At 60.0% G+C, this 271615-nt stretch overlaps 17 protein-coding genes and 2 long non-coding RNA genes across 50 annotated transcripts in view; 9 read left to right on the plus strand and 10 right to left on the minus strand.

The window, feature by feature from the left end:
* Positions 1–7111: 7111 nt before the first annotated feature.
* Positions 7112–11446, minus strand: MISP (mitotic spindle positioning). The gene is made up of 4 exons (XM_060146781.1): positions 9751–11446; positions 9061–9191; positions 7948–7986; positions 7112–7339 (listed from the first exon to the last, which is right to left on the minus strand). The coding sequence occupies exons 1-4, from the start codon at positions 11429–11431 to the stop codon at positions 7250–7252; spliced, it is 1941 nt and encodes a 646-aa protein (XP_060002764.1). The 5' UTR covers positions 11432–11446; the 3' UTR covers positions 7112–7249.
* A 5249-nt stretch (positions 11447–16695) lies between these two features.
* Positions 16696–43172, minus strand: PALM (paralemmin). The gene is given in 10 exon segments (XM_060145871.1): positions 16696–18807; positions 22122–22253; positions 24684–24743; positions 26169–26190; positions 27827–27989; positions 29544–29674; positions 29873–29953; positions 30425–30476; positions 42791–43077; positions 43080–43172. Coding segments are annotated over 10 exon segments (1536 nt in total). The 5' UTR covers positions 43158–43172; the 3' UTR covers positions 16696–18277.
* A 7106-nt stretch (positions 43173–50278) lies between these two features.
* Positions 50279–53941, plus strand: PRSS57 (serine protease 57). The gene is made up of 5 exons (XM_060145872.1): positions 50279–50335; positions 50581–50734; positions 51682–51826; positions 52205–52459; positions 53586–53941. Exons 2-5 carry the CDS (start codon positions 50640–50642, stop codon positions 53796–53798), a joined length of 708 nt encoding a protein of 235 aa, XP_060001855.1. The 5' UTR covers positions 50279–50335; positions 50581–50639; the 3' UTR covers positions 53799–53941.
* An 849-nt stretch (positions 53942–54790) lies between these two features.
* Positions 54791–61041, minus strand: FSTL3 (follistatin like 3). Of its 3 annotated transcripts, XM_060145873.1 has the most exons (6): positions 60862–61041; positions 59314–59499; positions 57912–58065; positions 56925–57140; positions 56113–56340; positions 54791–56022 (listed from the first exon to the last, which is right to left on the minus strand). In XM_060145873.1, exons 1-6 carry the CDS (start codon positions 60962–60964, stop codon positions 55998–56000), a joined length of 912 nt encoding a protein of 303 aa, XP_060001856.1. In that variant the 5' UTR covers positions 60965–61041; the 3' UTR covers positions 54791–55997. The 3 variants fall into 3 exon arrangements, with proteins under 3 accessions (XP_060001856.1, XP_060001859.1, XP_060001857.1); XM_060145876.1 differs by lacking the exon at positions 57912–58065; XM_060145874.1 differs by lacking the exon at positions 57912–58065 and having other exon boundaries at positions 54791–56340.
* A 9041-nt stretch (positions 61042–70082) lies between these two features.
* On the plus strand, positions 70083–79823 carry RNF126 (ring finger protein 126). 17 transcript variants are annotated; one of them, XM_060145880.1, is made up of 10 exons: positions 71463–72319; positions 73730–73801; positions 76560–76618; positions 76864–76934; positions 77082–77174; positions 78043–78111; positions 78186–78255; positions 78711–78804; positions 78931–79046; positions 79127–79823. In XM_060145880.1, the coding sequence occupies exons 1-10, from the start codon at positions 72130–72132 to the stop codon at positions 79271–79273; spliced, it is 981 nt and encodes a 326-aa protein (XP_060001863.1). In that variant the 5' UTR covers positions 71463–72129; the 3' UTR covers positions 79274–79823. The 17 variants fall into 17 exon arrangements, 16 of the variants coding, with proteins under 16 accessions (XP_060001864.1, XP_060001867.1, XP_060001870.1 ...); XM_060145878.1 differs by having other exon boundaries at positions 71467–72319; positions 77082–77255; XM_060145882.1 differs by lacking the exons at positions 71463–72319; positions 73730–73801 and adding an exon at positions 70091–70247 and having other exon boundaries at positions 76864–76927; positions 77011–77255.
* Positions 79538–83987, minus strand: FGF22 (fibroblast growth factor 22). Its single transcript, XM_060146439.1, is given in 4 exon segments — positions 79538–81237; positions 81326–81432; positions 83494–83519; positions 83521–83987. Coding segments are annotated over 4 exon segments (783 nt in total). The 3' UTR covers positions 79538–81054.
* A 6375-nt stretch (positions 83988–90362) lies between these two features.
* On the plus strand, positions 90363–111082 carry POLRMT (RNA polymerase mitochondrial). Of its 8 annotated transcripts, XR_009539838.1 has the most exons (23): positions 90363–90496; positions 90998–91096; positions 93225–93844; positions 96068–96198; positions 96299–96491; positions 97713–97865; positions 98068–98232; positions 98323–98478; positions 98705–98929; positions 99132–99938; positions 100277–100399; positions 100735–100857; positions 101120–101299; positions 101535–101621; positions 101705–101818; positions 101915–101967; positions 102066–102164; positions 102907–102979; positions 103128–103219; positions 103305–103366; positions 103454–103543; positions 109864–110137; positions 110235–111082. XR_009539838.1 is itself a non-coding variant. In XM_060145897.1 (22 exons), exons 1-21 carry the CDS (start codon positions 90409–90411, stop codon positions 103501–103503), a joined length of 3693 nt encoding a protein of 1230 aa, XP_060001880.1. In that variant the 5' UTR covers positions 90363–90408; the 3' UTR covers positions 103504–103543; positions 109864–111082. The 8 variants fall into 8 exon arrangements, 5 of the variants coding, with proteins under 5 accessions (XP_060001880.1, XP_060001881.1, XP_060001882.1 ...); XM_060145897.1 differs by having other exon boundaries at positions 109864–111082; XM_060145898.1 differs by having other exon boundaries at positions 97716–97865; positions 109864–111082.
* Positions 103628–124695, minus strand: HCN2 (hyperpolarization activated cyclic nucleotide gated potassium and sodium channel 2). The gene is made up of 8 exons (XM_060145903.1): positions 124037–124695; positions 114489–114912; positions 113247–113408; positions 112012–112230; positions 110464–110610; positions 106695–106935; positions 106342–106506; positions 103628–104989 (listed from the first exon to the last, which is right to left on the minus strand). The coding sequence occupies exons 1-8, from the start codon at positions 124693–124695 to the stop codon at positions 104265–104267; spliced, it is 2742 nt and encodes a 913-aa protein (XP_060001886.1). The 3' UTR covers positions 103628–104264.
* A 5370-nt stretch (positions 124696–130065) lies between these two features.
* Positions 130066–137386, minus strand: BSG (basigin (Ok blood group)). Its single transcript, XM_060145909.1, has 7 exons — positions 137308–137386; positions 132538–132694; positions 131990–132072; positions 131463–131876; positions 130885–130909; positions 130731–130797; positions 130066–130256 (listed from the first exon to the last, which is right to left on the minus strand). The coding sequence occupies exons 1-6, from the start codon at positions 137369–137371 to the stop codon at positions 130734–130736; spliced, it is 807 nt and encodes a 268-aa protein (XP_060001892.1). The 5' UTR covers positions 137372–137386; the 3' UTR covers positions 130066–130256; positions 130731–130733.
* A 9712-nt stretch (positions 137387–147098) lies between these two features.
* GZMM (granzyme M) lies at positions 147099–154972 on the minus strand. Of its 2 annotated transcripts, none has more exons than XM_060146784.1 (5): positions 154684–154972; positions 149403–149562; positions 148247–148382; positions 147802–148065; positions 147099–147368 (listed from the first exon to the last, which is right to left on the minus strand). In XM_060146784.1, exons 2-5 carry the CDS (start codon positions 149495–149497, stop codon positions 147216–147218), a joined length of 648 nt encoding a protein of 215 aa, XP_060002767.1. In that variant the 5' UTR covers positions 149498–149562; positions 154684–154972; the 3' UTR covers positions 147099–147215. The 2 variants fall into 2 exon arrangements, with proteins under 2 accessions (XP_060002767.1, XP_060002766.1); XM_060146783.1 differs by lacking the exon at positions 154684–154972 and adding an exon at positions 152635–152784.
* Positions 154973–155837: 865 nt separating this feature from the next.
* Positions 155838–161760, minus strand: CDC34 (cell division cycle 34, ubiqiutin conjugating enzyme). Its single transcript, XM_060145896.1, has 5 exons — positions 161466–161760; positions 158592–158678; positions 158408–158505; positions 157722–157856; positions 155838–156082 (listed from the first exon to the last, which is right to left on the minus strand). The coding sequence occupies exons 1-5, from the start codon at positions 161640–161642 to the stop codon at positions 155872–155874; spliced, it is 708 nt and encodes a 235-aa protein (XP_060001879.1). The 5' UTR covers positions 161643–161760; the 3' UTR covers positions 155838–155871.
* A 32-nt stretch (positions 161761–161792) lies between these two features.
* LOC132517860 (uncharacterized) lies at positions 161793–171365 on the plus strand. The gene is made up of 2 exons (XR_009539837.1): positions 161793–162591; positions 162891–171365. It is a non-coding gene; the product is annotated as an uncharacterized LOC132517860 (long non-coding RNA).
* On the minus strand, positions 166741–173427 carry TPGS1 (tubulin polyglutamylase complex subunit 1). Its single transcript, XM_060145894.1, has 2 exons — positions 173067–173427; positions 166741–167507 (listed from the first exon to the last, which is right to left on the minus strand). The coding sequence occupies exons 1-2, from the start codon at positions 173402–173404 to the stop codon at positions 166973–166975; spliced, it is 873 nt and encodes a 290-aa protein (XP_060001877.1). The 5' UTR covers positions 173405–173427; the 3' UTR covers positions 166741–166972.
* Positions 173428–174533: 1106 nt separating this feature from the next.
* On the minus strand, positions 174534–179338 carry MADCAM1 (mucosal vascular addressin cell adhesion molecule 1). Of its 2 annotated transcripts, none has more exons than XM_060146785.1 (5): positions 179212–179338; positions 178826–179098; positions 178146–178466; positions 175748–176183; positions 174534–174884 (listed from the first exon to the last, which is right to left on the minus strand). In XM_060146785.1, the coding sequence occupies exons 1-5, from the start codon at positions 179270–179272 to the stop codon at positions 174674–174676; spliced, it is 1302 nt and encodes a 433-aa protein (XP_060002768.1). In that variant the 5' UTR covers positions 179273–179338; the 3' UTR covers positions 174534–174673. The 2 variants fall into 2 exon arrangements, with proteins under 2 accessions (XP_060002768.1, XP_060002769.1); XM_060146786.1 differs by having other exon boundaries at positions 175728–176183.
* A 5700-nt stretch (positions 179339–185038) lies between these two features.
* LOC132517865 (uncharacterized) lies at positions 185039–187744 on the plus strand. Its single transcript, XR_009539841.1, has 3 exons — positions 185039–185193; positions 186823–187007; positions 187430–187744. It is a non-coding gene; the product is annotated as an uncharacterized LOC132517865 (long non-coding RNA).
* Positions 187745–191031: 3287 nt separating this feature from the next.
* On the plus strand, positions 191032–196564 carry CIMAP1D (CIMAP1 family member D). The gene is made up of 4 exons (XM_060146440.1): positions 191032–191158; positions 192060–192167; positions 194737–194850; positions 196080–196564. The coding sequence occupies exons 1-4, from the start codon at positions 191032–191034 to the stop codon at positions 196562–196564; spliced, it is 834 nt and encodes a 277-aa protein (XP_060002423.1).
* Positions 196565–199189: 2625 nt separating this feature from the next.
* Positions 199190–229189, plus strand: SHC2 (SHC adaptor protein 2). 5 transcript variants are annotated; one of them, XM_060145904.1, is made up of 13 exons: positions 199190–199663; positions 213918–213988; positions 215771–215831; positions 215946–216065; positions 216589–216642; positions 216771–216822; positions 216907–217033; positions 218232–218388; positions 219037–219094; positions 221985–222128; positions 223946–224256; positions 227156–227289; positions 228479–229189. In XM_060145904.1, the coding sequence occupies exons 1-12, from the start codon at positions 199190–199192 to the stop codon at positions 227282–227284; spliced, it is 1758 nt and encodes a 585-aa protein (XP_060001887.1). In that variant the 3' UTR covers positions 227285–227289; positions 228479–229189. The 5 variants fall into 5 exon arrangements, with proteins under 5 accessions (XP_060001887.1, XP_060001888.1, XP_060001889.1 ...); XM_060145906.1 differs by having other exon boundaries at positions 199530–199663; positions 216553–216642; XM_060145908.1 differs by lacking the exon at positions 199190–199663 and adding an exon at positions 200129–200147 and having other exon boundaries at positions 216553–216642.
* Positions 229190–235422: 6233 nt separating this feature from the next.
* Positions 235423–236685, plus strand: C2CD4C (C2 calcium dependent domain containing 4C). The gene has a single exon (XM_060146787.1). The coding sequence runs from the start codon at positions 235423–235425 to the stop codon at positions 236683–236685; it is 1263 nt and encodes a 420-aa protein (XP_060002770.1).
* A 12528-nt stretch (positions 236686–249213) lies between these two features.
* SPMAP2 (sperm microtubule associated protein 2) overlaps positions 249214–271615 on the plus strand; it is a 30073-nt gene continuing 7671 nt past the window's right edge. Inside the window, 9 exon segments of the mRNA XM_060146441.1 lie at positions 249214–249224; positions 258629–258755; positions 264387–264550; positions 265427–265543; positions 265667–265738; positions 266239–266300; positions 266915–266984; positions 268674–268791; positions 271220–271379. Of these exon segments, the coding sequence (XP_060002424.1) occupies positions 249214–249224; positions 258629–258755; positions 264387–264550; positions 265427–265543; positions 265667–265738; positions 266239–266300; positions 266915–266984; positions 268674–268791; positions 271220–271379 (901 nt within the window).

Here is a 271615-nt window from a genome sequence, read left to right on the forward strand (position 1 = left end):
GGGGGAAGGTGGGGGAAGCGGTGGAGGATGCGGGGTGGGGGATGGTAGGGGATGGGGGAGGGGTGCTGGAATCCAGCCTGGGTGGGGGTCGCGGAGGGCGAGCAGTGGGTGGGTTCTATTTCCGAGGCCTAAAGACCGCGATGATTTAGAACGGTTTCCCTAAGCGCACACAAAGGTGGGCTGCTGTGATTTCCTGCCGCTGGTCTGACCAGCACTTGGAGACTTGAATGAATGAATGAGCGAATGGCTTGGAGACTGTGCCGTCTGTGGACTTTGGCCTTCGGCCACGTGGAGCCCCAGCAGGTTGTGGAGGGAGAGAGGAGTGCATGGGGTCTCTCTCAGAAGCCCCTGGGCCCCACCCCACCCTGCCTTGCTCCGAATCCCACCTGACAACGTGCCCATAGTGGGGACCTGGCCAACGAGCCCCCCCAATATTACCTCCACGTCTCTAGAGTTCTCTCGAGATGCCAGAGGCTCTTTGCTATCCAGACACTCAGCTGGTCCCAAGCAGGAAACCAAGGCAGGAAACACCGTTTGCAGGGACAGGACTGTGGACAAAAGCATAAATTCTGTTTGGAATATAAATAAAATGTACGTATTTAAGCCTCAAATAACGCCGTTTCAATATGCCCACTTTTCAGTTTTTCGACTTTGTTCAACTAGTGTTCCAGGAAAAAAATAAATAAAAGATTTTTAAATACATAGAAACACATATAGAAGGCAACTCTTTTCCTCTAATAGGGCTCCGTGCTGCTTTGCCCACACCCCTCTTTCTTACCTCCACCAGCTCAGGTCGTTCTCTGGGTTGGGGGCTGCGTTTTCTCCAACCTGGGCCCTCGGGGATTCTGGGAAAACGCCAGCCAATTAGAGGAGTGGGAAGCAGGTTTCTCGTGCTGGGTGAAAGCTACTGCTGCGTTGTTGGTGTTTTTCCGCCCTCTGGTGGCAGCGTGCATTTGCTCCCCTAGGCCTTGATAACAAGAAGTTGCACCTGAGTCCCTGATTATCTGGCGAGGATTCCTTTACTTGGTCCATAAAGCAACAAGAGCTAACATTTATGCAGCCCTGACTGTGTGCCAGGCGCCTGGTAACCCTCATAACCACCCACCTTGGGAGGGGTCACTGAGACTACCTCTCCTTACAGATGAGGAAACTGAGGCCGGCAGAGCTGGGACTTGAACCTGGGGCTCTCAACAGTGAAGAGGGACCCAAATACCCTGTTTGGGGGCTGGAACCAGCTGAGCCGGAAGCTGTCCTACTTTGACTGTTCACTTACACGAACCAGTAGATCCCAGTATTACCAAAGCCAATTTGAGTTGACTTTGCTTCAGCCTTTTTTTTTTCTTGCAATCCAAAGACCTTTAGTCAATCGACCCAATCCCCAGGTGAGGTCACATTCTGAGCTTTCACTGAACATGAATTTGGCGGGGGGACCTTATTTAACCCACAACAGCAACTGCCTTTGAAAAGTGGGGTGCTGGGGCCCTGCAAACAGCCTCAGAGCTCAGACCCCGTTTCTACCCCGAAATTCAATCCCGCTGGAAGGCACTGCCTGGAAATTTGCCGCTGGGTATAGGCATAGCCCTGTGTGAGAGGCAGATGGAGTGGGGGAGCGTGGCAGGGACTGGAAAGTTAAAAAAGATGTAAAGGAGGATTTATTTTTAAAGAAACTTCTCTCAGCAAGGCCCTCGCTAATTTTTATCCAATTATAGTTTCTTCTCTTGTGGAAGAGGGATGTGGTGAAACACAGTGGGAGGGGTTCTCCCCACAGGATCTGCTTGTAGCTGCCCATCCACAGCCATGCACAGCTTTCTCAAGAAAAGCAAGAAATCCAGATCTTTATTAAAATTTCCTGATTTTTAAAAAAATATATTATTTTTTTAAAATTTATTTACTTTTGGCTGCGTTGGGTCTTCGTTGCTGTGCGTGGGCTTCCTCTAGTTGCGGTGAGCAGGGGCCTTTCTTGTTGTGGAGCGCGAGCTCAGTAGTTGTGGCATACGAGCTCAGTAGTTGTGGTGCACGGGCTTAGCCGCTCTGTGGCATGTGGGATCCTCCCTGGCCAGGGCTTGAACCCGTGTCCCCTGCATTGGCAGGCGGCTTCTTAACCACTGCGCCACCAGGGAAGCCCTCCTGATTTTTAAACATTGCAAATTCTTTAAAAGAGAAAAAAAAATTTTAATGTTGATGGCCAAGAGAGGCCTGTGTTCTGAATCCAGCCCCCTGCCGCCCGTTTGAGATGTCGAGGGCGAAGAGGAGGAACTGGGGATGAGGTTCAGACCCAACTTCTCCCACCAGAGCCCACGCCCTAAACCCCATGCTAGGTCCCCCCAAAATGGCCCGAATTCTGAATTGTCCTCGTGTACACACCGTGCGCAACCCCCTTGAGTGTGGGTGAGACATTATTTGGTAAAGGTGAAGGGCTTTTTCAGAGGCAATCAAGGTCCCCAAATCAGCTGACTTTGAGTTGATTGAAAGAGAGATCTTCCTGGGTGGGCCTGGCCTAATCAGGTGAGGCGTTCATAAAAGTCTGGGGAGCAGCAAACAGCCATGTGCTGAACCGCTGGTGGAGGGGGCCGTGTGGCAGGGACCTGGGGTGGCCAGCAAGGAAACTGGACCTTAGTCCTACAAATGTAGAAAAGTAATTCTGCCAACACCCGAAGGGGCCTGGAAGCAGATGCTTACAGATGAGAACGCAACCCAGCCAACGTCTTGATCACAGCCCGGTGGGACCCTGAGAAGAGGACCCAGCCACCCTGTGCTGGCCTTCTGACCCTCAGAAACTGTGGGGAAATACATAACTGTTTTTAAAGCAGCTAAGTCGGTTCGTTTGTTCCACAGCAAATGCTAAGTAATACAGCCAATCTGCCCAAAGTCCCTTTTCTGCAGTAATCAATACCCAGTCTCTAAGCTACCCACTCACACAGCCTAGTGATTGAAAATTAAATTTTCAGGCAAGGCCAAAGAGCCCCTTTCGTCCTTCCCTGCATGCCAGCTCACTGCTGTGCTGACTCACGTGTGCTATTTTTATTTATTTTATTTTATTTTTGGCTGCGCTGGGTCTTCGTTGCTGCACGCGGGCTTTCTCTAGTTGCGGCGAGCGGGGGCTACTCTTCGTTGCGGTGCGCGGGCTTCTCACTGCGGTGGCTTCTCTTGTTGCGGAGCACGGGCTCTAGGCGCGCAGGCTTCAGTAGTTGTGGCTCGCGGGCTCAGTAGTTGTGGCTCATGGGCTTAGTTGCTCCGCGGCATGTGGGATCTTCCCAGACCAGGGCTCGAACCCGTGTCCCCTGCATTGCCAGGCAGATTCTTAACCACTGTGCCACCAGGGAAGTCCACGTGTGCTATTTTTGACCTGCCTTTATGAACGTGGGCACATCTGTGACCTAAGACAGTAGGGGGGATTCTCTGTGACTTTTGCCTTGGACATTGTCCCCTCAACAATCAGGGCCTTTGATGGATTCCCCCTATACTAGGGCAGGACCTGCCTCTTTCCCGGGAGGGCACTGGGTGCCCCATACTCTGTGAGGACACTTCCGCTGGATGTCAGGCACGGAGGCGCTGCCGCTTTCTCCCTCATACACGAGCCTGCTTGTCCAGGAGCACCGTTGGGGCCCCAAGTGTCACAGCTGGCCCTGTAGCCGCTAAGTGGGTGTCTGCACATCTTCCAGCCCAGTACGTACAGCCCGTCACCTCCAAGGGGCAGCGTGACTGACGTAGGGTCCACCTGCCCCTCCAGGTGGAGGAGGTGCCCGTTGCCACCCAGCCTTGCAGTCCCCATCTGTCCTGACTCAGGGCTGGTCACACCCGTGGCGTCGCCAGAGGGACAGCGGCCAGTGTGACACAAGCATCGCGGTAACGCTGGTGCTTTGGAACCTGCCTCTCCTGCTGTGCCCGGGGCTCCCGTGAGCACCTTGGGGATGAGCCCGCCAGTCTGACCGAGATCCGGCCGTGGCGCCCTGTCCAGGGCGGCCAGATTCAGCCAATACAAACCCAGGACGTCCACTTACATTTGACCTTCAAAGAGACAATGAGTGGTTTTTATTTAGCATAAATATGTCCCAAATATTGCACGGGATATACTTATACTGGAAAAGTCATTCATCATTGGCCTGATTTTCAAATGCAACCCGGTGTCTGAATGTTATCTCCCATCCCTCCCCCTGCCACCCTGGCCGAGAGACGTGTGGGTGAGCGTTCCCTCAGACCAGGCAGCACCTCCATAGCTGACCACAGGATCATGAGCTCGTAGCAGCTGCTGTTGGAGCGCTGAGGGCTGGGATGGTTGTCACACAGCGAAGTTGACGGATACACACGGGGAGTGAGCCCCAGAGCCCGGAGTGGCAGCCCGGCTCCTGGACCCTGATCCCCACGTGGTCCCACAGGAGTTAACTAAATAAGAGCGATGCTGCCAGAGAAGGTGAAAAACGCTGAGAGTGAGCAAGGGTTCTGGCTTTTCAGTTGGAAACTCGGCTTGTGTTTCAGCCTTTCTAATGGCCTTTGAGAAAACTCCCTCCCTCCCCGGCTCATATACCCCAAGCTGGGAGGAAACCAGGAAAGACTGAACGGCCGCGGGACCCGCAGACCCAGGCTTTGTCCCCACTTCGGCCCCCATCCAGACAGAACCCCCCCCCTTGGGAATTGCGCTAAGACTTCATTTAAACCTCTCGCCCAGAGCCTTGTGGGACGGCAGCCTGGCAGGTGGATAGAATTCTCTCTTCGTTCCTTAAGGGCAGAGGCCGGTGAGAAGAATTAAACGAAAAGTGAATCATCAAAACAAGACCTTCCCACCAGCCTCATCGAATCAAGAACTTCAAGGACGCTGCACTTTTCAGGACACTCCTCATCTTTTTAAGCCAGTAACTGGATCATTCCTGGATTGTTCCCAAGGGGCTTCTGAGGTCTTCAAGCGAGAGAATACTTTTCTCTCTCTTTTCAAAAACTTGTGGTGAAATACACAGAACATAAAATTCACCATCTTCACCATTTTTAAGCGCACAGCTCGGTGGCATTAAGCACACTCACATTGTTGTGCAACCATCCCACCATCACCTCTAGAACTTTCTCATCTTCCCAAACTGAAGCTCTGTCCCCATGAAACCCTGACTCCCCACCCCTCCCCCGGCCCCTGGCCCCCCACCATCTACTTCCTGTCTCTGTGGATCTGACTCCCCCAGGGCCCCCCTGTGAGTGGAACCACACACTGTGTGTCCTTCTGTGTCTGGTCAGCAGAATAACGGCCCCATGACGTCCCCGTCCTGGTCCCGGGAACTGCAGACGTGTCATGGGGCAGAGGAGACTTTGCAGGTGGGATTGAGTAAAGACCCCTGAGATGGGGAGGACCCTGAATGCCCCGAGGGGCCCAGCGTCATCCCAGGGTCCTTATAAGAGGGAGGCAGGATGGTCAGAGGCAGAGAGAGACGGGAGATGCTGCGCTGCTGGCTGTGAGGATGGAGGATGGGCCGCGAGCCAGGGATGCGGCGCCTCTAGAAGCTGGAAAAGGCAGAACCGATGCTGCCCTGGAGCCTCCGGAAGGACCAGCCCTGCCCACGCCTGGATTTAGCCCCGTGAGACCCGAGTCGGACTCCTGACCCCCAGGACTGTCAGAGAACCAATCTGTGCTGGTTTAAGCCCCCTGTTCACGATGACTTGTTCCAGTCACCCCAGGAGACTCACATCCTCAGAGCAGGGGGACCAGGGGGACCGACCCATGGACACCAGGGTGAGGATGTGCTGGGACATGGGGGAGGACCTGGCGAGACTCAGGCAGGTTGTATCTAAAGCCCCAAAATGCTTTCCTGAAAGGCGGGGGCCCACATTTGGTTCCTGGGGCTGGAACCCCAGAGAAGAGCTGACCTTGGCCACCGAGGAGCACGCCGCCGGGCCCAGGCGCTCCCCCTGAGGACAGATGCCCTCCTGCCTCAGATGGCCTGGTCTGCCCGAAGCAGCCCCCCTCGACCTCAGCTACCCCTGCCCCGGGCACCCTTGGAGACCCGCAGCCTCAGCTATTTCAGGCCACAGAGCCTCCCTGGCCCGCGTGGGCTGCTTTCAAGATGCCGCTCTTAGAATAGCTGTGGCCGTTTTCCCTGCGGCGACTGCAGGGGAAGGAGTTTTAAGGAGGAGAGGGGCCGGGGGCAGCAGGAGGGGACAGGCCCTGCTGGCTGGTTGCCACCAGTTGCTCCTAGCCTCTGGAGGCCCAGGCCGGTGGGAGGAGGGGGCTGCCATCGGGGTCATTCTGGGGTCAAGGCCAGGGGGTCCCATCACCATCCCCATGGGTGGGGGCGGGAAACAGAGGCAGGGCAGGTGGAGGGGCCCCTTGGCCACACAGAGGGGCAGCAGAGCCAGGTTTGAGTCCGCTGCCCATGGCCTTGCCCACGATGATCTTCTCTGCGGGGGTTGTGCCCCCGGTACACACGCGGAGCCTAACTAAAGACCCCTCCAACTTCCCCTGAAGCCAGAAGGGCTGGGGACTCCGCAAGCGCTTAATAAGTGCTCCGAGCATGACTGACGGGGCCACGTGGGAGAACTGAGACGGTCACTTGCTCACTGAACAAGCACTGCTTGAGCACCTTCTGTATACTACACTCAGGGATGTGGGGGACAGCCCGGGTGGGGTAGGGGCAGAGGCAGGAAGCAGCAGCCCTGGGGGCAGTGACATCACCCAGAGAAGTGAAGCAGGCAGAGGGGGAGGGAGAGGTCCAGGGCGGCCGACCACACCAGGCGGGGGACGGCCCCGCAGCTGCTTTATTTCATGGGGGGACAGAAGGACCCCCTTCAGACCCCACGTCGAGCCCTTTTCTCTGTCTGGGGCTGGCCCTCAGACTGGAGGTTTCCCAGGGCTGGAGCAGGGCAGGTCTCCCCTGTTAGATTGGGATGTCCCAGAAGAAGGAGCTGAGCGTCTCCCCTCTCAGACTAGCGGGAACAATTACATCTGGAGGTGGGGGATTTGGTCTCCTTCTTCCCCGGACCCAAGAGCGTTTGGCAACATCATAGGGGCAGAAGGAGTCATCCCCACCCAGCTTTTGACCCAGAAAGCACAACGATTTCTGCAGGCAAAGAAAAGCGGAAAAGAAAAACCTCAAGCCCAAAAGTGCGTCCACCCCTGGGCTTGGCAGCATGAGATTTGAGGTTCTTGGATCTGGATTTAAAGAGGAACCTATGTCCTAAGGCGGGGGCTCAGGACGGTCCGCAGTTCCCAGGGCCCAGGGCCCAGGGCCCAGGGCAGGGCAGGGCAGGGGGTGGGCGCCCGGCCCCAGGCTCAATCCTCATCCTCGCTGGCATAGATCTGGGCTTCCCAGCGCTCCGCCATGGCGTTCTTGTGGCGGGTTACCAGTGTGGCCTCCAAGACCTGCAAGAGGAGGCACGAAGTCCCCATCGGGGTCCTAACGCCCCCAAAAGGGGGTCCCAAAAGGTCCTAGCTCCCCTCGCTGCTAACCCATAGGAGAGGTCTAGAGCAGGGGTAAAGCAGGACCATCCCCTCCTCTGTTCCAGACCCTCTACTCCTGGTAATAGTGCCAAGGAATGTGTTAACTCATGCTGAGCTCCACGGTAGGGAAATGCCCGGGTCTGGCATTTTGGACTCAGCTCAAAGAGGGTCACAAATGTATTCCACAAATCCACTGAGGTAGCTGGCCTTCTACGCATCTCAGATGAAATGCCTCCCTTAAAGGAAATGCCTCCCTTAAAGTAAATGCCCCTGTCTTGGGCCAAGTCAGCCCCAAAACCATCTGGTAAAGAGGCGGCACATGGAACCTCTTTCCACAATCTATGCTCATGACAGGCATCAAAAGCAGGTCACAGAAAAATCCACCTCAGGCAGACACTATCAATCAAGAAGATATCCAGGGAAGTCCCCACACCCAGAAGAAGGGCTTCTGAGGGCCCTGACGCAATAGGGCAGGGGGCACAGATGTGGGAGGGAAAGGCTCAGGTCCTCGCCCCCAGGAGCACACTCACCTCCAAGTTGACTTGGTCAGTGGGGTTGAGGCCGGCATACTACAGGAAAGGAACATATGTCAGCCCCCAGGGCCCTCTAGCCCTGCCCACCCCAGAGCCCCCCTGGACTCAATGCACAGCCCCCTCAGTCACCACTTGGGGCAGAAGGGAAGGTCTTCCCTGCCCACCGTGGTCCCCCCAATCACCCCAAACTCAAAGCCATCCACCATGCTGCTCTCCTCAGTGAAGCCTTGGTCCGTCATTTGCAACTGTTTTCTCTTTGTAAACGTCATCGTAATAAAGACAGTTGACATTTATGGAGCTCTTGCCGTGGCCAGGCCCTACTCTAAGGCTGGAAGGGCGCTGTTCTTATTATCATGCTCATTTTACAGAGGAGGAGACTGAGGGTCAGAGAGGAGTAGGGTCTTGCCCATCACACCGCTGGCAAGCTGCAGGGCTGGGCCTTGAACCCAGGCCCCTGGGCTCCACTCTGCCCCAAACCTCTGGGCCAGTCTCTGAGCACCAGATTGGCGAGGCTGGAGTTGGTGTTATTCTCCATGGTGTCCACAGTACCCGCCCAGGGAGGAGAGGGCCTCACGGTTAGGAATGTGGGGTTTGGAGTCAGGCCTGGGTTCAAGTCCTGGCTTGGGAGCTCAGACTGTATGACCCTGGGCATAGGCGACTACGGCTTTCTCCAGAGAGTGGGCCACAGAACATGCCTCCAGGGTGTTAAAAGCACAGTGCGTGCAGAGCTCTGAGACATCCCTCATGAGGTGTGGATAATAATCAGAAATAACAATGATGGTAATAAACACATGAAAATAATAAGGGTGATTTTGATAGATTGCCACAGCTCTCCTCCTCCAAGCGGAGCTGCCTCTCAGCCTTTGGCTCAGGGGGACAACCTCATGGTGGGGACCCTGCTTATGTGGCCCAGACATGAAGAGAGGCCCAGTTTACCCATCGTGCACCACACGTGTGGGGGACACAGGCGCACAGTCACGGGCAGGGCAGTGAGGGAGGCAGGTGTCAAACCCAGCTCACGCTTGAGCCTTGCCTGACCTTCCCTGGCCCTAATGGGGGGCGTCAGACCTTGTCCAGGCCTCCAAGTGCACGGCAGGGCTCGAGACTCACCCACTGCTCATTCTTCTTTCTCTGCCTGGGGGCATCCTCAGCTGAGGCCTCTGCCGTCCACACCAGGCCGGAGTGCAGGTGGATGGGGGTGAAAAAGTGTGACTCAGACACCGAGTAGCTGTCCGTGATGCCTGGGGTAGGGAAGGAAAGAAAGGGCATCAGGGAGGATCCCGGGGTCTCCTGAGGGCAGAAAATTCGTCAGACCCCAGCCCAAGGGACACAGAGTCTGGCTAAGAGGCTGGACCAGTTAAGGAGATGGGTGAATGGACAGACAGAGCAGACAGCAGGTTGCAAAAACTGATAGACAGAGTGACCAACATAGCCAGTTAGGAGAAACTGGATCGACAGATGAGCCGACCACACAAGGAGAAAAACATTAAAAGTCACACGGTGGGTATTTTGCCTTGACAGAAAAGGAGCAATTGACCAAGAGGCTAGGACATCTGTAAACCTTTATGCACCTAACAACAAAGTGTCCAGATGCATAAAGAAAAAGCCCAAGGCCAAGTTGTTTCTCCAAAAGCTACTGCTTAAGCAGACAGACCAGCCAACCGGGGTAGTAGACGAAGTCCCCCAGATGCCCCCCAACCCCCAGCCTCTCCTGGCACCCTCACGCTCCTCATACCACCCTCCTCTGCTCCAATCTTTGAGACTCTGAGCAAAGCAGCCCTTCCCAGGACCCTGCCTCACCAGATGCGCGGGAGGAGCTCCTGGAATCTTGGTCACCGCACTCGTCCGGAGGCAGGGAGAAGACCTCAGGGTACAGAGCGCTCCGCCGCTCGTCAGCCACCTCCCGCTCCCGCCGCAGGACGCTCTCCACCTCCCTCTCCAGCAGCTCCGATGACTGGGACTTCTGTAGCCTCAGTGCCGGGGCCCCAGCCACCTCCCAGCCCCAAACTCGGGGGGCCTCAGCTTTCTCAGGCTCATCCGGGACCCCGAACCTCAAGGGACGCAGGCGGAAGTACTCCCATCGCACGACACCCCTGTTGGCACACAGGGGTCCCCGGGGAGGCTCCTGCTTTGTGCTTGCAGGCCTTGCAGAGGACCCCGAGGGATGCCTCTGAGACCCTGCGGCCTTTGGAGAGCCCACAGGCCTGGCCTCATCGGCAGAGAGACCGCTGGGCTTGCGGTAGGTGTGGAAGGCTGGGGGTTCTCCCGGGGGCGTCCGGGGGCTCAGGAATGGCTGGTAGGCATCAGGTGGGATGCGGTTCACCTTCCTCACCTCTGGTGTGGGGCTGGCTGCGCTGGCATCTGGGGTCGCGCTGAGGATGGAGTCTGCGCTGTGGACTCTCCTGAGGATGGGCTGGGGGCCTTCGGAGAACCAGTCGGATGTGGACACCCGGCCCACCTGCAGGCCCTCGCGCCGGTGGTCCTCCTCGCGCTGCGACCCCTGAGCGATGTCCCGCTGCACGTAGAGCGACGGGCGCCCCCTGTGCGGCCGCGGGGCCGTGGCCGGGCTCGCCCTGCTCAGCAGCGGCCTGGCCGGGATCTCCAGCAGCTCCTGCTGGCTGGCCGCCCGTTGCAGCCCCCGCTGCTCCCGGAGGTCTGCCTCCCGCTGCTGGGCCAGCCGGATCTCCCGCTCAATGGGCGTCTCCTTGGTGGGTTCCGGGGACCCCTCTTGGGACCAGGAACCAGGGTCATCCGAGGCTTGGGCACCAGAGCTGGCGGGTAAACCGTGGACCCTCTTCTCCTCCGTGACCACCTCCTTCTCCTGAGGCTTGACTGGGACGACATACCCATTGACCAGGGGTGGCCCGTTCAGGGCCTTGGAGGCCTGGCTGGCCCCAGGTGGTGGGATCCGAGGAACCCCCGCACGGGCGTGGGCCGCCCCGGGTGGAGCGCTCCTCTGCTCCAGGCTCAGGAACTGCCGCCTGGCTGCCAGGAAGTCGATCTGCTCTGTGTCAATCATGTTCTCCTCCAGGGGCGTGGACTGCGGGCGGCCGGGGCTCCTGGGCTCCCTGTGGTCAGAGGTGCCATGGAGCATGGCCACCGTGCCGCTCTTCCTGACCGCCTGGTCCTGAATGACCGCCCGGCGTTCCCACTCCAGGTCACGTGGCCGCCAGGGCGGGGTGTCCCTAGCCTCCAGGTGGTAGGCCTTCACCTCCGTCTCATCGTCCTCCGGGCAGGGCAGCTGTGGGGCCAGCCGGCCGGGGAAGACATGCAGGCTGAGGGGTGTCCCCGTCTGCACCATTTCCAGAGAGGCCTCGTGGTCAGCAGGCCAGGCCACTGGCTCATCCTGGCCCCAGCCTCTGGCCACGGACCTCACGTCCACCAGCTCAAACGAGTAGCTGGTGTCGCCTTTGAAGGCCATGCCGGCCACACGGGGTGAGTGGGGGATGCTGAAGATGGGGTATCTGGTCACTCGGTCCATGTTCTTGGGGTCTCTGCCCACCAGAGGATCCCAGGGTGGACAAGATCTGGGCTCACTGAGGGAAGAGAAAGACATGTCAGCCACCAGGTCAGAGCACCTGGGGGGAGGTGCAATCCCACTCCCTTCAAGGGCAAAGGCCTGGCCAAGTGGCCTCTGTGACTGGCCCAGGGAAGGGTAGGTGACCCAGCCCTGCCAATCAGAACATTCCACCCTTTGGCCTCTGCGATTGCTTCAGGGATGGACATGTGACGCAACCTGGCCAATGACGTGAAATTCTGGGACTTTGCAATTAACGTGGAAAATTGGACCCTCTTCCCACTGGGCTTATTAGGCTGGTTGGATGAGGCCGAGAGCTGTTGGGGGGCCATATGTGTCCTCCTGTGGACGCACCTTGCTTAAGAGCACCCCCAATCCCAACACAGCATCCTAAAAACTTTGTTTGAGCTCCTGGATCCAGCCACACCTGAATCCCTAGGTGCCCCTGTACTGACCCAACGATTCGGCCCCTGTGTGTCTAACATTTGCAGGTACCCCTCCCACCTCCTCTGCCAGACACTGCACACCCTGCAGGGTAAGCCTTCCACCCAGTTCACCGCTTCCAGACCCAGGGCCACCCCTAGACAGCCTCTCTCCCAGGGCACACACACCCTGAGGTTCCTTCTGTGATTTTTTCCATCTGACCTTTACAGATGAGCCCAGTGGGCCTGCCCCTCTCTTGGGGATGTCAAGTGGGGAAACTGAGACCCAGAGAGGGGTGGTGACGAGCAGACTCCCACACCCTCGTTCTCTCTCCTGCACCTGTCCAGCAGGACACCTTGTCCCATCCCAGACAATCCTTCTCAGCACCATAAAGCCAGGTTGGGCTAAGGAGCGCCTTGGACCTTGTCCCGCTGGGCCGGGCGACACCCTGACCCAGTGCTCCAGGGGGCCCAGCCCCCCTCCCAAGAGTCCCGGCTCCCTCTGAGCACAGCTCCAGGAGCCATCGTGAAGACCCGGCACTTGCTCTCACACCTCTGTGACTCCTGGCGTCCTCACACCCTGCCCAGGGCTCTCAAGACCGCCATCCGGCCTCAGGCCAAACCCCCAAAACTCTGCAGGCACCAGACCCCAAGGTCGACCCTCTTCCTCCTCCCTGTACCAGAACGACCCTTATTTCTGTTCCTCCACAGCCTTCTTAGCTACAGCCTACAGGACACCTCCTCCAGGGAGCCCCCCGCCCGCCAGATTGTCCCCACCCTCAGAACCTGTGGCCTGATCATCCTGCGTGTACCCAGCCCGGCACAGTGCGGAGCCACCGTTTTACAGCTGAGGAGAGGAACTCAACTCCTCAAGCAACCATGGTCTCCCGGTCTTGGCCCACCGGTGCCACCAGAGCTATTGGGTCCATCGCTGCATTTTTACACCAACTTGCTTGTAAAAGCTAAACATGGTTTTAAAAAGAAAAATGCAGACCCTCCCTGAACATGAAGTCGATCACGGGGAACCATGTTACACCTAACGCAGTGTCATGCAATCTTTCAAATATTGAGACTATAATTAAGAAAACAATATTAAAAAACAAGCAGGCTTGGGTAATAAATTCCAGCCAAGCGGGCAGAGCCTCTGTCCCAATGATGAACGTGGCTGGGGGTGCACATCTCTTTGAAGGGAGAGGGTTCTATTTGAGGCCTGTCACCTCCCACCTGAAGCCATCAGCCAGGACCCTCTCTCCCTCCCAGTGGGCCAGGTGAGCACCCCCTCCCTCAGCCCGGAGTCTGGTACACAGCAGGTACACAGTGGCTGACTCTCACTCTGGGTGCTCAGGGCCCAGGGTTTGGGCTCATTCTAGCCCAGACCCGGATGCCCCTCCAAAACAACCCCTCCAGCCCCAGCCCACCCTGGACGGCAGGTCTGGTGCCCGCGCCCTGCAGCTCCCCTCGGAGGGCAGGTGTGGCAGGACTGACTCAGAACCATTTGCCTAGTGCGGGGCCAGAGGCTCACCCGGCAGGATTTATAAGTCACATTCCGGGAAAAAGAACCGCACGCCCAGAGGGTGTCAAGTCTGCCTGTGGGTGGGGCAGTGTGGGGGACTGCTCCTTCCTCAGCCCATTCCTTCTGGGTGATTCACTGAGGTCAGTGGGGTGGGGTCCCCCTCGCCTGCATCCTTGGGCAAGTCTCCCTTCCGACCTCAGTGTCCACACCTGGACAGTAGGTAGAGTCCAGAGCACGTAGCTGCCACCACGAAGGGCTGCCGTGAAGACTCGGCACCCTGTCCCTGGTATACAGTAGGCGCTCGATAAATGCTTTCACGGCGGTGGCTGACGTTATTATTTATACCCTGGATCCACCACCGATCTCGAAGTGACCTTGGGGCAGGCATTCCCTCTCAAAAAGCCTCAGTCTCCCTGTCTGTAAAGTGGGACGTTGCTGACCCCACTGCCGGGTGTGGGGAGGATCAAGGAGGCCTGAGTGGGTGCCTGGCGCAGAGAAACCCTCGGGGAGAAACGCCCTCCTGGAGGCTTCGTGGACTCTGTGCAAATGAGTAGTAATAGCGCTCAGAGCCTCCCAGCTCCTGGTGGGGGTCCTCGTAATTGGGCATCTCACACCGGCAGCTTTTTTGCCTCTCATAAGAGCCTGTGACGAGGGGAACCATTCTTCTCCCCAACATGTAGCAGAGGAAACCGAGGCCCAGAGAGGGGTCACACCAGGGAGCGACAGAGCAACAGGTTCTGAAGCCAGGGAGTCGCCACCTCCTCCTCCAGGAAGTCCCCCTGGATGGCTCCTCCCCAGCCCCAACTTTGTACCCTGTTGATACCAAAACTGAAACTGGGTTTATGGTCCCTGGTGCCACACACCTGCTTCCTCATCACCGCGACTGGCCTCCTGCCCTTGGGCAAAGGCCTGCTGGAGGGGCCTGGGGCTCAGCAGGGATGGGCTCCTGGGCTTCTTCTGTCCCTCGGGGCTACGGTCTCCTGGACCCTGGCTGGCAGAGGCCCAACCCCTGGACACACCTGGACACTGGGCCAAGTCTCTGAACCGGCCCCACAGGATCCCAGCTGCCCTCCCAGAGGCTGGACACCTCCCCACGCTGACTGCCCCATCCCCCTCCTAGGAGCCCTCCGATACCACGGGAGGGTTGTAGGCTGTTCAAGGCCTCCCCAAGCAGGGCGCTGGCTGGGGCTAAGCATCTCCCCAGAAAGCTCCAGAATTCCCAGAACCAGTGGGGGGCCCTGTGCCTCTGGCCCTGGGGGTGCCGGTCAGGCCCCTCACTTAGAGGGTCAGAGATCAAGGCCCCTTGGATTTGGGGTCCTGAAGCCCGGGGTGGAGACGGGGGACCTGGCAAAGTTCAGGGATGGGGCTCTGCTCCCCTGGGCGGGTGCAGCGTGGGAAGGGCACAGACCTGGCCTCAGAGCCAGCCAGCGGGTACAGAGCGAGGGGAGGCCCCCGCCAGCCCCTGGGACCCCACTGAGTCTGGAGGGGGCTGAGGGTGGGGCTGGGGGCTCCCTCCCTGTACCCTGAAGGCCCCGCCGGTGAGCAGATGGTGCCGCTGGTACACAAGTGCCCATGCCGAAAGAAAAGCCCACCCCACTCAGGACCCCCGCCCGCCCAAGCCGTGCGTCCATCCCGCCCCCCCCCTTTCCCCAGACTCACCTCTCAGCTCTGAGCCGCAGCAGCCTCCAAGCCTGGCTCTGACTCTGTGGACGGCACAGGGGCCTCCCAGCCCCGCCCTGCCCCAGGTTGCCAGGGGACAGAGCCCCGCCCCGTGAAGCAGGTGCACCCCCTCCTCCCAGGCCCCACCTGGGCTCAAGAAACAAAGTCCAGAGGAGGAGGAGAAAGACGACACCACAGAGTAGAGGGCAGGCACCGCGCCCATGGTGCACGGCCCCTCGGGCCCCAGGGGCCCCCAGCCCACAAAGTTGCAGCCAGAACTCACCCAGAAACCTTCCAGCTGCCGTCTGGCTTTCCCATCACCTCTCAGCATAGCTCAGAGAGACGCTGTCCCTTGCCCGGGGTCACATGGCTGGTCCACGAACCAGCTGCTGTTTCTCGGGGTGGGGGGTGGGGGTCCAAGTCCAAACCCCCACTGTGCCACCTGGCTTAACCCACCCTTTGGGGCCATTTCCCCAGAGAGCTCCTTTCTGGGACCAGCCCAGCTTCCTAGTCTCTGGGGGCGTTAAGCTGGGCCTGGGTTCAAATCCCACTTAACCATTCTGAGCCTCTGTTTCCTCCTCCGGGAAATGGGGACATCACAGGGCTGGGAGATGCCCCCAGCCCACTTCTACATAAAGGGCCAAATGAGGACATAAAGGCACCAGAAAGCGTTGGGATGGGCAGGGCCCGGGCCCCACTGACAGAGGGAGGCACGGAGGCTCGAAGAGGGTGGTGGGTGTCCCAGGTGCTTGGCTGTCCTGATTCTTGGTCGAGGTGCAGAGGACCTGCCAGAGCCACGGAACCCAGTGTCTGCGGGAAAGTCAGGCCACCGGGCACAGTGGTCAGTCAACGGGGGAGGGGACACAGTGGATGGGGCTTCTGTCCCCCGGGCTAGGGCTCTGTCCTGACCTGCCCCTTGGCTGACTGTGGGACCCCTCTGAACCTCAGTCTCTTCTTCCATCCAATGGGCCCCCAGCTCCAAATCTGGCAGGGCTGCTCATGGGGGGAAAGGGCAGACTGGGTCATCCAGCATGTTGAGGGGCACATGTTGAGAGGTGAGGACTCACTCTCCTGCTCCCAGACTGGGGTGGCCTCCCCCTCAGGGTTCACACAGCCGACTGTACAGGTAGGCAAACCGAGGCCCAGAGGGAGCAGCCACTCCTCCCACCCAGATCACATAGTGAGATAGAAGCAGGGGTGGCAGCCCCCATAAATGCTTCCTCCCCGTGTCCCCACCCATTTCCCAGGGACTGACTTCTCGGCAGAGCTTAGGGGTGTCTGTCTCCCGGGGGCTGTGAGCCCAGCAAGGGGCAGCCTCAAAGCCAAAGGATGGAGTGGACCAGGTGTGGAACCCAAGGACTCCACAGGAAACAGAAAGGAAGGCCTGCCACCGGAAGCTGCCCCCTTACCTCCAGGCCTTACCTGCCCAGGTGCAGCTCAGATGCCCACAGGTGCAGGTGGGGACTCCACCAACTCCCTCACCCACAGCACTGGGGCGAGTCTGAGGGATGCGTGGGCCGCAGACAGGAGGAACCAGCTCCCTGGGCTCTGTGAGCCTTACACCTGCGGCGCCCTACCCGCTGGCCTGGCCGTACCCTCCCCAGCAGGTGAAATCCAAGAACTCCAGGCCCTGGGGCTGTTCACACTGTTTATTTGCGTCTCTGGGAAAGTCAAGAACATTGGGGCCTCATCACACATTGAAAGCAGAGCGGGCAGCAAGGGCACTTCAGCGGAGGCTCACAGCTCGAGGACTCAGGTGGAGTCGAGGAGGAAGAGGGGGTTCCATGGCCACTGCTCAGGGTCACCTCAGAGAGGGCCTCTCATCCCAGCCACCCAGGGGCAGAGCCGAGATGGGGACCCAGGCTGCGGTCCAGGGCGGCCCCTGCACCCACCCTGCTGAGGTGGGGGGGCGGCCTGGGCCCTGGGCACCAGGCTGCAGGTCCCTAGGGGAGGGGCCGAGATGGGGCCTGGTTATCCACAGCCCACACGAGAGGGCCTGTGAGCATGTGCACTGATGTGCCTCTGGGGACGAGTGTGGCTGCAACCAGGGAGATGTGTCTGTACCTCTAGGTGTCAGCTGCCCCCAGGAGGGGAGCCCCTCGCCCCTCACCGCTTCCAGTGAGAGGGGGGCAGGCGCACATCAGGCTGGGAAGCAAATGGGGGTCTCCAGCTGCAACCCAGGGGAAGCTCCCTGTCCCAGGTGGTGTGCCCCCCTCCACTGCCCAGAATGAGCCAAGCCCAGCAGAGCTGGCGGTGGGCCTGATCTCTGGGGTACGGGTGGGGAGACCCAGGACCCCGGTCCAAGCAGGCTGGAGAAGGGGCCAGGCCAGGGGCAGTCCCCCAGGGTCCCTGAATTAGCACCAGGAGGAAGGAGGGCCCAGAGGGGGTGGGAGCTCAGGACATAAAGGGGCTCACGTGGCCCTGCCTTGTTCAGGAGGCAGCTCAAAGACCCCCGGCCCAGCCCGGCCAGAAGACAGCACAGCGGTCACGCCCCTCCTGAGTGGGTGGCATATCCTCAGGGCTCCCCCTTCCCAGGTTGCATCGTCCACTGGCTGCGCCCACATAGAGCATCGGGGGGAGGGGCACATCAGGCTGGGGTGTCCAGCGGGGCCCGTACTCCATTCCCAGACCTCGAGCTTGGGCTCCCCAAAGAGGCACAGCCTCAGCCCAACTGCCCGAGATCTGGACCCAGCGCCTTGGCCAGGGAACGCCCCCCCACTTCCAGAGGCTGAGTGGAGACAGAGCGGGTCCCCAGAGCCCCTGGCTCCCGGGACCCCTCTCCGGCAGGGTGTCCCCTCAGGGACCTCATTGGAGGTGGCAGGAAGGCACAGGCAGGAGGCCCAGAGGGAGGTGGGCTGGCCTGGGGCTGCTTTGAGGCTCCAGGTCACACCAGCCAGGACCGCTGTGGGCAAGAGCCGCATCTGTGGAGCTGCCGTGACATGGGGTGCCCTCGTTTGGGGAGAAGCGGGCGTGTCCGTGTCTCTCCTACCAGGCGTGGGTACACGGCTCAGTGGTTTAGGGTGTGTGTGGGGGTGACGGGAGGGGGGAACCCCTGTCCCTCTCTTTCCGGTGAAAGAAAACTCAGAAGGAACGTGTGAAGACACAGCATGTCCTGGGCCCGTGACTGTGGGTGGAGGGTGGACGGGCGCCAGGAGGGCCGGGCCGTGTGGGTGTCTGGTGTGGAGGGCGGGGCCGGGGTCTGGGGGTCCGGGTGGGTCACATAACGGAGCAGCATTTGCAGCGCTGCTTCTTCATGTCGAGGTCCTGGGGGTCGCTGGCAGGGGCCTCGAGCCCCACCTGGTTCTCTTCCCTGGAGCCCTCGGTGGCAGGGGGCTCGGCCGCACTGCCGTTGGGCGGGGCGGGCTCCTTGGGCTCGGCCGCGTCCTCAATGACCACCAGCTCTGCGGTGATGGTGTCCTGCAAGCCCAGCACCTTCTGGGTCTCGGCCTCATCCTCCACATTCTGGTAGCCCATGAAGATCATGGTGACCGGGGGCTCCTGGCCCGGCTGGATGCCAGGAGGGCCTGACGTGGCCTCGCCGGGCTGGGCCTGAACTCCAGTGATCTCCCGCCTGGACGGCGTGGTCCGGACTGCCTCCTCCGACGGCCCCCGGGGCTCTGCTGACCCGGCCGCAGACCCTGCCTCGCTCAGCGTGACCTCGTCCGCCTTGTGGATGAGTTCGTCCACCTCAGAGGAGCTCAGCGGGTGAATCCCATTCTCCGCCGTGCCGTCCACGGCGTGGACCACTGGCATGTGGGGGGAGAGAAGGAGAGAGTGAGCTGGTTCCCAGACAGGAGGGGCTGGCAAGGCTAAGAGCCACCTCTAGGCTCAAGGGGAATCATAAACTAAATTACACCTTTGGAACCAATGGACAATGAAAGCTCCTACGGGAATCTGTGGGCACAGGCAAATTGGTGCACAGAGGAAAATGTATAGGCACAAAAGCATGTGTGAGAAACCAAGAAAGAATAAATGAATTGGGATTTTATTGTCTCGCAGTTTGAAGCATTTCCATATTCCCCAGTCAACTTGCTCCCAGGTGATTCCCTTGCAAAGTAGGTCTGTTTTTTTCCATCGCAAAGACGGAGAAAATGGAGTTCAGAGAAGGGTAGTTAACGAGCCCCACGTCACACGGCCGGCTGCGGCCGGCCCCTGCTCTTTCTACCGGTCTAGGCATTCCTTTCATGAGGACTTGTGGGGATTCTGATTTCCTCCTTCCTTGAGCTCATGTGGACGATCTTGAATTAACGTTTAGTTCATTCACCCATCTTTCTTGTTTTCTAGTCAATGCCCCAAAGGCTATACATTTTCCTCTGGGCTCTGTTTCGGCTGCAGTTCATGGATTACTTTATGTCATTCTGTTTCAAGTGTAAATATCTTATCATTTCCATTTTGACTGACTGCCTCTTTAAGCCAAGATTTATTTAGAAGAGTGTTTTTCAATTTGGGGGAGCGGGGGACTGTGGTCCAGGAAAACAGAGTGTAAGACACAACCTTGTAACAGGACATGGTCACTTTCCGAAAATGCTCCACCCTTGTTTGAAAAGAATGTGTCTTCTCCACTGGGCAGAGTTTTATGTGTGCAGTCAAGCTTGCTAAGTGTATTCTCCAATCTCTCCGGCTTTTGTCACCCGTGTCCCGCTGATGTGTCATTTTCTAACCTGTGTTACAGTCTCTGAGGACCGGACTTCGGCACCCGGGAGGAGTCCCAGCTGTGGTCTGATGCCAGCCTCAGATCACAGCCCTTCTAGAAACACAGCTGCCCAGCTGCTCAGCATGGAGGGAGGGACACACTGGACACCCCGGGGACTCGCCTCCTCCCAGGCCAAGGTGCAGGCTTGGCCAGTCTCTGGCTTCTGGCCAGAAGGAAAGTGCTTTCCACGCTCAGTTTCCAAATCCCTGGGGAGGGGCGTCCATGCATCAAGGCCTTGCAGTGACTTTGGGCTCGAGGCCCAGAGGGTGGGGTGTGCCCAGGTCACACAGACCCGAGCTAGGTATTTCCCACTGGCCACTGCCCCAGGGTAGGAATCCGAGCCCTTGGTTGCCATGGAAACGGATCGCCTTCCCATTGCTAAGCAACCAGAGTCCAGTCTGGCGGGTCCTGAATCCCCAGGGGTTGGGCCAGGCAGGGCTCAGCGGCCAAGGTGAGGACCTTCTGTGAGCACAGACATCTCTGCTCCTTGGCCCTGCGCGGTCTCACCCTTGTCCAGGAAATGGGGCAGCTGGGACGTGCCCGGGAACCACACAGCCCGTGAGAACTGGAGCTGGGATTCTACTTGGGTCGATGCCCCCAAATTACAGCAGAGCTGGGCTGTGACAAGACCCCTTTGATAGCATCCTGGATATCCCAGAGGCCTGAAGCTCTAAGAACACGGGGCTTTGGGAATCAAAACCACAGTGAGATACCACTTCACACCCACTAGGATGGCAATAATAATAATAACAATTTAAAAATGGTCAATGATGAGGGTTGTTGAGGATGTGGAGAAATTGGAACCCTAACGCACGGCTGGTGGGAAAGTAAAATGGTGCAGCCACTGTGGGAAACACCCCAGCAGTTCCTCAGATGGTTAAACCTAGAGTCCCCACGTGACCCAGCAGTTCCGTGCCTAGGTATCACCCGAGAGAAGCGAAGACATACGCCCCCACGAAAACTTGTACAGCATAAAACCAAAAGGTGGAAACATTCCAAACATCCATCAGCTGATGACTCGATAAACAAAATGGGGTCCATCCATACGCTGGAATATTACTCGGCCATAAAATATAAACATGGATGAACCCTGAAAACGTAATGCTCAGTAAGAGTGGCCAGACATAAAAGGCCACACGGTGTGTGATTCCATAGACGGCAAAGGTCCGGAACAGGCAAATCCACGGATGGAGAGTGGATTCGTGGTTGCCGTGGTGGGGATGGGGCAGGGGTGGGGCTTCTATCTGGGGAACAGAAATGTTCTGGGATCAGCTCGCGAGGGTGTACAACATGGTGAATATTCCAAAACCCACTGAGCTGTATACTGAATTGTATGGGTGTCCTGCATCCTCTCTCTCCAAATTCCATAGTCTCACGAGGGCAGCATGTACAGACTCACTAATGGACCCTGAGGCTGCGCTGTGCTAATTTTATACTTGACTCAAGGGACCAGCTCTGGGGACCCCATGTCCTGAAGAAAGCAAATGTCTGCCTTGACTTCAAATGTACTTTTAACATCTTCTTAAAATGTTATCTTTACTAAGGTAGGTTTGCCTCTATCCCTGGCATCACAGCAAACGTTGCCCCAAATTTCCCCTCCCCGGTCAGGTCATGCCGAAAGTAAACAAAAGTTTAAGTGCCAAGATGTTTACGAGATGGCTGTCTAAATTCTGACAGATTTCACAGTTTAAAGGAAAGTTCTCCTTAGTTAAAAAAAAAAAAAAAGTGAATTTTACGTTCTGTGAATTATATAGAGAGAGGCAGGCACTCAGGAGCTTCTGCAGAAGGCTGCCCTCTCCTGCCGTTCCCAGCTTCCTTGTGGGTATTTCCCACAGCCTGCTCCCCTCCCAGCCGCTAGAGGGAACCCTAAAAACCAAACCAGATCTCAGCACCGTGGCCCCTGCCACCCCCGCCAAGGCTCACCATCCCCCTCCACACTCCGCATCAGCCGCATGGGCTCCTCTCGATTCCCCAGCCCAGCAAACTCCATCCCACCTCAGGGCCTTTGCACATGCTGTGTCCTCACCAGGCGCACTGCTCCCCCACGCCCACTGTGTCCCTTCTCACCTCCTCTGCCCCCTCCCCGCACTGCTGGACCCTCACTCGGCCCCCTCCGCACCTCTGGGCTTTTTTTTTTTTTGTAGCCTTTACTACAACAGTAACTATTTAAATGAGTTATCTGCGAAATCGGGGTTGAAGGGCTGGGCCCTCTGGCCGGGAAGCACCCAGGACAGCAGGCGCCACTCAGGATGGGCCTCCCCAGCCCAGCCTGGCGCTGGCCACGCCTCCAGGTGGGTTCTCGGATGGAGGGAGGACTGGGCCTCAGGCTCTGGCGGGGCAGTGGCGGGGCGGGGGAGGGGCGCGTACCTTTGGTCTCGTCCTCGTAGACCTTGATGCCCTGAGGGAGGCGCTCCCGGGGGAGCACGGTGGTGCTGGACAGCACCCGGGTCTCCCCTGTCACCTTGTCCTTCTCCACCGTGATCTCCACCGAGTACATGGCTGGCACGAGAGGCACGGGTCACGCTGCGGCCCACCTGCCCATGTGCCCCCCGCCGGGCTGCAGCCAAGCCAGGAAGGGGAGCCGGCAGCGCACAGCCAAGCAGCAGGAGCCCTCGACGCGGCCCGCCCCCCAGCTCAGCGTCCTTCCCTAGCTCCCCAGTCCCGTGGGCGAGGGGTCTGAATTCCTGTGCTGGGGATCCGAGGACACCCCGGCCACCCCGCCCCGTCTGCAAAGTCTTGAACTGTCCCAGTGACTCAGGGGCGTCCCTGGCCCACTCCAGCCAGGACTGGGACGCGGGTGAGCAAGCTCGCGCCCCACAATGTTCTGGACTGCCGCGTTCTCTGTGCTGCACGTCTAAGTCGACTACTGATATATCGATATTCTCATCTGCTCCACTGTGCAGAGGGGATGATTCCCTCTGGACGCGAATGCAGTCACAACCCGTTAAGGCCATCGCTCAACAGCCAGCATCTGACCCCGTTGTGCAGACATCGTCTGCCTGGGGTCCCCAGCCCTCCTCCATGAAGGGGCCCACATCACCGCGGCCAAGACCCCTCCCAACCTGCCCCTCCCAGGTCCTCCCATTTCTCACAAGGACACCTCCGTTCTCCCTCCTCCCTCTCTCACCACTCCCACACCCCCTCCTCGGTCCATCTGCAAATTCCTGGGTGCTGCCTTGAGGACTCCCAGAACCCGCCCACTTTTCGTGCCTCCGCAGCCCCTGCGCGGGGGGGGGGGGGGAGAGAAGAGCTGCATCCGCCCCCACCATTCCCCAGCCCTCCCCCATCTCCCCACTGTCCCCCACAGTCCTCCTGGACCATCTGCCCCACCATTTCCTCCTTCATCCCTTCCCTTCATCCCCCCACCATCCTTCCCCCTCCCCGCCATCCCTACCACTTCCCCCCACCATCCCTCGCCATCATCCCCCCATCCCCCACACAATAACCCGCCATCCTCCACCATTTACGCCCCACCTTCACGCTCCCCCACCCCTCCCGGACCCCCGCCGTCCCCTCCGCCCTGTCTCCCGCCGCCGCCCACGGCCTGTTCTCCCCGAAGCCGCCAGGAGGCGCCTGTGAGAACGCAGCGGGGCGCGTCCCTGCTCTGCCAGCCGCCCGGAGGGCTCACACGCCACCCCCCACCCCCACCCCTGGCCCAGCATGGCCTGACCCGCCCGGTCCCCTCCTCGCCCTCATCTCCTCCCCCTCCCCGCCTCACTCAGGCTGCTCCAACCAGCACTGGCCTCCGCGCGGTCCTTCCCACCCGCCAGGCGCAGTGCTGTCCCAGAGCCTTTGCACTGGCGGTGCGCCCTCCTGGTGTGACCTCCGCCCCACCTGCATGCCTCGCGCCCTCACTTCGAGTCCTTGTTCAAATGTCACCTCCTAAGTTAGGCCTCCCCTGAGCCCTTTAATTCAAATGGTCCCCTCTCCAGCTCCCCGTGCTCTGCTGTATCCTCTCTGTAAGTTAACCATACAGGCTCTCACTCCCGTCAGAACCCCTGCTCTCCTGGCTGCGTCTCTCCTGCCTGGCTCACAGCAGGTGCTCAGCAAGCATCATAGAATGAATAGGTGGGTGAAGGATGCTCTGTAATCCCACAGCCCTCTGAAGCCTGACACCCCACCATCAGACATACAGTTGGGCAGGTTGTGCACTGCTCAAGGTCACCGGCTGGGGGCCTCTGGCTTTGCTCTTGGGCAGGGCTGCTCTAACTGGCATACCCCCTTCTGTCGGCCACCCCCGGTGTCGTCACGCCCTGGTCTTCGCTGCCTCCCTTGGTTCTGTGCCTCCAAACTAACTTCGGGGACAGCAGCAACAAGGTTCTGCCGTTCGTCCTGACTTCTGCTCACTCTCGTTACTGGGTTTGTGCTGGGCCCTGGGCACGAGGTCACTACAATCCCCCCCCCAACCCGGTGCCAGCCGTCATGTGATCAAGCAGGGATGTGAACCTGACCTTGTAGAGCGCTGAGCACTAATTCGGACTGCCCTGCTTGGTTACTTCCAGGGACAGGGTGCTCACTCCCTCTCCCAAGGTGGGCCGACGATGATGAAGGAGGGAAGGTTTGCAGTGAGCGTGCGAGCCTGTGCCCGCCTCCCTCCTCCCGGGCCCCAGGAGCGAGCGGCGAGGTTGGCGGATGGAAGCCAGGAGGGGCATCAGGTTAGAAACGCCATGCGAGAGGGCCCATCTTCTCGGGGAAGCTGAGCTGGCTTGTGACGGATGTGCCAAAGCAGAGGGGGCGCCCGGCCCCACCCAGGCTCAGAGCTGCGGCCTTGGCCCAGCCACCCACCCATAACCACAGCCCCCACCAGGTACTGCTGAGGGCGCGTCTGCATCCGACCTGGCCCCCTGACCTGGACCCCCAGGCCCCCCAGGGCTGACACTCAGCCCAGGACAGTGGCTGGACATGGGTCTGAGCCTGGGGCCAACCCACCGGCCTTCATCATGGTGGAGCCTTCAACCGTCCTCAGGGGGGTGTTGGAGATTCGCTTCTCTGCTCGGGGGGGCAAAAGGGAGAGAGAAGAGACAGATTCAGATGAGGAAACACACACATTTCCCCCCGTGCAAGACATGTGGACACCCCCCCGGATACATGGACTCCCCCCAGGCACGTGGTAATCCCCCCAGGCACATGGACACACCCCAGACACGTGGACACGCTCAGGCATGTGGAGACACCCCCAGACACTGAGACCACCCTCCCACACACTCACCCAGATACCTGGATCCTCCCCCTAACACGTGCATACAGCTGGACCCCTCCGCACATGTGTGCATGCCCAGAACCCCCGAACACACATGGGATCGCTCCCCCCAAAGAAAACACACTTCAGCCCCACAGTCCGTTGCCCATCTCTTTGACCCAAATGATTTTCACAAAATCCCTGAGAAGCCTGCATGGATTTTTTTTTTTAAATTATTAATTTTTAATTCCACAGTAAGACAAGGAGACATTCTCTCCTCATGAATAATTAACTCATGACAAATCAGGCCAAAGACACTTCTGGCTACCACCTCCAGTCCTGGCTGGTGGCGCTCTTTCCATGCCTTTACACACAGAAATAGAGATGCTCAATATATATTTTAAAATATAACATGTTAAAGAAATTTAATATACTTAGTAATATAGTTAATAAACTGTTACAGCTAACTGTATGTATTTAAATGTCATGTGAACATGTGAAGTGTTTGTAGATGCGTACACTATATACCTGTAATAAATCGGGGGGGGGCTTTTTTCTTTGTTTCCTGGACGGCAGTCTTCTGCATCTGTGTGTGTGGGACCATTGTCTTTTTATTTTATTTTACATTTTGTTTTATTTATTTTTTAAGGCTGTGCCACGCAGCTTGCAGGGTCTTAGTTCCCTGACCAGGGACTGAACCCGGGCTCCATCAGTGAAAGTGCTGAGTCCTAAACACTGGACCACCAGGGAAGTCCCAGGACCCTAGCGCACTATCTCCAGGACAGCCAGGACCCTGATGTCTCAGCCCCACCAATCCAGTTTTACAGATGCGAAAACTGAAGCCCACCCACCTGCCCTGGAGCCCAGAGCAAGGGGGTGTGGAACAGGGGCAGGGCCGGCCAAGGCCAGGCACTCCGCGTGGACAGGATGGACCCACCCCAGGGCTAAGACCTCAGCCAGACACGCCCCGGCAAAGCCAGTTTCCTCACCTGTAACACAGGTGCTGCAGCAGCCCCACCCAGGGATGTTGTGAAAATTCGATGAAATGATATTAAGGGGCACTGGGCCGGCTCAGAGTCGGGGCTCGCTGAGAACAATGACAATGCGAGTCATTGTGCTATTATTTTTACTTTTTAGCAACAATAGCACCTTAAAGTCACCCTCCCCTGCCTGCCATCCCCCATCTGGCCAGCAGAGGGCGCCGGGGCTCGGCCCGCCCCTTCCCGAAGACGTACCTTTGGGCGTGCCCACCGGGGCCTGCAAAAAAGAACGGAGAGGTCAGGGGTGCCGGCGCCCCCTCCCACATGACCAGTGTCCCACCTGCCGAGGCCGGAGCCTGGGGAGGGCCTGGCTGAGAGGTGACCCCATCACAGGGGCTGTCTCCTCCTGGACCGATCCCCCAGACAGCCAGAAAGGTCCCAGCCTGCTCAGAAGCCTCCCGGGGCTCCCAGAGCTCCCAGAACAAAGTCCAACCCTTCCTGGTGAGCCCCAGGGCTTGTGCAAGCGGAGACCTACCCACCGGCCTCTCCTGCCTCCTCCTATCCCTGGCCAGCGCCCCTGGTCTCCTCGCTGTTACATGAGCAGTGTCCCTCCGCTTCGAAGGCCCTTCCTGGATTTCCACTTGGCTGGCTGCTCGCTCAGCCCCCTGACCACCCAACCTAAAGGTGGCTCCCCGACCCCATCCTGGACTGTCCCTCAGGTTACCATGTTACTTACCTAGCCAGGAGGTGGGCATCGTGAGGGCAGAGACCACTCCAGCACGCAGTCTGTGCCCAATCAACCTCACGGAAAACCCCCTCTCGAGTCCGAGCCTGGAGAACTCCTACTCAACCTTCAGAACCCATCTCTGGGAAGCCTGCCCAGCCCTCCCATGAATCAGACACCTCACTGGGGACTCCACAGCACCCCATGCTCCCCCACAATAGGTCCGACCACCTTCCTGTGCTTGCAGTTGCCTGATCATGCCCGTCTGCCCACTCAGCAACAGCTCAGGGAGGCCAGGGCCTGGGTCTACGTCCTCTTGGTCTGCCCCAACCAAGCCTTGGGAAACAGTGAGGGTAGGTCTGTAGGCTCCAGACTGAAGCTATCAGAGCAGCAGCTGGAGAAGGACTGGGGCACACAGCAGGGATGTCTCCCCAGCTGCAGCTCATCTGGGGTGGGGGTAACAAGGGTGGATGGGGGCAGAGGAGGCGTGTCCCACAGCCCCGAGTCCTGAAGACAACAAAGGTGGTTGGGAGACTTCTACATTTGCCTTAACACACTGTGGCAACCACGAGCTCGGGGTCCAGAGTTCCAGGGTCCGGTTTCACCTGAACCTGGTTGGATGTCACACCCGGGAATCAATGGCTGAGCCCAGGAAAGACCACTCCTCAGCTGTGCGGCCTTGAGCCAGTCTCGCAACCCCTCTGGGCCTCAGTCTTTCATTTTTTTATTTTATTTTTTCTGGCTGCACTACGTGGCATGCGGGATCTTAGTTCCCTGACCAGGGATCAAACCCGTGCCCCCTGCAGTGGAAGCGCTGCACTGGACCGCCAGGGAATTCCCCGGGCCTCAGTCTTTGCCTTCCATCTAATGGGGACGCTGCTCGCACCTGAAAGGGCTGTTGTGGGGATTAGACAGGTGATGCCTGCTGTGCTCACGAACGTGAGAAAGATGCCAAGCAGGGAAAGACCCTTTACCCGTGAAATGCTGGTTTTCCACTGACTCACTGACCCCCCCAGGACGCCCCCGCACGGCAGGGAAACCGAGGCCCAGGGAGGCAAAGCAAAGCATGCTGGTCATGCAGCTGGGAAGTGGCCAGGCTGGGATCTGGATGCGCCACTGGCCACAGCCCCAGAGGCGGCGAGGGCGTCTGGATCTGGGCCAGCAGGGCGGCGCCCCGGGAACCTCTTACCTGCTGAGAATTCAGCACAGCCTCGGCCCTCTGGTCCTCCTGGGCGGGGCGTGGGGCCGGGGCGGGGGCGGGGGTACGGGCAGGGCTCGGGGCTGCCGGGCTCTCCTTGGCGGCAGCCGGCAGCGCATCCGCGTTCTCCAGCTCCTCGATCTCCTGCTCCAGCCTGGGGAGGGCGCACGAGGTGAACACCCTGCCGGGCACTTACGGTGCCTAGCACCGCCGGGCACATCCCAGAAGGGCTTCCTTAACTTGGATGTTTTCTAACGACCTTGAGAGGTGTTCTCCTTCCCGCGCATGGCAGGGGAAATGGAGTCCTGGAGCAGCGCCAGCAGGCCTCAGAGCGGGGACCCGAACCCAGGGGCCGGCTGGTCCCTGGATCCCTGCACCGCCCGTGCCACTGGTTACTCCTGTTTTTGCTTCCAACAGACTCTCCTTTTTCCCACTCAAATACATTTGTTTTTACAGGAATCTTCATCTCTCCAGGGAAACTGGAAAAACCATGTTACTTTCCAAGTATTAGAAGATAATGGTGCACATAAACCCAGTGAAAACAAGACAGGCATATTCAATCCCGCCTGAAGTGTCACCTGCCTGAGCCTTTGGGCTGCAGACGTTAAAGGCACTCAGCACCCGGGGTCACGTTCTCCTTGAAGACTCAGGACAGACCGCGGGTAAGTCTGCAGCCCCCTAACAAAGTGAGCCCAGGCTGGCAGGCTGGACACAGCTGGGGTCAGCCTGGAGGGCTTCCAGGAGGAGGTGTCCAGTGGGGACACTGAGCAGGCAAAATGCAGGTGATGGAACCACCCGAGGAGTGGGTTGCCCTGTCAGGAAGAAAACCAAGGCCCCCGAAAGCCAGCCACACAGTAGGGCTCAAGGGCAGGCCCTCCCCGGCACAGGGCTGTACCCAGCAGGGTGGGAGGGGCAGGAGACCACCTGGCCCAGCCCCCGGTGGCCGGTGATTCCCATCCACCTTCCATCCCACCCGCAAGAGCCTTCGGCCTGCTCAGTCCCTACCGTCTCTCCCGGGCCCATTTCAGCCCCGCCTCCATCTGGGCACACAGGTCACAGGTGGGAAAACTGAGGCTCGGGGAAGGGAATCCCAGCCAATACTCTCCTACTTTCTTCCAGAGGAAACACATCCAGACAGGATCCCAAGGTCCCCACTGCGGGGCCCGCCTCAGCGTCCGCTGGCTTGCGGGCTGGCCCATGCCTCTAGGGCCTTCCCTGGCCCAGCGGACACTGGAATTTTGGCTGTCACTTCCCTCCGCATGACCCCGCTGCCCCGGGAGCTGAGCCTGGGCCGCCGGCCTGCCTGCCCGGAAACTCCTCCGGGCCTTTTGTCCCAGCCCAGGGCGATGGTCACTTTCCCCGGCCTGCCCCCTCCCCCGGCTTCCTGCAGGCCCAGCTGCAGTGCCTCCACGGCTCCATCAGCGCCGGGAAGAGCCAGCTGGGCTGGCGCCAGGAAGCCCAGGGGGAGGCCGCATCTCCCACGCTCAGAGATGCACCGCTCAGAGATGCACCGTCGCCCTGCCTCCTCACGCCCCGCTGCGGGGTGGAGAGGAGGAGGGGTCACACACGCAGCACACCCCCCTTCCCCGAGCCTGGGTGGGAGGCTCCTCCCACAGCGCCCCCTCCACCCAGGCACAGGGGCCCGCGGGTGGATCCCACTCCTTGGGCATCTCACCGAGCCCTCCGCGGCTGCCGCGGCCCCACCCACCTGGAGATGGATTCTTCCAGCAGTCGCGCCTTCTGCTCGTCCTCCTGCATCTGTCTCCTCATGTCCTCGTCCCCCTCCGAGGCTGAGGACGGCGTCCCCGCCAGCAGCCAGCGTTCCCGCAGCGCCTTGGACTGGGACAGTGGGGACCAAGGTCAAAGTCAGGGTCGGGGCTGGGGTCAGGTTGAGGTGGCGGTCAGGGTCAGGTTAGGGTCTGAGTCAGGACTGGGATCAGAATAGGGGTCACCTCAGCCTTCCTGCCCCCCTGCTCCGGCCAAGGCCGGGGTCCCTGGACGCTGCCGCCCCCTCCCTGGCCGAGGCTCCGCCCGGACCTTCAGGTGCTGCAGCTGCCGCCGGTCGTCCTCCAGCTGCCGGCGCCTGTTCTCGATCTCCGCCTGCCTCCGCCGCTTCTCCTGCCAGACGGACCACGCGGTCAGGGAGGGCGTGGGGCGCGGAGACCCCACAAACGCCCAGTCTTTGCCCACACGGATCCTGCTTTTTCTGTAAATGGCATCCCACTGGCCCCCCACCTATGCCCCAGACTGTGCCATCTACCTGCCCCCCTCCTGTCCCCCTCCACCTCCCCGCAGCTTGTCCCCCCACCTTCCCCCCCACCCCACATGCCAGCACAGTCTCTCCCCTGCAGGTGGGCTGCCCAGGGGCTCTGAGAGGGCTCTCGGCCTAAGAGTCCACATTCTGAGGACTAAGGGGATCTCCACATTTTCATTTTGTGGGGAAGTACCAGCAGGCACTCAAGTTTCCCACTCCACACTGGGGTTCTGCGTCCTGGAGCCCCAGGCTGGGTGTGGGGAGCCCCTGAGACCCCAGGTCCCCCCAGCCTGCCCCCACTGGCCACACCATCCTCGGGACCAGGAAAAACTCACTGCAATGGCCTGGAGCCGCTCCTGCTGGGACGTGGTCTCTGCCACCAGGACCCTGGGGGGACAGAAAAGGTCAAGTGAGGTAGGGGGTCCACCCCAACCCTGCTTTTGGCAGATCCAGTTCCAATCCCCACCCTGTGTCTTCCTGCTGGGTGAGCCGGAGTTTCCCATCCGCGGCATAGGGCCATTACCCACCCCCCTCAGAGGCGCCAGCCTCCTCTCCCTGCAGCCTTTTTTTTTTTTTTTTTAAGTCTTTATTGAATTTGTTACAATATTGCTTCTGTTTTACGTTTTGGTTTTTTGGCCAGGAGGTAAGTGGGATCTTAGTTCCCCAACCAGGGATGGAACCCTCACCCCCTGCATCGTGTTGACTTAAAAATATATATATGCACAATGTGAGAGTTGCGAGTTTTGGTTTTTTTTTTTTTCTTCCCGGACCGGGGCACGAACCTGTGTTCCCTGCATCGGCAGGCGGACTCTCAACCACTGCGCCACCAGGGAAGCCCATGAATTAAATTTTATTGGGGGCAAAATGAGGACTGCAGCCCGGGAGACAGAGCTTCAGATAACTCTGAGAAACGGCTCCGAGGAGGCGAGGGGGGAAGCCAGGACATCTAGTTTTGCAACAAGGGCAGGTAGTCGGGAACGTCAAAAGATTATAGTTAATTACAAAAAACCAGGACTTCCCTGGTGACACAGTGGTTAAGAACCCACCTGCCAATGCAAGGGTCACGGGTTCAAGCCCTGGTCCAGGAAGATCCCACCTGCTGCGGAGCAACTCAGCCTGTGCACCGCAACTACTGAGCCCGCGCACCTAGAGCCCGTGCTCCGCAACAAGAGAAGCCACCGCAATGAGAAGCCCGCGCACCGCGATGAAGAGTAGCTGCTCCCGCAACTAGAGAAAGCCTGAGCGCAGCAACGAAGACCCAACGCAGCCAAAGATAAATTTTAAAAAAACCTACGTGTCATAAAATAACCTTTAAAAAAATAAGATAAAGAAAATCAGATATCTCAAGTTAAGGAGTTTAGCGCTTCTCCGTGTATGGGAAGATGCAACAGTCTGGGCTCACTGAAACCATTCCTTTGATGTGCACCTCAGCTCTCTGGGGCCAGTATCCTGCCACATCCTGAGTTTCCTCAGGGCTCACCGCAGGGAGCGGCTGCAGTCTGAGGCTGCTAGATGGCAGGTATTCTTTTTAGCCCTGAGTTTCCTGAGGGCTCACCGGCTCACGCTGGAGGGCTGCAATCGTTGATGACTGTGACATCCTTTGTTTATTGATATGGGAGGAAATATTCCATTTATACATATTCCATTCCATTTATAAATATTCCACTTATCAATTGGAAGAGGAAGTCCCAACCACCGGACCACCAGGGAAGTCCCCTCCAAGCAGCCTTATTCCCGCATTAATTCCTCCCAACAAACCCTCCTGCCACCCCTCGGGGCAGGGCCAAGGGACATGAGGAGTGAGGCCCAGTCTAGAGACCTAGGAAGGGCATTGAAGCTGGGCTTCTGAGGATTCATAGGAGTTCCCTGGGAATCAAAGCCTGGAGAAGAGTGTCTCAGGAAGAGCAGTATCACCTTTCCGCTCAGACGGAGAGCCTGACCGAGACCGCCCCCTCCTCAGCCTCAGCATTCTCCAGCCCTGGGAGGGACACTTGGGGGAGGAAGGACCCTGAAGCCCCACCCCACAACCTTTGGCCGGCAAAGTCCTCGATGCTGTCCTGGGATTTCTGGCGCTTCTCACACTCGCCTCACCTGGAGTCTCCCAGGACTCCAAAAGGCCCAGAGACAGCTGTGAGCCTCCCAAAAACACACAGCAAAAAAGAAGCAAAGCTGAAATTCAACCCCAGGCTCCCTTCTCATCCCATCCACGTTTTGTTCGTTTGATTTTTTTGCTGCGCCGCACAGCTCGCGGGACCTTAGCTCCCTGACCATGAATTGAACCTGGATCCTGGCAGTGAAAGTGCTGAGTCCTAACCACCGGACCACCGGGGAATTGCCCCATCCATGTGCAGTTTTAGCCTTAAACTGGTATGCAGTAGGAGCTGGATAAATGTCAGGTGCCCTTAAAGGGACAGGACCTCACGCTGTTGAGGCTCTGGGGCCTTCTGGGGGGGGCACGGGGCCAGCAGGAGGCCCAGGACCTGGAGGATGAGTCATCCCTGCTCTCCTGCATCCCCCCTCCCCACCTGGTGGGGGAAGAGGAGCTTTCAGAACCTGACACTTCCCTTCCCAGTCTCCGGTCTGGAAGCTGCACACAGTAGGTGCAGTGAAATGACTGGACCCCTGAAGCCCAGAACATCCTCTCCAACGGGGCTCAGAATCACCTCACGCGTCCGGGGCCGCTGTGACAATGCAAAAGGGGGGTGGGGGGCGGAGGGTCTCGAGCCCAAGCGAGGGGCTTTGGGACCGTCCGCCTCAAATCCCCAGTGACCACAGGGCCACTCTTGGAGGCCCCGTCTCATGGGCGAGGGCCTGGCGGGCACGAAGGGGTTCTGAGCAGTGGGAGCCGCAACCCCCCACCTGTCCCCCCACTTGCCCCGAGCCCCTTATCTTCACGGGCACGGCAGGCACTGAAATTACAGACCGTGTTTGGGCCCCACCCACTCCTTGGCCTGGTATCAGGGCCACCCCGAGGCCTCCACAGACCCTGTGCGTCTGGCCTCGGTTTCTCCATCAGCACACCCCAGCTCCGGACGCTCCTGTATGTCTCCCGCCCGCTGTGGCTCGGAAGGGAAACAGGCCCCAAGTCGCAGAGCGCTAGGGGTCTACCCCGACCCAAGCCCCCGCCCCCGCCCTCCCCCCCCACCCCCCGCCGGGCGGCTGCCAGGTGGACATCCATCCCGGGCTGCAGTGCCCCAGCCGCCCGCCCCACTAGGGTTCGGTGGTTTCCTGGCCTTGCTGAGACCGGTGAAGTCATCAGGCTCCCACGCCCCAGCCAGGTGACCCCACCCAGCTCCTCCCTCCCGAAGAGGCACCTCCTCCCCTCCCAGGGGCCCAGCAGCACCAGCTGCACCCTCTGCAGTTTCCCCCGTCCTTCCTCAGGGAGGCTGGGTTCAGCTGGGTGGAGTTCAAGAAAGGCTTGATCCAGCTATCTGACTCAGTTGCCCTTCCTGAAGGGCCAGGCCAGCTGGATTTCTGGGTCTGCCCCTTCACCCTGTGTGATGCCGGCAGGGTGCCACCCCCTGAGCTCCCCACATAGGCCTGTTTCCTCAATTCTTGCAGACGCCACACTTCCCACCCCAGCCCAGGCCTCCACCATCACCTGCCACCTCCCTGCCCCCCTGACAGCCCACAGCCAGAGGCAGCTTCTCCAAACGAGAATCCAAACCGGTCGCTCTCCTGCTCTCAAGCCCCCCAGGCTCCCACCACCCTTTGCAAAACACCACAAGGCCCAGCCCGCACCCACTTCCCTGCCCTGGCGCCCTCCACTCTCCCTCCCGCTCCCTCTGTTCCAGCCACCAGGACCTGCTGGCTGTGCCTGCCCTGCACCAAGTTCATCCCTACCTCAGGGCCTTTGCACTTGACGTTCCCTCTGCCTGCTATACGCTTCCCATAGCTGGAAACTGAGGCCCACAGAGGGCGAGTCACTTGCCCAAAGTCACACAGCTAGGAAGTGAGAGCTGGGATTCAAACTACAACTGTCCAGCTCCAGGCCACACCACAGGGCTTCCCCGTTCCTAGCCCCAGCGCGGCCTCCAGGGACCCACTCAAGCAGGAGGCAGAGTTGGGGGAGGGGGCATAGCAGCTGAGACCCTAGTGCAAATAGGGCCATGGCGGGCAGAGTTACCAAGCCGCCTAATGCCGGGTCCCCACCCTGACAGGCAGGTGGCCATTCGGGCCAGACACAGGGACACAGGGATGGCTGTGAGGTCAGCTTTCCAGGTTGGAGACAAGGCGGGCAGTGTCCTCGCTAGGGCGGCCAGTCCCTGCCGGGCCAAGCGAGGGCAGGGGAAGGTCAGGCGGACACACGAAGGAGAGGCGCCGGACCAGGCAGAGAATTTCTATCCCTCCCCATCCGCCTGGCTGTCTCAGCCCAGACAGCCCGAGGGGCGCAGGCTGTGAGCCCCACTCAGGTGCCCTTCCCCAGGCCTGGGGGCGCCAGAGCCGCCCCGGGCGCGGCCGCCGCCTCTGGTGATGGATGGCTGGGCCCACGGGAGGCGGTCGCCCTGGCAACCGCGCCATCCCCATGGCAACGCCGAGGCCTGCAGGCGCGCGGGGGTGGGGCCGGCGCCAAGCATCTCCAGTCCCCAGCCCTGCGCTGGGGGCCTGAGGGGCTTCCGGCCTCGGGCGTCAGAGGCTGCCTAAACAGGGTGGGACTTGGATGGATAACAGGGTCTCCCCGACCCCTGCTGCAGCGCGGAGGGCTCCCCGTTCTGGTTTTAGGTGCGTCTGCCCAGGGAGGGGCTTCTACTCGGGAAGGGTCTGAACCCGCCCTCGGTGTGAGGCAGCCAAGGTCAAGCGAAGATAATGTTCAGCATCATAAATCCGAAAAACAAAACAAAATAGGACGATGGAACCCTAATAAAACAGCAATACAATAGGAACACCTTCCCCAGCGCTAACCATCTTCCGCGGGCGGGTCTCAGCCCCACTTTACAGAAGGGAAAACTGAGTCTGGGGAGGAGCGGGGTCTGTACACATTTGCTAAGCGTCCAATCTCCTGAAGATCCTGTGAGGCACGTGGGATAATTATGGCTGTTTTATCAATGAATGGACTAAAGCATCTAAATGGTGAAGTGGGGACCTGGACCCAGGCAGGGTCGGGCACACGGAGCGCAGGGTCTCCCTGAGGTCTGGCGCGGGTAGGGGTGGTCAGTGGGATGGTTGAGATGCTCACTTGGGCTCAGTGAGGGAAGCAGAGGCCAGATTACAAAAGATTTTACAAGCTGGGCGCAGAAGCTGAATTTTGGCTAAAACGCATGGGGAGGGTTTAGCGCAGCATGGCGGCTGCCTCCGCTGGCTGTGTGACCCGGGGCAAGCCACGAGCGTCTCTGAGCCTGCACCGGCTCCTCTGGGCAATGGGCCGCAGCTCGCAGCTGCTGGTGGAGGGACATGCCCTCCGTCAGGACGCCCACCATCAGCACGCGCAGGTGTCTGGTCCTTGCGCGATTATTTTTATGGCGCATGGAGAAAATTCTGGGCTCGAGCAGCCTTGTGGGCGGCTCAGGACTCGGCGAGGGCGTCGGCTGGGAGCGCGTGAGATAATCCTGCTCCAGGAGATGAGCTAATGAGACCCAAACCCAGCGAGCCAGGCAGAGGCCTCAGCGTTTCGGGCGTTTATTTTTTAAAGGCCCAGAGAGGTTACACAACCGGCTCAAGGTCACCCAGCGGGCAGGAGGGACCGGGGTGGGGGGGGGGGTGGGGGGGTGGGGGGGGGAGGTGGGAGGCCGGTGTGTGTGTGGGTGACACTTGTCTTTCCAGAGCCCACTCCTGGGCAGCTCCAGCAGGAATGAGGGGGTCCCAGCCCAGACAGGCGAGGAGCCCAGCGCTGGAACATTCCTGTGCTGATTGAAAGGAAACAGCTGACAACGACCTTGGCCACAGGTGGGGGGGGTGGGGGAGAGGCAGAGTCACGCGGTGCCGGGTGTAGGGGGTGAGAGGGAGCCCAGCGGCCCCTTCCCCCATTGGGTGGGGGATGGAGTGGGGGGAGGCTGGTTCCCAGCCCCAGACTGGGTTCCTCCTAAGCGCCAGCACCTTCCTCGCTCCAGACCCTCCCGCAGTCCTGTCACCCTGAGTGAACCTCAGCCTCTCAGCATGCAGTTCAAGCCCCTGTGTTTGTCCCTCACCCTTCCCCAGTTCCCTGCCTTCCCCTTTCTCTCCTCCACCTCCAATCTCAGCTCAAACACAGCTGCCTCTTTCAGGAAGCCTTCCTAGGTCTCTCCCCTCATCAGGAAGGAATCCCCCTTCTCGAAGCCCCTCAGCACTCAGCACGAGTGGGCCCCCGGGAACACGGCTGTCATTGGTGAGGTGAACAGCCCATGAGGCATGGCTTTCTAGAAGCTTCAAGGCAGAGAGACATCTCCACCCCCATGGTGGGGACCAAGGTTGGAGCAGGTCCCAGACCCAGGGGAGCAAATCTGTTGCCTATTAACCTGGGATGGGGAGGGGTGAGCTGGACCCTACCCTGGGCCCTCACAACAGGATGGGGCAGCAGGGAATGAATGCGGGCCCTTCTCCGGCTTCAGGCAAATCCAGCAGCAGAGACCAGCCCCAAAGTCCCAAGGTCCCTCCCACCCCTCACTTGGCTGCTCCCACCACCTCAAACATTCCAGGCACGATCCCACCTCAGGGCCTTTGCACTGACCGTGTCCCCGGGCCTGGGGCACTTCTCTGCCAGGTCTCCAAGGGGCTCACTGACTCCCTCGGACCTGTCTTCAGATGTCACCTCCTCACTCAGGCCTCCTCTGACCCTAATTAACCCCAGCACCTCCCAACACCGCCCCCTAGCCCTCACCATCAGGAAACACCTAATAATTTAACTTATTTTGTTGATTTCTCCACAATGACAGTGACTGTCTCTTTTTGTCCCTGCCGTGTCCCCAACAGTTGGTACACAGCAAGTACTCAATAAATGTCCACTGGGCCAGCACATCAATTAGGGTCCTTCCATTTCCAGTGGAGGAACCCACCTAAGGGTTCCCCACCCTTGTCACATTCCTGCCACCCCCAGGGACCATCTGTACTGTGATCACTTCCTTTTTTTAAAGAAACTCACTGTCACATCTTACATTTATCTAAAACAGGACCTGGGCGCCTCACATCCAAGAAAGGACAGAGGACATGCCCCAACCACCTCGGACGTGACTTACAAATTAATATATAAAGCGATCCAAATGCCCATCAACGGATGATGGATAAACACAATGTGGTCCCTCCAAACATGGGAGCACCACTCAGCCCTGAAAACGGGCAAAGCCCTGACACTCGCTACAACGTGATGGACCCTGAGAACACGATGCTCAGTGAGAGAAGCCAGACACAGAAGGACACACAGGGTGTGATTCCATTGATGGGAAACGTCCAGAACAGGCCAGTCCACAGACACAGAGTGGATTCGTGGTTGTCAGGGGCTGGGGAGGGGGTGGGGAGTGACTGCTGACGGGGACGGGGTTTTCTGGGGCTGATGGAACGTTCTGGAATTAGCAGTGATGGCTGTACAACTCTGAATGTGCTGAAAAACACTGAATTGTACACTTTAAATAGGTGAATTGTGTGGTGTGTGAATGATATCTCAAAAAAGCTGGTAAGAATAAAGATATACATAGATACAGCAGAAATGCTGGCCCTCTCACCAAGGGCCTTGCTGGGGCCAGAGCTGGGGTCCTGCCCACCCCACGGGGCATTGTAAGGCCCTGCCAGCCATGCCCCGAGGCTCTCCAGGGTCAGAAGGATCTGAAGACAAACTGACCTGGTCATCACCTGCCCGCTCCCTGACAAGTGTTACCAGAAGCCTCCCGCCAAGCCAGCTGCCCTCCCCCCACCGCCCAGGCTGGGCTCCCAGGCCTGCCCTCACTCTGGTCCTCGTGTGTCTTGCCCACCACGGGGCTTGGCTTGGGCTTCGCCTCCCAGTACCTGTCCCAGTCCAGACTGGTCCAGTGATGGGCTCTGACTTGCCCTGAGTTTCTGCTTGAAACCTGTCTGGCAGGAGACAGACGCCACAGCCCAGTTCTCCACTCCTCAGGCACCATGACCTCCACCCAGCCATCTCGTGCCGCATGGAGACCCCTCTGAAGCATGGCCAGGGTGCACTCTAGCCTCCCAGCACATGCAGGGGCTGGGCCATCTTGCCCTGACCAGGACACCGTCCCTGTGGGCAGCTCTGACCACCACAAAGTTCTGAAGTCAGCGGACGCCGACCCAGACATCAGGTCCTGCCGCCCCTCCCCCGGCTCTCGCTTTTCTCCCCAAGTTGCTCACACTGTCCCTGTCCAGGCTGAGGTCTGACTTGCTTCTCCCTGCTCTGGACCCTCTGCTGCCAGAACCTCTTTCTGGTGCCTGGGTAAGAACCTCACTCCTCCCCTGCTCAGATACCATCCATGGCTCCCTGGGGCTCCCCAGCTGGGCACTGTAGGCCCAGAAGGACCTGGCCCCAAGAGCACAAACCAAAGAACACTGCCTTCTCCCAACACATTTCCCACCTCTGGTCCTTTGCACAGACCAGTCTCTCCACCAGGAACACCCTTCTGCCTGCCTGGGTAAGCCCTTAAATATATTTCTCAGAAAAGGTCCATGACAGAATGGACAGGAAACCTTCCCCACACCTCAGAGAAGACCCTCCATGGGCTCCTCCAGACCCAGACCCCTCTGATCCTGCACAGGACTAGGGTGATCAGCAGGGTCTGTTTCTTTTCTTTTCTTTTTTTTTTTTTTTTTGCAGTACGCGGGCCTCTCACCGCTGCGGCCTCTCCCGTTGCGGAGCCCAGGCTCCGGACGCGCAGGCTCAGCGGCCGTGGCTCACGGGCCCAGCCGCTCCGCGGCACGGGGGATCTTCCCGGACCGGGGCACGAACCTGTGTCCCCTGCATCGGCAGGCGGACTCTCAACCACTGCGCCACCAGGGAAGCCCAGGGAGTGTTTCTTAAAGGAACAGAGGAGGAAATTCCCTTGTGGGACAGTGGTTAGGACTCGGCCCTTTCACTGCTGGGCCCCAGGTTTGATCCCTGGTCGAGGAACTAAGATCCTGCAAGCTGTACGTTGTGGCCAAAACCAACCAACCAAACAAACAAACAAACAAAAACCCAAAACAGATGACAGGCTTCCTGGGTAGAGACAGGATGGAGGGAATAGGGTCCCAGACTTGGAAAAAGGTGACGTGATACTCTTTAAGAAAATCAACCCATTTTCCTGCATCAAAGCCCGAAGCCCTTGAAGATGGGCCCTCCCCATGGGGCTGGGACAGAGCTGTGAGTGGTCCTTACAGGGCCCGATCCCTACAGCACCCACCCTCCCCTAGCTGCACCCCACCCAGGAGGGGCCTGGGTGGGCTCGTGTCTCCATTCACCAGATGAGAAAAGTGAGGCCCAGAGAAGGGGGGTGGTATGACCGAGGCCCATGGGGGGTGAGAAACCCCCTCTCCATGCCCCACTCCAAAGTCAGCAGTCACAGAAGGGGTCCCTGGGGTGGATGCAAGGGCAGATGGCCCCTGGAGCCCAGACCACAACAAAGGCCACCTTCTGTGTAGCCCAGCCAGCCAACCAGGCTGAAAAGCCGATGTCAGGATACCTGGGAGCCCCACAGCCCACAGCCCCCGGATACAGGAATGTGCAAAGACCCCCTCCCCAGCCTTCCCTGGCACCTAAGAGGATGGCCCAGGAGCAAATGCCAACATCACCCCTTTCTGGCTGTGTGGCCTCAGGCATGTCGCGTCACCGCTCTGTGCCTCAGTTTCCCCACCTCACAGGGCTGCTATAAGGACCAAGTACGTCCCCGTGGACAAAGCGCTCAGAACAGGGCCTGGTATACAGCAAGCGCTCAATGACTGTTAAGTAAAGAAATCACACCTGCACGTCTCAGACCACCTTCCCGCATTCCTGCCACCACCTCTAGTATCAGCTGCCTGTCCCTTCCCTTCAAATCCACTCACTGTTTAAATCCAACCCCTTTGTTTTCAAAGGAAATAAAGTTACATCGTTACCCAGACTGAGAAAACCAGAAGCCACTGCCACACACATCAGAGTAAAAACATAAAAAAAAAAAAAATACATACACGATGAAAAGAAAAACTTGTGATTAAGTTCAATTATCACTGGGTACTGCTGCCTTTTAACTGGTTCTGCTTCTCATTAAAGGGAGATTCGCAAGTGTGAAAGCAGCGTTAAGAACCCACTTAGCACCCAATGGAGACGTTCTCCTTGAAACTGTCCAGGCCTCAGGGCGGTCAGGGCTCTGGGAAGGTCCCGACGCAACTCTGCTCTCCTGCTCTGCTCTCCTGCTGCGTCCCGGGGTCTGAGCCTTCCCCTCACCCGGGAGAGGGGTTTGGACACCTGAGGTGGCTGCTCCCAGCTAAAATATCTTTATTTACCAGCCGGGGCCTGAGGGTCCCAGAGGAGAAGCACCTCACCCTCACGTGGGCCACACAGCAAATCCTCCCCATAGCACATGCACCCAGCTCCGGATCCCCCACCCAGGCCCCACCCTTGTCCCACCTTCAGAGCACCACCCAGCGCCCACGCGGCCTGCCTCGTAAGAATCCTTTCATTCTTAAGTTAATGAAAATTCGTTTAGGGCTTCCCTGGTGGCGCAGTGGTTGAGAGTCCGCCTGCCGATGCAGGGGATACGGGTTCGTGCCCCAGGTCTGGGAAGATCCCACATGCCGCGGAGCGCCTAGGCCCGTGAGCCATGGTCGCTGAGCCTGGGCGTCCAGAGCCTGTGCTCCGCAATGGGAGAGGCCACAACAGTGAGAGGCCCACGTACCGCAAAAAAAAAAAAAAAAAAAAAAAAAATTCGTTTAATCCTTAAATTAACGAAAAATTGTCAGAGTCGTAAACGTCTCTTTAAAAGAAACTTTCCAGCACCACCATAAGCCGCCACCATCTCCCGCGATGGCAAAATCCATGGAAACGGAAGGAGGTGGACGATTGCGTCCTAGCGGCTGCTGCCTCCGCGCCTGGAGCCTGCTCTGCCCTCGTGGAGAAGGACGGAGAGCCTGGGCAGGTGTTCATGTAGGGCGGCACCAGATGGAGCCTCTCCCCACCCATCGTCACCCCTGAGTGCTGGGGATCTCGCACGGCTATTTAGGCGGTTAACGCCAAGTCCTGTCCCACGCCTGCACCCAGAAAAGCCAGCGACCTGCCTAACGGTGGACCCACAGCACCATATCTGACCCATGATCAAGAAGGCCTGGGGGCAGGGCAGCAAGCACCCGGGGGCCCTCCGTGTGCTGTGTGACCATGGGCCAGCAGCTGCCCCTCTCTGGGCCTCCATAACCTCATCGAGAATGAGAGGGGGGCTGGAAAGGAAACAATGGGGTCCATCCGGAATATCTCACTCCTCTGCTCTGAGTGGGCGTTTCCTCCCTCTTCACCCCTCCTCCCCCAGGCAGCCCCCTCCCCGGGGCCACACCCTGCCTAGGGCCTGCTGTGGGCAGGCCCACAGGCTCCCCTTGGGCCCCAAGAGCAGATAAACAAGTGAGGGGAACGCAGCAGACTGGTCTGGGCCCCGGCTCCCCTGAGCCCCTGGCTGGGCTCCCGGGGCCGGGCTGGGCCTTTGTCTGGGTTTTCAAAAGCAGAGGACATAGGGTGTCGCCTTCCTGGGAGGGGGGCAGGCAGGAGGCAGCGGCTCCCACCCAGCTGAGGGTGTGGCGGGTCACGGGTGAATCCCTGGAGGAAAGTTGCAGGCTCAGAAAACACACCCAGTGGGAAGGGCAGAGGAGCCGGGCCGGGTGGGCTGGCTGGACCTCCATGTCCGGCCCCAGGCAGGGTGGGGACCCGGCCCACAGTGGGGCAGCTGCTGGCCCTGGGACAGGGTAGGTGGGCTGCGGGACACCAGACACCCCCTTCCCAGCCCCCTGCCCACGTAAACGCACCCCACAACCTCCCTGCATCCACCTGTGGGAGTGGGGGTGTGGGGGGATGCCCTGACGCCAGGAAGAGAGGACCTGCGTGGGAAGCGACCAGGCACACTCACTGGGCACCTCCTGGTGCAGGACCGGCTGCCCGGCAGCTCCTCACCCAAGCCCCCAGACCCAGGCTGCCCACCGCATTCGCACGGGGGCCAGCGGGCTCTTGGCTACATCATTTGGGGCCCCACCTCGGGGGACACTTTCCCCAGGAAGACATGAGACCCAAGCTCCCCTGCTGGAAAGCACCTGGTCCTCTGGTCTCACACACATCCCAGACCCGGAAGCCTGGAGAAAAGCCCCCTACAAGCCGGGACTTCGGGCGGGTGGATCCCCGCCTTAGCAGGGGCTCCGGACAGCACTTGAGGCCCTTGGGGAGGGCAGCCAGGCGAGGGAGGACCGGCCGGTGCGCATCCAGGGTGCAGGGCACGGCGAGCTCAGGCTGGGGGTGGGGGAGTGAGCTCACGGCCGGCCGGGGCAGTGGGGAGGGTCGCCCCATCGCCCCAAGTGGACGAGGGCCTGCCCCGGGGGCGCGGGCCGAGCGCGGGCGGAGACACAGCGCATCCCCTCCCCACCCGCGCGCGCGTCCCGGGCCGCCCCCAGCCGCTGCCGCCCGAGTCCCCAGGAACCCGTGGGCCGCCGGGGCCGAATCGTGGGGAGGCCTGGGTCGGGCACGACCCAGCCCGAGTCCCTCCCGGGCTGAGCGGGGATCCCGGAAGCCCCGTGTCACCTCCCTGCCCGCGCGGTGGCGGCGGGAGTGGGGGCCTCAGCCTCCCCGGCGCCCCCGGCCCGAGCGCGTTACTCACTCCATCTCCCCGCCGAGGTCCGTGGGTCCGCGAGGCCGGGCGGCGGGGGCGCGCGGGGAGTACCGGCGGGCCGGCGGGCTAAGGCCTGGCGGCCTGGGCAGAACGGCGCGGGGGCGGCTGCACCGGCGCGGGCATCGCCCCGCGCGCGGCTGTTTATTGTCCGCGCGGCGGCGGGCGCGGGGGGTGGGCTGGGCGCGCGCGCCGCCGCCGCCGCGTTTCGCTCGCGCCCCCTCCCGCCGGCTCCCGCCTCCCGCCGCCGCCCGCCTGCGCCTCCTGCCGGCCGCCGCCGCCGCCGCCGCCGCGCCCCGGTCGCCAGGCGTCTGCCCGCCCGGCCCGCCGGAACCTCCGGCCGCTCCGACCCATTCATTCCATCTCGGCGCGGGGCTGATTCTCCGGCCGAGCCAGTCCGGAGTCGGCCTGGGACGCAGCCTGGCCGCCATCCAGCCCACCCCTGCCCGGCTCCTGGTCCGGAGGGTGAGCGAATGGGGACAAATAGCCCGGGGGAAGTCCAGGAGGCCGCTCCGAGGACCACGGCCCTACTGCGGGCGGAAGGACCCGCAGACTGCCTGCGGGAGTAACTGGGGAAGAGCATCAGGGTAGCGGGCACTGCAAGCGCAAAAGGCCGGCGGTGGGACCGAGCCAGGCCCGTTTGAGGAGAAATAATCATAATAGAGCAATTGCTGGTCTTCTGAGCAGTGGCTGGGCTCTGGGGACGGCCCTACAGTTGGATGAGGGTTAAGGAATTGAATCTGCTCCCACGGGGCAAACAGGCCTGCGTGCTCAGAGTGAGAGGGGTCCGTAGAGGGGGCAGGGAGAACTTAGACTTTGTCTTGAGGGCACTGGGGAGCCACAGCAGAGTTTAGAGCAGGAGAGGGGTCACCCCGGCTTATGTTTGTGAAGGCCGCTCGAGCTGCCAGGTGGGGAGTGGATGAAAAGGGGCTAAGGGGGCGGGGGGGGGGGCTTGGGGGCCAGAAAAGGCTGAACTGGGGCCGCCAGGGACATGGCAGAGGCTGGACCAGCGTGAGAACCAGGTGGATTCTGCATGGATCTTGAAGGGGGAGGCTGCAGGATTGCTACGGGATGGGATGAGGGATGACAGGCATCAGGGTTCCCCTCTCCAGCCTGAGCTCCTAGAAGGACATGCGGACATGAACGGGGCCTGGGAGATGACAAAGGGGCCTTGGTCGGGCAGCTGGATGCCCAGGTTGGAGTTTGGGGTCAGGCCCAGCCTGAGCTAGACGGGGGGCTCCCCAGGGTGGGGAGCAGGTTCAGGCAGCAGAAAGAGCCGACTCGCTCCCCTGCCATCCCCTCGATTCCCTGTAGTCCATCTTGGATCCTTCATCTGTGCAGACCCCACAGAGCAGGAGGGAGGCAGGAGCTGTCCCCACCAACGTGTTCTTAGAAGGACACTAGCCACCGGGCCCCGAACACACTTATTCCATGGGGTGGGGGAGGGGGGGTGCAGAGAGGGAGGTTCTTCCAAAGCCCTTAGGGTTTCTGTAAAACTGTTCTGCTCAGCTGGTGCTCAGTAAATGGGTGTGTAAAGGGAAAGAGGCTTGGATGAGCTCTGGAGAAAAATGGGGCACGATGCACCCCAGACGGGGGAGGGCATGGCTGCCTTTCCTCTCACAGGCCTTTGCACCCTCCTTTTACAATGAACATGTACCCATTTAGCAGGAAAACAATGAGATAAATTAGCAAACAGAACAAAGAAAAAGAGTCAGAAACATCAGGGGGCCTGGGTTCCAGTTCCAGCTCAGCTCTGTAGGTGCTGTGTGATGCTGGGTCTGTTTCTTAACCTCTCTGAGCCTCACTTCCCTACCTCTTAGGGCTGCTGGAAGGGTTGATGGAGCAAACATACACGAAGGACTTGAAACAGGGCCCAGCATACACTCGCTCAGGGGTTGGCAAACGTCTTCTGTAAAGGGCCAGGTGGTAAACATTTTCAACATCGCGGGCCGGCCGCTCTCTGTGGCAAGGGCTCAGCTCTGCCATTGCGGTGCAAAAGTGGCCGGAGGCAGTACATGGCCACATCGTGTGGCCATGTGCCAATAAAACTTTAGTTATAGGGACTTCCCTGGTTGGCGCAGTGGTTAAGAATCCGCCTGCCAATGTAGGAGACACTGGTTCAATCCCTGGTGTAGGAAGATCCCACATGCCGCGGACCAACTAAGCCCGTGCGCCGGAACTCCTGAGCCTGCGCTCTAGAGCCCACGAGCTGCAACTACTGAGCCCGCGTGCTGCAACCACGGAAGCCCGCGTGCCTAGAGCTCGTGCTCTGCAACAAGAGAAGCCACCGCAATGAGGAGCCCGCGTACCGCAACGAGGACTAGCCCCTGCTCGCTGCAACTAGAGAAAAGCCCGCGCGCAGCAACCAAGACCCAACGCAGTGAAAAATAAATATAAAAGAAATAAATAAAATTTATTTAAAAAAAAAAACAAAAAAAACTTTATTTACAGCAGGTCCGGCTGCTCCCAGACATCCTCTGGGCACTTGGACTCCAGGGGGGTCTGACACTGGGCTCTGTGTGGGCCCCAAGAGCCCACTCCTCCCCTGTCCCTGAGTCGCAAACCCCCTCACCTCTCCCAGCCCTGACTCTAGCTCAGGCCTTGTGTCCCCCACTCCAGCTCAACCACAGCCTCCCCGTCTCCCCACCTCCTCTCTCCTCTCCACTCTCACCAGAGGATCTGCCCCCACCTGCCCTGCTCAAGCACCTTCTATGGCTCCCCAGTGCCCTGCAGTCTGGCTCTCGAGGCCCAGGTGAACACTGAAAGCACCCTTCCTTCCCCTGCCCCTGCCGCCCACCCCGCTGGGCTGTCCAGACACCTTCTCCGCACCCACCCTGGGCTCCTCCTGGATTCCCCTCCTCACTCTACCAGGGTTACTGGGTTTCCTTCTTGCCCTAAAATCCTACCCCCTCCGTATGCTTCTTGCCGACTCCGGTCACTCCTTCCCCACTTAATTCTGCTGCAGACGATGTCAATTCACTGTCTCTCCACCAGGGCAGGGGTCTGTGTCTTCCTGCTGCTGTGTCCCCTGCCCCCCCTTGCACTCATGCAGTGCCCGCACACTGCACTCATGCAGTGCCCGCACACTGCACTCATGCAGTGCCCGCACACAGCCCGCACACAGCAGGCACTCAATAAACACTCATGGAATGAAGGGCTGCATACCTCTCTCCATCTCCTTTGACATTCCCCGCAGAAAGAGTGGCGCTGGTGTCCAGTTTGCAGACGAGGGGCGCCCAGGTCACCCAGCCCCCTGCTGAGATCTCGCCACACCCTCAGAGATGCTCTGGGGTCACCTGTTTCCCAGAGGAGGAGACCGAGGCCCAGACAACAGTGGCCAAGCCGCATCCCCACACCCATCCTCCCCCTGTGGAAATCCTGGAGGCTGCAAGGGCAGACGAGGTGGACAGCAGTGGTGACGCTCTGCCCGCCACCTCAGTTCACCCATCCGTGGAATGGGCTTGCTCAGGGCCCCCACATGCCAGCCACTCACACCTACTTGTCGCTTCCTCCGTTCTCTGCCAGGCCTTTGGATGCGGGTCCAGGAGAAAGTCTGTGAAGGGCACTGGTGTCTGTCACCACACCACACTGGTCAGGGCTGGCATCCAGAGGAAACCTGGCTGGGATGCAGGATGCAGGATTGGGCTGTTTATTCTGTTTTTTTAGAGATTTATTTGCTTCCTTTGTTTTTTTTTTTTTTTGGTTTGTTTTTTTTAATTTTTGGCTGCGTTGGGTCTTCGTGGCTGCACCTGAGCTTTCTCTAGTTGTGGCAAGTGGGGCTACTCTTTGTTGCGGTGCGTGGGTTTCCCATTGCAGTGGCTTCTCTTGTTGCAGAGCACGGGCTCTAGGCACACAGGCTCAGTAGTTGTGGCGCACGGGCTTAGTTGCTCTGCGACATATGGGATCTTCCTGCACCAGAGATCAAACCCGTGTTCCCTGCATTGGCAGGTGGATTCTTTTTTTTTTTTTTTAACATCTTTATTGGAGTATAATTGCTTTACAATGTTGTGTTAGTTTCTGCTGTATAACAAAGTGAATCAGCTATACGTATGGCAGGCGGATTCTTAACGACTATGCCACCAGGGAAGTCCTGGACTGTTTACTTTTAAGGCAGTGCCGTCCACTCAAGAAATAAGAAGCTGGGACTTCCCTGGCGGTCCAGTGGTTAAGACTCTGTGCTTCCATTGCAGGGGGCACGGGTTTGATACCTGGTGGAGGAACTAAGATCACACATGCTGTGCAGCGCAGCCAAAAAATAATAAAAAATAAAAAGGAAGAAAGAAAGAAAGAAGAAGTGATTTCCTTGGAATGTGAGTTAACGAGGTTAAAAAGTAAAGTGTGGGGTGTAAGGGAAAGCGTCACCAGCTGACACCTGCCGGGCCTATGCCCCATTCCAAGGACCAACCCTATTCACAGATGAGGACACTGAGACACACAGGGGCCAAGTGGGGTGGGGTGGGGTCCCTGGGCTCCAACACTGAGGCCGGGGGGTTTCCTGGGAAGATTTTGAGCTTTTCTCAAATTCTCAGGGGCTCCTGACCAAGCCCCATAACCTCTCCTGACTTCTTGAAACTCTGCTGCTGCTTTGGGCTAGGGGAGAGGCTGTGCACTTTCTGAGCACCGACTGCATGCCCCACTCAGGGCTGGGTGATGAGCACCGACTGCATGCATACCCCACTCAGATGCTCAGGAGCTGACTGTGAGCTAATCTCCTCAATATGTAAAGAGCTCTAACAAATCAATAACAAAAGTAAGAGTTCAGTAAAGGGAGCTATTATTATCATCGTCATCAGAAGCAACATTATTATTGTTGAGTTGCTCTGACTTGGAAAGCCACCCAAATCCTCCATGGAAAGACCCTTCAAGGATGACAGTCCCGGAGTTCTGGGTTCAAGACCGTCTGCTGTGCAGCCCCAGACCAGCCAAGCTCCACTCTCTGGGCTTCAGTTTGGGATGTGGAAACACTGAGCTCCACACAGTCCGTTCCTCAGAACTTGGTTACTTGGATCCTTGAAGGACAGTTGCTGGTTTCACAACTGCTTGCCAGACAAGAAGGAAAATACAACGGGCTGTGGGAAGAATCGGCCCTCGGCAGAGGCAACAGGAGCTGGCCTGAGGCTGCAACCCTGGCCCCATTTCCCCCTCGCTGTGCAGCCTTAGTCAAGGTACTTAAACTTTCTGTGCCTCTGTTTCCCCATGGGGACAGAAACAGTACCGACAGCCTTGGTTTGCTCTAGGACTGCATGAGTTCCACACATCTGCAGCTTCGGGTAATACCAACCCCCAGGGGCATGTGGCTGGGGGAAGTGACTGAGGCCTTGGGGCACAGACGAGACAGGACAGCCCCAGGGAGCCAGAGTGGACAGGAGCCACCAAAGTCTCCCGAAGAATCATCTGCTACCGCCTGCATTGACTTCCGAGGGAAATGCGGGGTCCAGCTCTGGCCGAGACCCCGGAAACGACTTTCGCATGGACGTTTCCCACTTTCCTCCATGTTCAGGGCCTGATGGTTTCCCACAGCTGCAGTAATACATCACTGCAAACTTAGTGGCTTAGAATGACCTTCTCTTACCTGATCAGTGGGCCCATCCGGGCTGAGATCTAGGAGTCTTCATGCCAGCACAGCCGGTTCCTTCCGAACCAGCTGGTTCTACCCCCACCCTGCAGCTTTCAAGGCTGTGCCTCAGTTTCCTTGTCTGTGAAATGGGTGTGATAACAACATAGCAAACTAATTAACACAGGGGGCTGAGGTTGGCTAAATACGGCCCCACAGCCTCCGCATCCTGGTCCTGGGACCTGTGGGTATGTCACCTGATGGGGCAGAAGGGACCTTGCAGGTGGGATTGAGTTAAGAGAGATGGGGACGACTCTGGATTCCCAGGGGCCCAGCGTCATCACAGCGTCCTTATAAGAGGGAGGCGGGAGGGTCAGACGCAGAGAGAGACGGGAGATGCTGCGCTGCTGGCTGTGAGGATGCAGGAGGGGCCGCGAGCCAGGGATGCGGCGCCTCTGGAAGCTGGAAAAGGTGGGAACCGATGCTCCCCTGGAGGCTCCGGAAGGACCAGCCCTGCCCACACCTGGATTTAGCCCCATGAGACCCATGTTGGAGTCCTGTCCTGCCTCTATCTCTCTGTCTCCCTCTGTCTCTGTGTCTATCTCTCTGTCTCTGCCTCTCTTCCATGTCTCTGCCACTGGGTCTCTCCCACCTCCAGCTCCACCTCACCTTCTCCATCCATCCCACGCCCTCACACCCTTGTCGCAATGCTGAGTGATGGGCTGGGAGGACCACCCTCCCCCGCCCCGGCACTGATGGAGCCCACCCTGGTCCTCCGGGCTGGGCACTGCGTTCTGGCGAGGTACCCTCTGTGCCTCCGAGGCGTGTGTGGGGTGAGCCTACTGTGAGCAGTGGCCACTGAGCCTCCGTTCCCCTTCCTGTGACACTGGCCCCCTCTCTGCACAGGGCTACCCCTAGCCCCAGTCGCTCTCCTCCATGCTGCGCGGGGTCCCCTGCCTCCCAGATGTCCCTCTGCGTCTCCACTTTAGTGACTGATGGCGGACGGGCACGGGGTTCTCAGCAAAGCCTCCGCAAGGCAGCACAGGGCCTCTGACCTGTGTGTCCCCTGTGTGTGGCCCCTCACCAAGGCCCTGCTGCCCCTTCCCTGCCCTGAAGCCTCCATGGCTCCCCGGTACCCACAGGAGAAGCCCCCGCCTTCAAGGCCCTGAACTGACCTGACAAGCTCGCTGTTCTCTGGCCACCAGAGCCCGTGCTTCAGCCGTGAAGCCAGATCACCTCATCTGTACCCACAACCCCGAGAAACGCCAGCACCGCGAGGGTGGGTGCCTTTGTCACATTGGGCTCCACCTCCAGCACTTACCGGAGGCTGGTAATGCCGTAGGCACTCAATACCTCAATACATGCAACCAAGGCTTTCTGGAGGCTGGGGTTGCAGATGGGGAAACTGAGGTTTGAGGCAGTGACGGGCAGGGCTGGACCCGGACCCCCTTCAGCTGGAGAGCTGGTCCCCAGCCCTGAGGGGCAGCGAGGGCTGTTGTGCTGCCGGCTGCGTACCTGGGAGATGCTGGGTAAACGGGGGCATGGCACGCATTAGGGACCTCTGGGGTCACATGTCTGGGCAGAGCCGGGAGCCCCCCAGAGCCCCCGTGCCCACTCCACTGCCCTGGCTCCTGGCTTCCCGTGCCATTACGATTATCATCAACGACCCCGATGCAGGAGAATCATCAGGCTTTCCGAAGCACGGGCTCAGAACTGGGCTGGTGGGGCCCCTGACCACAGGCCACAGCCCAGTTCCCCATTTCCGGGCCGTTGGGCGGTGGGTGGACCATGGCCTGCAGAGCTCTCCAGGGAGAGGCTGACCTGCAGCAGCCATGAGGCCCGGGGAGGGGAGCTGGGCCTGCCTGCTGCTGACTCTGACCGCCTTGCAGATGCTGCCCATGAGGCCCCCAGGTGAGGACCCCCGAGTAGCCCAACCAAGCCCATCAGAGCCCCGTACAGGGGCCCCACCCAGGAAGCTCCAGGTAGCACCACGTGGTCAGTTACTCAGCCCCCTGCATGGCTGTTCCTCTCGGGTCTCAGCTGGGAGGCGGGCATGAGGCCCAGCTGGGGTCTCGGCCAGGCCCGGACCCAGCTTTTCGTGCACCCGGCCCCTCTCCCGGCAAACTCCACGGCCTTCTCTGGGCATCTCTGTGTCTGTCTATCCCGCCCAGCCTGACCCCTACCCCACACTGCCCCGTCCCTGACTCGCTGCCCACCCTGCCTGCAGGCTCCTGGGCGTCCCGAATCATCGGGGGCCACAAGGTGACCCCCCATTCCCGGCCCTACATGGCGTCCGTGAGTTTCCAGGGCCAGCACTACTGCGGGGGCTTCCTGCTGCGGACCCGATGGGTTGTGTCGGCCGCCCACTGCTTCAGAGACAGGTGAGCCAGGATGAGGGGGTGCCCTGGTGTGGGTGGGGTGAGGGCTCGTGCAGACAGGCCTCTCAGCTGGGGGGCTTATCAGGGGTGGGGGGCGGCAGGAGAAGTAGGGAACGAGCAGCCGCCGTGACCATAAGCCGATGTTATAACCGTTACGCTTGTCCTGAGCATATTGTTATAACGATGACTAACCTTCATATTGAAATTATTGGAGGCAATACTATAATCGAGGTGGGAATTAGAATAAATATAATGAGTATTATATTCATTCTAAGTATAATTTTATAAGTATTAAAATTAATATTGCAGGGGCTTCCCTGGTGGCGCAGTGGTTAAGAATCCGCCTGCCAATGCAGGGAACACGGGTTCAAGCCCTGGTCCGGGAAGATCCCACAGGCCGCGGAGCAACTAAGCCCGGGCACCACAACTACGGAGCCTGCGCTCTAGAACCCACGAGCCACAACTACTGAGCCCGCATGCCTAGAGCCCGTGCTCCGCAACAAGAGAAGCCACCGCAATGAGAAGCCCACGGGCACCCCAACGAAGTGTAGCCCCCTGCTCGCTGAAACTAGAGAAAGCCTGAGCGCAGCAACGAAGACCCAATGCAGCCAAAAATTAATTAATTAATTAATTTTTTTTTTTTTTAAAGTACTGCAGTGGGAATTCCCTGGTGGTCCAGTCGTTAGGACTTCATGGTCTCTCTGCAGGGGGAACGAGTTCAATCCCTGGACGGGGAACTAGGATTCTGCAGGTCACGCGGCGTGGCCAAAAAAAAAACTAAATTCAATTCATATTGCTGCGATCGGAGTTAATACCATAATTGAGGTGGAACGGTAATAAACGTGACGCTTATTATCACTGGCTGGCGTGAGGATGACATGGATTTGCTTGGCCCGTGCCGGGTGGCCCTCACCCCAGCCTCGCTCACAACCACCCTCCCCACCCCGCAGAGACCCCCAAACGGGCCTGGTGGTGCTAGGGGCCCACGACCTGCACACCGCAGAGGCCGCGCAGCAGGTGTTCAGCATCTCGGCTGTCTTCACGCACCCCGACTACCATCCGGCCACCCACACCAGTGACATCTGTCTGCTGCGGGTGAGACGCTGCGTGGGGGACGAGGGCCAGACGCGGGTCCCAGCCCCCCCCCCCCCACGATGGCCTGATTTGTTTAAAATCAGCTGTTGGGATCCTGTGAGCACCCGTGCTCAGAGCAGGGAAGGATGAGGCTCGTTAGAAAGACCCTTTGGGCAGCTGAGGGGTTGAGACTCGAGGCCTGGAGGCTGGGGAAGACCAGAGTCCAGAGGCAGTTGAGGCCTGACGGGCGGTGGCGCGCGGTGGCCTTCCGACAGCCTAATGACGGCTGCCACTGACTTCTCTCCACGAGGCCAAGAAGAAACCCAGAAAGGTAAACAGGCAGGAGCAGTGGTGGGCGGCTGCGGTGGCGGGGGCCTAACCTCAGTGCTCCCCCTGCAGCTGAACAGCTCTGCCATCCTGGGTCCTGCAGTGGGGCTGCTGGGGCTGCCACGGAGGCCACCCAGGGCCGGGGCACGGTGCCAGGTGGCCGGCTGGGGCTCCGTGTCTGACTTCGAGGAGCTGCCGCCTGTGTTGATGGAGGCCGAGGTCCGCGTGCTGGGCCTGGACATCTGCAACAGCTCCTGGAAGGGGCGGCTGAGCCCTGCCATGCTCTGCACCCGCAGTGGGGACCGCCGGCGACGTGGCTTCTGCTCGGTGAGACACTCAGTCTCTGTCCTGCCTGCTTACTGCGTGGGGAAACTGAGGCCCACCGAGAGGGTCAGAGCTGGGCAGAGCCTTGGGAACTAAGTCCCAGCTCACCTTTGACCAGATGGGCCTCACCTAAGGCCCTGGAAGGGCACGGAGTTGCCCAGGGTCACAGGGATGCCATGTATGGCTCTGCAGGTTGCGCACTGCACAAACAGCTACAGATTTGTGTCTTTAAAAGCAGTGTCAAAAAAAAGCAAGGTCCAGATCTCAAGGAAGAAGCTCCTGCTCCTAAGCCCTTGTATGGATTAATGGCAAATTTGGCCCCGGTGCCAAGGAAGAAACTCAGCCCAGGTGTGGGGTGGGGGTGGGGGGCGGTGTCTTTTGTTCCAGCCACGAGAGTGCAGTGGTTCAGATTCTGGAGCCCAACTGCCTGGGTCCAGGTCCAGACTGAGCCACTCCCCAGATGTGTGGTCTTAGAAAAGTCACCTCACTTCTCGGGACCTCACTTTCTCCATCTGTAAAACTGTCACACAAATAGGACCTACTTCTTAGGGTCAGAGCTGATTCCAGGTGACAATTAGGGTGATAGGTGCGGGGAGGTGAAGGGAGAGGAGGAAGCAGGAGTTTTACGGTGAGTGTTCCGGGAGGTCTCTCTGAGGAAAGTACTTTTGAGAGTTGGAGGGGCCTTGAGAAGATCTGAGGGGAGGCATGCCAGGCAGAGAGACCAGTCACAGAGCTGCTGTGTACAGCTGCGCAAGTTGTGCACTGCACAAGGTGCTGCCGACTTGTGTATTTATACAAGCAGTGTCCAGCAGGGGGCAGTAACGGGTCTCAAGAATATGCAAAAGCCTAGAGGTTGGAGCTTGCTTTGCTGCAGGAAGAGCAAGGTAGGCTGGCATGGCTGGAACCAAGCAAGTCGGGGGAGAGGAGGGCAGACAGGTGGGTGGGGGCTGGATCCTCTAGGCCTTAAAGGCTGAGGTGAGGAGCTTAGTCTTTGCTGTAAAAGCTCTAGGGAGCCATGGTAGGATTTTGAGGCAGGGAGGGTCCTTCTCAGATTCACCCGTATGAGCTCCTTTAAGGAAAGTGAGGCCCAGAGAGGGACCCCTGGCCTCACCTTTGCCTCCATCTCCAGGCAGACTCTGGGGGGCCCCTGGTTTGCAGAAATCGGGCCCATGGCGTCATCTCCTTCTCCGGCCTCTGGTGCGGCGACCCCAAGACCCCCGACGTGTACACACTGGTGTCCGCCTTCGTGACCTGGATCTGGGACGTGGTTCGGCGGGGCCCGCACGGCCCCCAGCCCAGCCCCCCACCCAGGACCACTGTGGGCCCAGCAGGAGTTGCCTGAACCACAGCAGCGCACAAGATGAGGTTAGCTCCGGCCTGGAAAATTCCGTGGCTGGGGCAGAGGGTCCATGGGCCCCCAAACCCCAGGAAGCCTGGTGTGTGTGGGATGGCAGGTGGGATAGGGGGGAATCAGTTCCAAACAAAAAGGGCAAAATAACACAATAAAGTGTTAACTGGCTCACCAGACACGATGGTCTGCCTCCAGGGTCCACGCACGTCTTTGAGCTTCTCCTTGGCCTCAGCGTGGCCGAGGGTCCGGTTCCACCACTCCCTCCCGGAAGGACCTTGAGCCATAGGACCTGGGCCCCTCTCCACCCTCCCACACCCTCCCCGCGCTGACCCCTCTGGAGTTTCCCACCCTGCCTCACAGCCCGAGCTTGGGACGGCCTCCCCGCCTTGGTCCCTACCTGGACCGCCACTCCTCTGCCCTCCAGCCAACCCCACACGGGGAAACCGAGGCCGGGAGAGGGTAGGGTCTCTGGTCCTCAGGGTGGGGTCTCAGGTTGGCCTGGCTCACCCTCTGAAAAGCGCTTTGAGTGAATGGTGCCCGGCTGGCGGCAAGGCTGGGCGAGTCCCAGCTGGTACTTTGACTAATCGTGTTAGTGTCACTATGGTACCTCCAACCCTTCCAGGCCAGGCCTCCGTTTCTGGACCCTAAACCAGGTGGCCTCTTGGGGCTGCCCTAAGCCATCTTGGCCCCCCTCTTCCCCTCCCCTGCCCCATAAAGGCCAAGACTCTCCCACCCACCCTCACCCCACCTGCCCCAGTTCTACCTCGGCTGCCGCCCACCGCCTGAAGGTGGGCACTGAGGCCCCGAGTCGGGCAGTGGCCGCCCCAAGGACGTACACCTGTGTTTCTGCGCTGGATGCTTCCAGAACACACTATGCACCAGCATCACAGCACCCCAGGACCCAGGCTGGTAACCCCCTACCAAAGTGGGCGGCGCAGAGGCTCAGAGAGGTGGCGGGCAAACCGAGGCCTGGACATCCAAAGTGGCTTTTTCAGTGTTTATTTCTTTGGCAGGCGAGGCAGGACCCCAGGGCGGGGGAGGTTGCCTTGTCGGGGGCTCGGGTGAACCCACTGCTCAAGGGCACTTTTCCAGGTGTCACAGGTAAGGCACTTCCTGGAGGCTGGGAAGGACACGGACGAGCCCCACTGCCCTGTGCTCCTCGCTCCAAACTCGGGGAGCTGGGCTCCTGCCCCGCTGGGCCCCCACCCTGGTCTGAACCTCCAGTCTACACACAGGCACAGGGAGGTGACAAAGAGCAACAGCCCAGGAAGATGGAGGGAACCCGGCTGGCAGGCAGGGGGGGCTCAGCTGGGAACAGGGCTTAGAGGCGTGGCCAGGGCAGGATGCGGGGGACAGAGGGTCCCGGGTCTGGACCTCACTTGTGCACGGGGCAGCAGGCACTGGGGTGCCCCTCAGACACACGGCTCCAGGATGCCAGGTGTGCAGTGGGTCTTGGTGTCTATTCTCCGTCCTGGGCCAGTGGGTGAGCAGGGACCCCACCGGGTCCCACCCTAAGTGGGCCGGGTACCACCAGACATGGTGCCCTGTTCTGGGCAGATACAGCCTCTCCATGCCCAAGTCCTGTGTCCAGAGGCCCAGATGGCACCCTGTCCCTGGGGACAAGCTGGGCTTTTCTCAGGGGCCTTCACAGAACACACTGGGAGCTGGAGGGAGAGGGAAGGTAAGCCCCTTGGTTACCCTGGGGCTGGTGGGGGACAGTGGTTGCTTCCTTGGCCTGTCTGGGGTCTGGGCATGTTCTGAGGCTCATCTCTACACACCCAGGCCGTGGACCCCCTCTCACCCCATGGTCCCTGTTCTATCAATAGAGGCCAGGGTGCCTCTTCATTAGTTGCTGGCAGGAAGTCCCCAGCCCTCTCGGTGGCAGCGACAATGAATAGAGTTATCCCCGAGGAAGGAGAAGCGTGGGGTCCTCCTGGGCAGTAGGGTACCTAGGTCTGGGGTGGCACCCCACCCACCAGCCCTGCTCCCAGGCCTCCTTCCCCCAGTCCTTCCAAGGTATCGTCGGGGGGCAACAGGGCTCCCAAAATGGTCCCGGTCCAGGCTCTGAGGAGTGTCCGTGGGACATAAATTAGACTCTGCTGTGGCAATAAATAAAACGGGGCTGCCTTGAACGCCAGGCCCAGGCCGGTCCCTCAGGCTCACACAAAGTTCTCCTCGTCCTCCTCCGACTCAGCATCTAGCGGCTCGGGGGTGCCTGCAGAGTGGGAGGGACCAAAAGAGAAATGCGGGCGCGGAGAGGGGCTGGGGGCTAGACCCCACCGCTGCTCCCCGCCCCTCGCCGCACCTGCACAACTGCCCGGGTGGCGCACGCCGATGGAGCGGCCCAGGAAGCAGGTGGCCTGGCGGAGGTGGCACGAGGACATGTAGGTGACGTTGTTGTTGCCACAGAGCTCCTGGCCGGGGCTGGAGGGCGCGGGGCAGGGCGCCGCGCGGCACACCACGCAGTGCGCGCTGCCGGTCTGGTCCACCACGCACGACTGCGGCCGCAGGCACACAACGTGCGCGCACGATTCTGCCGGTGGGGCGTCGGGGAGGGTCAGGGGCGCTCCTCCTAACCTGGGCCACAGGCCCCGCCCCCGCCGCGAACCCGCCCTCAGGGTCCCACCCTCAGACGCGGCCCCCTTGTTGCACCAGAAGCCACACCCCTTCCACGAACCGCGCCCACACTCCAGATCCACCCTCAATCCCTCCCCCCTTTGATTGCACCAGTAAGCTTCTCTGACACACACTCGTATCTCTCACCCCATATGAGCCCCAGAACCCCCTTTCCAAACCTGCACCCAACTCTTTCTCATTCATAACCCCACAAAAGACCTAATCCAGTGACACTCTCGCGGGACAATAGACTCCCTCCGCTAGGCCCCGCCCACGAGCTCCCATCTAAGCCCCGCCTAGCACAAGGCCTGGGAGCAGGGCTGGTGGGTGGGGTGCCACCCCGCCTAGCCCGCCCAAATCCGTAAGACATAATAGGACACCCTGGATTTCAGACCCCGCCCCTTCCTGCCAAGACCCCGCCCCCACGCGTTGCGGCAGCGGCCTTACAGGATGCTCAGGCCCGGTGGCCCCGCCCCTCCCCCAGGCCCCGCCCCTACGTACTGCGGCAGCGGCCCCGGTACATGACGCGCAGGTCTGGGTGGCCGCGGCAGCGCGCGGCGCGCAATTCGCACTCGTCGCGGTAGGTGGCGCCGTCCGAGCCGCAGACCTGAAGGCGCGCTGGGAGCCCCGAGCAGTCGGGCGCGCACTCGCAGCGCGGACGGCCCCCCAGCATGCGGCAGGCCTTGCCTGGGCCGCACGCCACGCCCTCGCACGAATCTGTGGACAGAGGACACACACGTGTGGGCTGGGGCGCGTGGCCGAGGCCGGAGGTCCTCAGAGCCCCCCCGCGCCCTCGCCCCCTCCCTGTTCCGAGGGATAGAGGCCGGGCCGGAGTCGGGGCCCACAGGGGAGGAGACTGATTTGGGGGTCTGGGGGCGGGACCGTTAGGGACGAGATTCAGCCACGGCCCGGGTGGACACGGACTCGACGCTGCTCCTGGGGCGGGCTTCTGTCGGGGGGCGGGGCTCAGTGTGGGCGGGAGGGGGGGTGTCTCTGCCCGGAATCTGGGGGTCCGGGAGGAACGGGCTTCCGCCCCCGGTCCACCTCTCGCTCCGCAGCTGGGCCACCCGCTCGGGCTGACGTCTGTTCCCTGATTTACGCGCGTTTCTGGGAAGGCCGGCGGGGGATCGGCTGCGTCAGCCCGCGGGGGGAGCGGGGGGCTCCACCCCGTCCAGGCGCGGGTATGGGGAGGACGGGCAGCGTCTGTTCCCCGTGCCTGCCAGGACCTCCCCGGAGGAGGTGTCAGGGAGGGCGGGGCGTCGGCCTGGTCTGAGCCTCATTTCCTGAGGAGGGGGCCTCCCACAGCCCGAGCCCTCCGAACCAGGGGTTACCGCCCCCCGCAGCCCCATTTCTCAGGTAGGGAGACAAGTCTCTCTCTGAGATCCCCGCCCCCACTCGGGCCCGGCTAACGGCTGCTTCTGGCCTCCCAGGCCCAGTGCAGCCTCCCATCTACCCCCACAAGGTGGTGCCGTTTTGTCGTCATTTTACAAAAGGGGGAAACGGTCACAGCTGTGAGTTGGAGACAGCCAGGGCACTTCGGCGTGAGAACTCCAGGCCGGACCCGATGGACCCCCCAGCTCTGTGGCTTGTGGGTCTGGAGGGCCGTCTCTGAGCTCGAGTTGATGTTTCAGCTTCAGTTTCCCTGTGTGTAAAGTGGGGCTGATGGGGAAACCCACCTTACAGGGTGAGCAGAAAATGATGGATGCTCCTAAGAGACTAGCTGGCGTGCCCCACGTCCCTGTGCCAGGGCATGTGGGCTGCACCTGGGCGCCTCCCATGCTGCCCGCCCACACGCACATCTGGAAACGCTCTCCCGGGTGGCTTCACGCAAGCAAGAACAGAAGTGGCAGGGCTGAGTTCCTGTCCCCAAGGCCAGACAAGGTTGGGGGGCGGGGGGGAGGGGGTCCTGGACCGTCTCATGCCCAGGCCAGGCACTTTTTGAAGTCTGTCCTCCTCCCAGAAGCCAGAGGGGCTTCTGGAGGGAGCCAGGGCACATGGCAGTTGAGTCTGGGACCACCCAGCCAGGCTGATCTGGGATTAATCACACCCCAGCGGCCAGTCAGGCTCCTCAGTTTGGCCTGCAGGTCTGCAGCCCTCAGCTCCAGCCTCCTCCCTGTGCCCCTGTCCTGACTCCACCCACCAGGGTCTGATCCCAGGCCATGGTCTCTGCTGATGCTCTCCCCCATGCTTTCTCCAGCTGGCGAACTCCTAATCATCCGCCAGCACCCTGGCTCTAGAGCCCACCTCCTTCAAGTCATGCCCCCCTGCGCCCTCTGGGTCCTTGCAGGTTCAGCCTTGCACAGGGGGCTGGGAAAGTCCCCAACCCCTTCTCCAGGGCAGAGACGATGTCTTGACTTAGTCATTTACTCATCCTGCCTTCAGAGAGCCCCTAGTCTGATGGGGGAGGCAGCATTTCGCAGAGCATGGTGCAGAGGCACACGCTTGTTTAACATGCAGCTGTTTAACCACAGCTAAGCCCAACCCCAGACCCTGGACTCTGCGGGGTCAAGGGCAGATAAGTGTCTGGGAACACTGAGTGTGGGGTCATGAACCCTAATGGCCAGTCGGGGAAAATCCACCTTCCTAGGAGCTAGGTGTGAGCACATCCACCAGGTGCAGGGCAAGTGGGAAAGGCCACCCTGGCAGAGGGCTCCTCGTGAGCAAGGGCCTAGAGGCTGGAATCCAAACTGGGGACTCCTTGGAGCTTCCTGAACCCTCACCTGCAGGTGGCTAAGCTGGGAGCCTGAAGGCCCGCAACCCCTCTCTGAGCCTGGGATCCCCGTGCCGGCAGCCTCAAGCTTCTGCCTGCCCCCAAGACGGGGGGCTCACTCTCGGCTGTCCCGCCTCTGACCCTGTGACCCTGGCCTGCGGCCGACACCCAGGGTCTCACCTTTGCAGGGGAGGCAGTGGACGAGGCCCAGGAAGCCCAGGAGGCTGATCTTGTTCCCCGGGTGCGTGAAGTTGGACCAGGCGGTGTCGATGTTACCAGACGCACAGCACTCAGCCTGGCTCACGTCCGTCCTCAGCACCAGGCTGCAGGTGGCCTCTCGGCCCTGCTGGAGCCAGCAGACACCACCTGCGGACGAGCGGGCCAGTCCCCCACGTGGCCAGAGGCGCCCTCCGGTGCCCCCCCCCATACCCAGGCCTTGGCCTTCCAGCCAGCTGCCGGCCCATGGCGATGCATACAGTTGGTGCTCAGTAATGATGGAGGGGATAATCTGCCCCTGACCTGGGAAGGAGGGGCAGAGAACCGCACAGGTGTCCCCACCCTGGCTGCAGATTCTTTGGGGACCCTTCCTCTCTGGGCTCCAGCCCCAACACTGCTCCAGCACCCACCCCACCCCCTCCTGGGAACCTCTCCCCCCACCCCCACCCCCCCGGTCCAGGCCCCCAGCCCGGGCCTGGCATCCTGCCCGAGCAGGCAAACGCCCGGAGCTGGACGTGTCAGGGTCAGCGGGCCCTGGAGCCGCCTCTCCCGCCTCTGCCCTCTGTCTAGACAGCGCCCGAGGGCACGCGGAGCCCCCTCGCCCAGCAGCCCCCCCTCGCCTGGCCCGCCTCTTACTCACTCCAACTCGGGAACATTCCCCTCGCATGAGCTCACTGTCTCCCCGGGGATGCGGCCTTCGGGGAGGGGGCTTGGCTCTCCCCTCACTGCGGGGCTGGGGTGGGGCTGCAGGGTGGGGTGGGGGGCAGATGGCTCTCGGTTTCTGCACCGTTAAGTGGGGGCGGGGGTGGCCACGGCCCCCATTCCATGGAGCTCCCAGGCTCTGTGCTGAGCGCCTCCCAGGGACCAGCTCTGGGCAGCCCAGCACATTGGCACCCCGTATAAAAGGGGAAACTGAGGCCAGGTGTGGGGAATGTGACTTCCCCGGCACCTCCGCAAGTGGCAGGTGTGAGATTCCAATGACCTGTCTGCCTGAACCAGACCCAGGGAAAATCTGAGACCCCAGCTGGAGGTCCTGAGTCCAGCCACCCAGCCCTGCCTTTCTGGAGTATTGGGACCCGGATGGTCGAGGTTCAAATCCCCGCTTTGCCACTTACAAGCTGTGTGACCCTGTGCCTCAGTTTCCCCACCTGGAAACCGGGCAGAAGAGTGCCCACACTACTGGGCTGTTGCGTGGATTCCAGGACGGAAGAGGCAGACACTAGGCGCCCAATAATTGTCAGCAGCTCTTGTGACTAGATTCTTGATAAATAAATTGTGAAGGAGTCACATCTGCTCTCCTGACCTCCTGGTGACCCTCCTTTGGGCCTTTTGGGGCTGGGGGAGGGGAGGCTCAAGCCCTCCCAGATTCAACCTGCAGCGGCCACGGGTCACCACGGGTCACCGCTCTCTGCCACCGCCGCCGCGCCCCCCGACCTCGCCCCCAGGCCCGCATTCCGGGCAGGCCCACGTGGGTGGCCCGCCCCGCCCGCCCCTTCCGGCCGCCCCACTCACCGGGCGCGGGGTCCCCAGAGCCCACGGAGCCAACGAAGCCCACGGCCCACGCCAGGGCCCCCCAGGGCAGCGGCCACAGTGGCCCCGGCGCCCCGGGACGCATGGCGGACGCAGACACGGCGGCGGCCCCCGCGTCGGACGCGCGGGCGGCAGGCGGGCGGGCGGGCTGCAGGGAGGGCGGCGGCGGCACCACTTCCAGCGCGCGGCCGGCGCGCCCTATAAAGGTCCCGCGGGCTGCGGGCGGGGCGGGGCGGGGCGGGCCGGCCGGGGCGGGGCGCGGGGACGGCGGGGCGCGGGGCAGTGTCGCGCGCGATGTGGGCGGCAGCTGGTCGGGGGCGGGGGCACGACCCGGGAGCCGGGCTCGTGGCTGTGAGTTCGAGGTGTCGCCGTGCGTTTGGGGGACTGGCCGGTGAACCAAGGGGAGCGCGTCTGCGGATCCGTGCGCGTCGTGTTCTGCATGTGGTCGCTGGGGTGGCCCCAGTGTGCTCTGGACTCCTGGCCTGTCCTCCCCGTCCCTACACGCCCCAGGGACCTCAGCCCCAGCCAGTTCCCTAATCACACATCCCCGGCCATCCGCCTGGCCACTTGGCCCCTGGAGCCGGTGGGCACGGCTGGGTGTGAGCGCGTGGAGGCATGGGGAGGCTGGTGGGGTGGGAAACAGAGGCAGAGAGGTGTGGCAGAGAGATACCCCAGAGACACGATGGTCCTGACAACATCGCTGACAGCAATAATCATACCACAAGAGTTACACTGTGGTAAAGTGCCCACTGTGCCTGGCCTTTGCCCCTCACAGCTGAGGTTGCACCAAACACCCCAGGCCTTTGCAAACCGTGCCCCCAGGCCACATCAACAACCTGCTGACTTCTCTCCTCCAACGGTCAGTGCTCCCTGTCCTGGGACACCCTGGAATCCTGGGTTTTCCACAATTTATGATGGCCACATCAGCGTGGGCCTGGGAAGCACTGAGTCCGCTGGGGCCTCAGTGCAGCGGGATGCTTTTCCTTTTTTTTTTTTTTTTTTTTTTTGCGGTACGCGGGCCTCTCACTGTTGTGGCCTCTCCCGTTGCGGAGCACAGGCTCCGGACGCACAGGCTCAGCGGCCATGGCTCACGGGCCCAGCCGCTCTGCGGCATGTGGGATCTTCCCGGACCGGGGCACGAACCCGTGTCCCCTGCATCAGCAGGCGGACTCTCAACCACTGTGCCACAAGGGAAGCCCCTGCTTTTCCTATTTTGGAGCTGATCTCTTCAATCTTGGGGGCCTCCCAAATTGTTAGGGCACCCCAACAGGCTCATGGGTCCTGTGCAGCCCCTCTGTGTTTGTGCTTCTGGGAAATAATTAGTGTCAATCTTCTGGTAGCAGGGACCTTTGGGGGATGCTGGAGCCTCAGGTTGACCAAGGCAGACCCAGTCCCGTCCTCGCTGAGCTCATGGTTTGTCAGAGTCATAGACAAGACAATACATAGAAAAACAAACTAATGTATAACTTTTAAGAGTGCAAAATGCTTTTAGGAAAAAACAAAAATGATTGAGGGCAATTGGTCATCTCCCAGGGCCACCTATGCCTCATCGCCCCCCATCCCTGCATCTGCCCCCACCCCGGGTGTAGAAACAGGATCCCTGAAGGCACAGCCCTTCCTCTGCATGCACGAGATCTGCTGCTGGCCGACACCATGCCCAGACCACTTACTCCACCTTAGCTGCCCAGCCTGACCCGTGTCCCCAGGGCAGTGCCAAGGGCCGCATTACTTCCTAGCAGCACTGAGGGAGGGCACCCAGCTGTCTCTACCTGGCCTTGGCCTCTGACAGTCCAAGGAGATTCTCCCCTGTTGGGAAATGGGGCAGGAATGAGACCCTGTGTTCTCAGCTAGGGTGTGCGGGGGCTGAACAGGGTAACCTTGGCCGAGACCTGACCCTACCATGGCTCAGCCACCCCGTCCTGAGCTGTGCAAATAAAAGGGCCATTGTCGGCCTGGCGTGGGTTCGAAACTGAGGCCAGCGGCCAGTGGCCTCCTGCTCCCCAGCCTGGCGTGTCTCCCCAGCCCAGAGGCTCTGCACTGGGTGACCTCAAAAAAGTCATGGCCCTCTTTGGGGAGCCCTCTTCTGAGTATCTCCCATTTGTGCCCTCCTCACCACCCCGACCCAGCCTGCAGCCTGCTTCCTACCCCAGGCGCCTGCCATAACGTTCCTCCCTAGCCCATACCCATCATGACTCCCCAAAGTCCCTGCTCACCACCCCAGGGAAACCGACAGTGACAGTCCAACATAAACAGAGCTGTGATGGAGGATGCTGGACCTGACCCAGCCTGGGGAGATCAAGGCAGACTTCTCAGAAGAGGAGGACATTTACATTGTTAGATTGAACAGTGGGGGAGGGAAGGAGGGATGGGAAAAGAAGTCATGGGATGTGTGTGCTACAAGTAAGAGAAAGCCCGAATACAGCCCCCTGAGACATGTGGGTCCCTGGACCCTGTGAATATGTCACCTCCCACGGCAAAAGGACTTTGCAGATAGGATTAAGTTGAGGCCCTTGGGATGGGAGATGATCCTGGGCTATCCAGGTGGGCCCAGTGTCATCACAGGATCCTTGAAAGTGGAGAGCTTTCCCCACTGTGTTTGGAGAGATGCAACATGAGAAGGACTTGATCTGCTGTTTTTGGCTTTAAAGAGGGAGGAGGGGGCCTCCGGCCAAGGAATGTGGGCAGCCTCTAGAAGCTGGAAAAGGCAAGGAACAGATTCTCCCCTGGAGTCTCCAGAAAGGAATGCAGCTCTGTCAGTACCTTGATTTTAGCTCAGAGAAACCCACGTTGGACTTCTGACCTCCAGAACTAGAAGAGAAAAATTTGTGTTGTTTTAAGGCCCCAAGTTTGTGTCGATTTGTGACAGCAGCTAATACAAAGGGGTTCAGTGTCGCAGTGATATGGTCCCTGCCTGGCTGGAGACAAACGAGGGAGTGAGCCCTGGTGGAAAACGGTCGCAGGACAGAGACCCTAGGAGCAGGAAGGTTTCCAAGGAGGTGACTGAGGCCTGGAGGGAGAAGGAGGCATCTGGTGGAAGCCCAGTCCAGTTTGTGCCACCCTGGCCAAGCCACATGTGACATCTCCATGCCTCCATTCTCTCATCTGTAAAATGGGCACAGATCCTAGTACTGCAGATTTCAGCCAGAACACCAGGGACAATGCCTGGTGCAAGGTAGGGGCATGACATGGTGCAGAGATTCTTATTAATTAAGAATGGGTAAGTATTTTGCCGTTCCCCACAATGCTGTAAGGCAGGCATCCATTTTACAGAAGGGGGAAACTGAGGCTGGAGGAAGGAAAGTGACTTTCGGGTGGATGCGTTACAAAGCCCCACAAGGTCGGGAATGGAGCCAATACCAGGTAAGCAAGGTTCCAGGACCCATGTGCTGAGCCCCGAGCAATCAGGGTGAGCCCCCAGGTTGTGGCTGGCATCCCTGCTCCGGTTCCAGCACCAGATTTTCCTTTGGGAGATCATCTCCTGCAATCCCACCTCAAATGTCCCCAAGAGTGGGCACCAACCAAGGCCCAACCACTTAGAATCATCGGACATTCAGCAAACCAGGAAGAGTCAGCTCTGAGACTTTTGCTGGGAAAGGGACACCCACTTCTTGCCTGAGCTAGAGGGGTGTGAGCCTGGAGCTGCAGGTGGCTCCTGCCAATGGCCAGGGAGAGGCCGGCGCAGTGGGACACTGAGCCAAGAGAGGCAGCAGCAATGCCCTGTGCTGTTCTTGGAGGTCCTGGATCCAGCTGTGCCTGAACTCCGCCTCCCCAATTAGATAAAGCTGGTTTAAGAGGCGTTTCTATCACTTGCTGTGGACAAAACCAGCTTACAATAAGCCCGTTTACATTTTATTCAAGCGGAGCCTTTAGAATCCAGAGCAGCGGGTTCTGCAGGGGCTGTAGGAATCACACACACCCTGATGTGCCACTGCGTCCAGGACGCAGGTCATGCGTGGCCTGGTCCGGAACGCTCAGGGTCACCCGATCCCATATTACTCAAGCCAGAAGAATGCTTGTGATAGACTCCACATGAACTTAGCATCTGCAGCCCTTGGACTAGACGTGAAACGCTCCAGGCTGTGGGAAGCAAGGCCTTGCTTGTTCCCTAATGGGGCATATGATGATAACCAAGGCAGCACTGAAGACTCGGCCACGGTAGATAGCATGGGAGATCTCTGAACAGAGCTGGGCATTATAACGCCCCCATCGTACGTACGGTCCCTGCTCCAAACGCCACCCATGGCTCCCCATAGCCCCTGGATGGAGTCCAGGCTTGCCGGCCTGGGTTTGAAGCCCTTGCTTCTGAGCCTGCTCACTTCATGCCCCTTCCCGCAGCTACTTTACCACGTTACCCCCGAATGTCCCCACCCCATCCCCTTCCCTACAGCAGATAACGGGATTTTACGCAGGAATCTGGCGGCCACGTTTGCGGCAGAAGGTAGGGCCCGCCCTCAGCCCAGAGGTGAATTCTGATTGGTTGAACAGAGTTGACGGGCTGTCAGGCACAACCATGTGATACAGCACTGGCCAATGGCCTGTTGGGGGTGGGGTTTCAAGGAAAGTCACAAATGCCCAGGCGGACTGTGTCTGGAGGTGACCCAGTATAGCTTGACGTATGAGTTTCCTGTTTGCTGCTTTAACAAAGTGCCGTAAATTTAGCTGCTGAAAATAGCACACATTTATTACTTCTGGAGATCAGGAGTCCGACAGGAGCTGAAATCAGACGTATTTGGGGGCCTTTATTCTGCGCATCACGGCGCTCAGTATTGTTGAGAGCGTGGCTAGTTTCACAGACATTTGTTGCTGCATCCCGGTTGTGTTCTTGCTCCTGGCTCACAGTCGATCCTCCACCAGCATCTTGATTGAGGGATTGCATGGTGGTCTCTGTCCCTGCCAGGCTGAGAGGTGGAGGGGCCCCACCCCCTTTTCCGGGGGTGGGGGTGGGTGTGGGGCAGCCTTGGTAAAGCCCTGAAAGCTGATTACCCAATTTGGTAAACGTGCTACTGTTTCAGGTAAGAGAGAGGCCTGCTTTTGGAAGTACGCCTGGTCGTGTTTGGGATAAAGGGGCGTGGGGGCAGTAACGTTGCCTGAAATTCCACACAGACACCGAGAGAGAGCAAAAAATGTCAACCACTGGGGCGTCTGGGTCAGGGACGCCCGGGTCAATAATACCCTTTGTATTATTCTTGAAACTTTTCTGCAAGTTAGAAATTGTTTAAAGTAACAACTTTTGAGCAGCGCTCAAGGGACATTCATCAGGAGAGAGAGAATGGAGGCATCCATCTTCCCCACTGGCTTCCCCGTCCCTGTTCTGACGGCTTATTCCTGAAAGATTCTTTGAGCAGCTAGAAATGAAGGAAGTTTGATCTAACATGATGGTGACTACCCTCCTGGGGAATAGCTTGGGGAATATCGGAGGTTCTGGGGCTGCAGGGTCCTGGGTCCTGGTCTGGGTATGGGTGACTCAGGGGTCCACGTCAGGCCATTTGAACAGAACTCTGAGGAATTACTGTGTGTGTTTATATCTCCAAACCAACAAATAAAAAACAGTTAAAAAACAAACCCATTCCACAAACTAAAACATATGAATTAAAAAGTGGGGCTTCCCTGGTGGCGCAGTGGTTGAGAGTCCGCCTGCCGATGCAGGGGATGCGGGTTCATGCCCTGGTCCGGGAGGATCCCACATGCCGCGGAGCGGCTGGGCCCGTGAGCCATGGCCGGTGAGCCTGCGCGTCCGGAGCCTGTGCTCCGCAACGGGAGAGGCCACAGCAGTGAGAGGCCCGCGTACCGCAAAAAAAACCCCAAAAAAGTGAAAAAAAGGAAAAAGCACAACTCAAAAAGTATCAACAGAAATCAAAATCAAACAAACAAAAAAGCAAATGGGGCTTCCCTGGTGGCGCAGTGGTTAAGAATCTGCCTGCCAATGCAGGGAACACAGGTTCGCACCCTGGCCCGGGAAGATCCCACATGCCGCGGACCAACTAAGCCCGTGCGCTTGCACTCTAGAGCCTGCGAGCCACAACTACTGAAGCCCGCGCACCTAGAGCCTGTGCTCCGCAACAAGAGAAGCCACCGCAATGAGAGGCCTGCGCACCACAACAGAGTAGCCTCCGCTCGCCGCAACTAGAGAAAGCCCGCGTGCAGCAACGAACACCGAATGCAGCCAAAAATAAATTAATTTTTAAAAAGCAAATGAAAAATAGAAATAAAAAACACAAATCAACAAATATAAAGAAAAAAAGGACATAAGAAAATATTTAAATAAAAGAATAGAAAGCAAACCCCCAAATGCATGAGCAGATAGCAGTGTACTCATACCTGTTGAAATAATGCTCGGTGGAGCGGTGGCCTGCCTGCAAGGTGGGTAACAGCACTGCTTTCTCCAGCTCCAAAGCCTCCAAAGGTCCCTCCCAGAGGCTTGATTTGAACCCAAGTCAGTGACTTGGGCAGGGGGTGTGTGTGACATGGTTCTGTCCTGAGGGGTTACCTCATAATCCACTTTCAAAGACTTTTCAAGAAAATGCTGAGAACCCATCAGGAGGCACCTGTGTCTCGCTACACCCCGCAATCAGAGAGCCCTGGGGTGGCCAGGGCACCCCTCACAAGTCTGTCCCATCAGTGGCAGCAGCAAGGTGGCCACCAGTCACAAATGGATGCCTGAGGCCCAAGAACCTCAGGAACACTGGATCACATGCAGACAGTGGCCCGATTTCTTGAATTCAAATGCCCCAGTCCCAGGGTGACCAGCAGGGCAAGTAGCCCAGACCCAGAGGTCCAATGGTGGAGTCTGCTATATGACCATGTTTGAGCCTCAGTCTCCTCATCTGTAAAATGGGAGTCTTCATTTTTCCCACATCATGGTGCTTGTGTGAGGATTAAACTTCAGGCCTGGCACATCCTGAGCTCTTAGTTTTATTATATACAAAACCCCATATTCTTGTTCCCACTGTATCCCCAGCAGCCTGTGCAGGCCTGGCGCTGAGGTGCTTTTGAGCACCTACTATATGCAGGGTATTGGCTTCACATATTGGGAGACACCACTGATAACTCCTGGATCCAGGAGTGGCCGTGGCAGGGGGAGAGGGAAGAAGGCACTGGGCGGCCGGGTGCAGCAGGAGATGTGGGCTCCCCCAGGATAGGGCAGGGGCAGCCTCATGAGAAGCAGGTAAAGAGAAGGGAAGGTAGGAATGGCACTCCCAGCAGAGGGCATGACCAGGCAAATGCCCTGAGGTGGGATACAGATTGGCCTACCCATGGGGGCCAATGAGACTGGGCTGGGGAGGGGTGGGAGAGGGGCAGATAAACTCAGGGCAGGCAGCAGGGCCCAGTGAGGAGGTGTTTTGGGTACCCACAGGTGCCCCAAGCCTAATCCAATCTCACAACCCTGAGAGGCAGTTTCTGCCGCCTGCCCAGAGAGGTTAAGCGAGTTGCCCAGGACCACAGAGCCAGTGTGACTTGGTGGGATTTGAACGCATGCCCGCTAACTCCAAGGCCTCTTGGGCAGTACCTCATAAACTTCTGCAGGATGGGGAATGCCCTGGCAGTCTAGTGGTTAGGACTATGTGCTCTCACTGCCGAGGGCCCAGGGTTCAATCCCTGGTTGGGGAGTTAAGACTCCACAAGCTGCGCGGCAAAACAAACAAACAAACAAACAAACAAGAAAACCCACACTAAAAAAACAAACTTCTTTAGGATGAATGAATGAATATATGTCTTCGGTGCGAAAAAAGCCCAGGGCTAGGCATTAACAGCCTGAGGCAAAAGGCCCATCCTGGGGGGCGGGGCAGGGGTGGGTGGGTGTTGCCTGGTTTCCCAGCAACAGGGTTGGGGCGCTCTCTGGTGGTCAGAGCAGGAATGGCTTGGAATCACTGAGCCTTGAGGGGTACAAAATGGTGGCTGGCAGACAAGTCCCTGTTCCTAGTCTCTTGACATTCAAAATCGTTTATACACAGGCTCCAATTTGTAATTCCTTGACACTCGTGCTCCAATGCTCCCTTCAGCAGGAAGCGCAACTCCAGCCAACTCCTATTCGTTCTTCAAAGCCCTGGCTCCAATGTCCTCTCCCCTGGGAAGTCCTGTCTGTCTCCCCAGGCTGAACCAAGTCTACTCTAGGGACTCATCCTCCGGCTCAACCTCACGGGGCTGGAGGGTATCTGCAACCAGCTCTGTCTCCTCCAGACATGGAGTACTTCAGAAAACCGCTTTTATTGCCTGTTGAGTCTGTGATTGCCCCTGCTGTGTCCTTGCACCCAGCAAAGGGTCTGGCATACTACAGGAGCTCAATGAAAGTTTGTCGAGTGGATAAAGAAATAAGTGCATGATTGGCCTAGAACTAACCTCAGAAATGACCCTGGCCTGCTGATTAATTTTTTGGGGGGTTTAGGTTTTCTGCCCTCTTCTCACCCGAAGACATCATGGAAACAAGACCATACCTGGCAGGCCTCAGACTCTCTTATCCCATGTGCCACACTGAGACATGGGAGGGCAGCCCTCCTTGATTCAGGAATGGGTCTCCTGTCTGTATGCATTCAACGAATGTTTATGGATTGCCTGTGTGCCAGGCACTGTTCTGAGACCAGCTGGGAACAAGATACAAAAATCCCTTCTGTTGTGGAGCTGACCCTACAGTTTATCAGGCGGAAATGAGTGCTATTGCGGAGGGCGCCTCCATAGATGGACATTTGAGCAAAGACTTGAAGCGTGTGGGTTAGGAAGCCACGCAGGTGTCTTGGGAACGGTGCACCGGGTAGGGGCACAGCCAGTGCAAAGGCCCGGAGGTGAGAGCGCTCAAGAGCGTCCCAGGTACAGTGAGGACAGAAAGGTAAGAGAAAGGTGGGACTTGGCAATAAGAGCAATAATGAGGGAAGCGGGGACCTTTGCAGATTTGTAGAAGAGGAGGGGCTCGGACCCGCCCAAGACCCGCCTTCGGCCTTTCCCGCAGCCTTCGGCCCCGCCCCCAACCCCACCCCGGGCCCTGATCCAGGTTTGCCAGGGGTACTCGGCCTCGCCCCCTCAGGACCCGCCCCCCTGCCATCCCCACAGCCTGGCCCCGCCCCGGCCCTGCGCCCGCTCCTAGTTTGCCCCTCGGCAGCCACCGTCGCCCGGGCCACCGCCCGCCGCGTGCGCCGCCTGCTCCGCTTCCGCCGCCCTTCCCTGTCTCACGCCGTGCGTGCCCTGCGTGCCTTGCGTGAGCGTGCGCGGGAGCGTCGGCCGGCGAGGGAGCAGCAAACGGCCGGCGGCGGGCGGCGAGTGCCGCGCGGGGGGCGGGCGGCGCGGAGGAGGCGGCGGTGGCCATGGCCGAGGCGTCACCGCAGCCCGGACGGTACTTCTGTCACTGCTGCTCGGTCGAGATCGTGCCGCGCCTGCCGGTGAGGCCCAGGCCAGGCGGGCGGGGGCCTTTGCCTCAGCCTGAGGCGAGCTGGCTCGGACGGGGAAACTGAGGTCCCCGCGGAGGGCCCGGAAGCGGGCGGCCCTGGTGGCGCAGCTGGGCCGGCGGCCGGGAGGGAACGGGGCCGGCCCCGAGCGCGGTCGGCGCCGCGGCCGCCTCGTGGGAGGGAGTCGCCGCTCTCCCGGGCCCGACGGCGGCCCAATCCTGCGTTCTTCTGCCTCCCGGGGGTGGGGGCCTGCACCCAGGTGGGCCCTGCGCCCTCGCCCGGGTGGAGGCCGCGGGAGGGCTGCTCGTGAAAGGCTCGGTTTCCAGACCTCTCAGCCCGGAAGTTCCGAGTCGGTAGGTCCAGGATGGGATCAGTGCCCCAGCTCCCGGCCGACCCTCCCCCGCTGCACGGGTGGAAGACTGAAGGCACGGCGGCCCCGCTCCCGGCATTTGCCGCTCGGCTAGCTCCCGGGGAGCAAGAAGCGGGCGGTGCGGTTGACCAGGGGAAGGAGCTGCAGGTGGCAACGATTGATAGAGTACCAGCTCTCCTTGGTCACCTGGTTGATTTTAGAGCCAGGCTCTTAGTCCTGCCTTTGCAGCTGTGGGCTTTCCTGGGGGAGGCAGGAGGAGTTGGTGGACATAATCCCAGCTTCAGAGGAGACTGAGCTAGAGTCAGGGTTTGGAGGGGAGAGGAGTGCCTGGGCCCAGGAGGAGAGAAAGGGTAGAGGTGGTGTGGCTTCCAGAGGCAAGGGGCTTGGTGGGGGTGCATAAATCGAAACCCTGGGTGCATGAGCAGACTTGAGGAGCTGAGACTTGCCCCACTCCCCCACTCCAGCGTCCCGGAAGAAGTCCTCCTTCTGCGTCTTCCGGCTCCCTGCACGCCCCAGCAATGGGTCTGGTTTCCTCGACTGGCAGGAAGGGGCTGGTCGCAGGACAGTCCCCAACCTGGAGGAGCTGCACGCAGCCCCTCGCAGCTGTTGTGAGCCCTGGACAGGCCCTGGGTCTCAGGCTTACCCCAGAGTGGCCTGTCCAGAGCCATCGGAAGCCTGGGGCCGAGCAGTCTGTGTTGCTAGCTGTTTTGGCCTCCCCTCCTGGGGCCAGCCTGGGGCCCGGGTCCTGGCCCCCAAGGACCCTGATCTTTTCCGACTGTCACTGGGCTAGCGAGGTTTTTCCTAGTCACAGGATCCAGTGGTGACAAGGTAGCCATGACCTTTGCCCTCCCAGTTTATAGGGAGCCAACGCTGAACAAGCGATTGGCAAATATTTGATCGGGAACTTGGTAAATTCTGTTAAGCGCAAATAATGGCAGGGAGGGGACCGGCGTGGAGTTTGGGACGGGATTGGAAGAGGCCCAGTAGAGTGGGTGTCTGTTTATGAGTAAGGGGCGCACTTGGTGTTCTCGGGGGCAGGAAGGTGGGCTCTTAACGTGGTGACGTTGGAAGTGCCCCACCAGCAATTGCGCTCCCCGCCACCACCACCACCACCCCTGCCCCCCAGCCCCGGCCGCCCGCCAGCACGGACCTCTGTTCACGGGAAACCGGCCCGAGGTTGGTGTGCAGAGAGACGCTGGCTGGTGTTGAGCTGCTCCTCCTGACCTGCTGTCGCGGCCCTCTGCCCGCAGGCTTCCTCCCAGCAGCCCAGACGCCCTGGGCCTCGGTCTCCTCGCCTGTCAGACGGGTTGGCGAGGGCACCCCTGTGCTTGACGGGCACGCGTGGGCAGGGGGGGCCCGGGAAGCCGGGGAGGGGCTGGTGCCTGCCTGGAGCGGGCGTGTGGGAGCAGGAACCGGACCGGCTGGCCAATCCGGAGGCCTCTGCGCAGGTGCGCAGGCCCAGACTCGATTCCCCCAGGAAACGGGAGCACCAGGGACGAGGTGGACATGGGGCGTCCGCGGGCGGGCCCCGCGGGTGGGCGGACCAGGTGGTGTTTGGGGTTTGGCCCACCACCACGGGTGGCCTTGTTGAGGCCTGCTGTCCTGTGGATGACCCCTGTCTTCCTCTCAGAAGTGTCCCTGAGCAGGGTCGGAGGACGGGGACAGGACCTGGCAGCTGCCTCGGAGGGCCATCAGGGTGAGGAGAGAAGGCCCGTGTGTGTCCCCAGCCTTGTGCACCCGCACCTTGTCCTCCACACAGAGCCGCTGGGGAGCAGGCTGGGCCCCCACCCACCCGGCGTGCTGTGCTGCTGCCGAGGGCGCCCATTTCCCCCGCTGCTGCCGAGGCCCAGGGAGGCTCAGCCCTGCGCCTGGAGTTGAGACCCAGGGGCCCAGAGATGAGGGCTGCCCCACAGGGCGGGAGTCTGGGGGTGCAGCAGGGGGCTGAGCCCCGGAGGGGCGGCTGGACGAGGGGTGCCAGACAGAGCCACACTGTGGGGCTCCCCGGCTGCACCTCCAAGCCTCCCGGCGCCGTTGGAGGCTGAAGTGAGGCGCACCCCCGGCAGGGTGGGCCCATGTGTCACGTGGATGGGCGCTTGCCGGCACTTAGCGGGCCCCGGGTGATGCGAGGCCCCGGGACGGTGCTGCACCCCGGCATTCAGCAGCATGCGTGGGGCTCACAGACGCTGGGGAGGACAGAGGGGCATGAATGCGCTTTGTGTGGCAGCTGCTAAGACGCAGAAGAGAGTGCTGCGGGGCAGGGGCACTGGCCCACGGGTCTGGTGGGCCCAGTGGCATCTGAGGAGGGTTGCCCCTGGGGTCTGCGGGCTGGTGAGGTCAGGCTGGGAGCACGAGGGGCTGCAGGGGCGTGGGGAGTCTCGTCAGGTCTGTATCTGGACCTGAGCTCACATACCCCCCGCAGCTCTGCGCCCCAACCTTTTCTGGGGGCCCTGGGCCCGCCGAGGCCAGCATCTCTCCAGCTCCCACCTCAGCGTCCCCGGCTTCACCACACACGCCTGGCTGGGGACCCTGGGTCTGCACGTGGTGTGAAAGGGCGCGTGAAGGGTGAGGCCTGTCTCTGAGGGCCCCAGCTGGCCGAGCACAGGGAGCAAACGCTCAGTAAACGTAGCACTGTAGCACTCGTCTGCCGGTCGGCGGCTGTTGCCGTGGTGATGATGACTGGATGGCCCTCTTGCCGGCCATCTCCTCAAGATGAGGAGTCTTCGGCTAGGAACAGGTGCTCACGAGCTAGGGTTCTGCGAGGGAGACAGGCCCTGCCCTGTGGGGGGCGAGCACTCCATCCCAGGGTTTCCACCGCTTTTATTACACAGTGATGTAATAAAAATCTCAGGGACACGCCCTTGGAGGAGAGCATTGGAAGATCAGGGTCTGGGCCTTCCCCACCGCCTGCGAGCAGAGCCCGGGGCCCTGCCTGAATCCCTGGGTGCGGGGCGAGCACTGCTCAGCCAGGCCACTCAGTCTCAGGGCGTGAGGCTCTCCAAGGATGGAGGGCGCAGAGCAGGGCCTGACCACAGCCAGCACTGAGCTGCAGGACAGCCGCGGCTGCCGGATTCCAGAGCCTGGGGTTGAGGCCACCCTCCATTTGCAGATGGGGAGACCGAGGCTTGCAGCCGGGAGGTGATGTTTGAGCAGACCCAGCTTCCAAGAGGGAGCAAGCCAGGTAGATATCTGCTCGGATCGAGGGGACACAGGGGACAGGGGATGGCAGAGGCCCAGAGATGGGCGGAGCTGGGAGTGGGCGTGGCCGGGCTGGGTTGTTCTGGGGCTGCAAGGTGAGGTGGGGAGCACTTGGGCTCAGGGAGACACAGAGACTCCAGAGAATGGCGAGGTGACAGGCTCTCAGGCACCCAGGAGCAGTGGCGAGCCTCAAGAGTGGAAGAGGGGGTGCCCGATCTCCAGCAGGGTGTGGCGCCGGCCCCGCCCTGGCTCTTCCAGGCTCACCCTGGGGCAGGGTGCGGGCCTGGGGCAGGCAGGGTCCCCAGGAGAGAGAGAGAGATGCTTCTCACGGGGGTTCTGCCAGGCTCCAGTGAGGTTCTGGACCTGCCTGCTGACCTAGATCAGACCCTGGTGGTGTGGGCAGGCCAGAGTCCTAGCTTGCCTGTGAGCTTGTGTTCAGGGGCCGTCTGGTTCCCAGCTTCCTAACCTCGGTCACCACAGACTCACCTGCAGCCACGTTTGCCTGTGTCCATTGCCCTCCCCCCGGGGGCTGGGCAGAGGGGGTGAGAACCCTGGTCACCCATCACAAAGCCTCCTGTGGCCACGTTTTGCACCCTGTGAAACGTTGAAATAAACAACAGGTTGAGGGCTGGCTGGGGGGCCTTAGGAGGAGCCCCTGAGTGATGTCCCCGCCGGCCCTGGAAATCCCACGCCAGTGACTACTGTCATGGCCACTCACTGTGTAGGGGAGCCTCCCCTGGGCCCCTCGCCCCTGCTCAGGAGGGCAGAGCACTGCCATCCCTGTTGTTTCTGGCTCAGCATTATTGCGATACACCACCCACTTAAAGCATACACGTTGGTGTGTTCAGTCCACTCAGAGTCCTGAAGCCAGCAGTCACCTCTGTCCAAGTCCAGAACATTCCATCACCCCAAACAGAAGCCCTGTGCCCATCAGCTGTCACCACGGCCCCTGACAACCACTAGTCCACTCTCTGTGTCTGTGGATTGGCCTGTTCTGGACGTTTCCCATCAATGGATCACACACTGTGTGTCCTTCTGTGTCTGGCTTCTCTCACTGAGCATCCTGTTGTCAGGGTCCATCCACGTGGTAGTGAGTGTCGAGGCTTCACCCCTTTACGTGGCCGAGTGATGCTCCCGTGTGTGGAGGGACCATGTGGTGTTTGTCCGTCGTCCGCTGGTGGACACTTAGGTTGTGTCCACCTTTGGCTGCTGTGGACGTGCGTCTCCGTTGCCTCTGGTGGGCACCTGGCTGTGGAATCAGGGTCGTGGGGTGACTGTGGCTGTTTTCCGAGGACGCTGCCCCGTTTCACGCCCCCACCGGCCATGTAGGGGCTCCGATTCCTCCAGCTCCTCCCCGCACTGGTCCCTGCTGGCTTTGTGGGTCCAGCCGTCCAGGGCGGGTGTGAAGTGTGTCCTGCTGGTTTCGGGTTGCGTTTCCCTGTTGCCTGTGTTGTGTGTCTGTTCTTGGCTTGTTGCCACTTGTCTATCTTGGGAGAAACGTCTGTTCTGATCCTCTGTCCGGTTTTTGTATTTGTTTTGAATTTTATTTTTATTTTTTTATGCAGCAGGTTCCTATCAGTTATCCATTTTATACATGTTAGTGTACGTATGTCAATCCCGATCTTCCAGTTCATCACACTGCCATTCTGTCTGGCCGTTTTTTAACCAGGGTGTTTGTCTTTTCGTTGTTGAATTGTGAGAGTTCTGTAGGTATTCTGGATACAAGTCCCCATCACCTGTGCAGCTCCAGCCGCCCTCCCCGTGGCTCAGACAGCGTCCTCTGATCCTCGACCTTCCTTTGCTTTCTGGAGCGGGGCACGTGGGGGGACACGGTATGCACCGTGATGGTCCCGCCGTCCGCAGGGTGGGCCGTGCCCGCTGCACCCCGGCGTCGCTCCCCGCAGAGGGTGGCAAGGCCAGCGGTGCCCTCTGCCCCCAGGAACCGCGCCTCTCCCCGTGGGTACGCGGCTGGCCTCGGGTGGAAGGACCTCACGCTCGCGGCTCAGCGCCCTGTTTGCGTGGCTTTGGGACACGTGTGGCCTGGGCCCAGTTCTGGGCCAGAGTGGCGGCTTTGGTGCTCAGACGTCTTGCCGTCCCTGGGGCAGGTCCCCCTCTCCGCTGCCTTGGAACATCATGGTCTCTGCCCGCTGGCTGTCCGGCCTGGGGAAAGCAAGGGCTGGGAGGGCAGGTGGCCGGTGTGGATGGAGTCGAGCTCCAGCCTGGTGTCATGGGCTGCATGCTGGGGCTGCCAGAATGTTCCGCAGGCCGGTCCCTCTGCCTGGGTGGTGCCTCCCGCCCTTGGTGGCCACCTTCCTGGGAGCAGATCTGCTCCGAGGCCCAGATAGTCCTGGAGCCCCGCTAGTCACTCTCCCCGCACTCCTTTTTGTGCGAGTGTGGGTGAGGGTGTCACAGAACACTCTCGTGTCCCCCAAGTTGGGAGAGTTTGCTGAACCCACGTCAACTAGCTTGTTGATGGATGCGGCTGACTGAAGGCCCTGAAACTGTGACTTCTGTCACTGTGGGGAGCACCGGCTGATGGACTCGGGGACATGGGAGGTCGAGGAGGCCACCTGCGAGGGGAGCATCGGAGGCCGTAGCCAAGGGCAAGGGCGTCTGTGCGCCAGCCCTGCCCGGGGCAGCCCGGCCGGACCTGGCGGGTTCACACCCAGGGCCTTGAGATGACGCCCATGCTGGCCCTACCACAGCCCAGAGATCACGCTCGCTGCCCTCTCCTCCTGCAGGATTACATCTGCCCAAGATGCGAGTCTGGCTTTATCGAGGAGCTTCCAGAAGAGACCAGGTAAGGCTGCCCCCGGCACAGACCCCTGGCCCGAGGGTGCGCTGGCCGAACCTGGTAGGGGGGACGGGGGGGCCGTGACGAGGGCCAGCGGCTGGACCTGGGTGGGGGTTGGGCTGGACCTCCGCCCTTAGGTTCCTCAGCCTCCTGCCTCGGGCCCTGGGCAGGGGCTGTGGAAGGCGGCCTGAGGCCCATGGGTAGGGGGGGTCCTGCTTTTGTCCCACTGCTGACGGCGCCTGTCCTCCCAGGAGTGCAGAGAATGGCTCGGCCCCCTCCACAGCCCCCGCGGACCAGAGCCGGCAGCCGTTCGAGGTGAGCGGTGAGCAGTGGCCTCTCTCCCTGCCCCCGCCCCCTCCGCGCCCCCATCCACGCGGTCACGGCCCTCCTCTCCGCAGAACGTGGACCAGCCCCTGTTCACGCTGCCGCAGGGCTACGGGCACTTTGCTTTCGGCATCTTTGATGACAGCTTCGAGATTCCCACCTTCCCCCCCGGGGCACAGGCCGACGACGGCAGGGACCCCGAGAGCCGGCGGGAGAGAGAGCAGCACTCCCGGCACCGGTACGGCGCCCGGCAGCCCCGCGCCCGCCTCACCGCGAGGCGGACCACCGGCCGGCACGAAGGCGTCCCCACGCTGGAAGGGTGAGGGGGCCCGGGGGCGGCCGCGGGCGGGATGCTCGGGGCTTCGAGCCCGCCCCACCCCGCTCAGGCAGAGCAGCCAGCTATCCTTCCAGGAGGTTCTGTGGGCACGGAGGTGTGGGTGCTGGCTCAGGGGCTGTCCCCTGGGCAGGGCAGTTCCCCGGTGGGTCCGGCTGGCCTGAGGAGCTGTGTGCCCACTGCCTGCCTGCCCTCCCCCACCGCCCCCGCCCCCAATCGTCCTTCTCAGAGGGGCCTCCGCCCCATGGGCATCTTCATCTGCTGAGATGCGCTGGTCCACGCCCAGACGAGCCGTCCCGGGTGCAGGCGAGCAGTGGTATGCGGTGTCCGGTGTCCCTGCCCCTCCCGCGTGCGGGGTCATGAGGACAGGAGGACCTAGTAGGCCCGTCCCAGCCCTGCAGGAGTCGGGGCTGAGCTTTCGTGGGTCTTTGTAGACGGAACTTGACTGCAGGTAGGCCGAGGCCTGTCCAGCTCAGGACACAGCCTTGGCTCACTGTGACCTCAGCCGGCACGTTTCAGGGCCGCCGCGAACAGCCGGGCTGATCCCACGGTTCCTCAAGCCCCTGGGATCCCCCACGGTGCTTTCCCCAGGTTGCAAAATGAGAGTTGGATGCAGTCGTGCATTGACAGGTGCCATGCAGCCCTCAAGGAGACACTGCCTTTGGGCGCCTTTCGTGTTTGGTTCTTATTATTACCAGTTGAAAAGCCAGCCCCTTGACGCCGGCCCCTCCCTGGGAGGGCGCTAACCTTGGGCCTGGCTGCTCTGTTCCAGGATCATCCAGCAGCTGGTCAACGGCATCATCACCCCGGCCACCATCCCCAACCTGGGCCTGGGCCCCTGGTGAGTAGGTGGGGGGGTCCCCCTGTGCCCTGTCCGGCCCCTCTGCCACTTGAACCCCAGACTTCTTTGCCCAGGGGCGTCCTGCATTCAAACCCAATGGACTACGCCTGGGGGGCCAACGGCCTGGATGCGATCATCACGCAGGTACAGGGGCCTCCCTGGGGCTGGCACTGGGCACGACGACTTTATAGGCCCGTGCTCCCTGGAGGACGGGGTGTCGTCTCCCACGTCCGCGTCCCTGGTGGCACTTGTGAGGTGGGGACGTGACCACCTTGGGGCCTTCCACTGAGCATTTTTGTCACTGGCGCCTGGTCCCCTGGTTGTAGCCGCGCGAGGATTTGGGGAGGTGCCTCGGCCGTGGGAGGTGCCTGCCGGCCCCGGCTGTGAAGTGACGCTCACTAGATGAGAAGAGTGGGCAGAAGCCCGGGGCTGGGCCTCCTGGGGGCAGCAGACCTCTGACCCCTGAGGGGGTCGGGCCAGGACAAACGGGGCCTCGGTGCTTTTGCAGGTAACCCAGCCTTGCATTTCAGAGCCCCGTGGGGCGAGGGCCCTGCCCACCCGCCAACAAGCTCCCGGCACTCTGGCCTCTTGTGTTTCAGCTCCTCAATCAGTTTGAAAACACGGGTCCCCCACCCGCAGACAAAGAGAAAATCCAGGCCCTCCCCACCATCCCCGTGACCGAGGAGCACGTAGGTACGCGCCTGTGCCCAGCCTTCTCAGTGGTCCGGAGGCCAGTGTGCCCTCCATCCCCTGGGACACCTCTGGCGGGGGCTGCAGAGAAGCCCCCCTGAGAGCCCCATGGCCTGCCCGCTCCCACAGGCTCCGGGCTGGAGTGCCCCGTGTGCAAGGACGACTACGGGTTGGGCGAGCGCGTGCGGCAGCTGCCCTGCAACCACCTCTTCCACGACGGCTGCATCGTGCCCTGGCTGGAGCAGGTGAGCGGCGGGCCGGCCCGGGACCCTCCCCGCCCCGCCCACCTCTGAACAGCTCCCCTCTCCCCTCTGTTCCCACAAAGCACGACAGCTGTCCCGTCTGCCGAAAGAGCCTCACAGGACAGAACACGGCCACCGACCCCCCGGGCCTGGCGGGCGTGAGCTTCTCCTCCTCCTCGTCATCCTCCTCCAGCTCGCCCGGTAACGAGAACCCAGCCAGCAGCTCCTGAGCGTCCCAGCCGACCCCCAGGGCGAGCACCGGGCTGCGGGTCGGGACTGCGGATGCCGCGGACTCCCGCACCCCTCGCGCCCACGGACTGCGGTGCCGCCGGGGGCCCCCCCCCCCCCCCGCGGCACAGGCTTGGAGGACCCGCCCCTCCCGGCTGCTGAGGGAGCCCGGCCTCCCCAGGGCCGGGCGGGCCAGGCTAGGCACATGCCGCCTGGGGCGTCTGACTCCCTTCCTGTTTGTCTCTGACCTCACCCTCTACGTGTTCGACGGCAGAAAGGTTTTTATAATTTTAAATTATTACTGCTTTGAAATAAATGGACGTTTGAGCTCACTCGCGGCCCTGCATGATCTGTGGAGAGACAGGGTGGAGTCGCTCGGCTGGGGTCCCAACCGCGTGGACAGGCCGTTGCGCCCCACTCCAAGCTCGGGGCCCCGGGACCACCAGGATGACCAGCAAAACAAGGACGAAACTGCTCTGACAGACGTTTTTTAAAGGAGAAAATATGTGTATCTTGAAAGCTATTTAAAAATACATCTACTTAGAAAGAAAAGCAGGTGGTTGGCGTGTTACTTGTGTGCGTCGGGGGGCGCAGCCCCGGGCCGGGGAGGTGAGCCGGCCGAGCCCCCGCAGCTGGCGTGTCATCCACAGGCTGTCCCCCATCAGGGTCACACGGCTGCCTCGGCCGGTGAGTGTCCAGCCTGCGCCCTGGGAAGTGCCCCCCATATTGGTTTTCTGTCTCTGAAGTGGAAGCTGGCTGCTGGGAGGGGTGGGAGCCTCCCCTGCACCCTCTTGGCTCCACCCCTGCAACTCGGAGGAAGATCAACCCCCAGGAGGCTGATCACGCCCCACCCCCACCCCAGCCTGTACACCCTGCCGGATCTGAGGGGCTCTGAGGACACCGTGTTCGCGTCTCCAAGGGCAGCTGTGACAACTCACCAAAACTTGGTGACTTAAAACAACACGCTTATCATATCAGTCCTGGGGTCACAATTTACATCTTAGGGGCTAAATGCAGGCGTGGGCAGGGCTGGTTCCTCCAGAGGCTCCAGGGCAGCATCGGTTCCGCCTTTTCCAGCTTCTAGAGGCGCCGCACCCCTGGCTCGCGGCCCCTCCTGCATCCTCACAGCCAGCAGCGCAGCATCTCCCGTCTCTCTCTGCCTCTGACCCTCCAGCCAGCCTCCCTCTAATAAGGACCCTGGGATGATGCTGGGCCCCTCAGGGAATCCAGGGTCGTCCCCGTCTCAGGGGCCTTAACTTAATCCCACCTGCGAAGTCCCCTCTGCCTCATGAGGTGACACGTGCTCGGTGGCCCAGGACCAGGCCCTGCCAGTCTGTGGCGGGTCGGTGTTCCCCAGGCTCCCTCACCTCCTCGCTGCCCCAGGCACCCCAATGAGTTCCCAGGTCCGAGCCTTTGCTTGGCTGTGCCCAGCCTGGAGTGCCCTCCCAGACCCGGCCCCCGCGTGGCCGAGTCCCCGTCTCCCGCCTGGCAGGTGCTTTTGTCGAAGCCTCCCTGACCCCAGCTTGTGACTGGACTCCTATGGCCCCTGCTCAGCTCAGTGTCCCCTCAGACTCAGGGGCTCCCTGAGGGCCGGCCGCGTCTGTGGGGTCCGGCGGTGTCCCCAGTGCCCAGCACAGCAGGCGCTCAACGCATGTGAAACCACTGAGTAACCAGACACGGGCTCGCCCGGATCGGGCCTTCCCCGGCCACGGTCTTCAGCTGCCCGCCCGGCTCGCGCGCCTCCTGGAATCTCGGTCCAGCCGTCACTCATGGATCCTGGGCCTCAGGAGACCAGGACGGGCAGGAAGTGCGTGGACGGGTGGTGTCGCTGCGTGCGGACCCCGCGCCCCGGGGCCCCCCGCCCGTCCAACGCCAGGAACATGGGCCGGCCGCGGTGGCGCCAGGGCACGGACTCGTAGGTGTAGCCCTTCTCCTCTATGCGCTCCCGGAACTTAGCGCAGACCCGCTCACAGCGGCCCTGGCCACGCCCCTGGCCACGCCCCCACTCGGGCGCGCCCCACGCACCCCAGCCCGCCCCGCGCACTTGCACTCACCGACCCGGAGTGGCGGCCGCGGCGGTTCATGGCCACATAAAAGCCGGTGTTCACGGCCTTGAGCGCCACGACGCCCACGCGGATGGAGCGCATCCCGAAGAAGACGCCTGCGGGGAGGGGCTGGGTCAGGGCCCGCCCACCACCCACTTGCCCACCCACCCCGCTCTTCATTCATTCATTCGTGTGGGGAACATTCCCCAAGTACCTACCGTGCTCCTGGCCCTGTGCTGGGCGTGGGGATGCACCAGGGACCACGCAGGTCCGTGGGAGTGGCCGTGGCCGTGGGAGTGACGGGGTGGGGGAGGAAGGACACCAGGCCAGGGGGAAGGCCTGAGGCAGGACTGGCCCTGATGGGTCGGAGGAAGTCATTGGGGAGAGCTCAGGGTTTTCTCTGGAGGGCAACGGGGAGCCCAGGGGAGGGCCCCGTTAGTCAGGGATGAGAAAACCAAGCCAGAGGAGGTGAGTGCCTGCCAGGTGAGCTGCTGCTATCAGATGTAGACCCCCGGCAACGACCCTGACAGCTCGGCTAGCCACAGCCGTGGCCGGTTATGGGGGAGACAATTCCAGACAGGAGGTACGGCCCAGGCAACGGCCTGGGGGTGGGACACAGGGTGTTTAAAGCACAGTGTGTTCGCATCCATGATACCCGCTAACACTGCTTGAATGCCAACTGTATGCCAGGCATTGTATCCCACCAAGCCCACACAGCAGCCCCTGGAGGGAGGTGTGGACCGTGCCCACAGGGGAAAACTGAGGCCTGAGAAGTGGCAGAGCCAGTTTCTCGGGCCCTGTCTGTGGATGGATGACCCTGGGCGAGCCCTGCCCCATCTGAGCTGATGTTTCCTATCCAGTGAAGCAGAGCTGGGGGACAAGCCCCAGCCCACACTCTCTGAGCCACACCCAGGCACTGGGGCCTAATCTGGAGTCAAGGCCTTGCCCTCTGGTGTTCACTCTGGACTTGGATGCCTCAGGTGACGGGCAGCTCACCTCATGTCCCACAGGACATTTGCACCTGCTATTTCCTGGGTCAGGCACTCAGCTCCTCTTGTGCATGGCCAGCTCCTTCTTTATGAGGCTCAACTCAAGCCCACCGCCTCATTGTCACCCTTATCGCTGCCCAGATGGGGAAACCGAGGCTCAGAGAGAAGCACTGACTGTCCCAGGTCACCCAGCAGAGCCAGACCTCACCCCCAGCCCGAGGCCACCCTTCCTGGCCAGGCCCAGCACTGAGCAACCGGCCCAGCCACTCCCCCTGACCTTGCCCTCGTCCAGTTAGCCTAATGAGGGCCTTGAGAGCCCCAGATGAAAGCAGGTGGGAAGGGCAGGGGTGATTATCTGCCCTAATGGTGGTGATTCAGGCAGTGGCCGGCAATGGCTCAGCTCCCCCGCTCCCCTGCCCAGCCTCAAAAATGTGGGGAGACTGAGACAAGCCTGGGGTCACCGACCGCCCTGGTCTCCCACTTATCAGCAACCTCCTCCTCCTTCTTTGTCCCTTCATCTCCTCTTGCCTCATACATTCCACAAACACTTATTGAGCACCTACTGCTTGCTGGGCAGGGCAGCAGGGATATGACTCCAACTCGATGAGGTTCTGGGCACTTTGGAGCCCTAGCTCCATGCCCCCCACCTCCCACCTCAGGCAGGTCATTTGCCCTCTCTGTGCCTCAGTTTCCTCATCTGCCAAATGGGTGTCTAGGAAGACATAGAGGGGTCCCCAACTCTGGCAGGTCCTGAGTTTTGTTTTGCAGGGTGGGGAGTTCAGAGTTCAAACCCAGCTCTGCCCCCATCTCATTATGTACTGGGCCCACGGGGGCCCTTCCGGGAGCCTCAGCTTCCCCTCTGTAAATGGGTCCTGTGACCCCAACGTCAATTATCTCACAAAGACCCTTCTGCTGAGCCAGGACCAGAGCTGGGAGCTTCCCCTGTGACCTTCACCCCAACTGTCCAACCCTCCTTCCAAGTGAGTTGGACCCCATTTTACAGTTGAGGAAACTGAGGCCCCAGTCAGGAAATGACTTGGCTGACGCCACACGGCCAGAGAAGCCTCCGGACCCTCCCTCAAGTGAGAGAGGGCCCAGTTCACTGCTGCTACTACTGCTGCCTTTGCTGTTATTGTCCGCCTATCTGCCCTGTACCCCTGCCCCCGCGCAGCGCCCCCGGCTACTCACTGTCAGGGCTGTCGCGCCAGCGGGTGGCCGCTGGGGTCCACACACAGGAAGAAGTGGGTGGAGGAGAAGAGGCGCCGTCAGCGCACGTCGCCCTCCAGATGCATGTAGCTGCGTGGTCTCCGCGGACTGTTTGGGGTCCCCGCGGCGCCGGGCGCCCGTGCCAGCAGTAGCCACGCCAGGCCCAGCCACAGGCGGCCGCGTATGGCCCCGCGCCCCGCTCGCCGCCGCCTGGTCTTGACTCCCCGCGCGCGTCCGCGGCTCTGCCATTGCGAGATGGGGGGCAGAGTGCCCGACGGGGCCAATAGGGCGCCTCGGGGGCGGGGCCAGAGCCACAGTGGGTGGGCCAGGATGCGGGGCGGGGCCGTGGTCAGGGCGGCCTGACCGCCCTGCAGAGTCTGGGACAGGCCAATGCGGCTCCTGGGGGGCGGGACCAGAGCCGCAGGGGGCGGGATGACTCCCCACGGGGGTGGGGCCAGTACAAGGGCGGGGCCCATTCGGGAAAACACTCCGGCCTCCACGCGTGTTTGTTTGCCTTGCGGGGCGGGGAGGGCGGTGCTTGTCCGTGAGTAGCCAGATTGGCCTGCAGGGGCTGCGGGAGTGTGAGAGCGGCGGGCCACAGAGACACGGCGGGAGTCAGAGCCAAAGAGAGGGAGAGACAGAGCCAGAGACAGAGAGATATAAAGACAGAGCCAGTGGGCTTCCCTGGTGGCGCAGTGCTTGAGAGTCCGCCTGCCGATGCAGGGGACACGGCTTCGTGCCCCGGTCCGGGAGGATCCCACATGCCGCGGAGCGGCTGGGCCCGTGAGTCGTGGCCGCGGAGCCTGCGCGTCTGGAGCCTGTGCTCCACAGCGGGAGAGGCCACAACAGTGAGAGGCCCGTGTACCGCAAAAAAAAAAAAAAAAGAGCCAGGTGTACAGCACAGGCCTTGTAATAACCTATAATGGAAAAGAATCCAAAACAGAATAGTATATATGTATAACTGAATCACTTTGCGGTATGCCTGAAACTAACACAACATTGTAAATTAACTACACATCAATTTTTTAAAAGGGTAAAAAAAAAAAAAAGAGCCAGAAACAGAGAAAGACAGAGACAAGAGACTGAGAGGCAGAGATAGACAGAGACTAAGATGGAGGGACAGAGTCTATGAGACTGCACAGGCAGAGATGGCTGAGACAGAGACAGAGACAGACAGATGTGTGAGAGACAGAGAGACAGGGAGAGACGGAACTGCCCAGGGGTCAGAGGTTGGGATGGAAGTTCTGGCCCGAGTGCCTGTCCTTGCCAGCCAGGCCCCTGAACAGGGAATGCCCCGGGGGGCTTGTCTACCCTTCCAACTAGAGCTTCCTGAGAGCCAGGTCCAGGGGGCATGCGGCTTTGCTGAGGGGTGGGCCTGGGGGAAAGTGTGGGTGGAGGGGCAGGGGAACTGTTGGAGCATATGCTGTGCACACAGGTGTTGGGCAGCAAGGTGGCCGATGGGAGGATGGACAGTTGGGCATGTCTGAGGCCAGCTGATGGGGACCGGGTTGATGACCAAGGCCAGCACCCTGTCCCCAGCATCCGTCTCTGCATGTCCAAGGTGGTAGGAATGGGGCCACCCTGTTACAGACACACCCACCCAGTGCCCTGGGCCCTGCGAGGTGAGTGCAGTAAACCTTCACAGACTCAGAGCCAAGCGACATCATTGACAGGTGGGGGAGCCAAGGCCCAGGAGGGGCAGGGATTTCCCCAAGGCCCCACACAGGACACATCCCAGGCTCCCTGCCTTTTGGCTCCTGGTGGCTCAATTCTACAGCCATGGATGCAGGTGGCACCTTTAAGTAGCACCGGGGTGAGGACAAGGTGACAACCCTGCCCTGATGGACTGCTGGGGGGCCAACCGGTCCAGCCAGACGGTGTCGCTGGGATGCCTTCCTGGTGGCTCCAGGGATTCCCCGATCCCTCTTCCTGGCCCCAGGAGGGCCACGCAGGGGGTGTGGCAGACATCCAAGCCCAGGACCCCAGGACTGAGATAGGGATCCAGCCCGGACTGTCTCCCCACACTCAGAGCCCTGAGGCCAGCACCCAGGGGACTGGCCTGCAGGCATCACCTCCCCAAGCCTTGCCTCCTCCTGTGGAAAATAGGCCAGGAGAGGGAAGGCTGGAAGGATGCAATGAGATAATCCACAACCTCACTGGGTACTCGGAATAACACCTCCACTCCCACCAGCTAGAAGCTTGGTCTTCCCTTCATAGACTGTCCCCACCCCACCTGCCAGGAGGACAAGATCCAGGGCCCTGTATGACCGGAGGGGACCCACGCCTGAGGAGAGAGCTGCGCCCCAGGTGCTTTTCGCAACAGCTTCACTGAAATATAATTCACATGCCACCCAGTTCACCCAGGAAATTGTGCAATTAATGCTTTCAGTACAGAGTTGTCAATGCTTACCTCTGTCTAGTTCCAGAACATTCCATCACCCCAAAGAGAAGCCCCGTCCCCATCAGCAGTTACCCTCATCCCCTCCCCAGCCCCTGACAACCACGAATCTACTCTCTGTCTCCGTGGATTTGCCTGTTCTGGACGTTTCCCATCAATGGACTCACACCCTTTGTGTCCTTCTGTGTCTGGCTTCTCTCACTGAGCATTGTGTTCAACTTCCATCCACATTGTATCAAGTGTCAATGCTTCACCCCTTCGCATGACTGAGTGATGCTCCCATGTGTGGAGGGACCATATTCTGTTTACCCATCATCCATTGCTGGACACGTGGTTGTTGCTGCCTTTTGGCTGTCGTGAATCATGCTACTGCGGACGTGTACGAGTTTAAGTGTGAACATAAGTCGCCATTTCTCTCATGTATATACCCAAGAGTGGAACTGCTGGGTCACATAGTGATTCTATGGTTGGCTTTTTTTTTTTTTTTTTTTTTGCGGTAAGCGGGCCTCTCACTGTTGTGGTCTCTCCCGTTGCGGAGCACAGGCTCCGGATACGCAGGCTCAGTGGCCATGGCTCACGGGCCCAGCCGCTCCGCGGCATGTGGGATCCTCCCGGACCGGGGCACTAACCCGTGTCCCCTGCATCGGCAGGCAGACTCCCAACCACTGTGCCCCAGGGAAGCCCGGTTGGCTTTTTGAGGAGCTGCCAGAACGTCTTCCACAACAGCTGCCCCATCTCACATTCTCACCAGCTGTGCACGAGTGCTCCAGTGTTCCCACCTCTTCACCAGCAGCTGTGATTGGCCATCGTTTTGACTGCAGCCATCCTAGTTGGGTACAGAGGTATCTCCCTGTGGTTTTCTGGAAGACGTCAAGCCTACAGACAAGTTGTGAGAACAGCACAATTAACGCCCTGTTGCGGGAGTCCCCAGTTCTACATATTATTTTTGATTTCCGTCAGCTGGAGGATGGGTAAATACACTGCAGCAAACTCACGGGGGAGTACTATGCAGCCATGAAAAAGAGTAACCCACTGAATACAAAACAATGTGGATGACTGAGACAGAATGAGGAGAAGCAGTCAGACACAATAGATGTCCATCTATGGGACATTCTGGAAAACCAACCCATGGTGTGAACTGTCCGATGGGTGTCGCCCTCAGGGGCAATGATAGGAGACATGAGGGGGTTTCAGGGGCTGGGTGTTCTTTGGAACACTCCTGTGTCCTGGAAAATTAATTGAACTGTATTCTTTCTTTCTTTTTTTTTTGGCCGCGCCCACGCGGCCTTGTGGGATCTTAGTTCCCTGACCAGGGATGGAACCGCGCCCCCTGCATTGGATATGCAGAGTCTTAACCACTGGACCGCCAGGGAAGTCCCGTGAACTGTATTCTTGATGTGTGCACTGTCCATGTTCTACCTGAAAAATACACACGTGTGGTCTTTTTATGTATGTGAGTATTTGAGAGGCAGCCTCAGAAATGGTCGGACTAGTATTTTGTTTTTTTCTTTGGCTGTGCCATGCGGCTGGGGATCACATTTCACCGACCAGGGATCGAACCCGGACCCTTGGCAGTGAAATCGAGGGGTCTTAACCACTGGACCGCCAGGGAATTCCCGGACGAGTCTTCTAATGTCAAGGTCCTCCGTCATAGCCAAGCGGCAACCTCATTCCTCATCCACGCTCAAATGCCCCCTCTTGTCACCGTTATGTCCTTGAATACATTTTTTTCTCATGCCAAACCTGGGTAGGGCACATGCAGTGCCTTCTGTTCTCCCTTTGTCTCTGTGATTGGCTGAATAAAGACCCACAAACATGTGTCCACGTTCTAATCCCCAGAACCTGTGAATCTGACCTTATTTGGATAAAGAGTCTTGGCAGCGGCCATTACATTAAGATTTTCAAATGAGATCATCCTAGGGGCCCTAAATGCAGTCACAAGTACCCTTATGAGAGACACAGACACGGAGGAGAGGCCACGTGAAGGCGAAGGCAGAGACGGGAGGGACATGGCCACAAGCCCAGGACGCCTGGAGCCCCAGAAGCTGGAAGAGGCAGTAAGGACCCTCCCTGGGAGCCTCCAGATGGGGCACGGCTCTGTGCACACCCTGATTTCATCCTAGTGATACTAATTTTGGATGTCTTGTCTCCAGAAATGTGAGAGGATTAATTTCTGTTGTTAGGCACCAAGTTTGTGGTCGTTTGTTACGGCGGCCCCCAGAATCTGATGCCGTGTCTTTCCATTTAGAGAGCATTCCTTGCCTTCCTCAACACGTCTCCTTTTTTTTTATTATTATTAATTTTTTCTTGGAGTATAATTGATTTACAATGCTGTGTTAGTTTCAGGTGTAGAGCAAACTGAATCAGCTATACATATGTATATATCCACTCTTTTCTAGATTCTTTTCCCGTATAGGTCATTACAGAGTACTGAGTAGAGTTCCCTGTGCTACATGGTAGGTCCTTACTAGTTTTCTGTTTTATGTATGGTAGTGTGTGTATGTCCATCCCAGTCTCCCAGTTTATCCCTCCCCTCCCCCCAACATTTCTGAAGTCTCACAGAATGTCTAAGTTCACCCGATCGTCTCTTGGTTCAATTTGGGTGAAAAGTTTTGGGGAAGAACCCAGCACACGCGAACAGCTTCTGAAACACAGTCTTGCCCAAACCCCAACGTCTCGATGCCATGACCCCCTCTTAAGGACATCTGTCTCCACTTGTCTCGTGTGTTATTCGTATTTTCATGCTTAAGTTTTACAAGGAAATTTGATATCCCCATCAGGAGTGGAAAACCAGTGCCATAGGTTGACACATTGACAATAAGCTGCAAGAAGAAATACAAAGAGAAGAGACCATGTGACGAAAGTCTCCGATTGGCAGGACCCCAGCCCGGGAGCTGAAACGGGGTAACACGCAGGTGGCACCAATTGAGACCGCCTGTGTTTGAGCAGGGACTGAAAGGAGAATGGCTTCCTCACCGTCAAGATCCAGGATCCAGCTCTTGGGAGATACTGGTTTAGGGAATCTGATGTCCCAGAGAGTAAAAGAGGAAACTGAGGCAAAAGAATTCAGAAGTCTTGGCTTCCAGTCCAGGCTCCTGGCTCCGCCAGACTGCAGGGATACGAGGGGATGTCTCTAGGTCTTGGGGGAGCCAGGGCCAGCTGATTCAGTGACCCCCCTCCCCCACCAGGAAGGAAACCCTAGATATGAGCCAGGTCTGAGGTCACGGCCCCCCGGGGCATCTTGGGGTGGATTGGGGCGGTTTCGGGAGGATGCTGCTGTCTGTTGAAAACATTCCCAGCTGGTGGCATCACAGTGCACAGGCCCGCGTGGGCAGCTGCATCTGGAATGTGCTGGCGAGAGGCGTCCAGACCTAGGAGTCTGGCCCTTCCAGAGTACAGGTCCGGCCTCCACTCTGGGTAGTGGGGAGACTGAAGTCTGAGCAACTGGGGACAGGTGGCAGCTTGAGCTGAGGCCCCTAAGGCCCGCCGTGGTCTGGCCCCTGAGCACCCTTCCACCTTTGTCTCTGCTTCCTCTCTCCCAAACACTGCTCCAATTCCAACTTTCCTGTCTCTCAGGCCTTTGTACTCACTTTGATTGCTGCCTGGAGCGCAGTTACATCATGTGTGCCTATTCTCACCCTTCACATACCAGCCGATCCCAGAGAAGACTCTCCCTCCCCTGACCTCAGTTTCCCCAACTGAACGATAAGGTGAGGCATGCCTTCCAGGTCTGATTCTAAAGTTCTGGCCCTGCTTACTCCTGAGTGGGATCTCCCTGGAGACCAGGGCTGAGATGCTCCAGGCATTATTTCATTCCATTTGTCATCAAGTCAACTTAGTTAGAGGTGAGTCTGCGCTCTCTGCCCCACTCCGTCCCTGGCCTTGGGAACTAGTGGGTAAACTGAGGCCAGAAAGAGTGAATGAGGGAAATGTCCAGGAAACACAATGATCCAGCTGACCGTTGGCTCTGCGGCTTTGAGTCAGACGGATGTGGGCCTTCATTCCAGTCTCTCTGACATTCGTGCTGTGTGTCTTTGGGGAACCTGATTGACCTCTCTGAACCTCAGCTTCCTCCACAATAAACCGGAGATAGTAATAGTTCCCTCCCCAGAGCTATCTTTGGATCAATGAAGATCGCGGATAGGAATCTCTAAATTGCAGAACGCTGTCCTAATTATTTGGCGACTATTCCTTAAACAACAACAACAACAAAACCCAGGTTCCGGGTCCTCCCAAAGATGGCTTAGATTCTCGCAGTGTTGCCCAAGCAACGGCTCTGTCCCGCCCCACCTCGACAGGGAACAGCCAATCAACGGGCACCACCGGCGCATGCCTCCCGCCTCCGGCGCCCCGATGCCCCCTGGGAATTGTGGTTCCTGCCGCGCTCTCCAGGCGCGTGGTCCCTTCGCGGCCGCCGTAGGCCATAGAACTACAACTCCCGGCGGGCGCGGGCGGCGCATGTGCGTTGCGGCGGCGCGGTGGTTCCGCGTGCTGGCGGCATGTCAGCTGTACGCTGGGGCCGCGGCGCGGCGGGGTTCGGGAGGGCCCTGTGGCCGGCGGGAACCCCCGGCCTCCTGGCCGAGGAAGGTAATGAAGGGGAGTCCCGGAACCGCTGCCCTGCCCCCCCCCACCCGCGGCCGTGATCTCTGGCTTCTCGACCCTCGGGATCCAGCTTCCTCCGACACTTGCCCTTTGATCTTGGGAGTTCTGGGGAACCCAGTGACTCGACCCCGCTTTCACTCGCCCTTGGCCCACTCTCCGGACAGGGGTCGGCGGGGCACTTTGATCTTCGACCCTTGATTTCTTTTGGAGCCCCATGACCCACTATTTACGGTTTAGGGTTTTTAACCTTTGAATTGTCTGTGCCTTAGTTCGACGAACCTTTTATCCTCTACCCCACGCCCTACTTTTCTTTTTTCCTTTGCCCGTGGTGTCCCCTTCACTTTTGTCCTGTTAGTTTCTTTCCAGTGTGAGACCGGTGACCACTGACAGTTCCCACTGCCTTTAGGGTTCCTTTGCCCCTGTCAGGGCCCTCCCTCCCCCACCCCTGATGCCCGCCTCCTTCAGCCTCCCTGGTCTCTCCTGCAGGGGCTCTTGGTGGCGTCTGGGGCCGTAAGAGGAGCTCGACTGCCAGCCCTTGTGAGCAGGACCGCCGGAAGGACTGGGGCCATGCCGAGCTGCTGGAGGGTGAGCCTGACCCCCGAGGTTTGGGGCCTGAAGCCCCTTCCTCGCTGTCCCCCCGTCGGCAGCGCTGCTGGGAGCCGCCTCCCTGGTTCCCCACAGGGACCCCGGTGAGAAGGGATGTCAGTCTGTAAGGTGGGGTGACTCATGGGGTCCCGCTCTCTGGTGGTCCGAGGGCTCCCACGGTGAAGCGAGTGCTGTACACAGCGAGCTCTTGTAGTTCCCTCGTCCCAGCAGGGGCTCCCCCTTTCCAGATGAGACAGTCGAGGCCCAGATCTGTGGCTGGAGAGACTGGCTCAAGGCCACCCACCACTGCACGTGCAGAGCTGGGCTTTGAGCTGTGACATGACCAAGCTCAGTGGTCCTGGCTCAGCTTCCTGGGCTTGGGCGCACGATGGGGTCTACTCGTGGTCCTTGTCACCTGGGATGGACAGCCAGGTCCTGGCGGCCTCTGTAGCAAGTGGGGGGGCATCTGTCCTTCTCGCCGCCTCACTGTCCTCTCCCTCCCAGACGTCCAGTGCCTCCTGCTTCCCCTCCTGTCCCTTGTCCAGTGTGTGTCCAGCAGCCAGGAGTGGGGTGGGGGAGGCTTTGAAAAACAACACCTAATTTCAGAAAACCCCAAACACGCAGATCTGAAGCCACAGGTCCCATGGGCTTCAAGAGCAACCTTCTTTCGTTTCTCACCCATCTCATTATTTTAAAGCTAAGCCCAGGGTCTGGAAATCTGAATCACTTCACCTCACTCCCCAGCCTTGAACCATCCAACTGTTTCCTCTCTCACAGAATAATCTCCAGACCCCCACTGAGGGCCGTAGACCTCCAGGCCTTTGCCTACCTCCTCGGCTTCTGGCATCAGGAGCTTTGCACCTGCCTGTCCTGGGTCAGCCCCCAGGTGGCTTGGGTGCGGCCGCCTCCAAGGGAAACCTGTGCCCACATCCTGCTTCTGCCTCGTGTCCTGCCCGACGCTTTGCCGCCGGCCACTGTCCCACACGTGCAGAAAGGGTCTGCTGAGTCTCCGGACACGGAGGCTAGGGCTGCGCCTGTGTTTCTGCTCTGGGCCAGCTCTCTCTGGGGCCGATGTTGTAGTGAGACAGGTGCAGGCAGGAGATGGATACCCTTGGTCCTCACGTTCGCGGATTCTGTGTTTGCAAAGTCTCCTACCAGCTGAACTTGTAACCCCAAAGCCGATGCACACCTTCCCAGCTGAGGTGGAGCTGGGCGAAGCCCTGTCAACAGGCATCCTTTTCAGGGTGTATCTGGTGCCACGTTTTTGCATTTTGTGCTGTTCGTTGGTGTTTCTGCAGTTTAAAATGGCCCCAGACCTGGTGCTGGGGTGCTGTCTAGTTTCCTCAGCTCAACGGGGCTGTGACGTGCCTTTTGTAGAAAATCTGCATGTTCGACAAGCTTTGTTGAGGGGTGAGATGTAGGAGTGTTGGCTGTGAGTTCAATGTTAGTGAATTAGCAATACATAGGAAATAAGATATCTCAGATGAGAACTCACAAAACAGTGTTATGTGCGGACCTGTTGGTGGAAATATGACCACGGGCTCTCAGGAGCCCCGTGTTTGCCTGGGAGTGGTGGTTCCCTGTTCACCAGCTCAGTGGCCTGAAACTCTGTAGAACAGAACTGCCCCAGGTCCTGAGAGCTGACTGTCCTTGAAGTGGCGCAGGGCGGCGGCGGGCTGTGAATTGTCTGTGTGTGGGTGGTGGGGTGTGGGGGTAATGGCACGTGCAAAGGCCTGAGGCCATTACGGATGGAGTGGGGGTGGGAGGGGCAGGGAGGCGCCGGCACCCGGGTGGATTTTGAAGGCAGAGCCCTGAGGAGGCGCTCACGGGCTGCATGTAGAGGGGGAGAGTCGCAGACGACCTGTGACTTTTGTTCAGGCTGGGAAGGACAGAGCTTGGCGGGGGTGGGGGAAGACGCAGAGAGGCAGGTTGTGGGCAACACCGGGAGCCTGTTCGGGACGTTGGGTTTGAGTGGCTCGGGTGGATGGGTGCTGGTTGGGTGGGCGGGGCGTGCGTGGCCAACGAGGTAAGTCTAGGGACGTTGTCGGTGGCCAGCAGACACACGGGGCTGAGGTCTGTCGCCTCCTGGGCAGCGGGGTCCCCTGACGTCTCGCCCTCTGCCCCACAGTGCTCAAGGCGCGGGTGCGGCAGCTGCAGGCCGAGGGCATGGCAGAGGTGACGGTGAAGAGGGTGGCCAAGAGGGTGGCCGTGGCTCGAGCCCCGGAGGCTGGCGGCGCCCAGCCACCCAGGCAGGCCCCGGCCGGGGCCAAGGGCGCCGCCGCCACACTCAGCAGCCGCTGGGCGCAGAAACTGGACAGCGATCAGCAGCTGATGCAGAAGCGCAAGCAGCGGCTGGAGGGGAAGCTGCAGAAGCGTGTGGAGAAGGGGGCCTGGCAAAAGCAGCTGCGCCTGGAGCCCCGGCTGCTGAGCAGGAAGCTGGCGAGCCAGCTGCAGCGCTGGGGGCAGGGGGCGCCCCGGAGCCCGTGGGAGGAGCAGCCGGCACAGCTGCTGCAGGAGGCCCCACACAGGCTGAGCAGCGAGGCGGCGGCGGCTCCGGCGGACAGAGGCCCCGAGTCGCGGCTGGAGGGCCAGCAGCAGAGGCTCCTGTCCTTCTTTGAGTGCTGCCTGCTCACGGGCCACCTGCCCCTGGCCCACCACGTGCTGGTCACCCACCACAGCAAGTCCCAGCAGCAGCGGCTGCTCACGCTCTCCATGTACAACATGGTCATGCTCGGCTGGGCTCGCCAGGTGAGTGACTGGGCCCAGGGAGCGAGCGCCCCAGGGTCGGAGGCAGAGGCCAACTTGAGGGCACTTAGATTCGAACCCTTGTCTTTTAGCTCCAGGGCTCAGGCCTTTGTCTTTTATAGTTTTAATAATTCTTTAGGCTTGTCGATTATGAGTCACACGTGGCCTTCAAAGCAAAGTGTGAAAATGACCAAAAGGGCAGGAAGAAGCTGTGCTCTGGTTCAGAGCATTTCCTTCTGGTTACTTGACCGCGGCTCTAGTGCAAGGGGCGCTGCAGACCCTCCCTGGGGCTGCGACCTCAGTGCTTTCCATCTGGCTTGTTCTTGTCTCGAGTTTCCTAGGTGGGCTCCTTCTTTTTAATGCAGACATTCACAGCTGTGAATTTCCCTCTGGGAACAACTTTAGCTGCTTCCCTCTCCCACGTCTTCTGTTTTCACCTGCGACTTCTCCTCTGACCTGTGGCTGCTTAGGAGTGTTGCTTAAAGCGCCCTTGCTGTGAAAACTTCCCCAACGCCCTCCCTCCTGTGGGTCTGCGACCTCATTTGAGGAGCAGCAGGGAAAGCGTTAGTGCCGGGCAATCAAGGGAAACAGTTGTGTGGAGACACAGGTGCAGCTCACTAAGGCAGGTTGGCGGCAGGGACTTCGCTGTGCTGACTCACGCACAGAACGCGGCCCAGAGCTGCCTGATAGCGCTGGGAGGCTCCCAAGGCCTCCACAGCAACAGTCACGGGGGGCTTCTTGCCTGCATTGTCTTTGCAGGAGGGCACTCAGTTCCAGGAGTTAGTCTGCCTTCCCAGGTCTCTGGCCTCTGCCGTCCCCCCCACAAAGCGTCCTGTTACAGCAGCATATTTCTGATTAGATGAGCTTCCTGGGGCTGCCGAACAAATGAACAAACTGGGAGGCTTAAAGTAGCAGAAGTTTGTTTTCTTTTAGTCCCAGCGGCCAGATGTCCGAGGTCAGGGCGTGGCAGGGCCCCACTCCCTCTGGAGGCTCCAGGGGAGGGCGCTTCGTGCCTCTGCCAGCTCCTGGGTCTGCGATGTCCCTTGGGCTGTGACCGCGTCCCTCTGATCTCTGCCTCAGTGCTCACACGGCCTCCTCCAGTGTGACCTCGTCCTAACTGCACCTGACCTCATGTAACTGACCTCATCCTAACTGCACCCTGCGCCTGCAGGGACCCGGTTTCCAAATAAGGCCCTTTTCTGAGGTTCCAGGCGGATGTGAGTTTTGGGGGCCCTAGGCAGCCAGCCTATGTCAGGCAGGCCTGGCTACCACCCAGACCTGAGTTTAGTCCCGTTCTGCCACGTGCTCCCTGTGGCCACACACCCCCCTTCCCTCTGAGCCTTGGGTTTCCCATCTTGGGAGGAGTGAGGGCTGTAATCCAGGGCTCCAACCTCATGTATGTGTGTGCTTAACACTGTGAAGGTTCGAATGCATGTTTTCATGGTGGTGGTGATGTTACTGTGAGTTTTTTTTTCTTTTTTTTAATAAAAGTTGTTTCCACTTTTTATTTATTTATTTGGCTGCATCAGGTCTTAGTTGTGGCTCGCGGGATCTAGAGCGCAGGCTCAGTAGTTGTGGCGCACAGGCTTAGTTGCTCCGCGGCACGTGGGATCCTCCCGGACCAGGGCTCGAACCCATGTCCCCTGCGTTGGCAGGAGGATCCTTAACCACTGCGCCACCAGGGAAGTCCTCCTACTGTGAGCGTTTAGAGGTAGGATAGATGGGCTGAATCTGGACCAGCAGCGTACGGTAGGCCTTTCTGTGACTTTGCCAGTGTTCCTCACCTGCTCCAGCGTCCTGTCGCTGCTGAAGCGAGTGTTTAATTTAAACTAAGCTAAGTGGCCGCTGTGGTTGGTGACTACCGGACTGAGCAGCCCCCCCTTCCTGCCCCCCACCCCGGGCCGTGCAGGCAGGCACCTAGGACCCAGTTGCTGGCATGTGGTCTGGGGTGGCAGCACCTGTCAGACAGGGTGCAGGACACATGGCGGGGTGCTGGGAATGCCTCTCTCTGGAAGGGTCTGTGGCATCTCTCCTGAGCCACCAGTGGGCTGGAGGAGAAACCACAGGGAAAGTTAGCGGGGAGGCCTGTGTGGAGGGAGGCCCGGTCGCCGGGAAACTGGGTAGAGGAGTGGGCGGGCAGCAGGGAGCACTGTGGGCTGAGCTGGGGCCTCCCTTCTGTCCACACCCGGCCCCCCCGCAGGCCCTCACCCCGCTTGGTTCCCCCAGGGCTCCTTCAAAGAGCTGACGTACGTGTTCTTCATGCTGAAAGACGCCGGCCTCGACCCGGACCTGCAGTCCTACGCGGCTGCCCTGCAGTGCATGGGGCGCCTGGACCAGGATGCTGGTACCATCCGAAGGTGGGTGGATCGGTGTAGGGTGGCCTGGCTGAGCTGGGGGCTGGGATCCCTGGGGCTCCCCGGGCACTGGCGCTGTGAGCCGGGTGTGTGTGCCCTGCAGGTGCCTGAAGCAGATGGCGCAGGACGGGCTACAGCTGCAGGGGCTCTTCACGGCTGTGCCACTGAGCGCCGAGGAGCGGGCTGAGCTCCTGCGGGCCGTGCGCAAGGCCAAGCCCGCCTTCACCCCCCCGCGGCCGCCCGTGCCCCCGCCCCAGGTCAACACCTCGCCGCTGCTCCGGGAGATATACGCCAAGGTGAGCTGGGGCCTGTGGCCTGGCACCTGCCGGGGGCGGGGGGCGGGGGGGGGGTTGTCGTCTCCGGGTGCCTTGGCCCCTTCCCGTCTCTCCTGGCGGGGTCGGCCCCACCCACCCCCATGCTGGCGGGAGGGAGGCTGCTGTGGGGGGCCCATGCCGCACCGTCCTCGGTTTCCACGTGGCGATGCAGCTGTGGGCCGAGTGTCGGGGTGTCGCAGGGCCTGTGTGCCCTCTCTAAGACTGGACAGCTACCTCCGCAGGCGGCAGGCAGCGGGCAAGGCCACACCTACCTCCCAGGGTGGAGTAGAGCATGACATCTTGAGGCACTGGCTTTTTTATTTTTACTGGGACATAGTTCTCCTATTCTACGGTTCACCTTTTAAAGTGTAATTCAGTATTTTTTTTTTTTTTTTACTATATTGATCTCTATGTAATTCCAGAACATTCCATTATCCCAAAAGGAAGCCCGTCCCCATCAGCAGTCAGTGCCCATTCCCCCCGCCAACCCCTGACAACCACTAACCACTAACTCTCTGTGGATCGGCCTGTTCTGGACGTTTCCCATCAGTGGAATCACACACTGTATGTCCTTCTGTGTCTGGCTTCTCTCACTGAGCATCGTGTTCTCAGGGTCCGTCCACGCTGTAGCGAGTGTCAGGGCTTTCACCCCTTCTCAGGGTTGAGTGATGTTCCCGTGTGTGGAGGGACCACATTGTGTTTATCTATCATCTGTTGACGGACACTTTGGTCGTTTCTAGCTTTTAAGCATCGTGAACCGCATTGCTGTGGCTGTGGACAGGTCTTTGTGCAGATGTATGTTTTGGATTCTCAGTGTGTGTGTTGGGTTTCGCTATTTTTAATTTGTCTATTTTGGGAAGGGTCACACGCTCACACAGTGGCGAGTTTACAGAGAAAACGGCAGCACCCGGGGACTCGCACTGGCTTCCTGGGCATCCTGCCCGCCTGGCAAGGCCAGCAGATGCTGTTACACCCGCATCGTTGTCTTACTGTCCTGGGTCCTGCTCCCCCCGCAGCGTTAAGGATAGATGGTTTTCAGGAGACTTGGGAAAATGACTGTGATTCTGCCGGGGGGGCGGGCGGGGTCCTGGCATGTGTACGGTGGACAGCTGCTCTTCTTGACCTCGGGTGTGGATGGAACCCTGGGGGACTCAGGTCGAGAGGTCAGGCACCGGCACCTCACCACCAGCCTGTTGCCACCAGCAGGATCCCGCTGTGTCCTACCCGAGGCTGCACTTGTCCCTGAAGGAGCTGCAGGGCCTCTTCCAACAGCAGCTTCGCGTAGAGATGGCCACCACCATCACCGTGGAGTCCGTGGAGAAGGTTCCACTGCTGACCAAGGAGGTCCTGCATGCGGTAAGGGGCTGGGGGGTGGTCCGCTCCGGCTGAGCTGGGCGTCCCCTGCCTGGGCAGGGTCGCGTGGGGGAGGCCGGCTGCACGGCAACCACCCCCCCGCCCCCCCACTGAGCCAGGCACTGCCAGGCATAGGGCTGGGGCCTCGCGGGCTGCAGGGTTGGGTGGGCACGGTGATGACTCCTTGTGTACCCCCTCCCCCCAGCGGAAGACCCTGGCAGGCCTGCGCACCCGATGGAGGACGGCGCTGTACCGGGAGCTGCAAGAGACCAAGGAGAGCGAGGCCCACGCTGCTCGAGAAGGCCGCCTCTCGCTCTTCCCGTACCTGTGCCTGCTCAGTGAGAAGGAGGTTGTGAGGATGCTGCTGCAGGTGCGCGCGGGGCCGGGGGGAGGGGCGGCTGCGGGCGTGCCTGCGGGTTCCACACGGAGCGCGGGGCTCATGGCGCTCGCTGCCCTCCAGACCCTCCAGGCGCTGCCCGCGCAGGGAGAGTCACTTCTCTTCTTGGCACACGAGCTGGGTCTGCGTGTCTTCAAGAGGAAGCAGCTCAGAAACGAGGTGCAGGAACTGGAGCAGCGCTACTCCAAGTACCTGCACCTGCTGGCCTCCGACACCCAGGTGAGGCCCAGGGAGCCCGGGTGGGGAAACCCAGGCGTTGAGCGGAGGTCCCCTCCCCTCTCTCCTCTCCCCTTTCCTGAGGCGGCTGGATTTGCCCCCAGACTCCACCTCATTTTCCTCACCTAACCCTGGGATAGCAGTCAGCTCACCCCTCCCTGGGGGTGGGTGGGGGTCTCCAGCTCTGCACCCAGACTCTCCTCCCCCTGAGCCACCCTCCCGCTCGCAGGTGGCGGAACCGTGCCTGCCACGGCAGCATTGGGAGGCACTGGGGGTGCCTGAGGCCCCCCACGAGCAGCCCTGGCCCATGTCAGTGGTGGTGCAGCTGGGCAAGCAGCTGGCGGAGGTGCTGGTGCGGGCCGCGCAGATGCCCAGCAGCCTGGCAGCGCCCCGGAGCCCCGGCACGCTCATCCCTGTGCTCTACCATGTGTACTCCTTCCGCAGCTTCCGCCAGGTGGGCCACTGTGGGGCCGGGCGTGCGAGGAGGCCGTGGGCTCTGGGTGGTGCAGGGCCCCTGGGCCACGGTGGGATCCTGCCAGAATTGTGCTGTGGCCCCAGACCTGGTCTCAGGGTCAGGGCGTCTGAGGGGACCCCGGGGCCCTCCTCCACGGCCTTTGGGGCAGCCCCCTGACCTTCTCTGCCTGCCCCGCCCCCAGATCGGCATCCTGAAGCCTCACCCCGCCTTCACGCAGCTGCTGGAGACGGCGGCAGAGCGCACACTGACCTTTGAGTCGACGGACGTGCCCATGCTGTGCCCACCGCTGCCCTGGACGTCGCCCCACTCGGGCGCCTTTCTGCTGAGCCCCACCAAGATGATGCGCTCAGTGGAGGGCAGCCAGCAGCACCAGCTCCTGCTGGAGCGCTGCCCGCCTGCCGAGCTGCATGGTGCCCTGGATGCCCTCACCCAGCTGGGCAACTGTGCCTGGCGGGTCAACGGGCGCGTGCTGGACCTGGTGCTGCAGCTCTTCGCTGACAAGGGCTGCCCTCGCCTGGGTGTGCCCGCCCCGCCCTCCGAGGCCCCCCGGCCACCCGAGGGCCGTCGGGCTCCCAACCGCTGCTTGCTGCCCGAGGTCTCGCCTGCTGAAAAGGCTGAGATGCGGCGGGAGCTGGCCCGGCGCCTCAAGGTGGCACGGGAGATGCAGAGCCTGCGCGCCGATGCGCTGTACCGCCTGTCGCTGGCCCGGCACCTGCGGCACCGTGTCTTCTGGCTGCCGCACAACATGGACTTCCGCGGCCGGACCTATCCCTGCTCACCGCATTTCAACCACCTGGGCAGCGACCTGGCCCGCGCACTGCTGGAGTTCGCCCAGGGCCGCCCGCTCGGCCCGCACGGCCTCAACTGGCTCAAGATCCATCTGGTCAACCTCACGGGGCTCAAGAAGCGCGAGTCGCTGCAGGCACGCCGGGACTATGCGGACGAGCTGATGGAGGACATCCTGGACTCGGCGGACCGGCCCATGACGGTGGGTGGCGTGGGGAGGACAGCAGCTGGGCCCTGACCCCTGACCCCTGACCGTCTGGCTCTCCTGGCCGCCGCGGCACCCACCCCAGACCCATGCAGGCACCCCCCGCCCCCTACTTCTTCCCAGGCACCCTTCTGCTTGTCTTTCCCTCTGTCCTGGGCCATCAGCAGCCTCCCATGCCGCAATAGGCCTCCCTCCAGGCTGGCCCCTCCCTGGTCTGTCACTCCTGTTCTCTGTCCACACCTGTCCCCACGACACCTGGACCCGCCCGGGAGGTGCCCCCAGGCTGGCTCTGACCCCGCCGGGGCTGGCCTCACCCAGCCCGCTGCTTCCTGCAGGGCCGCAAGTGGTGGATGGAGGCGGATGAGCCCTGGCAAGCCCTGGCCTGCTGCATGGAGGTCGCCCGGGCGGTGCGCGCCCCCGACCCCGCCGCCTACGTCTCCCACTTCCCAGTTCACCAGGTGAGCCAGGGGACTCTGGTGGGGAGCATGCCCTGCCCTTGCGGGCCCCGGCCAGAGGTGTCTCGCTCGGGCTGGGGCGCCGAGGGGTGGCCCGGCGTCCGGCACCTGGCCTTCCCGCTCTGCACAGGCTGGTTCCCAGGCGAGCAGCATGCGCAGGCATGCCGCCCCCTTCCGTGCCTCGGTTCCGCTTTGTGGGAGGCCCAGGGAGCTCGCTGTGAGCGGAGCTGGGGAAGCCTGGAGCTCGCCGTGCCCCGCCCCTCGCTCCCTGCGCCTTGCTCTTCCACCCCTCCACGGCCCCTCGCTCCCTGCGCCTCGCTCTTCCACCCCTCGCCCAGGACGGCTCCTGTAACGGCCTGCAGCACTACGCCGCCCTGGGCCGGGACAGCGCGGGGGCCGCCTCCGTCAACCTGTTGCCCTCGGACCTGCCGCAGGACGTGTACAGTGAGGTGGCGGCACAGGTGCGCACCCACCCCGCCCCCGCTTGCTCTTATCCCCCCAGCCCCACCCGGGTCTGTCTGTCGAACATCTGGGTGCTGTGGACCCCCCTGCCACGGCCGCCAACTGTCAGGTGACCCGGCAGTCAGGCAGGGTTCCTGGGGGACGTGTCAGAGGGGGCAGTGGTGAGGTCCACGGGAAGAGAAGGAGCCTCGGGGTGGGAGGCTTCTGGGTGGGCAGGGCCCTGCCCACTGATGCCCCGCCCACTGACCCCTGCTCCAACAGGTGGAGGTGTTCCGCAGGCAGGACGCCGAACAGGGTGTGCAGGTGGCCCAGGTGCTGGAGGGTTTCATCAGCCGCAAGGTGGTCAAGCAGACGGTGATGACTGTAGTGTACGGGGTCACCCGCTACGGGGGCCGCCTGCAGATCGAGAAGCGCCTCCGGGAGATCCACGACTTCCCCCAGGTGCGCGGGGCCGAGACTCCAGATCCTGCCGGCCACTGTCCTGTAGCAGGTGGCCGCTGGGCAGCAGGCGGTCCTGACACAGGGTCTTGTCTCTGCCCACCGTGGGGTCCTCCAGCGGGGCCCATGGGAGCGAGCCCACCCCCTCAAGAGTGCGCGAGGTCACTGGCCCAGGGCCATCAGGCGTTGTAGAGGGAACCTGGGCCCCGCCCACGCCCTCCCCTCACCCTCTCCCCAGGACTTCGTGTGGGAGGCTTCTCACTACCTCGTGCGCCAGGTGTTCAACAGCCTGCAGGAGATGTTCTCGGGCACCCGGTCCATCCAGGTGAGGCCTCATCCTCCCCTTGCCCCCCGTCGGCCGTGGCTCCCCAGACCCGGCCCCCCTGAGCCCGGTGTCCGTCCCTGCAGCGCTGGCTGACCGAGAGCGCCCGGCTCATCTCCCACACGGGCTCGGCCGTGGAGTGGGTCACGCCCCTGGGCATCCCCATCATCCAGCCCTACCACCGTGACTCCAAGGTCATGGTATGTGCAGCCCCCCCGCCCCCCCGCCCCCCGCCGCTGCCGCTGCCGCGCCAGGCAGGACTCAACGCCCCTGCCCCTACCGCCCCTACCCTGCAGATCAAAGGCGGGCTCCAGAGCCTCACCTTCAGCAGCAGCGTGGACACCAGCCAGTGAGTGCACAGGGTGGGGGGCGGGGCCAGGAGGCCACTGGGGTTGGGCCGGGCCGGGCTGAGGCTCCAGAGTCCCCCGCCTTGCACCCCGCCCCCAGGAAGCCCAACACGCTGAAGCAGAAGAACGGCTTCCCGCCCAACTTCATCCACTCGCTGGACTCCTCGCACATGATGCTCACGGCCCTGCACTGCTACAGGTGCACCAGGGCTGGGGACGCCGCGGTGGGTGCCGCCCGCTGGGGATGGGGTCAGGCGAGGACCGAAGCTGTGGGGGTCTGGGGGACCTGGTGCCCCAGAGGCGACAGGCCTCGAGGCAGGGAGGGGTTGGGATGTGGCTGACTGGGCAGGGGAGGGACTCCAAGTGTGCAGCTGGCCGTCGGAGGGTCCGCGGGCCCAGCCTGCTGTGTGGCCTGCTCTTGACGTGTGTGCACCTGCCGGGGCAGGCAGAGGGTGTCTAGTTTCTCACGGTTCTGTTAGAAACGGCTGCTCCTGTTGGGGGGGGGGGTGTGTGTGGCCGCACTGAGCCAGACTGCTGTGGGAGTTCTGTGTTCTTCCTGTGCCCCCCTGGGGTGGCTCGGGGACCCCTGGGATGGAGCCCTGTGGTGGAAGGGGGCCCAGCCTCAGCCATCCCCTACGGGAAGCTGAGAATCAGTTGGGTGGCAGCTGGGGGTAGGGTGGCAAAGAGGCTTCTTCCTAAGAGGAGAACCTGTCACTTGCCTGCTGAGGGGCACGTGTGGCGCACAGACAGCTGCTGGAGTGTGCGGGGGTGAGGGGCGAGACGAGAGTGGGCGTCACTGGACAGTGGGCCCCCCGGCTGAGCGGTGGGGAGGGGCTTGAGGTGAGACCTGGGCCAGTGCTGGGCGGCGGTGGGGTGTGGATTGTGAGGGAGGGGACCTCAAGGCGTGGCCTCTCCACGGGGGCCCCTCACTGCTGCCGCAGGAAGGGCCTGACCTTCGTCTCGGTGCACGACTGCTTCTGGACCCACGCCGCTGACGTTGCGGTCATGAACCAGGTGCAGGCCCACCCCCACTAGGGCGGACACCCCCGGCTCTCGCGCCCCCGACCTCATCCCCTCCTGACCTGGGAAGCCCGGTCCCCCTGCCCCTTGGGCCTGGCTCCTGGCTGCTGACGCCCCCCCACCTCCCCCCCCCCCATCGCAGGTCTGTCGCGAGCAGTTCGTCCGTCTGCACAGCCAGCCCATTCTCCACAACCTGTCCAGGTTCCTGATTGAGCGGTTCTGCTCCGACCCCAGGTGAGGCCCCCCCAGCCCAGCACCGCAGAGGCCGCTCCCTCCCCAGGCCGCCCCAGCCTTACCCCCACCCGGCCTTTGCCCTCAGGACCTCCAAGAGCATCTGGGTCTCCAGGCTGATGGACACGCTGCTGTCTGTGCCCAAGACAGGTGAGGCCCAGGGCTGGACGGCCCCTCACCGGGCTGGGGCGGGGCCTTCCCCAGGGCCCGCCCCCAGCCTTCTGCTCTGCTCCGCAGGGACATTCAACCTGGAGCAGGTGAAGCACTCCACGTACTTCTTCAGCTGACGGCCCCGTGCTGCCTCCCTGTACCTTAGTGTGAATAAAGGTCTGTCACCACGTGGGGGCTGCTTGCCTCGGGGAGGGGCGGGCTGCGCGCTGGGTCCAGGCAGAGCGATCATACGCGGCAGGCTGGGCGCCAATGCTGTCGTTTATTGCGCGGAATGGGGGCGTGGGGCTTAGTGGGGCGTGGGGGGCGCAGTGGGCGCTGCTGCCTCGGCTCGTCAGTACATTCACCATGACGGCAGGGACCCCCCCCAGCCTCGCCCCTACGCTGGGGTGCTGGAGGGAGTGGTATGTGCCCACTCCGGGGCGGTCACCGCGGACGCACGTGGACAGGGACCAGGCTGGTTATTGCGTGAGCGCGATGGGGGCAGCGGGAAGCCGGCGGGCCAAGTATTGCACTTAAAAACAGATCCTCATTGGAGGGCGAGGGCGGGCGCGGGCGGGGCTCCACGGCCCTCTTCCCCTTGGCCCCGGCCGGCCTGTCCCCGCTTCACAGTTGGGGGAACTGAGGCACCGAGGTGAAGGGAGCCCCCTCGCCCGCGCGTGCGCGGGGCCGCCGGGGGCAGGGGCAATGTGGGTGGGCTCAGGGCGATGGGTGGCTTGGCGGGGGTGTCCCGCCGGCCCGGGTCGCCCGTCCGACTACGACTACCTACGTCTCCTCTATGGCTTCTGGGGCGGGCGGCCCGGGCTGCGCAATGGCATGGCTTTGGTCTGAGTGACAGCCCCGCCCCGGCCTGGCTGGGCCACAGGGCGGCGCGCAAGGGTCACAAGTTGGACGAGAGACGTGAGCGCGCGGAGTCCAGCGGGTCGGGTCCGCCGGTGGCGCCAGGTGAGGGTGAGGGCGAGGCCGAGTCCCTGCGGTCCGGGCTGGGCCCTGCGGCCCGGGCGGCGGGCGCAGGCCCCAGGCGCGGCGTGGAGCTGCTGGCCGGGCGCACCGAGGCTCCGGGGCCGGGGCCAGGGCCGGGTGCGCCGTGGGGCAGCGAGGGCTGCGAGGCGGACAGCGGGCGCGAGGCGCGGCTCAGGCGGCGCGCGGGCAGCGCGGGCCCGGCGCAGGGCGCAGCAGGTGAGCCAGGCACGCCGCCATAGGGCGAGGTCCGCGGTGCCCGGGGGCTGGAGGGCGCGCCCGGGGGGCTGGCAGCAGGCCCGGGCCCGGGCGAGGCGGCCGTGGGCGCGGGCCCGGGGGGCAAGCGGTGCACGAGGCGCGGCGAACCGAGCGCCAGGGGCCCGACGAGCGGGTGCGCCACCTGCGGGCAGAAGCTCATGGCCACGGCCTGCTGCAGCGTGGCAATGGCCGAGGCGCCCTGCGGCGGCGGCGGCGGCGGCGGCGGCGGCGGCGGGAAGAGGCCGACGCGCTGGCCCAGCTCGGCCTGCTGCACCATCTCGCGGTCGTACTTGACGATCTCCTGGATGATGGCGTTCTCCTGGTTGTTGAACACGCCCGAGTTGAGGTCGTGCTGCACCTTGTGCAGCAGGATCGAGTTCTTCTTGCCTGGTTTAGGGGAGGGGGGCGCGTCAGAGTTGCCTGCTGCCGTGCGCTGCACACAGGTGTGGAGCGCCTTCTGCGTGCAGTAGGCCTGCATCTGAGTGCCTGCCCTGTACAGCCAGCACGAATGGAGCCCCTCCTGCACACAGCAAACATGCCAAGTGTCTGCTGTGTATAGGAAGCTGAACTAGTACACCTACCGTATACAGCAAGCATGAATCAAGCACCTTTGCGTGTAGCAAACAAACACGTCAAGCACCTGCTTCACACACAAAGCAAGTATGAGACACCCGAATCCTGCTGGCATGCAGGGAGCACTTCCTGTATACAGCAAGCATGTATCGTGCACCTGCTGTGTACACCACGCAGGTATCAGACACTTACGGTGCACAGCAGCCCACGCAGGCTCCTGCCTGTACACGGCCGGCATGCTGAATGCCTGCCGTGTACGTAGCAAGCATGGGTTGAGTGCTTACTGTATATAGCAAACACATCGAGCAAATACTGTACAGAGCAGAAATTTAAGCGCCTCTTATAACATAAACACGTTGAGTGCTTTCTGCGTACTGGGAAGTCGTAACAACTCTTCCCTACCGCACCCCATTTTGCTTCTCCAGCCATTCGCTGTCTTTATTCCCACACATAGCACCAAGGGCCTCTACCTCTCTGAATCCTGCTCTAGTCTTCAGCAAGTCCTTAGCCATTTCTAAGGTTCCCCCTGCCCGGCCACCTCTCCCTTTACCCAAAGCCACCCCCCCCACACACAGGCCAGGCCACCAGATTCCTCCATATGCCCACCCTCATAAAGTGCACATCTGATCAGGTCCTCCCCTGCCTGGGATCATCCATGGCTCCCCAATGCTTCTGACCTACAGCCCAAGCGCCTTCCTCTACAGCCCTGTGGCCTCATGTGCCTGGTGCCCGCCTCCCTCCCAGCTTCCCTGAGTCCCTGGACTCCAGGCCTCTTTCCCACCTCAGGGCCTTGGCACATGCTGTCTCCACTCCCAGAACATGCCTCTGTCTTTCTACCGGCAACGCCTGCCCATCTGGGTCTCCACTTGGAGTCACAAGGACATCCCCTCCTCTGTGACAAGCCTGAGGGTAGCCACCCCGTCAGCCTCATGGGCCACATCTACACCTCCCGGCACACAGTAGGTGCTCAAACATTTGCCTAGGGAGCAGAAACACCCATTTCCCCATCCTTGGGAAACCGGGGCCGTGTCTGGCCAAGGGAGAAAGTGGGTCAAGGAATCTGGTCCGGGGGTCAGAAGGGGCCCTGAGGGTCAGCTGGGCCATGCCACCCCACTCCTCAGGCGGCCGCCCGACAGCCACTGAGGCTGACCGCTGGGCCCACTCACCGATGCGGTCCAGGCGGTCGATGGCGACCGTCTCGAAGGCCCGCCGCATCATGGGGTACTCCTCCAGCACCTCGTTGAAGTTGTCCACGCTCAGCGAGTAGAGGCGGCAGTAGGTGTCAGCCCGCACGCTCGCCGTGCGCCGGCCCCGCGTCAGCAGGCAGATCTCTGCGTGCAGCCGGGCAGCGTCCTCACTGCTGGGCCACACCCAGCGGCCCAAGCCAGCTGTCCCCGGGGCCCTCCCAGCCAGCAGAGCAGTCCAGCCCCGCCCCCCACCGCCCCAGGGCCTTCCTGCTGCTCGGGTTCCCCACCCTGACCTCCGTCCGCCGCCAGCACCCCTGCCCACAGACACTCACCCCCGAAGTAGGAGCCGTCGGACAGCTTCATCTCCTTGTTGCCCTTGGTGAGCACACTGACCACCCCATGCTGGATGAAGTACATCTTCTTGCCAACGGTGCCCTCACGGATGATGTAGTCACCCGGCTGGAAGACCTCGAACTTGAGCTTGGTCAGCATGGCCGTGACGAAGTTGGGGTCGGCGTTGGCAAACAGTGGCATCGAGGCCACCAGCTTCCGGCAGTTGAAGTTGACGATCTCCTGTAGGGGTGGGAGGCGGGAGTGACGGCAGGGCGCACACCCGATCCTCCATCGCACCCTACCTTTGGGACTGTTGCACCTCTCAGACCTTCGGTTTGTGAAAGGGATTTAACACGTTAGCCTGAAAGCCAGCATCTTAATAGGCAAACACTGGAGGTTTTGCCACCAAAGACAGGATCAAAAAAAGATTCCCAAGATCCTCTACTGTTGAACTCTGTGTTGGCAATACTGGCCGATGCAGTTAGACACGAAGAGCATTCAGAGACGTAAGAATTGGAAAGGAAAAAGTAAAACTCTCTCTTTACCATCTGTATTAATGGGATTGCCTGAAAAACCCGGAAGAGTTGATGGAAAACTGTAACAAGGGAAATTTGTCAAAATAGCAAGTGGTTAAAAAAACCAACATGAAAACCAAGAGCCTTAAAACGAATCCACGGGGGTAGAAGTCAGGATGACGGTTATCCTTGGCAAAGAAGCCTCTGCGGGATGGAAATGCTCCGTGTTTGATCTGGGTGGGGGTCATGGGGGGATTTCACCTGACGGAGCATCCATCGGGTGTGCCCTAATGACGGGGCACTTTGCTTACCTTACAAAGAAAATCGGGCTTCCCTGATGGCGCAGTGGTTAAGAGTCCGCTTGCTAATGCAGGGGACACGGGTTCGTGCCCCGGTCCGGGAGGATCCCACATGCCGCGGAGCAGCTAAGCCCGTGCGCCACAACTACTGAGCCTGTGCGCTAGAGCCCGCGAGCCACAACTACTGAGCCCGCATGCCACAACTACTGAAGCCTGCGCGCCCTAGAGCCCATGCTCCGCAACAAGAGAAGCCACTGCAATGAGAAGCCTGCGCGCTGCACAGAGTAGACCCCGCTTGCCTCAACTGGAGAAAGTCCGCATGCAGCAACAAAGACCCAACACAGCCAAAAATAATTAATTAAAAAAAAAATCCACAGCTTTTGTACAGGCAAACGAAAGGCACTTCGAAGAAGACGTAATGGATGAGAAGACCCCATTTCCACCCACATAAAGAGCTAAATGAGATGCCATGGCACGAGTTTACCAAGACATGGCCAAATCTATATGAGGAAACGTTGAAAACCCTCCCAGAGGCACAGAAGAGCCTTGAACACATGGTGTCCTTAGAGAGCGCTGCTCACCATCTTCGAGACGGAAGACACCCGTTCTCCCCGGGCAGGGATACAGGACACAGAGCCCTGTGGAAACGCCGCCCAGCTCGCTTCTCGATAACCGGGGCTAGTCAAGTGCATTTAGAACAAATGAGCAGAAGTAGCAGGAAGCCCGTGACAAAGGCAAGCAGGGAGGGGGAACTCACCCTCTAAGACACCGAAGCACATCGCAAACCTCTGCGATGCAGAGTGGGTTTGGCGCACACAGAGCAGACAGGCCGATGGGACAGATGAAAAGTCCAGAAATAGACCCAAGCAGGAGGGAACTTCAGCCTAAGGTGCCCCTCCCCCACCAAGTCTCGGGGCAGAGCCAGATGGTTCAGCCCCACACAGCAGATAAGACTGGATCCCTTCCTCACGCCAGATTCCACGATAAATTCCAAAGGCATAGGGGGTCTACATGCCAATAATGAAACCCTACAAGCATTAGAAGAAAACGTGGGCAAATTCCTCTAAAGCCTGGGTGTGTACAGCAAGCAGGTATTGGGCACCTGCTGTATACAGCGAGCATGTATTGTGTGCCTGATGTCTGCAGAGAGTAGATATTGACCTACTGTGTACAGCAGTCAGGTGTTGAGCGCCTGCTGCGTACAGAAGGCAAACACTGAACACTGTAACACTCGCTCAGTTACACAAGCACACATTGAACACTTACTGTGTACAGCAAGCATACATGCAGCACCTGACGTACAGGGCATAAAAATTCCACACGTGGGGGAATAAAACCACAGTAAGCAAGTTTTAAAGATAAAATGGCCAGGGACCTCCCTGGTGGTGCAGTCGTTAAGAATCCGCCTGCCAATGCAGGGGACACGGGTTCGAGCCCTGGTCCGGCAAGATCCCACAGGCCACGGAGCAGCTAAACCCGAGAGCCACAACTACTGAAGCCCGCGTGCCTAGAGCCCATGCTCTGCAACAAGAGAAGCCACTGCAAGGAGAAGCCCGCGCACCGCAACGAAGAGTAGCCCCCGCTCGCCGCAACTAGAGAAAGTCCGCATGCAGCATCGAAGACCCAACGCAGCCATAAATAAATAAATGAATAAATAAATAAATAAATCGCTCCCAATTTTCAAAAAATAATAAAAACAACAAAAAGACCAAAAGTTCTGTAGGAAAACAAGCAAAAGTTATAAACAGTTTACAGAAAGAAATGCAAATAAGCCCCTGATGGCAGGAAAATAAGAGAATCGCACCTGAGGGGTGCACCTCTCACCTGGGCGTTTTGGGACCGTCTCCCTCGTGGCGCCCTCGGAGGGGAATCTGGACAGACCGGCAGGGCCCCGACCCCACCCTCGCCTCTGCCCTGTGCCGCGAGCTCCTCCCACAAAGCATAACAGGACCCAGAGAGGGAGCGCCAGGCACGGACACCCCGGAGGCCTGCCCGCCTTTGTTTCGTTAAAAAGGCAGAAAATGGACGGAGAGAGCAGGAGGAAACGGGGCAGAGGGACGGGACAGAAGACGGGCATTTTCTGAATATATCTGGTTTTGTAAATTTGACTTTTATGTAAACACCTAAGTAATGATCAAACACAGGTCGCCAGGGGCTGGCGGGAGGGGAATGGGGAGTGAGGGCCGGGTGTCCTGAGCAGCCGGGGAGGCCAGGCCGCGGGATTAGGCGGCAGTGGTGGCACCACTCTGAATACACTCGACACGGCATTTCATGCATTTTGTGGTCTGTGACGTGTTTGTCTGTAAATGAGTGAATGAATGAAAATAATTACCCAGCGAATATTTTCATTGCAGGTAGCCACAGTGCTTGCCTGCTGGGAGGCACCTCCACCCTCGGGAGAAACCCTAGCGCCCGTTCCTGTCCCTCCTCAGGGCCACGCAGGCTCACACTTGCCTCTGTGAGTCGCCCCAAGCCCCTCCCCACTCCGTCCCTCCCAGAGCTTCCCCTCTGGCACCACCTCCCTGGAAACAGGGCAGGGCACACGGCTGGCGCCCAGTAACTGCTTGCTGAGGGTCACGGGTTGAACTGTCCGCCCACCACCGTCATACGCTGAAGTCCTGAGCCCTGGTACGTGTGAACGGGGCCAGATGTGGAAACAGGGTCTTTGCAGGTGTGATTGGTTAAGATGAGGTCGTGCTGAACCCAGTGGCTGGTGTCCTTACAGAGGAGGGGACACAGAGACACAGGAACAGGCCACGTGAAGGTGAAGGAAGAGGCCAGGGTGACGTGTCCACAAGCCAAGGACACCGAGAACCATGGGCCACAACAGGAGCTGGGAGGGGCAGGAAGGACCCTCCCTGGAGCCTCTGGAGTGAGCACCCCGCCCCTCACCTCCTGCAGGGGCCCGTGGGGCTCCCCCAGGACCCTCCTCCGCACGCGGACCCCCACCTCACCTCCCGCAGGGGCCCATTGAGCTCGCCCAGGATGCTGTCCTCGTCGAACATCTTGCCCTGGTAGCGGTGCTCGTAGTAGTCGTGGATCTTCTGGCGGAAGTCAGCAGGCAGCTTGTGGAAGGACATGTACTGCTCCACCTGCTTGTACTGTAACAGGGCAGGGGGGGGCCCGGGTCAGCGGCCGCCGCTCCCGAGCCCCCGCCCCGAGTGGGCCTCGACTTAACAGTGACACAATACGAGATGCCCAGGGCGATCTGAACTTCAGATAAACGACCAAAATGCCCCAGATAAGGATATCCTGGGCAGGGGACTTCCCTGGTGGTGCAGTGGTCAAGAATCCGCCTGCCAGTGCAGGGGACACGGGTTCGAGCCCTGGTCCTGGAAGATCCCACGTGCCGTGGAGCAGCTAAGCCTGGGGCAGCTAAGCCTGTGCGCCACAACTACTGAGCCTGTGCTCTAGAGCCCGTGCGCCACAACTACTGAGCCCGCGCTGCACAGCAAGAGAAGCCACTGCAATGAGAAGCCCACGCACCGCAACTAGAGAAAGCCCACGCGTAGCAGCGAAGACCCAACGCAGCCAGAAATGAATGAATGAATTAAAAAAAAAAAGTTATTGCTATGTCCTGAATTTCCTTTTTTTTGGCCATACCACACGGCATGCAGAACTTCCCCTACCAGGGGTGGAACCCGTGTCCCCTACAGTGGCAGTGTGGAGTCTTAACCCCTGGACCACTGGGAAGTCCCGTCCTGAATTTCATCTGGCAACCCTTTCCCGCCACCAGCACCCCACCCCCAGCCCTTAGAGGGGGCTGTACTGGCCCCCGCCCCAGAGGTCCCAGACCCTTTGGTGGCCCTGGCTCCCCTCCCCAATGATCCTTCTAGAAATCAGCCCAGCCCCGCCTGGCCACAGCTGCCCTGAGCTCAGCGGAACCCGTGACGGCAGGCGGGTGGCGGCACCAGTTCATGTTTGGGTAGGAGGCTGGTGGCTTCCGGACAGCCGGGGTGCCTGGCACCAGGCCCAGCTGACCCAGCCGACCCGACTGCTGGGCACTGCTTGGGGGCTTGCAGCTGCCTGGCCAAGGCCAGCCACCGGATAGCAGTGCAGGGCCAATGGGGCGATGTCCCAGGGACCAGGCCCCCCTTGGCCTTAGGGAGGGGAGACTGAGGCTGACCTCCAGAAAGGGCTGGCCTGTGGGGTCGCACCCACCCTCTCTCGGCCCTTCCCGGCCCACAGCCCTTGGATTGGCTCCACGGAGGCTCCCCCACCAAGGCCAAGTGCCAGGACATCCTTGCTCCCCCAGAGGCTTCCCCCGTGTCCTTGAGCGACCCTAGGACCCCAGCCCCTCCCGAGACGGCCCAGAGACCTTCCCCCCCGCCTGGAGCCCCCTGATGCCCCTTGGACTGGCCCTGTCCTGTTCGGACCCCTCTGGCTCCCGTCCCCTCCCTTGGCCTGTGTCTCCCTCAACCCCTCCTGCCCTGTCCCCCTCCAGGCTCCAGACTTCCTTCCTCCACAGAGCTGGGGGGATGTGGGGTGCCGCCCCCTCTCACCTTCTCCTGGTACTGGCGCCGCGAGGAGTCCAGCGACTGAATGAGGGCAGTGGCGTGGCCGATGAACATGGCGTAACAGGTGGCGCCCACGATCATGCTCAGCATCGTCAGCCAGATGTCCGTCATGCTCTCCGGTGCCTGCCGCCCGTACCCGATGCACAGCATGTGGCTCATGGCCTTGAAGAGCGCGAAGGAGTAGAGCTCACTCCACGAGTGGTTCTGCAAGGCCACGGGTGGGGGGGGCGGGTGGGTGGGCGCTCGTGGCCCCCAGGGAGCCCCTTGACGCACACCACCCCCCCAGGGCCCCGCCTGCCCGTCCTCCCCCAGGCATCCAGGTGGTGAGCTCCGTGTCTTCCAGAGGTAACCAAGGGACACTGAGACTCAGGCAGCTGACATGGCTGTGCGCACACGTCACAGCCACTCAGCAGCAGGTGCAGGTCTGAAGCCGCCTCCCCACTTCAGTCCTGGGAAACTGAGGCTCGGAGGGGCCAGAGTCTAGCCTTGGGGGCTCAGGAGCCCCCACCACTTTTCAGCCTCTGATGAGAGTGTCTGTGAGGCCAAGAGAATGGGAAAGTTCCGGGGACCCCGGAGACAGTGAGTTGGGGACACTGGCATCTGATCAGAGGGGCGGAGAGGGGGGAGGCATCAGGCAGGACCAGGAGCCCTTCCCAGTCCTCAGCTGACCTCGCTAGGGGAGGGGGCAGCGGGCCCCGTTCAGGAAACAGGACCACATGCCTGGGTGTCCGGCCAGACAGTGAGCTGCCTCAGCCAGGCAGCTGTGCCAGGCGCCGGCTGGGCACCCACGGGTTTTCCCTCCGCTGCTCCCGCCCGTCAATGCCCACCTGCCCTGTGCCCCACGTGCAGGAGGAAAGCTTTTAACACTCAGCGTCTCAGCCAGGAAGTAATAGGTGCTTGTGAGTCTCCAATTTTTATCTCTCACGGCCCATGATACCACTTTTCCATTTGAGGGCTATGATATAAAACTGTCTTTTAAATACATGTATGCAAATTAAAAAGTGGAATGCATCGCAAAGCACAGTAAGCAGATGATGCGATCCCTGGGGGGCAGAAACTGTCCTATAGCCCTCAAACGGTCAAAGATCTCCATGGTCCCGGGGTCTGCAAGGCAAGGCTCGAAGTCGGACAGCAGCCCAGAGGGGCGCTCACCCCCAGAGGAGTGTTTCAGGCGCCGTGCGCTCCGGGAGCGGATGTGGGGCGGGGGGCTCGGGGCTCACCACCATGCCGTTGATGGAGACCCAGCAGTTGCGCGGGAAGTCCTGCAGCATCGGCACTAGGAACTGCAGGCAGCCGTCCCAGTGGCACAGGAGCAGCATCATGCTGATGAGGTTGCAGATGCGCATGACCGCGCTGGCCAGGTCATAGGTCATGTGGAAGATCTGGGGGGTGGGGCGGCGTCCGTGAGAGTCCCGCAGACGGTGTGCGAGGGAGAGGCCTCCGCCCACGGCCTCTTGCGACCCGGGCAGTGGGAGGACGAAGCCCTCCGCAGGGCCCACTCCCCTTGGGAGCCGCCCCACCTCACCACGCCCCCCACGCGGCCGGTGGGGCCCCCGCTCCTGTGAGACCCGTTGCCTTTCAAGGTAATGCAGCACCCTAGACTAGAGCACATGGCCCCCTGCTCGGCCTGCCGCCCCGGGCGCCCAAATCTCTCTGCCTGGCCGTCTGCCCACTGCCCTCTCCCAGGACCACGGCCTCTTTCCGCAGCCTTGTCCCCACCCACTCCCCGCCTCGGAGCCTAGTTGCTGTCCTGGACAGTGGCGGCGACTCTGAGCCCGCGTGGTGGCCGCGGGCTTCAGGAATCAGGTCACAGTCCAGAGGCGGGTCTGAACTTGGGGGAGAGGGGCGTGATTTCGCTTCTCGGAGCCTCAGCTTCCCCGTTGCCACCGGGGCTGTGGAGTATGCCTCTTACAGGGTAGAAGGAAGGAGAGCGGTGCGGATGCGTTAAGCGTCCATGCTGCGCTCCCTGTGACCCCCCGACCCTCCACCGGGTACAAGCTCCTGTGACCGCGCCCCGTGCCCCCGGCCCCCGCCCCCGCCCCGAGGCCCAGGTTCCACCCCTAAGGTTCCTAGGCCCCTCACTGCAGTCCCTGTAACTCCGCCCAGTGCCCCACCCAATGACCCCGCTCGTTTGCCTGTATCCCCACCTGTCCTCTCACTGTGACCATGTCCCTGGACCCCGGTAGCCCCGCCCAGAGTCTCCCATCATGGCCCCGCCTTTTTGTTCCTGGTGCCTCCTTGCCCCCCTCCTGCAGCCAATGGCCGGGTCCCATCACGGCATCCTCACCCATCACCACCCCCTCGCTCATCACAACCCCGCGCCCCTACATCCTAGCCCCGCTCCAGCCCATCACGACCCCACAGACCCCACGCCTGCAGCCGCGTCACCACTCCTCCTCGCTCATCACGACCCTGCCCACGCCCATGACCCCGCCCCTGCGCCAACGTGCAGCCGTGCTCACCTCCTCCCATTGGTGGATGTAGCGGATGAGGCGCGACAGGCGGAGCAGGCGCAGCAGGCTGAGGATCTTGGTGAAGCGCACGATGCGCAGGGCGCGCGCCGTCTTGTAGACCTCGGAGTCGATGCCCTTCTCAACGATGAGGAAGATGTAGTCCACGGGGATGGAGGACACGAAGTCTACCACGAACCACGTGCGCAGGTACTTCTTCTTGATCTTCTCGGGGTCCAGGATGATCTCCGTGTTGTCCTCGATCACGATGCCCGTGCGGAAGTTCAGCACCAGGTCCATGAGGAAGAATGTGTCCGAGACCACGTTGAACACAATCCACGGGGCCGTGGTCTCGTCCTTGAAGAAGGTGATGCCCACGGGGATGATGATGAGGTTTCCCACCATGAAGAGCAGCATGGTGAAGTCCCAGTAGAACCTGGGGGCGAGGTGCAGCCGGTCACGCGGTCACACCTCCACCTTTGCACGGGGCCCTCCGCGGAGCCTGCCTGCCCCACCACACGCGCATGCGCCTTTGAAGACCAGCCCAGCGCTCGCCTCCTCCGGCAAAGCTGAGACTTTGGCCCCGGCTACTGTGGACCCCGCCTCCAGGAAGCCCTCCCAAGCCCCAGACAGCACTGCTGGGCTCCCCCAGCCCAGGTCCCTCTCTCTGGCCCAGCCTGACCTTCTCTCCTTGAAGAAGCCGGAGACCTGGAAGAGTCCAAGAGGCCGCTCAAAAATTGACTAAATGTTTCCCAGGACCAAGAAGGCCCAACGTGCCTGGCACAAGGCTGCCGTCCAAAAAGCACTAGGGCCGAGCCAGGAGGGGAAGACAGACAAGCGGAGGAGCTGGAGGGGCGGGGGGGTGGGGGGTGGGAACTGCAGCCAGGAGGGTTGAGTGGCTGGGCGGCCGGGGGCTGCAGGTGCCGGGTGGGCACCGGACACCCACAGTTTGACATCCAGGTGCAGGACCCCCACCCTGGCCAGACTTCCCAGTGGGGCACCGGAAGGCTGAACAGGGGGCACTGGCTGTCCATCCATTTCAGATAGCAGCCGGGGGGGGGCTGGGGACCGGACAGAGGCCAGGGTGCCAGGCCGTCTGGGAAAAAGGGATAAGCCAAGGCCTGCCCGGCAGAGCGCAGGGCCAGGTGGCAGAAGAGCCTGAGGGACGGGACTTGGCCACGGCTCGGATGTTTCATGTGATAAGTACACCTGAAAAAGGGATGACTGGCCAAACATGCCCAGGACCGATACAAGTCCTGGAGGTCCATTCCAAAACTCCACCCGGGAATTCTGTGCTCCCAGAAAAAGGCCCGTCCATCTGAGGAATATTAACGGCCAGGCACAGTGTCCTGAGTCCAGCATTTACCCACGAGGACAGACAGATGCAGCAAAGGCTACATGGAGAGATGCCCAGCCCTGCGGCAATCGACAAAATAGGAAAGAAAACCACTCCAAGAGAAACCTGTTGGTTCCTGAGAAAGTTAGAGTCACCATGTGGCCCCGCAATTCCACTCCTGGGCCTTCACTCAAGGACTCAAAAGCAGGGACTCAAAGAGACACTTGTGCACCAGTGTCCACGGCAGCACGATTCACAATGGCCAGAGTGTGGGAGCAACCCGAGTGTCCACCAGCGGATGGACACACAAACACATGTGTCCCTCCACACACAGGGCGTCACGCAGCCACGGAAAGGAGAGAAGCCCCGACACCCGCTACCACGTTGGTGGACCCTGAGACCACGATGCTCAGTGAGAGAAGCCGCACACAGAAGGACCCACGGTGTGTGTGACTCCATGGATGGGAAACGTCCAGGACAGGCCGATCCACAGACACAGAGTGGGTTTGTGGCTGTAGGGGCCGGGGAGTTTCTGTTTGGGAAGATGAAGCAGCTCTGGCGAGTGATAAGGGGGATGGCTGCACCACGCTGTGAATGTACTTAATGTCACTTGACTGTACACTCTTAAATGGTTAAAGGCTAACTGTTATGTTATATTTCTGTTAACACGTATGCATAAAGAGAAAACCTCTGAGGCCCGGGGTCTCAGTGATGAGTAGATGCCCCAGATGGGGGTCTAAGCCCACAGCCCCTGTCTAGATTCGGACGAAGGAGGGTCTCAAATTCTGAACAGAGTCATGCGTCTGATTTTGCCCATCACGGTGCAGGGAGAAACGCCCACCCCGCGGTGGGTTTCCAGGGCTCTCCCGTAGGCCCGGCGCCCTCCCCATCATGGCCGGAGTCCCCATGTCCTCTTGGAGAAGGCTCTAGCATGTGTAGGCAGGACAGGCCTGGGGGAGCCTCAAAGCCTTCCACTCTCTGGGCTCCTCCCGGATGGATAGAAGAAGAGACTGAGGTTCCCAAGGGCTGGAGGGACTCTCCCAAATTAGCAGAAAGCCGTAAACCCCAGCGCTGGCCTGGCCGCACTGGGCTCCCTGTTTTGGGACTCACTGCGAATTGGCTCTGTTCTGAGCAGCCCCCCGAGGGAAGAGCTACAGCACCGCGCCTGCCGGGTGACCCAGGCCTTCCACTTCGGGGAATTGATCCCAAGGAAATCATCCAAGAGGAAGAGAAAACAATTAAAAAGTGATTTGTAACAAGATGTTCACAGCAGCTTGGTCTTCCAGAGCCAAGGTTGGAAGGGACCCAACGTCTAAGACCGCGGTGACAGCAGCCAGGCCTGGGCTCCCGCCCACTGGCAGGTGTGACCTTGGGCAAGTCCCTGCAGCCCCTGGGAACCTCAGTCTCCTGTCTGTCCGGGAGGAGCCCAGGGAGTGGCAGGCTTTGAGGTTCTCCCCCACCCCTGGCTCTGTCCGCCCACATGTACTGGAGCCTTCTCCCAGTGGCCATGGGGACTCCAACCATGATGGGGAGAGCCCGGGAAACCCATCTCGGTGTGGGGATGGAGACCTTGAGAGCTGAAAGGGTTGACATGATCTGGGGTGAGTGTTAAGGGCAAAACCCAAATGACTGCTCCAAATTCAAGACCTTCCTTTGCCTGAATCCAGACAAGGTGTTGGGCTCAGACCTTCCTTTGCCTGAATCCAGACAAGGTGGGGCATCTACTCATCCTCAAGACCCCCAGGGGCCCAGCCCCAACCTGACTGAGGGGCCGCACCCGCCTAGTCCCCATTTCCACCACCAGAGCTTCCACGGCAGTGGACGCTCACGCCCAGGGACAAAGCAAGCAGGAAGGCCAGGGGCACGAGCCTAGAAACCCAGGGGGGGCGGTTAGAAACCATCTAAATCGGGGGGCCTAGAAACTACCAGGGTCGGGTAGCCACAGCGTAAACGGCCAGGATGAAGACGGCCTCCTCCTTCACAGGCGACTCGTCCTAGACGTTCCCTCCTTTTGTTCTGGGGGCGGGGGGTGGGGGTGCAGGCACCACACTTCCCCACTGACAGACCAGAGAGGTGGCCCAGCCAGGGAGGGGTGCAAAGACCTGAAAGCCAGCCTGCCGCCCCCAGGCCTGTGGCCCTTGGTCCTCCTGGAATTGGGTAGGAGGAGGGGAAACTGAGGGCTGGGGCAGAGGATCCAGGTCCCTCTCCCCAGCGCCCCCTTTCCTCGCCCTGCCCGCCCCCTTGGGCTGTGCATCCCAGGGCTAATCACTGTCCTTCTCTGAGCCACAATGCTTCCTCTGCCCAACTTTGGCAGCCCCTCCCGCATCAGGCTGCCCCAGAGACCCCTGGGACCCAGAGACCCCTGGGACGGGGTCGGGGCCTACAGGGGCCTGAGTCAGCCCTCAGCCACCCAGGGCCTTCAGGGACAGTAATTAAACCTCGTATTGAAAAGTCCTTCCTAACAAACAACGGGCCCCGTCGGGAAACACTCAGGTCCCGCTTCCTGCCTGTGCCAGGACAGGAGCTGGGCCGAGAGACCAGCAAGGCCGGGGCTCCTGGTGGGGTGCGGCGGCTCAGCGGCAACGCCCCCCAGCGCCCTGTAGACAGGAGAGCCTGGAACCCTCTCCCGGGCGCCACACCCACATGGCTCTGATGTCAGCGGGGCCCCCACTGTGGGCCCAGCTCCCGCTCCAGCAGCTGCCCCGACCCTTCTCTCTGCGCAGACGGAGAAACCCAGGTGGGAAGTGGTGAAACGACGGAACCCAGGCGGCCAGCCCTCCAGGCCACAGCTCAGGACCATGCTGTCACCCTCCCGTCTCCAGCACTTGGGGCCCCTCCAATTCCAGAAGCTGACACGCAGCCCTATGCTTCCAGGACCAGGCAGGGCAGGGCCGAGGGGCAGGGGCGTCCCGGGAGCTTGAAGTGGCTGCTCAGGGACGCTGTTAACAAGGGTAGCGGCTCCCTCCCTTCAGGGTCAGAGAACCAAGAACCAGGCTGGAAGCAGTCCAGGAATTACCTATCGGATCGGGCAAATCCTAGGGGATTAGGGGCCGGGAAGGGAGGGGGGGTCAGGGATTAAGGATGAGCTAGGGATGGATTATTAGGACCTGAGCCCTCGGATGTGAGTTACGGATCCCAGGCAGGTGTCAGGGATTGGGAAACTGAGACTCCTGCAGGGGAAGATTCCTGAGCGATCCCAAGACAGGGCAGGCTGTGGGGCTGACTGTGTGCAGGCCTGGGGGACACGTGGCGACCAGACAGACCCGGCCCTCCCTCAGGGCCCCCAGCCCAGGGGGGAGACAGGCGTTCCACACAGACAGATAAATGAGTGGGATCCTTCAGAGGGGCCACTTTAGCCAGGGTGGGCTGGGACGGCTTCTCAGAGGAAGTGACGTGTGGGTGGATAATGGAGAAGGGCCGCTAGGCAGAGTGCGGGCACTGCACCCTGGGCGGATGAAACGGCAAGTGCAAAGGTCCCGTGGCTGCGTGGAGTTTGCCTTCCGGGGCGGCCGGGAGGCCTGGGGCTGGAGCAGGGGTGTGAAGGGAGGTGAGAAGGGGTGAGAGGGGGTGGGAGCCGGGCTCTGCAGGGCCATGGAGGCCACGGCCATGGAAGGTTTTAAGTGAGAAGGACGAACGTGAATCTTGGGATGCCCCTGCCGGCAGCCGGAAGGCAAGGGAGGGGCAGAGGGCGGCGTCCAGGGAGGAAGTGGGGTAGCCTGTGCTCTTTGCATGTGGGTTGGGCTTGCTGATGGGGGAAGTGAGGCAGGGTCTGTCCTGAGCAAGTGGGTAGCTAAGGAAGGCCCCCCAGTGTCCCCCTGAACCCCCAGGTCATGGATGTTGAAACAGGGGGTGTGGGGGGTGTGACTTTTTAAAGCAGTTTATTCAGGGGCCAGAAACTCCAAATTCTGGCAGGAAACCAATGGAGAGAGGAGAGGGGCCTCGGCCACCTCAGGCCCCTGACCCCTCACAGGGACCATGGAGCGTCCTTCCTCCCAGCCGGGTGGGCCCTGGGCCTCAATCCTCCCACCTGGGAAATGGGCATGTCCACCGATCCCCACTCTGAGTGCCTTCATGCTGGATTCAGAACCGGGGAAACCCTGGCCCCCGCCCCTCACCACCGCCCCAACTTGGGATCATTCAGGGTTTATTCTCATGAGCTGATGCATCCTGATCTCCCGCTAATCCGTAGGGCCATCTGGGGCAGGAGAAGTCCTCCAACCCTGTTGGGTCTTCAGGCCAGCCCCTCCACCACCCCAGGCCCTCAGGGACCCCACAGGATGTCACACAGATACAGGTCAGCATCCACCTGTCCTGGCTTTGTCTAAGCTCCGCTGAGGGCCAGGAAAAGGACCCACTTATCTTTTCCCCACAAACCAGGCCTCCCGGTGGTACACAATTCGGAAACATTGAACTGAGATTCGGCAGCAGCAGCAGGAGAGACTCAGGTCAGACCTCAGAAGCACTTACAGACTCGGGAACGGGAAGAAAGGCCGTGGGAAGCCACTTGCCCACACTCTCTCTAGGGAGATGAAGCCTCTACCCCCCCGACCTGCCCACGCGCCCACACGGCCACGGCTGCCTTGACCACCAAGTGACCACCAACTGAGGAGGTGGAGGAAGTGGCAGAAAAAGCGGACTGTCCAGAACGGGCGGTGGGGAGTTGCAGCCGGGCCCTAGCTGCCTGGGGCACCACCACCCACACCCTCCCCTCTGAGCTCTCTTCCTTCCCGCGAAGCCCTCTCTCTGGCCTCTAGAGCCCGGGGTGGCCAGGTGAAGGAGTTAACTGTATTTCTTCGTCATACATTTTTGGGGGCGGGGGCAGAAGATCCTGCCAGGGCCCCAGGACCTCCGGGAGGCAGTGGCCCAGGCTGTGACCCTCCATGCTGGCCCCTTGGCCGCTCTCCCTGCTTTGCTCTGGGGTGGTCTTCATGCTTGTTCTGACTCAGAAATGGACCTCAGGGTGCAAAGAAGGAAAAGCAACCCTCCTGAACCTGAATCCTTCCTGCTGTCCCTCGAACACGCTTCTCCCCTCCCCCGCCCCCATGGAAGCTCCTAGAACATCTGTATCCGGGCGCCAGCTGCAGTGTTACTCACGGCCCCATGGAGAAGTGAAGACATGCCTCAGAAAGGGCTGGGGCTGTCCCAAAGCTGCCAGGAAACGGGGCTCACGACCTGACTGGCCTTGCCTGGTACCCATGTGTGCCCCTCGGCAGGTTCCCAAAGCCATCCTGGGCCCCGCCCCCCCGACGTGCCAGGCCCCAGGACGCCATGGAGGTGGGGGGGGGGGAGAGGCAGGTAAGCGTATCAAGGAAAAAAGGCCGCTTCTGAACGCACGGGCGGCGCAGACATCGACCGGAACGAGAGAAATGGGGTGCACCACGCATTTGGGGAAACTGAGGCAGGGAAGCCCGGAGAGGACTCCAGGCCATGCACAGCGGGCGCAGGCCTCGCCGCAGACTGCCGCAGCCCCTCTGCAGCCCGCTCCTCCGGCCTCGGTCCAGTCACCTTCCTCAAGAGCCCCCCTCCCCGAGGACTCTGCAGACGCCTGCCCTCCCTGGAAGCCCATGTGGCCCGAGGAGCTAGGCGTGACCAAGGCTGTCCCAGTTGACCAAACATGAATTGCTCTGTGCTCCATGCCAGATGGGTGCCGTGCCAATCCGAGCAAAGCTGCAGCTCAAGAAAGTGGAGATGCCACGGCCCTGGGCAGGACCTGGGGCTGGGGGAGAAGCCTTGGTCTCACGGCCCAGTTTCCCTTTTAAGTCATGTCCAGGGCTTACCCGGGCACCAGCGGGGATGGTGTCTGCACCGTCAGGTCATGAGGACAAACGGAGCCAAGTGTGGACAAGCAGACCCAGAAAGGCCTCTCCCTACGGCTCCACAAATGGGTCTTAAAACTAACACCCACACGAACACAGAGATGACCCACGGCTCCCCCTGGGCAGCCCCCTTATCTTGAACAATCCCCAGGATGCCTTTCTCCTCCCACTTTTTCTTGGCCTGGACAGGACGTGGCCAGGGGCCAGCTTGCCTGACAGTCCCAAAGTGGAGACTCAGGGGCCAGCCTGCCCAGGAATGAATCCCTGCTCTGCCGGGGACTAGCTGTGTGGCTTTGGGCGAGCGACTTTACCTCTCCGTGACCCCCTCTCCTCGCATGTAAATTTGGGGTAGCTGTGGCAGCCACCTCACATCTAACATGAGGATTGGATCTATATTCTTAAGGTGCTGTGCCCAGGAGGGGCTCAGGAAGCACTTCTCCGATCATGTGCTTGGGGGCTCTGTCTCCATATTGAATCCGAGGGGTCTAGAAGGGTTCCCAAAACGTGGGGGGTTGTAGAGGCCCCGCAGCACCCCAGCTTGGCAGGGTCTTAAGGTTTTTACTTTGACTGGCTCACCTAGTCCCAGCTACAGGCCCCACTCATCCCTCCCTCACCCCCATCCCGTTGCTCACCCCCAGTTTACAGTGTATCTGCCCAGGGACCCACGGGCAACTGTGCTGGACGCGCACAAGGCTGGGGACGCCCAGCTCCTTCTCCCAGCAGCCCCCACCCCTTCTGTAGCTGAGAGGAAGCCCAGGGCCACCCACAGCCCTGGATGCTACAGGCGGATGTGCTGGAGGGGACAGAGGAATGGCTACTTTCTGCAGCCACCTCCCCCTGCCCACATGGCCCCCACGTCCCTTTCCAGCCAGCTGACTTTAGCCCCCATTCACAGAGGGGCCAGGTGGGCCAGGGAGCCCTGGAAGTCAAGTTCATCCCCATTTCACAGACTGGAACCATCTGCAGGGGTGCTGAGCCCCCATGCCGGTCGGGCCCATCCAGAGGCACCCCATCTGGGCCCCCGGCCTCTCCCAAAGCCGCCGGTCAAGGCTGCATTCACCTCCCAGGACGGTCTGGGGGTGAGGAGCTGGACTCCTGGACATTCTTCCACCCTCCGTTCCTGAGTTGTGTGCCCCTGGGCCTCCGTTTCCCCAGTTGTCAGGCACAGGGGATATGGAGGGCCAGGGAAAGGCAGAGTCCCACAGCTCCGCTTTCCCAGCTCTGGGGATCCAGGAATCCGACCTCAGGCCTGAGGGAGGCGAGACCCGCGGCGTCGTAGGATTCGGAGGCCGCTGGACTGCTGTCCGTGGTGCTGAAACCGTGCCTACCCTGAGATCGTGGCCCGGAGGCCTGGGGAGACCCTCTGCACCCCAACTCACACACCCCAGTCACGGACACATCACCTCACACACACACCATGCACACACCTCACACCCACTGCCCGCTGATGCGCACACACTCCCTCTCTCCCCAACACACACCAGTGATCCGCCATGCAGACACACCCCCCAGAGCACTCGGCCCCTGCCCGCCGCAGTCACATGTTCGTGATCACACACACGGCCTGCAATGATGTGCATCGTTCACACTCCCAGGCCACACAGCGCTCACCCGGGAACGGAACTGCAAACATACGCGGCGGCGTGACACTGCTCCAGCCTTGCTCCGAGGCTTTCCACGCACCAACTGGCTTAATTCACATCAGCATCTACACAACTACTGACACCTGGGCACACCACAAACACACGCGGCTGAGCCTGCTCCGGGCCTTGCTCTGAGCCTTTCCACGGATCAGCCAGCTGAATTCACATCAACATCACCACCACTGACACCTGGGCACACCACCCAGCCGCTGGAGCTGATGCGGCTCGGAGTAGACACAGCCGGGGGACACCAGCACGAACAGTGTCCCCTCCTTGCGCAATACCGAGGCCCGGGGACCCGGAACGCGCCTCCCTGCGGCGTGGGACGCAGGTGGAGACCCTGGGACCCGGCGTGTCCGCTTAACCCTTTCTCCGCCAGCCTCTACGGGGTGCGTCCTTCCCTCCTCCTTCCTTCCGCTCCGCTGCCTCCCCGGCGCCCACGTTCCCCTCTATTCGTCCTCTCCGCCCCTCCGCGCTCAGACCTTGGTCCTGCGGCCCGTGACGTGCGCCCACCCGAAGGGCGGGGAATGTCAGGCTGCGTGGGAGGGGGCGCGCGCCTCCCAGTGTCCCTCCAAGGGCGGCGCCTCGAGCGCCCAGGTCATTCCGGGGCGGGTCCCGGACGCGCCCGAGGTCACCGAGGGGCCCCGAGGTCACCCGCGGGGCACACCGCCCCGCCCTCTCCACAGCGCTCCCAGGACGACCCTTGTGCGCGTCCGCTCGCCGTGCCCCTCCGCGCTGGCCGGCCGGCCCTCTGGGCGGCTGTACCTGAAGTCGCTATACGGGTGGATGATCCAGGCCCCCGCCGACTTGACGCGCTCCTGCTCCCGCTCCACGGCCTTCTGGCTGCCGAACATCCGCAGCGAGAACTTGTTGACACCCGGCTGCAGGAGCGCGCCGAACTGGCGCTGCATGAAGCTGGCCTGGCTGCCGCGCGACTCCCCCGCCGGGCCCGCCTCCTCGCTGCCCGCCTCGTCCGCCGGCCCCGACCCCGAGCCCGGCTCCGGCGCGGGCCCCGCGGCCGCCCCGCGACACGAGAACGACACCTTAGGCCCCCGCGCCGGGCCCTCGGGCCCCGCGGGGCTGCACTGCGGCTCTCCGCGCCCGCACTCGCCGTTCGGGCTGCCCTTGGCCGTGCTCGCCGCGCCCGGGGTGCCCGGGCGGCCGCACGAGCTGTCTCGGCTGCGGAGTCGTGCCCGCTGGCCGCCCTCGTCCGCCGCCTCCGGGGGCGCCGCCTCGGTCCGGGGCGCCTGCTGAGGGGGCGCCGGCCCGGGGCCCGGAGGGGGCGCGGGCGGCGGCGGCTGCTGCTGCTGCGGGGGCGCGGGCGGCGGCGGCGGCGGCGGCGGCGGCGGCGGCGGCGGCGGCCCCGGCGCGGGGGTCGCGCCCGGGCTTTCCCCTGGCCGCCCGCCGCCCCCGCGCGCGTCCATGGCGAGGCGGCGCCGGGCAGTGCGGAGCGGAGCCGCCGCCGCCGCCGCCGGCCCGAGCCCGAGGGAGGGGGGAGGCGGGGGTAGGGCGGGGCGGAGCCGCGAGGGGCGGAGCCGGGGCCGCGGGGGAGGGGAGGGGGCGGGAGCCCCTCCTCTGCCCGCGCACACTCCTGGCGCGCCCCGCACGGGTCCCGCGCCCGGGAAACTGAGGCCGCTGGCTCTGGGACGGCCCAAGGTCACGCGGCTCGAGGCCTCGGAGATCCGATCAAGCCTAGTCCCAGAAGGGGAAACTGAGGCCCGCGAAAAAGAGGCACGCGCCCAAGGTCATCGCCGCCGCGCGCGACCTTGACGAGGGGCCTTCTCCTGGCGCTTCAGTTCGCCTCTGTCCAGAGGACACAGCGGGGCGGTAACCACTGACGCTGGGGCTCGGAGAAGTGGAGCCGCCCCCATACTAGCCTCCATCCTTTCTATAGGTTTGAGAATTTCCATAATAAAAGGCCACACGAGCCCTTGCTTTGTCACTTGAGCCCCCGGACAAAGACGTGTTGTGTGGGGAGCGGCAAAGTGGGGTCAGGCCAGGAGTCTCCAGGTCCCACCGTGGCCCCCTCTCCCCCACCTCCTGCATATGAGGAAACTGAGGCCGAATTGGGCCAATAGGAAGAGCCACCCAAGGGTTCTGAGGATCCCCACCTTCAAACAAGGCCCTAAAGTACAGTGGGGGGGCGGGGGGGCTCTCCCAAAAGGCTGGTGGGCTTTAAAGTGGGGAAGTGCCCAGGGTCACAGGGGGACCCAGGGTCTGCCACCCCTTCCCACCGGATGCCCACATGTGAGCCCCGTTGGGCTACCCCATTTCTCTGCCCCTTGGGCTCAGCCTCCAGCCAGCCCCCGCCCCATAGGCCCCCAGATCTGGAAAAACACTCGAGGCTCTGCTTCTGGGGCTAGAGCCAGGCTGGGGAGTGATTCCTGGCGTCAGGTGACATAGGCCACAGGCCCAGGATTCTTCCCAGCCTCCACTCCCCACCCCAGCTCAACCAGCGCATCCTGCACAAAGGAGAGATGGGGAGCAGAGATAAGGAAAGGCCTGGAGATACAGGGAGAGGGATGGAAGACCACCGCTAGCCTCCAGGGACCCTCTGGCCTTCCTAGCGCTTTCAGGCCTGACATCATATTGGGTGACTTCACCCACCTGGAGGTCAGGACCATGAGGGTGGAGATGTGACATGTCCCTGTGCACAGTAGGTGGGACTCAAGGGCATTGAGGGATGGGCCCATCTGAACAATGGGTGGGCTGAGCCGGGCCATCTCCTGTCCCCCTGCAGGCTGTCCTGAGCCCTGGGGGTCCTTTCAGCGGCCACCTCTGCTGTGTCCGCCGTCTGCCCTGAGTGTGCGAGAGAGAGAGAGAGAGAGAGAGAGAGAGAGAGAGAGAGAGAGAGAGAGAGAGAGAGAGAGAGAGAGAGAGAGACTGGGCAAGCAGCAGAGTCGGCAGTGCCAGGCTGTGGCCCGCCCAGGCAGCTGTGTGTTCCAGCTGAAGGGGGATCTTTCATGCTCGCCCTGGGAAGATGTCAGTCCAGGCAGGCCGCCAGAGCCCCAGGGCTCTCGGCTGAGAGCAGGGAGGAGGTGCACCCGCAGCCCAGCCCAGGACCCACCAGGCCTGGAGAGGCAGAATGGCATCCCTCCCCCAGGGACCTGGCCTGGACCTTCAAGTCACAGAGGAGGAGAGGGTCCCAGCCCCTCTCCTGAAGACTCCTCCCCAACACACGGGCTCCACCCTGGGCCAGGCGGCCACCAGCCTCTGTCCCTCCCACCCTGTCTCACCACTTGCCCTGGGCCAGAGCATTCTTAGCATTCATTCATTCATTCACTAAATACTTATGAGGCACCTGATGGCGGCTGGGATTCAGAAGTGAACCTCTCAGGCCGCCGCCACCCTGGTGGGGGGTGACAGTCAACACAGCACATGTGATGTTTAGCAGACATTGTAGTGTCCGTTAGAAGGGGGTGAGCTCAACCTGAGCCAGGACAGGGGATGAGGTGTTGGGGGGATGTCTGAAGCCTCGCAGAGTGGGTAGTGTCAGAGCCAGGACCTGAGGGGAGGATGGAGCCCAGAGCGGCCGGCAGGTGTCGTGGCCTGTGCAAAGGTCCTCAGGCAGGACGGTGCCTGGTTGGTGTGAGGAGAAGGGATACTGAGGACCTGGTGGGTGGGGGGCGTAGATGAAGACCCAGAGGTGGTGGGGGTGGGGTGGGCTGGGGACAAGCCTGGGCAAACAGGAATAAAACCCCAAGTCAGTTCACAGTGAGTGGTCTGTTACCCAAAGCTGCTGGACTCCCACTTCCCGTGGAAGGAAGCCCCAGTCCCTCCCCACCCAGTTTGCCCCACCTCTTCCTCCCCAGCGCTGGGCTCTGGGCACAGGAGCTTCCAGCAGGCCCAGCTGGCCTGGGCCCGAGGCCTTTGCCCTGCTGTCCCGCTCGCAGCTCCCCTCCCCAGCCTCTCAGCACCTCAACACATGGCCCATGTTTCCTGCTCAGCTGGGGCGGGTCCAGGTCCAAAGCCCTGGAGCCCACAGTTTGGAGGCCCTGTGAGGGCAAAATAGTTAAGAGACCAGGGAGACAAAGCCAGGCCAGGGTCTTGGCAGGCCCCGGGCCAGGGAGGGTTCTCAGAGCTCACCACCGCCAGACTCGAGCAATGCTGACTGTCCCCTCAGCCTTGTGTGGCGGCCCGAGTGCCCACATGTGCCGCTGACTTCGGAAGGGGGATGACATCTCCCAGTCTGGGCTGCCCGCACGAGCGCCATTGTGCCAGGCAGCGCCCCGGTGTCCAGCCCCGACTGGAGAGTGACCTTACGTAGGGAGCCCCTCACCCAGGCCTGAGTTCCCTGGCATCTGTGCGACGAGGGTGGGGTCCTCGGCGGACCTGGGATTTCCTTTCCCTGTGGACCTCACTCCCCCTGGGACCCCCACACCTCTGGCCCATTCCTCCTCACCTCTGCCCCCTGCTGCCAGGCGAGACCGCTAAATTCGTCTCTTGCTGCCAGCCACCAGGGGACCTTGGGGTGCCCCCGGTGTACAACAGAGATGCTCTTCGTCAGGGCCCCGGAGTGGGGGAGGAACGAGGCTGGGACTTGGGAGGCGCCCCCCCCCCGCCGATGCCTCCAGCGCAGGCCCCAACCCCATCCTCGAAGGGCTCCCAGTCTGGAGGGCGGTGGGCCCAGGGAAGGGGTGGGCAGCCTGTGCCCCAGAATGAAGGCACGCCCAGCCCTGCCCCTCTGCCTCAGCGACTGGGACCCTGAGACAGACACCGGGTCCTGAGCCTCCAGGCGTTTGCCAAAGATGGTATCACTGAATCCGGTGACTTCCTGTCCTGCCCCTAGGGAAACTGAGGCAGCTCCAGCGGCTGCATCCAAGAATAGCCCCCAGGGGCACAGGGGGCCGAAGACTTGCCAGTGCTCATCAAATGCTCAGGGAGGGAAACATGCAGAGCCGTCTGCCCAGCGGCCCTGTTTGCTGGTCGGGCTTCGCCTAAAAGCACACGTGGGCAGCGTCCCTCGCTGGGGGCCTGGTCCCCTCTCCACACCACATGCCACCCCCTCCTGTCCCCCAAGGCGCTGCCTGCGGACAATCCCGCACTTTCTGTCTAGACAAAGAAACCAGCAGTCGTTCCCGAGCCCCAAGTGTGTGGGCGCCAGGGGTGCAGCAGGAAGGTGGGCGGAGCCCCAGCTGGGGTGCGGGTGGGGACACACACAGACTCCGAGCAGGGGACCACCCTCACGTGCCCTCCAACATCAGGCCCCAGCCTCAGCAGCGTCCCCGGAGAGGAACCAGCCTCGTTGCCACCTTCTTCTGTGCTGGCAGAACCCCCGGACCCATGTACACTGTCAGTGACAACCACGTGGCCCAGTGAACAAGCAGGGATGTACATCCTTTGGACCAGAGAAGTTTAGATGGGTGCCCAGGACCGAGGGCCCAGCGTGTCCAGCTGGGGGGCACGAAGGACAGGCAGGGTATCCCAAGACCTCTGTGGACAGGGGCTCCCCTGACTTCCTGGGCCCCAGTGCCCTCAGGGGTGTGCACGTGGTGCCCTCTGGTGGTGGCTGGAGGGAATGACTGGCCAGCCGCAGCCCCTAGCCCCAGCCCCAGCCCCAGGGCTTCGGGGCCCAGCGGCCTCAGTTCCTGTGAACTGGGAGGCACCTCCTCCAGGTTGTGCGGTGCGAGGTCCCCGTAAAGGAACCCCTACTCTCCCCGTGGGCGCTCAGGGAAACCAGACCTGCGGGTGACTCTCGTGACACACCTGGTCAGCGGACAGGGGGCAGCCTGGTCCACCCCACCCCCGCCCCTCCCCAGCCCCTGTCCCGGGGCTGTGCGGCTTGCAGGGAAGAGGCCCTCTCCGTCCCCCCTCAGAACCCACTGGGCCTCGAGCCGGTGGCCAGTGGGCCAAGTCTGAAGTCTGTCAATTCTTGAGGCTTTGGTATGTTGGGATTTGTTTTTGCCAACATTGAAAAACGCAGACTTCACACGCGAGCCCAGATTTCTGGCTTCTCTGGAGAGTTAGGAAGAGCTGGCCCAACACTCTGAGACCCCTGCCTCCCCCGACCAGCAGGTGGCTTGAGACCCTCACCCAGACCTGCAGGTCTTGCAGGGCTCCAGAGGGCGACATGGGGTGACCACAGCCCCTGGGTGTGGGAAAAGGGTCACCCTGGACAAGCCCTTTCCCCTCTGGCACTGTTTCCCCAGGTGTGCCCAGTGGGAGGCCTAGGTGGTACTTACCGAGTCCCAGGGCTCCGCCCCACCTCCTAGGACTTCCTGTTGCACCCCCACCCCCACCCCCACCCCGCTTCAACCCCACCTACACTCCCCCATTCGGCCCAGCTACTGGGATGCAGGCTGGGTAAGCAGGCAACCCCCTTCTCCCCGCGGGGGCTGGTGCACAGCTGCTCCTGGGGTTCTCTGGGCTGCCTCCCACCCCCAGCTAGGGTCCCAAGAGGGGCAGCTGCGCCCCCACCCCGGATGTGCCTCGGGACAGACTCCCAGCTCCAGAGCCAGGCCCCAGCTGCTCACCTGCCCCTCAGGCCCCCGAAGGCGCCGGGAGCGTTCTGACCAGGACAGCCGGGTGCCTGGCGGCGGTGGCTGACGGCCGCCCATCCCGACCTGGGGGTCCGCGGAAAGGATGGTTTTGTCCAGATACCCTTTGAAGGGCAGAAGCAGGCTTAGAAGAACTGGAGAGCCGGACCACTTCTGTTGCAGTGGTCCGTACACCACTCCCGGCTTTACCCGTCACCCAGCCCCCGTGCACCCTAACCTCGTTACGCCTCACCGGCTGAACCCCCCATGAGCTTTCTTGGTGAGACCCAGGCTCGGCGCGGACAGGAGCCGGGAGAGTATGAGGGGTCAGACTTTATTGGGGAGTAGGAAGGTGGGGTGGGGAGAGAGGCCCATCACAGCGGCTCCTGCTCTGAGAAGAGCAGCTGACACCCTCTTCCCAGGGCGGCCACGTGCTCAGACCTGCAGTGACCCCACAGCACTGGCTTCTCACGGCAGGATGCTTGGCACCGCGGCTCCACCTGGACCTTCTGCAAAGGGCAGGGACTTGGCTCCGGCCCCACACAGCCGAGCAGTCTAAGGAGGTGGACCTGGGGCGGGAGCCTCAGAACAAGGGCCGTCTGGCCTCCACACCCAGACCAGGAGACCAACAGCCCAGGGGACGCGAGGGGACAGATGGTGGGGGTGGCAGGGGCCTCACACAAACCTCACGACTCCCCTGGGGGGCTCATGAGATGGTTAAAAAACAAAAGCAAAGCCCTAAGGGACAGAATTCTACACACAGAAAACCCTAGTTTAGTTTTTCTTTAAAAAGGTGAGAAAACGTGTGATTTGAATGCACAACACGGTTTGCTTTTGCCAGGTGGGTTTCCGTGGGGTTGTGCAAACGCTGGGATGGGCGCCTACAGACTCGTCCTGGGGGTGGGGGGGAGAGGGGCGGGGCGCTTGGACCAGCCTCAGGAGCAGGAGCCCCGCCCTCGGCCGCCCCGCCCTCCCCCCCTCACCTCTCAGCTGGAGTTCCTCTGGCGAACGTTCTTGTCTTTGTCGTTCACGTGGTGCCCGCTGCTCTTCCTGGTGACAGGAGGACCAGACAGCTGCCCCTCACGCCTCCCAGCTCTGCCCAGTGACCCGCCCACCCCCAGCAAGGCAGGGACTTACAGTGGAGCAGAGCCGGCGTCCTCATCTGTGCAGGTGCACAGCCACATGCAAGAGAGGAGGACGGGCTGTCAGCGGCGGTCTGCACACCAGGCCATGCACGGGGTGGCCCCATCCCGCGGGGCGCCGCCCTCAGCCTCCCCGACTGCAATGTGGGGGCCAGCCCGCCCCAGGACACGCACCCTCACGTGAGCTGTCTAGGGTCTCAGTGTTGAGAGGCACCTGGGGGCTCTGCCTGGCCCCCAGCCCCGCACCCCAGTGGCCCCATCACACAAGGCCAGGGGTTCACTTGGTGCCGCAGCCCCGGGCCCAAAGCAGTCTCCACAGGCGGAGACCAAGCCCATGGAGGAGCACTGACTGCAGAGGACGCCTGCTGGCAGCCCAGTGAGGAAAGAGGGGCAGGTGAGGCCGTAAGGGCTGACACACACCGCCAGCCAGGGAAGGGGGCGGGTGCCCCAGGGAGGCCCCGGGACACAGTGGCCAAGGGGGCTAACCCTCAGGCCCACACTCCCGGACAGCGGCCCCGGCCCCAGGGGTCCCCCCGCCGGGAGGGGAGCAGAGGGCGTGTGGGGCCGGCTCACCGTCTAGGACCTCGTCCGGCTTCCGCCGCTTCTCGTAGATGAAGATGATGGTGACCAGCACGAGCACCTCGGCCACGATGCCCAGGAAGGGCCAGAGGGCGGCGAAGCGGTTGCGCACGCGCAGCGTGATGACCGCCTGGCCAGAGCCCTCTGAGCTGGTGCCGTTGCACACGTACTTGCCGGGGTCTGAGCTCAGGTCCAGGTCTGGGATATGCAGCTCTGTCCTGGTCTCCGAGGAGACCACGAAGAACTTGTGCTGGGAGCTGTTAGTGATGGCCTGGTCCCCAGAGTCGGTCATCTTGGACCACTGCCAGTCTGCGACGGGCGGGAAGGAGTCCGACTTGCAGGCCAGCACCACAGTCTCCCCCTCGGTGGCGTGCTCCGACTTCTTCACCGCCTTGACGCTGGGGGGCCCTGCCGGGAGGAGGGCGGGCTGGAGCCTGACCCTGGGGCAGCGGGGCCGGAGATGGAGCTGCCCTGCCCGCCTCCACCCCAGCCCCTCAGGCCCGGGGCCCCCAGGAGCCCACCCTTCACTTCCAGGTCGGTGCGGCCCGCATGTTCTGGAAGGAAGATGCAGGAGTACTGGCCCGAGCGGTCGTCCGAGTCCACGCTGCAGGCAGAGGCCGTGAGCGGGGTGTGAGCCGAGAAGCTTCTGTCCAAACCCTGCCGGGAGGGGACGGGGGGGTGGTGCCTCCCCGGGGAGGAGGGACCAGGAGGTGCAGGGGCGGCAGGCAGCTTACCCCACACCCACATCCAGGAGCCCTGGGCTTCCAGAGCCGCTCCTCCCCCCAGACAAGGCTCCGCAGTGGCCCTGGCGGTGCTCAGAACCCAGCGAGCCAGGGACCGGGGTCCCCAACGCGCCGGAAGGAGGGACGGGTCTTGGAGGTGGTCACGTCTGGCAGCCACTGGACCCTCCCTGCATCCCGGGCCTCAGCTGTCTCCAAACCCCCGTCTGAGCCCGTTCCCAACTTCTGTCCAGAGCCAGCCCACCGACTACAACCTCCGTACTCGCTGACCAGAGGTCCCTGGAGACCAGGCAGGCCCCGCCTTTTGCTGCTGGGGCAGCCTCACTCACTCGTACTCCGTCCTCAGGCCGGGCAGCGCGTCCTCCTTCAGCACCTTGCCCCCCTTCACCCAGCGGTGGCCCACGATCTCGGTGGCGCTGTGATTCAAGGCGCATGTGAGGCGGGTTCTGGAGCCATCATCATCGACGGAAGTCCAGATCGTGCTCCCTGGGCAGCCAGAGGAGAGAAGAGAACAGTGTCAGGGGAGAACCCACGGAGCCTGCCACTTCTCCCAACCCCAGCTCCCCAGAGGGAGAGAAGCCAGGGCTGGTACCCAGAGCGCAGAACCGCGTGGGGCTCCTGGAAGGCCCTCCCCTCGGGGTCTGGGGCAGGATTCTGCCAGGAATTGTCCTAACTGGCTGGGCTTGGGCGTGGGAACAGCAGCAGCGCCCACCCCGGCCCCAGAACAAGGACCAGGGCAGCGACTGCTGGGTCCAGCCCCGCAGCCCCGAAAGGCCTTTTCGGAAAGTTGAAGTCCATCACCACCCAGGTCACCACCCCCGCTCTGGGTAGTCTTGCATGTTCCCCCTCTCTCCCACAACCAAGGGAAGGCCACCGGGGTGGGTGGGACAGGTGTGCTCAGGCCACGGGGGCCAGGGGGCTGCAGCGGCCCCGTCCTGGAGGAGCCTGCTTCTCAGAAGGCCGCATGTGCCCCAAACCTCCATACAAATGACAGGCTGTCCTCCTGCCTGGGACGCTGGGGCGACTCCCAGCAGCCCTTCCTCTCAATTTCCAACCAGGCAAGGCTCCCCACTCATTACGACCTTCTCTTGAGGAACCGAAACGTGAAGCCGGTTAGAAGCAGACAGTGAGAAGCACGCTGACAGTTCTGGAGATGGGAGACTGGGCTCGAGCTGGGGAGGGCTCCTCTCCAGGGACCAGGGGCAGGAGACCCCAGACCTCTGGGCGTTCAGGGAGGGGGCCGGGACGGCAGACCAGAATGAGGACCCCTTTGCTGGGGGTCAGGCCGCACCTCCAGGTGCTGACCTTCAGTGAACATCCACACCAGAGCCCTATCCCAGGGCTGGGAGCAGGTGTCCTGGGGATACTCCTGTCAAACCACCCAGGATCCCGGGGCAGCTGTCCTTGGGGACAGTGGGGACTTTATAAAGTCGCGTCCAAGACACAGTGGTGTCTACCAGGAAGCGCCTGTTTCTCCAGAACCGTCACCCACACCCACGCACCCGAGGCGACCCTTGGAGAAGGCCACGCCCACAGGACTTGGACACAGAGGGTGCAGGCCCAGAGGCCTCTGGCATAAAATCAGGCGAAAGCAGAATCAGGACTGCGCTGGAACGGTTCAGCCAGTAGGGACGCAGCCAGGCCGCGGGGCCCCAGCGCCCACCGGGCAGGCCGCCACCCCGGACCCCCGCTCCCTCACTGGGTCACACGGTGACTTCCGACGGCACAACTGCATGAGCACAGACTAAGCACGTGAAGCCGAGCAGAACGACCGCAGGTCACGACCCCCGGCTGGACCTGGCGGCAGGAGCCCTCCGGCTGACGCCCAGTGATCCAAACCGGGCTCCCCCGTCCTCACGGACTCCTCAGCCGCTAAGAAAAGTAAAGCTCAAATCCCAGGACAGACTTCACAGCTGGGCCGCTTTCTGGAACGACTGCGGGCAGAGCGCACATCTCCTTGGGCATCTGAGATCCCGCCTGGGCCTGTGTGTTAGGTCCTGGGTGGGCTGGCCACACGCAGGCCCCTGCGCCCCGGCGGCATTCGGGTCCGGAGGACGCCAGCCTCCTTCGGGTGGAAGAGGCAGGACCCAAGGCCAGCCCGTGCACAGAACACGTGCAGGGCCCGGCGGGGCCTCTTCCTGAGCCGCCAGTCCTCACCACCCCGCCTCTGGCCACCTGCTGGCTCTTCCTTTAAAAGGGGACAGGACGTCTCAGAAGTCCGGGCCAGCAGGGACTGAAGCAAAGGAAGCCCCTCTGCAGCTCCAGGTGCTCCCCGCTCCTGGGGGCACAGCCGCGGCAGTGCCCGCACGTGTGCACGGACACATAGGTGTAGAGGCATACGCGGCACATGTGTATGTACCGGCCGTGTAGGAGAGCACACAAGGCTGGCCACAAGGCCCCGGGGACAGACGGACCTTCACGTCCGCCCACTGGCCACTCAGGCCTCAGGCCAGGCGGTTACAGGCAGACAGGGGCGTGAGGATGGACCTCTGCGTCACTTTCACCAAAGGCCTCCAGAAACCCGCATTTCTCCGTCAAGGTTTCCCAAGACTGCAGAACCAGTAGCTCCGTACAGAGCTGGGAGGTGAGTCAGGGCAGAAAGTAAGGCCAGAGGCGGCGCTTTGCCCAGACAGGGCCTGCCTCTGCACCCTAGAGCCTCGGACAGGGGTGCTCAGGCAGGTCTTACCCAGGCCCCACCCTGCCTCCTGGAGGAGAGACGAGTGCCCGCAGGACTCCTCCAGGTGGCACCAGGGCGGGGTGCCTCAGCTCTCAGAGAGGGGCAGAGGTGGGCCCCAACTCCACCCATCCCAGGTGTCTGCAGAGGTCAACGGGCTGGCCAGCCTCGCCCAGGAGAGCCCTCCCTGCCTGAGGCCCCGCAGGCCGACACCCCTGTCCTGGCCAGAGGGACACACGCAGCAAGGGAGCCAGCCCATCCGCCCCAGTGACCTGCCACATGCCGGTCACCCATCCTCAGCAGGCCGGGTCACTCCAAGTGGGGTGCCGGGTTGTGGCCCCCAGGGCCACCACAGAGACTGCTGCCACAGGGGACGCAACATCTGTGACACTGACAGGTCACCGGGACAGGGCCATTAGAAAGAATGCCTCAAAATGCTCCTCAGGGGGCAGTGATGGAAAGAGAGTGAAAAGCCCACCCTCCAGAACCCCCAGCCACACCCAGTGCCCAGGAGGCCCGGGGCAGCACCCCAAGAACTCACAGGGGCCCCGGCCGTGCACAGGCAGGCCCTCCCAGAGCCCTGGGAACCCGAGAGTGCCTGACCCTCCTTCCCGACCACGTGACTGCAACCCATGTTCTCAAGTAAAGTCACCTTCATCTAAAAACAGCCACCCCTCCTCTGTGCCCACTCGGCAGCCGGGCTGGGCAGGGCGCAGGGCCAGGCAGGCCTCGGGTACACATCCTGGGGGGAGCTCTCGGGACGAGGCGGTGGCCAGGAGAGACCGCCTCTGGGAGGCCAGCCCCGGGCTGCTCACCGCTCTAATCCTGCGGGCGGGGGGCTCCGGCCCCTCACCCGAGGCTCAGAGAGGGAACCAGCTAGCAAGCCCATGTCTGCCCGCCAGCCCCGCCAGGACCACAGGGCCCTGCATGGCCTGGAGAGCAGGGCTCTCCCAGGAGGAGGGACATCCTGGGGCCTCAGGCGATGGGGCCCCCCCCACGAAGACACCTGCCCCAGCAGAGTTGCCCGAGGCAGGTTTCTGGAGAGCTGACCTGGCCAGGAAAGGCGAACTCACTCACCCCAGGCAGAAAAAGGACACGAGACCCAGACTTTCAGGTCTTTCCCAGAGTCCCTGGGAAAGGTGGAAAGTGAAAAAGGGAGGACAAGGCACAGATATAGCCCCAGGGGGATTCAGACTCAGCGTAAATAAACCAGGACCGCCCACGGCACACACCCACACGGTGTGAGTGTGTAAGAGCAACCCCACAGACAAGGGTGATGGATCGGAGCTGTGCCCCCAGCAGAACACCGGGGGCCATCCTTCCCCGCTGGCTGGCGAGGGCTGCGTCTAAAGGGCTCACGCTGCCGGGCACTCATCTCGCCTGCCAGGGGCCCTGTCCAGAGGGCGGTCAATAAATGGCCGTTTTGATTATGAGGCAAAAGAAAGAGGCGAAGTGAGATCTAAAAGTAGGTCAGCAGTAAGCCGGTGAAGCTTCTCTAAGGGGCAGCCCCTCCCACGCCCTAGGGCAGCTGCCAACCCTCTCAGAGCCCACCTGCTCCTGCCCCCAAGGTCTGCACTTTGTTCTCTACACGCTGGTCACTATAAATCGTTAACCCAGAACCAAACGGGAAGTCGTGCTCCATACAGGAAAAAAAAATCTCTCTTTCAGGCAAAAGAGAGGCTGCCCTGCTTTCTCCCAGAAAAGCACGCCTTAACCCATTTTGCTGTGAGCATTCTCTAAACCACGTCTGCCCACCCAACAGGCTGCCCCTCCCGTGAGGAGCTCCGTTTGAGAGTCTGTAAAAAACAGTCCCCCCACAGTTCCTGCTCTGAGCCGGGGGGGCTCACGGTGACCTTAGAACACCTCCCCTCCCGGCCGGGGCCTCTTTCCACCCCTGTAAAAACAGGAGGGCGGACCAGCCTCCACCTTCTTCTGGGCCCCGAAATCAGACAAAAACGAAGGAAGAAGAGTGTATGCCTCCCCACAAGGGTTTAAGTGTTCGGGCGACTCCAGGGACAAGTGCAGAGCCAGAGCGAGACACGGGACCTAAATCCCGGGAAGAAGGACAATCCCTCCGGCCGGAAAGCCGACCCGGCTCAGGGGCCGTCACGTGCCTGGGTGCCCGCGCCCCCGTGAGGACAAGAGCCCACCTCCCGGATGACAGCCAGGGCCTGGGCGCCCGGGGGCTCCCCTGCGGCCCCCGCCCAAGCATTCCGAGCAGGAAAGTCCCTCCTAAGCTGCCTCGCTTAGGTCGGCTTCAGCTCGGAGTCTCCCTCCCCACCACCCCCCGGGCTGAGCCTCCCTCCACCGGCCGGGCTCTCCTCCCTCTCGCCCGGGCTGGGGTCTCCCCTGGAGCAGGGGGCGGGCCGCCCCCAGCCAGGCCAGACCACCAGCAGGCTTCGCGCCCCCACCCCAAGGTCCTCACCTGCCCCGAAGCCGCCCTGAGCGCTCAGCAGCACAAGCCCCAGCATGAGCCGCACAGCCGCCATGTCCCACCGTCCCGCCGTCCCGCCGTCCCCACGCAACCGCCGCCCGCGGCGCTATAAGAACCGGACAGCCGCCGGGCGCGCGCACGCAGGCGGCGTCGCGGGGGGGGGAGGGCACGGTGAGTCGGCCACCACCTGCGCACGCGCGCGGACGCATGTACGCACGCGCGGACCCGGCTGACTCGCGCTACGGAAGCTGAATGGGCGGCGCCACGTGAGAACCCGGGTGGGCCGCGCGCTGCGGCCAGGGGCGAGGCTACGTTGCTAGGAAACGGGGCGGGGCCTGCGAGACCGGGCGGGGGCCAGCTGTCCTTCCTAGTTTGACTTAAGACCTTAACTTTACACTCAAAGTGTAAATTTCTCAACTTATGTGTAGTTTGCCATAGTGCAAAAAATTTAAAAAGGATCGAGGGAGAAAAAAAAAAGAATCGAGGGAGGCGATGGGGATCCCCGTGAACAGGTGGGATGTGTCCCCTGGGGTGAGGCTGCCAGATTTAGCAAATAAAAATAGCTGGACAGCAGTTAAGTTTGAGTTTCAGGCAGAGAATGAATAATTTCTTAGTGTAAGTGTCCCGTGCAGTGTTTGAACACAGTTTTGCAAGGAAAGTATCACCATTTACCTGATTCAAATGTAACTGGCCGTCCTGTATTTGGCTGGAACACCTACGCTGAGGTCCCCGTGTTTTACAACAAATACTTCTAAAAATGACAAAATACTTTCAAACAAAACCAGGGTATGCAGTCTTTGTGACCTTGGATTAGGCAATGGTATCTTACACATGTCACCAAAAGCACAGGCAACAGCAACAAAAAATCAGATACATTGGAATTCATCAAAAATTAAAAACTTCTGTGCTTCAGAGAAGAAAGTGATAAGACAACCCAAGGAATGGGAGAAAATACTGGTAAATCATGTATCTGATAAGGGACTTGTATCTAGAATGTATAAAGAACACTTACAAAAAAAAAAAAAAAGAACACTTACAACTCAACTTTTTTTATAACTCAAGTTAAAAAAATATATATTTATTTGGCTCCAGCATGGGGATCTTCGTTGCTGCGCGTGAGGTCTTCGGTGCGGCGTGCAGGATCTTTTTTTTTTTATTGCGGCTTGCTGGCTCTTCATTGTCGCATGTGTGCTCTTAGTTGTGGCATGAGGGATCTAGTTCCCTGACCAGGGATGGAACCCGGCCCCCCCTGCATTGGGAGCGTAGAGTCTTAACCACTGGCATACCAGGGAAGTCCCTTAACTCTTAAAAAGGACAAATAACCCAATTAAAAAATGGACAAAGGATCTGAAAACACATTTCTCCAGAGAAGACATGCAGATAACATTAGCACATGAGAAGTTGCTCAGGGGAAGGTAGGCAGAAACCACAGTGAGACACCACTTCGCACCCACCACGATGGCCCTCATCAGAAGGGCAGAAAATAACAGGATGAGGAAGTGGAACCCTGGGCAGGGCTGGTGAGGAGGTGAAACGGTGCAGCCGCTCCTCAAAAGGTTAAACGGAGTGACCACCTGACCCAGCAATGCCAGTCCTAGGTGTGTGCCGCAGAGAACTGAAAACTCACGTCCATACAGGAACTTCCACTGCAATGTTCACAGCAGCACAACAGCCAAAAAGTGGAACAGCCCAAATGCCCATCAATGGGTGAATGAATAAGGAACATGTGGTCCCTCCACACACGGGAACGTCACTCAGCCAGGAAAAGGGGTGAAGCCCTGACCTTGCTGCCACGTGGATGGACCCTGAGAACACGATGCTCAGTGAGAGAAGCCAGGCACAGAAGGACCCACGGTGTGTGATTCCATTGATGGGAAACGTCCAGAACTGGTAGATGCACAGGGACAGACAGTGGGCTCGTGGTTGTCGGGGCTGGGGAGGGGGAGGGGGGGACTGCTCATGGCGATGGGGTTGCTTTCTAGGGTGATGAAATGTTCTAAAACTGATTGTCATGCTGAGTGCTCAACTCTGTGAATGTACCAGAACTGTTTACGCTTTCATGGGTGAATTGTGTGGTATGTGAATCATCTCAATTAAAAAATGGGGTGATGTCGATCAGGAGGCACCGCTTTAGATGAGGGGCCAGGTGGCCTCTTGGAGGTGACACGTGTATGAGGAGGGGCAGCGGCCCCTGGAGGGCTGAGCTGTGAGTCCAGGAGCCGCTTGTCAGGGGCAGGGGGAGGCAGCTGGAGGAGGAGCCTGGGCAGAGCCGGCAGAGCCCTCTCTGCGAGGGCGGGGTCCTGGAGGAAAAGGCTAGAAGGGTGTGACAGAGGGGCCAGGACAGAGGCCTCTCCTCCTGCAGACGCACTGGCAGGCTCAGCAAGGCTGCACGGAGCGGGATCGAGAGGGACGCGCGGGAGGAGGGGGGCAAGCGGGCAGCTGGCCTCAAAGCACCTCCGGCTTGGGCGGATCTCCGTGCCCCCGTTGGCCCAGAGCCGGGCTGAGGGCGGAACTCGTGGGAAATCGTGGGGCTGCCAGAACACAGTGGTGCCTCCCTGCCCCCTCCCTCCTCAGCTGGGTCCTGGCCCCAGCCGGGTCAGGAGGGTCCCACGTCCCCTTCTGCTTCTAAGAAGAGGCCTTTCAGGATGAGCCCAGGCAAGGGTGGCCAGATTCAGCAAGTAAAAACACATGACGCCCGGTTACATTTGAATTTCAGATTTGCAAAAGGCACTAATTATTTAGTATAATATATCCCACACACTATCTGCTATATACTTACACTAAAAACGATCTGTTGTCTGTCTGAAATTCAGATGTCACTGGTTGTCCTGCAGCCCTGTGTTCCACGGGGCACCTCTGACCCCGCCTGTCGAAAGCAGCCGATCCGGTCACCCTTAACTCTCCTCTTCGCCCCCCCAACTCTCTGTCCTTGCGTGCACCCCGTGCTCCTTGCCGGCTGTGCGTGCGGGCAGGGACACGCACAGCCGGCAAGGCCTGGGCTTGCGGGCGCCCCTAATTGGCCGTGGGAGAGCCAGGATCCTCCCTGGGTCTCCCCCTCTGAGGCCTGCGGGCGCCCTGGGAGCGGTCCAGAGATCCACAAACAGAAGAGCAAGGAAAGCGCTTCCCAGCTCTGCTGTTGGCACAGACAGGCCACCGCTGGCTCTAGCCAGGCAGGAGGAAGGAAGAGCCGAACTCCCCGCTGGGGCCTCAGCGCCCTCACCTCCCCCGCGCTTGGCTCCAGCCTTGCCGGCACTGTCCCTGCCCCGAGCCTTTGCCTGGCTGTGCCTGTCACCGGGCACGCCTTCCCGGGTCTCCGACCGGCCCTTCCCACCTGGCCCTGGCTGCCCCCGAGCCGTCCTTTCTCCGGGCCTCATACTCAGGACACCAGCCACTGTCCCGTCTCTGGCTGTGTGCTTTGCTTTCTACTTCTTCCTATGAAACGTTTTGAACGCAAAGATAAGGGGAGAGAAAACATGAGGGTTTGATTCTCTGTCACACCCATCTGTGCATTGCTAAAATGTTCCAACTTAAGGTTTCTGTTCTTTAAAAAACTTTATTTATTTATTTGTGGCTGTGTTGGGTCTTCGTTGCTGCCTGCTGGCTTTCTCTAGTTGTGGCGAGCGAGGGCTACTCTTCCTTGTGGTGCGCGGGCTTCTCACTGTGGTGGCTTCTCTTTGTTGCAGAGCACGGGCTTCAGTAGTTGTGGCTCACTGGCTTACTTGCTCCGTGGCATGTGGGATCTTCCCGGACCAGGGCGCTGGCTCGAACCGGTGTGCCCTGCATTGGCAGGCGGATTCTTAACCACTGCGCCGCCAGAGAAGCCCCCAGCTTAAGGTTTTCAGTGCATTTTTCTGAAGGGGTGGAGTTTGAAATCCAGCCCTTCCCCAGGTGGTGACTGGTGGTGAGGGTGTGGATTTTATGCTGAGGAGCCCTGGGAGGGATCCGAGCGAGGGAGGGCCTTAGTCTTCTATCTTCCGTGTGTTGTAGACAGGTCCGGGGCTGTGGGGAGAGGGTCCTGGGCAGGGAAGGCGTGGGACTGGGGGGACAGGATGGTGCAGTGGTTGCTTCCAGACCTGAGAATGGGGCCTTCCTTATTTGGAAAAAACGTCTTTGCAGATATAACTAAATTAAGGGTCTTGACATGAGCTCATCCTGGATGAGGACGGCCTTGAATCCAATGACCTTATAAGAGACAGACACAGGGACTTCCCTGGTGGTACAGTGGTAGAGGCTCCACCTTCCAATGCAGGGGGTGTGGGTTTGATCCCTGGTCAGGGCACTAAGATCCCACATGCCTCCGGGCCAAAAAACCAAAACGTAAAACAGAAGCAATATTGTAACAAATTCAATAAAGACTTTAAAAATTGTCCGTATCAAAAAAAAATCTTTAAAAAATAAAAATAAAATAAAAAATCGGAGACAGAGGATGGGGTGATGGGACCACAGGCCCAGGACACCAAGGACCGTGGGCCACACCAGGAGCTGGGAGGGGCGGGAAGGACCCCCCCCCACGGAGTGAGCACAGCCCTGCCGACACCCCGTCTCAGACTTGTGGCCTTCAGAACCGTGAGAACATAATTTCTGTTATGTAAGCAGCCTAGCTTGTGGCGCTCCGCTGCAGCGGCCCCAGGAGATGGTACAGAGGGTCGGGTGGTTGGTTCCTTTAGCGCTGGGGTTGACTGACGTGGCCGGTGGCGGTAGGGTGGTCAGGGCAGACGCCAAGCTGGGAGCCAGGGAGGCTCCCTGCAGGCGGGGGGGGGGGGGGGGGGCCCCGGGACTCACCCGCCAGTCCAGCTCCTGCTTCAAGGGCAGACGTGCCCGGAAGGGATTTACAGAAGCAGCTGCCCTCTGACCTCCTTTGGCTTCTCCTTCTTAACTACTGCTCTCCCTGGAAAAGTGACAGGCGGTTCCCTCAGATGAACGTGGCCGGGGGCTGGTGATCTTTCCTAGCGAACAAGTCCGATAGGTAAAAACAGGACAAAACAAAACAAAACAAAGCATCTGAAAGTGAGAGATGATCCAGCCTCTCCTCAGCCTCCCCCGCTGAGATGGCAGAGAATTCAAGAGGTTCTTTGCCTGCACAGTGGTGATGCACAGCGTCCTGAACACCTGGGGCGCTGCTGTCAACGGAAACCCGCCCTGGGCCTCGTGGGGGCTGAGCTTTAAGGTGTCCTGGCGTTTCAAGGTTTCCTCACCCTGTTGCCGATGTCTTTGTCCTGGTGGAACAAGGGGAGGGTTCTTTGTTTCTCAACAGTTTATTTTGAGAAGTCCTCAAACCTACAGAGGCACCCTGGGGACAGCAGCCCCCTGCACCTGGATTCTCGGCCAGGGGCCTTGGCCACGTTTGTGACCCAACCCCTTCCTCTGTCTCTGTCTCTCTCTGTCTCTGTCCCTCTCTCTCTATCTCTCCATCTCTGTCTCTGCGTTTCCCTCTCACATTTTCCAGAACCATTTGCGTGTGAGGGCACCACCGCCTTCAAGCTAAGACGCCACACGAAGGCTGGGATCCGAAGACGCGTCTGAGGTCTTCCTGTAAATTAATGTTGGATCATCCCTGCGGTCCAGTCTCCCTGAAGGCCCCAACCTCAGCCCTTATGGAAAGTTTTTCCCAGGCCCTGGGGACACTGAATTGAGCTGTCATGTTGCTCTCCTGGCCCTTATTCCAGGACACAACACAGTTGCTCTGAGCGGCCAGGAGTAGGGTTGGTTTTGGGAAACGCATTCCCTGCAGGGTCCCTCTCCCACCATCCCCCGACCCCCAGCCGGCCAGCTGAAACCGGCAGAGACCAGAGCCCCCGCCCAGCCCTGACACTCGGTCGTGCCCTTTGACCCCCTGTGGCGGTGCCCTGGTGCCCCGAGTCCCCCAGCATGTCCTGCTGTCAGTGCCTCACTCTGTCCCTTTAAGGCTCTCAAGGTCCTGCTCACCTGGGCGTGGGGTGGGGCTCAGCTGGGCGGAGGCGACAGCTGTGGACGCAGATAAGCTTCCCCCTCCAGGGCCTCAGGCCTCCAAACACCGCCCGGCCTCCACTGATCTCCGTCCAGTTGGAGCCACCCCAGGTCCCCGCCGCCGGCCCTCCCCCTCCCAATCAGGGACTTACTGGAGGATGGCACAGATAAAACTGCAGCCTCCGGTAGCGCTGCTGGAGGTGTGATGCCGAAATCCTTCCGCAGCTGAACTGCGGGAAGGCGGCGGCCAGAGGGCAGCTGTGCACCCTCAGCAGCCGAGGGCGCCGGGACAGCCCATGTGTCCCTCGACGGATAAATGGACAAATGCCATGTGGTCTCTCCACACATGGGAACGTCGCTCAGCCTGAAAAGGAGAGAAGCCCTGACACTCGCCACCACGTGGACGGACCTTGAGAACAGGATGCTCAGTGAGAGAAGCCAGACACAGAAGGACACACAGGGTGTGACTCCATGGATGGGAAACGTCCAGAACAGGCAGGGAATGTGCAAAGCGCCAACCTGCCAGCTCTGGAGGTGGGGCATACCGCCGCCCTCTGCAGGCTGGAAGATGCACAGCTTTTCTGCAGGCTGGGGTGCGCCCGGTGGGGTCAGGTGCTCAGCCCTCTCCCTCTGCTGGGAGTGCGGTGAGTGCGGCGCTGGCTTCGTGAGGCCCCAGGCCTTCAGAGACAAGCCTAGGTCCCTCCATCGGGGCTCCCCAACCCCGCCTGCTGCCATGGGGGGCTCACCGTCTGTGGGGCATCCTGGGCACCGTGGGGTGTGGAGCGGCCTCCCCGGCCCCATGTGCTCAATGCTGGAGCCCCCAAGTCCTAGGGACCACAGACATCCCCAGTTGTGGCCCCGTGTCCCTGGGACAGAATTGCCCCAGGTGAGACCCCCGGGTCTACAGGAGCGTGGGAATGTGAGCGGGGTGCTCCATGGAACACCCCATGGGAATGGTGTGGGTGGCCAGGCGGGAGGACTGTCGCACTTGAGGGAAGGCCCCGGGCACAGAGCAGTATCCTCGGGGACGCACAGGCAGGCAGGACCCATCTCGGGGATGGGAACCCAGAGGCGGAAACCTTGCTGGGGAGGAGGCTTGTGGAGCTCCTGCTCTGTCTGTCGACCTAGGCTCTGGTTACACAGGGGTGTTTGCCTGGGGTGTTTGTCAAGCACCCAGCAGTCCTCCAATGCCCAGAGGATGCCATCCTGAAGATTTAACTCAGTTCTGACCCTCTCTGCCCAGAGTCGGTCAGACCCCCAGGTTACAGGCCAGCCCCACATGTCTGCCCCCACCCCACACATCCATCCCAAGTCCACCATGTCCCCTGAGCTTCTGACTGACCAGCTATCGGGGTTCCTGCCACCCATCTCCTCGGGTTTGATTAACTTGCTAGAGCAAACAAATGGGACCTGATTAAACTTAAGAGCTTTTGCACAGCAAAGGAAACCATCAGAAAAACGAAAAGACAGCCCACAGAATGGGAGAAAATATGTGCAAACGAAGCGACCCACAAGGGATTAATCTCCAAAATATACAAGCAGCTCATGTGGCTCAAAATAAAACAAACAAACAACCCAATCGAAAAATGGGCAGAAGATCTAAATAGACATGTCTCCAAAGAAGACATACAGATGGCCAAGAAGCACATGAAAAGATGCTCAACATTGCTAATTATTAGGGAGATGCAAATCAAAACTACAATGAGGTATCACCTCACACCGGTCAGAATGGCCATCATCAAAAAGTCTATAAATAGTAAATGCTGGAGAGGGTGTGGAGAGAAAGGAACCCTCTTGCACTGCTGGTGGGAATGTAAATTGGTGCAGCCACTATGGAGAACAGTATGGAGGTTCCTTAAAAAACTAAAAATAGGGCTTCCCTGGTGGCGCAGTGGTTGAGTTCGCCTGCCGATGCAGGGGACGCGGGTTCGTGCCCCGGTCCGGGAGGATCCCACATGCCGCGGAGCGGCTGGGCCCGTGAGCCGTGGTCGCTGAGCCTGCGCGTCCGGAGCCTGTGCTCCGCAACGGGAGAGGCCACAACAGTGAGAGGCCCGCGTACTGCCAAAATAAAAAAAAAAAACTGTTCTAAAAAAGTAAAGTCTATTAAAAAAAAAAAGATAAAGAAGCTTTAGCAGTTTGGAAAAGAAAAAAGAGAGAGAGAGAGAAGGTGGGTGGTCTCCGTCCTCCGCCTCCTTTTCATCCTTCCTTCTCTCTGGCTCTGCAATAAAGATGGCAAGGGTTTCCTAAAGCATCTTAACACTTTGCAGGAGGCCTGGAACTCAGTCTGTGCTCAGCAGACAAGAAATTCTGCTGCCATCACCAAAGGGGAAAAGCCCTTGCCTTCTGATGGGCAAACTCCACTTCTGGGCCCATAGCCCAGACAAGCGGATACGGGCGGCAGGTGGGGGCCGGGAGCCGCTCCCTGGCCTGGGCTGAGGCAGTGCCGGGCTGGCTGCCTGAGCAGTGGCCTTTCCCGCTTAGAAAACCCTCAGATGAGGACGGAAGGCACCAGAGGCACTTACTTCCTGGGAAAAAGGTTATCGGTGGATGACGTGGGGCACTTTTTTCCCTTGGCGGGTTTTGTCCTTTTAACTTCTCGCCCATGTGCTGTAGTCACTATGCAAAAGCTCCATTCACGACAAGCCTGTGAGGGGCTGAGCGATCTTCTGGGGTCAGGGATGTGCATGTTGCAGGGCTTGTGTTGTTCACATCTGTCCTTGCTGTCGGAGCAGCAGATCCTTGAGTGACATCTGTGCGTTCCGCCGCATAGGAGGGAGAGACAGGGCGCTAAATAAGTCCTGCAATCCCGGCCGTGTCCCCACAGGGCAGTGTCTGTCTGCTGTGAGATGCAACAAAGCCAGATGGACGGACAGACGGACAGTGGACCAAGAAGCAGGCACATCACCTGCTCCTGGCAGAACCTGCATGGTGGGCACCTAGCTGTTCAGTGTGCGGTTATTTCAACGTGGCTGTGTGTTTGAGGTTTTCAGAGGAAAAGTAAAAGACTCTGCTGGAAAACAGCAGTTCCACAAACTGTTCAACAGAAAGTCACCACGTGGCCCAGCAAGCCCTCCCTCGTCGGCGCAGGCCCGGGAGAACTGAAAACACACGTCCACACACGCGCCTGTGCGCCCATGGCCACAGCAGCCAGGGTGGAAACAGCCCAAGTGTCCACGGACAGGTGAGCAGATACACACACATGTCCCTCCACACCCAGGAACGTCACTCGGTAGCCCCGACACTCGCTACAACGTGGACAGACGTTGAGAACACGATGCTCCGTGAGAGAAGCCAGGCGTGGACACACAGGGTGTGATTCCATTGACGGGAAGCATCCGGAACAGGCAAATCCACAGACACAGAGGGTGGACTCCTGGTCGTCAGGGGCTGGGGGAGGGGCTGGGGTTGCTTTTGGGGTGATGGAATGTTCTGGAACTGGACAGAGGGGCTGGTGGCACAACCCGGCTAATGTACCGAAAACCACTGCGTTACACACTTTTCAAAAGGGGGAATTGTATGGCGTGTGAATTATATCTCAATAAAGGCGGCACCAAAATAAAAAAGAGAGGGGGAAGAAGATCCCTGGCTGCTTTCTCCGTGTCTCCCTCTGGCTCCCCAGTGCCCAGCCCACCCCCTGCCAGAGGGAATCTGGCTTCGGAACCCAGTGGCCAGCGCCGCCCCCTGCCAGGCACCCTCGGGGCCCTCGCCAGCTGCTGGGCCGCCTGGGAAGCCTCAAACCTGCAACCTCTGTTTTGTAAATGGGGAGCTCTCATTCCCCCTGCCCCCCCACCCCCGCACGGGGCAGAATCCAGGCCGGCTCATGCCATTTCCTTATTAGAGTTTATTGGTCCCCTGACACATGCGGGCCCCCGGCCGCCCCTCCCTGCAATCCTGCTGGCGCACAGAAGGGGAGTCGGGCCACCTCTGGAGGGTCGGGTTAGGGAAGCGGGCCGCTAGTGGCCGATGACCTTCTCGATCCAGGACTTATAGGGGGCCACGGCGGTGGCCACGGGAGGTTTGAAGATGTCGGTGCAGTTCTTAGAGCTGAAGGACAGGATTCCAGCCACTTGGCCTCTGCTGCATATCACGGGTCCTCCCGAGTCCCCCTGCCGAGGCAACAGAGCACCGGTCACCTTGCTGCCCACTGCGGGAGGTGGGGGGCAGGAGGCTGATTCCAGGGCAGAGACCCCTGCCCCCCTCTCCCTGCACCCTCCGTCCCCCGACCTCCTTCATTCCCTCCTCCCTTCCTTTCCTTTTAACTCTCTTTGCTCCTTCTTCCCACCGCAGGGCCTTTGCACATGCTCTATCTATGCCCTGATCTTCCTGGGTGCTGGAGTTCATGCCCCAGCTCTGCTGCTGGCTATGTGACCATGGGCAACCTCTCTGTGCCTCAGTTTCTGCACCTGAGAAATGGGCTCACGCTCGTGCCAACCTTCAGGACCCCCAGGGAATGGAGGGAGCAGGGCCTGGGGAGAGTTGGGGCTTGCCTGGGTGCCCAGCTGCTGGCCGATGAGGCGCCCCCCACCCCAGCGCCCTCACCTTGCAGGGGGCCTGGTTCTTGGAGTAGGCTGCCAGGCAGATCATGCGGGGGCTGATGCCACCCTGCCAAAACCGACTGTTGTTGCACATCCTGGCGTCCAGCACGTGCATATCCAGCTCCTGCAGTGCCCTGGCCAGTTGCCCACTCTGGTGGGTCACACCCCAGCCGGCCACGCTGCACCGCGCTCCTGCGGCCACTGCCTGGCGTCCTCGCGGCAAGGCCAGGGGCCGGATGGTCTTGCTGCGTTTCACCTTCCCATCCAGCTACAGGGAACAGAAAGGGGCAGGTGAGTGCAGGAGGGGACCTTGGGGGAGGGGAACACTGGGGGAGGGGCGATGAGGGAGGGGTTCCTGGGGGAGGGACAGTGGGGAGGGGACCCTGGGGGAGGGGAACACCACACTGAGGGAGGGGACCTGGAACTACCATTTCTCCCACTGGCAGGACCTTAAGCAGCGCGAGGTCATTCTTCAGATGGGGGGCTGGCTTGTATTCGGGGTGCAGGACCACCTCCCTGATGTGGCAGGTAAGGGCAGGGTCTCCGAGCACGTGGAGCCCCAGCACCAGCCTCAGCAGCTGTGTCCTGGGGGCACAAGATCAGGGTGTGGGCGGCAGCCCTGCAGCCTCAGGGGCACTCGGTGTCCCGCACCCCCTCACCCAGCCTCTCTCTGGGGTCCTTCCCCTGCTACTGCTCAGCCCGTTCTTCTCCCCACCTCCTCCAGTAAGCCTTCCCTGCTCCCATCCCTCCCCAGACTCGGCCCGGCCAGGGGCTTGTGCTGTGTGTGTCTTAAAAATGCTGACCCTCCCTGCCCCCACCACCAGCCTGGGGCTCCAGACAGCGCGTACGTTATGCCTCAACATCAGTGATTTGTTCAGAGGCTGGCAGTGACCTAGCTGGGCCCATCGGGACCTATCCTCATAAACTTGCCCAAACTAGAGAGGAAGAAGCTCTTTTTACAGGACTTAAGGGGGCCCATCCTTGCCACCATGGGAGAGAGCCTGCCTGATAATGTGGCCAGGGGGCAAGACAGCAGAGTTGAGACACAGGCAAGCTTTTGAGCGCCTCATGGGAGCACCTGGATCAAGCCATGCCTGAAGGCTGCCTCCTCTTGGCGTTTTCAGTTACACGAACCAACAGGTCCCTTTTGGTTATTCCGCCCAGTTTGGTCTGTGCTCTTTGTTACTGGCCAGACCAGAGGTAGGGCAGCTCTGGGATGGGTTGACTTGGTGGCTTCACAATGGCATCAGGGACCCAGGCTCCTCTCTGTGTTGGCCCTGCCACCCTCATAGACCAGCTCTGTCCACATGGCCACAGGTGGGAGATATACTCCTGGGTGTCACAAGGGGCCTGACCCTGTCCACTTGGAAGGTGCTTTGTTGTAGCAGATAAACCATCCCCAGGAATCCTCACGGCCTAATGTCACATACACACGCCTAAGGTCAGTGTCACATACGCACGCCTCAGCAATCACTGCAGAGGGCAAGGGGACCCCCCCCCCACAATGCTACAATTGGCTTAAATCTCTCAGGTGAGAGTGGGGATGACAGGATAGATTTGGGGACAGCTGGGGGGATGGGGGTGGGGCAGGGCAGGGTCACTCACGGATGGATCAGGCAGTGGGCAGCTGTCAACACCCACTGCCGGTTCACGAGGACCCCCCCACACAGGTGGGAGCCGGATTTCTGCAGCGAAACCATGTATGGGTGTGAGTTCGGGGCAGCCTCTCGACCCCCAATGATGTGGGTCTCAAACGTGTTGCCTCCTGGGGATGGGGAGAGAAAAAGCCAGGTTAGGGCTGGGTGCCCCACCCCTGCCATGACCCTGCAACTCCAGCTCTGCAGCCCTGGATGGAATGTTCTGGAATTAGACTATGGGGTTGGTTGCACAGCTCTGAATGCGCTGAAATTCTCTGAATTGTATCCTTTAAATGGGCAAATTGTACAGTATGTGAATGACATCTCAATAAAGCTGCTATAAAAACTGTTCTAAAACCAATCATGAATTAAAAGGATAAAAAAGTGCTCTAATGTGAATCAGCTCAAAATCTTCCTGGGATTCCCCATCGTGCTTTAAACATCTAAACTCCTCATGACCCACGAGACACGCATCAGCTGACCCTGCTTCCTTCACACTCGCCCTCACCCACTCCAGCACTTGGGTCTCCCTGCCGCTCCTCCAGGGCACTGCCCTTGTTCCCACCTCAGGGCCTTTGCATGTACTGTTCTGGAAGCCTGGAGTGCATTTCCCCCAGACATTCCGATGTCTGGCTGTCTCACTGGTCTCGGCCCAAAAGTCTTCTCCTCAGAGACCTCTTCCTCTTCCTCTTCCTCTGTTCTCTTCCAAGCACTCACCCCACCCTGGTGTTGTATCCCACACACTTCCGCATTGCCTGTCTATTCCCACTAGCCTATGAGTGATGCAAGGACAGGCTCTGTACCAGTCTTGTTTACAACAGGTCTAATACAATATATGGTCAGCAAATAAGGAAGGAAGCATGAGTGGATGGATAGATGGATGATGGATGGATGCTGGGTGATGGGTGATGGATGGATAGAACGAAGGAAGGAAAGAAGGGAGAGAGAAAGGATAGGGGTGGATGGTTGGGTTCCTACCCTGCTGGGTCACCAACTGATCACAGAACTATTGCCATCCAGCCAGGCCAGAAGAGTGGGATGCCCACCACGGCTGTCCTTCCATTTCACGCCTCCAGGTGCCGGTTCTAGCCGCGCATTCATGATTTGGGAAGTCAGGCAGCCGGGGCTCCAATTCCAGCTCCGTCACTCCCTTCTGGGCAACCCAAGCTAGGCTGCCTCACTCTCTGGGCTGTGGTCTCCTGCCCCCGCAAGCTGGAGTTGTGTATAAACATACTAGCACACCCTGCCTCCTGCGTGCTGCTGGGGGGCAAACAGCCTGCATCTGCCCCACATCCTGTGAATCCAGCTCGAGGGTGAGGTGTGAGGAGTACGCTCTACCCTCAGAGTCCCAAAGTCTCCCCTCAAGACAACTACAAGGGGAAATGCTTGATTTCACTTTGGAGAAGCCCGGCCAACCTCAGCTTCTCCAAGCGGTCGAACGGATCCACCAGGACAGGGAGAACACAGCCCCCCTCCGTGGGTCCTGTGGAAACTGCACCACCGGAGCCCAGTCTGGGAACGCAGCTGACAGGCCCACAGTGGCCAGAGGACCCGGGGGACATAGAGACGCTTCCAGAGCGCAGGGACCGAGGTCAGCAGGACGACGCAGTGACCCACAGAGGACCCCGTGGCGACAGTTGGAATAAGGTCTGTAGGTGAGCGGATAGGAAGGATGCTGAGAATCTACCAGTCACATAAGGGGCTGTCTTGGTTCTCAGAAGACTCACTGGAGCGCTTAGGGGTGAGGGGCAGCACGTCTGCAGCCCACTCTCAAAGGGCTCAGAAAAAGAATGATAAACATACCTATTTATATTTCACACACACCCAGGGTCGGGATGTGAGTGGAAGAGGGGATGACAAAGCAACTGGAGCAAATGTTTACCACTGAGGAATTTAGGGAAGAGAAGATGGAAGTTATCTGCATGATTCCCTTGACTTGTCTGAAAAAGCAGAATTAAGTCAGAAGGAAAAGAATGTAAAATATCTGTCCTGATGGGGCCTCTCCTCTGCCCCAAGGCCTCGCCTCGCCCTCAGGCTTCACTTAGAAGAAGTCCTAACAGCTACTGTAGATAAAACTCACAGACCCTCAATCCACCTGCTAAACGTTCCGAGCCTCCACTGCACTGAGCTGTGAGATGAGCTCCTCAGGAAGGGATCACGTGCCCTTAGCAGCCCTCTTCACACTTTTTTTTTTTTTTGCGGTACGCGGGCCTCTCACCGCTGTGGCCTCTCCCGCTGCGGAGCACAGGCCCCGGACCTGCAGGCTCAGCGGCCATGGCTCACGGGCCCAGCCGCTCCGCGGCATGTGGGATCTTCCCGGACCGGGGCACGAACCCGCGTCCCCTGCATCGGCAGGCGGACTCTCAACCACTGCGCCACCAGGGAGGCCCCACACTTTTTGTTTTTTAAATGTTTTTTTTGGGTCTCACTTTTTAAAAAACTTGAACTATAGTTGAGTTACAATGTTGTGTTAGTTTCAGGTGTACAGCAAAGTCATTCAGTTATAGATATATATTCTTTTTCAGTTTCTTTTCCGATTTTAGGTTATTATAAGATATTGGATACAGTTCCCTGTGCTAAACAGTGGGACCTTGTTGTTCATCTCTTTTATGTATAGTACTGTCTATCTGTTAATCCCAAACTCCTGATTTATGCCCCCCCATTTTTTTTTCCCCCCACGCCTTGAAGCTTGTGGGATCTTAGTTCCCCCACCAGGCATTGAACCCAGGCCCCGGCAGTGACAGCGCCAAGTCCGAGCCATTGGACTGCCAGGGAAGTCCCACATCCCTCCCATTTAAAAAAATTTATATTATCTTCTCACTAGGTCATCCACGTGCCCCGCACAAAACTGTTGGGGGAAAGTGGAACTCCTTCCCTCCCTCCGTGCCTCCCAGCTCTGGAGCCTTCTTCCAGAAATATTCCAGCAAAAGGGAACGGATTCTCACATACTGTCAGAAAAGAAACCCCCAGGACGGCGGGCATCCTCGGCCTTTTGCCCTTTGCTTAACCCACCATCTATTTTCAAGGCTGTTTCAAGGAAAGCCGCCTTGTGCTTTTGGGGCAGCCAACATGTCTTCAGCGGGGTCCCTTCTGAGGACGGGGGAGTTGTTTCCAGTCTCTGTTCTGATGCCCCGTGCCCTGTCTCCCACCCCCAGACCCCAGGTGCCACAGCTCTGGGCCTGTCTCCCCACCGCGCTCACCTGCCCTCAGGGCTCCCAGGACCGCCAGCAGCAGCAGCATCGGGGATTGCGGGGCCTCCATGATGCTGGCCCCGGGCCCCCAGTGCCACCCACACCCACCCTTCCTGTGGGGGAGGTGACATTCACAGCTCTGGCTGCTTCCACCTCACCCTGAAGTGCCTCTAAAAGATACAGACTCTCTGAAGACAAAACCCCGTCACCACGATCACACCTGAAAAGCTGACGAGAAACCTTCATTAGCATCTACTGTCCCATCACGTTCAAGCTCCCATCTCACACATGGTGTTTTGTGGTTTCAGTGGTATTATCTCCTTGCCCTGTTGTCTTATTTTTGCAAAATACACACACCATAATTCACCATTTTAACCATTTTTAAGCGCACAGCTCGGCGGCACTAAGCACCTTCACATTGTCGTGCAGCCAGCCCATCATCATCTCTAGAACTTTCTCAATTTCCCAAACTGAAACTCTGTCCCCATGAAACACTGACTCCCCACCCCTCCCCCAGCCCCTGGCCCCCACCATCTACTTCCTGTCTCTGTGGATCTGACTCCCCCAGGAACCCTCTGTGAGTGGAATCAGACACCATGTGTCCTTCTGTGTCTGGCTTCTCTCACGGAGCATCATGTCCTCAAGGTTCATCCCTGTGGTAGTAGGTGTCAGAATCTCCTGCCTTTTTAAGGCTCAATAATATTCCACTGTCTGGGTGGACCACACTGTTTAGTTTCTTTGTTTTTTGTTTTTCTTTTGGCCATGCCATGGGGCTTGCGGGACCTTAGTTCCCCGACCAGGGATTGAACCCAGGCCCTCAGCAGTGAAAGCTCAGTGTCCTAACCACTGGACCGCCAGGGAATTCCCCGGACCACATTGTGTTTATCCATCATCTGTCCATGGACATCTGGGGTCTTCTAGATTTTGGCAATTTTGAAGAAAGATGCTATGAACACTCGTGTGTTATGAGTACCTGGGGGGCTCCTGCAAATCCGAGGGTCCTAGCCAGGCTCAGCTAGGTCCTCCCTCCTTCGGTCCACCCCTCTCCTTGCTGCTCCCCGACACCACGTGACCCCGACCAGCCAATCAGAGCACACCCCGTACCCCCTGGCCACAGGGTTCGGTTCAGGGTAGAGGACCACCTTAAGCCCTAAAGCAGCTCAGTGAAGACTGTGGCCCGCATTTCTTCTGGAACTTTTCATACGGCCCTTACTCTCTGCTGGACTTGGAAAGATGTCACCCTGGGTGTGGGTGGGCCCAAGGCGAGAGGCGTCCACCTGAGAATGAGGCCCACACAGAGGAAGCTGACCACACGCTCAGTGCCTGAAACCACAGTTCTGGAGGCTGCAAGCAGGAAATGGGCTTCATGGGGCAAAGGTCCAGGTGTGGGCCGGCCTGGTTCCTCTGGGGCTACAGGGGAGAATTATTTCCTGCCTTTTCCAGCATCTAGAGACAGAGATGCTGGGATTCGGGCATGGACGTTTTCAGAGCTGTTATTCTGCCGACCACAGGTAGGGGGAGACAAGAGTCAGGGCACAGCCAGCACCTGGCTCCAGCTGTGCCTGAAACCCCCGCCCTGTCAGTCACGGAAGCCAGTGAAATTCTCCTGCACTTGAGTCAGTGTGATGAGTCAAGCGTTCTTCCCTCTGATGCTGAAAGGGTTGTGATAAATAAAGAAGATTCGGATGAAAAATGGGTCACAGAGGCGGATGAGATCGCCCCGATGCCGGGGCTCTGAGGCCAGATGCAAACCGTCCACCTCTCCTCTGACTGCGTCTGGTACACGAGGCTAAGGTTGTCTTCACCCAGGAGGGCTTGTGAGGCCAGGGTTCAGTTTAAGAAAAATGAGTATTTATAGGGTGTTCACGTGTCCTACCTTGTTTAATCTTTCTAATAACCCCAGGAAGTAGGTTTCATTGGTATTGGGGGGCAGGGGAGGGCGCCATATTTTGGCAACTAAGAAGAGACGAATTTCAGATACACGACAAGTAACTTTTTGGTATGATGACGTCCCAAACATTACATGGGATGATCTGAGAGTAAAAACAGTTTGTTTACCTGAAATCCACGTTGAACCAGGCAAACCCAACGCTGAGGCCCCCGGGGGGGAGCACAGGATCCCGAGGCCCCGGGGCGAGGCAACTGCGTGCACAAGCTCCTTTGGATCTGGGGACAAGAGCTGGGCGTTTACACCCCGGCTTCCATCCTCAGACGCTCCCTAGAGGGTGGGTCCTCGACCCCTCCCCTTGGGTCTGGGGGCTCACGCCTGTTCCCATCTGTCCTGTGCAGGGCAAGAGGCACCGCGTGACCCTAGGGCTGGTGGGCACTGGCCTGGCCCCTGGGCCCTCATCCTCCCGGCCCTGAGGCTCCGGTCATCTAGGCGGTGGGGCAGTGACATGCACCCCTCCCTCCCCACACCCACGTGACCCCGACCCACACAAGCCGAGCGTGATGGAGGGTGAACACCGAGTCTGGATCTGTTTGTTACAGAAGGCTGGGGAAGGGGAGAAGGGGTCCCAGGGGAGCAGAGGGGCTGGACCCACAGGCCCAAGGGTGGTGGCAGGTGGGGTAACCTTTCCCATAAACGCCCAGACGGCATTTCTGGCTTTTGGCCCAGACACTAGGTTGCAATCACTCCGTTCTAAAGCAGGGGAAGAGATGGGTGTGGCTTTGTTCCAATAAAACTTTATTTTTGCCCAGGAGCTGGGGCTTCGGACCCCCGGGGCCACCCCTCAGCCCGAAGAACACACCCCAGGCCCCCGCCTGGCCAGACCCCGGTCTCTGCGGCCCCTCCCCCCAAATCAGCAAACCTGACAGGAGACCCCTGGGGAGCGTCCAGGTTCGGAGGGGCGGCTGCCGCCTGCCTGTCTCGGGTCACATGCATGGCACCAGGGCCTGCGTCCCCGCCTGGGCCCCGTTGGCCTCACGGCCAAGGAGAGGTTGGTCCTCGGGCTTCTCATAAAGTCGCTTTATTTAGATTCCAAACAACCGCAAGCAGAGAGAAGAGGTGACCCCGAGTCAATCTGTCCGCTCTCAAGCCGGGACCCCGAGTCTCTGGCTCCAGCTGGTGGGTGGGGCGGGCGGGCCAGGGTCCCCGAGCGGCGTCCGGCCCAGGCGGGGCCGCGAGCGCAGCGGCCTCCCCGGAGGCGGAGGGGACAGGGCGGACGCAGTGTCCGGAGGTAGTGGCGGCGGCAGAGAGTGGGCGGCTGAGGTAAAATCTGCCAGTTTATTTGCGGAAACGCGGGGTCAGGACTCCTCGGTGCCCGAGTCGTCCTCGTCCCCGAAGCAGCTGTCGGCCTCGGCCTCGGCCTCGGCATCCTCGTAGTAGTCGTCGTAGAAGAGGTCCGAGCCCTCGTCAGGCGCTGGGGCCTTGGTCTTCACGCAGTACTCGGCCAGCGTGGTGGGCACCTTCACGCCGTCCCGCTCCGCGTCCACCTTGGTCCCCAGGACCTGCTTCCTGCGGAGAGAAGCGGGGTCTGCCTCATTGCGGCCGGCAGCCCTGGGGCCCCCGCGCTCGCTCCCGTGAAACAACACAGGACAACCGGGGCGACGGCCGGGCCATGGGGGCCAGCGACAGGATGGCCGGGGCAGAGCAGACGGGCCCAACCACTCCTGGCCCCCGCGTGTGCACGGGCCTCTGATCACACACGCGCGCACAGACACGAGCACACACGTGTGGGAGGCGGTGGAACGCGGGCTCTGAACCAGGAATGAGGGCTGTGCAGACACAGGGAGGGTGTCGGCTCATCAGGAAGAGAAGCGCATTTCGGCCCTGGCCGCTGAGGTCAGGCGAAGTGGGAGCAGCCACGGCTGGCGCTGGGCCGGGTCAGTGGGCGAGGGGCAGGGTGGAGGGTGGCGGGTGGGGTGGGCGGGGTCGCTCAGCAGCCCCAGGGGAAGGGCCAGCCACTGGGAGGCGCCCGTGGCGGGACTCGGCACACCCCCACCAGGCCGGGGTCCCGGGTCCTCTCCTCTCTGTACTTGAGCGTCTTCCTGTCACCAGCACCGCGTCTCCTGCGCGCGCTTTCCGTCCGGAGCTTTATCCGACTGACGGTAGCCGGCAGGAGCTCTGACCGCACCTGCTGCGCCTGGGGTCCCACCACCCGACAGGGCCGGTGGGCTTTCTGGAGCTCCCACCATGGGGTCGTGCGGCCGGCCCACGGGCACAGGTCCCCACAGCTGCGTGGACACGGTGGGTGAGCATGCGCCTGGATGCTGGTGAGGACGAGAACTGTTTCCCCGGGTGAATGCTGGGCCTGGGGGGGGGCCTGGGTCGTCATGGAGACGTGTCTGACCTATTCCCTTTTCCAAGAGGCAAATGACAGACTAAAAACCTCTTTGGAGGAGACTTAGTGAAGCGTTTAGTTTGTCACGAAACAAGTCACAGACCCCAGGGGCTCCTAGAGCAGCTCACGGGACACAACAAACACAACAGGGCAGAGCGCGCAGGCCCCTGGGGAATGTTTCACACAGACTCCCCTGCGAGGCCGGGCACCTGCCTGTTCACGCGGAAAAACAGAAAACAACAGAAATGAGAGGAGTTCATCCTGGCAAACTCCTAAGTGATGCGCTGCTTTTATAACCAGGAGAAACTGACTTTTCGTAAAAGAAGTTATCTCCTAAACATGCTCGTACCACACGGCTTTGCTGCCTTTAGAGAATAACTCCAAGTCTCAAAATTGCGACATTCGCTCCCGTTAGGCGAAATGATGGAACACCCTGCACAGCACGGTCCCGGAGGAGACCGCGTGGGGCAAAGCACGGGGCCACGCACACGCGTGCACGCCCCAGCACGCAGGGTCCGCGTACATGGGGGATGGGGGGTACCGGTGGGATCGCTGACCTTACAGCGTCAAAGCAGAAGAATGTGGCAAGACCCTGCTAGATCCTGGCGGACACCAGGCCGTTTATCTCTGTGTGAGGTGCATGCACCCACATGCCACGCACACGAGAGACACACACACACACACGGCACGTCCACACACGATAGTACGTATGTGGGCCACACGCTTCACGAGAGAAAAACCCCAGCTTTTCCGGCAAGAGGAGGAGGGCTCAGGAGGGGCCCCCCTGCCTCCCCAGGCCCCAGGCCCACTCACCGGATGATGTCCGTGTACTCGCGGTCCTTGCCTTTGCTTTCTTTCCACTTCCTGTACATCACGGAAGCGTCCACGTTAGCCGGTGAGAAGGTGTTGGGCTCGTTGAGGAGGGAGATGACGCTCAGGAGGATGGTCCTAGGGGAGGCGGCAGGAGTCGGCGTGGGGGGTCCACGGCCCAGGGGCTGCCTGCCCGGGAGCCTCATGCCCCGAGCCGGCCCGCCACCCTCCACCTGCCCTCTGCGGCGTGCCAGGCTCCTGGGACGGGACATGGGTGGACAGCCAAGGCCAGGACCATCTTCCCTCCGCTGGAGCAGGCCTGTCCCCTCCCTGGGGCACCCTGCCTGGAGAGTGGGTCCCCTGTGCCACTCATTCCCGCTCCAGCCTGGGGAGGAGGAGAGTGCCCGGGCCGCTCAGGGTGAGCACAGCACCAGGGGATGGAAGGGCTGTGCTCCCTGGGGCTCGAGGAAGGAGGGGGGACCCCAGGGGCACGCAGACACGGCCACAGGAGTCCCAGAGACCATTCCTGAAGGTGGGTGGGGCAGGGATGGCAGGAAATGGAGGAGAGGCCGGCAGGGATGGGGGCTCTGGCGGGAGGTGGCTCCCACAGACGCTGCCACCCCACAGGGAGCTGCAACCTCCCGTGTCCACGTGCCCAGGGCTGGCCTGCCCGACGCCGACTGCCTCACCTGACGTTCTGCGTGGGGTTCCACCGCTCCGAGGGCAGCTCCCCGCTCTGGGGGTCATCGACGGGGGGGTGGAGGATGGAGATGCACACGTCGCCAGTCTGTGCGGCACGGGGGGGTCAGCACCCATGAGGCTCCCGTCCACACGCCCCCCGCCCCACCCCGCCCCCTGGAGGAGCAGGCTCACCTCGTAGATGTTGGGGTGCCACATCTTGGTCAGGAAGCGAAAGGCCGGCGGAGAATAGGGGTAGTCAATGGGGAACTTGAGGCGCGCCTGGTGGGGGAGAGCAGAGGCTCAGCCAGGGCCGGGTCAGGCCGCCCAAGACCACACACAGCGGTCAGCCTGGGACTCGCCTGCCTCCGGCGCCCCTCACGGGCCAGGGGCTTTTCGGGGTCATCGAGCTGAGCTGACAACCCTGGTCCCTGCCCTGCTGTCAGTGGCTGGGGGCAGGGTGGGGGGAGTGTGTGGGCACTCGCCGGGGTGCAGCTCCAGGCCCGTCCCAGCCCAGGCCTCTGGGGGGACCAGAGCCCTGGCCCCAGGGAGCGTGGTGGGCCCAGTCCTGGGAGCCGGGTGCCCAAGCACCGCGCTGGGCTCCCAGCCTCAGTCTCCAACCTGTGGGGAGGATTAAAATAGATGGGTGTTCACTGGGCAGGCGCCGGGGGCGGAGATGAGTCAGCACCAGGCGGACAGGCTCTTTGCCCGCAGGTGTCAGTCCTGGGGGGTCAGGAAGGCAAACGGGAAGGTCACGGGCAGACGGGGGAGGGCTGCGAGGGAGAGTTATGCCCCGGCCTCGCCTGTTTAAGCCCCAGTCCTGGGGTCCTGATGGTGCTTCAGGCTCTCGGGGCCAACGTGGGACAAGAGGGGGCTGCAGGCCCCCCCATCTTTAGAGAATCGTCCTCCTGGGCAGGGGGCGCTGGGGGCACTCGGGGGAGGGCCCTCTGTTCTGGAGTGAACGTGCTGAGGCCTGAAGTCAGTCTGGAACTTGGGCCTCAGACCCTGCCTCTTGGTCCCGCCAAGCCCAGGGCTGCGTTTCTAAGTGAAGACAGAGACCAGCTGAGGCCTCCTTAGCGGAGGAGGGGGACAGGCCTCCCCTCACCAAACACCCATCAAGTCCCAGAGATACCTTGACTGCTGTGCCAACTGAGGCTCAGAGAAGGAGAGCACTTTGCCTGAGGGCACACAGAATGCAGCTGTGGAGGGGCTCCCCAACCCAGGTCTCTGGGGCACCCCTCAGCACACGCTGCCCGGAGCCCCTCTGGCTTGTAAGGGGCAGTGGGTGAGGCTGGGCGGGCTGAGAGGAAGGTGCTGGAAAGCGATGGTGCCCCCCGGGCACTTCCAGCCCCTGTATTTCCACATATTTCCCCCCACTCCCCAGCCAACCACATCAGAACAGGAGGATATGAGGGTGGCAGAACCACTGTGGGTCCCACGCTGCCTTCCTCGAGGACAGACTCTCGCGGCAAACGCGATCAGATTTGTGGCGCCCCTCCCTAGTCCAGCTTTCTAGAATAACAGGATCATCCCCCCAAAGCCAGCCTGGAAGGTCCTACCCACAATCCCTTGCAAACAGTGGGCAGTAGCCAGAAACCCACGTCCTTTCCTTTCCTTCCAGTCCAGCACCCTTGCTCAGAGTCCTGGCCTGGCCTCAGGGTGGGACTCATGCTATTCCAGCTCTGAGTGGGGCCCTTATCCTCACAGCCAACAGCTCCCAGATGCAGACAAAAGAGGCTCAGGGACGAGGGTTGGTTAAACCATTTGGGGACCAGCCCCCAATCCATGTCCTGCACGGGAAAGACGGATTCCACATCAGAACTCAGCCCAGGGCTGTCCATGCTCATCCCCCCATCCCACCCCAGCAACAAGGGAATCTCAACTCAAGAATCACCCCAGCAGGCCAGCCTGCCCCCTCCCGGCCCCTGAGCAGGCGTGGCTAAAATGTTAGCCAAAACTGCAAACACAGACATCTGTCCGGGCACTGCCAGCCCCGCCCCGCCACCGCCCGGGCCTCCCAGCCTGGCCGCTGGGCTCTTGGCAGGCGGCATTGGGGGTGTTCCAGCTGAGGGCCCAGGCTCCGCGTCTCTTACAAGGAGACCCCCGTCTTGTCCGTCTGGCTCGAGGAGCAAAATCCTTTGATCTGGGAGGGGTCCTGCCAACACCACATCTGGACTCATATCCTGTCCAGGTACTGGCCTGAGTCCTCGTCACACTTGTCAGAGACACAGCCGGTCCCCGGGACAGCCCTGGCCTCCCCGCTCACAGAGCGCCCAGAAGCGACCCAGGGCAGGAGACGTGGGGCCCAAGAAGCCGCCTGCTCAGAGGAACCCGAGAAAGGCCAGCCGGGGCACAGAAGAGCCTAAGCTTCTGAGGCCGGGCCTGGGTGGGCCCTGTGCTGTGGCTCCCGGGGACAGGGCTGAGGGTGGGAGCGACGGCCGGACAGAACACGTTACGTAAGGCTCAGGATGAAGCCCAGAGGGCTTGGCCCACTGCTATCGGCCAGGGTGGCCGCTTTCCAAGCAGGTCCCGGCTGCCAACCCCATCCGGGCCTTTGTTGGAACCCGAGCCAGTGGCCGAGCCAGCCCCCAGGCGGGGGGCCTCCCTCCCTCCCAACAGTGCTGGCTGGTTCTGGGGAGGCCTCTTTGTCCGCTCCGGGCAGCGGGCAGGGCCAGGAGGAGGGGAACGGGCACCAGAGGCTGGGGGAAGCAAAGGCCCCGCATCCAGAGAAACAGGGAGGGTCCCGGGCCTCCCCTCTGGGGACGTGAAGCGGCCTTAGAGGGAACAGGCGCTTCTCGGGGACTCCTAGGGCCAGAGGGGTTGACCGAGGGCCCCTAGCTCGCCAGAGGCGGTCAGGCAGCGGGGCAGAAGGAAGGGGCCCCGGGAGGAGGAGGGACAGAGGATGGGGGCCCCGCGAGGAGAAGAGGGAGAGGGAAGGAACCCCGTGAGGAGGAGAGACAGTGAGAACGGGTCCCACCAGGGGAGAGGACGGGGGCAGGGGGCAGAGGTGGGGGAGGGGCCCCGAGGAGCCGGAGGAGGGGGTCGCCGCCCCCTGACCCCGCCGCTCACCTTGAAGTAGCCGCCCTCGTAGTAGGTGTTGGGGGGCCCGAAGATGGCCACCTCCCAGTTGTACAGGTCGCCCTCGTCCACCAGGGTCACCCGGAAGCCCTCCACCGGCTCCTCCTGCAGCCCCTTGAGCTCCAGAAGCAGGGCCTTCTGTGAGCTGGGCACCAGCGGCCGGGCCATGGCGGCGGCGGACGGGGCCGGGGCCGGGGGCGCTTGGGGCCGCGGGGCCGTGGGCGCACGGGACGGGCAGGGGCCGGGGCCGCCTTCTTCGTCCACCGCCCGGAGCCGCCGGGCGCTCCAGTAGCTCTGCACCGCCGCCCGGCGCTCACCTCAGCCTCCGCGCCCCGCCCCCGCCGCCCGCGCTTGCGCTCCGCCCCCCCTGACCGCGCCTGCGCGCCCCTCCGCGGGGCACGCCGGGAAGCGATCCCTACCACTGCCGCCGAGCGCGCCGCCGGGAGCCGGGGGCTGCGCCCGTAGGCCCTTTGCCGTTCCCGACACCCTGGGAGGCCGCCGCTGCCGCCCCAGCTCGGACGAGCGGCCGGGACCCCTGTGCGCGGGGCCGCGGGCAGGGCTGCGCTGCGCCGCCCGGCTCGGCCCGCCGCCCTTTTGTGGCCTTTTTGTGACGTCTCGTCGCGGGGCGGGGCCGGGTCGGAGCTGTCCGGAGCCTCAGTTTCCCCGGGGGCGCTGGAGCCAGGAGGGTCCCGCCGCTCGCAGCCCCTCCCCACTTGGCACGCCTCTGCAGCGTGGACTCGGCACCCGTCCTGGCCGAACCCCAGACCAGAGCCCTGACCCTCCCTGGCTGTGCCCGCGTCTCAGGCCGACCTTTGACCCCACCCTGGGCTTCACCCGGACCCTGCCAGAGCGCTGACCTGGCCGCGCCCCGGGCCCGGACACCCGTACAGCTCTGGGTCGGAGAGTTGGGATGGGGCCTGGCTTCCATCCCTGCACGTCCGCAGGTGACAGCTCCCCACGAGGGTGGGCGTGGCACTCGAGGCCTGTGGTGGCCTTGCTGGCAGGTGACCCGGGCAGCCAACAGTTGCACCAACACCTCGGGCTGAGCTGAGCTGATTTCCTCCCCCGGCTGCCCCGACACCTGGCCCTGGGCTGGTCCCCCGCTGAGGACAGACAGGTAAACCCGTCTGGGGAAGGAAAATAATATATCATCTGTGGGGATGGAAGAAGGAGTCTGAGAAAGCCCTGGGCATAGCAGCAGCTTCATCAGTAAGGGGGCTCTGCCCTGCACCCCGAGGGACCTGGAGGGGCCCGTCATCTATGAAGTGGATTGCACACCCGTTTGTCCACTGTTCCAAGCGTTCTCTGTCCCTCATTTTCTGCCCCTCATTCTCTGTCCATAGCACCAGTGTCATAGCCTCGGCCTGTGGCCACTTGTTGGCGAATAATAATTAGAATTAATTATGATTCTTCCAGAGAAGTTTCCCAAGATGTCGTGTGGCAGCTTGTTGATGAATAATAGTTAGAATTAATTATGATTCTTCCAGAGAAGTGTCCCAAGATGTCTCCCTGCGTACACCCCACAGGAGTTATCGCAGGAGTTATTGGGTGAGTGGGGGCAGCCCTGGAAATGTAAAGAGAGGTACCAGGTTTGGGGCCCCTCCAGCTGGTCCCACATGAGGCCTTGTCCCCCAGGAAAGCTTGCACCTCAGGCTCTGAAACATCCTGAGGTGGTGGACGTCTGGGGTTTCTACCTGCCCATTTTCTGGCCAAAGCACCTCCATTTTCCCATGGGGCTACCACTCTTAGTCTGCAAGGTTCCAGTTGGACTGATCGTCAAGCCCTGGCTGCAGGCATGGCTCCTCCAATCAGAGTACCCTAGGCCCCCTGGTTGGTTCAGGAATAGCACGTGACTTGGCCTTTTTCTGGGGACACGATGCTGCTGAGATGTCTGAGCTGGGAGAACCTGGACCTGGAGCTATAGGACCATCTCGTCACCACAAGGCCTGTGAACAAAGTTGGCGCTCAGGAAAGCTGAGCCAACTGATGAGAAAGTGCTGAAGACCCTGTTTGTGCTCCTGGATCCAGCCATGCCTGGCCTCCCCTTGCAATGGTGCAAGTCAATAAATTACTTCTTTTCTTATTAAGCCAGTTTGAGTTGAGCCTTCCATCACGTGCGACAGAAGAGCCCTCAATTCAAATCTAGGTCTGCCTTGAACTTGGAAATGGTCCTCAAATGTAGACTTGTAAGATAATGAACTTGTGTTGTCGTGGGGTTTTCTGAGGTTTTTTTGGTTGTTGTTGTTTTGTGTTGTTTTGTTTTTGCAGTGGTTTGTTACGACAGCTACAGGAACTGAATACCCTCGCTTCTATGAGCGTCAGAGTCTTCCTCTGGAAAATTGATTAATTAATTCATGGCCTTCCACAGACAAATCTAGATGCCGGGGGTACAGCAGTGAATAAAATATGTAAAAATCCCTCCCCTTGGGGAGACAGGGAGAAAGAACATAAGTAAGCAACTTCTGATAGCAATAATTGAAGAAAAGTAAAGGACAGTGAGGCATTAGCAACGGGAGTGGAGCCGGAGAGTTATCTCGGATAGGGGCTCAGGGGAGGCGCCTCTCAGGAGGTGGCATCTGAGTGGGGACCAGAATGGGGTGAACCCCTTGGGTCTGGAGGAGCAGTGTTACAGGGAGAGGGAACAGCGCGTGCAAAGGCCTGAGGTAGGGACAAGCCGGACCAGCTAGAGACCAGTGTGCCTGGGGCAGAGTGAGGGGACAGAGTCGAGGAGAAAAGCTGGGGAGAGTCTCTCTGCTCAGCTTTCCTGAGTGCTCACTGTGTTCACAGGCCTTGTGGTGACCAGATGGCTCCAGGATCCAGGCCCAGGTCCTCCCAGCTCAGCCACCCCAGAAAAAGTCCCAGGGCTGCATCTCATTGGCCAGCTGGGAGTCACGTGCTGTTCCAAGCACTGAGGCCAGGGTGCCTGGAGCACTCCTACTGGCTGGTGGGGTCGCCCAGGGCAGTGAGGATGAGGGCTGGACCAGTGTGGGGAGGCGCAGGCAGGATGAAGCTATGATGTGCAACCTACAGGATGCAGAGAAGGGCCAGCTGAGGGGACAGGGGAGGCATCCAGGCTGAGCCCTGGTCCCTGGGTGGACTGGGGGCTTCCTCGGAGACCACAGACTCCAGAGGAGCCCCAGGGTCAGGGGGGCTGACCGGAGGCTCCGTCCTGGATGTGGCAGGCCTGGGATGTCCTTGGGTTGTCCCTGAGGAGACGCCCAGCAAGTGGTTGGCTCCCCAGGGCTGGAGCAGAGCAGGGCTGGGCCTGAGATGTGCATTTGAGACTCCTTGGTGACCAGGCAGTAATGGAAGCCATGGCCCGGATGAGATGCCAAGTGAGGAGGAAGCATGAGGAAAGGAGAGGAGAGGTCCCTGACACACAAGGAGGACGCCTTTCCCCAGGGAAGCTGGGGAAGAGGAGCCTTCGGGGTGCTGTGGAGTGAACGCTATGGGGGCGCGGGGTTTGGAAGGCAGGGAGGCCGAGTGTCCACACTGCTGTGAGGTCAGATAAGCAGAACAGCTCAGCCCCTCCAGGCTGTGCCCGTAAAGGTCAAACCAGGAATTCAGGATCCAAGACCAGGCGTGATGGTGACTCAGGGGTGGCAGTGAGGGAAGGTGGTGGGGCAGGGAAGGTGACCCCAGATGGAGCTGGCCTCAGCCTGATCCGGGGGGGACCCTGGAATGTGAGTTAGCGTCCCATGAGGCAAGCGGACCAGCTCTTGGATCCCCTGGTGCTCACTGGCCACTCCCGCCCCAGATGGGGGCATGAGGCCTCCTGGGCCACGTGGCTTGGTCTCTGGTGGGGCAGCTGTGAGCCTCGGCAGATGGGAAGGGGATCTGGTGGCACCAGTGACACCTGCTACATGCTGTCTAGTCCAGGGGACCACAGAGCTGACCAGAGGCTGCCGGAGCCCGTGAGTCCACCTGCACCGCGCATTTCATGCAGACGCCCTGCCCGGCCGCAAGCCCCATGCCGCAGGGGCCTCAGCACAGCTTGCTCCCCGAGGCCGTCCAGCCCCCTAAGGGTCTCAGCCTGCTGACACGCCGGCCCATTTCCTGCGTGCGGTGTCAGTAACAGCTAATGCTGAGGGAGGGGGGCACCTCTGTGAAGCTACTGGTTATGTAACAAACGACCCACAAACTTCGTGGCTTGAAATAGTAACATTCATTCATTAGCTGCAAAGCAGGAGTCTCCAGTCAGGAACCTCTGTGTGGCCTGTGCTTCCTCAGGCTACTGCGTGGCCACCGCATCCCCTGGAAGCCAAGTACTGTCACAAAAGCCACCAAGTGCAAGGAGAGGGGATGCAGATTCCACCTCTTACCTGCCTCTCTAGGGGGCTGGGAGATTCAAGAAGAGCAAATGGGAACGGAAAGGAAGCCGTGGCAGCTTTTGGAAAACGCAGCACAACTCACTGGTTTATCGATTACCAGCCAAGGGCAGGCGCTGGGAAATGGGAGGCAAGGTGGTCCCTGCCATTGGTAGCTCGAAAAAGGCTTTAGATTCTGTCCCCGTGTGATCTCCCTCAATCAAAATCGGGGTGCCCTGGGTCCCATTTAACAGAGGAGGAAACTGAGGCCGAGAGTGAAGTTACCCGCCTGCAACTCTCCTGGGCTGGGAATCTGCTTCCTGCGGAATCCTCCGTCCAGGATGTGCTCCTGCTGGCGGAAAGGGGGACACCCAGGGTGCTTGGTGACTCTAACGGGTGTGCCTGGATCCCGGACGGGCCCCGTGGCGGTGGTGAAGGGGCTGTGGCTCTGGGTTACAGAGCGCGGGCCCGGGTTCGGATCCCTGCTGGCCCCTTGCTGGTGCTGCGACCTTCACTCCTCTGGGCTTGGTTTCTCCATCTGCCAAATGCGGGCAGTGGATTACCTTACGTATAGGGCGGCGGTGAGTCAAGACATTGTCAGGTGTCAGACGTGTTAGCTGTTTCAGTCGTCACCATCATGACTACCTGCCCAGCTGACCTCTCCCTTTGGCGGTTGGGGAAGCCGAGGTCCAGGGAGGAACTGCTGGGGCGGGGCGCTCGTGGAGGGCAGGCTGGGGACCAGCCATGCCTCCCAGGTCTCGGGGCTGTGCCTCCAGGGCACCTCGCTGGGTGCCCCAATGCCCTCTGCTCTCATAAAGCTGAGTCCAGGGGCTCCCTGGGGTTTCTGGGCAGTGGTGGGACCCGCTGGGGCTGGCCAGGGTGCGCCCGAGTGGAGAGAGTTTCCAGAGCAGCGTGCTGGGGGCTGGACACGGGTGCACGCGCACACACACACCAGGTCAGCCTGGGGAACAGATTTTTATTTCTGCTGAGGAGAGGGGCCCGGGCAGGCGGGCGGGAAGGGATCCTTGGCCTCCCCCAGAAGGGGGCTTGGGCATCATTCCAGGCGGGAAGCTGGGTGAGGGGGCTCCCTGCACCCCTGGCATGCAGGGACACCCCAGTCCTGGCCCCGGTGAGCCGGACCCCGAGGGCCCCAGGTATCCGGGTGGAGGAAGCGGCGGCCGAGGGAAGGGCTCAGCCCACGGGCTTGACCTTGGCGATGAAGAGGGCGGCCGCCTTCTCCAGGAACTCCTCCCGGGTCATGGGGGTGCTGGGCCGCCGGGCCACCAGCGCGCGGTCCATGGCCAGCGCCAGGCTGTCGGGCCCCAGGCGCGAGCCGGCCTCCAGGTAGCGCGCGGGCGTGGTGTCGTCGCTGGCCTGCAGGGCCCCCTCCAGCGTGTCCAGCACAGCCTGGCCCACGTGGCGGTCAGCCACGGCCAGGCCCGGGTCCTCCAACAGCCGGTAGAGGGCGCCGGCGCGCGCCACGAACTCCAGCAGCACGAAGCAGGTGAGCATCCCCGCGCGGAACACGGCCAGCGGCACGGCCTCGTGGTCCCGGCACTGGATCTTGCGCAACAGCGGCGCCACCACCTCCTCGGGGGCCTCCCCGTCCCGGCAGATGCGCTTCAGCAGCTCGCTGTACGTGCGCCCGTCCAGCCCCGGCTTCTTCTTGCGCCCGCTGGCGCTCAGGCACTCGTAGGCCACGCCGACGTTGTTGTTGAAGGCGGTCCTGCGGGCGGAGGGGCCGTCGGGCCGCGCCAGAGCCCCGCCCCTGCCCCCCGGCCCCTCCCCCAACGCGCCGGCTCGTCCAGCCTCAGGGCCTTTGCGCCAGCGGCGCCCTGGCCCGGAGCGCCCTCCCCCACATCTCCCCACGGCTTTGAGCCTTTGCTCAATGTTACCTTATGGGGGGGACCCTCCCTGACCCCCTAACCCCTTCCTGTACTTCTCTTTGTGGTGTCCTCACGAGTTCCCTCCCTCCCACCAGCTCAGCCCAGGGGCCTATGTCAGGGAGTTTATTTGTTGGTCACTGTTACAGCCCCAGCGCCCAGAACACTGCCCAGGAGCCCCAGAAACGTCTGCTGACCCCGACGATGGGCATCCGCCCATGGACTCTCCATTCCATCGATGATGTGTGTGCCCACGGGGTGTCACCGTGGCAGGACACATCCCTACCTTTTAACCTGGGTTGTCTCTTTTCACCCCTGCAGGCCCAGAGGCAGTAACCCACACTGTGGCTCAAAGCCGCTGCCGCCTGTCTTCGTGGGTAAAGATTTATCCGCAGGCGGCCAGGTCAACCCAGACCTGCTGCCCTTCTGCTGCAACAGCAGACCCGACGGTCACGTCAGGGACCAGCCACGGCGCTGACATTACTTACCGCCTGCCCCACGAGGACCCTGATGTCCCGCCACGAGCCCTGGCCACGCTGGAGCCCCACAAGTGGTTACGTGAGCGGGCTGGGGTGAGCCTGGGCATCTAGATAACCCGGGTCTCATTCCCATCCTTCTCTCAACAGCTGGCGGCCAGCCGAGGCCCAGTTCCATCTCCACTGAGGCAAAGGGGAAGTGAGGCTCGGGGCAGCGGCCAGGCCAAGGGTCCCACAGAGGAAGGGGCACCCCCAGGGCTCACATTCGCCTTTTCTGGGAGCCCAGCTCCACTCTTATCTGTGGGACCCGTACGGGTCAGCGTGGGTGCGAGCCCGGTCCACGCTGGGCCGGAGCACGGCAGGTGCCCAGGGCAGGGCCCAGGGATGGACATGCTCACCCAGTGAGCTCCGTGGGTCAAGGCCCTTTACAGAGGAGGAACTGAAGCCCAGAGGGGAGGGGGGAGGACCTGGGGTCTCGCCCATCCGGGATTCACTTCTCACTTCTTGTGCTGGTGCTTTAGGGCCAGTGAGACCACTCCGTGAAGCGCTGGGGCGCCAGACGCAGCGTCATGCTCCCGTCCCCAGGGCTGGCACCGTGTTAGCTGCTGCCGCCTCACAATAACCCCTTGCAGGAGCTTTTGCTATCAACTCCTTTCACCAGGACGAGTGGGTCCGGGGGACCTGGCAGTGATGATGCCCGTGTCAACTCTGTGGCCGCGTGGCAGCTACCCCCACACCTAGATCACGTCGCAGCCTGAGTCAGGAACTGGGAATGGCTTGGCTTGGTGGTCCCAGCTCAGTCTTCAGCCAGGACCCTGGCAGGGCTGCTGTCCCCTGAAGGCTCCCTGCGGAGGTCTCTCCCCACGGGGCAGTGTGAGTGTGCTAAGGTCACGGCACTGGCGCCTGGAGCGGGTGACCGGCAGGGTGGCAACGCAGGCAGCTGCCCGAGGCTGTGAATACGGGGCGGGGGGAGGATCTCGGGGGTGTCTTGAAGGCAGGCCGCCCCACCCCCACGAAAGCATGGCCCACTTCCCGTGGAGGGTCCACTCCCCGCAAGGCTGAGTGAGCAGAGCCCCTGCCAACCCAACAGCAGCCGTGTGAGGCCACTGAGGTCTCGGGTGTGTCCCTGTGGCCTGATGGCTCATCCTGATGGGGCCTGAGCGTCCACCATCCGCCCAGCTCTGCCTGATGCTTCCCCAAGGAACCTGGTCGACCCACTAGTTGTCTTGAGCTGAATCAATTAACCGGAGGCGGCGGCGTGTGGGGACCCCTGAGCACCCTGTGTGCTCAGAGCTGTTCCTGGCTGGCCCAGACCTACACCGGTTCTAGCCACTGCGCCCTGCTTCCCTCCTCTGGAGAATAAGGGTTCTAGTCCTTGCGTCTCAGGATTCTTGGGAGGACAGAGGGTAGATTTTGTGCTCGGCGTGTGGCAGGGGACCGCGTGCGCCTGTCATTAGCTGTCACCAGCTGCCACTCAGCGCTGTCCAGGTTCTGTTTACCATGGGCCTCGCGGGCAGGAAGACGCACAGGGGGGCAGTTACGGTCCAGTGAGATGAGAGCGTCAGGCAAGAAGCCAGAGGAAGGCCACACCCCATCTCGAGGCCGCCCTCCCGGGGGCTCCCAGCCATGAGGGAGCACTCACACCACCTGCCGTCCTGGGCTCTGGTCCTCAGGCTCTGCCTGTGTCAGCTCCCACACAGAGCAGTTTGCAAAGCACGTGGGCATTTGTTAAAAAAGAACCTATTTACGGGTCTTGTCACAGAGACATGGAGGCTTCCAAGGTAGACCGGGGGCTCTCAACGGGGTGACTCTGCCCCCAAGGGACACTGGTGACTCTGGGGACAGTTATGGTTGCCACCACTGGGTGGGTGGAGACCCAGGAGGCTGCCCAACACTTGCAGGGCCCAGGACGGCCCCGCACAGAGTGACCGCGCTCCCCCTGTGTTAGCAGTGCTGAGGAGTGACTCTGGTTAATTGTTTGGAAAGAAATTGGGTCCTCTCCCTGCTCACACCAGAGGCCTGCATACATCCCACTGAGTCAGGCGGTGTGAACCAGGGTGGCCCCCAGTGTCTGTGGGTCACCTCCCCTCCCTCCCACTCAGGTGTGTATTTAAATGTGTGCAGCATCCCAGGACCTCAGAGGTCAGACGGTCACGGGACGTAGTCTCCTGGGGGGGTCCGTGGGATCCCATAATCTGGGGGGTCTTGTCTGGGAAGATTCTGCCCGCAGGGGACACTGGGTGATGTCTGAGGACGTCTGTGCTTGTCACAATGGGGAGGGCTCCCGGCATCGCGTGGGTGGGGGCAGGGAGGCCGCTCCACACCCCACAGAGCCCGGGACACCCCACAGAGGATGCTCAGAGCCGAGGAGACTGGCTCAGACCCTTTGGTGCCTTTGCATGTTTCCTGGGGCCACGGGGACCTGCAGCGGTTGGCACTCTTGCTGTTCCTATTAGCACGTGGTGGCTTAGAAGGCGGCCCTGGGCCACCATGCCAGGTCTGCTGTGTTTGTGCTCTGAGGGCCGTCACCAGTCCTAGCAGCCAGCACGTGTGATTTCGAGACAACAGCAGAGGGGATTTTGGTTGAGTTCTCCCCAAATCTTTCGTGCTGAGGTCGCTCTCAAGAGCAGCCCCGGGATTCCCCAGCCCACCCCTCAGCATAGGGACGAAGCTGCCCAGCCTCGGGGGGACCCGCCTGGCCTGGCTTCTGCTTCTGACCCGGCAGCCGAGGTGATGGGGCTCCTGACTGGGAACGTATCTCTGAGTTCAGCACCAGCCCCGCCTCGGGGAGACCACGTGTGCCACCAGCACCGGCCACTCACTCTGCTCCTCCGGAGAACCGCTCCAACACCCCTTCAGTATGGTGAACAGTGTCCCCCCAGGTGCACGTCCACCCGGAACCTGTGAGTGGGACCTTATTTGGAAATAGCGTCTTTGAAAGATGTAATTAGTTCAGGGTCTGGAGGTGGGGTGAGGTAGCCTTAAAACCAATGCCAAGTGTCCTTTTGAGAGAGTGACACAGAAGAGAAGCCACGGGAAGACAAGGCAGAGGCTGAGAGGATGCAGCCACAAGCCAAGGATGCTTGGAGCTTCCAGAAGCTGGAGGAGGCAGGAAGGACCTTCCCCTACAGCCTCCAGAGACGGCACAGCCCTGCTGCCCCCGGACTTTGGACTTTGGCCTCCAGAACTGTGGGAGAATAAATTTCTGTTGTTTTAAGTCACCAAGTTTGTGGTAATTGGTTACAGCAGCCCCAGGACACTCAAATGGCCCCCTTGGTTCTAAATACAACAGACACTTCTCAGCCCTCATCTCTAGGGCCACTGGACGCAGGGCCGCCGCCAGCCCACAAGGTGCCTTTGCATAAACTACGCAAAGCTCTGCAAAAAGCCTTCACATAAAGGTCCTCGTCTGTGACATCTAAGGAGTGAACGGCTTGTGCAGTGCTTGACCTGCACGACTGCACGTGGTGACCCTGCCGCTGACTCTTCTCCTCCTTGGAAGATGTCCTGGTTCCCTGTCTTCTGGTTCCCTCCTTCATGTCTGTTCTGCCTTCTCACGCTTTCCTGTGGGTTCGCTGAGGCTGTGGCTCCTCAGAATCGGGTCCTGGGCTCTTCTCAGCTCCCCTGAGGCCTTCACAACCACCCCGCCCCCCGCCACCAGGTGACAACCACCCTGCACCGTCACGCATCTCAGCTGCCGACCCAACTGTCCACCTTCCTGCTTCGAGGTTTTCCCAGCTCCCAACTTAACGGTCCCCAAGTCACTCTGGAAACTTCCCCCAAACCAGTGACCTCCCATCTCATGGACCACCTGGGGCTGTTCCTGCACAACCCCCTGCAGACCCAGCAGAACCCATGGATGCCCACCAGCCCGCTCCCTGCCAGGTCCCCATCTCAGGGGTGGCCCTGGCCGTTCCCTTTTCTGGCTGTCACTTTGGACAACCCGCTTGCCCTTCCCCTGCGGTGGAGACCGGGTGCTCCGAACGGGATGCCCGTTCTCCACACCCCTTCCGGCTCCCTCCCAGCCTCTCTGTGCTCCCCTGCTTGGGGTCCGCACCTTGACTCTCTCAGGAGGGCTGCCCCCAGGCAGGAGGGTGCTGGGGTCAGGCTGAAACGCTCCCTTGCTTGGCTTCCTCCCCCTTCCTGGGCTCTCTGGGGACCACCCCCATCCAAGACCCAGCCCACCCACATCCAGCGCCCACCTTGTCTGGTTGATGCTGCGCGTCAAACAGCTCCTCCCCAGCCACCCGACACGGACCATTCCCTCTCTCGCTTCTAAGGGGGTGGGGGGGCAGGCGCCATCCCCTCCACCCCTCCATGCTTCAGCCCTGCGAAGGCTCCCGGCCTCCCCCTCTCCCGTGGGTCGCACACTGCAGCCCCACAGCCTCCAGGCCAGTGCAGCCGGTGGCCTCGTGCCTGCAACACCTTTCCCTGTGTATCAATGCAGGCCCCTTACTGGACGTCTCTCCTGCCCGCGCGGGACCTGGATTGCTCTCTATCTCCACGGCCCAGCCCTGTAAATATTCATTTTCTGGCTGAATGGACGGGGATGCTACCACGCTGGGAACGAGGCAGCTAGGAGGGACCCGGCTCGGAGGACTGGCTCTGAGATCTTGGCCAAATCCTGTCTGGGCTCCATGATTTTCAAAAGTGAGGTAGATGCAAGGGGGACCTCAGCACCTGCAAAGAGGCATCACCAAAGCCCAAGTCTGCCAGAGCTACCGGTGCCAGCACTCAGGTGGCCCCGCCGGGGCCCTGCAGCCCGGAGCCATCCGCGCCCCTCCCGCGCCAGGCAGAGCGGACTACAGTTCCCACCACGGCCCGCGCTCGAGAGCCGGCGCCGGGGGCGGGGAGCCGCGCGGAACCCGCTGGGAGTTGAAGTCCGACCGCGGCCCCTACCCACCCAGGCCCGGCCCAGCCCCGCACCTCTGGGAGTGGTGAGCCAGGCGAAGGTGCCACAGCGCGCGGCCCAGGCGCTGCTGCTGCAGCAGGAGCTGGCCCGGGGGCTCCCCGGCGCCGCCGTTTGCAGGAGACCGCAGGTCCATGTTCTCGAAGTAGTGCGCCAAGAAGGCGATGGGCTCCTCGGGTCGCGCTTCCAGCACCTTCAGCAGGGCCGCGCGCAGCATCTCCGTCACTCCGACCTGCCGCAGGAAGTCCTCTTCACTCTCGGCCGTCGCCGCTGCTCGGGACACCCCCGGCCGGCCGCTGCCTGTGAAATTGGCCGCCTGGGCCACAGGCAGCCGCCGCTTCTCCACTGCCGCCATCTTCGCTGAGGGCAGCGGGACCGGAAGGACGTCCATATTTCACACCGCGCTGGCACCTCGGGGCGGCCATTTTTGTTGAGGGCAGAGGGCGCTTGGATCCCGCGGGGAGACTCTGGGAAATAACCAGCGCAGGCCACCCTTTTCCCTAGGTTTTCATTGGCACTTACTCTCTCTCCGTTTTCCTCTTTAGGTGTGCTGATTGGCTTTCCTGGCTTAGGCTCGGAACTTAAACTTTGCCAGACTCCAAAATGGATCCCTAGGAAGGGCTTGGTTTCTGGTATGAAGCCGGATTGCTTGCCATCTTGGTAGTGGGCGAGTCCTTCGTTAGCATGGCCCCCTAGCAACCGGTCTCATTGGTTACCAGGGAAGCCCTGCTGAGAGCGGCGGGATGGTTCCACCCCAACTCCGGGACTAAGCGCCGCTCCCGCCCCCTTTTCTGATTTTCAACTCAGAGCCTTTGTGCTCAGCTTGGTCTTCAGCCTAACTCAATCTCCGTGCGAGTTTGTAGCTCACCTCGTGGGGAAAGGCCCCCTCTCCCCACCAGGCTGGGTTAGGGGTCTGGTCTGCGCTTCCGCGGCCCCTAGTCCGCTGTACGGGTTCACAGAGCGAGTGGACCACCCACGGTCCCCAGTTCCCCGTCCCAGGCTGTTACCTTTCCTTACCACTAGAGGGAACTTTCTCACCCCGCATCCTCTATAGCTCTAAACTCTCCCATAGCTCCTCGGTTCCACAAGGCTGACGACCCTGGCATCTACAGCCCTTCATCTGCCGGTATCATTTCCAGCCTCTCCCTCGCCTCTCCCCACGCTTTAGCCTCCAGCCACCCCAAAAGAGATGCAATTTCCCTTATCAAGCCACCTCTCTTCTGTGTCTTTGCCCGTGCTGTCCTCCAACAAATACTTTTCTCCGCTTCTTTTGAGGACTCCTAGTTACTCATTAAGCGCCAGTGTCCCCATATGCAGGGAAAGGCACCAGGAAGAGCACACGCCTCTTACCCCCACCCCTGGCCACGTGGGCCTGGGGTGTCCTGTCCTTTCTTGTCTGTCTGGGGAGTCACCTAGAGCAGAGGATGGTTGGAGCTGTGCCGGGGATTCCCCGTGTCCTCAGACCGCGACAGGAACCACCGAGGTCAGACCAGATGCTCTTTATTCTCCAGCTCTGCACCGTGGGGGTGGGTGGGGGTGGCGGCTCCCCAGGGTCCCCACTGAAGGGAAGCCCAGCCAGCTGGGGAGCCTGGATGTGCTGGCCATCAGGGTAAGGGGTGCACGGTCAGCCCCCCTGCTGTCCAGAACCCTGCAAACATCCTCTGGTCGCAACTGAGTGGAAGGAAAATCCCCCTCCGTGTGGTCCAGGCGGGGCAGGGGCCCAGGTCATCTGGTGGGCCGGCAGCGTTTCCACAGGCGGTAGGTCAGGAACACCAGGAGAAGCAGCCCCAGAACAAAGCTGCCCGTCCACAGGTATGCAGACGTTAGCGGGGAGCCTGGAGAGAGAGGCGTACGGTGTCTTGCACCTCTCTGCAGGTTTGGGGAGCAGCCCAGCAGAGTCGGCTAAGGGCTCCCGGACTGACCGAGTTCCCTGAAATTTTACAAAGGACCTCAAGGTTTAAAACGCCTTCTGAAATGTATAAAAATCACTGGACTATCCAGCTATTTTTAGAGTGAGTCTTTTGAAAGGTACATAGGACCTTGTAGTTAGAAGTGAGCTGTCCAGTGAGGGACCACTCACCACAGCTGCATTTGAAATGTGATCAGTCTGAGTGGACAGCGCTGTCTTTGTAAAACACACATTGCATTCTGAAGGCTTAGTTTGGGAAAAAAAAATCTCATTCATGCTTCTTTATAGATTACATGTTGAAATGATAACGTTTGAGATATATTGGTTTCGATGAAATATATTGTCAAACTTATTTTTACCTTTTTATTCCTGAATGTGGCTACCAGAAAAACGGAAATTACCAAAGTGGCTGTATTCTACTTTTTTTTCTTTTTTGGCCACGCCACACAGATCTTAGTTTCCAGACCAGGGATCAAACCTGCGCCCCCTGCAGTGGAAGCACGGAGTCTTAACTGCTGGACCGCCAGGGAATTCCCTTCTATTTCTGTTTCTATTCCACCGGCTGTCTTAGTCCATAGAGTGCTGTGACACCTACACGGTCCCTGAAACTTAGTTATCGCCATGCAGGCAGTTGTGATGTTATAGGGTCACGGAAGTCCACTGGACAGCTGGGGACACAGGCTGGCAGGGCCCCCCTTGTCTAAGGCCAGACTCAAGGCTCCCCTCCCTCTCAGGCTCCCCCAGTGCCCGCCCCAGCCCCTGAACTCACAGATCTCTGAGGCCACGTACAGGTTGGCCGTCTGGCCCCCTGGGTCCAGGCCACACTGGAACCAGCCCTCACCGTGGCATCTGGCCCACAGCACGCTTCCGCCGCTCAGCCAAGCCCGGGCCCCCACCTCCTGCGTCTCGTAGGCCGCCAGCCCGCCAGGGGCCCGGGTCCAGCGCACGGCCACGCCTGGGCCGCAGACCACCTCACACAGCAGCTCCAAGCTCCCTGCTGCTGACAGCTGGTGGATCTCCGGGAGGCAGGGCCTGGTGGAGCTGTTCCGGGGCACGGGGCCAGGACTCCTGGGGCTGCGGGTGGAGGCCTGCTCTGGGGTGGCCTCGGGGGAGGTGGTGATGGGGGGCTTCAGGGATGTCGTGACGGGGGGCTCCGGGGACTCTGTGGTGCTGGGCTCTGGGGGGGTCATGACGGGGGGCTCCAGGGAGGTCAGGCCCTGCAGGACTGGAAAACATGGCAGCCATCTGTTCTTGCTGCTGCCCAGCCCCTTCTCCTCCCTCCCTCTCTCCACCCGGACCACATGGTTGGACCAGAACCACTCCAAGCCCCGTCCATTCACTTGGGTGAATCGCAGGGTATACCAGTGGGCAGGAGCCGTCTCGGGGTCTGTCATGCCCCCCCCCCCCCCGCAGCGAGCATCCAGATCTCTGTGTCTCACTTTCCTCAGCTGGAAAGCAGGGTGAGAGGCCCCCACCCCAGGGTCTGGCGTGCAGAGTGACACGGGTGTTGGATCTTATTATTATGGGGCTGAGGGGTGGGGAGAGGGAAGGGGTGCCCCGCCCCCTTGCGGTGCAGATGAGAGACTGAGGTCCCTAGAGGGGATCTGTCCGTCCTGCTGTGTGACGGCTCTCAAATCCGGAGGACTCTGTGCACACCCTCCCAGCACACCCCTGCCTCCCCCCGACACCCCTGCTTCCACTTGAGCCAAACCTTTCCCGGCCCCCAGGCCCCAGCCATTAACATGAGTATCGGGGTGCCCTCTCAGAGAACGAATCTGTGCTTCCTTAGTGAGAGGCTGCCAGAAGCTTAGTGATGCGGTCGGGGCCTGTCCCAGATGAGACTAACTAATAACATCTGACATGAACTGAGCACCTACTGTGTGCTAGGCCCCACGTTAAATGTTGCCATTCGTTAGTTCATTCAGCAAGCATTTCTTGTGCACCTACTATGCGCCAGGCTCCGTGATAACAGTTATTGATTAATTCATTCAGGATGTATCTATTGGACACCTACTGTGCGCTGAGCACTGTTTTAGCCACTGGGGGGACAGCCATGAAAGAGAGTGACACATTCCTATCTGGATGAAACCAATGGCAGGGGAGACAGATAATGGGGAAAAAAATAAAGAGAGCACACAGGAGTCAGATGTTGATAAAAGGTGTCAACAAACATTCAACAGGAGAAGAGAAAGGGCCTGAGTGTGTGTGTATATGTGCGTGTGTGTGTGTGTGTGTGTGTGTGTGTGTGTGTGTGTGTGTGTGGTGGGGGTGGGAGTGGGGTTTGACCCCTTGGACAGAGAGGTCAGGGCAAGTCTCACTGGGAAGGAGACACGAGGGAGGTGAGGGAGATGTGGGGAAGAGCGTTCCCGGTGGAGGGCACAGCAGTGCAAAGGCCCTGGGTCAGGACTGCACCTAGGGTGTCGGAGGGACAGCACACGGAGTGAGGGGGAGAGAGGAAGTGAGGCAGGGGGTGGGGGTGGGGAATGGGCAAGCAGGTCAGGCTCTGTAGGGCTCCGTGGGCACGAGGAGCTTGGGTTTTCACCCAAAGGGAGGTGGGAGCCCTGGAGAGCTGTGGGCAGAGGAAGGGCAGCACCTCATGGGACCTGGCTCAGGGTAGGTGCTCAGTGAATCTGCTGAATGAATGAACGAGTGAGAAGTAGCCCCTGGCTGCCACGAAGGGACAGACTAAAGATCGAATGCAGGGACTTCCCTGGTGGCGCAGAGGTTAAGAATCCGCCTGCCAACGCAGGGAACAGGGGTTCGAGCCCTGGCCAGGGAGGATGCCACATGCCGCGGAGCAACTAAGCCCGTGCGCCACAACTACTGAGCCCGCGCTCCTCGAGCCCGTGCTCCTCAAGAAGAGAAGCCACCGCAATGAGAAACCTGCGCACCACAACGGGAGTAGCCCCCGCTCGCTGCAACCAAAGAAAGCCCGCGCCCAGCAACAAAGACCCAACACAGCCAAAAATAATTAAAGAATTAATTTTAAAACAAAATAAAATAAAATAAAGATCGAATGCAATTTTTCCTCGTCTGTGGTACTGTGACCTGCCCAGGTGGCGACACAGCAGGGGAGGGGCTTAACCAGGATTCCATAAGAGCCGCTGGGCACCGCTCATCAAGGCTCACAGGCGCTGGGTGGTGTGACCTCACCCACTTCCTGGGGGACGCTGAGGCACAGGCTCACCTGGGATGGGCCGGCGGCGGCTCAGCTCCAAGCCGGGCAGCCTCATGGTCGCCTGGCAGTGGAGGGAGGGTGGGGCGGGTGTCCCCAAGGTGGGCAGCAGCCAGCGCTGTGTCACTTGGAACAGCGGGTCCTCGCCCTCCTGGGGCTCCTCCATCACATCCCGGAGGGCCTCCACCCCCTCCAGTTCCTGATCTCCCAGGAGCAGGGACATGGAGAGGGTGTCAGGGCCAGCAGGCGTGACTCTGTGGGCTGTGCAGGACACCTCCTTGTCCGGCCCAGCCACCAGGGCCTCTGGGGCCACAGTCAGTTGGTCCGGGAAGGCTGTGGAGGGAGTGGAGGAAGGGGGTGGGCAGAGCTCCGAGGGTCAGGGCTGGGCCCTGAGGAGGGGGCGTGGGGACTGCTGGTGCCCGGGGACAGGGAAGACCCAGTGTCCCACCCGCAGAAAGGGCAAGGGGGTCAGGTACAGGAGGTTTGGGGGTGGATTGGGGGAGAGGGGATGCGGGGAGGAGGGAGCGGACTGCAGATCGACCCAGGAGGACCTGCGAGGCCGGCTTTGAGCTGGGGCGGGCTGGGCAATCCGGGAAGCCTCCCAGGCAGAGGTGGCACAAGGATAGAGGGAAAGCAGGGCCGCTGGCTGGGCCCCCACGTGTGCCACGACGGCGGGAGGGGCGGGGGCTCACCGAACACCAGGAGCCGCACGATGTGCTGGAAGGCGACGTCCCCGCAGGAGCCCACGCACACGCGGGGCCCCGCAGCCGACAGCGAGGCGTTGAGCACGGAGAGGACGCTGCTACCCGCGCTCGACTGCACGGCGCCCAGGCTGGTGTCCAGGCCCCGCCACTGCACAGAGGCCGCCCTGCCGTCCTCGCAGGCCAGGCGGCAGGTGAACTGTAGCGACTCGCCCACGGCCACCGCCACCTCGGGCTCGGGGGGCTCCACCTCCAGCGGCCCACCTGCGGGCGACGGCGCTCTCAGCCCCACCCCGCGCCCCCAGCCCCAGCCCCCTCCTCCGAGCCCCTCCTCTCTCCCAACCCCTTCCCGGCTCGGAGACCCCTGCCCCGCTCACCGCGGCCCAGCTGCAGCAGCCCCAGAAAGAGGGGAAGCAGGAGGGCGAGTCCCTGCTCCATGCTCTGTCCCCGGCTCTGTCCCCTGCCCGCGGGGGAGGCGGCATAAATACTGGCGCCCCGGGCTCCTTCTCCCCCCGCCCCCGGCCCCGCGACCCCGCTTCCCCTCCCCCTCCTCCAGCTGCTCCCCGGGGGTTTCCCGAGGGGGTTTCCCACCCTGACCCCCGACCCTGGAGGCGACAGAGAGGCAGGGACTGGGGGCCAGAGATGGGGGCGGGGGAGGCCGAGGTCAGAACCCGCGGGCGGAGGGTCTGGGTCGATTCCAGGTTTCACTTTTAGAGACTGAAGATCGGAAGATGGAGGCGGGAGAGGGCTGACTGTCGAGGTTAATTGAATGGAAATCGGAGCCAGGCCCAGGGCTGGCGCCGGGCTCGCCCAGTCGCGGGAGTCTCAGCCCTCGCTGCCCGGAGCGGCCGCGCGGGGGCGGTGGGGAGCAGTCTCCCCCGATAGCTTGGGCGGCCGCGCAGCAGGTCTCCTGCGGTGGACCGCCCCGAGCAATCCGCTTGGAAGATGGGTCCCGTCAGGGGTGAGGATGCTGTAGGGTGTGGAGCCGAGGCCCACCCACCTCTGAGCTTGTCTCCTGTCCGCCAAACGGGCAGGCGTGATGGGACCCTGGGACACCGGACATGGGGCCTCAGTGCTCTGTTCCACACAGCGACTTGGGTCTGGGCTCCCCACGAGAAGCCTGGGGGCGGGGACCCACAGCGGGCATCGGCGAGGCCTGAGAACCTCATCTTCCCAACGCTGGAATCCATCCACGCTTTCCTCTGGGCCCCTCAGCCTGGCCCCAGTTTCCTTCACAGCCGTTCACCACCCTGCACCCAGAGTGGACTTAGAAACACCCTCTCAGCACGTGGACACCCCACGGCTTCCCCTGGCAGAGGGAAAAATCCCAACTCCTGGCCGTGGCTGGAGCCTATGAGACCGAGCAGCCTCCGGACCAGGCAGCCTCAGGACCTTAGCATGAGCCTCCCCTGCTCCGTCTCTGCCCAGATGCCGCCTCCTGAGTGGGAAGCTCCCCAGCCAGCTTCCCCCCAACCTGACTTCCTCGCAGTCCTTAACGAGGTCAAGTGGCTGATGTCACATCCCCCTTGTACTGGGAATGGGGGGATCTCGTCTGCTGTGACCCCAGACCCCGTGTGCAGCGGGCATGCAGGAGGAAAAGGATGGAGAGTCCTGGCTGTCCCCCCAGCCCCGCCTGACTCTGCCTCAGTTTCCCTGACTTCAGTGTAAGAGAGGAGTCGCCAGGCCATGCTGTTTCTAAGCACCACCAGCCCTGCCCGTCTGTCTTCTCAACATCTTAATTGTCAGAGGTAGAAACTGGGGCCTAAGAGCAGGGGCCGGTGGGCAGGGGAGGGGAGCTGAGTGGGGGGCTGGGGTGCCGCTGGGGGCAGGAGAGGGGAGCGGAGACTCAGGGGGCCCCAAGTGTGCGAACCCAGCGTCTAACTTCCTTGGTCCCATCCCCCTCCTACCTCGGTGCCGGGAAAGGCCGCACAGGAAGGCAGCTCCAAGGTGCCGCCCCTCCCCAGGCCGGAGATGTGGGCCCTTCTCGGGAAGCTGGGCCCTTAACCCGGGTGGGGGGCAGCAGGCCTGGTGAATGGGTCTCTTCCCAGGCCCTGACCCGGCTTCCTGGCACCCTGGCAGCCGAGGCCCTTGCAGGGTGTGGACTTGCCCCTCCCCTGCCATCGCTGGCCCCTCCAGCTCCAAGCCTCTGCTTGCGTGAACGAGGAGGGTTAATGACAGCCGCGGCTTAAGGGGACAGTGCTAAGGGGAACACGATGACCGCAGCATCAGCAGAGGCCACCCCGAGGAAGGGACAGGTGGGCTCAACAGAGGAAGAAGGTTCCGGGCAGAGGTGGAAGAAGAAAAGGGGGGTGGGGAGACAGAGAGAGACAGAGGAAGGGGTGGGGGGAGAAGAGAGGGATGGGGCAGGTGACTGGAGGGGGTCTGGATGGACCCCAGGAGGGGCAGGGCCAGCACCAGCGGGGTAGGGGGGGCGGGGGGGACTGAACCGCACTTCCCACCTGCCCCAGGGACATCTGCTCTTGTTCCTACGTGACTGAGCCGACGGGAGCTGCCTGGGTGGGGGCTGAGGTCCTGGCTGTATCCCCCCAGCCTGGGCTTCCTGCTCTTGGTCCCCGCTTCCCAGCATCGGTCCCCCACCCCACCGGGAGGAAGTCCTCAGTGGCCTGTGTAGGAAGCCTCCTTCCCATGGAGGTCCCGGCCGCCACCCAAGCCCAACATCCTGGCTTCCTCCCCACCTTCCCAGGATGGCATTGGGGCTCTGCAGGGCACTTGGGGCCAAGGAGGGTGTCCAGAGAGGCCAGCGCCCCAGCCTTGGGAGATTCCCGTTCCCCCAGGACCCCTGCACCGCGGCTGGCCAGCTCCCCTCGCTAACATCACTGGTCACTTGGGGGCCTCACGGATTTCCTTTGGGGTGAGCTGGAGCCCTGAGGGCAGGGCTGGGTCATTTGGGGCCCCTGTCAGGTGCCCCACCCAGCTCTGGCGTTGAAGCACCCCAGACTTTAGCCTGAGCCCCCTCACTGGGTGGCTCCCTGCCTCGGTGGTCTCAGGGAGGCTGGGGGAGGGGAGAGAGGCTCCTCAGCGAGGGGTCGCCTGTTACACAGCCAGCTCTAGGGCTGGACAGGAGCTGTCCCAGCAGGCCTTCGACGTCCCTGCTGGCCCCTGAAGTCCCCTGGCCGAGCTGGGCTGAGGGGGTGAGGATGGCTGACTGGTGGACGACTTGGGAGCCTCGGGGCGCCCTGCCTGTAGAGGGGGAGGGGTTGGGCTGGGGTCACCGTCAGCGCCCAGAGCAGACCCCTCAGGACAGGCCCAGACTGACTTTAGCAGGTGTGGGCAGACCAGGGTGGGGCTCAGATCAGAGGTCTGCTCGCCCACCACCCACCCACCTGTCCCTCTGGCCACTTGTCGGCCAGCTGTCCACCCACCCATGTATCCATCCACCCCCAGCTGAACACCCTCCCCCCTCTACACCACCCCACGCATCCACTTTGGCAGTCCTGGTGTGGGGACCAGCTCTGCCTGAGGAGGAAGCCGACCCAGTGCTGTGATGGCGGTATGGGTGTTCCCTGAGGAGCGGAAGGGCCACCCCCAGGGCAGAAGTGCTGCAGTGAAGGCAAACAGTTGACGAGGAACTGCCGTGGGTCACTAGGGCCAGCGCTGGGCCAGCTGTGTGAAATTCCAACCTTGCCGTAGGCCAGCTGGCTGCAGCCCAGCTGATCCATTCCAGGGCCCGGCTGGGGAGGTGACAAGGTTGGGGCACAGGACAAACTCAGGCCTGGGCAGAGCTGCCAGCCAGGCACGGCTACTCACCCCCTGAAATGTAATTCTTAATTTAAATACCAACCTAAAAACAGACGTTTGATCCACTTATTGGAAAACTTTTAAGTACATTTGGGACAATTTGGGTTTATGAATCTCCTTTTTCATCTACGATTTTATTATTTTTTATTGTTTTGGGCTGTGCCGCGGGGCTCGCGGGATCTTAGTTCCCTGACCAGGGATCGAACCTGTGCTCCCTGCGGTGTAAGCGCAGAGTCCTAACTACTGGACCGCCAGGGAAGTCCCTCATCTACAGTTTTAGGAAATCTTATATACAGATGAAATACTTCCAATGAAAATTAAGCAGAAAATACAGGTAAGGGTAAAATACACGCTGGACTTAGAGAATTTAGTATGAGTGCAGAATGTAAAAATCTCAGCATTTATTGAGTATTTCATGTTGAAATGATAATATTTTGGATATACCTGGTTAAATAAAGCATTTTTAAAAATTATTTATTTACTTTTTGGCTGTGTTGGGTCTTCATTGCTGCGTGCGAGCTTTCTCTAGTTGCGGCAAGCGGGGGGGGGGGGGGGGGAGGGGGCGGCGGCTACTGTTTGTTGCGGTGCGCGGGCTTCTCATTGCGGTGGCTTCTCTTCGTTGCGGAGCACGAGCTCTAGGCGCACAGGATTCAGGAGTTGTGGTATGTGGGCTCAGTAGCTGTGGCTCATGGGCTGTAGAGCGCAGGCTCAGTAGTTGTGGTGCACGGGCTTAGTTGCTCCATGGCATGTGGGATCTTCTTGGACCAGGGCTTGAACCCGTGTCCCCTGCATTGGCAGGCAGATTCTTAACCACTGTGCCACAGGGAAGTCCTTTTTTTTTTTTTTTTAATTTATTGAATTTTGGCTGCGTTGGGTCTTCGTTGCTGCGCGCGGGCTTTCTCTAGTTGCCGTGAGCGGGGACTACTCTTCGTTGCGGTGCGCAGGCTTCTCACTGACGTGGCTTCTCTTGTTGTGGAGCACGGGATCTAGGCTCGTGGGCTTCAGTAGTTGTGGCACGTGGGCTCAGTAGTTGCGGCTCGCGGGCTCTAGAGCGCAGGCTCAGTAGCTGTGGCACACGGGCTTAGCTGCTCCGCGGCATGTGGGATCTTCCCCACCCAGGTGTTCGAACCTGTGTCCCCTGCATTGGCAGGTGGCTTCTTAACCACTGCGCCACCAGGGAAGCCCTAAAGCACCTTTTAAAAACTGATTTTCTGTTTACTGATGGCACCAGTTTCTCTTTCCGTTTTTTCTGTGTGGCCATTGGGACTCTCTCCAGTGTTGGCGGGGGCGGGGGGGGGGCTTGCATTGGCTTTGTGTCTGTGAGCACAGAATGGAAATGTTGGGGTCCTCCACCGGACCCCAGGCTGAGCCCTGGGACCCCTACTGTGCTGAGGGGTTAGGACAGTGGTTGTCACACTGTGGAGGCTCCCCGCATTGAGAGGCTGGGGCCAGGGAGCCACTCCACCCTCCACAGCGCCCGGAGAACCATTGCACCCCAGTGCCAGCGGTGCTGGGAACCTCAGAGGTTGGGAAACCCTGGGTGGCAGGCTGCTGATGGACGACTTGGGAGCCTCGGGGCGCCCTGCCTGGAGAGGGGGAGGGGTTGGGCTGGGGTCACCGTCGGCGCCCAGTGCGCAGACCCCTCAGGAAAGTTCTCTGCCCAAGGGGCCTGTTTCAAGCGCAGGGTCTGTACCTGTGACATGAGTGGGACCAGGAGGATCCGAGCCTTGCAGCGAGGTCTGGGTGATGGGGGGGGTGTAAGTTCAGAGCCCAGTCAAGGTGGGGTTGGGGGTGGTTCTGCAGGGAGGGTGGGAAACTGGGGTGGTAGGGCTGCGCCTGGGTGTCTGGGGCAGGGCTCTGTGGGTGCTGGGTAGGGAATGGGGCCAAGGTCCAACATCCAAGGCTGAGACTGATCCAGGTAAGCTGGGTGCCCAGCAGGGTGAGGGTCAGGGTGGGGGCTGAGATCAAGGTCCTGCTGGGGCCAGGGGTCAGGGTCCTGCCGGGGCTGAGGGTCAGGGGTCGGGGCTGAGGGTCAGGGATCGGGGCTGAGGGTCAGGGTCCTTCCGGGGCTGAGGATCAGAGTCCTGCCGGGGCCGAAGGTTACGGGTCGGGGCTGAAGGTCAGGGTCGGGCCGGGGTTGAGGGTCAGTGTCGGGCCGGACTGGTGCACCCACCGCGCCGCCGTCCCTGATGACGAGCTCCTCGGTCAGCAGGCCGCGGCGGTTCAGCTCGGCTCGGCCCCGGGAGGCGCCGCAACCTGCAGCCACTAAGGCAGGAGCGCCCGGGTCCCGGCTCCCGCCACCCGCGCGTACCGGCGTCTTCTGCGGCCGCCACGCGCTCCCGGACTACAAGTCCGGCCATGCCCCGGGCGCCAGGGTGGCGGTCCGGGGCGCGTTTCCCACAAGGCCGCGCGCAGCGCAGGGGCTCTCTAGCCCCGACTGGCCAACGAGGTGGCGCGGCCCTCGGGCCCGACTTGGAGGCTGGGGAGGGGGTGTCCGTCTGCGCGTAATTTAGGGCGAATGACAGCGGCGTTGTGCCTCTTAAAGGTCCCGCCCCCAGTGCCCCTGCTGCGCCGGCATCGCCCGGGACCTGGACGGGGAGGTACGGGACGGAAGCCCCTGAGGCGGTTTCGGGTGGGTTCGGGGAAGCGGCGAGGCCGGGGGTCCTGTCCTCCACCCCGAACCGGAAGGCGCCGGCCCCGAGGAACGTACAGAGGAGCGTGGCCGGGCCTGGAGCCGCCCCTGCACCGCCGCGGCTGGGCCGTGGCGTCGGGGCTGCGGGGGCGTCTCAGCGGCCGGGGTGGGGTCGTGACGAGGGTCGTGTGTTGTGATGGAGTCCGTGCCAGGCGGCCAGAGTCCTGTTGCCCGGCCCAGGGTCACGGTGCTGGGGCCCTGAGTGTGTTCTCTAGCGCTGGGAGGATGGCTGAGGGTGGTTTTGTCTCAGGGGCCCTGATGAGGGTCACTCATTAAGACACAAATAGTTATTGAGCGCCCACCAGTTGCCAAATACTGTTCTCGGTGCCCGGGTGACAGCAGAGAGCAAAGTGGGCCGACCCTGCCCCGAGGGGCTTCCATTCTTATGGATGCGGGGCGGGGGCGGGAGCCAGGAGGCGTAAACATTAAGTATGATAAACAGGCGCAGCGTGCCTATAAATGTTGGACAGCTGGCACTTTAGGGCAAAAAGTCCTGCTCTGTAGCTTTTTTCCTGCTGATTCCTGGGTGTACATACTCCCACGGTGGCTGATGGGAGCTGCCAGCATGACATCAACTTGCTAAGTCAGCTCTCATGAGCTCCAGCCCATCACTGTGCTCGGGACAAATGCTACGCTATGTTAGTGGGTGATAAATGCTGTGGGAAAAAGAAAAAGATGGAAGGGGGATTGGCAGTGTGGACATGGGGCAAGTTGTAGGATGAAGTTGGGTGGGCAGATGCGGAGGTTTGAGCAAAGACTTGGGGGAAGTGAAGAGAATTAGGAAGCATCTGTGTGGGAAGGGGTGTACCAGGTAGAAGGTACAGTGAGTGCAAAGGCCCTGCAGCTGGGAGGCCAGAGGGGCGGCCCTGGAGGGATGGATAAAGCCAGAGAGGGGAGAAAGGACCTGGTCGTGGTCGGGTAGGACTTTGTGGGCTCCAGGAAAGCCTGCTGAGACGCTCTCCAGCCCCCCCCCCCCCCGATTCGAGCCCTTCCTTCCTCTGGACCTCGTGTGCTCATCCTCATAATGGGGACTCGGGCGGGCATGCAGCGGGGTACCCAGCAGAACAGGAGAGCTGCTGCCTCCCTGCCTTGGCCTGGTCCCACGTGGAGAGCCGCTGCCGGCTCTTTCCCGGATGGAGGCAGGAGGGAAGCTGGCAGGTTCTCTGAGTCCTGATCCCTGGAAGAACAAGTCTTCCTTGTTAGCACCCCCGCCCCCGGAACAAAGGGGCAGGCGGCCACCGAGGCACGTGAGTCTGAGTCAGGCCCGGATAAGGGACAATTGCGAGGGCCCTGGGAGGTGGGAAGGGACAGATCTCAGGCCAGGAGGGCAGGGGGAAAGCTGGCACTGCATGGGGTGGTGGCCCCGCAAACACCTGGCCTGTGGCCCCCCCATGCCAGGGACAGAACAGCAGGCCATCCAGTAACCCAGCTTCCTGGGGTGCAAACTCACTTTTAGCTCCCGGATGGTTTTAGAGACGGGTGGGAGACCTCGGCTCAGCGCAGCAGTGTCAACAACCCCTCACCCCTTTCTTTTAAGGGTATTTGTGAGCCTGCTTTAGACTGGTGATGTGCTGGACCCCAGGACAGGACACGCACAGCCTCCGCCTCTTCCTCTGCGCGTGTGTGTCAGGAGGGAGCAGGGCAGAATCGGACAGTAAACAACTAAGGAAAGCAACTGGAGCCCTCTTCTCAGTTGAGGTCAACTTCCTTCAGGAGACTCAGGTCGAAGCCATTCTTGACACCTCCCTTTCTCTTAATACCGACCACTGCTTCAAACCCTCCGGGGCTCCCACCTCCCTCGGGGTAAAAGGCAAGGTGCCTCTGAACCCACAGGGCCCATAGATAACCAACAACCCACCCTGTCAGTTGGCTGACCAGGTGTCTCTGTGCATGTCCCACGGAGTCCCAAGCCCACAATCCCAAGACTGAACTCATGGTCTTGTAAACCCTGCCCCCCCCTGCCTCTGCGACCTCACAGTTACCTGCAGCTCCGTTCTTTGAGGTGAGCAGACCAAATCCTGGAGGCTCGTGGCTCCCTCCCTGCCTCCATCAAATCTGCCTGCAAACCCTGTTGGTTCTAGTTTTAAAGTAGACCCAGGGCTTCCCTGGTGGCGCAGCGGTTAAGAATCTGCCTGCCAATGCAGGGGACACGGATTCGAGCCCTGGTCTGGGAAGATCCCACATGCTGTGGAGCAGCTAAGCCCGTGCACCACAACTATTGAAGCCCGCGCGCCTAGAGCCCGTGCTCTGCAACAAGAGAAGCCACCGCAATGAGAAGCCCGACCACCGCAACAAAGAGTAGCTCCCACTCGCTGCAACAAGGACCCAAGGCGGCCACACACACACACACACAAAAGTAGACCCAGAACTCACCTGCTTCTCGCTCCCTCCTGCTCCATCCCAGCTAAGCTGGCCCCACAGTTCCTCGGCCCGCAATTCCCCACTATCCTCCCTGACAACCCCCGTCCCTCCCCCGCATCTCCGCCACCCCACCCTTCCCAGACCCCCGCAGTCCCCTCCGCCCCGGCTCCCGGTGCCGCCCACGGCCTGTTCTCCCCGAAGCCGCCAGAGGGCGCCTGTGAGCAGCGAGTCCGCGTCCCTGCTCTGCCCGCCGCCCTGGGGGGGGGGGGTCCCGCGTCCCTCCGGGTGAGAGCCGAGCTCTCCGCGCCCCCGGGTCCTGCACCACCCGACCCACCCCGTTCCCTCCTGCCCTCACCTCCTTCCTCTCCCCATCGCTCATTCCATTCCAACCGCCACGGGCCTCCCCGCGGTCCCTCCCACACGCCGGGCGCAATGCTGTCCCAGGGCCTTTGTTCCGGCGGTGCCCCTGCCAGGTGCGCCCTCTCCCCAGGTCTCCCCTGCTCTCTCCTCCAGTGACACCTGCTCAGTGAGGCTTCCCCAGCTGCACTCCCCACACCTCCGGCCCCTCCTTGCTATTTGCCGTTAACGCCTGCAGACTTACTTGCCTGCCTCTCTCCATAAAAAGGGGAGGAAAGGAGTTTATGGTTTTTGTTCACCCCTGTTTCCCCAGTACCTGTAAGTGCCTGACGCACAGCTGAATCCTGGTTGAAGCAGTAACTGTGATGAGGGCTGAAACTGGTGGAGCGCCGGCTGTATCCAGGCATCGGCTCGGCTCTGCAGTCTTCCCCAGACACTGCCCGCACCTCGGCCTTGTGGCTGGGCCTGAGCCCTGCTCTCACGCCCAGCTAGGCTTCCTTCTACTAGTTCTGTGATTTGCCCTCTGCTGCCCCTGTGTCAGTTCGGATTAAAACACGGCTCTTTGCATCTGCTTTGAGCTAACTGGCATCTCAGCTCACCTGGTGGAGTGAAGATTTCTGGGCTGGAGTTGCAGAGACAAGTGAGCCAGTAGTGGGGGGGCCGGTGGGCTGGGGTTGCCGAGTTCAGGCGGGGAGGGGGCTGGGCCTGGAGGTCCCCAGAGCACCCTTCCCAGCTCAGGTTGCTGGTCCAGTCTATCCCTCCCACCCCGCACTCCGTGTTAGCCCCTGGTTCTTTCCTAGGGCACAGAGGGGAAATGGAATCTGAATGTAGGGTCTCATCTCTGGGACTGTAACACAGAGAGGAAACAGTGGGGGCCGAATCCTGACTGGAACCAGTGTCTCTAGCTGTCTTCACTCCAGGGCTGGCTGATGGAGCCTGGGCTGGGGGCCCCAGGCATGGGGAGGGCTGGGGTCCTTCCTCTGCCTGCCCTGGGCCCCAGAGGCTGACCTCAGTGGGGTGTCCCTGGGCTCCTGCAAGTCTGGCCAGTGTGGGTCAATGGGAGGCGCTAACAGGCAGAAGGAGAGGGAGGTGGGGTATTTATCCCCCATCTCCCTCCTCAGCGCCCGCTTCTGTCCATGGCTCTGGAGTTTGTGAGCTTCTGGAAAGAAGCGCGTAGCTTGTCCAGTGTTGGGGCCCACAGGTGACTGAGGATGGAGCTGGCTGTGGGCTGATCTGCAGAACGTGCATCCCAGGGGGAGGGTGGGCAGGTAGAGTCCCAGAGGTTCCCACCCAAGGAGCAGGAAGCCGGCTGATGTGGCCACAGGGGTGTGGACCAGGGCTGAGTAGTAGGAGTCCGGGGCAGGTGGAAGTGGGGGTGAGACGGTGCGGGGCCTTGTGTGACAGGGAGGGCTTGGATTTTATCCTTAGGGCGACGGGAATCCAGAGGATTTCAGCACTTCCAGAAAGCTGAGCGGGAATTAGAACCCGGGAGAAGCCCTTGACCCTAAGCTTTGCTCTAAAACCCGAGTCAAGGGTCCGTGCCTGTCGCTCTCCCTGCCGAGCGTCATCTCCCCTCCTGTGACCACAGAGGGGTCAGCATCAGTACCTCTTACGAGATGCTGGGTTAATTAAACACGATGATGCCGGCGCAGAAAGCGCCTCAGGTGCCTCTCAGCAAAGGGCCTTTTTCTGGCTTCACACGGACCGCGTTACCCCTGCCCGTCCTCCGTTCCCAATGTTGGGATTGGTTCACCTCGTTGGTTTCTTGATCAGTCCAGCTGGAGCCTTATCAAATTTGTTGATCCTTTCAAAGAGCCAGCTTTTTTGGTAGGGGGCTTTGTGAATTCTTTCTACAGTTTTCTAGGTCATTGGTTTTAAGATCTTCTTTTCCAATATACGTTTTATGACCTTTGACACAGACTATGACTTTTTGATTAAAAAGTTAAAAAATTACAGAATGCATGAAAAATACGTTGTGGAATGAATGGTACGGTATGTGAATTGTAACTCAATACAGCTGGTAACACATGGCAGTGCTAAAGGGGCTGACAACACAACAACAAACCAGGATGCCAGGAAGAGACAGGAATGTGAATTCTCTTCAGACAGGTTTCCCCGAGCCCCGTCTTGGAGCCTGACACAGTGGTAGCCCTCGGTGCCGCCAAGGAAATAAACTCTGCATTAGGATGGAGTAAATCCCTGTTGGCTTCTGGAAGGCAGGGGCCTGTCCCGGAGGACCACTGCCGCCTCCTTGCCGTCCTAGCTCCTGCCCGGGGCCTCGGCACAGCCCTTCCCTATCCTGAAATGCTGTTCCCTCACCTTCTCACCGCAGTGACCTCTCATCCTGCCCCTGCCCTGCTGTATGTTTGCAGGACATTTAGCCTTCGAACATACGGTGTGCTCATTTATACATTTATCGCTTATTTCCTCTCTCCCCTCGCGAAAACATCAACTCCTCGTCTGCCTGTTTCCATCGTGTCCCACCAACCCAAACAGAAACTAGTACACAGTAGGCGCCCAATAAGTCCTTCCTGGATGAAGGAAGGAGGGGAGGAAGCAGCTCCCAGAGTGGCGACCTTGGACCGTGCCTCAGTTTCCTTAGCTGTAGAAATGGGGCCAGGCCGCCCATGACCTCACCTGTCCCTCCTGCCACCAGGCTGTGGGTGTCCTGTTTGCAGCTCCGGCTCCCCAGGGCCTGCTCTGGCCTGGGCTGCCCAGCTCAGCTGGCTCCCGGGGGACTGGCTCTGCTGACACCGGATTCTTTCCTGGACCATCCAGCTACCTGGCCGACACTCGATCCTGGCCCCACTTCCAGGCCAGTGACCGCTGGCCAGCCTGCTCGGGCCAGGGCCCCAGACTCCCTGCCGACAGACAAGGGGCCGTCTGTGCCGTCTGGAGGGTGTGGTTGCCCGGGGCTCTGCGAACCCCGCAGAAGCCGCCAGGATCCGGGAAGGTGTCGGCACCTGTAGCCCAGAGCTGCGTGGCCAAGAAGCTGACACCAGGAGCCCCGGACCCGCCCCTGCCCACCATGGGGACCCTCCCCTGCGACCCTGCTCCACGGCTGACTCCGGTGGCCCTGGGCCGGCGGACCACCGACTGCCAAATCCCGGAGACTGGTCTGAGGAGGACCTGCGGGGTAGCCCCCTTGGAGAACGGTAGGTGGGCGAGGGGGCCGTGGTGGTGGGACCCTTCCCTGCTCCAGTGCCCCCCACTGGGGTGTCTGGAATGTGTGGGAGCCTGGCTGGAGCGGGCAGTCTCTAGGCCCCTGTGCTTCCCCGAACCTCAGTTTTCCTTCCCGCAGTATGGGTGTGAATGTGGCATTCCTGAGGGCCCGTGAGTTGAGTGTCTTAAAGGCCAGGCACCTTTCCCGGTGCTGAGGGTACAGTGGTCAAGAGAGCAGCAGAGGCCCCGTGGGGGGACGGACACGAGGAAAAACAAGCAAAAAGCCTTTGCAGTGTATTCACTGGTGATAATTGTCTCAGAGAGAGCAGCAGAACCTGGGAGCCTGTGCAGCGGTCCGTGGGGGAGCTGAGCCTCCCTAACTCTGACACTGACCCTGGGATCTCCGTTCCGCCTCAGCCCTGCCACAGTTTCTCCATCTGTAGCAAAGCCGCTGGAGTCAGATTCCGTGGCCTATGTAGCACGGACATTCTTGCAGAGGCCACCAAACGTTGCAACTGTGACAGTGTATCTCTGTGTCCAGGGGTCAGTTTCCCAGCTGTGACAGTGTATCTCTGTGTCCAGGGGTCAGTTTCCCCACCTGTGACTGCGTATCTCTGCGTCTGGGGCTCAGTTTCCCACCTGTGACTGTGTATCTGTGTGTCTGGGCCTCAGCGGTCCCAGGGTGCCCCAGCCCTGCAGCCCCGCCCTCCTGTAACTCCTGTGACTCACAAAGCCCCTGCCACTCCCCCCACCACCCCGGCAACTGCTACTCCCACACCCCTGCTTTGGAGACTGGCTGGGAGGCCAGGTGGGGGCTCAGGGGCTGGTCCCCTGTCTCCTCCCATCTCTTAGGGTGCATGGCCCCAGGCCGTGAGCCTCAGGCTTTGGTCGCAGGCTCCGGGCCAGGCTTGTACGCCCTGCCGTCCACCGTCGGCTACATCAACCACGACTGCACCAGGGTGGCTGGTCCTGCCTACTCGCTCTTCCGGAGGCCCAGCGAGGGTAAGGCCGGTGTGGGAGAGGTGGGCCTCCAATCTCCCACCCAGAGTATTTCCTCACCCCCTTAGATCCAAGCTCTCATTCAGTCAGGCAGGAAGCCGGGACAGTGTGCAACGTAACCCCCGCTGTGTGTCCTCAGGAAACGTGCTGTGCTTCTCTGGTCCCTTGTTTCCTTATGGAAGGGGAGTAGTGTGTGGTTTTGCAGGGCATTTGCAAATTCCTTGCTGCTTGACTTGGGCAAGCTGTGTCTGTTTCCCCCTCTGTAAACAATGACGGTACAGTCCTTACCGAGTTGCGGTCAGGATTAAATACACCTTGGATGTCTGGAGACGTTCATTAAGTGAGGATTGGATGCCTTCAAAGTGGCTACAGAAGTGCCTGGTCTCCAGTCAGAGCTCCACAAAGAAGGGTTGTGGGTGTGAGTGCCGCCTCAGGTCCTCAGTCAGCGGGATGGGGGCTCCTGGGCCGTGATGTCCCACGGGGCGCGGGGAGGGTGGAAGGAGAATCCTTCGTGTTTGGACAGGAAAGGTTGGCGAGACAGCAGGCTGTGCGGCTGGCCTGGTCCGTGGGCCACCCCGCCGCTGTGATGTCCACTTTCCTCCTGGCCAGAAGGAGTGCGACAGGGTGTCAGTGAGCATTGGATGCAGTGATGGGGCGGACACAGGGCCCCAGCTATAGCCAGCGGCCCATTGTGTGGATGGCGTCACTGCCATGTACCCACAAGCCTGTGCCTTCATGGCGTTGCCCACCCGCTCCTTCACCCACTTGCTAGAGCGCTCGGGGTCCCGAGTGGGCTGGGCTGGGGGCTGGAAGGGTCCTTGCTCTGTGGGGACTTTGCTTCCTGTGGACAGAGGCTTGTTGGGAGGTGCGGCGCCAGCAGCCTCTTCTCAGCCTTCAGAATCAGCAACAATCCCAAACCAAAGTGAGAGAAAACTCAGGAAGCTGCGAGTGGCCCCAGAAGGCAAAGGAGGGAATCAGCGTCACATCTGTCACTAGGAAGGATCAAGAACCGAGCCTATGGCCCAGAGCAACCTGGGTTGCCAGGTTCTAATCCCAGTTACAGGACCCATCCTGGGACAGAGAGACAGATAGGCTGGGGAGTCGGGGGTAGTGGTGGTTACTGTAGACTTTACCGAGTGCCCAGGGAAGACTTCTGGGAGGTGGAGGCATGGGATCTGGGCTTTGTAGGATGAGTAGGAGTTTGGTGGAGTCCCCTGGAGAAGAAGGGGACTCCAGGCAGAGCCTGCAGCATAGGCATCGAGGTGGGAAATGCCATGAGTTGGACTGTGCTCATTTGTCATGAACATGCTTCATGTGTGTGTACCATGTCATGTGTGCACACATATGCATAGTACTTAAACCAGTTGATCCTTGTCAGACCTACTGCTCTTAGATGCATGTGCCTTTATCCTGGAGTGGGCTTATAGACAGTAACAATGGCAATCATAGTAACTGGTCCCAATTTTTTTTTTTTTTTTTGGAACGCGTTGGGTGTTCATTGCTGTGCACGGGCTTTCTCTAGTTGCAGCAAGCGGGGGCTACTCTTCATTGCGGTGCGTGGGCTTCTCATTGCAGTGGCTTCTCTTGTTGCAGAGCACGGGCTCTAGGCGCGCAGGCTTCAGTAGTTGTGGCACGAGGGCTCAGTAGTTGTGGCTCGCGGGCTCTAGAGCACAGGCTGAGTAGTTGTGGCACACGGACTTAGTTGCTCCGCGGCATGTGGGATCTTCCCGGATGAGGGATCGAACCCATGTCCCCTGCATTGGCAGGTGGATTCTTAACCACTGCACCACCAGGGAAGTCACATTTTTTTTTTTTTTTAAATCGGTGCATGTTTTCCACTTTCTTTTTTTAAAAAAAATCTATTTATTTATTTATTTATTTATTACTTATTTGGCTGTGCCGGGTCTTAGTTGCAGCACTTGGGATCTCTGTTGTGGCATGCAGGATCCTTTAGTTGTGGCGTGCGGGATCTAGTTCCCTGACCAGGGGTGGAACCCGGGCCCCCTGCATTGGGAGTGTGGAGTCTTAGCCACCAGACCACCACGGAAGTCCCGTGCCAATTATTAAGCACCCGGCGCCGGACCACCCCCTTCCGTGGACCATCTCAGTGTCCATCTTCACATCCTGCTAGTGTGAAGAGGAGGCTGACCTGGGCGAAGAGCTTCCCCAGGACCTGGCTCTCAGAGCCCGACACAAGCCCCTCCCTCGGGTTGGCCACCCGCAGGCTAAGCCCAGGCCCTGGAAGGGCTCTCCTTGGACCCTTACTCGGGCCTGGTTCTCTCACTCTACACAGAATTCTAATGGTCCAGGAGCTGGTCCCCTAGCCCCTGGCAGAGGACAGGTCAGGGGTGGGGCACAGCAAACGGGACAGCTTTGATTACAGGCGCACAGACGGTCAGCAAGACCCAGGCCCCCCAGGTCAGGGCAACCATACCCCAGTGGACTGAGTCCCTGCCCTCCAAGATGGGGCCAGGGGCCTCGGGGGGTGGGAGTGCCTCAGGGTTAAGCAGGGCACCGAGTAGGCGGTGGGGTCATTGGAGGCGCCCTTAGGACCCTGGGCTCCTCTCCCCAGCATCTCCACAGGAGACCAGCCCCGGGCCGGTCTACTTCCTGGACCCGAAAGTCACCCGTTTTGGCCGCAGCTGCACCCCTGCCTACTCCATGCAGGGCCGGGGCAAGTCTCGGGGTGAGTATCTGACCTGTGCTGCCCTACCAGGACCCTGCCCCTTCAGGCCCTCAGTGAATCTCGTGCCTCCGTACTCTTCTCCCCTCCCACCCCCGAGTTCTCAGACCTTCAGTGTCTTTGGAATGACAAAATCCAGTGGACTCAGAAGAGGGGCCAGGGGCTCTGAGAGAACCTGAATGGGTGAAGTGGCCCAGGGTGATGTGATCTTGGGCACATATGGCCAAGGGCGCCACAAGGGCAGCTGGAGCTCACCCTCGGCATCAGGAGACAATAGGGTACAGTGGGGACTGTGGCAAATGCAACCATCCCCTTCGCGGGCTCCAGACAGCTCCCTCTCACCTAGAGCGCATCTCCCATCCACCCACCCTTTCATCTTTGACCTACCACACAGCTACTTGTCCACCACTGATCCATCGATCCATCCATTCATACATTCGCCCATCTATCTACTCACCAACCTACCCACCCATCCACCTATTCATCATCTAATCCACCCACCCACCCACCCACCCATGATCCACCCATCCACGCACCCACCCATCCACCCATCCACGATCCACTCATCCAACCACCCATCCACCCTCCCACCCACCCACCCACCCATCCACATCCACTAATTCATCCACCCACCCGCCCACCCATCCACCCATGATCCACTCATCCATCCACCCATCCATCCACAAGCTATCGATCCAGCTACAACTCCCTGAATCCATCATCTACTCATTCACCCCTCATCCACCCACTCACTACCCACCCTTCTACTCACCCATCCACTCCAACATGTACTAAGCCCATTGCTGAGAGTTGAAGTAGATTTGACACGTCCTCGCTTTTTGTGAGACCCCAGCCTGGTGTGGTTAGATCCAGGTGGGCACCATCTCACCTCAGCGTGGCCATGTCTGGAGAGGCGGAGAGACCCACCCCAGGGGGGTCTCAGGAAGGGCTGTGAGGGCTCTGCTTAGGAGGGTGCGGGGAAGGCAGCAGGGAGGAGGGGCCTTTCGCACTGTCTTGGAGGAGGGAAAGCAACTCCTGGGCGGTGGGAATGGGGAATGGGAGGCATTCCTGGCAGAGGGTTGAGCTTGGGCAAAGGCCAGAGGCTTGAAAGAGAACAGAGGGAGGTTGGGCTCTGTGAGCTCCATGACGCATGTGGCGACGGGCAGCCACGCCAGGTCCTTGAGGAGCTGAGGACCCTGTCCATTGCCAACCTTCCTGCCCCATTCTTACAGATCTGGAGGTGACGCCCGGCCCTGGGGCCTACAGCCCAGAGAAGGTGGCCCCCACGCGCCAGCGGACCCCCCCAGCTTTCACCCTGGGCTCCCGCATCCGCCCGCGGCCCCTGGACACCTCAGTCCCTGCCCCCAACACCTACACCCTGCCTTCCCTCTGGGGCTCCCAGATCTTCACCAAGCCCAGCAGCCCAAGCTACACGGCAGCAGGCCGCACGCCCCCCGTCCGACCCCCGCAGGACCCCACTGAGATACCGGGTCCAGGCCAGTATGATAGCCCGGACCCCAACGCCTACCGTCAGCGCCGGCCGGCCTTCACCATGCTGGGGCGGCCCCGAGCCCCGCGCCCCCCGGATGAGACGCCTGGCCCCGGCACCCACAGCCCCGAGCAGGTCACCATGACCAAGGCCAGGGCCCCGGCATTCACCATGGGCATCCGCCACTCCAAACGGGCCACCACCATGGCCGTGGACACCGCACCCTGATGCCCTTGGGGGACAGGACGCCTGGCCTGGGCTGAGCCTCAGTTTCCCATGCTGTGAAGTGGGGTGTGGGCAGGTGGTGGGCATGCCTAGGAGAAGCCAGGGTGGGGGGAAGGTGCCTCCTTTCTTCCTGTTCTCTGAACTGTCTGAGGTCCTTCTAGGCCACCTGCTTTCTCCAGTCCCGGGGGGGCTGTGACCCCGTGGTCCCGACAGGGAGAGCCTCCTTCCAGCGTCCCAGTTTCTTCTCTCCGGGTCACACCAGGCCAGGTCAGGCCAGGCCAGGTGGAAAAAGGGACACTCTGGTCCTCTCGAGCTGTTGGCTGGAGGCACGGCTTCCTGTGTCCTAGAACTCAGTGTCTGCCCGCTAGGGCCTGGGTCCCCAGCACAGCTTGGGTTTCTGCCAAACTTGGGCTCATTCCTGCTACTCATGGAAGCACTGAATTCAGCCCCGAATCAGGCTGCAAACAGCCCTGCTGCCCCTTCACACCCTCTAGCTGCTTGCCAATAAATCCCCGTGGCACCAGGAGCTGTCCGCATCACACACGCGTTGTCTGTTCATGTCACGGGAAGGAAACCCAAACACTGCTCTAGAGATCCAGACCCCCAACTCTGCAGCCCCTGGGGATCTGGATGGGACCAGAGACAGGATCCAGGGGTACAGGAAGCGAGAGGTGGGGCCAGGGCTTTGAGTGGGGGGAGCTAGCCAGGTAGGCTTCTTGGAAGAAGGGACACTGAAGCTGGGCTTTGAAGGATGCGTAGGAATTTGATGGAGTCTAACATTTGCCATCAGTAGGTTCCTACCGTGTTCCGGATATCGATAAGATCATCTCACAGTGACTCAGGAGGCACGTCATGTTTACCAAGGGGAAACAGGGCTTCAGGGAGTTTGGACACTTGTCTGAGGGCACTGAGAGTGTGTGTCCTTCTGATGCCAGGATGTAAATCCTGCCCTTTGGGCTCTGTTCCTGCGGCTCTTTCCCAGGGACGGGAAGGAAACACGTGGATGGAGTCCTATAACCGAACCCTCCATGGGATGACACGTTATAAACCCCAGCCCATAAAGACCCTAACCCAGGAGCTTGGGAGGGACACAGACTGCACCTCGACTCCCTGGAGGAGAGGGCAGGGGGTGGGGTGGGGGTGGGCGCAGTAGGCAGGACCTAGAGGGCTCCTGGGGTGGGGGTCGGCTCTCTCCCCCCAGCCTGGGGTGCCAAACTTGAACACACACCCTTCACCCAACTAGGTGGACACATACCAGGACCCCCTACACACACACCTGGGCGGGAACCCAGACTCCCTCCTCTCTCTCCCTCTCCCCGCCCCCCACACCTGGACACACACACGGTCACATCCGCACACAATATACATACAACCCAACCCTCACACAGCCCACAAGTTTGTGGTCCACAACAGACACAGAGCGCACAGAGTCCAGGTGGGGGCTCCAGACCCCGCCAAACGTCACCCCCCGACACCGACCCAAGGCCACGCTCTCCCCGCCCGCTCCTCGCGGACCGCAGGCGCACAATGGCTCCCTAGGCGAGAGGCTCGGGCCTCGGGCATCGCAGCCCCCGGTCCAGCCCGCCGGCCAATGACGGCCGCGCGCGCCCCTCCCGCCAGCCCCATCGCCGCCTCCTCCCCAGCCCGCGGGAGGCGGCCGCGCGGTGATCTCACCGCTCTGATTTATCGATCCGGCCCCTAGCGGCCTCGCCCCTCCTTCCCTTCCATTGCCACCTGCCCGGGCCCCGGCCCCTCCCTTTGTTTCCCGGCAGCCGGCCCTGCCTGGGGTGGGGTTGGAGGGGGAGGGGAGGGGATCGGCCAGCCCCGGGCTGGGAGGCTGGGTCCTGGGGTGACCGAGACCGTCCGCTCCCCGGTGCAGAGGCGGCAACCCTTGAGGCCTTGGCGGACGGACAAGCCGGCAGGCCTGGGAGGCTCAGGCCCTGGAGTTCAGTTGAGTTGATGCCGGACGGGGCCCCCCAGAAATGGAGGAGGAGCCCGTGACCCTCCGGCCCGCGCCCCTGGCTTACAGCCGGGGAAAGTGAGGCCCAGGGCAAGGCAGCGTAGGGCCCGAGTCTGCGCTGCGTGTCCTCGGGCGCACACCCCTTCCCCTCTCGGAGCCTCAGTTCCCCTGTCGGGAAATAAAGCAGGGCCTGATTTTCAAGTACTTCCGGCAGGAACAGAGGGGCTAAGCTTAGGGGCTGGGGCGCTCTCCTTCCTTGACCGCGCCTCCGCCCCTCTCCAGACCTGTTTCCCGACGGCGAGAAGGGAAGAAACGAAGTGATTTATAAGTCTCTCCCGCCTCTGTGCTTCTAGGAACTCGGGCGACGGGTGGGGGGCGAAGTGAGGGGTCGCTGCCCCGGCCCTGGGTTCGAAACTTCGCTCCCTCCCTGGCTGCCGGACCCGAGTCAGCGCTCGTGCCCTGGGCGGGCCTCAGTTTCCCCAGCCTCCCCGCCGGGCACCGGGGAGCCAAGGGCCGGGGGTCCCAGGGGCGCAGCCCCCCGCGGCTGCGCGCTGGGCCGGACGGATGACATCACCGGGCCGGGGGCGGGGAGCGAGCGGGAGGGAGCGGGAGGGCCTCCTCCGCGCCAGGCTCAGCGCCCGGTCGGGCTCGGTCGGGCGGCCGCGGCCATGACGCAGGGTCCGGGCGGGCGCGCGGCCCCCCCGCCCCCCGCACCCCCGGAGCCTGAGGCGCCCACCACCTTCTGCGCGCTGCTGCCGCGCATGCCGCAGTGGAAGTTCGCGGCCCCAGCCGGCTTCCTGGGCCGCGGCCCGGCGGCGGCGCGGGCTGCGGGGGGCGCGGGGGCGGCGGGGGGAGCCGAGCCCGAGCCCGAGCCGGCCGGCTCGGCCGGCGTCCCGGCGCTGGCGGCGGCGGTCCTGGGCGCCTGCGAGCCGCGCTGCACCGCGCCCTGCCCCCTGCCTGCGCTCAGCCGCTGCCGGGCTGCCGGGGCGCGGGGGTCGCGGGGCGCGCGGGGGGCAGCCGGGCCCCCGGACTCCGCCGCCGACGAGTGGATCCGCAAAGGCAGCTTCATCCACAAGCCGGCGCACGGCTGGCTACACCCGGACGCCAGGGTCCTGGGGCCCGGGGTCTCCTACATCGTTCGGGTGAGTGGGCCGGCGCGACCCTGAGATCCCATCCTCCCCGGAGCCCCAGCCTGGGCACAGGGGCTCCCATCCCCCACTTCTTTCTCTGGGACACTCTGGACCCCGAGAGCCAGGTCTCTTTCCGTCCTTCCTTCTCTCCCCATCACCCTAGACCCCCATCGCCAGCCCGCGCTCAGCGGGCCGCCCCCACTCGGGAGGCGCTGGGGTCCAGGTTCCCACGGCGTCACGTGGGGAGGGGCGGGGAGAGGGCGGCTGGTGGGAGGGGGGCACGCATGCGCGGGTTAAGCGGAGCCCCCGTTCCGTCGGCCACCGTCTGCGGGGGGGCGGGGGAGGACGCGGGTGGGGGCGTCCTGATACCCAGACCCCCACTGAAACCTCCTTCCCAGACTACAGAACCGGAGACCTCGGCCTGAGGTGGGGCGCAGAAAGGCCGGGCCCCGCTAGGCCCCAGGATTCGAGATGTGAGACTCCGGGAACTTGGAAGGTGCTGTAAGGGAACAGGTCTTCATTTGTCCTGGTTTTATTATGAACCTTTTGGACGTACGGAGACGTGGGCCGTTGGCCGGCCCGTACTAGCACCCACGCCTGTGAACGTTGCACGCTCCCCGCTCAGCCTGTCTGCCCCTGTGTGTAGTTTTTGATGAACCGTCAGGAGGCAAGCGGCCCCGGGGGAAGATGCTCCGTAAAATGCTTCCGTGCGGCCCCCTGGCCCACCGGGGCCCTGCTCGTCCACAGGTCATTGTCACATCCAGGGTCCGGCAGTATTCACAACGCCTCAGTCTGATTTTTGGGGCCAGGATCCTGGAGGTCTGTGTCTTTGCAGTTGGTTGTTTTGTCTTTGGTTCTTTTACAATCTCTCCCCCCCTCGCCCACCACCCCCGTACTGTGTTGAATAGTATCCCCCCAGATTCATGACCTTCGGAACCTGTGAATATGGTTTTTATTTGGAAATCGAGTCTTTGTCGACATAATCAAGTTAAGATGAGATCACACTGGATTAGGGCGGTGTATTGGATAAGAAGAGGGAGATTTGGACACAAACGCACCGGGAGGGCCCACGTGACAACAGGGGAGAAATGGAGCGATGCGTCCACAAGCCAAGGGACACTGAGGGTGGCCGCTCACCACCACCAGACGCTGGAAGAGGCGGGAAGGGCCCTCCCCTGAGCCCATCACCGCCAGGGAGCAGGGCCCTGTCACACCTTGATTCCCAACTTCCAGCTTCCAGAACAGTAGGGTCAGGGTTAGATTTCTGTTGTGTTAAGCCCCCAGTTTGTGGTGCTTTGTTGTGGCGGCCCCCAGTGGCCTTGACTCTTGTCCATGTGTGGTCCAGGCAGGGTCCACTGCATCCCGGAAGCCTGTTAGACATGCCGGGCCTCAGGCTGCCCCAAACGCTGGGTCTGCCTGTTCTCTCCTGGCGTCTTCTAACTTGGCTGTGGCCCCTTCTTTTGCTGAATCTCAGCTTCACTGGATTCAAGACTGATTTTGTAGTGAGATGTTTTGTGGGTGATGCCTTGGGCTTCAAACCACATCCCCTCAGGGGCGAGCTGTGTCTGCTCACTGGCCATGGCCACGGGGATTAGGAGTGTTCAGAATTCAGATACTCGTGTTGTTGAAGTGCAGGCTGTTGGATTATTCCAATGATCTTGACGGTTTTTTTTTTTTTTTTTTTTTTTTTGGTGGTACGCGGGCCTCTCACCGTTGTGGTCTCTCCCATTGCGGAGCACAGGCTCCAGACGCGCAGGCTCAGCGGCCATGGCTCACGGGCCCAGCCGCTCCGCGGCATGTGGGATCTTCCCGGACCGGGGCACGAACCCGTGTCCCCTGCATCGGCAGGCGGACTCTCAGCCACTGCGCCACCAGGGAAGCCCGATCTCGACGTTTTCATCGATGCAGCAAATATTTAATGCATGCCTCGCCCTGCCAGGTGCTGATGGTATCGTAGGAAATGGGAAAGATCTGATCCCTGCTCTTACGGGGCTCAGATTTCTAGAGGGAGAGGCTGACAGTAAATAAATAAGAGACAAACAGGGAAATGGCAGACACTGGTAGATGCTGTGCAGAAATTACAATCGAGTGATGTCAGAGCAAGAGACTGGTGGCTGCTTTTAGCCGGGCTGGTGGGCGAGGCGCCTCTCAGGAGATGCCATTTAAGCTGAGACCTGAAGCCACTGCGGCCCCAGACGTGAAACGATTGGGGAGAGAGAGTCCGTGGCAGGGGCTCAGCGGGCACATTTGGGGAGTCGCCGGAGACCCACGTGGTGGGGCTGATGGAGGAAGACAAGAGCAGGAATAAGATTTGGGGGCTGTGGGGAGAAGCTGGGCTTTGGATGGCTCTAGGCAGGGTCGCAGGGCAGCGTTGGAGCTGAAAGGATCTTTCCTGTGGAAATGGGCTGGAGGTGGGGCTGGAAGGGCAGCAGAGAGACCTCGGAGGTGGCTGGGGAGCAGTCGGGTTAGCGGATGCAATGGGCCAGGGCAGCGTGGGGCTGGGGAGAGAGGGACCAGAGCATCCACGTTGGGAGACAAGCCAGCGGGAGTCGCTGGCTGATGGGTGTGGTGCCCTGACTCAGGCTCCCTGGAGAGGCGTGGCCCCGCGGGGCCTGAACCAGCCTCCGTGGCCTGCTGCTCCCCTGGGAGCCGCTTGTCTGCCTGCACCTGCCTCCACCAGGTGTCCTGGGAGCCACGGAGTCCCCTCCCGGTTCACAGAGAAGTGTGAAGTGAAGGCAGGAGCAGCCGTATCCCAGATTACACAGGGACAGGCAGGTCCGACCCTGGGTCCTCAAGAGGGGATGTGTGTCCCCACTTATGTAAGGTGGGGAAACGGAGGCACAGGGAGGCAGGGCAGTTACATGGTGAGAATCCAGGACCAGACCCAGAGCTGAGGCTCCTCTCAGAGCCTGAACTCGTTGCCACCTGGCAACTACCAGGGTGGTTGGCAGACTAACGGCCCCAAAGACGTCCCCGTCCTGGTCCCGGGCCCCGAGGATGTGTCACCTCACAAGGCAGAGAGGACTTTGCAGGAGGGATTAAGTTAAGAACCCCGAGATGGGGAGGACCCTCGATTCCCCGGGGGGCCCAGCGTCATCCCAGGGTCCTTATAAGAGGGAGGCGGGAGAGTCAGAGGCAGAGAGAGACGGGAGATGCTGCGCTGCTGGCTGTGAGGATGCAGTAGGGGCCACGAGCCAGGGGTGCGGTCCCTCTAGAAGCTGGAGAAGGCGGGAACCGATGCTGCCCTGGAGCCTCCGGAAGGACCAGCCCTGCCCACGCCTGGATTTAGCCCCGTGAGGCCCCAGTCGGACTTCTGACCTCTAGAACTGTAAGGGAATACATTTATGTTAAATTTGTGGTAATTCGTTACAGCAGCAAGAGGAAACTAATACAGCAGCTGACTCACCTACCTGATGTCACAGAACCCTCACAAAACCCTGGAATGGTCCCTGTTTTGAGACAAGAAAAGGGAGACTAAGCGAGCAGTGATGCAATCAGGGCACCTGGGTTTCTAGACGCTAGTGTGGAGCCTCCAACCCTGAGATTTCCTACCCAGTTTCTAGGGGAGGAAACGGAGGCACAGCCGCGTCAAGGAGCCGGTGAGGGTGGGAGCAGCTGTGGTGCCCTTAGCGGCATCGCGGCAGTCCTGACCCAGAGCAGTTTAGACCCACGACGACATCGATCATCTCACGGGAGAAGCAGCCCCGGGCGGGTGGCGGCTCTGGGGTTGGTTAATTTCACAGCTTGGGGACCCTGTCATGGATTCACATTCTTTTCATCTGTGTTGGGGGTGAATAGTGTCCCCAGCCTGATTTGGAAATAGGGTCTTTGCAGATGTCATTGGGTAAGAAGAGGTCCCCCTGCATTAGGGTGGCCCTGGACCAAGTGACTGGCGGCCTTGAGAGAAAGCCACGTGAGGACACGCGTGCAGACGCTGGCCACGCAGCTCGAGGCCAGGGAGGCAGGAGGGCAGCTACAGCGGAGGCCGGAAGGGGCGGGAGGGAGCCTCCCCTGTAGCCTCCGGGAGGACCCGGCCCTGCGACACCTGGGTGAGGGGTGTCTGGCCTCCAGGACTGGGAGACAAGAAACGTCTGCTGTTTTGAGCCATCCAGCTTGTGGGGCTTTGGCACAGCCATCCCCAGAAACGCATGCAGCACCCTTGCCGTGCTTTTCCTTTCTCAGATCAGTTCCTCTGTCCCCTCACCCTCCAGAAAAGAGCCCTCACCTGCCAGGTCCTTCTGTGAATAAGGATGCCTTTTCTGGAAAGCCCCAGACAGTGTCCTGTGACGTTCCCTAAACTGCCCGTGGGACTAGCCTAGACCAGTGCCGCCCAGAGGCGGACGTGGAATGTTCCAGATCCGTGCTGTCCCATTGGTAGCCACGTGTGGCCACGAGCACTGGAATGGGGCTGGGGCAGCTGAAGAACTCAACTTTAAGTCTGCTTCATTTTAAGCTAAGTTCAAGTGGTCGCCTGGCACTTCGCCCCCCTGTTGGACGGCTCTGGTCTAGATGGATACTTGCCCCGTCTGTGGATCCATCCCGTTTCCTTCCATCGGGGCTGTTTCCACGCCGGGCACTTCTCCTTTTGTTCCCGAGTCCAAGCTTGTACTGGTCTATGCAGGACAGGCCAGTAAATCGAGAGCCGAGTCGTTGGGGCAAGGAATAGCGACTTGATCTGGAGAAGACAGTGGACTTGCGTCCCAAAGAGCCATCTTCCCTGAGAGAGCGTGCAGGATTCTTCCATACTGAAAGGGGCGGGTCTAAAGCCAAGCACTTCCTGGTTCCCGTCAGCCTCCGGAGGGCAGGTGTTAATTTCTTCCTCCTGCAGGAGGCAGGTTTCCCGGAGATGGGCCATTGTGTTTAATTTAAGCTTTCAGGCAACATCCCCATAGCGATTAGTTTGTAATAGAATACAAGGTTTCTTCCCTATTACACTTTTACGAAAATTCTACTAACAAGCCCCTTCTGCTTTTCGAGGTGCCCTCACCATGCGCTCTCTCGAGTTTCTCACGAGGAAGGCTTTGAATGGGGCACAGAGAGACCTAGAGCTGCCCCAGGGGCCCAGGCCTGGCTGTCTCCACCGCCCAGTCTTTCCTGAAGGCTGGTCTCGTAGGTGGTGGTGTGTGGGGAACCTTGGGAGGTTAGCTGTGCTCAGGTGTTTTTAGCTGCAAATGCAGCTGATTCCTTGAAGGCAATGGGGTAGGATGGCTCCAGGGTGGATTACTTCAATGACTTGAGCATATCCCTGAAGCCCCAGGTCTTTCCATCTTTTCCACTGCCGTCTTCAGCATGCTGGCTTAGCCGTCCTCATGGTCACAAAAGAGCGGCCACAGCACCAGGTATCGCATGCAGATCCAACCATGTCCACTGGAAGAAAAGGCCATCCCTTTCGTTCTTCTCCCCACACCTCGCTGGCCGGAGGTGTCAAGTTCCATTCGTGGCAGGGGAGGTGGGCCACCAAATTGGCTTGAACCAATGGTGAGCAGAGTGTGGTGCCCAGACCTCGGGGAACTTGTTATAAATGCACATTCTTGGGCTCCACCCCAGACCTGCTGCGTCAGAAACTCTGGGGTGGGCCTGGTGAACGATGTTTTACCAGCCTGCCGGCTGATTCCAACACCCACTCGTGTTTGAGAACCACCAGCCTGAGCCAGCTGCTTGCAATACCGTTGAATTAACCACTGCTCATTTATAACTAGTGTTTGGTAACCTCCACCCTGAAATGAACATCACGTATATAACACCTACCTGCACATTTATCCCCCCCAAAATCAATACGAGGTAACAAAACAGCAATAAAAAGGAGAAACACAGAGGCAGCAATTCACAGTAACATAGAATATGTTTCAGTGTGTAAACGCGTAAGCTTCTCTAGGCGCACAGCGACAGAGACAGGAGCCACCGTTCACACGACAGCTACAAACAGCTCCAGGGTTACTCTGGCAGCTCCAGTACCACCATTAGAGTTGCTGCAGGCCGTGTGATTCTCAAAACAGCGGACAACTCTTGGTAAAGCCTGAACGACACACGATGAAGCCTTCTGTCAACATACAAGATAGTTTCAAGTTTCATTACATTCGATGCATATTAAAACCATACCAGAAAGTTAAGCATAGAATTACTATGTGATCCAGAAATTCTACTCCTTGGTATACACCCGAAAGAGCCGGAAGATGATAAGTATATGACTGGCTATATGGGTGAGGTTGAGTGAGTGTGTGTGTGTGTGTGTGTGTGTGTGTGTGTGTGTGTGTGTGCATCTAGGGAGGAGATAAGTATTTTTCTCTTATGGGAATTGAGCAGGAACTCAGATATTTGCACACCCATGTTCATAGCAACACTATTGACAACAGCCAAAAGGCAGAAACACCCAGCTGTCCGTTGATGGATGAATGAATAAAACGTGATCCAGCCACACAGTGGAACATCACTCGGCCTTAAAAAGGAAGGCGGTTCTGACGCCTGCTACACCAGGGATGACACTTGAGGACGTGACGCTCAGTGAGAGAAGCCAGCCACAGCACAGATACTGTGTGATTCCAGGCACAGGGGCTCTCTGCGGGAGTCACATCCACAGAGACAGGAAGTAGACGGTGGGGGCCAGGGGCTGGGGGAGGGGTGGGGAGTCGGCGTTTCACGGGGACAGAGCTTCAGTTTGGGGAGATGGGAAAGTTCTAGAGATGGATGGTGGGGATGGTTGCACGACAATGTGAAGGTGCTCGATGCCACTGAGCTGTGCGCTTACAAACGGTTAAGATGTTAAATTGAACGTTACGTGTATTTTGCCACGGTAGAAAAGAAAACAAACAAAAAATGCCCTTAGATGCTTCGAGTTCTGTGTAAAATGGTGTTAGGTTGGAGTCGTGGTGAATGGTGAGGGCTTTTCACAAACGCGAACGCCCAGGAGGATGCTCTGAAGTCCTTGGGGACCCAGGACCAGCGTCAGTGCAGGGCTCCCCAGATTTTGGAGGAGTGCGCCCCACGATTTTGCAGGCTGCCCCTGAGTTTGTGTTGGCCCTCAGCTGGGCTCGTGATGCTCGCGGCGGGCTCGCCTTGTGCGTTTTTGGCAGGGAGCATGGAGGCCGGCTCTGCCAGCCTCTGTGCGTCTGGTCGGGAGGCAGGGGTGCCCGTGCATCCCGACGCGGCTGCTGGAAACTTTGATCGCTTGGTGTACGGGGGAGAGTGGCGTCCCCCCAGGTTCATGTCCGCTGGGCCTCAGAATGTGACTTCATTTGGAAATAGGGTCTTTGCTGGTGCAATGAGGTTAAGGTGAGGTCCTCCTAGAGCAGGATGGACCCTAGATCTAGTGTGACTGATGTCCTTCTCAGAAGAGGGAAATCTGGACACAGACACACAGGGAGAGGCCACGTGACCACAGAGGAAGGGGCCGGAGGGATGTGTCTGCAAGCCCAGGCCTGCTGGCCACCGCCAGTAGCTGGAAGAGGCAGGAAGGGCCTCCCTTGGGCCTCCAGCTGGGGCGCGGCCCTGCTTCACCTGGATGCTGGGCGTCCGAGCCCCAGGACTGGGAGACACGGAGTCTCTGTTGTTCGAGGCCGCCCCCCAGGAGACTAACGCACTCAGTTAAGGCGATGTTTCTCCCTGGTCAAGGCCCCATTTGTTTCCGTTATAATCAATACATATCTGTGGGGATGTACTTTTTTTTGGTCAGACCTTTAAAAGGGAAGGGTAACATAGGTGTGTTCAAATGTGCAAAGGCAGTCCGCTGCTGCCCGGGGCCCCCTCGCCGGCCCCACCAAGTCCCCACCATCCGGGCCCCTCCGCCCAGAGCCTTGTGTGTCTGTTCCTCAACTGCATCTGTGGAGGGGGGACTCTGACACTCTGCAAGCAGCCTGGTGCCCAACAAACGTTCACTAACTCGTCTTAGCAAAAATGGACAGTTCTGCCTGGATGGACACTTCTCATTTTGCTAATTACGTGTTTATTTTAATGGTTATTAGGAAACACTGCTAGGCATCAAACCCAAGTTTTATGGTAGCAATATGCAGTTTCCTCTTTTCTTCATGCCACATTTTTTCTTTCTTTCTTTTTTTTTGTTTTGGTCGCACCATGCGGCTTGTGGGATTTTAGTTCCCCGACCTGGGGTTGAACCCGGGCCCTCGGCCATGAGAGCTCAGAGTCCTGAACATGGAATGCCAGGGAATTCCCACTCATGCACATTTTCTTTTCTTTTTCTGTTTTTGCTTTCTCCTTTTTGTTTTTGTTTCCCCATGCACATTTTTTAAAAAACTGAGATGTAATTCAGTGTCATAAAACTTACTCATTTAAGCTGTACGATTTAGTGGTTCTTAGTGCCCTTGCAGATTTGTGAAACACTCATTATGATCTAGTTCCAGAACATTCTCATGACCCCAGAGGAAGCCCCGTCCCCATGAAGTCACTCTGCACCCCCTCCCTGTCCCCTGACAACCAGGAACCCACTCCCTGTGTCTGTGGATTGGCCTGTCCTGGACGTTTCCCATCAGTGGAACCACACGCCATGTGTCCTTCTGTGTCTGGCTTCTCTCACTGAGCGTCGTGTCCTCAGGGTCCATCCACGTGGTAGCGAGTGGCGGGGCTTCTCTCCTCTTCATGGCCAAGTAATGTTCCAGTGTGTTGGACGGATGACATTTTGTTTATCCATTCACCAGTTTATGGACTTTGGGGGGGTTTCCTACAGTTGCCTTCAGAAATAAACTCAGTTATGTTTATAAATGGAGTTTATTTAAAATGAAAACGCTAAGTAGTAATGGTACAGGACCTATAGCACCGTGAGGGGTGGCGCGTCCTGCGGGGAGTGTGGTGAGCTGGGTGCTCGTCCTGTGTCCGCCCTGGTGTGCTGTGTGAACTCGGCTGGGTCCCTTTCCTGCTCTGAGCCTCAGTTTTCCCACTTGTAACTCAGTTTTCCCCTTACATCCTAGGGCCGGCTCTGGGTGGCCTCTGTTTCTGTGTTGGCGAAGGGGAAGGTGGGCTGCAAATCCGCCGTTTGGGGTCCCCTCCCGGCCTTCTCTGTCGGTCTCCCGGGGGCAGCTGTAACAAACTGGGAGGTTAAAACTACAGAAATGTATCCTCTCCCGGTTCTGGAGGCCAGACGTCCAAAATCAAGGTGTCGGCAGGCTGGTTCCTTCTGAGGCTCTGAAGGCGAGTCTGTCTCCAAGCGTCTGGGGCCGCAGCCCTGCCTCCATCTCCACATGCTTCTCCCTACGTGTCTGTCCCTCAGCCCCCCTCTGCCTTTCTCCCGTGAGGACGTGTGGCATCGGATTTAGGGCCGATCCTAAATCCAGGACCGTCTGACCCTGACATCCTTAACCTGGTTGTATCAGCAGAGGTTCCCTTCCACTAAGGTCCCTCTCACAGGCTGTGAGGCTGGGCATGTGGACAGAGCCTTGGGGCTGTCACCCACACACCACGGCTGGCCTTCCGAGACGTTGGGATCCTAGGTCAGAGGTCGTGCTCCCTGGCAGGCCCGAGGCTGAATTTGACCTCTGCCTTTTTTTTTTCTTCTATTTAAAAATAAAAATTCCTTGTCATTGTTTACAAATTGGGGTGTTTCAGGCAAAAGCCCTGGATATCAGGTGGTCTGGCAGCACTGGGCCCCTCTGGCCCCTGAGCGTGTCGTTTGCTGCCGTCTTCACCGCCTCCTGCAGGGCCGGGGGGCGCTCCAGAGCCCAGGCTGTGGGTTCAGATCCTATTTCTGCCGCCTACGACCTGTGACTGCCAACGGGTTACAGAGCCCTCGGGGCTGTTTCCTGAGGGTCATGTTGCTGCGCAGTGCGGGCTTTGGGTGGAGCGGGCTGACAGGTCATGTGCGCAGCACACTTGGAACAGGGCCCGGCATGCGACAAGCGGCTTATCAGTGTCATCGCTGCCCGGCAGGCGCTTCAGCCACCTGCTTACCTTCCCTGCCTTCGTAGTGTGTTCTCCACCCTCCGGGAAGGGGACCCGTGTTGCATCTCCTCTCCCGTGCAGTTGAGTCATGCACCCACTTCACCCGGGGGGAGGCTGGGGGTACTGGGAGGATTTCAATCACACAACCAGAATGAGCTGTACACTGGTTAGGGTGAATGAGACCCCTCAGACCCTGGGGCCCTGCAGCACGGATGCCCCACGCAGACGCATGCTCTGTTAGAGGGAGGGTACCTGTTGAGCCGCCAGCACCCAGCAAAGCTGTCCACTCAGTGTGAGAGTCTGCTTTGGGGGCAGGGGCCACAGCTAATTCTCTTCGAGGTTCTACGTGTCTAACGCACGCCTGGCACATAGTCCCTGCGGACCTGTCTATCCGTCCCTCCATCTACCTGTCCATCCACCACCCATCCATCATCCATCATCCTTGCATCATCTGTCATCCATCCGTCCATCTATCCATCCATCCATCATCCACCATCCATCATCCATCCATCATCCATCATTCACCCATCCTCCATCCATCGTTCATCCATCCTCCATCCATCCATCGTCCATCATCCATCCATCATCCATCTTCAATCCATCCATCCATCATCCATCCATCATTCATCCATCGTCCATCCACCCATCGTCCATCATCCACTCATCAGCCATCATCCATCATTCACCCATCCTCCATCCATCATTCATCCATCGTCCATCCATCCATCGTCCATCATCCATCCATCATCCATCTTCAATCCATCAATCCATCATCCATCCATCATTCATCCATCATCCATCCACCCATCATCCATCATCCACTCATCAGCCATCATCCATCATTCACCCATCCTCCATCCATCCATCATCCATCGTCCATCCATCCATCGTCCATCATCCATCCATCATCCATCTTCAATCCATCCATCCATCCTCCATCATTCACCCATCCTCCATCCATCGTTCATCCATCCATCCTCCATCCATCCATCATCCATCTTCAATCCATCCATCCATCATCCATCCTCCATCATCCATCCATCCTCCATCCATCCTCCATCATCCATCCATCCTCCATCCATCCTCCATCCATCCATACATCGTCTATCATCCATGCAATGAAGGTGAGACACATCAGTTCACCTCCCTGCTTAAAGCTGTCCCACGGCCCCCCAAGTTGGTCACAATGAAACCCAGCTCCTCATCACAGCTCCAGGGTCCCACATCCTCTCATCTCTCATTGCTCCAGCCACGCTGGAGTGAGTCTGGTCTCTCCAAGCTGGTTCCCGCTTCTGGCCTGTACTTGCTGTTCCCTTTGGCCTGGATCTTCACTTGCCTTACTCCCTCTCTTCTCCTGGTCACTGTCTAGGGAGCTTCTGCTGTGTAACAAACCATCGCACAACCTAGTGCATGGAAACAACACACACTTTTTATTTCCTGTGGTGCTGTGGGTCGGCTGGGGCTGAATGGTCTCCTCCTTCACATGGCGATTGTCAGCTGGGGAGATGGGGGTGGGCCATGTGTCTCGTCATCAGGCAGGGTACCCCGGCAGGGTCGCAGGGTCCCAAGAGCAGCAGGGGAGCAAACTCCGGTGACGGGTGACCGTGCCTGTCCGTGTGCTGCTTGCATTACGGCCAACCCAGGGCCTGGATGGGGGAGGGGAGGAACTGGTGGCCACTTTTACAGTCAGCCAACGGCATCTGTAGAAGCAGCTACTGTGTCCTGCTAGAGCCTGTCACCCACACATGTGCATGCGCACACACACAAACACACAGTGTCCGCACATGCTGTGTGCACGTGTGTCCTCCTTGGCCCCCTTGTCCACACAAAAGGCACTGTGGCTTCTAGTCGGCACCTTGCTCTTTTCACAGCTGCAGACTCTTCCATTCCCAGCACCGCGATTTATTTCGGTTCAGCAAAGATACAGGCTGCCCAGTTAAACGTAAAGTTCCCATGAACACGAACAATTGTCAGTATAAGTATGTTTTGTGCGTTATTTGGGACATACACTAAGACGATATTAATCGTTTATGGGAAATTCCAACCTAACTGGCGTCCTGGGTTGGACCTCAAAACCCTAGATGTGTCAAGTTTTGGGGTGTCTGCAATTTCTTGTTTATTCCTCCAGTGCTGCAAGTCCCGCAGGAAGGGAGGGGCAGGCGGCCGGGGGCAGGGCACCCCCGGGGCCAGCATAGGAAGGCATACTCCGCGCACGGGGCTGTGGTGGCAGTAAATACCTGCGCACCTGCCCCAGCACCAGTCCTGCGGGGGTGGGGGTGGGGTGGGGGCGGAGCCCTGGGGGGAAGGTGGATTATGGCTCCCAACAGCCACCTGTGCACACAGAGGGAGCCTGCAGTCTGGTGTGTCTGTGGGATAAAGTCCTCAAAATGGAGTTTCAGGGTCAAAGCATGTGTGCGTGTATCATTTTTTAAAAGCCGAGGGGACTTCCCCGTGGCACAGTGGCTACGACTCCATGCTCCCAGTGCGGGAGGCCAGTTCGATCCCTGGTCAGGGAACTAGATTCCACATGCATGCCGCAACTAAAGACCCCGCATTCCGCAACTAAAGATCCTGCATGCCGCAATGAAGATCCCGCATGCCGCAACTAAAGAAAAAAGATCCCACATGCTGCAACTAAAAAATCCTGTGTGCTGCGACTGAGACCCGGCACAGCCAAATAAGTAAGTAAATAGATAAATATTTTTAAAAATTGAGGTAAAATTCACATAACTAAGTTAACCATTCACCATTATTTATTTCTTTCCTTCTTTCTTTTCTTTTTTTTTTTTTTTGGACTGTGTCAGGTCTTAGTTGCGGCACACGGGATCTTTCGTTGCGGCGCCCGGGCTTCTCTCTAGTTGTGGCCTGTGGGTTTTTTTTCTCTCTCTAGTTGTGGCTCGCGGGCTCCAGGGCGCATGAGCTCTGTAGTTTGTAGCACGCGGGCTCTCTCGTTGAGGTGCGCAGGCTCAGTAGTTGTGGTGCGTGGGCTTAGTTGCCCCGTGGCCTGTGGGATCTTAGTTCCCCGACCAGGGATCGAACCCGCGTCCCCTGCATTGGAAGGCAGATTCTTTACCACTGGACCACCAGGGAAGTCCCTACCATTAACATTTTGTTTTTCTTTTTTTAATTTTCTTTTTAAAATTTATTTATTTTTGGCTGCATTTGGTCTTTGTTGCTGCACGCAGGCCTTACCCAGTTGCGGCGAGCTGGGGTCACTCCCCCCTGCAGTGCGCGGGCTTCTCATTGCGGCGGCTTCTCTTGTTGCAGAGCACGGGCTCTAGGCGCGTGGGCTCAGTAGTTGTGGCTCGCAGGCTCCAGAGCGCAGGCTCAGTAGTCGTGGCGCATGGACTTAGTTGCTCCGCGGCATGTGGGATCTTCGCGGACCAGAGCTCGAACCCATGTCCCCTGCATTGGTAGATGGATTCCCAACCACTGCGCCACCAGGGAAGTCCCCCATTGACCGTTTGAAATCACAGTACAGTGGTATTTAGTACATTCACAAGGTTGTGCAACCACCAAATCTATCTAGTTCCAGAACATTCCATCAACCCCAAAAAAACCCCGTCCCCGTTAGCTGTCACCCCCTACGCCCCTCCCCAGCCCCTGACAACCATGAACCCACTCTCTGTCCCTGTGGATTTTCTTGTCCTGGACGTTTCCCATCAATGGGATCACATGACAGACTCTGCAAATGGCTGTGCCAGGTTCCCTCCCAGCTGTGCAGACAGCACGTTGGGGGGTGCTGGTGGCCGTCGTCTGGCCACCCTGCCCCACCCCTCCCCCGGCTGTTCCTGCCTTCTCTGTCCCTCAGCATCGTCTCTTGGAGATTTTGAATTACCGAATTACCTTCCGTAGAAATGGTAATCTGGGCAGGGGTGGGCACACTCTCCCTGGAAAAGGTCAGACAGTCAAAGCTTTGGGCTTCGCGGGCCAGACGTCCTCTGTCCCGGACCCTGGGGACGCAGAAGTGAACAGGGTCGCCACCGTCCAGTCCTCCTGGGCTGACCTTCTAGTGGAGCAGAAAGAGAATGAACAGCAGATGGTTAAACGAACAGCCAGGACTGAGCCTGGAGGAATCCACCGCTTCCAGGGAACAACTCCCTTACAGTCAGGGAGGGCAGCTCTGAGGAGGTGACCGGGAGCCTGGAGCTGGGGAAGGAAGCAGTCCGCAAATAGATGGGGGAAGGGACGGCTGGGGCTGGCTGGTGCAAAGGCCCTGTGGCAACCAGGCTGGGCCTCATAAGGACAGAGGCGGGGGCTGGAGCCCAGGGTGGCGGGAGGGGAGGGCGGACGGCTCGCTGGAGGGAAGGCCTGGGTTCCACGGTCAGGCCCCAGCTGGGCTCTGCTGGGCTGGCGCTCACCCTGTGCTCTCTCCCCTCAGTACATGGGCTGCATCGAAGTCCTCCGTTCCATGCGCTCCCTGGACTTCAGCACTCGCACCCAGCTCACCAGGTGAGGCCCAGCTGCGGGGGTGGGGGGGTCTGGTGTGTAGCTCTGAGCTGGGAGGTGAGGGTGGTGGACTCGGCGACAATTCCCTCCCCCTTCCCGGCTTGGGGAGCAGTGCTCTGCAGGGTCAGAGCGATCTGGGGTGGGGCACAGTCCCAGCTCTGTCCCCGCCTGCCGGTCACCCACGCTCTCCGGACCCCAGATGATCTCCTGGAGACGACAGCGCATCCCTCAGAGAGTGTGTGGGTCCCACGAGGGGTGCTGAGGACGCCCCAGCATGTCCTGGCACCGGGGGGGGGGGGCGGTGCTGCTGGCTCCCGGTTGAGACTCAGGGCAGGGCTGCCAGGGGCTGGGAGCCCGTCCAAGGCGACCAGGGCATGCCCACCGTCCTGGTTTTTTTTGGTGCAGAGAAGGCATGGTGGTGTCGTGATGTTCCGAGCTGCCTGGACCTGAGTCACGTAGAGTCAAGGGTACAACCGGGGCTGAGGCAGGAGGGGCCCCCATTGTTTTGCATGTTGAAAACTGACTGAGTGCATTCACCAGAGACATTAAAAAACTCTATTGAGATATAATTCACCCAATCAAAGTGTACACCCAAACTCTACTGAGATATAATGCACCCAATCAAAGTGTACACCCAAACACTACTGAGATATAATTCACCCAATCAAAGTGTACAATTCGATGTATTTTGCTGTTTTCCAAGTTATGCAACCATCACCGCGATCTAATTCCAGAACATTCCATCACCCTGAAAGGAAGCCCCGTCCCCATTAGCAGTCACCCCACCCCCTCCCCATCCCCTGACAACCACGCAGCCACTCTCTGTGTCTGTGGATCTGCCTGTTCTGGATGTATCCCATCCGTGGAATCACACCCTGTGTGTCCTTCTGTGTCTGGCTTCTCTCACTGAGCATCGTGTTCTCAGGGTCCGTCCACGCTGTAGCGAGTGTCGGGGATTCCCCCCTTCTCAGGGTTGAGTGATGGTCCCGTGTGTGGAGGGACCACATTGTGTTTATCCATCTTCAGCTGGTGGCCGTTCGGGTGCTTTCGACCTTTCGGGCTGTTGTGAGTTGAGCTGCTGTGGCCGCCCACGGGCAGGCTTTGTGTGGACGTGTGTTTTCAGTTCTCCAGGGTGTGCACCTGGGGGTGGGATCGCTTCACACTTTGAGGAGCTACTGCTCCATTTTGCCTTCCCACCTGCGGGGTGAGGGCTTGGTTCCCCTCACGGCACTGACATTATTGAGGGCCTTCTGTGTGTCCATCTGACCCTCAGGACCTTGTTAAAGTTCCAGCCCCTCCGGAGGGATGAGCTGTTTCATGGAAGTCTCTCCCATTCTGTTGGGGAGGGTTGGTTCTGCCATTGCGTCTGGGGGCCCAGAGCAGAGGTCATCCTCTTATGCCACAGATGGGAATCTTGGCCAGCCTGTGGCCACACAGAACTTGGGGTTCAGGCTGAAGGGCTGTGTCAGCAACCCCAAATCTGACCCCCAAATCTGTCAAGTGGGCTGTGGCTCAGAGGTCCGCTGGTCACTGAGAAGGAAAGCTGGAGGGGGAGAGCCGAGGGCAGGGGCACCTGCGGGGCACACGGGGTGGGCGGCTGGGAGCCCGGAGCCCCTGGTCCAGGCTTCCAGGTGCCCCAGCGTTCCTCCCTCCTCTGAGCCCCTCCCCACTCAGGATCCACTGCACCCCTTCCTCAGCCCATCGCCCTCTGACCCCCCCCTTCTCTGAGCCTCTGCTCCCTCCACTCCAAGCTCTCTAAGCCCCCTCCCTCCTCCGCCCACACAGGGAAGCCATCAACCGGCTCCATGAGGCCGTGCCTGGCATCCGGGGCTCCTGGAAGAAGAAGGTGGGTGAGGGGCCCATGGCCTCCGGGTGGGAGCGAGTCGTGGCCATCCCGGGGCCTGCCCCAGCTGGAGCCCCACCGCGGGCCCACCTTCCCGGTGCCCTGTGCCCCCCGCAGGCCCCCAACAAGGCACTGGCCTCCATCCTGGGCAAGAGCAACCTGCGCTTCGCGGGCATGAGCATCGCCGTCAGCATCTCCATCGACGGCCTCAACCTCTCCGTTCCCGCCACGCACCAGGTGAGCGCCGCCCGCCCCTCCCCCCAGCCTCCGCCAGCCCCGCCCAGGGCGGGGTCTGTGGACTCACCTAGGTGAAGCCTGGAGGCATGCTGGGCGCGGGGCGGGGGTGGGGGGGTGGGGGGGGGTGGGCTTGGGTGAAGTGCAGGTGTTGGTGTGAACTGCGCACCGGGACGCGTGTGGATTTTAGCACGTGTGTCTGTGTGTCTGTGTCGGGGGTGTGGTGACGTGTCTGAGCCTGGCGCCCACGTGCACACGTGTGTGAATGCCCACCAGCGCGGGGCGGGTTTGTCCTCCCGTGCGGCCGCGTGGCCGTGGGTCTCAGCGTCCTGCCCTGGCTGCGGGGCTGCCCGTCCAGTGGGGCTCTCGGTCATCCTGGCGTACTGTCGAGGGGATGGCTCATCCCCTCACCCCTGTCCTTCCGGCCCCCCCCCCCCCGTGGCCTTGGTCTAGTGACCGGCCGAGCCCGTCTCCTCCCCCGACCCTGAAGCGGCAGCCCCGTGACTGGTGGTCTCTCTTCGGCCAGATCATCGCCAGCCACCACATGCAGTCCATCTCCTTTGCGTCGGGGGGTGACACGGTAAGGCCGGGACTGGGGGTGGACTCCCGGCCCCTCTGTCCCCCCAGCCCCGAGACCCCCTGCCTGTGCCCATCGGTCCCACCCCCCGTGTTGCTGGGACTCCTCCGCCCGCTGCCCTCTCTCCCCAGGACATGGTGGATTATGTGGCCTACGTGGCCAAGGACCCCATCAACCAGAGAGGTGAGGCCCGGGGGCGGGAGGGGCCCTTGGGCTGGAGCGCGTCAGCCAGCCGAGGCCCCGCTGACGCTGCGCCACGACCCCCAGCCTGCCACATCCTGGAGTGCTGCGAGGGCCTCGCCCAGAGCGTCATCAGCACCGTGGGCCAAGCCTTCGAGCTGCGCTTCAAACAGTACCTGCACAGCCCCCCCAGGGTTGTCGTCCCCCCGGGAAGGTACCGGCCTGCCCGCCCCGTCCCCCCGCACCTCTGCCGGCCCTGCCCCTCCTCCCCGGGCTTGGATCCTTGTCCCCTCCCTGCTCTGCGCCCCTCGTGGCCCACGGCTCGACCACCAGGACCCCATTTCCGCATCTGTAAAGCTGGGATAACAACATCCCCACTCCCGGCTGAGGCGAGGGCTCAGGGAACTGGTTGGCGGGGGGTGGCCGTCATACTGTCGTCATTAGTCTGCACGGGGGTGGCCGGCGCTTCTGCAAAGGGCCGGACTGCACGCCCTGCTGTCTCAGCCGTTGTGGCGGAAGGCAGCCAAGGAGGATGTGTGAGCAGTCGGCGGTGGGCTGTGTACCAGCAGAACTGTATTTATGGACGCCCCAAACTCTGAATTCCGTCTGACTTTCACATGTCATCAGATGGTGTTCTTCGGATGTTTTCTTAGCCATTTAACAGTTCTGCGGCGTAAAAGTGTAGAAACCGTCCTCGGCTCCTGGGCCGGCAGAGACAGGCAGTGGCCTGCGGTCGGCTATTTAAATATCTGGACAGACAGGAATTGGCTAGAATAAGTAGTGAAAAAATGAATTTGTTGGAAGTCCGATATGCACCGATGAGGGGCCGGCGTGTGCAGCTGGACACGCCCCTGTGGCCCTCGCACGGGCTTGCACGCCCCTCGCACACGCACGCTGGGGCGGCCCCAGCCCCTCTCCTCCCCGGGCTGCAGGGCCCTCCTCTGGGGCCCCCACTGCGACCTGCTGTCCCTCCCTGACTCAGCAGCGGTCAGCGGCTTCCCGTCTTTTGCTCTTAGGAACCACGCTTGCCTGGATGAGTCTCCATGGCATAAACTTCAAAGGCGCCATCCGGGGCCAGAGGGCGAGGGCGTTTTCAATGCTGAGGGGTGTCGCCACCCTAAGTCGTGGCTTCCGGGCTCTGGTGCAAGCCTGGCGTGGGCAAAGGGAGTGGAGACCAGCTTTTCTGAGGCCCTGCTTGGCTCGGCCAAAGCGCTGAGGCTCGTGCAGGATCCCCTTTGATGGGCAGAAAGGGGCACCCAGACCCTCCATCAGCAACGGTTCCTGGTGCCACCGCTCAGCTGATGGGGGGCGGTCAGGGTCCCTGGGCCTGGGGTCCTCGGCACCCTGTTGGGAGCCAGCCCCTTCCCCGTCCCGTGCTGGGGCCTGTGCTCCCGCTGGCTCTGTGTCCGCAGGCTGAACGGGCCGGAGGATTCGGCCTGGGGGGACGAGGACGAGACAGAACACAGCTACTACAACCGCACTCCCGGGAAGGAACCGCCCCTGGGCGGGCTGGTGGACTCCAGGCTCACCCCCGCGCAGCAGCCCTGTGCCCTCGGGGCCCTTGGCCAGGTCAGCCTCTGGGACCTCGTGGGGAGGGTGTCCCAGGGGGGCCTGACGCCCAGCCCCTCCTTCTGCTCCTGTCCTCTGGGATCCTAGAGGAGGGTCTCTTGTGCCGCCCCCACCTCCTTCCTCCCTCCCCAAGCTGCCCAGATCTGCTCGGCCCTATTCTTGACACTTCAGACGGGATTCCCATCGCAGACATTGAGGAAATGGGTACAGCAGTGATTGAACCAGGGCTTCCAAGGAGGATAATGAGAACGTACCCCAGGGAGACTGACCAGCCCTGGTCAGGAGGATGTCCCTGAGGGCAGGGTTTGGGCTGGGCCCTGACGGGTCAATAGGCGTCGCCCAGGAGAGCAGTGCAGGGAAGGGCATCAAGGTGCAAGAGACAGCATGTGCCGGGGCAGGCGTTCCAAGTGGGGACGGCCCGTGAGGCTGCAGCAGAGGTGTGTGGTGGGCGCACAGGCAGACGGAGGCCAGGGAGCGGGGGATGGGTTCAGAGCCGAGCTTCAAATCTGGCTTATAGGAGGGTTGGTGTGGGAGACTGGGGTGCTGTGCTGGGAAGAGGGGGTGCTACAGGCCAATCAGGAGGGTTGCCGTGGGAGATTGGGATCTGGGCTTGCACACTGCCGGAGGACCCCTTGCTCTCTTTTTCAGGGAGCATCTCCTGCTCGAAGAGACGCCCGAGGCCCGCAGTGGGACGTGGGCCCCTCAGGTACGGTCGGCTGCTCTCTGGGCTGTGGGGGGGGCCCAGCCCTCCCCCTGGGTCCCCGCCGCCCCTCACACTGCTTCCACTCTTTGGGTCACTCCACTTTCACCGGCGAGATTGTATTCCCTCCCCACGCTCTTAGAGATTTGACAGCGTCTGCTTTTTTTTTTTTTCTGTGCAGACCAGTTTCCTTGTATTTTGGGCATAGGTACTGCATCTCGTGGTTCAAAGCACCAGAGTATAAAAAGGCATCCGGTGAAAAGTCAGTCTCCCTGCCCCATTTGTTTTATCCACCTCCCTAATCAGGTAACCGCTGTTAGTAGTTTCCATGTTTTTTCCAGAATTTTGCATGCACGTTCAAGCCAACTCAGACGTACGTGGCTTTCCCCAGTTTTTAGACGGCGGCGTGCCATCTACCCCTCCACCTTGCTTTCCCCTCGTAACAACCCAGCTTGGAATCCTCCCCACGTCGGGGCACGGCAGTCGCCCCCCTTCTTTTTCACCACGGCATACTCCCTGCCACGTGAAGGGCCGTCCTCGCTCAGACATTTGGGCACTTTTCGCAGGTATTCGCCACAACAGCGTCCACCACTCAGCTCTGTTCAAGGGCCTCCGTAGAATCCGTACCCGGGACAGTGGCCGCTGTTCCATGTGATACAGGTCACACAGCTGCCCTTTCGATTTACATTCCCACCAGGTATCATGAGCTTTTAACACAATGGTAGAGTTTTCAGCCATTTAAATGTTAACGTTATACAACATTTACAGTGACAGAGAAGGCTAAAATCCCCTTTGCCCCAGCTCCGAGGTCGTGACCTCACCCCCCTGGCACTTTTGTGTCTCCTTTCAGCCTTTATTACCAACAGGCCCCCAAAGAAGTCAGGACCCCGAGACAGGCTGCGGACACCTTCGGTCTCTCTGGGGCTCTGGCTGTGTCCGTGTGCTTCTGAACGGCTGCGTGCTAGTCCCCTGTCCTTGGAGTTGCTTATTGACGTGGCCCCCTCTCGATGGGTGGCAGACCCCTTGGGCCCCCCCGTGTGTCCCTCCCACGGATGCTGAGCTGTGGATGGAGTGCACACGTCAGCCATGGTAGGAAAGCTGCCGAGTGGCTCCCCCATGTGGCCGGGAAGTGTGTTTTCCCACCAGCCCTGCTGCGGCTGCCTGTTCCCTCACAGCCGTGCTGACATGTGTTGGGCTTTTTTTTTAGATCTTCCCAAACAATCTGGGCATTTCACTGCCGAGCATCAGAACCCTACTGGCTCCCGGAGCTTGTGGTTAAAGAACACGTGTGGCATTGGGTGCCCAGCAGGTGTCCAGCCGTCATCTGGCCCTGGTCAGCTATTTCTCTGGGACATGGGCTGCTCAGGCCTGACTCCCAGGGCTCACTAGCATTTCCTACCCCTGAGCCTTTGCACATGATGTTATCACTTCTTATCATGCCTTTCCCAAGTCTCTGGCCAAGAACTCCTACCAATATGTCAATGCCCCAGCTCCAATGCCCAGAAATTTTCTCTCTTTGGACTCCTGCAACCCAGGTTTCTTCCTTCTCACTTCACCTTGATTATAAGAGGCCGGGAGAATCTGTGCCTCCTCTGTGAAGCCTGGGAAGCCTGGGCTGAGGCCCCTCGGCCCCCATCAACCACCCAGGGCGGTTTCATCTTCACCCCTACTTGTGAGGAAGCTACTCCCATTCTCTCCATTTTGCAGAGGAGGAGACTGAGGCACTGAGAGGTGACCTTACTTGCTCATGCCCACAGAGGGTGGAGCCGATGTATGAGCCCAGGTGTCTGCGAGGGTTAAGGATGTAATTGGCATAAAGCAGAGATCGTGGCTGCGGGCCCTTGGGCTGCATTCGGCCACGGTGTATTCAAAGGCCATTATTTCCCTGCCAACGATTAAAAATGGAGACGTTTAGAAATGGATTGACACTTCTGGGGAAAAAAAATACACACGTGTCCTTTGAACGTAGGAAAAGATGCTGAACCTTGCTCAGAATAAGAGAAATGGAAATTAAGTTCCCCCAGGATGCCATTCTCACCTACCGCGTCAGCGAAAATCCAACAGTCTGATAATACACGGTGGTGAGGCCTTGGGAACAGGGCAGAGGCAAACTGGTGAGGATCCAGCAGATCTGGACCGAGGTGCTGAGGGACCCGGGGAGAAACTCCACCGAGGATACCTTTTCATGGTGTTGTGGCTTTTGAACCATGTGAATGCTTTATACATTCAAAAACAAAACTGAGGAAAGAAAAGAAAGGAAAGCCTAAAATAGAACGGAAGCAAACAAATGACCTGACCATGTATCATGTTGATAACATAATTACAGGGAGAGCAGAATTTTATTGTTATTATTTTTTGCGGTATGCGGGCCTCTCACTGTTGCGGCCTCTCCCGTTGCGGAGCACAGGCTCCGGACGCGCAGGCTCAGCGGCCATGGCTCACGGGCCCAGCCGCTCCGCGGCACGTGGGATCTTCCCGGACCGGGGCACGAACCCGTGTCCCCTGCATCGGCAGGCGGACTCTCAACCACTGCGCCACCAGGGAAGCCCTGTTATTATGTTTTAAACGTGGAGATTTAACATAAACATTGGGGTTCCTGCCTTCCCTTGAAACTGGGAAGCTCTGGTCCCCTGGCCGCTTTCCTGCCTGGCAGACGGGCGTAGGTGTGTGTGTGGGGGGGCTGGGGGCGCGGCTCCCCGTGACCTCCGCGTCTGCACAGCACCCCCCCCCCCTGCCGGGCTGGGCTTTTATGCGGTTTTTCACTCCTAACCCTGCTGTGCAAAAGGGCGGGGCTTCCCTCCTGGAGGGAGACAGGTGTGGGCGGGGCTGCCCTCCAGGGCCCTTGTCCTTGGGGTCCCCCGGCTGACCCCACCCCACTCCGGCTCCCCAACCCCAGCCCCGCCCGGGGATGGCTACGTGCAGGCAGACCCGCGGGGCCCGCGAGACTACGAGGACCACTTGTACGTCAACACGCAAGGTCTGGACGGCCCGGAGACCCTGCAGCCTGAGGACAGCCCCAAGAAGGACCTGTTCGACATGAGTAAGTGGGGGCGAGCCAGCCTGCTGGAGGAGGCCGGGCCCGAGCAGCCCGTGGCCTGATGGGAGATGCCCTGCGTCCTCCCCTTGGGACTTCTCCCCAGGTTATAGGGTTGGGGTGGGGAAGTGTGCATCCTATGGTACTTCCTCCTCGGTGGGACCCTCCAGTCTCTTGAGGGTAACCCAGCTCCCTCTCTATGGGGGAAGAGTGTGATGGGGGGCGTTCAGGCGTCTCTTCTCTGTGGGACGCCTCAGTCTGCAGGAGGCCTAGCTCCCCATCTCTGGGTCTTCCCAGTCTGATGAGGGAGTTTAAGCTCCCTCTTCATGTGACTCCATGGTCTGAGGGAGGAGGCCCAAGCCCCTTAAAATGGAAATCCCAGCCTAATGGGGAGCCCCCAGTCTGAGGAGGTAGGCCTAATCCACACCTTGATAAAGTGACTAGCTGATGGTGGAGGCCAGTCCTTCTTCCCTCTGGGATGCCCCAGCCTGAGGGAGGGCTCAGCCTGATGGAGGAGGTTTGGGTCCAAAATACACTCCTTTCCCACAACATCAATATTATTTATTTATTTGTTTGTTTATTTATTTTTTTCTGAGTTGCTGCACGCGGGCTTTCTCTAGTTGCGGTGAGCGGGGGCTACTCTTCGTTGGGTGCGCAGGCTTTTCATTGCGGTGGCTTCTCTTGTTGCGCAGCATGGGCTCTAGGCGCGTGGGCTTCAGTAGTTGTGGCTTGCGGGCTCTAGAGCGCAGGCTCAGTAGTTGTGGCGCACGGGCTTAGTTGCTCCGTGGCATGTGGGATCTTCCCGGACCAGGGCTCAAACCCGTGTTCCCTGCCTTGGCAGGCGGATTCTTAACCACTGCGCCACCAGAGAAGCCCTGGAAATGTCTTCCTTCACAGTTTGCAAAGCCTCCTTCCCTCCACCGACAACTCGATTTCTTGTCATTACAGTAGTGACATGACACCCGCACCTGCTGTGGCCCTGCTGGCCCCCACAGCAATTTCAGATGGGAGAGGAGGTGCTCCGGGTGTGAACTCCTTCTGAGGCAGGCTGTCCCCTCGGGTGACCAGCCAGATGGTCCAGCAACCCCAGTGGAGAAAGTGATGCTTGTTGCCAGGCGCCCATTAGAAATCCTGGGGTTGCCTCTGATTTGCCCTCCTTGGGTCATGTGCTCATCCCCCAGCCAATCACTAGGCCAGGGGTGCGAGATGAATATGCTGATTGGCCAGGACTGGTCACATGTCCTGGGAGCGGGAGGCTGGGTCAGCTTCCCCTAGGTCACTGGAGGAGTCAGGGAGGAGTGATCCGGAGGGACCAGAAGTGGAAGGAGGGTGGAGGCAGAGCACAGACACGCCAGGGCAGGGGTCAGGGCTGCGACTGCACTCCAGGGTGTTTGAGCTATGCGGCCACATCTCAGAGAGGGTGACGGGCTTGCACAGTGTCACAATGGTGCCTGCTGGGAGCCTTAGGAAACTTAGGAAGACCATCCGGAGCTTTTCCATTAAGAGTTTGGAAAAGAAAGGGATGCCCGCTGCCTACCACCGAGGTGGAGCATGTAGTGGAGGCCCTGGCCAGTGCGGTCAGACGAGCTGCTGAAACAAGAGGCATAAACACTGGGAAGGAAGCCAGTGTAACAGGACAAGAAAAAGAAGTAGGTGTGCACCTTGGAAAGAAAGACATGCTCGTTCTTTGCACATGCTTAGAAAATCCAAGAGAATATATTGCGTTACTAATAGAACCAATGAAAGGTGAAGGAGCAGGTCCCCCCAGCCCAGGCCCCTCCCCCCCCCCCCCCCCCCGCCTCCCGCACGGTCTTCGCCCACAGGACCCTTCGAGGATGCCCTGAGGCTGCACGAGTGCTCCGTGGCCGCGGGTCCGGCGGCAGCCCCCCTTCCCGTGGAGGACCAGTGGCCCAGCCCGCCGACCCGCCGGGCCCCCATCGCCCCCACGGAAGAGCAGCTGCGGCAGGAGCCCTGGTACCACGGCCAGATGAGCCGTCGGGCGGCGGAGAAACTGCTTCGAGTGGACGGGGACTTCCTTGTGCGGGACAGCGTCACCAACCCGGGGCAGTATGTCCTCACCGGCATGCACGCAGGGCAGCCCAAGCACCTGCTGCTCGTGGACCCCGAAGGCGTGGTAAGGTGGGCGTGGGGGCGGGGCAGGGGTGGGGAGGGGGCCGGAGGCTGCCTGGGGTGGGGTTGGGGTGGAGGGCCTGGGGCAGGTGTGGAGCCGGGCTGGGCAGGGAAGGCACCTGGCCTCTCCCCTCAGCCCAAGGCCCAGGGCGCCCGCCTTTTAAAGGTTTAATGAAGTATGTTTCAGATTACAGAGCCCTTTGCTCTGTTTCCCTTTACCAGGTATTTTAGAATTACAAAGTATTTTGCAGTTTTAGAAGACTTTTAGGTTTTACGAAGGACTTCCCATCCCAGTCTATAAAGCATTTAGAGGGGTTACAAAACCTTTTCCAATCTCAAGGCCTTTTAGGACTTACAAAGTACCATATTCCCTCATTTGCGAGATGCACTTTTTTCCCCCACATTCTATCATTGCTAACGCATCTTGCAAACAGTGATGTCTTTGAGCGATAAATTTGGTCGTTTCCATTTCTAACGTATCTGCGGGTTCACAAAGCACGTCTCCATTTACAAGCAGTTTCAGGGCCTGCAAGTTACGGACTTGCTTCAACCCTCTGGTACACACTTTCCTCTCATTCTGACATCTCTAAAGTCTTGATTTTTTTTTAAACCATCAACTGCATCACTTTTTTTTTTTTGCGGTACGTGGGCCTCTCACTGTTGTGGCCTCTCCCATTGCGGAGCACGGGCTCCATACGTGCAGGCTCAGCGGCCATGGCTCACGGGCCCAGCCGCTCCGCGGCATGTGGGATCTTCCCGGACCGGGGCACGAACCCGTGTCCCCTGCATCGGCAGGCGGACTCTCAACTGCTGCGCCCCCAGGGAAGCCCAACTGCATCACTTTTATCATGACTGAACTTGGAGGTTTTCTCCTCTCCTTGTGGTACATAAATTGTGACGCATCTTGCGGCTGCCTTGAGTCAGTGAGGTCTGGCATATTCTATAGCTCCTAAGGCATCTTCGGGTTTACAAGGCATTTTCCGATCTACAAGGCGTGCTAGGGTTTTGAAGGGTTTTCCGTTGTCCGAGGGCCTTGGGCTTTGTGCTGTTTCCCTGGTGAGGAGCGTGGGGTGTTAAGGGCCTTCTCGGAGTTCAGCAAGTGCTTTACCACCTTCAGCTGAATCCTCGGCGCCGCCCCGGGGGGCCGCGTGCGCTCCGTGCCCTACACAGGGCACACGGGGGTGGCGACTGTGTGGCCTGGCCCAGGTGGGGCCACGGCTCCAGGCCCCTGTTCTGGCAGTTCCCCGAGCCACCTCCTCACTCGTGTCTGATCGCAGTGTTCACAGCTGTGACCTCAGCCTGGCGTGCTGTCAGCCCTCCCCCAGGCCTAATTCCCTCTCGGGTAAACAGATCTCCAGGAGGAGAGACGCTATAGAAGCTTCAGAACCTCCTTACGTACTTGGTTAACATGCAGGTTCCCAGGTCCTGTCCCCAGTGCCTGGGAAATAGGTGGTTTGCCGTGGGCCCAGGCATGTGCATTGCCAGCCCGCTCCCCTGGTGATTTGTGCCCAGCGAGTCTGGCATCGCCCATGAATGTCTGGCAGCTGGCGGCCAGCGGGTGTGTGTTGCGTCCAGGTCTATACGTAGGATGCTAAGATTTTCTCATTCTGAGATGCAGGTGGCTTTTAGATTTGGTGGTTCTGATTTTCAGATCCATGTCTACAAGATTCCTGGCATGTATTCATTTCCTAGTACTGCCCTCCCAAATGATCACCGACCGGGCAGCTTAAAACCACAGAGATGTATTCTCTCCCAGCTCTGGAGGCCAGATGTCTGACACCAAGGCGTTGGCCGGGCTGGTTCCTTCTGAGGCTCTGAGGGAGGATTGGGTTCAGGCCTCCCCCTCAGCATCTCATGGTTGCCGGAAATTCTTGTTCTCTGGCTTGTGGACACATCACCCCAGTCACCGCCTCTGTCTTCTCGTGGCCCCTCCCTGTGTCTCTGTGTCCAAGCTTTTTCTCTTCTTATAAGGACGCCGGTCACTGGATTTGTGGCCACCTGAGTAATCCAAGATGAACTCATCCTTTTTTACTCTTTTTTAAAATTAATTTTTTAATTGAGGTATAGTTGATGTACAATGCTGTATTAATTTCTGCTATGCAGCCAAGTGACTCAGTTATACATACGTATATACATTCTTTCCTATATTCTTTTCCATTATGGTTTTCCCAGAATATTGAATATAGTTCCCTGTGCTCTACAGTAGGGTCTTGTTATCCATTCTATGTATAATAGCTTGCATCTGCTAATCCCAAACTCCCAATCCATCCTTCCCCCACCCCGCTCCCCCTTGGCAACCACAAACCTGTTCTCTATGTCTATGAGTCTGTTTTTGTTTTGTAAATAAGTTCATTTGCATCATATTTTAGATTCCACACAGAAGTGCTATCATACAATATTTGTCTTTCTCTTTCTGAGTTACTCCACTTAGTGTGATAATCTCTAGGTCCGTTCACGTTGCCGCAAATGGCGTTATTTCGTTCTATTTTATGGCCGAGTAGCATTCCGTTGTGCCTGTGGACCACATCCTCCTTATCCATCAAGGTGAACTCCTGTTAATCACATCTGCAAAGAGGGCTTTTCCAAACAAGAGCCCATTCACAGGTTTCAGGGGTTAAGATGTAGACATATACTTGGGGGGGGGGGGCGCCGTTCAACCCGCTACAGGAAGCGTAGCCCCAGAGTGCTGGTGCTTTTGGAGCCTGTGTCCACATGTAGCTCTGGAATTCTGAGGCTGATTCTGTGGTTGAAGTCTCTGACCCAGCGGTTCTCAGCCTTGAGCGCGAGCTATCGGAGGGCTCGTGAAGACGCAGCTCCCCGTCAGCAGGTCTGGGGCTGGCCCGAGAGTCTGCCTCTCCGACGAGCTCCTGGTGGTGGTGATGCTGAGGCCTCTGGCCCCACAGGTGCGGACGAAGGACGTGCTCTTCGAGAGCATCAGCCACCTGATCGACTACCACCTGCAGAACGGGCAGCCCATCGTGGCCGCCGAGAGCGAGCTGCACCTGCGTGGTGTCGTCAGGCGGGAACCCTGAGCCAGGTGCGTCCGGCCCCGTGGGCTCCCAGCCCCCATTTGCCAGATTTTTCTCATCTTAAACACTAAGGTGCACACGCCACATAATTCACCCACAACTCGGTGGCTTTCTGAGTTGTGCCACCTTCCCCCATCTAATTCCAGAACATTCCGTCACCCCCAAAGGAAACCCGTCCCCATCAGCAGTCACGCTCGGAGTTGTTTAGGGTAACTCTGTGTTTAACTGGGGGTAAAGAGCCCGCAGAGGAGGTGGGTCTGGCGGGGCTGGAGTGTGAGGCGAGGTGGGTGGGTGAGAAGGTCCACCTGCGCCTGTCACTTCTGGGACCTCGGGAAGTCTTGAGTGGGTGAGGGACAGGCAGGTCTTGGTGATTCCAGGGCCTCTCTGGTTGGGGGGGGGTGCTGGTGTGAGGTGGGGGCCTGGCTAGGCAGGGGAGGATGCGGCCGAGCTGGGGCGCAGAGGGGTCTGGGTGGCAGCCACAGTCTTTGGGGAGCAGACAGAGGCAGGACCCGGGGATGCAGGGAAGCTGGGAGCCGGGGGCTCAGCTCGCAGAGGGAAGGGGTTGGTGGAATTTCCCCAAAGGCTGAGAGGCGCTTGTGGGCCAGGTTGGGCTGCTCTCCGGTCCCCATGACAACAGTCTCTTTCTGCCTCCTTCCCCACTCAGCGCTGGCCTGCTCCCTGCCCCCAGCCAGGCCTCGGCCACCACCGCAGGCAGAGACAGGATTCCCAATCTGGGGCAGGGCTCCAGGGATGGGGGTGGCCTGTGGAACACCTGAAACGATCTGCGGCACCGTGGGGCCGTGTGTGTGCACGTGCCGGGGTCTGACCTGCTTCCCTTCTACTCCCTGAGTTGTTTGTGACCCGAGAAGCAACACCGATGGCAGTAATCATAGGTGCTAACGCAGCAGCTGTTGCGTCCAGGCCCTGAGCTCATCCCTTCTCCACATCTTCACTGACTCCCAGGCACCGCTGACAAAGGCACTGTTAATCGCGTTCTCAGCAGCACAGAGAGGTTAAGGGACTGCCCTAGGTCACACAGCAAGACCACGGAGGAGCTGGGACTCGAACCCTGGCCCTCAGCCTGAGGCTTGACGCTGGCTCACTTTGCTGCCTTGTAACTGAGGTCTCTGACACCTGAAGCCGGGTCTCCGGTTGCTATCTCTGCTGAGCCTTGACCTCTCCTTCTTTCTCCCCCAGGTTGTGGCTCTCAGCCTGTGGCTCCTTGTCCCCGCTCCCCCCGGATGGCCCTGTGGTGGCCTTAGGGGCCCTCAGCCTTTCTCTGGACCCTGGTCGGGCCGGAATCGCCGCTGTCTCTCCTTCCTCCGCGTGGGTCTCTGGAATCTTCCTTCTCCAGCTGGCCCTGGGCTGGGCTGGGTCAAGCCCGCCTGGAGACGGAGCCCACGACCCCTTTCTCCCACCGAGCCCTCTGCCTGCCGCCAGCCTTCACCTGGAGTGAGGGCACACATACCAAAGACAGAGCCTTTTCTCGCCTTTAAAGAAAGTATATCAGAAAGCAGCCCTCTATCTCGGAGCCCTGGCCCAGGTTCCTGATGGGGCAAGGAGGCACCGTTTCCTTTCCCGGCTGGACGTCAGCTCACCTCCCTGGAACCAGCAGGTCCCCAGTTCCCTGGCATGGAGACGGGTTCCTGTCCTGGCCGGGCTCAGATTTTCCACCTGAAAAATTAGTGCACAGTTGTCTTTTGGGGGGAGAATCGAGGTGCTTTGGGCCCTCAGGCCAGGGCAAATGCTGATGTGGAAGTGGGGGGCAGCCTTGGGATGATGGGGGGTATCCGGGCAACCCCAAGACAACTGACCCGGGTGGGGCTGGTTGTGAGGCCCCCGCCCTCCCAGCTGTCAACCTGCACTGGACACTTGGACTCTGTTTGTAATTAAACCTGGGAATGACCACGGGGCACGTGAGCCGTCCTGCGCCTTACAAGGCCCTCTCGGGGTGGGGGGTCTGGGTTCAGTCTCCTGGGGGGGAAGCCAAGGCAGCACCGGATTTGGCCTCCCCGGGGCCGGAGGAAGAGGGAGCCAGGCCCTGGCTGTGCCCCTGTTTGGCGGGGGGTGGCGAATCCCCTGACATTTCCCAGAACCTCAATCTTATCCTGAGACAAAGCACACTCCAGCTCCTCTGTCAAACATACCCCCAGCTTCTCTTTGGAAACACTCTATCTCCCAAATGCCAGAAACTTCTTCTGTCCTTCGAGATACCCCCAGATATCTGGCAAAAAGCTCTTTGTTTTCTTCTCCAAATAGCTCCTAACTTGTCCTGAAAGATGGCCTGACTTCTCGGTCTCCCAACGGCTCTCGTCCTCATTTTCCTGAGAAGACCCCAGTGCTCTCTCAGGCCCCTTTATCGACCTCGAAGCCCCTGCTTCTCCCGTGTGCCCAGCCCCCTGCTCTAGCACCCGACTCTCTTCTCCTGACCTTCCTTCACATGATTTCTACTTCCCAGGGAGACCCCCATCTCTCCCCAGGACCCTCCTTCAACTCCTCCCACAAACATGGAGGCATCCCTCCCAAGGAGGCACCCCAAGCCTCACCACATCCCTGCCAGGCTGGGCCACACTCCTACCCAGGGTCTGGCTCTGGGGAGGGGCTGTGCTTTCTCTGCTGTCAGCAGGCTCTGTCCCAGGCTGTGGGGGGACCTGGTAAGGGTGTGGGCAGTGAAAGCCACTCTGGTCTGCCTGTAACTAGGGGGGAAGCCATCAAAAGGCAGAGCCAGAAGGGGACTCTGATGCCATGTCTCTTACTTCAGAGATCTGGAGACAGAGCCACCAATCCATCCACCCATCCACCCACCCACCCATCCATCCATGCATCTACTCACCTACCCACCCACCCATCCACCCATCCATCCATCCACCCATCCACCCATCCAGCCACTCACCTACCCACCCACCCATCCAGCCACTCACCTACCCACCCACCCATCCACCCACCCATCCACCCACCCACCCACCCATCCACCCATCCATCCACCCACCCACCCATCCATCCACCCACCCATCCACCCATCCATCCATCTACCCATCCATCCACCCATCCATCCATCCACCCATCCACCCATTCATCCATCCACCCATCCACCCACCCACCCACCCATCCATCCACCCACCCATCCATCCACCCACCCACCGATCCACCCATCCATCCACCCACCCACCCACCCACCCATTCATCCATCCACCCATCCATCCATGCATCCACTCACCTACCCACCCACCCATCCATCTACCCATCCCTCCATCCATCCATCCATCCACCCATCCATCCATCCATACTCTCACCTACCCACCCACCCATCCCTCCATCCACCCACCCATCCATCCATCCATCCACTCACCTACCCACCCACCCATCCATCTACCCATCCATCCATCCACTCACCCACCCATCCATCCATCCACTCACCTACCCACCCACCCACCCACCCATCCATCCACCCATCCATCCATCCACCCATCCATCCACCCACCCACCCACTCATCCATCCACCCACCCATCCACCCACCCACCCACCCACCCATCCACCCATCCATCCACCCACCCATCCATGCATCCACTCACCTACGCACCCACCCATCCATCCACCCATCCATCCATCCACTCACCCACCCATCCATCTGTCCATCCATCGTTCATCAGTCTACCCACCTATCCATCACACATCCATCCATTAACTACCCATTCACCATTCATTTGTCCATCCATCCACACCCCCATCCTAATATCCTTTAATCTGCCTTCATGACCTCCTCTTGTCCACCTGCCAGGACCCCTGGTGGGTAATGGGGATGCAACGGGTGACCAAGACAGACCCGCTCTTGTGGAGTTTGTCAAATGACATTAATTAGCAGGTCGCTGCTAAGTGTCTGATGACAACCATGGGAAGGGAAGTGCCCTGGAGCTTAGGGGCCCCAGGAAATCCAGGAGGATGAGCAGGGAGGCCCCGAGAGAGGAGGAGAGAGATCTGGGCGGAAGGGATGGTGTGTGCAAAGGCCCTGGGTGTGTGGAACACAACTTCTTCAGGAGACAGAAGGATGGCCAGAGCAGCTGGAAGGGAGATCAGAGGGGCGGTGGAGTGAGGGGCACAGCTGGGCAAAGCTTGGTGCCAGAGAGAGCCGCTTGGGGCCTTTTGAGCACAGAGGTGATAAGATTCCCAAGTGGGAATTAAGCTGTGGGGGACAGGATGGGACTGGGAGGTGGCGGGCAGAAAGGACCGGGCGGGGGGTGGGGGGGGACTGTCAGATTCTGGAGGTTTGTAGGCCATTCATTCCTAGCTCTGGGTCCTCCGAGGCCCAGGTTCCCCTTCAAAGACTCTATCTAGCACCCCACCCCGGGCATGTGCTAAGAACTGCACAGACTTGGAATCCTGAACTTCTCCCCACTTTACAGATGAGGAAATAGAGGCTCTGAGGAATGAGGTCACTGCCAAGGCCACACCACTGGGAGGGGGCAGAGCCTGGATTCCAACCCCATCACCTCCCTATCCTGCTCCCTGAGTCGGGAAAGCCAGGGGTGCCCCATGGTGACGGGGGCTGGGAGCCTGGGCCCTGCCCAGCTAGCTCCTTTCCCATTCTACCTTCAGTTCTTCAGTCAACAAACGCTGCTTGCCCCAGCTTTGCCCTCAGGGAGACTTGGGGAGGGAGGCAGTAGAGACGGGGGTGCAAACTCCACCGTGCCGCCTTGGCCAGTAGCTTCCCTTCTCTGAACTGGGTGCCCTGTGGCTTGGGCCTCCCTTGTGCCTCAGCGTCCTGCTCTGTAAACTGGGGATGATGGCCCTCCCCCGACGCGGGCTACCCTGTGCCTTGTTGGGCCCGGGACCCTCCTGGAAGCTTGCAGACAGGCCTGCGCCCCCTTTTCCAGGGAAGGAGGCGGAGCTCAGAGGGGAGGCCACTGCTGGGAGCCAAATGGGCACCAGGGGGCCCCTCTGGACTGGAGCTCAGATCTCTTGCAAGCCACCTCCTGGTGCTTCCTCCCAGCCACCCTTAGGTCTGCCACCTCCCCCTCCCCATTCAGTGGGTCCCTCCACCCAGCATGAGGTGGAGGGGGCCCTCTCTCCAGCTTGAGCCTGCAGCCTCTTCCAAGAAGGCTGCTGCTGAGGGGGGGAGTCCTGGGGGTGCTGCCATGCCCGTCAGCCGAGGGCTCTGGGGACCCGGAGAGGTTCCTGTTTACAGAAAGGGACATGGAGCTGGGCTCGGAGCTGAGCTGACCAGCTGGAAGGGCCCCTCCCAGGGTGGGGCCCCTGGCCCCACAGGGCAGGCCTTCGGGACCTTCCCCAGGTGCCTTCCCGCACCCCCCTGCCGTGCCTCAGTTTCCCCAAATGTGATGGGGTGGGGATAGGAGTGGGGCTTCCGGCTGAGCCGGACCGTGGTGGGGTCAAGTCCTGGGGCTCCTCCCCCACTGAGTCCCCTCCTTCACTGGTAGCAGCATCCGTGGAACCCACACTTAACTCACACGTTTCTGGTCCCCGTACTAAGCGTTTTGCAAATAGTACCTCACCCTGTGGAATCTTCACTCTGACGCTGCAATTCAGGGGCAGGTGTTATGCCCCTGGACTGCTGAGAACACAGAGGCACAGAGAGATTTGGGCACTTGCCAGAAGTCACACAGCAGGAATAGTTGGCACCAGGATTTGAACCCAGATACAAGGCTCCGGACTAGCGTCCTGAGCTACTCAGCGCAGAGACCGGCACAGAATAAACTCACTGCCCTCCCCGCCCAACCCAGCTGGGAGGAAGAGCCCGCTCCCAGCGAGGCGAGGGTGTGTGGGGAGCGAAGCCCCAGTACCCAGGCCGGCCTGTCATCAGGACGCCTGAGCCGGTCACCTCGCCATCCTGGGCGGTGGCTCGAGGCCCCTGCGGGGAAGAGCATTGTTCTAGGGTCACCCTTCCTACTGTGGCACTCCGGGCCCAGCAGGGGTGACTGACATCAACCGAGTAATTGCTCGAGGGTATTTTTCATGAGAGCTGAAGTTAAGGTTTCGTGGGCTCTGTTGGGCTGTGATGCGGGGCAGGCAGGGCAGGCTTCCTGGAGGTGGCAGTGAAGTGATGCATTCATTGGTATCTGCCTCCTTTGTCAGACTGTGTGGCCACGCCAGTGTTGCCCCCAGAACAAAGGGGGGCTCAGTGTTTCCTGGGTGAGCAAAGTTGAGACAGGCCTCTTGAGGGAGCCTCACTTTCCCCATCTGGACAATGGGACGCTAAGCCCCACCTCACTCCAAGGTCAAGTGGAAGTGTTGGAGGGGCCTCTGTCCAGCTCCAGCTCAGTCTGCCCCCCCTGCCGTCCCCGCTTCTGCTGTTGAACCAACCGTCACTCCAGACCAGCCCCCATCCCAGCTCCAGCCACGACGATGCTCGGGGACATTTCTGGAAGAGAGGAGGCTCCTGGAATATGATAATTAAATAAGGTCTAGGCTTCCCCTGCTCTGCATCAGTCCTGGCAATACATTACCTTGCTGGACTTGGGACTGGTCACTCGGCCTTGGATTCCAGAAGAGGAAACTGAGGCTGGGAGGGAGGAAGGAGTGAGGACGAGGGGGGTTGGGGCCAGCAGATCACAAGGGTGGAGGGTGGAATCCCAAGACACGCTGTGGTCTCAGAGCTGCCAGGCCTGAGTCTCCTGGTCTTACCCTTGCCGGTTTAGCCATCTGTGAACTGAAGGGGGGGGACTCTCTCCTTTCTCCCCAATCACATTTGTCATGGGAGCCACCAAACCTACCGTTAGTATTTACCTGTGTATTTCTGTATTGGCGTCCTTCCGACCAGGACACATCACAAAGCCGGCAGCTGCATGCCAGCCACAGCCATGTTTCCAGCGTCCAGTAGGTGCTCGAGAAACATCTCTCCCATGGAGGAGCAGCGCCCTGGCCGGCTTCTCGGGTGTCTGCACTGAGCCGCGTCTCAGCGGCTAGCTCCTTGTTTCTGGAAAGAAACCTTCACCTTCCTCATGTGCAAACTGGAGACTGCCATAGGACGTTCCCGCCGGTTTTTGTGGAATGAGTTGGGGGGAGGGCGCTGAGAGCCTGGAACTGAGAAAGCGCTCAGTAATAAATTCAGCTGCCGTTATTATTATTGCTGTTCTTTTACTCGTCAGCGTAAGTCGGGAAGTGGCCCTCAGAGGAACTGAGGCAGGGGCCCGGGGTTTCGAGGGGCGTCAGCAAACCGCCACCACCTGCCTCCTTCCCCCCACCCCTTCAGTCCCCGAGTCCCCGCGAGGCTCCTCGGTTCTGCCCGCTGGGAGCTGCGCAGACCGCCCGCCCGGTCCCCGGGGCAAGCGAGGCGGGGGAGGAGGGCGGCCGTACTAGGAGGAATACGGCGGCGCGGCGGCCAGCTGGGCGGTTTCCCGCCGCCGCCGCCGCTGGTGAATGAGTCCGACTGCGCTGCCGCTGCCGCCCGACTGAGGCTGCGCCCGCGTCCCCGCGCCCCCAGCCTTTGCGCCGAGACCCCGGCGTGTCCGCGGACCAGCCAGCCTCGGCCACCGTCCCCGGGCAGGTGAGTTCGGGGCCCCGCCACGCTCCGCGGGGGCAGCTAGGACCCCACCCCCACCCCCAGCCGAGTCCCGCGGGGCGGGGTGGGGGAGAGGAGGGGAGGGGTCGGTTCGCCGCGCCGCCAGCCCGCAGACTCACCTCCTCTCCCTTCCCTCACCCCGGATGCCTGGACCCTCGGCCCGGGAGAAGCCACAGGTGGGTGGGAGCTTGGGGGAGGGGGCGGAGCTGGGACACCCCAGGGTCCACCGTACGCCCTGGGGTGTCCTCCCCCTGGACTGAGCGCAGACCCCTTTAGAAAGCGCTTTGAGATCCTCAGAACGGGGGTGGGGGCGAGAGTGGAGCCGCAGTCCCCTGGGAGCTTCCCGAGAGTCAGCGCCGCCCCCACCTCCCGGGCCGGGCTTCGGCACTTGGAAGTTAAGCGCGATTCCTCTGGGGAGGGGAGGGGAGGGGAGGGGAGGGGCGAGCCCACTCCGCCGCTGTCCTGGGCCTCAGCGCCTTCTGACCCCGCTGGACCCCTGCAGGGCTCCCCCCAACGGGTGCCGGGAGCCCCTCTTCCAGCCCCCGCGTGCAGGGGGGCCTGCAGCTCCCGACCCCCGCTTCTCTTCCCAGGCTCCGCAGATCCCTCCAGGCTCCTGCCTCCGACCCGATGAAGAAAACCAACATGTGGTTCTTGGAGCGGCTTCGTGGGTCAGGGGAGAATGGAGCTACGGGGGGCGAGGGTGGGGACAGGGCCGCCAAGGGGCCCCTGTACAGCAACGTGCTTACGCCCGACAAGATCCCGGACTTCTTCATCCCCCCGAAGCTGCCCGCCGGCCCCACGGAGCCGGAGGCTCAGGCTGAGCTGGGGCCCTCGACCTCGGAGCAGAACCTGGCCTCTGCCGCGCCCCGCCGCGGCCCCCGGAGCCCCCGGCTGCCTGCCAAGCTGGCCGCCGAGAGCAAGAGCCTGCTGAAGGCGGCCACCAGGCATGTGATCCAGATCGAGAGCGCAGAGGACTGGACCGCCGAGGAGGCCGCCACCAACGCCGACCCCCAGGCCCAGGGGGCCATGTCGCTGCCCTCGGTGCCCAAGGCCCAGACGTCCTATGGCTTCGCCACGCTGGCCGAGAGCCCCCACACACGGCGCAAGGAGTCTCTGTTCCATAGCGAGCACGGGGCTCTGGCCCAGGTGGGCTCCCCGGGCACCCGGCGCCGTCGGGGGGGCGTCAAGGCCAACGGGGGCGATGGGGCGCCCAGGGAGGCCGGCGGTGCCCTCATGAGCCCCGGCCGCTGCGTCAGTGGCGGGGAGAGCGACACGGGGTCCTCGGCCGAGTCCTCGCCGTTCGGGTCCCCCCTGCTCTCGCGCTCCGTGTCGCTGCTCAAAGGGTTCGCCCAGGACAGCCAGGCCAAGGTGAGCCAGCTGAAGCACTCGGTGGGCCGCCACGGCTCCCCGTCGGCCGACGACAGCACGCCGGACACCAGCCCTGGGGCCCGGCGCCGCCTGGCCCGCAGGGCCACCCCGGAGCCCGGCCCCGAGCCCGGCGCGGCGCCCCGCGCGGAGCACGCTGTGCGCATAGGCCCGCGGGGCAGCGTGCGGCTGCTGGCGGAGTATGAGGCGGCCCAGGCCCGCCTGCGCGTGCGCCTGCTGGCGGCCGAGGGCCTCTACGACCGGCTCTGCGACGCCCGCAGCATCAACTGCTGTGTGGGCCTGTGCTTGGTGCCCGGCAAGCTGCAGAAGCAGCGCAGCACCATCGTCAAGAACAGCCGCCACCCCGTCTTCAACGAGGACTTCTTCTTCGACGGCCTGGGGCCGGCCAGCGTGCGGAAGCTGGCGCTCAGGATCAAGGTGGTGAACAAGGGCAGCAGCCTCAAGCGGGACACCCTGCTCGGGGAGAAGGAGCTGCCCCTGACCTCTCTGCTTCCCTTCTTGTAAAGGCCCCCACGCCCCCTCCCGCCGGCAGAGGAGACCCCGCCCCCGGCAGGGGAGGTGGTTTCCACTCAGGCTGCCCGGCCCTGATGCTGCAGCCCATGTTGGGGGTGTCCTGGGTCATGCTGTTTTCCAGAGGAGCAGGGAGGGGGCTGCCGGGGAAAAGAAGGGGTCAGCTTGCAGGGCTGAGGGTCCCCCTGTGCCCCAAGTTCCATGCCCCTGCCTCGCCCCTTCCCGAGTTCTGGAACCTGGGCCAGGAGGCAGCTAAGGCCGATCACAGACCCAGAGGCCGCCGGTCCTGAGGCCCAGTCGTATCTTCTCCTCAGCTGCATGAGTGTCCTCCTGCCACCGGCCCGCCAGACCCTGCCCCCCGCCCCCCCAGAGATCAGGGCCAGGCCCAAGTTCTGCCCACGGTGCCCCTCGGGGCTGTGGGAGAATCCCCTCCTGGGGTGGGCTGGCTCTGGGCAGTCCTCGGTCCTCCCAGGCTCTGGAGGCGAGAGCCACGTCTGAGAGCCACTGCCTGGCAAAGACAGGCAGCCGTGGAGGAAGTCCCAGCAGATGAAAACGGGGGCAATTGCTCCCCTCCAGCCCCTCGAGCGAGACAGCCCTCCTGTCAGCTGTTTTCCTCCATCGCCTTCTCTACTCGGGACCCTGTGGCCCTGCTGGACGTTGGGAACTTCCCTCCCCTGGAGGGGTTGCTCAGAACGTGCCCAGAGAGCAGCGCCAGCCCGGGGGCCCCGTTCCTCCCTGGCCCCTGCCCCCTCCGGTGCATTACCTAGGAAGTGATGCCCAGTGACTGATGGCCTTGACGTTTACTCCACTCGTGTACATAGGTTTTGGTTAGGGTAGGTGGGATAAAGGGGAGGCTGGGGAGACCCTGGTTGTGGCTTTTCGTGCTGCTAAAACAGCTGCATGGGTTTAATTGTGTCAGTTTGTGGGTCCTTGAATGATTCCTGTGGAGGTTTCCTGCTCACCGAAACAGAAATGATACAGTTTGAAGCAGGGGCCAGGCAAGGCCAGCTCTGCCCCTTCACCTCTCCTGGGCTGCCTGCTGGGCGAGGATGGACCCGGCCAGTCTGTGGGGATCCTGGGGTGCCCCTCCCAGTCCAAACGTTGTCCCTCCTGGCTCTGGGTCTCCAGATCACCCTGGGGGAGGGATGAAGGAGCATGTTTCCCTCCAGCGCCCTGGGGGGCGGGGGGAGGAGCACGTGTTCCCTTCTGCACATGTGGTGAGACATACCTGTGCACCCTTGAGGCCAAGAACGAAAGCCCTTGGCACTAGGGTCCCTTGCTGTGCCCCCTCCGGCCTCTGTCCTGGGCCTGCTCCCTTAGGCCCTCTGCTCCGGGGGACCACCGGGCCAGGCCTGTGGGTGGAGGGGGCAGACAGCCCTGCATGGAGTGAGATGCTCGGACTTTCAGCCCCCTTCTCTGACCCTGACCGCTCACATCCCCGGCTTTCCTTCTGGGGGCCCCCATTTTATAGGCCCCTGCACTGTTTGACATCTGTGTTTGAAATCGACTGTGGGTACATCTTTAAGACAACCTCCCCCAAGTGTTTGTTTATAACTGCTGTTTTTAGTGCAATAAAGGTGTTCCAGGGATGCGGGGGCGGAGATCTGCTGGCTTTGCTGTTTAATAACAAGAGAGGAGTTTTGTCTTGAATTCCAGGGAGGGTGGCGGGAGCCTTCAGGATGAGCGAAGCCCTCCCCACCCAGCCTTTTAGAGCCTCTGGGCCTCTCCTGCTTGGGGTGGAGGCAAGGAAGCGAGACCGCAGCAGGGCAGGGACCCCCAGGCCCTGTTAGGAGGACATGAGACGTTCATCCCGCAGGTGTGCGTGAGAGCGCTGCTCTCGCCCCGCCAGGGCCGCGAGCATCCCACCTCATAGGTGTGGAGACCCCGCCTTTCAGTCACCCTCCCGAGGCAGCCTGGCCCAGAGCCGGGATGTGAATCCGCACCCTCACCGCAGCCACCGGGGAGAGCCATGCCAGGATCGGCCCCTTCCGCGCTCTGACCTTCTGGGGACAGAGACTGGACGTGCAGGGCCGTCGTCGACGGGGACCCCCTCAGATGCCCCTCGCTCCCGTCTGGTCTGCCGCAGCCCCTGCAGTCAGACAGGAGGGCAGCCCCCACCCTTGTCACACACCCTGGAGACCCCCTGCCAGGGGCAGTGGGTTGGGGGCGTGGGAGCCGGCTCTGGGCCATTCACATCTGTGCCTTCGCACAGCTTGTTCTCTCTGCTTGGAATGCCTCCTGCCCCTCAAGTTCCCTGCTCTCAGGCCCTAGCTGACATGGCACCTCATAGAGGAAGCCTTCCTGGCCCCCTCTGCTGTGTGTTCCCTGTCCCACCTCAGCTCACAGGCTGTCTGGGGTCGTATCTGTCTCCAGCCCCAGGGCCGGCAGGTTTATCTCCGTGAAAGGCCATCTCCAGCCCCAGCACTGCGCTGGGCCCCAGGGAGGCTCCTCAGTGTGTGAATCCATGGAAAGCCATGGCCTGACCCTGTCTCTGGGTTCCTGCAAGGTTGCTGGGGAACCGGGGAGCTGGCAGTGGAGGGCGAGGGTCCCAGCCCTCCCCCTTTGCTCCCCCTTGAGGAACTGCCCGCTCTTTCTAGCTTGGGTCCGACCTTGCCTTCCCCTGTCCCCTGGGAAGTGGCTTCCTTTCACTCAGGGACCCAGGCTGGGGGGCAGGCCTCCCATCACGGAAGCCTGGGGGTCAGGCAGTGCACAGGGACGGCAGGGCGTCTGTGCAGCCCGGGACTGCGCAGCCTTTGCGAGTGTGGGAGTTGCAGCTGGTGTGGGCTGTGTTTGCTCCATTTGACAGGTGGGGAAACTGAGCCCCAGGGTGTGGAATCAGACCAGCTGTTCCCTCACCAACCTTGTGCGGGTTGGGGTCCTGAGCAGCCCCCACCTGCTGACAGCCCGCCAGATGAGCTGCACCAACCAGGCCTGGTCGGGTTCCAGGATGTGTTGCCAGGGCAACCAGGCGCCTTCTTGCCTCTTCCCCACCAGCCACTCATGGATGGGCAACCGGTGTGTGCGCACGCGTGTGTGTGATGTATGTCTGCATGCACACATCCACGCGCCTCTGTGCACATGTGTAACTGTGCTGTAGGCCGTATGCACGTGTGTGTGAATGTTAGGGTAGCCACGTGAGTGTGAGAGTGCAGCCGTGCTTGCACCTTTGTGACAGTGTGGGCATAAACACGTGCGTGCGCGTGTGTGCTCACACACCTGTGTGGACTGTGCACGTTTCTGTGTTTGCACCCTGTGCATGTATGTAACCCTGTGTGCACACATGTTGCTGTGTAATGTGTGGCTGTGCGCGTGTACGTGTGTTTGTGCATGTGTGCTTGCACTGTGGCTGCCCTGTGCAGCCCCCAGAAGGATGCCCCCAAAGACATAAATGGACTCAGGGAGACCCCCTCCCTCCCCTCTCCATGCTGGTTCCCCTCTGGGAACCCCGTCTCCCACGTTCTCTCCCTCAACCTTGAGGTCTCAAAGCACTGCCTCTTCCCCAGGGCAGCCCCCACCCCAGTGAGGTCAGACACGCCTTTTATATTCCTTGTTAGTGTCATACTCGGCCTTGTAATATTGATGCTATCAGAATAGTCTGTTGTTGCACCCGGAACACCCCAGTGCTCAGCCCAGGGTACAAATGAAGGTGGTGTCAGCACTCTCTCCTTCCAGCCCGGCTGCCATCCAACATCTTCCTACTCTCAGTGGGGCCTGTGGTCAGCCAGGTCCACCACTAGCAGTAGGCACCTGATTTGGTGAAGATCGCAAAACCATGCCCCTTTCTCAGAGTGGGGCCAGCACAGGAGACAGCAGAGCAAAAGATGAGGAGTCAAATGCCTGGCAACATGGTGGGCACCTGGATCCAGCTATGCCTGCAGTCCATTTCACCATTTCAGTTCAGAGGGCCAATAAATTCCCTTCTTTGCTTAAGCCAGTTTGACTTTTGTTTTTCATTTGCAGCCAAAGATCATTGATACAGCATCTCCAGTCTGAGGAAGGAGGAACAGCACCGACCTGGGGTGCCCCAGTCTGACACGGGAAAGGGAAGCAGAGAAGGAAGGCAGCATGGGGAAGGCCTGGGATTTGTATATCCCACAGAGCTGGAGAAGGTGGCCCTGGAGTGAGGGGGTGAGCTTCCATCAGGGCATTCATCAAGAAAGGCTTTGCAGAAGGAGCAGAATCTGAAATAGGGAAGGAGCTCTGGGGCAGCAGAGACATTCCAGGGGCCTTGGGAATCCAGCCTGCAGTAGGCTTCCATCCCACCCCACCACAGCCCTGATGCACTGCCCACCCTAGTCTGCCCTCTGCCTTCACCTGCTGCTCTGAAACCTTCCATAGTTCCCAGGGCCCCACACCCTGGCATGGGAGGCCTGCTACGGGCGCCCTGCCCTGCAACCCATGCAGTTCCCCCGGCCTGGAGCGACCCCCTCACTGACACCCCATGTCTGGAGTCTGGGAATCTGAACCCTGACAAGCGAGGGGAGTGTTCCACGGCGGAATTCAAGCCCCCGATTTTTCACTCGCCCTGCGTTCTTGGGCAACTCACATGGCTTGTCTCGGTCTCAGGCTCCCCACGCGGTCGCTGTGATGGGTCCATGCGCGGCCGCAGGCGCAGGGCAGCGATGGTATTAATCTAATCACATCAGGATTTTAATTACAGGCCCCGTCAGATCCACTGAGGCCCGGGCTCCCCTGGCCTCCGAGTGCCGAGGGCCTCTCCCCCCCTCCCCCGCCCCCGTGTGGGATTCAATTAAGCCTTTGTTTTCTTCTCAGCTCCTCCGCGGGTGGGAGGGAGGGGCTGCCCGCAGCCGGCTCTGCTGACGCGAGGAGAAAAATGACTTCAATAAAAAGGAGCCGCGAGTGGGGAGCGGACCCGGGATGCGCACCCCTCCCCCGCGAAGCCGCCTGACCGAGGCCGGAGTCTCGGCTCCACTGCGAACAAGCTGGCCTGGCTCTGGGGCCTCAGTTTACCCGCGCCCCCCCCCCCCCCGTGCAATGGGGACGTTGCGCACTCCCTCCAGGGCACATAAGCTGCGCACATACCGTGCAGGGCCCGTTCACGAAGCCTGTACCGGGTGAGAGGGACGACCCCCTGGATCCTCAGCGAGACGCTGCCACTCCCACTCACACATGGGGAAACCGAGGCCGGGTGAGGCAGAGGGGCCTGCCCAAAGCCACCCAGCTCACAGGGGACAGGACGCAATTCGAAGCAGCGCCGGGTGCAGACCCCGAGCCCTCAACCCCGCCCAGGCTGCCTTCCCGGTACTGGAAGGCTCCTTCTCCCCGTGAGAGGCCCCCGGCCCGCCCGGACCACGCCGCCTGGGTTTGAATCCTGACAAGTCACCGTCTTCTCTGTGACCGCGGTTTCCCCTCCAGAACCCTGTCTCCTGCCCCTCGTGGTGGGGGCGGAGACGAGCGCAGACGCAGAACAGACACGGCGCCCAAACCTGGCGCAGGGGCGCCGCGGGCCCGGCCCAGGGCTGGGCGGTGAGGCTCTGCCTCATGCCCTCGGGCTGTAGAGGGTTTAGCCGTGCCCAGAGGGGTCTTCGAGGTGATCTGTGTCCCGCCTGACAGGACTGGCCATGCCAGGAAGACCAACCCTGCGTTTTAGGGTGGCCTTGCGTGACGGCATCAGTGGGCCTGGAGGTTGAGGTCAGCTGGTGCGCGATGCAGGCGTCACACCGGCACTGGCCCCCCGTGTGGGGCCCGTGGTGCCGGGAGGGGCATAAGTGGACGGTGGTGATGGCGAGACCCCCTCCCCACGCTCCTCCCTTGGTAACCTGTGCAGCCTCTCAGATGCTTTCAGTGAGGTCTGCGAATCCCTTCCAGAGAATGATCAAACCCCAGGGTGGTTTGGAGGACCCCCGAACTTTCAGTTGGTGTCAGAAGTGGAGACTGTGCCCTCTGACCTTCCAGCCTGGCTAACTCCCCACCGCCGCCCCAAGCCCTTCCTAGGAGCTCAGGGCCTGCGTTGCTATGGTGACGCAGGAAGCCCCCCTCCTCCAGCCACCTGACTTATGCTCAGCCACCCCTGCTTCTCAGCCAGAGGCGCCCAGCCCCCCACAGCCCACTCTGCCCCCCAACATTTCCTCAGCTCCCACAGCCAAGCCACAGAAACTCCTTCCTTGTTTCTTGAACTCGGGGAAGAGCGTCAGCACCCCCACATGCAAAAGCCGCCGCGAAGCTCAGCTCTGGGGGCTGGGCTGACAGCACCTTCGAGTCTTCAAGTGCGTGCCTGGCCTGCCTTCCAGTCTCCAGCCAGCATCCCCGACCTCTTCCTGACCCTCGGAATCCCCAAAATGGTTGTTTCACACGTGTTTTGGGGTCTGAGTCACCAGAACCCCTACCTGCTGCTTGGGGGAGGAGGTGCAGGACACAGAACCGATCCGAGGTCGGGAAGTTCTTAATCCCCCGGGCACATCGAGGAGGCTGGTAGTTGGAGAGGTGGACCCTGCAGGGAGGGTGGACTTTGTCTTGAGGACAGTGGGGAGCCTCGGGGAGCGAGGGGCTCTGGTTAATGTTTTAGATCCTGCAGCATCTGTGAGGAAGGGGCACTGTTGGGTGGCACGGAGACGGGGCTGGGGCTGCTGCTGATTCCAGAGGAGGTGGGAGGGCATTGGGACTGGGCTGGGCAGAGGTGGACAGGACACATTTGACAGAGACCAAGGATGCACAGCGTCCGGGATGTGCTGGCTTGGATGTGAGGGCTGTGTGGTGGGGGATCCGCGAGATCCTCTCTCTCTCTCTCTCTCTCTCTCTCTCTCTCTCTCTCTCTCTCTCTCTCTCTCTCTCTCGGCCCCATTCAGTCCTGCCTGCTAGCAAACCCAGCTCTGCCTTCTAAATGCCCAGAATCGACCCTGCAGAGAGGGGACCACTGCACGTGACAGCCGGGTGGACCTCAGCACTGAATGTCGCCCCGTGAAGGACACTCTGCGCAATTCCACAGGTAAGAAGTTCAAGAACAGTCAACGTGAGTCTTTGGAGAGAGAAGTCAGGCCACCTGGGGGTAGTGGCCAGGAGAGGTGAGGATGGCCTCTGGGGAGCTCTCACTGTCGGCATTTTCATCTGGGTGAGTTTATTTATAAATGTTCGTTAGGCTGGTAAGGGCCAAGTATCCAGAATGCATTTACAAAATTCCTACAACTCAACAACAGAAAGACACATGACTCAATTAAAATATGGGCGGGCTTCCCTGGTGGCGCAGTGGTTGAGAGTCCGCCTGCCGATGCGGGGGACGCGGGTTCGTGCCCCGGTCCGGGAAAATCCCACATGCCGCGGAGCGGCTGGGCCCGTGAGCCGTGGCCGCTGAGCCTGCGCGTCCGGAGCCTGTGCTCCGCAACGGGAAAAAAAAAAAAAAAAAGGCAAATGACCCAAACAGACACTTCTCCAAAGAGGATACACAAATGGCTAATACCCCATGAAAAGATGCTCAACATCATTAGTCATCAGGGAAATGAAAATCAAAACCACAGCAATACCACTTCACACCCAAAAGATGGCTGTGATGAGGAAAACGGAAGATAAGCAGGGTTGGAGAGGATGTAGAGAAATTAGAACCTTCCAGCTGCCTAGGGAATGTGAGGTTGTGCAGCTGCTACGGAAAACAGACTGGCATTTCCTCAAAAAGATACACAGAAAATTACCATACGACCCGCAATTCCATGCCTAGGTATACTCAGAAGAATTGAAAACTGCTCCTCAAACCAAAACTTGTGCCTTAATGTTCATAACAGCATTATTCACAGCAGCCAAAAGGTGGAAACAGCCCAAATGTCCATCAACAGATGATGGATAGACACAATATGTCCCTCTACACACGGGAACATCACTCAGCCAGGAAAAGGACAGAAGCCCTGACACTCGCTACAGCGTGGATGGACCCCGAGAACACGACGCTCAGTGAGAGAAGCCAGACACAGAAGGACACACAGGGTGTGACTCCATGGATGGGAAACGTCCAGAACGGGCCGATCCACAGACACAGAGAGTGGATTCGTGGTGGTCAGGGGCTGGGGAGGGGGAGGGGGAGTGATTGCTAATGAGGACGGGGCTTCTTTTCAGGGAGATGGAATGTTCTGGAGTTAGAGGTGATGGTTGCACGTTGTGTCTGTACTAAATGACACCGAATTGTTCACGTTTGAATGATTTTTTGTGACTTCAATTTTTAAAAAAGTTCACTGAACTTGATGTGCTTACATTTACTGCATATAAGCTATATTTCATTAGAAAGGACATGAAAAAAGCATTTCACAGAAACTGCCCATTTCTTGCCCCCTCTTCGGCCCCTGCACAGGTCAGGTCCCACTATCCACGCCCACCGTGGCACCGTCATAACCCCCATACCTCCCCACCCTAACCCCAACCGTTGCTCCCACATCCACCCCATCAGCCCTTTCCATTATCCTCCCCCATCCCCCCCCATTCTCCCACCGTCCCCTCCCATCCTCCTTCTCCACCATCCCTCCCCAGCCCCCGCCAGCCCTCGCCACCCCTCCCGGACCTCCGCCGTCCCCTCCGCCCAGTCTCCCGGCGCCACCCACGGCCTGTTCTCCCCGAAGCCGCCAGAGGGCGCCTGTGAGCAGCGAGCCCGCGTCCCTGCTCTGCCCGCCGCCCTGGGGTGTCCCACGTCTCTCCGGGTGAGAGCCGAGCTCTCCGCGCCCCCGGGTCCTGCACCACCCGACCCACCCCGTCCTCTCCTGCCCTCACCTCCTCCCTCTCCCCGTCGCTCATTCCGTTCCAACCGCCACGGGCGTCCCCGCGGTCCCTCCCACCTGCCGGGCACAGGGCTGTCCCAGGGCCCCCTCCCAACCCCCCGCAATCCCCCGGCCAGGTGCGCCCTCGCCCCGGGTCTCCACAGGGCCCTCACCGCAGAAAGGCCTTCCATGGCCATCCATCGAAGATGTACGCCCCCATCTTCCGCCCCTCTTTATTTTCTCCCTACACCCCCAGGAGGGCCAGGCTGTCCCCCTGACATCTGTCCAGGCCTGTTGGGCACAGGTGCCCAACAATTATCTGCTGAATCACGACCCGGCGAGTGACCACCCAGATGCCACGGTGTTGCACTTTTTGGAGAAGTCAGCGAGCAGGGGGCGGGGCCAGGCCTCCTCCCACCTTCGGAGACCGCAGCAGACCCCGCCCCCCACCTGTGTGGCTGACTGGGATGCGCTATTTTTTACTGCCTGATCTGCTGCCTCGAGTGCTTTAATTGCACAATAATAAGGGCGGGCCATGGGCGAGGAAACCTAAAATTACACCGGCACGCGCAGCCCATCTGTGGGGGCCGCCCGGCCCTCGTGGTCCTTCACGCGTCCGCCCTTGACGCCGCCGCCGCCGCCGCCGCCGCCGCCGCCGGGGAAGCCTTCCCAGACCCTTGATCCAGGAGCCTGTCGCTGGGCGGGCTCCCTGTGGGCGGGGGCAGGCGCTGTTCCAGGCGGGGACAAACCGCAGGGTGGCAGCCTGGCCCTCCGGGGGCGCTAGGGAGAAAATAAAGAAGTAGGGGGAGAAGAGGGACCTGTTAGATGGATGGCCAGGGAAAGCCTTTCTGCGGTGAGGGCCCTGTGGAGACACACGGGGCGAAGGCGCACCTGGCGGGGGCGTTGGGGGGGGGCTCTGGGACAGCCCTGTGCCCGGCACAGCGGGGAGGGACCGCGGAGAGGCCTGGGCTGCTTGGAGCGGAGGGAGCTAGGGGGAGGGGCCGGAGGTGGGGGCAGAAGGGTGGGTCAGGCCGTGCAGGGGGCCGGCGGCCCTGTGGAGCCACAGCCCCAGGGCAGGGGTTCTCCTCCGGCCTCCCGCTGCCCCCTCACTCCACTCCGATGGCCTCCGCACGCCAGCATCCCCGCCCTCCGCTGGGCCTTTACCTGGCTGTGCCCCGGCCAGGCACCGCCCCTCCCCACCACAAAACCGCCCCCTCAGCTCCGTCAGATTTGTTCAAGCATCCCTTCCTGGTGGGGCTTCCTGATACCGCCTTACTGAACCAGCCCCCCATGCCACCTCACACCCCTGCTGGCTTTCTCCCCTCCTAGCACTTTGTACATACAGGTATGCACAGAGTAGGTGCCCAATGTATGCTGAAGGTGTATATGGATGAATATCTGACATCCAGGCCCGTGGCCAGCTCTTCCTGGAAGTGTCTGGATACAGATCCAGTGCCCCCAAGGGGGTGAGGGACCCCCGGCACCGCCTTCCTGCCCGAGATGCCCTCTGGGCTCATCTCTTGGGCTGCCTTGCCAGATGACCACACACTGGGGGCTCAAATAACAGAAACTCACTCTCACATTCTGGAGGTCACATGTCCAAGATCAAGGTGTCAGCCGGGCTGGTTCCTTCCTGGCGCTCTGGGTTCTGTTCCAGGCTCTCTCCCAGATTCTGGTGGTGCTGGCATTCTTGGGGTTCCGTGGCTTGTGGACACATCATCCCAATCCCAGCTCTGTCCTCCACGACCTTCTCCTCTGGGTGTCTGTGTCCACATTTCCATCTTTTTTTTTTTTTTTTCTGGCCACGTCTCTCAGCTTGTAGGAGCTCAGTTCCCTGACCAGGGATTGAACCCAGGCCCCCTGTATTGGGAGCGCGGAGTCTTAGCTACTGGACCACCAGAGAAGTCCCCATCAAACTCCCTATTTTTTAAATATTCTTTTTCATATTCTTTTCTATTATGGCTTATCACAGGATATTGAATATAATTCCCTGTGCTATACGGGAGGACCTTGTTTATCCACCCTATATATAATAGTTTGCATCTGCTAATCCCAAACTCCCAATCCTTCTCTCTCCCACATTCCCTCCCCGTTGGTAACCACACATCCGTTCTCTATGTCTCTGAGTCTACTTCTGTTTCGTAGATAAGTTCATTTGTGTCATATTTTAAATTCCACATATAAGTGATATCATATGGTATTTGTCTTTCTCTTTCTGACTTACTTCACTTAGTATGATAATCTCTAGGTCCATCCATGTTGCTGCAAATGGCATTATTTCGTTCCTTTTCACGACTGAGTAATATTCCATTGTGTATATATACCACATCTTCTTTATCCATTCCTCTGTCGATGGACATTTAAGCTGTTTCCAGGGTTTGGCTATTGTAAATAGTGCTGATATGAACACTGGGCTGCATGGATCTATTTGAAATTTGGTTTTCTCTGGATGTATGCCCAGGAGTGGGATTACAGGATCATATAGTAACTCTATTTTTAGTTTTTTAAGGAACCTCCACACTGTTCTCCACAGTGGCTGCACCAACTTACATTCCCACCAACAGTGTGGGAGGGTTCCCTTTTCTTCACACCCTCTCCAGCATTTGTTATTTGTAGACTTTTTTTTTTGAAAGGCAGACTGCCACAGGCAGTGCTTCATTTGCATGTGTCTGGAGTCTTGGAAACTTGACTACCCTACATTCTCCTACAAATGGACCTTGAGAGCTTGTTTGGAGGTTCTAGCAGGGGAGCGCAGCTACTTGTATACCCTTGACCGAAGAACTGTCCTCCTCTATCAGGGAAGGTCATCCTCTTCCACCGGGCTCACAGCTTCCGGAGGGACACATGTGGAGTGGAAGGGGATACCCGCCTAGCTGGCCACATTGGCCTCACATCCTTTGTAGACTTTTTAATGATGGCCATTCTGACCGGTGTGAGGTGGTACCTCATTGTGGTTTTGATTTGCAGTTCTCTAATAATTAGCCATATGGCGCATCTTTTCATGTGCCTGTTGGCCACCTGTATGTCTTCTTTAGAGAAATGTCTGTTTAGGTCTTCTGCCCATTTTTCAATTGGGTTTTTAGGTTTTTTGTTATTGAGTTGTATGAGCTGTTTGTACATTTTCGAAATTAAGCCTTTGTCTGTCGCATCATTGGCAAATATTTACTCCCAGTCCATAGGTTGTCTTTTCGTCTTGTTTATGGTTAAACTCCCTGTTTTCAAATTAGATCCCATTCACAGGAGCTGGGAGTTGGGACTTGAACCTGTCAGTCTGGGTGACACAATTCAACCACAACCCTTCTTGTCCTTGGCTGCCGGTTAACTCGGATTCTGAGCCCACTTAGACCTGCAGAGTCAAGTCTCTGGGGGTCCAGATGCTGCATTTTGGATACTGTTTTCATAACATTTAATTTTGATATAATTTCAAACTTACAGAAAATTTCAAGATTAGTGCCAGAAACTCCTATAGACTCTGCCCAGATTCACCAGTTGGTTCCATTTTGCCCCATTTGATTTGTCACATTCTGTGTCTGTAACTATCTGTACCTGTGTCTACATCTATTATCTGTATACATATATAGATATTTATACGCATTTTTCTGAACCACTTACGACTACGTTAGAAGTGTGATGCCCCTTCACCCATAAACACATCACTGTATATTTTCTAAAACCCAGGATTCTCTTTTATAACCCGGTGCAGTTCTCAAGATGGGGAAATTTCACATCGATACAATACTCATATCCAGCCCACTGTCCGTAGTCAAATGTCGCCAGCTGCTCCAATGATGCCCCACGGGGGAGGGTCTTGGTACCCGAGCAGGTTGCCATGGCAGCCAGGTCAGCAGGTGACAGCTCAGAGGAGCCTGGGCTAGACCTCCTAGGGAGCCAGCCTTGGGGGAGAGGGAAAGGGGAGAGCACCCCCTTCCCCAAGCTTGGAGATGGTACTGGCCCTGGGATCAGAGTTTATAGAGCCTTGGGGACCACACAGAGCGAGGTTCCTCTTGGTCCTCTCAGATCACTGGGCGGTGTCAGGACTTGAATATGTCTTTTTGGGGAGACACAATTCAGTAGGACAAGGAGAGCCTACATTCCTAGGGGCATGGGCTTTAGAGGTTAGGCATTGCTGGGCAAGGCGGTGGGCATCTCCCTGGCCCTGCAGGTCCCCCGCTATTGCCCCGTGCACACGATGTCTCCCCCTCGTGCCAGCCCCTCATGCTCCCGGGGCAGACACTGCCTGCCAGACTCTTGCTTCCTTGTGGAGGAGCCTGGCTACTGTTTGCTGCCCACTCCCCACCCTGCCTGGGTGCTGGCATGAATCCTCATGGCGCCCCACCCCTTTGCTGGGGATTGGCTTGTGTGTGGATGTGTGACCCCCTTCTGGCCAATGAGATGTGAGGGAGGTGAGGGGGGCAGCTTGTGGAGTCACCACATTCCTCAGTTTGTGACCCCCCCCCCCCAGCGACATGGACTGATCCCTCCTGCTGCCCTCTCTCCGGTTCTCTCTCTTCTGCCTCTTTCTTCCACTTAGAAGGGCCCTTTTGATGGCTCTGGGCCCACGAAGACAATCCAGGATAACCTCCCCGCTTCAAAGCCAGCTGATTAGAAGCTTAATTCCATCTGCAACCTTGATTCCCCCTTGTCGGGCAACATGACATAGTCACAGGCTCTGGGGACGTGGACGTGGACATTTGTGGGGGGTGTTATTCTGCTGACCACAGAAAGTTTCCTTGCTCCGAAGAGGGAGGCCCGGGAAAATGGTCCCTTTCTGCCTGTGGCCACTGCAGCTTCATGATGAGATGTCTGGAGCAGCTGCAGCCCTGGTGCCATCTGAGCCAAGGGAACCACAGAGCAGCAGAGCCGGGAGGCTATGAGGAGGGAGTCCTGCTGGGAGGAGTCCAGGAGCCTCTTTTTGGAGGAGAGAACAGGTTGCCACATTGCTCAAGCCCATCTAGGTGTGTGTCTCAAAAAGACTACATTTCCCAGCTGCCCTTGCAGCCAGGTGTGGCCATGTGACTAAGTTCCACCAATGAGATATGAGTGGAGGGTGGGGAGGGGAGTAGGAAAGAGGGAAGAGTTGGGGGGCTGTTCTAGGGGGTCCTGGGGGCTGTCACTCGGGTGTGGCCTGTTGTGAAAGTTCGTCAAGCTGCACACTTAGGAGAGATGCTCTTCAACACTAAAAAGTAGAAAAAGTACCAAGAGGGAGGGGCACAGCCTCATCTCGAGCTGGGCATGGACTGCGCAAACCCACATGTCTGTGGGAAGAAACGATCTACTATTTTAATAAGCCCGCACCTTCTGGGTCGTGCCTGCACCCGTGAAACCAAACTCCAAACGTTGTCTGCTGAGGCCTGGCTTTCTCCCTGCCGATGCCAGCACCCTTTCCAGGTGCTCAGGAAGCATGCCTCTCACCCTGTCACCAGCTGCTGTGCGAGGGATCTGTGGGCCCTGGCTTGAGCTCTCTGCCTAGACCCTCAGCCAGACCTCCTTTCTGGGGTCTTCCACTGTGGGAGAAAAATAGACTGTCCTCATCAGGGCCAGAGAAGCCAAGGCCAAGAGCAGTATCCTTTTCAGGAAGGACGACGCTTCTTAAATATGAGTGGAGGACGTTTGCTATTTGAGGCAAGAGCAGATGGCAAGCATCCCAACCTCCTGTCCTGCCACATGGACATACCACACCGGGCCTCACCTACACGTCAGCCATTCTCTCCCGGGGGTGGTCCTGCCCCCAGGGGAGGCTGGGCCGTGTCTGGGGACATCTGTGGTCGTCACGACTCGGGGGGTGGGTGCTCCTGGCATCGAGGCGGTGGGGGCCAGGGAGGCTGTTCACCACCCACAGAGCCCAGGATGGTCCCACGGAGGATGATCCCATGTCCACAGCACTGAGGGGAGACGCTATTATGTGTGAATAAAACACGCAGCGGATGGGGAGGCCCCACGCCACATTCTTGGGCTCTTCTCAGATGCCGGTCACCGTCTGGGCCACCCTCAGACCCCCCAGCCTCGCCGGGTCCCCCTGTCCTCTTCACTGCCTGAGTGCGGGTAGGTGGGCCGGGCTGCCTTTCCCAGGACCCCCAGGATGGACTGTTGCCTAGCTTATGGACCTTCCAACTCAGGAGGAACTAATTTAGTCTTAGTGGAGGGGGGCGTGCAGGGAGCTTTGCTGGTCTTATGATTTTCCCTCCCTGCGTCTCCATAGGAACTGGAGCGCTCTTTGAAATCCAGAGACAGAGGGTTTGGGACCCTGAAGCCTCGTTTCTGCTTCCTCTGGCTCATCCTTTGCCCGAGATGATGGACACTGCACGGCCGAACCACCCAGAGGTGGGAAGGGCAGCGGGTCCCTTGGCTTCTGTCACAAAACTGCACGAGGCAAACAGCCTCCGTCCCTGGGGCGTTGCCTTCAGAACCGGCACCCATGACTCAGCTTCACCTGGGCTGGGCCGGGCTGGGCTGGGCCCGGGCCACATGCCTGGGCCTGGCCGGGTGCCTGTCTTGCCGTGGTCCTCGTGGTCCTCGTCTCACCCTCCAGCAGCCTCACCAGACACGTTTCCACGGCGATGGCAAAGGAAACACACCAGGCAGGGCTGTCCCTTCCGCCTCATTCTGTTTGTCAGAGCTCGTCCTGGGCTGGAGAATTGTATTCTGCTTTAGAGAAAGACCCCAAAGTCATGTGACAGAGGGCATGGGGACAGGGAAGGGTGAAGAACTGGGGCCTTTGTGCCGTCCATCTCCCGCGGTCATAAAGTTTTGTAAAAGATGCCACGGTGGTAGATTTAATTATTACAGCAAAATGCAATCTTGCCACATGCAAAAGGGTTGAGGGTTTTAATGCAGCTCAGATTTTCCTTCAGCTTCTCCCTCTCCCTTTCTCCTTGCTTTAGACGGCGTCACCGTGCGGCTCCAGCTCCCACCAGGTGGCCCCTGCTCCAGCCCTTTCAGCACCACTCCCGGTGGTCGTGCTTCTGGATGAGGCTAATCTCTGAGCTGTCTGCTCACCCCATTTCACTTCTCAGATCTATGGGAACGGCTTCTCCCTTGCATCCTCCTGAGGGAAGCAACACTGCCCACACCCCGGCTTTAGCCCAGTGAGACCCGAGTCAGACCTATAAGAGAATGAATGTGTCTGGTTTGAAACCACTACATTCAGGGAGGTTTTTTTTACAGCAGCCGCAGGAGGCTTATACAATGCCACCAAGTGCCAGGCTCTGTGGGGACGCCGGGCCCCAGTGGGGACCCATCACTCCCCTCACGCTGCTCAAATCTCCAAACCCAGCAAGGGAACTGCTGCCGGGAGGCCCACGTCTGGGGAGAGATGTCGCCACTGATCAGGAGGAATGTCTGGAGAGGGGAACACACAGCCTTTGACTTATGAATCCCTGTCACCATTTTGGCCATATTCACCTGTACTCTTATGGCCTGACGTATTTCTTCAAATCAAAACATCGACCCGGGCTTCCCTGGTGGCGCAGTGATTGGGAGTCCACCTGCCGATGCGGGGGACACGGGTTCGTGCCCCGGTCTGGGAGGATCCCACATGCTGCAGAGCGGCTGGGCCCGTGAGCCGTGGCCGCTGAGCCTGCGCGTCCGGAGCCTGTGCTCCGCAACGGGAGAGACCATAACAGTGAGAGGCCCGTGTACTGCAAAAAAACAAAAAAAAAAAAAAAAAAAAAAGAAAACATCGACCCATTTCTTTTAACTGAATACATGTGAGCAAAAAGAGGTGTATTGTCTCTGTAAATGGAAAACCAATACAGCTTGCCATAAAGAAAGGAAAACATTAAAAAAAGAAAGAAAGAAAGAAAAAGAAAAGAAAGAAGGTGTAAAAACTAGTGGATGAAATTTGATGAGGGAAAACAGAGGGTTTGCCTGGTATCGAAGTAGCTCCCTCAAGATGACTTATTAATTTCAAGGGGAATAGCTTTACTTGACTGTGGAGAAGCCCGGAGTGATGCCCTGAGTCAGAGGATGGAGGTCACGTCACCAGCAACGGGACACCTGTGCTCTGGACACCACCCTCCCAGGAGGGCACAGCACCACAGCTGCAGGATTCCTGCCAACACATACAGCCTCTCACTGATCACGAGACAATAGGAAAGAAGCCCAGGATGAAGGATGGCCTATAAAATAACTGACCAGAACTCCTCAAAATCATTCAGGTCATGAAAGACAGAGTGAAGCGTTGTTAGATTAGAGGAGACAAAGGAGACAAACACCCTGCTGCACTGGGACTGGCTCCCGGGCCAGGAGAAAAGAAGCTGTAAAGGACATTACTGGGACAACCTGTGAAATCTGAACAAGAATTCTTGATTAGATAAGGTATTGTATTGTATCAGTGCTACTTTTTTCTGATTTTGACAATCATGCTGAGGTGACAGAAGGGAATATCCTGTTCTTAGAAACACACTGGGGTATTTAGTGGTAAAGGGGTGTGCTGCCTCCAGCTTGCCCTCAAACGTGCAGGAGAGAGTGCAGTCAGAAGATGAAGCTAGCTGCAAAATGTCACAGCTGGCAGGTCTGCATGAAGGTCCCTGGGAATTCTCAGGAAACTCTTGCAAATTTCTAGGAAGTTTGCAATTATTTCAAGACAACTACAGAACAACCAGAAACGAGGTGTGCAAACAAACACCAACGAGAACAAAATGAGGTTATTAAATTCTAGCTTTCACGACCTGTCCCGGGCTTGGGCCTGCTCTCCCTTGGTTAAAAGGGATGAACAAAACTGTGGGAGGTTAAACTTTTGCTGAGACTTTCTTCTTGAGGTTCCCAGAAGGACTGTAGAAGGGAGAGGGGAGTAACGTCTCATCCCCTTATTTGATGTTATTTATCGTGGGACTGTATCCAACTTAATGGCACTGTGAAGACACCAATCTATGTGTCCTTGCTTTGGGAAACATTCTTGTAGAAGGTGGGAGCCACGGAAGGCTGCTGAGTGAGGGAAGAGTTGTGGCTGATCTCCAGGGAGAACAATTTAGGCTCAGGAAGGCCGCGTGCATCCTTGATCTTTGGTCAAGGGCATTTCCCATCACCACTGAAGTTTGCAAATGCAGCCCCACCTGGAGGCACCACCGCAGGCAGCTTAGCACTGTATGCTGTGGGTACGAGTCCTGTGCAATCTTGGGCAACGACTGCCTCTTTGAGCCTGTTTCCTCCTGGGTGAAAGCGAAACGGGGATGATGATGAAAAAGTCCACCTCGCAGGAGGGACTGTGTGTGTTTTCGGGGGGCGCGGGGGCGGGGGTGCTGGCGGGGCTTTAAGGAGATGCTGCGCGAAGACCTTGGTCCAATATTAACGCCCCGGCGGAGGGACCAACATGCCCTTGAGAGCAGCGGCATCTTGTGTCCGCCACTGGTACTGCAGCCTCTTCCCTGTGCCCGCGGAGCTCTGTTCCAGGTGCCGGGAGTCCAGGCACCTTCCCGCTGCAGCAGAGCCCGTATTCTAATGGGCTAACAAGACAACAGATATGTTAAAAATGCAATACGTGAGGTCGTGATAAAAGCTATGCAACAGGGCTTCCCTGATGGCGCAGTGGTTGAGAGTCCGCCTGCCGATGCAGGCGACACGGGTTCGTGCCCCGGTCCGGGAGGATCCCACGTGCCGCGGAGCGGCTGGGCCCGTGAGCCATGGCCGCTGAGCCTGCGCGTCCGGAGCCTGTGCTCCACAACGGGAGAGGCCACAGTGTGAGATGCCCGTGTACCGCAAAAACAAAATAAAACAAAAAGCTATGCAACAGCAACAAAATTCCCGTAGGTTTAGGTAGGAAAACAAGGAAGCTCTACTTCCGATGGGTGGGTGGTCAGGGAAGGCTTCCTGGAGGAGGTGAAATTTAAGGTGCCTCTTGGAGAACTCATTCACATGAAAGTCAAGGGAAGGGTAAGTGCACAGGTTGGCGTAATAGGGAAGAAACCTTGTATTCTATTACAAGCTAGTCCCTACGGGGATGTTGCCTATCAGCTTAAATTAAACACAATGGCCCATCTCTGGGAACCCTGCCTCCCAGGTAATAAGCATGAAACTAAAACACCTCTGTTCAGCTCCCAGGAAACCTCCCGACCAGGCCCACCTGAGAACGCTGCAGGAGGAAGACATTAACACCTGCCCTCCGGAGGCTGACGGGAACCAGGAAGTGCTTGGCTTTAGTCCCGCCCCTTTCAGTATGGAAGAAGCGTGCGCGCTCTCTCAGGGAAGATGGTTCTTTGGGACGCAAGTCCACTGTCTTCTCCAGATCAAGTCGCTATTCCTTGTCCCAACGACTCGATTTATTAGCTTGTCGTGTGGGGAGCAGTAGAAGCTTGGACTCGGCAACGGGGCAGCAAGGAGGCAGCTCCCCTGAAGGGTGATGGAGTAGGGCCAGGGCAGTGGACGGCGGGGACCCTGCAGACCCACCTGGGCCACTTGGACAAACTCACTCAGGACTCAGGAAGGGATGGAGAAGGTGGGTTTCAGTGACGCGTTGTCGCGTAGCAGACAGCCCCAAGTTAGCGACCTAAAACCGCCGTTTGTTACTTGCCGGGAGTCTGCATCCTGGGCTGGTCCCAGTGGGACAGCTGTCTGGTCCACGCAGTGTCTGTTGGGGCTGGAGTCCCCTCACTGTCGGGGTCTAGCCGGGCACCGACCCAGACTTTGGTGTGGCTGCTTGGGCTTCCTTCCAGCGTGGGGGACGCAGAGTGGTCAGCCTACCTCCCTGGTGACCCCTGCAGTGGGCAGAAGCAGAAGCCGCAGGCCCGGGACCTCACGCCTGCCCCATTCTGCTGGCCAGAGCGTCCCCACCCAGATTCAAGGGGGGTTTGACTCCACTGCTCCACGGGGGAGCTGCCAGATGGCACTGCCGGCTCTGGAGACAAGCCGCCCGCCACACTGAGAGAGAGCCTGAGTGTCGGGCAGCATCCCTGGGTTCCGGCCCATATTCTGCCTCTGGACGCCCAGTTTCCTTAGTTTGAAATGAATGGATGTATTTCGTGCTTCGCAAAATCAGTGGTGACTTTCTCTGTGGGCCCTGCTGAATTTGGGGTTGTTTAAAAAGAAATTGGGTGGAGGTAAATTGTGAGACAGGTGAGTGGTGACCCAGCTGTTCATGTCTCTCCTCCTTGCCCTTTTCTCATGTGACCCTCTCTTTCTCTTTATTGAGAGAGATTTCAAGCAACTGCTGCTTTTCAAAATTTTATTTTATTGAAGTATAGTTGATTTACAATGTTGTGTTAGTTTCTGCTGTGCAGCAAAGTGACTCAGTTATACAGATATATTCTTTTTCATATTCTTCTCCATTATGGCTTATCAAAAGATATTGAACATGGTTCCCTGTGCTATACAGTAGGACCTTGTTGTTTATCCAGCCTAGATATAATAGTTTACATCTGCTAATCCCAAACTACCAATTCATCCCTCCCCCACCCCCTCCCCCTTGGCAACCGCAAGTCTGTTCTCTATGCCTGTGAGTCTGTTTCTGTTTCGTAGACAAGTTCCTTTGTGGATATGTGACCGTCTCTTATTCCATCCACTCATTCATACTGTAAAGAACACCCACGAATAAGAACGTCATCAGTAACTTCCCCATCTACAATCCCCACAGGCAACGCTGTCCTGACTCCTTTACACGGTCGCTGTTCTCTCCCTCTTAAGAGCCCATCATGTGCACATGCGCGTACGTGGACGTGCTCTTTCCCCTCAGCTTTGCTCCTGAGCTGTGTCTGTGCTGCTCTGTGGCCATGGCTCATTCATGGTCCCTGCTGTACAGGATCCCGCTTCTCAGGCCACCAGTCTCCCATCCGCTCGCCTGTGAGCGGGGTCCTGGGCTGTTTTCCACTCTTTCCCACTACGAACGGGGCTGGTCTGAGCAGCCTTGCTCGGGTCTCCTGATGGATGTGCTGGGATCAATCCAGGAGTGAAATTGCTGGGCGTTAGGGCAGACCAGTGTTCAACCTGATGAGATGATGCCAAATTGGTTTCCAAAGCTGGACCAAATCACTCATTGATCCACATCCTCTCCAACATTTGAATGGTTGGCCTTTAACATTTCTGCCAGTTGAATGGATGTGAAATGTGACCTTACTAGTCTCTGTCTTCAGTTCCCTGACACCAGGCACCTGCTCCTTTTTAATAATTAATTAATTAATTAATTTTTGGCTGTGTTGGGTCTTCGTTGCTGCGCATGGGCTTTCTCTAGCTGTGGCGAGTAGGGGCTACTCTTCGTTGCAGCGTGCGGGCTTCTCATTGCGGTGGCTTCTCTTGTTGTGGAGCACGGGCTCTAGGCGTGCGGGCTTCAGTGGTTGTGGCTCGTGGGCTCTAGAGCGCAGGCTCAGTAGTTGTGGCTCACGGGCTTAGTTGCTCCGCAGCATGTGGGATCTTCCCGGGCCAGGGCTTGAACCCGTGTCCCCTGCATTGGCAGGTGGACCCCCAACCATTGCGCCACCAGGGAAGTCCCTGTTGTATTTTTTCGATTTCACCTACAAGTGTTATCATATGGTATTTGTCTTTCTTTGTCTGACTTACTTCACTTAGCATAATACCCTCCACGTCCATCCACGTTGTTGAAAATGGCAAGATTTCATTCTTTTTAAATGACTGGGTAGTATTTCGTAGTATATATGTACCACATCTTCTTTATCCATTCGTATGTTGATGGACGCTTAGGTTGCCTCCATGTCTTGGCTATTGTAAATAGTGCTGCTATGAACATTGGGGTGCATGTATCTTGTTTTTTTCTCTTTTTCAACATTATATTGTGCACAATTTCAAACACATACAAAAGTAAAAGGAAACCATATTGCGTTGTAAACAGCAATCTTGTTTCCTCTGTACTTGTAGCCTTCTCTTACCCATGTATCCTCCACTGCTTTTGAAGCACATTCTAGGCTTTCTCTTGACGAGATCTTTCATTGGATCCAGTGATAACTTAAAGAAACCGTTATTCATTGAACACGTACTGTGTGCCAGGTGCTTTGCACCTGTGGCCTCATGCACACCTGAAGACTCTGGGGGAGGGGCTGGGGCTCAGAGCAGCAGTGGGAGAAAGGGGGTTGGTTGTGATCCAAAAGGCCGGGCCCTGGGAGGGCCAACCCTGCCCGCTTCATGAGGGGCTGGGCTTCTCGCCTGTTCTTCCTGGGCTGAGCTCTGAGAAGCCTGTGTCCATCCCCCTGTCCCATGCCAAGCGGTCAGTGGGGCTGAGGCCAGCAAGCTGGGGCGGGAGTGCTGATGGGTCGGCAGGGTCGGGGTCGCGGCTCACTCGTGTTGCCCCCTCGTCACGGCAGGCGGAAGCCCCAGCTGCAGGAGCCGCTGAAGCTGCCCGCCTTCACGCGGGTAACCTCCACGGGCACCGTGCTGAGCCACGTGGGCTGCACCATCCTGGGCATGAACACGGTGCAGCTGTACATGAAGGTCCCAGGCAGCCAAACCTATCTTTGTGAATTAGTGATTTTTTCTGGATATATACCCAGGAGTGGGATTGCTGGATCATATGGTAACTCTATATTTAGTTTTTTAAGGAACCTCCATACTGTTCTCCACAGTGGCTGCACCAATTTAAATTCTCACCAACAGTGTAGGAGGCTTCCCTTTTCTCCACACCCTCTCCAGAATTTGTTACTTGTAGACTTTTTGATGATGGGAATTCTGACAGGTGTGAGGTGATACCTCATTGTAGTTTTCATTTGCATTTCCCTGATGATTAATGATGTTGAGTGTCTTTTCATGTGTCTGTTGGCCATCGGTATGTCTTCTTTGGAAAAAATGTCTATTCAGGTCTTCTGCCCATTTTTTAATCAAAAAAATTTTTTTTTTTTTTTTTGCGGTACGCAGGCCTCTCACCGTTGTGGCCTCTCCCCTTGCGGAGCACAGGCTCCGGACGCACAGGCTCAGCGGCCATGGCTCACGGGCCCAGCGGCTCCGCGGCATGTGGGATCCTCCCGGACCAGGGCACGAACCCGTGTCCCCTGCATCGCCAGGCGGACTCGCAACCACTGCGCCACCAGGGAAGCCCCCCACCCAATTTTTTTTTCTTGACGTTGAGGTTTTTGTTAGTTTGCTTTTTCTTAGTTCCTTGATTTCCTTTTTTTTAATTGAATTATACTTGATTTACAATGTTGTGTTAGTTTCAGGTGTGTAGTAAAGTGATTCAGTTCTCTTTCTCTCTCTCTCTCTCTCTCTCTCTATATATGTATACCCTTTTTCAGATTCTTTTTCATTGTAGGTTATTACAAGTTAATGAATATAGTTCCCTGTGCTATACACTAGGCACTTGTTGTTCATCTGTTTTATATATAGTAGTTTGTAACTGCTAATCCCAAATTCCTAATTTATCCCTCTTCCACCCCATTTCTCCTTTGGCCATAAGTTTGTTTTCTATGTCTGGGAGTCTATTTCGGTTTTGTAAATAAGTTCATTTGTGTCACATTTAGATTCCACGTATCAGTGATATCATATGGTATTCGTATTTCGCTGTCTGACTTACTTAGTATGATAATCTCTAGGTCCACCAATGTTGCTGCAAATGGCATTATTTCATTCTTTTTTATGGCTCAGTAATACTCCATTGTATATATGTGCCACATCTTCTTTATCCATTCCTCTGTTGATGGACACTAAGGTTGCTTCCACGTATTGGCTACTGTAAATAGTGCTGCTAGATGTTGACTTGTATGAGCTGTTTATATATGTTGGATATTAACCCCTTATCGGTCATATCATTTGCAAATATTTTTTCTCTTTCGGTAGTCTGCGTTTTCATTTTGTGGATGGTTTCCTTTGCTATGCAAAAGATTTTAAGTTGAATTAGGTTCCATTTGTTTATTTTTGCTTTTGTTTCCTTTGCTTTAGGAGACAAATCCAAAAAAATATTGTTGAGATTTATGTCAAAGAGTGTCCTGCCTGTGTTTTCTGGTTTCTCCTCTTACATTTAGGTCTTAAAGGTCTTAAACTCCCTTTTGAGTTTGTTTTAGTGTATGGTGTTAGAGAATCTTCCAATTTCATTCTTTGACATGTACCACTCCGTGAAGAGACTGTCTTTTCTCCTTTGTATGTTCTTGCCTCCTTTGTTGTAGAGTAATTGACCAATTAATTAATTGCGTGGGTTTATTTCTGGGCTTTCTGTGCTGTTCCCTTGATCTATGTGTCTGTTTTTGTGCCACGTGTCTAGATTTTTCATTTTATTGTCTTTTGATGATCAGAAGAAGTAAAATTTAGCACGGTCATTTATGATCAGCATTTTTTTTTTTTTTTTTTTTTTTTTTTTGCGGTGCGCGGGCCTCTCACTGTTGTGGCCTCTCCCGTCGCGGAGCACAGGCTCCGGACGCGCAGGCTCAGCGGCCATGGCTCACGGGCCCAGCCGCTCCACGGCACGTGGGATCTTCCCGGACCGGGGCACGAACCCGCGTCCCCTGCATCGGCAGGCGGACTCTCAACCACTGCGCCACCAGGGAAGCCCTGATTAGCATTTTTGTGTCTTGTTCAATAAAAACCCTTTCCTACCCCAAGGGCAGAAAGGTGGCTACCTTAATTTCTTTCCATAAGTTTTAAAGTTTCGTTTTGGCCTTTAAATCCTGAATTGATTTAGAGTTGCTTTGGAGTGTGGTGTGAGGTAAGTGTGGTGGAAAGAATAGCGGTCCCCAAAGAAGCACCCATCTTAATATCTAGCCCCTGGGAACCTGTCACCTTCTATGGCCAAAGGGATGCAGACGGTGAGGCGGGCAGACTAGCCTGGTGACCCAGGTGGGCAGAACTTAATCCTGTGGGTCCTTAAAAGCTGAGACCCTCTCCCGGCTGTGGTCAGAGAAGTGAGAAGAGAATCTAAACATGAAGAGACAGGCCTTGTCTTGAATATGGAGGAAGGGGTCTGGGCTGAGACATGAGGGGGAGTCTAGATGCCGTGAGCAGCCCTCCGTTGACAGCCAGGAGGAAACAGGGACCCAGTCCCGGTACTGCGAGGAACCGAACTCTGCCGACCCCCAAGGGGGCAGGGGGACTGGTCCTCTGGAGCCTCAGGAAGGAGCCAGCCCCACCCAGTGAGACCCATCTTGGACATCTGACCTCCAGAACTGTCAGATGTTACATCCCTCCCGTTTGAGCCTCTAAGTGTGTGGTGATTCGTAGGCAGCAGTAGAAGAGGAATTCAGAGGGATCCCGTCTTATTTTCTGCTGTCTGCGTGCCCCGGGCCCAGCACCTGCAGTGAGATGTCTCCCAGCTGCTGCCCCTGTTCTCTTTCCATCCAAGTTCCAAATGCCCGTCAGCCTGTGCTAGTGCCCCTTCATTTTCTGCCCAGTGACTCTCAGCTCCGGGACTGTGATCTTCCTTGCTTCTTTACTTATCTGAGCAGCAGAAATGGACCCTGGCTCTCCTTCAAGGGCTGGCAGAGCTCTGGCCCCTGGAACGCCCTCTCCTGACCCCATATGAGCGCCTGGCTGGAAAGAGGGATGTGGGGCTACGGTGAAGCCACACCCTGCCCCTCCTATGTGACTGTGGGTGGGGGAGGCCACGTCTCAGCCTCCCTGGAGCCCGGTGCCCAGTCTGCACCCCGGGCTGTGACCAGTCCCCTCTCCTGGGGTTGTCATGGGGACAAATGCACTGCCCGATGGGCTCCCTCGTGCAGGATGGCAGACGTGGTCGCAGCTCGTCGGAAGTGGGTCTAGTGAGCCATCTCGTAGCTAAGTGGCCTTGATTGTTTTAGTGTCTTCTTAAAAAGATTTTTATCGGAGTCTAGTTGATTTACAGTGTTGTGTTAGTTTCTGCTGTACAGCAAAGTGACTCAGTTATACATATACACATATCCACTCTTTTTTTAGATTCTTTTCCCGTATAGCTTATTACAGAGTGTTGAGTGCAGTTCCCCCTGTGCTATATATTAGGTCCTTCCTAGTTATCTATTTTATATATAGGACCTTGTGTTTTATAAGCAGGCCTCACTTTTGAACAAAGATTTTGTATGGGCTTTGCAGTGATGACGGATCTCTCTGGTGGCAACAACGTGGAACTTATCTTTTTGTGAGTCACTGCGTGCCAGGTGAGGGTTTAGGACACTTCACAACGATGGGATTTCTCGAGGATCTCCCAGATTGGACCAGACGCTCTCTAAGGCCTTCCTGTCTGGGACCCGCACAGAGGTGATGGCAAGGCCACACCCAGGGGCAAAGCATCAGGGGCACGGGGGTCTTAAATGATGCATACGGCACACCCACACAGAGGGTTTGGGGGATGTGGTCCTGTGATGCCCTGAGGGGGTTTCCCAAAGGCTAGATCCCGGGATGGGGGGGCGGGAGTTGGGGCGGTGAGGACCAAGCAACTATCCTAAGAATCACTTTCTCACTTTTTTTTTCTTCTTTTTTTTGGCCGCATGGCTTGCAGGACCTTAGCTCCCTGACTAAGGATCGAACCCAGGCCCTGACAGTGAAAGCGCTGAGTCCTAACCACTGGACCACCAGGGAATTCCCATGATCACCTTCTTCTGACCATGCGAGACAGCCTATTTTGGACACCAGCTATCGCTGAAGTTACCTCTCACGAGATGCTGGGGCTGGAAGGGTATGTATCAGGGCGCTTGTGGCTGCAGGGAACAGAAAGCCCAGCTACAACTACTCAGCCTTCAGAGAACTATTTGTGTCAAGGAACAGGAAGCCCAGACACAGAAGGCTCCGGGGTCGCCAAGTCGATGATCTTTCAGCTCACGTCCTTAGACTAGCAGGTCTCATGGTCACGATGGAACAGGGAAGAACAAATCTGACTCCACGTTAGAGCTGTTTTGCTTTAACCTTTGTGCCCTGTTGCCTGTGCTTAGTCATGCTGGCTCTGCACCTTTTGTACAAGAATGTTGCCTGTAGCCTGAAATATACAGGACAGCCCTTGTCTCAGGGCTCTGACCTTTAAGAGCCCATTCATAGGGAGATAAAAAGTGCAGGACAGAGAATAACATTTGTCTTGCTGGAGGTTTACAGGAACATCATGACCAGCTTCAAGAACAAAGGATTCCAGCACCACAAAGCCTGCAACAACCTACCACGCCCCTCCCACACCTTGCCTTCAAAAAGGCTTTGCTGAAACCCTTCGGGAAATTCAGCGTTTTGGAGGCACTAGCACCCGTCTCCTTGCTCGGCCCTCTGATAAACCTTTCTCTGCTCCAAACTCTGATGTGACGGTTTGCTTGGCCTCCCTGTGCGTCGGCTACGTGGACTTGTGTCTGGTAGCAAGATGACTGCCTGTGCTCTAGACATCACACACAGTCCCAGCAATAACCAAGAAGAAGACACAGGGTCTCTTCTTCCCGTCTCGAGAGAGGACACCATCCCTCAAAGCCCCTGCAGACCTCCTCTCAGGTCCCATTCCTGAGCCAGTCCCGGGGCAGAGGTGGGACCCCTGGTGAACTGTCACACCCAGCACTGACTCCCCCATGTGAACACAAACAAGTCCTTTACTAAGAAGAAACGTAGGGTGGAGCTGGGTGTGTGCCCCAGCACCGAGCCCTGTTCCCAGGGTAACTGCTCACTCAGCAGCCCTTCCCCGAGAGCCCTCCCAGGCCCCGGGACACCAGTGAATGGGGCACTCACGGCCCCTGGCCTGGGAAGGCGACTTGCTACAAGGCTGTGCCAAACACCATGGAGAAGTCAAATCAGGGCCGAGATGCAGGGAGACCCAGGAATGGGGCTGCCTTCCCGAGGAGGAGCCCCCAGGATGTGTGCGGGCAGAGGCACGGACAAGTGCAAAGGCCCTGAGGTAGGTTCATGTTTAGGGAGCAGGAAAGCAGAGCGGCAGGAGGGGAGCGGGCAGGCTGAGGTTGGAGGGGTGGGCGGCCCCACGAGGGGTGCCCACCGCCTCAGATGCGTGGGCATGGAATGTAGGCTGAGAATGTGGGCGGGCCGTGCTCCTGTTGCCCGGTGACCACAGACAACAAGAGCAAAGCTGCAGGGCTGGGAAGGGCCCAGCACATGGGGGACCACCAGTAAAGCTCGCTCTACAGCCACCGCATGTCAGAGGCCAAGGACCAGCCAGAAAGGGGGCAGGATGACGGCACCCTGGGCCTCCAGGGCCCCACGTATGAGAACCGAGGGTCCAGGGTCCAGGGACCCCAAACTCCCCCTGAGGAGGTGACTGGGGAAGAATTCATGGACGCCCAGAACCCGGAGGAGGCCTTCGCGGAGCTGGAGAGGGTTCTGGAGAAAGACGCGGAGGAGGGCGTGCCTGAGATGAGGTGGGCAGGAGAAGCGGGCGCCCAGGCTGGGGTGGGCGGGGGTGGCCCTGGGCGTGGCTGCACTGGCCTGGGTGCTCACTCTAGGGGTGAAGTTGTCAGCACCTCGCTGCTCTGAGGAGGAAGGCGGCAAACGGCCCCTGTCCAGGTGGCAGGGGGGTCGTCGTGGAAAACCCTACGCAAACGCCAGCTTTGGAGGTGGCAGAGTTGAGAGGTCGTGAGCCCTCCATCCGACAGAAAGAAAAAGAAATGGGGGAGCGTCTCCCAACCCCCAAAGCTGAAACCATTGCAAGTACCATACATTGCCAGAAACGCTTTCGGTGGCCAGGAGGACACCCGGAAAACCGCGGGTGCTCCCTCTAGGGAGGGACCCCGTGCCCTAGTGTGTGCATGGGTTCCTCGGCTGGAACCCCTCGCCTCCTGGTCCTGGGTAAGCACGCGTCCCCTCAGGCACTGCAGAGGGGCCTTTGCCCTCCCGGCACAGTGACGGAGCTCGTGTGATGAGCGCACAGGGTGCTGTGTGATGTGGCCGGTGGGGCAGGGGACGTGTGCCGCGTAGAGGGCGGCGCTGCGCATAGGCGGGGCTCGGGGAGGGGTCCAAGCTGGGACAGGAGACTGGATGTCTTGGTGCTCTGGGGGCTTCCTGGGGGCACTGTCCATGGCTCAGCATCCCCTCTGTGGCCCTGCAGGCGGGAGCAGGTCTCTGTTCCATTTCACAAAGGAGGGAACCGAGGGCACTGGCTGGTGGCAAAGCTAGGATTTCAGATCAGGTCTTCATGGTGCCAGGGCTCTCCTCCAGAGGGTGGGGCGAGAGCACAAGGATGGTTCTACCCCGCCGGGGGAGCAAGGGCTCTGGCCTCAGCGTCCACCTTCCCTCAGCCGGCTGTCCACCTCCCAGAGGACCCCTGGCACCTCCGTGGGCTGGGAGAGGAGGAAGAAGAGGCGGCTGTTGGAGTTGGTGAAACCCAAGACCAACTGGCAAGTCTTGAAAGACAGGTGAGGTGTTGGGCGGCCTGGATGGGGGGGTCTGAGAGGGGCACGGTGCCCTCGGCAGCCTCTGGGTACCGGCCGAACCAGCGGGTCCCTGCGCAGAGGCGGGCGGGGCCCTGTCTCTCGCAGGATGGGGTGCTGCTGCAGGGGCTACGCCTAGATCTCCCCCCACATGAGGAACCTGCAGTTCTGTGTCTACTGGTGAGTCCCGCCCCCCCGCTGCCCACATCGTTGGGAAGGGGGGCCTTCACCGGAACCACCCTTCCTCTCCTGGGATAGGGCTGGGGGAAGGACTCTGCACTGGGGGCCCCGCCCCAGGATTCCCAGCTCTACCTGGAGCTCTGGACCCAGCCCCCGGCTTGAGATGGGTCTGCTCCTAGACGCCGGGCCGCTTCTCAGTTGCGCCTGTTTTTTTCCAGCTCCCTCCTTCTCTGAGCACCAGCGTTGCTCAGAATAACCTACACTCTCTGTGCTTCTGAGACTTTTCTCCCGCGTCCGTGTGTCCCTCTCTGACCTGCCTCTGCTGCCCATCTACTTACTCTCTCCTTTCTTCCCCCTGGAAGCTCTCCCTCCCTCGCCCTCCAGCTGCCCCTCTCCCCGCTGTCTGTGTTATGGGGTGCCCTGAGTTCTGCTGCTGAATGGGGCGCAGACCGCTGGGACCCTGGCTTCCCTCACGCTGAGCCCCACTGGGTGTGTTCCAGGCCATCTGTGTACTGGACAGAGAGGTTTCTTGAGGATACCACCCTCACCATCACGGTGCCCAGTAGGTTGACCTGCCTAACCCTAACTCTAACCCTAACTCCTTCTCCGCAGGGGGGCGGGCATCAGGGGGAGGGGGGCTGGCCAGGCGCCTGCGGCCGGTCACCCCCATCTCACCGTGACCTGCATCTGGCTCTGTTTGGGGAGACCGAGGGGTCTCCCAGCCCAACCCTCCCAGGGGTCCCTGCGGGACTGCCCCTCCCCCATCTCCCAGGAGCGCCTCCACCCCCAGTCTTCCAGGGGTCTCCTCTCTGGAGTCTGTCCCCAAGCTGGAGGCTGGTCCTGGTAGGGGTGAGGGGGGTAAGCTCTCCAGGGGAAATCACAGTTTGCATCTCAGTCAAAGTGGGGTCAGTACTAGAAAACTCATTTCTGGAGAGCCACTCAGGGCGAGTTCTCTCTTGGGTTTAGAATCCCCTGCAGTGAGCACGGAGGCCCCTGGAGCCCAGGCCCGTCCTGCAGAGGAGCCTGAGCCCCCGTTCCCCCCGACCCCTGTGTGCCCCGCGGTCCCCTGGTGAGGGTGTCTGCTGTGAGCTGTCCCTTGTGTGAAGCTGGATTCAGGAGGAGGGAAGCCCTCGGGGAGGGGCAGGTTTCCAGGGAGCTGTTTCCCCTTTTGTGCAGAGGTGTCCCGCCGGTTGGCGGAGCTGGCCCGACCTAAGAGGTTCTACTCAGAGTATTACAACAACAACAGGTAGGGGGCGGCCGGGCAGGGACCCCTTTTCCTCGGGGCTTGCAGGGGAGGGTCCAGGTCCTGGGACCAGGAGACCCATTCACGCCGGCCAGGCAGTGAGCCTTTGAAGCTCAGCTACCCAGACAGGGCGCAGGAGGCTCTCAGGGCTGCAGGGCAGGTGCTGGTGTCGCTCTGGGCAGCTGGCGGTTGTGAGACTGATGGTTTTAGGCGCCTGCCTCCTGGCACGATTCTGTCTCAGTTCTTGCGCCTTCCACCCTTGCTGATGTGGGATCTGGTGTTATTAGACACAGACTGGTTTCCTATCTCACGCATGTGTGGAAAGGAAAACATGCCCGAGAGCCCCACTCACCCATGTTGACAGGCTCCAGCCACCGTTTCTGTGGCCGTCATTGTGACCACAACTTCTCACCTTAATGCTGGTTGGAGCGTAATCTGGAGGCATTTCTGTGTGACCTGTAATCTGGGGTGGCCTCTGTGATCTGTAATCTGCAGGGTGACCTCTGTGACCTGTAATCTGGAATGACCTCTGTGTGATCTGTAATCTGGGGTGGCCTCTGTGATCTGTAATCTGGGGTGACCTCTGTGTGATCTGTAATCTGGGAGGGTGACCTCTGTGTGATCTGTAATCTGGGGTGGCCTCTGTCATCTGTAATCTGGGGTGACCTCTGTGTGATCTGTAATCTGAATGACCTCTGTGTGATCTGTAATCTGGGGTGACCTCTGTGTGATCTGTAATCTGGGGGGGTGACCTCTGTGTGACTTGTAATCTGGGGTGACCTCTGTGTGACCTGTAATCTGGGGGGTGACCTCTGTGTGATCTGTAATCTGGGGGGTGACCTCTGTGTGATCTGTGATCTGGAATGACCTCTGTGTGACCTGTAATCTGGGGTGACCTCTGTGTGACCTGTAATCTGGGGCATGACCTCTGTGTGGCCTGTAATCTGGGGGGTGACCTCTGTGCGGCCTGTAATCTGGGGGGTGACTTCTGTGATCTGTAATCTGGGGTGACCTCTGTGCGGCCTGTAATCTGGGGGGTGACCTCTGTGCGGCCTGTAATCTGGGGTGACCTCTGTGTGATCTGTAATCTGGGGTGACCTCTGTGCGGCCTGTAATCTGGGGGGTGACTTCTGTGATCTGTAATCTGGGGTGACCTCTGTGTGATCTGTAATCTGGGGTGACCTCTGTGCGGCCTGTAATCTGGGGTGACCTCTGTGTAAACCGCCTCATGGAGCACAGCCAGTCATGGATGGCCCCGGTCGGGCTTCTGGTCGGGCTGACAGCATTTATCCACTGCATTCCAGCCTCAGAGATGTGAAAATAAGAGTCTGCCTCGGCTCAGTGAAATACGGCTGTTTCTGGGGCAGAGGCGGAGCCGAGACCCGATTTTAGGAGGTGGGGTGGTGGCAGGGCTGACTTTCATCCCTTCGATCCACCTCCTGACCCCAGCCTGATGGTGGGAGTAGGGGAGACGGCTGGGAGGGGACTACCAGGGAGAGGGTCGCTCCATCCTTGAGAATAGGGGGCTCAGTTAGGGATTCTTTTAGGAACCCCTCTTGGAGGTATTTTGAAAACCCTGCACTGCACCAGGCTCTCCCTGAGCCCCAGAGTCAGAGAGGAATCGTATACACACAAGCACACAGACATGGCCCCGGGCGGCGGGTTAGGGTCTCAGGCCTGCCTCTCCCTTAGGACCACCCCCATCTGGCCCATTCCCCGGTCCACCCTGGAGTACCAAGCGTCCGACCGCCTGCGGGAACTGGCCACCCCGAAGGTCCGGAGTAACATCTGGAGTATACACATGTCTGAGGTGGGTGCCCTTCTCCCCCTGGCGGGGGCTCAGCGGCTCCGGAAGGACAAGAGGCAACAGACGTGTGACTGCTTCCCTGAACCATCGGGAGTCACCGGGCTTTGTTCAAGAAAAGGCGTTACTTTCCTGCCCCGGGCCTTGAAGGCAGTGCAGGGACCGCCCTCCGCTGCCTGTCAGCTCGGAGGGGAGCCGGAGCAGGGCGGCCGGACAACGGCGGTTCAGAGGTGACATTGGAGTTCAGTCCATTCTCAGTCTGGTCCTTTGCGCTCCTCCAGTTGAGGCCCCCCCCCCCCGCCCCGCCCCGGCTCAGGCCCGACTCCGCCCCGGCGGCCCGCAGCTACCCTGCGGCACATGCGCGCTGCCCCGCCCTGGGCCAGCAGCACGGAGTCCTGCTCCCCTGGGAGGGGCTGCCGTGGGGGCGTCTCGCACCCACCGAAGGACACGTGCTTGTTTCTGGGTTTTGGTTCCCGCACACACGGCTGCCGTGAGAATCTGGGTCTCTGTGGGATACGTTGCCGTATATCCAGGGTCAACACCCAGAAGCGGGGTCCTGGCCAGGAGGCCTGTCCGACTTTATCAGAGACTGACCACCTGCTCCCACAGTGGCCGCCCCGTCTGGCACCGTGTGTCCATTTGCTGATTTGTCCGTTTATTCCTTTACGGCCGGCCGCCCCGTCAGGTGTGCGGTGGGACGGCCTTGTGGTTTAATGTGCGTTGGATCCGTGCCTTTTCATGTGGTTGTTTGACAGAACCCCAACTTGGACACTTTTACGACTAAACGCAGACAACACACTGCTTCTCCCAGAAACTCTTCATGTGGATTTCTAACAGGCGAGGGTAGTTTAAAACCCCTAACAACAAAGATCCCACTGAAAGAATTTAACAATAATACCTTAGTGTCCAAATACCCAGTCCATGTTCCGTTTCCCCAGTTGTCTCAAAAAAAGGCTTCAGGGCTTCCCTGGTGGCGCAGTGGTTGGGAGTCCGCCTGCCGATGCAGGGGACGCGGGTTCGTGCCCCGGTCCGGGAAGATCCCACATGCCGCGGAGCGGCTGGGCCCGTGAGCCATGGCCGCTGAGCCTGCGCGTCCGGAGCCTGTGCTCCGCAACGGGAGAGGCCACAACAGTGAGAGGCCCGCGTACCAAAAAAAAAAAAAAGGCTTCAGCAGTCAGTTTGGTTGGATCGGCATCCGGAGGAGGGTCTGGCCCCACCTCTTACCTGGAGACATACCTGCTGTTTTCCTGGACCGTGCCTTGCCTTTGCCAGTTTAGCCTTCGAGTCCTTCTGTGCTCCAACACCCTCTGTGGCTCCCCAGTGCCCCGTGAAAACCAGCAGGATGGGGCCTTCTCCATCCCTACTACCCCATGTGCCCCCTGTTGGACTAAATGCAGGTCCCTCAACAAGCCCCTGGGCTTTGGCATGTGCAGCTGGGCATGTTCCTGCCCAGGCTGGTGGGGCCCCCATCCGACACCCCTTCTTGCTCCTTCCCAGCCCCTTTCACATGTGCTCTGGATGGGCTGTCATCCTTCCCTTAAACGTGAGCTCCCTGAGGACATGTGTCCGTGTCTGCTGTGGCCTTACTGCAGAGCTGGCCTTGCCCCCAGCAGGGCACGAAGCAGTCGTCGATATTCTTCGAATGCATGGATAAGTGACTGTTTCCCTGCCTGTCACCCCTGCAGACGGGGGGCCCCTTGAGGGCAGGACCGCAGGCTGACTCAACCGCCTCATCTGGTGACCTGAGCTGTGGGGGCCATCCGGGTGGGAAGAGAAGGAGGGGAAGAAAGGAGAGGGGACAGAGGGGGTGGTTGAGAGGGGCGTGAAATTGTAAGCGCCAGGACGTCTTTGACAAGAGTAGTGTCTGTGATTTCTCAGCAGGACACTTTCAGGAGGAAAGGGACTCATCTTTCAGTCTCCCTAGAGAACATTACAGCCAATCCTCTGCCTCTGGGCAGTCTCCTACCCAAAGTGCACCCAGCAGAGAGCTTTTGTAAAACATTAAATGTTACACACACACCAAGTGCTTGTACAATTCACCCTCCTACCAACCACGTATCGGGATCTCTCTCCTCCCACCTTCCTGCCAGGGCTTGATAACGCCAGACTTTTTCACTTTTGCCAAATTTGTTGGCATGGAGTGATAGTTGGCTGTTTTAATTTACATTTCCCTGGCACACAGAGAGGATTATTGATCCTTTGGGTTTACTTTCCTGCACGATTAACTCAGTTTCCTATTGATTTTTCATGTTATTGATTTAGAGAAGCTCTTTATTTATGATGGCTACTACTAATCCTTTGCTGAACACACTGCAAACTAACTTCTTCCCAGTCAGTCTTTTGTCTTTCAGTGTTGCCTTCAGGGTCTTTCTGAACCAGGGGCCATGAGGAATCATGGGCTGCTTTACTCCTTCCCCTCTAATTCTGTTTCTAGGTGTCCCAAGTGTCCAGGGCAGCCCGGATGGCCACCCCCAGTCTGAGGATCATCCAGCTGGCAAAGCCCAGGGCTCCAGCCGCCCTGCGGGAAGAGTGGGACCCCATGCCAAAACCCAAGCCACACGTGTCAGACTATAACCGTCTCCTTCACCTGGCCAGTAAGCAGGTCCCCGGGGATTCGGCATCTTATGAAGCAGCCTTCCCCACTGGACGCGGGTGGGGGCAGCCAGTCAACTTGGACCTGCTTCTGCCAGATTTGTGCTTCCCTAGCTCCACCTGCACTGCAGACCAGCTGTCCAGATCCCTGTGGGCAGTTCATCTGTGGCCTGCATGGCCTCCCTGGGGGCTGGCAGAGGGAATCGCTCCCTCTGGGTGGGGGGGTCGGTTTGTGGGT

Source organism: Lagenorhynchus albirostris, chromosome 3, assembly GCF_949774975.1.
Source record: "Lagenorhynchus albirostris chromosome 3, mLagAlb1.1, whole genome shotgun sequence".
Lineage (NCBI taxonomy): Eukaryota > Metazoa > Chordata > Mammalia > Artiodactyla > Delphinidae > Lagenorhynchus > Lagenorhynchus albirostris.

Coding starts and splice junctions, on each gene's coding strand:
- MISP (XM_060146781.1), bottom strand. CDS start 11,431: ATGGACCGAGTGACCAGATACCCCATCTTCAGCATCCCCCACTCACCC. Junction 9,192..9,750: donor GAGCTCCTCCCGCGCATCTG/GTGAGGCAGGGT, acceptor TCCCTACCCCAG/GCATCACGGACAGCTACTCG. Junction 7,987..9,060: donor GAAAGAAGAATGAGCAGTGG/GTGAGTCTCGAG, acceptor CCTTTCCTGTAG/TATGCCGGCCTCAACCCCAC.
- PRSS57 (XM_060145872.1), top strand. CDS start 50,640: ATGGCGTCCGTGAGTTTCCAGGGCCAGCACTACTGCGGGGGCTTCCTG. Junction 51,827..52,204: donor GTGACATCTGTCTGCTGCGG/GTGAGACGCTGC, acceptor CTCCCCCTGCAG/CTGAACAGCTCTGCCATCCT. Junction 52,460..53,585: donor GGCGACGTGGCTTCTGCTCG/GTGAGACACTCA, acceptor CTCCATCTCCAG/GCAGACTCTGGGGGGCCCCT.
- FSTL3 (XM_060145873.1), bottom strand. CDS start 60,964: ATGCGTCCCGGGGCGCCGGGGCCACTGTGGCCGCTGCCCTGGGGGGCC. Junction 59,500..60,861: donor CTCTGGGGACCCCGCGCCCG/GTGAGTGGGGCG, acceptor GCTCGTCCGCAG/GTGGTGTCTGCTGGCTCCAG. Junction 57,141..57,911: donor TGTGACCGTTTCCCCCTTTT/GTAAAATGACGA, acceptor CTCTGTCCACAG/ATTCGTGCGAGGGCGTGGCG.
- RNF126 (XM_060145877.1), top strand. CDS start 72,130: ATGGGGCGTCCGCGGGCGGGCCCCGCGGGTGGGCGGACCAGGTGGTGT. Junction 73,802..76,559: donor TCCAAGAGGGAGCAAGCCAG/GTAGATATCTGC, acceptor CTCCTCCTGCAG/GATTACATCTGCCCAAGATG. Junction 78,256..78,710: donor TGGATGCGATCATCACGCAG/GTACAGGGGCCT, acceptor CTTGTGTTTCAG/CTCCTCAATCAGTTTGAAAA.
- POLRMT (XM_060145897.1), top strand. CDS start 90,409: ATGTCAGCTGTACGCTGGGGCCGCGGCGCGGCGGGGTTCGGGAGGGCC. Junction 90,497..90,997: donor CGGCCTCCTGGCCGAGGAAG/GTAATGAAGGGG, acceptor TCTCTCCTGCAG/GGGCTCTTGGTGGCGTCTGG. Junction 101,622..101,704: donor CGGGCACCCGGTCCATCCAG/GTGAGGCCTCAT, acceptor CCGTCCCTGCAG/CGCTGGCTGACCGAGAGCGC.
- HCN2 (XM_060145903.1), bottom strand. CDS start 124,695: ATGGACGCGCGCGGGGGCGGCGGGCGGCCAGGGGAAAGCCCGGGCGCG. Junction 114,913..124,036: donor CACCCGTATAGCGACTTCAG/GTACAGCCGCCC, acceptor CCTCGCCCCCAG/GTTCTACTGGGACTTCACCA. Junction 112,231..113,246: donor TCTCCATCAACGGCATGGTG/GTGAGCCCCGAG, acceptor GTGGCCTTGCAG/AACCACTCGTGGAGTGAGCT.
- BSG (XM_060145909.1), bottom strand. CDS start 137,371: ATGGCGGCTGTGCGGCTCATGCTGGGGCTTGTGCTGCTGAGCGCTCAG. Junction 131,877..131,989: donor CACCGACCTGGAAGTGAAGG/GTGGGCTCCTGG, acceptor TCCTCCCGGCAG/GGCCCCCCAGCGTCAAGGCG. Junction 130,910..131,462: donor GCCGGACGAGGTCCTAGACG/GTGAGCCGGCCC, acceptor GCACCTGCACAG/ATGAGGACGCCGGCTCTGCT.
- GZMM (XM_060146783.1), bottom strand. CDS start 152,695: ATGGAGGCCCCGCAATCCCCGATGCTGCTGCTGCTGGCGGTCCTGGGA. Junction 149,563..152,634: donor CCTGGGAGCCCTGAGGGCAG/GTGAGCGCGGTG, acceptor CCCCATCCCCAG/GAGGCAACACGTTTGAGACC. Junction 148,383..149,402: donor GCCCACTGCCTGATCCATCC/GTGAGTGACCCT, acceptor TTGTGCCCCCAG/GACACAGCTGCTGAGGCTGG.
- CDC34 (XM_060145896.1), bottom strand. CDS start 161,642: ATGGCCCGGCCGCTGGTGCCCAGCTCACAGAAGGCCCTGCTTCTGGAG. Junction 158,506..158,591: donor GGCACCCCAACATCTACGAG/GTGAGCCTGCTC, acceptor CGTGCCGCACAG/ACTGGCGACGTGTGCATCTC. Junction 157,857..158,407: donor AACCCCACGCAGAACGTCAG/GTGAGGCAGTCG, acceptor CGCCTCCCCTAG/GACCATCCTCCTGAGCGTCA.
- TPGS1 (XM_060145894.1), bottom strand. CDS start 173,404: ATGGCGGCAGTGGAGAAGCGGCGGCTGCCTGTGGCCCAGGCGGCCAAT. Junction 167,508..173,066: donor CTGGCTCACCACTCCCAGAG/GTGCGGGGCTGG, acceptor CTCCGCCCGCAG/GACCGCCTTCAACAACAACG.
- MADCAM1 (XM_060146785.1), bottom strand. CDS start 179,272: ATGGAGCAGGGACTCGCCCTCCTGCTTCCCCTCTTTCTGGGGCTGCTG. Junction 179,099..179,211: donor GCTGCTGCAGCTGGGCCGCG/GTGAGCGGGGCA, acceptor CGTCGCCCGCAG/GTGGGCCGCTGGAGGTGGAG. Junction 178,467..178,825: donor CGTGCGGCTCCTGGTGTTCG/GTGAGCCCCCGC, acceptor CTCCCTCCACAG/CCTTCCCGGACCAACTGACT.
- CIMAP1D (XM_060146440.1), top strand. CDS start 191,032: ATGGGGACCCTCCCCTGCGACCCTGCTCCACGGCTGACTCCGGTGGCC. Junction 191,159..192,059: donor GGTAGCCCCCTTGGAGAACG/GTAGGTGGGCGA, acceptor CTTTGGTCGCAG/GCTCCGGGCCAGGCTTGTAC. Junction 192,168..194,736: donor CTTCCGGAGGCCCAGCGAGG/GTAAGGCCGGTG, acceptor TCCTCTCCCCAG/CATCTCCACAGGAGACCAGC.
- SHC2 (XM_060145904.1), top strand. CDS start 199,190: ATGACGCAGGGTCCGGGCGGGCGCGCGGCCCCCCCGCCCCCCGCACCC. Junction 215,832..215,945: donor GGGGCTCCTGGAAGAAGAAG/GTGGGTGAGGGG, acceptor TGCCCCCCGCAG/GCCCCCAACAAGGCACTGGC. Junction 222,129..223,945: donor GAAGGACCTGTTCGACATGA/GTAAGTGGGGGC, acceptor CTTCGCCCACAG/GACCCTTCGAGGATGCCCTG.
- C2CD4C (XM_060146787.1), top strand. CDS start 235,423: ATGAAGAAAACCAACATGTGGTTCTTGGAGCGGCTTCGTGGGTCAGGG.